This window comes from Drosophila willistoni, assembly GCF_018902025.1.
Source record: "Drosophila willistoni isolate 14030-0811.24 chromosome XR unlocalized genomic scaffold, UCI_dwil_1.1 Seg105, whole genome shotgun sequence".
Lineage (NCBI taxonomy): Eukaryota > Metazoa > Arthropoda > Insecta > Diptera > Drosophilidae > Drosophila > Drosophila willistoni.
The window spans coordinates 835,317-1,123,674 of NW_025814054.1; the positions used below are offsets into that span (position 1 = coordinate 835,317).

Sequence of the window (288,358 nt, forward strand, 5' to 3'; positions counted from 1 at the left end):
TAATAGAAAAGCTTAGGGGCAAGAATGACCTTAGGGAAGGTATTTAGTGCAAATCAATGCTTTCAGTAAATTTGTTTCCCACCTTAAAATGAGATAGCAATATTTGTATACAGGCAATGACATCACATATATTTCTTTACTTTATAATCAGATTAGAATAAGGGCTGATCTAGGTACATACAGCTGCAAATTAAAAATAGCACCACTTGCTGAGGTTATGTGTTCAACGGATGAATACGTTTTTCAAAGCAAACATCATAATTATAAATTACACACTAGCTAGTTTAAGGACAGCAATGGCAACGCTGGCCTTCTGCTCTGATAATGTGTGGGTTATTACAATATTTACGTATTTACAATGCTTATAGTCTATTATTTACAGGGCTTATATGGTGTGGTATAAATGTGTAGCCTTAAGCTAATTTAATATAGCAGAAAAATTAGAGGGTGTTGGGTTGTTGAGGAACTGTTTTGGGTTACTGTTGCAAAAGAAATTTAATCGGTGTGTGTTATGGGAGGGGCATAGGTTAAGTATGTGATCTAGTGTAATTTGGATGTTGCAGGAGGTGCAAATGTTGTCAATGTAGTGCATATGTGTGATATTTGTGTGTCCAAGTCTAACAATAAGTCGGGTTATCTTCGTTTGATCTGCTCTAGATAGGTATTTATTGCTGTTTTTAAATATGTTGTGTGAGTTAAATTTGTTGTTGTTTATTGTTTGGTACCAGTTAGATGTTTTTGTTGAGGTTGGATTGAATTTTTATTAAGTAAATGTTTTTTATATATTTCTTTATGTCCAGTGTATTTATCTTTCCGCGTACCGTTAATGGTTGCTTTGCAGTGTTTTTTGCTATAAAATCGACCAGTTCTTTTCCCATTATCCCTGCGTGACCAGGAACCCAAGGGAGTTTAAATGGTGTAGCTATGGTACTTAATTCTTTTTTCTTCAAATTTGATACGGTATATTACATGCCCTGTGTTTTTCTTGGAGGATTGTCGTAGAGAGGTATCCATCGTAGATAGCTTTATGAACCAAGGTGGAAGAGTTTCTGAAAGTGCATTTTTTGGACGAAATGATATGCTGTGTGCTTGGCAGAAATTAATGATCTGGTCAATTGCCGATTTGTATTGGCGTTTTCTAGGTGATCTATATGTTTTGATTATAAAGTAAAGAAATATATGTGATGTCATTGCCTGTATACAAATATTGCTATCTCATTATAAGGTAGGAAACAAATTTACTGAAAGCATTGCAGTAAATACATTCCTTAAGGTCATTCTTGCCCCTAAGCTTTCCTCTTATGTCGATGTGTACCCTATGTCATGGATTGTTTGATTTTGGGATTGCCTGCAACACTGCTTGAATTTGATTTAAATTCGTGGCAAACCAATAATATTCGATGGCCCCTGTTAAGCGGGTTCCATCCCATGTGTATTTATTATGTCAGTATTTTTAAATGTGTTTATTTTGGCAAACCAATAATATTCGGTGGCCCCTGTTAAGCGGGTTTAAATTTTTCCCTGTAGTCGGGTGCGAATGGTTTCGACAGACACAGCAATATTTAAGTCTTTTTCGAACTAGGCTTAATTGGGTCCTTTTTTCTCTGAAAAAACCCAATCCCGACACTACTTTTGCTTGCTGATAAACCCTTAACAGTTTTTCATTTGATGGAAATTCTTAGCAAACTAATAATATTCGGTAGCCCCTGTTAAGCGGGTTGAAAATATATTCCTGTAGTCGGGTGCGAATGGCTTTGACAGACCCAGCAATATTTAAGTCTTTTTCAAAGTAAGTTGCCGGCTTAATTGTGTCCTTTTTTTCTCTGAAAAAACCCATTGGGTTGGGATCCCGACACTACTTTTGCTGATATGGAAATTCTTAGCAAAGCAATAATATTCGGTGGCCCCTGTTAAGCAAGTCTTAATTTTTCCCTGTAGTCGGGTGCTAATGGTTTCGACAGACACAGCAATATTTAAGTCTTTTTCCAGCTGATTTGCTGGTTTAATTAGGTTCTTTTTGCTCTGACTTACTAATCGCTAGACTATTAAAGCCCAATTAATTACCCGATTCCGATACTACTTTTGGAACAAATTTCTTCGCATTACTTATCATTTTGTCAAATATTTTGCCTATAGCTAAATATTTGAAAAAGTCACTATTCAACTCCACTTTAAAGGTGACTTTACATGATTAAATTTGGCACATTAAAATCTGTAAGTTAGAGCCAATAATGCACCAAATATAAATTAGGTTGTGAGCATAAGCGTTTTATTTGGAAAGATGTTTTAGTCCAATTATTTGTAGTCTTTAATTAGAAAATCCATCTCCGGCACAACCACTTTTCTCCGGTCTTGCCGCTGATATGACATGTGCTACAACTTGCAAAGGTGTTGTGGCTAGTGATGACAGAGAAGGATAGTTATCGATTATTTAATCATTTCAATCAATTTATCGATGAATCGAATAAAAATGATAGTAATCGATTATTCGAACAATTGTTTTAAATTTGGTCCGTTTTTTTTTATATCTTTAAACTTATCTGTAAAGTAAAGTTTACTTAGTAAACGATATTTGAAAGCAACAGCAAAACTATCAATTTGTATTTACACACAACATTTATTCGGACATCCGCAGGTTTCCCCTTCTTATACCCTTGCAGAGGGTATTATAAAATTGGTCAGATGTTTGTAACGCACAGAAAGAGACGTTTCCGACCCCATAAAGTGTATATATTCTCCATCAGCATAAAAAGCTGAGTCGATGTAGCCAATTTCGTCTGTCCGTCCGTCCGTCGGTGCGTATGCGTTTTACTCAGCCATCTTAAGAGCTATTGGGATGAAATTTTTTTTGGGGCTTTTTATTACCCGGGTAAGATAAAGTATGCAAATTGTCAGGATCGGTGTATTGATAGTCGAATTTGTTGTACGTACAAACACCACCTTAAACAAGGAGACAATTAAATGATCCATCAATGAAAACCTGAATTTCTCCTGGAATAAATTTTACAATACACCTAGACCTCGCTTTGCGTTGGGGATACGTTCCAAAAAAACACGACGCAAACTGAAACGACGCAAAGCGAGGTCTAGGTGTACTTGGCGACATGAAAATACAACAAGTTAACTTTTCTTTTAATATCATCGTCCTATACATATAAGGGCTGCTGGTCAGATGTTTGAAAAACTGAGTCGCCCTCACCTAGTCCACCTGTCAGTCTGAGGGTGGATCTCTAACAAAATATTAAATTTTAAGGCGATCGATTAGATTAAGTACTTGATCCCATTCAAACAGAACAGAGGTAAGGACACAGTAAAAGAGACAGCTCTGTTTCCAGTAAAAGTATTCAAAAACACTTATCTACCTTTATACTTATACTTACTTATATGAAATCTATAAAAATTTGACCAATTTGTAACTAGTTTTAAATTTCCAAACAATCGCTTGGAAAATAAAATGCTTATTGATTTGAGCTACTTCAAAAAATCACTCCGTTTCGAAAAATCGTGTTGTTTTTATTGTTCAGATAAAAATAATCGAAAAAAGATTTATTTTTATGATGCTATAATTTACGTGTAAAAAAAAAGTAACTGAGCTAAAAAATTTATTTCTAATTGACGAAATTCTTTGCATTTTGCTCCAAGAGAAAATTAAATGAAATTGAATTGTATGCCAAGTAATTTTTTTTTAAAAATAGAGTAATGCTAAAAATAAACTATTACGTTCAATAATAAAGATAATAATAAAAGAAGGCTTTGTGCTTTTTCTGTCCTTTTCATTTTGAATACCCTAGATCCGATTCGGATTCATTTCAGTAACAAAGCACATTAACGTGTGAAAACATTAAACAGTCTAGGTAAAATAAAGAAAAAACATAAACAAAATAGATAAAAAAGTTGAAAAAAACAACCAAAAACAAAAAGAGAAATATCCTGCTAAGTTAGAAAAAAAGATGGTGGGAATAGAATGGATTTGACTTAGTAAGTATCATATAATACAAAGTTTTCCCTTCTAGGACAATGCTCAAACTTAATTCTTTTTTTTTTCAAAATATAAATTCCGTAACAAAAATATATAAACGTCTAATCGCAAAACTCAAAGGACTTTTATCAGACCGATGGCCTCATATGGCGCCATAGAACAAATGTTTGGGGCCACCCAATCTATTCCAAAATACTCGCTGCTTGATCTAGAGGACAGTCGGACGTCTGCAATTCAATGCTTTACCATGCTTTGGGCATGTTGCAACTGAGAAAGGACATTTGGCCATTTGAACGGAAGTAATTTACTGGAATTCTTTTTGGAACTATCTGGTCCAACACGATGTAGCAATCCGAAGGGATCCTGTGTGAATCTTACTTCTATTGCATTTAAAAAAATACAAGTACCTACAAAATTGAAATGAGAACACCCATGTAAGGAAAAATCAGACGATTTGCATTAGTTAGCAGGCATAATAAAAAGGTTACCTTTCTCCTGTATCTATGTATATTAGTCAAAGGATATTTAGAATGAAAAGGCAAAAGAAAAAGTCAACTATGCTGTGCCGTGCCGTGCAGAATTGTCTGCATGGTTTCCTTTCGCTTCTCCTTATATTGATAGATCCACCAATATGGTTTTATCAAATTTCCGCACAATCTTTACTCTGCTCAAAATCAAATCGTGAATAGAATTTTAATATAGAAAACTCGGGCATCGCATTCGCAATTCAATCTAGTTGTCAGGGGTGGTGAACAAAGTTGGTCAAGTTTCGCATAGTTTTTAATAGGTATATGAAACAGACAAATGTTAATTTTTATGACATATCGCGTGAAAAATAAAGCTGTTGATGAAAGTCGCTGTTTTTGTTAGTCATCCGATCTTGATTTAGCGCAGTAATTAATAGGAATTCTGGATTGGCAAACATTAATTTTTATGACAGGCACCCCATTAAGTAAATATATTCTTGATCAGGATCAACAGCCGAGTCGATCTAGCCATGTCCGTCCGTAGGCGAAATATAAAATTATAAATATTAATAATCTGCACGCTTACTAAACAAATCTATATACTAAATTTCGTGGTTCTAGCTTTGATAGTTTTCGAGTAAATCCTTTTAAACAAAAATAAGAAAAAATTTACAAAAATTAAATAAATTATATTAATGCGCAAATTTTGTATTTTGTCTTAATAAAAAATAACAAGGTCAAAATGTCCATGAGCATAGCTAAACAGACGTTCCACTGGAGCTGAAGATGGAACGAGAGTGATCAATTTGAAGAATGTGGCCTTATTCAGAGATTCCAAAGAGTCATCGAAGTCTATTCAATATCTGGCGAATTCTTCGGATCCGTATCCGAAACATCCCTGTGTTTCTTCCACCAACTTTTCTATTAAAAGAAAACAAATTTAAGGTTACTAAAGAAGACATGTATGTAAATATATTTAAAAATTTAAATACCTTGATACCTTAGAGGGATTCCTCCAATATTTAAAAAGTTAAACGACTATTGGGTTACAATCCACGAATCCTTAATACACGTATCCATCCATTCCAGAACCAAACAATTTTAGCTGGATGCTTGGGAAACAAATGGCTGCCATAAATGCATCATGGAGTTCGGGTGCAATTTCAAAGGCGTTCTTAATGAAGACGAGGGGAGATGCTTCTATGACATCTCGCAATGACTTGTTTCAAAACCAGAGTTGCCCTCCTGCCTGAATTTTTGCCATTTCACTTTGATTATGAACAGCGTGGGCACAAAAATCCGTACAACAATGTTACTTCCAAATAACGAAGGTTACAGAGCTTGTTAAGCTGATTTCTGTGCTTCAGCAATCAACTGAGAGCGTCTTACAGTATGTTACATCTTGTTGATAACGGTGTTTTGAGTGCGCGCCCAAGAGGAATATGTACGCTCTCGGCAGGTTTTGGCCCTTTGCATTTATTCCATAATGCAGAACATCTAAAAAATGAGATTAATATTAGACAAGTTATCGAATAGTTGAACTGTTGAGTTATTAATTATCTCTTTACATCACTTTGTTTGCCTCTTATTCAGCTCTTGGTCAGTCTTTACGATATTCACCTAATCTGCGGTGGTCTGCAAATTCACCGTCTGACTTCCACACCTAAAGTGCTTCGACAGTCGAATATTTGCCATATCACAATACAAAGTGAAGAGTTGTAATTTTGATGCGCAATTATAAACATACCTTCCAAGTTTTAACAAAGTTTCTACCATTATTTCAAATTGTACCAACATTTTTATTCTTATTTTCAATATACTTGTCACTTAAGCTGTGAATGTGTTGTCGATCCAGTAGCATTTGTAGCCAAAAAAGCATCTCCTGTCGTACAAATTAATTAAAAGAAATTAATGGCTGCCTCTGGTTTGTTTCGTGGGATAAGTAATTTAAAATTATTGCTTCTAACACGATTATCAGCAAACTATGTTAGTAACTTAATAACAGAGTAATCCATTATTCTTGCAACTTCGATCAACATGTATAACTATATTTTAAACCAGTAATACTAGAATATGTTATGCCATTTGCGCCGCACTGCTCCAACTTTGCTTTTTGGGTACAAAGCAATTTTTAGTCTGAGCCTAAGAGAATTCTTTTAAAAACATTGTGTTTGTAGCAATACATGATATTTTCCTTACGTGACGCTCTCTAAATTTTGAAATCTTCTTTTTTTTTGAAAGGCTTTAGATAAGATATACATGAGCATGAGTTTGTGAAGATGCAGAAATTCTTCTTCGTTTGGTCCTGCGGAAAGACTCAAATAAATCTATTTTGGGTTGCCCACGAGCAACAATTTTTGGTATTGTTGATATAATCATTTCCTTTTCACTCAAATAACCAGAAAGATATTGAACAACGGATGATTGTTCAAAAAGGGCTTATTAATTTTGGGTCAGAAATAAGCATAGAATGCGGCATCTCCGACCAGAGAAAGAGAATGAGACCATGTACATAGATGTATAGGTACAAATATATTTTTGACCAGTATGAAAAACTGAGTCCAAAGTATGAGAATTATTCGGATCGGTGCACTATATCTTTTAGTTATATACGAAAAACGGGTGAATGAGTACGATATAGCTTTTAGTGTAAAACACTATAATAAATTTTTATGAGATCGAATAAAATAGACTTATGTAAGTTGTATTTAATATATATAGATCTGCTCTGCTCAAACGCTGCCAGCAGTCTAGAAAGGGCTTGTAAATTGCCGTCATAACCAAATAGAAAGAGATGGAACGAGAGGTGTGTATGTACATACATATGTATGTAAGTGTGTGCATACGTTTATGCATTATGACCAGGTACATATGTATGTATATATCTTTGTAAATTTTGATATTATTTTGGTTAATTTAAAGATAATAGTTTAATTTACTTGGCTTCATAAAAAAGTACTTTACATTGCTTTGGATTTTTGTATTTTGTATGTATCTTGAACTAAAGTAAAACTATTTCAACATTTACAGTTACCTTCATGCCACAATCTGCATGTGTCAGAAACATTGACAAATCCACTAGGGGGAACCCCACGACAATGTATGTATGTAAATCATGAACAAACTTTTATATTTCATTTACACTTGCAATAATGTTTGCTTTTTATTTTTATTGTCGCATTACGAATCTAAACTTGAACTAGGTTTGTTTTCTTTTTTCTTTTTCTTGGGTGTGTTTGTGTTTGGTTTACCTAATCTAAATTTATAATGTATGTACGTATTATCCAACTATGTATCTGCTATAAACAAAAACTTGAATACCTTTAGTATAGGATGCTACTTTGTCTTACACACATATACATACTACAAAAAAAAAAAAAAATTTACAGTAGAGCTTTACCTTAACATTTACATACATATATCATTCTGTATTTAAGTTTCTTTTGTTTCTTTATTAGAGTTTTACTTTTCGGCCTGTTTTGTTTGTTTGCGTTCTAATTCTAATTATAATTCTAATTGTATAATGGTAATTCGTTAAGGTTTCAGGTTAAAAGCTAAAAATATTTATAATACATCCTTAGGGAATATCGAGTTTAGGTTTTAAATTTAATATGTAGTATAGTAGCAGCCTTATCTATTGTACACGTAGCATCTAACACTGACTGAACGGAATTGAATCGACCCAGAGGGAACGGAACGCAACGGAACGGTGCATAACAGTTCGGAACGAAACGGAACTGTGACAGGAAAAAAGTCATTGAGAAATGGGCGACAGACTTAAATATGTAGATGCTAAACTTTTGTTTTTTTTTCATCAATTATCAACTAATAAACATTTAAATAATTAACAAAACGCTCTTATGCAATATATTCATGATGATGGCCCATTCATGGTAATTATTATTATGCGAATTTATAATGCGAGCTGACTCTATCCTTTCACATGCATACACACACACACGCACACTCACACGCACACAGATATAATTACATCACATGCACACACACACACACACACACACAAGCATACGAAGAGACAGACATGCACACATTTAAGCTAGATAACTGTACAACATTTCAACTGACAACTGCAGTGACATTAATTAGCTGCAAACAAAAATATTTATGCATGTTAAAAGCAACTAATTATGTTATTTCTCTCTCTTATTCTCCTCGACTCCCCTCGCCACCCATTTCATTCCCCCTCTTGGCTACTAGATACGCTATGCTGTACATATATGTATATTTTTCGCTGCGTGCAATTTCTGTCTTCTCCCTCCTTTCGTCCTCATCCTGTCAGTTGTTGTGATGTCGCCGACTCTGCCAACTTCTGTTGCTGTGACTGCTGCTATTGCTGCTGTCTCCTCTGTTAAGTAAGATGGTCCTCCTGTCCTGCCCCTGCGCCTGCATCTGCTCCTGATGCAGCCAATACAATTGTTTCCTGAGTTTTGCCCGCAATTTGCGATATTTGTTGCTACCACCGTGTCCAACTCCAACTCTTTTTCCTTGTACGGCACCATTTTCGGCATCTTCGTCATCATCTATGGTGATGAGGTTGCCTCCTCTATCTTGTCCAGCTCCACTAGCCGACACACCTCTGATGCCAAATAGCTGCTATCACGTACCCGTCGACAAATCATCCTTGAGCCATTGGGGTATGGGGCGCGATCCGAGCTTTTTGAGCAGTTTCACCAGCGCCGTGTTGTGATTCAAAAAATACCTGCAAAAGAAGAGAACAAGATTCCGTATTAATATGAGTCACAGAAGAGAAAAGCTATTTCAATTTCAAATCTGTCGTTTCCCTGTGGGTCTTGGTGTAAGTGCTTAAGGAACAGCAACAACCAAAAGGGTCAACTACTACCGCTAATAAACAACTCCGGCAATTTAGTCGGCATTGAAAAAATCGAACAACGATATGAAACGAAGTATTTTGGCTTTTGTAAAAAACACTCAAAATATCTTCAAAAACTTTGTTTTAGCTGTGCTTTTGTGCTCTTTGTGGCTCCGCAACTCTCATCATCATTAAGACCTGAACCGAGCTCATTAGTCGCCACAGCATGCACTATGCAGACTTTCACGCCCATCTGAATCTCCTAGCCTGGGTCATTTATACCTACTACCATCATGATGATTATTTGCTTCTAATAAGGCTAAATCAACCCAGATCCACAATTGTTGGAGGTTCTTAATATAAGAACACAGATTATAAATATACATATTAGCAACAGCTAACTAACTACTATGGGAATAATAGAATAGATAGGAAAATATAATAACTAGTGAGTCTACAAATTACAGATAAATTTATTTAGTTCAATAGTCCATTTCAACAATCGATAGTTTGTGCTTAACAATAGCAGCAACCATGGAAGGAAGATTAATTTTATTTAGACCACGAAAAGCAGAAACAGCTGATTAGTTTGTAGTTTAGCATGACACAAATCACTAGATTGTAACAATTAGATAAAGTGGTTTATAGAAATAAATAAAATGATGGGTGTGCATACATTATTGCATCGCTGTTTTGTAAGAAAATGAAAGAGACAGGTCCGTTTCTGGAAGAGCTTTATAATATGCTGATTCGCTATTAATCAAATTTTATCACGGATGATTTGGTGAAAAACTTAAAGGTAACCACGTAGAAAACGAAGTAGTTATTGATCTGAAACGAGATTTTTTGGGCCTATATAACGTAGCTACCTAATATTTTATTTAAATATAGTTTATTGAATACCCAAAAAGGATGAAAAGGGCAAATATGAAAAAAATGGGCGAGTATATGATAAGTCCGATCGTCCCACAAAAAAGTGTTGTATGTTTTTATGTGTTTATTAGGTAACTACTAACAATAATAATGTAGGTACACAATAAACCGCTGTCAAATAAGATCAATAAGTGGTCATCGAATACTTATGGCTGTCGTGTAAGAATATGAGAAAATTGCAAACTATGTGACTCGCATTAGTCTGACTTGAGATTGTAGGCCATTCGCAGGTGTAAATTCCCGTGAGTAGGGAAGAGGCACGGCAAAAAGTAGGTCGGTTAAGAGAAATTTTATTTTATGCATATAAATCCTTATGCTCATGTTCTTTATTTGGGCAGAAGTTTTACAAAGTGATTGCATGTTTGCCAGTCTTGTGTCAAGAGTGAGGACAAGGGGGAGTGGAGAAAAATGTCCCCAGCAAATCGTTGCCCATGTCAGCTGACAGCTGGCAGCTAGCAACCCAAGAGCAAATCACAGCTACAGCAAAGTGCACTTTCAGCGGCCGCAAAGTGTCAAACACCCTTCCTGTCTTTCGTTTCGCTTACACAAAGAAAAAAAAACCACAAAACTGCTTATGGGAAAAAATAGGGTCCTACCAAACCCAACCCAACTCAACCCAAACGCACACACACACACACATACTCATGGACACTACTCTCACATATGTTCATTAATCCTTCACTGAAAGCGGCCCAAATCACTTACACCTAGACAAGATTCCACTTTTCCACCACACGTACATTCCTTTTTACACTTTTTTTTATCGCTTTGCTTCGTTTGTCCCTTTTTTTGTCCGATTTTGGGGTTTCAATTTGACTCACCGCTGCAACAATTTGGCACTACGTTCATCCATCGTTGGGTATTGTCGCCCCTTGGACTTGCCCAGGCATTTTGTTCGCTTCTCGCTGACAGCCTGACAGTAGAAGCCCTTCTTCACATCGTAGCGGAGATGATTTGAATAATCGAGCAGCGGTTGGATTTTTAGAAAACGCTGCAACTCGTTCATCACATCGATGGGATTCAGGCGCAACTGTTCGCCATCAATGATATGCATTTGCTGGGCGGGATAGTAGGCCAGCCAGTGCTCCAAGTGTTGGGCATATTTGCCTGGATTTAGGCAACGATTGCGTAAATCCTTGAGTGCTTTTGGTGCGGAATCACTTGCTGTGATTACCTGATGAGAAAGAGAATAGAAAAAAGGTGAGAATGAAATGAAATGCAGTTGCTCAAATTAAAGTAGTCTAAAAGGACAAAAAGTTAGACAGAAAACAGTAGTGGGTCTGGTCTATTGCATATCCACCGGAAGTCAAACACGAAGGCTAATCTCAGGTCTACTAGCAACATGTTCATAGGTGCAACTACACATGCTGCTGCTGCAGGCATTAAAAGAAAATGTGTCAAAGAAATGAAACGACCATGTCGACACCAGAGCTAGAGCTTAAAATTTAAAAGAGGATTTCTTTATTGCAAAATGAAATATAAAAGCCATTTTGTGGTGCCAAATTAAAATGGGAAATGGTTAAAGATTGACAAAATAAATAAATAATAAATAATATACACGTATTTGCTCCAAGAGATAGTTTACGGCATTGGAATTAAAATGCCTTAAAGTTACACATATTTCGTACTTAAGGTAAGGAATTTATAGTTGGTTGTTTTTCCTTTTGACACGTAAGAGTCTTATCTTTCGAATAGGAAAAGGAGTTGTCACAGGAATGTCACAGAAATCGATAACGAAGTAAAAATTATACCAAAATCAATTGTATGCTGTAACAGAAATCTCTTTTGACTATTCTGAATATGTAGCTCCAAAAATGAAACGTCGAATGACACTAAGATTTTATTTGAGAGATTTTGGCTTATAAAAAACCTTTATGAAAAATATACAATATCTTGATAAAGTAGGTAGTAGTAGTAAGAAGTTTTGAACTATAAATTCGGAGCCACTTTAGTTTCGGACATGTTTAAGGATCGAGTGAAGCTTACCTGATAGAAACTATAGTTGTTGGCTATCACATCGCCGTGAGCTTTTTGATGTTGATACCAGGAATAAGCTCGCTTCGCTGGCGATATCAGTATCGTGACAATTTTGGCATGTGGAAGAAGGGTATGTGCCCTCTTTGGCACCGCTTCGCCATCGAAATAGGTGGCACTCTTCTCAAACATGTAGCGGGACGATGATTGCGTAGCAGTTGGTGGCATGGAGCTACTGCTACTGCTTATCGATGTTAGATTTGGCAATGATTCCGATGGAAAGAAGTCCATGTACCAATCCAAGCCCCTATAGTAGTTGTTGCCGTTGAAGAACTGCACCTCTTCGAAGGTATCCGGACTGGGAATATTGCTGGCAATGCTGCCATGCATGGCAAGGAATGTGTAAAGAGCAGTGGTGCCTGTTTTTTGTGGTCCTATCACTAGAAACTTGGGCAGAGACTCACAGTTTTTGGTCTTTGACCAGATTTTCTTGTGTCTGGCATCATCACAGGGATTGCCCCAAACGGGATCTACTTCCTCGGGATGAAGCTGAAAATACATTTCTGCCAATTGTATGGGTGGAGCTGAAGCCAGTTTAAGGTTGGTCCAGCATTGTAGGAACTTGATCACCGATTGGAATGTGTACAGGGCCAACCGATCGGAACCATAATTCGACATGTGAGTCATAAATATATTGATCGGATTGTACACAATGGTTTGGAACAATTCGCCGCCCTGTATGGACTCATCTAGCTTATCTCTGCCCCCAGGATAACGGTCTATGTACATGGTGTGGGTAAAGAGGCCACACGTTTGTCTTGGCAGCACCATAATGTTCCGATGAATGAATCCGCGACGCAAGCGAGCAGGTCTTAGATGGGGATACTCCTCAGTGGAGGTAACCTTGACCTGCCACACTTTCTTCCATGCCATATAGAGCAGCTCGTGGGCTGGATAGACACCAGAGTGATGCGGGGATATCGAATAACCCGAATCGGTGGGAATATTGTGCTCCTTTGCGAACGCATGGTTCATTTGCATTTCGGCCATCAGCAGGGTGAGGTTATCATACAAATGTGGCTGCTGGTGCTTCCACATGTGGGAGAACCAATTAAATTCCTCAACATTTTGTAGGAGAAAATCGTCGCCAAGGTTTTCCTCCCTGGTTCCATGGTGATAATATTTACCAGAGAAGCCCAAATTAAAGCGAAACCCCGGCACCATGGCTCCAATATTCTTTTGTGTAGCGATCAGAGCACGCACATCATCAGGTCGTAGTCGTGTGCCCTTTTCTCCAACGAATATGTCATCAATGTCTACCAAGATCATTCGCTCCAGATTCAAACTTAAGTGACCATGCGAGAGATAGCTGAGGGCATCCAAGAAGAGTAGACGATGCAGCCAGAATCGTAGACTGCTGCCAAAGAGGACTCGTTGTATGCCATCGAAATGGCCGCGATCTTGAACCACTGTGCTTAACGGCAATTGAACTTGGCCGCCCACATCCATATCCGCAGGATATTCTTGAGTATTTCTTTGAGCCCATTCTACTGGCTCATAAGTGGTGTGATTATGCTGGAAGACTGCCCAATCATCGCCAGGCAAGACACCCCAAGCCGTTTCGCCGGCTCGTGTTAGTCTCAATACCGAAGATTCTGGATTTAGACTAGCATCACGTAATCTCAAATTTGTATTCACATATAGGGGAAAATCACGCAACTGGGCGCCAACTAGAGTCTCTTCACTGGGACTCACAAAGCCCACAATTCCCACAGAATATTCACGGCAATATTTATCCAATAGTTCCCGATTCCATTTATCCATATTCAGATATTTGTCCAGATTCTCAAATACAATAACACCATAACGACCCTTGTCCAGATTAGTGAGAACAGGAAGACTTTTGCCAGCCACTTCGATTTTGTATCTGAAAACAGAAAAGAAATAAGTTAGTAAGAATGTTTAAAGTTTCTATAACAAAACCAGAAATCATAGCTGTCAAATTCACACTACACCAAGTAGCGCAAAGATAAAAAAGGACTATAACTGAAAAAGAGCGGAAGTATGCATGTCAAACTTGACATTCATGGAATGAGAGAAGTAATAGATTGAGAATGAACGAGAGCAAGAAAAAGAAACAAAAAAGAGAGACCGAGAACAACGAGAAATGGAGATCTGAGTAAATGAGAATGTTGTATTTGACATCACGCTGTCAAAAACTGTTTGCTGTGACAACCACCCACAAAGTTGCATTTCCAATAGAAATTGCAATACAATGGTTGAAAAAAGTATTCGGACAAAGTTGTACCCAAATGTTTGATTGCTTGTGGCCAAAATCTGAAAGATGTCGCTATGTACAAAATTATTTGTTAATAAGAAAATTTTCTAATTGATTCCTCTATTCGTTGTTACTCTAACAAGGGTTATTCAAAACTTGATACGATGAATTTCCTAAACTACCCCAAAAATATAATTTTAAAGATAAAAAAATTCTTCGATTTCTTTTAATTTTAGCAGAAAATTAGTTCTATTTAAGAATACAAGCCTCATTTTTCTAAAATAACTTTCCAAGAGGCAGAACAAGGTGATCTTTTAACCACCAAGTTCTATCATCAGCAGGCTTTGCTAAAGAATCCATCGATGTATCTTCAACGCCAAAAGAAGTTGGGAATTCGAACTATATGAAGCGATTTGCAAGTACGGATTGCACCATTTTTATGTGCATACTCTTAGGCGCCATTAGAATCAGTGTAAAGGGCTTCGGCCTAAACAACTAACCGTCACGCCCAATTATTTTGGTTATAATATATTGTACTATACTCAATATTTTATTATCTGGCAGATCTAGATCATAATTTTGGTAGACAAGTCGTACGTTTAGTATCCTTTACATCGATATTGAAATTTGTTCAAATTGAAAGGTAAAAATCTCTGTGCCTCATTTCCATGAATATTTGGTTAGGCTAATAGAACAAGAAAAAACAATTTTAATATTTATCCACGACAACCTTTTGACCAATTTTGCTCTTTTTTTTTTGTTTCTGCTATAAAGGCTAAGCCAAAAAAAAAAACAAAGTGGAAACGCTGTGATTTACATCCCCGTACTGATTCTGATTTAGATTCTGGTTTGGGTTCGGGTTGGAATTGGGTTTTGGCTTTGCTGCTGTGCGCATAATTTTTTGCATAAATATTACAATATTTTCAGTGATATGGAATTTCCAAATGATTGGATTTTGTATGCGTGTGTGTCCTAGACTAGCAGGCTTTGCCTGTTTCCCTATTTCTGACTGTTCCATGTACGAGGGTCATTCGATGTGTGTTTATATTTAGGACAACATGGAATAATGGAATAAAGGCGTTTTACCATTGTATTAAAGGATTTAAATTCAAATTTCACAAGATTACTACCATTACCAGGGGCGTCTAGCTACTCATATCAGTTAGAGAAAACCCATTTATAACAATATCAACATTTTGATTTGGCTTATCACAATTTGGAGAAAATATGGTGCAGAAGGTTTTTTTGTCGCATGAAGAGTTGGATGTCACAAAAAAAAAAGGGTGTGTGTGTGGCATACAAATATTTTGAAATACAACTTAGAACCCGTGTGAGATTCTACTTCAAATGTGAAATTTAAGTAATATGTAAACGTAAATAATGGAAAGTTGCTTGAAGTTCGGCTGAACCTAGTTACTACAATTTCCAAATTAACTTGCTGAAGACATTTGTAGCCCATCTGAATAGTGTTAAGGTTTAAGGTTTTTAAAGTGTCTCTTAAATTGAAGTGAATTAAAGTAGTTAAAGTGAGTTGAAATCTAAGTACCAACAGTCTGAATGTGAGCTCAAGCTTTGTTGGCATTCGTTCGTTTCCTTGGTTGTCTTAACAATTTGCCATTAATAGTATTTTTCTTGTCAAATTTTGAAAGTAAAAGCAAGAACCTTTGGGAATAAAAAAAACTACAGAAAAGCATTTAGAGTCTAAAGTTTAGACATCATTGCTAATAACCGATAATCTCTGCGTAAATGAGAAATGTGAGAATGTGCAAAATGTGTGAGAAATGTGCTAGAATGTTAGACGTATAATCTTTAAAAATTTGGTCTGTCCTTTTGATGAAATGGATTTTTCTGGCACTTTTCTACCTCTGTTTTATGTACAGTTAACATATACAACTATAGTCTATAGTCATTACGTACACCTAGTCGGTGGCTCAGTGGAGACCTACAAAATCTATAATTCTGTTGTTCTCGAGTTCGAACCCCGACGTAGGTGGAGTTTTTCCCCCTGATGAAGCAATACTAAAAAGTAGTTCCGTCGGGGATAAAGGAAACGATTGTGGATAACGTATAATTTTTTTTTTTCTATAGTCATTACGTTGGCATTAAAGCTAACAATACAAGTCAAAATGAAAAAGGGGTAAAAGTCTAATTTAGGACGAAGTTTTTCGGTAAAAAAACTCTAAAGCAGGAAAGCAATGTAAGTAATATTTCTATTAGGCGTACACACTCAAGAACGCATAAACTTTGCTTTACTTTATTTATCCTTAAAAAAAATATATAATATTTAATTACTATAAATAATATATAATGAAAAACAGCAATATGTCGGGTTTTTTTTTTGGGACCCGTTTGAGGGAATGCCCATAGACTTATTGAATTACCCTCGCATAGATAATATATATGCATATGTATATAGATAAACCATATATGTATGCCAAATGTCGGTATTTTGGTTACGGCTGCATCAGATCATGCTGGTCATTTAGTGGGCCTTAAAGCTGAACAACTTCCCATCGCGTCGCATGCGCATTCCGAAAATGTTTACCAATTTAATCAATATGCCAAAACTAACAAAACCGAAAAACACCAACAACCAACAATATAGAACCTGTAAATCCGGAAACTGAAAACCGAGAAAAAACTTTACCCATTGTAAAAGCGTTTTTTTTTTATTTTGTGTACTGTTTGTCCTTTTTTCCTCTCTGAAGGGTGTTGGGCGGTGGAGCATTTGCTTTAGCATATTAAAAATATTTTGCAGTTGCCTCACCTCTTCCCGCTACGCGAATTCGATACTGCCTGCATATAAAAGTCATAAAGCAAAACAGTTTATATCGCATATACATATGTGTGTATGCATGTGTGTGTGGTGGTGGGTGTCGGTGCGAGAAGGTGTGGTGGGGAGAGGCCTGCCACATTATTGATAGTTTTGTTTGATGGGCCACATCTGACAAAAAACTCGCACCGAATGACTTTGCCTCGGTAAAAAAAGTCTGGCTGAGTTATGAGGGTTGACGTTTGTTTGAGTTGGCCAAGGGGGTGTTTGTGGGGCATTGGATGGTGTGAACGGGGGTCTGAGGAAAAATGGCCCCAACCCTGACGTACTGCATGCATTGCATATTTTATGGCGCGTCAAAACGGTACCATGTGTCACACGGTCGGGAGTCTGTCGAGTGAGTGGGCCAAGCCAAGGTGCTATGAGGTGCTGCCGGAGGCGACGAGCCAGAGGAAGGGAGTAAAAGTACCTATCGAAATGGCCAGGATATTGAAAAGCTGGACACAAGGTGAAAAACACCAGAGGGCCAGGCTAACTTCAGCAGGTCCGAATTTGGTATACCCTTTCCAGTTTTCTTGTTACTTTTTCAAAACTTTTAGGCTTCAATGAGTCAAAATTCTGCCAAAGAGTGGCCTATTAACTCATGATGCCTATATAATAGTTGGTTATCTAATTGCCAGAATTATAGATTTTTATGTAGCGCTGTAGCTTTAGCGGTCTTGAAGGAATTTCCGTTAATACAGGCTGACGGACATGGCTATATGAATTCGTTTCGTTATGACCAAAATTAACACACAATTTTACCACATATACTATAAACTCATAAAAAGTGATTTTCTTCCGCAATCTTCGAAATATTGGTAATCAATTTTATATATCACAGTATATATTATTAATAACTATTCAAAATACTCAAGTCATGCGTTTTACATGTGTACCAAAAGTGCGGAAGTGATATATGACCGTAGACAACCCATCATATATATTTGTTTGTATATCATGCCCGAGAAATCGAACAAAGTTAAGGGAACGCATTACAAAAGTGATAAAAGAATTATCATAGCATACTTTTGAGGTATTTTCGGGTGGTTGGTGGTTTGTCGACTTATTTACTGTTATAAAGAACGTTTTATCTGCGTGTGTTTGTGTGTTTAATTAACTTGACGTTGTTACCTTCTACTGGGTCCCTCGTTCTGTTTCGTTCTGTTGCTGTCTCCGATGCTGTGTTAATATTTAAAAATTTAATTGCGCGGTGAGGTGAGGCACAACCCGACACAGTCACTTCGTGGCCCGTAGCGGATTTGTTTTAAAAACCCATTACGGACTATTACTGACAAGTAAACGAATGTTAGTTTTTCACACATTATTATGCTACACTGTTACTAAGCTTATTGGAGAGCAGAAGTAACAGAAGGGCTGCAGCAGCAGGTGCGACGCTGGTGCTCATTTGTTTGCATTTGTATGGAGTGTTAAATTATCCTCCGGATAAAGGTGAAAATGGCAAAAATGCCGACGCAATGTTGTTGTTATTTTCCCTCCATGTCTCTGTTTTTCTTCATGCGTCTTGTCTATGTCGATTTCTGTCTGCCACGCATTAAACGAGCTTAGTTTTAGTTGACTTCCCACTGCCACTTTGGCTTACAAGTTCCCTTTCTCCGCCCCCCGTCACCTCTACTGTAATTTCATTAGAGCTGTGTGGAGAGAATGAGAGAAAAGCGCAGAGACTCTGTGTTGACATTTGCTTCAGGAAATGAAGCTGTAGGGCTTGTGTGTATGTTTAAAAGACACAGATAAAAGGTGGTTGAATGTCTGCACTGGCGCGGCACCTGGCTTAATTGATGTTCCTAAACTAAGGACGTGCATATATAGTAGTACATTCATACACACAAACAAACACATATCTGCTTGTTCGTAGATATCAGGTCTCTGGCCTAAACTTAAATTGGTCAAAGAATAAGTTGCCGTCGAGTTTTATCCTGATTAGCTGAAAGAAAATGTTGCAATCAGCCAAGACTAATTAACACTCTATTGCTTTCTCCGCCAGCCAAGCAGTTTCGTTGGTTAACCTGGCTAATAACGACGCAATCTGGTGGTGAAATAATCTACGATTACCCTGAATAACTGGACTAACTGCGGATCTGCCTGAATATTATATCTACGATACCTGCAATATACAGAAGACGACTTAAAGAACAATGTGAATTTGCTATAAACTTTAATTCATTGACAATATTAAGAAAATACTCGACAACTTATTTGAATAATGTTTCAACTTGCTTGCCAATTCTCGTACATTTCTTAAATATATAAACTAAGATTTAAAAGAGTCAAAGTTAATGAGATAATATCTCTCATATAAATCAATAGACATAAGCAATAGAAATTGCAAGCCAGAAGTTCGACTTAAAATATACCAAAATATTTAAATTTTGATAGCTTCTCCATAAAAATATTTTGAAGAATTACTTATGCCTGTGGTCAACCTTTCTTTGGAAATGTTCATATACATATTTATACCCACATATACGCTTATAATAAATTCCATTTGCTGTGGTAAGACTGAGAAATGACACTATATTTAATCGAAAAGGGAAACCTTTTTGGGTTCTTACATTTTAGACGCCTGTTAAGAAGTAAACGATTCATGTCGGTTCATGAAGTAAACGACTGCTTGAAATGTTACTCGTTATTTAATTCCTCATTTTGTTGCCTTAATTGGCTAGCCATTTCTTGTTATATCGACTGCTTCTTTTTCTTTCAGTTGTTTTTTCCGTTTCTTTATGGTATTTTCTTTTTGTTTTCTTCCTCTTCAGCTGGTCCAATTAGCCAATTGATTGATTGACAAGTCTGTGAGGCGCAGCTGGCCGCCCAACACACAAATGGCACATACAAATTTTCCTGGCACAAAGTATGCAAAGTTTGCAAAAAACTTTTTTACGACCAAATTGCCTACATTTGTGTGGGTTTTTTCACTCTCCCTCCCTCTCTCCTTGTGTGCTGGTGTGGATGACTATAGGCACCAGTCCAAAGATTAACAGCTAACTTTCTGTGGCATCTAATGCCCCGTGAAATTGTAATGAAATATCCAAGGTAATGAGAAGTCCTTACCCGGTCTCTTACCACACATTTGCTCACTCATCGTTTATTAAATTGCCATTTACAACGATGCTCACAATGGGCTGGGACTAGAGTCAGGGACACGCCTGCAAGACATTCTATCTATCTGTATCTAGATATCCAACTACCTCTCACACTCCTTTTGACATACCGGGTAATAGCTACTTAACCTTATTTTCAATTTTTGATTTGGCTTTTTGTATGCGCGCAACAGCAGTCGTTCTGCCAGTCAGTCAGTGAGTCAATCCGTCAGTAAGTCAGACAGAACAAGGCACAAGGCAAGTCAGGCGCACGGAAGTCATCAGCAGCCTGGTTGGTTATCATTTCTTCCCCCTAACTCTCCCCACACTTACTCTAACCACCGTGTGTGGCTGTGTGTGAATAATGTAGCATGCTTTGTGGCGCAGCCAAAAAACTGCTCTCTTTCTTTCGGTTTGGGCACGCTGATTGCGCCACTGGGATACGAAACGCGAAATAGTGGCAGGAGTTGTTGTAGCTGCCGTCGCTTCCTCAATTTACAGACACATGGCAAACGCCATAAACAGCCACCACAATTGGGGTGCACAATTGGAAGCTTGCCATGGCAGCGTCAGACTAGAACCAAGGACTTGGCTCTGCTTTGGTTAGGGATTCCTTGCACCATCATCACATCAGCAGCAGCACAAGGACGGCGAAGCGCCAGTTTCAGCCGTTTTGGCTCATAATAATCACACCCTTTTCACCAATGTTTACTTTAATAATGTCGCGGAAAATTCTTATTTTCAATTTTTCACAGGTCAGTGGAGAGTTAACGTGGCCACAGTGGATGTCATAATGAAACTGGTTTTGTGAACGCAATAAATGTGCGCATTAAAGGGAAACGGAATCCCCTATTCGATTTAAAGAGTTAAAATAAAATAAAATAGAAAATGGTTAGTTCATACTAGGAAATCGCCTTTCTTTTAAAAAGAACTTACAAATCGTATTCATGTTAAGATATATACATTTCGAACTTTGAATAGGGATACAAGTTTTTATACAATAATTATAGAATATAGGGAAGGCTTTTGATGAATTTCTTTAACAAAGTCAACATCCTACAACAAAACTGAATAATTTTTCCACTAATTTTAGTTTACTTCTTTTAAATTGATGTTGTAAAATTTCTTAAATAGGTATTGTACACACAATTTAAAATTTGGTTTCGAAGATAATAATACGACGATCAGAGAGTTTCCCAGATTAAAAACAGTTTTCAGATTGACAAATATTTGTTCAAATAAAATTGAGGGAAAGTACATACACTGATAGCGACTCGTTTTTATTACAATTAATGAAACTCTTGTTAACCTATTCATTGACTTTAGGAATCATCTTATCCACTGTGTTTAGTCAACATAATAATAGCCAACAATGACAAGAAAAAGGACGAAGGGGAGAGGCGGCCCAAGCAAATATGGCCATACAATATAGTCTTCTATGTAGTATGTATGTATATTGCACATACATATGGTCCATAGTTGTTTTTTTATATTTTGTTTTGTTACTCTTGGTCTTGCTCTCCTTTCTTTGCTGTCGTTTATAAATAAAAAATATTTTGCTCTAGCGCTTGGCACGTGACAAGGCGACTGCAGTCACTGGCTGTTCACACAGATTGCGTCCTCTTCCTGCTTACCTTCCCCATCACCACCACCAGTTTCCCTTCCCATCACTCCTGTGTGTGACAAGTTGCCTTTGCTTTTTACGCTCCTGCTGATGCTGTGCCCTGCTCGTGTTTCTGCTCCTTGTTGTTATTTTTCAACAAATTGGTTATTTTATTGAATTACTCAAGCAGCAGGCATTCACAATGTAACCCGCCCCGACGCCATTCCTACAGCCCACACTACCCACTCACCCTTCGACCCCTTTGCGTGATTATATTGGCCTAAACAGACGCTGCTGCTGGCTGAGTAGAAAAAGAAATTTAGCTCACAAGTCGCCAAGGACTTTGCCGTTGTTTGCCGTGTGTTTGCGTGTCTCCTTCATTCTTCTTTCTCCCTCTCTCACACTCTCTCTCTTGCCTCTTTCAGTTGCCTTTGCCCCGCTTTGGCAGTTGACTTAAGTAGTTTTGCCGCGTATAATAAATTTTCTAGTTTAAACTCATTTATTGCCCTCGTCGAGAGAATGAAAGAAGTAGGTTGGTCTTCTCCACCCATTCGATACGATACGATATAATAGCCATTTGTTGTATAATTTTCACATTGTTTAGTGTCCTCTACGGCACAGCGATGGAGGAGGTGGTGCATGCAGCAAAAGTAACTTCCGAGTGCTTTGGGGTTTTTATTTATGATATATAGATCAGTCTTAATAACCACAATTCGAGCTGGAGTGTGCGTCGGAGTCAGGACAGTCTGCGTGGTAGCAGCAGCCGCTAAAGTGCCTTCTCAATGGACGACGTAGGGCGTATACAATAATTCTTGAAAAACTGAACTTATTCACGGAAATTCGTTGAAAGAATTAGAGATTTAAAAATGGTCCGTACTACAAGGGTTTATTATAAAGATTTGAAAATTAAAGACTGAACCCAAGAAGTTGTATCAAGGATGCTTAAATTTGAGACAATTTGAAAATTCAGTTATATGACTTTAATAATGTGGCGGAATCTGGAGAGGTCCCTATTCAAGAGGACGATTCAAAGGATAAGGTAAGCAACTGACTTGAAGAAGCAAGTGAATTTTTCATGGTTAATTGAGTGACAACACGGGAGCTCTAGCAATTGCGAGCGAATGAGAGGCGATGCTCTCTACTATTTCTCACCCCATCTCAATCTTTTGACGTGCTCAAATGTTCATAAATAATTGATAATAGGAATGGAGTTGGAGAAGTGTATAGGTGCAAATGTGTGAGTTGGCCATGTGAAATAGTTAAGAGAGTAATGTGGATGCATATGCACCTGCATTAATCAAAGGAGGAGAGACGATGCCAACTTTTGATTGCCTGCCTGCAGTGTAATTTTGACTACACACTCATACGCACATGCACAGAAAAGTCATCAACAATAATGAGATGGTAATGCTTAATGAAATTTGTTCTTGCTTGGGTAAGGTTTCTGCCAAAAGTGTCCTAGGGGTAGTCAAGTGTGTATAAGGAGCAGAAGAGCGAGAACAGCAGCAGTAGAGCTGGCTAATGAAGTCATTGATAAGCATACACCCACACGCAAACACAACAAAGGAATCAAAAGCATATAGTCGTGTGTAAGTACACACAGGAACACTGACAGGCAGACAAACCCACACACTGACAGACAAACATACCATTATGGATATAGAAAGGGAGTGAGGGCGAGAAGTGGAGAAGTTGATTAGGTCATGGAGTCATGCGTTTGCATATTTGGTTAGTGCGCGATAGAGACAAAGAAAACTAAAGGAGAGGAGAGAGAGGCCCAGCAAAGACAATAGCTGAGATTACTCTCAGCTGGATGAAGAAGAAGACAAAGTACTTAAATTCCATTGCTGTTCCTATTTGTACTTGAAATCTCATTAAAGTTGAAGCACTTGTCTGCCAGCAGCAGCACCATCAGCATCAGAAGCTAGTTTTCGCATAACGACAACGAAATTTAATTATAAAACACAAAAGGCAAAACTAACCGTTCCCCTTCCTACCTCAGGGTCACAATCGCCCCACAATCACTTCACAATTGCTGCTACCAGGCGGGACACGAATATAACCTTAAGCAAATTAAAATTTTTTAGCCGTTTGACTCTCTTTGTTTTCATTGAAAATTTTCATGTTACCCAACATATACACAGACACACGTCAAACACTTTCCAATTTCGGCTGGCACTATTATTGCGGTTATTTTGCAGGAGAATGAATCCTGAATCCTGTGGTCATTCTGTGGTTAACCATTGAGTCAAGACAGTGGAAAAGGTGAACACTGCTGGTGGTGGATGTAGCAGGTGGTAGCCTGGTTAGACATTCAGTCAAGTCACAAAGCCAAAATCCAAACGAAAGAATTGCTTTTGTGTTCTAGTTGAATACAATTACTTTTGTAAATTTAAGGTAATGAGACCATTTTAATTTACTTTTACTAAAAATTTTGAATTGTTGAATCATTGTGGTTATACTTAAATCTAAATTAGTTGATAAATGGCAAATGTTTGTGAGTCAAAATTCTCAAGTAGTAATGTTAAAATATTATGGCAATCTTCTGTGCCAATTACCAGTCTTAATGTGGTAAGGCTGGAGCCGTTTTTAACAAGCTCCGATAGGAACAATCGGTGGATAACTGTATCATACAGTTCTCATGCTAAATAGCAAACAGAAGTAAAAAGTTTTTCTTTCGATCGTGGGATCCCATGGAATTTTATGATATAGTGTAATCCGAGATATACAATGCCAGCCGTATATATAAGTCCACACACAAAATTTCAGCTTAAGCAGCGATCTATGAGGATTTTCCGTTAAATATTTACACTATATTTGGTCGGAGAAGATGTTCAAAATCAATATTTCCTAACCTTTTTGCAACGGTATACAAATTTTTAAAAACCCATTTGAAAGGTATTGCAATTTACGAAAGTAAACTTTGAACAAAAAAAATGTTTAAAGCTGTTTATTTAGCTAAACTAACTCGACATGTCAAAAATACTCTTACCTATGGATATATCACAGAGCCTTGCCTAAAGGCCCAGAGAAAAAACTGCTGACATAGCCAGGGTTTGTATATGAAAAAGAAAACAGTATAGATAGAGAGCCAGAGAAGGAAAAGGAAAAGTGAATAGAAGGCAGGTGAGACATTGGCCAGAACTAAAAAGTCGACTCGACTAGACTCCAAGGCAAAAGGCATGGCCAGGATGCTGTGGTGCCTTTTACTAGACCACAAAAGCATAAGTTGCCAATTAAACTGGAATGCTTTGCTGGTTTTGCCTTCCAACCATAAAGAGAAAATGAGGGAACGAGATGAATGAAGAGGCAAAAGCAAGAGCTAAAGCAGAAATGCTGGCATTAATATCATAACCTTCCCCTTTTTATCGCCGACTGCCCAAATTGGGTCAACATTGACAATGGCCAGGCGCCTGGCACACGAATCAGGATGCGACTGAGACTGGGGCTGGGACTGAGACTGGGGCTGGGGCTGGGGCTCAGTACTCGCCATACTGGCTACTCCTTTTATTCTCTCATTTTTTTCACAGTACTGCCACTTGGCTGCATTTACCATTCATATTTCTGGTGTCGGTTACGCTGGCTTCCGTTTGCAGTAACTTTGAGTGTAATAATTGTTGCAATGTTGCCTCATCGTTGCAATTATGCAAATTTGTCTGAGACTAATTGTCTATGATTCCTCTTTTGACACAGTCTATAAATCTAATTCATATCTCTGTATATACATACTTAATGCGATTGTAGACTAAAAGCTCGGCTATATCCCGTCCCAATCCAGAATATGTGGTCTCCACAAATACCAAAACTTTGGGATCGATCCTTAAACGGGCTTCGGAGCGATGATCTGGAGCAGGTGAGGCTTCTCGTCTTATATGGTTGCCGGCAGAATTTATCAAGCGGCAATTAATTATGGGAGCTGGATGAGTATCACGTTGAATGAGTCTAAAAAGAGAAATAAGTTAATCCAGTGTTAAAGTAACATCAAAAGAGTAGGTTAGATTATTGGTTGGGATAAGGGAAATGGTCTATCACTTACAACAGTTACAGTTACACAATTCCTATGCATAAAATAACTCTATTAAAATTTAAAAAAAAAGCAAAATGCAACAACCAAGAGATAAGACAACAAACTGTCACGTAGAAAGAGTAACATCTGCAGATATAAACAGAATAAGAGGTAAAATGAGTCTGTCAAATAGTTTTAAGCGACACCACTGCGTATGCGTAATATGCAAACGTTGTACAACAATGTATGGTTAGTGGTTGTACACTTGCTGGCTGACTGTCGTTTAGCCTCTTATCTTTTAACTACTATTCGCATTGTTTTTTTCATTTTCTTTACGTTTGTGAACTTACAAAAGAAGCTATCTTTGGCTATGACTAAAACTATATACCCTTGCAGTCTTTGATATGAAAAAAATATTATTTAATGTTCCAAATTTTGTTTCTGCTAATGTCTAATGCGCATCATGTAAATAGAATTTTATATACACAAAAATTTTAGCAGTGTGTGTATATCGGCGAGAAGACTTACTTACAAATGTACTTCTTGTTCTTTTGTTTTTTCTTTTCTTTTCTAAAAAGGCAAATTTCAGTTTTTCATTTTTGTTTTCAGTTTACGGTCTTGTCTGTTGCTCCTTAAGTTAGCTAATTAACAAACCAACAAACGAGTTGCGGAACACTGAGCAACAGAGCAGCAAGTTTTCTCTATATAAAAACTTTTTCCAACAGTTTTCACCCATAGCCATGGCATGATATTCACCTTTGACCTGAGTAAAATGTTTTTTATTTAAATTTTTGTGCACACTTCCCTCTAACCTGCCTCTAAAAGCAGCAGCAGCAAACCATTTTTTTATAAGGCTTATGCAATTTCCTTTACAAATCCTTTGCCACTTCCTTTGCTTTCTCCACCCATACATTTTTTGGACAGGAATTCATGCAGTCCATTACAGGACAGGAGCCAGGGCAAAAGCTGCAAAAGAGCGGCAACATGTACATATGTGCAAAAACCTTTTTGAAGCGGCAAAGTGAAATCCCTAAAATTAACAAAAAAACGTATTAGGCCAAGCCCTGGTGAATCGTAGCCCCTGCATTTTAGTTCCTTCTTTTATCCCAGGACATGTATGGCTTGGAAAATGTAAATACTTTCAACATTGCTAAAGAGCAAACTGACCAAGGGGGAAGGGGCCATGAAATAGACAGTAAGTCTGTATTCTTCATAGAGGCAACTAAAACTTTTGCACTGCTAAACAGTTCCGGATTAAGCCAACGCAGGGCTTGTAGCAATTGAAAACCCAAAACAGTTTTTGGGGTTTTAATGCAAATTTTTAAGTTCATTTTCGAATGAAAAAGTTTGAATATATTACAAAACCGAAAGATATTTGAAAAAATTTTGTTTTGTTAATTTTGTAAATGTTTAATAAAATGGGCAAAAAAGTAAGAAATTAAAAAAATTATTTGTTATGAATCTTTCTTTTGAATTTATTTCTTTTTTCAATATAATAAGCGGGACTCACATTTCCTTTTAAAATTTGACTTTAAAGCATTAGAAAGTAAATATAAATTTTTGTCAATTTTGCCAATTTTACAGTTTAGCAGACTGTTTGCTTATCCTGCTATAAGGCTAATGCGGTCCTGCTGGAAGAACAATACATATATTCAGATAGCGGACATACTTATACACATTTGTATGTACATATCAATACAAATATAAGAGGGCAGTCCGAAAAATACCTAGCTTACCAAGAAAAGAAAAGTGTTGAAAAATTTCTTGGCGAACACAGGCTTCTGTTAGGTGAAATATCGGTATTTTCAAGATTTAGAAAGTCCTACAATGGCACTGATAACTCAAAATGGCAGTGAGTAAGTTTTTTGGGATTGAGCCCTAATGTTTCTACTACCATTTAATAGTAAATCTATTTTACTTTTGTCTCCAAAAGCTGTAAGTAATTTGGTAAGTCAGAAGAGAAGTATCGAGGCAAATTTGAAAAAAGTTAAATTTACATTCTTTGCGGATAGAACTATAATTTAATTTTTCGTCAAAGTATGAAAAATTGGGCCGCAATGTTCGACAAAATACTCTGTCCGAAACAGAATCTATGTATTTCTCTATATGGAGGAGTTTCTTTTTGCAGTGTATTCAATTACTGATTTTTCGCTTTCAAGACAGAACAAAAAAAAAAAATAATAATAATTGAATAAACTCTGAAAAGATATTTTGGTACTGTGCTGGAAATTCCTTAAATATAGTTTGTTTTTTTTTGCTTTACTGGATCATATATAACATGTGCCGGTTCCCAATCACAATATGTCTTGTTCATACTTATGACTACAAGAAATTTATGATGTTAAGAATAAAAAGTGGAAAATGTGATTGTAGTCTTGTAATTGCAATGCATATACATGTGCTTATAATGTTGATTTTGGGCATAGTATTTGTACCGTAATGTATTAGTAAAACACACGGCAGGGCCTGAAACTTGGAAGTATGTTGCTGCCAAAATATTTGTTCTATTTAGAAGAAGGTTTCTACCTTCAGTTGATTTGTTAGTGAAACAGATCTGCTTCATTATTTTGGCTTTAACCTTTATCAAAAGTTTTGCTTAATTTCCATTTCGACCAAGAGTGCTTGTTTTGCATTTGCGTGCAACATTCGTTTGGGCCCACTTTGATTTATTTGTGCACAGCACAGCACAAAATTTCCGTTTTCATAGGAATAAGTAAGATTTAAGTTTTTTTTCTTTTTCTTTGATTGTTGTCGTTTTAGTGTGCTGCATAACTTAGGCAACAAAAAGTGAGTTTATGCATTTGCCACGTGTTATACAAGCGGGCGTGCAACAATCTTGGCACAATGTATGTGGGTACTGTCAACAAGCAAAACGAAGAATGAAAGACGGGAAAAGAAACGAGCGGTTTCAGTTATTGAAACCCGGAGACTTGCAATTCAAGGGAATTTTATGAGTTGACTTTAAAGCGCTACCACCGCAAGTATAATAGAAAACCGCCCACATTTTACAAGCGAGGAGGGGAAGGCGTGGCATAGGCACGCTCAGACAATAAATCGTATGTACAAATTTGTAATAAATTTGCAAAGTCGCAAGTGCAGCAGCAGCAGCAGCTCTAGCAGTATCAGCTACAAAAATGTGCGGCGCTGCCAACGGGGCGCATATGTAATGCAACTGGGCAAAGCCCAAAAAAAGGGATAAATTTTGGGGTAAGGCAAAGGAGTCGAAGTAGAAGAAGGACGCGAAATAAAGGCAGCATAATAAAATGCGAATCTAGCACAAGGATACGTGTACATACATACATGATATATATATTGTACATACAAATACAGCCAGTTCCGAGCATTCATCCATACAGACATATCTACTTAAAAAACTGAACATATCTATGGGCAAAAAATGGAGAAACTTAGCAGACCAGCAAAAAATGAGAAATGACTAAAGCAAATACCGAAAAAACAAATAAGAGAAATTCGGCTATGCCAAAGTTTATATACCCTTGCAGTCTTTTACCGTTATATTTTATTAACAATTTCTTCTGCTTTTCCTTTGCATGCCTTTTACAACATTTAGAATCTTGAGCAGACCCTGTGTTCTGGCAAGGCTTATAAAAAATTGCAAAATTGGATTTTAACCAGAGGGTTGGGCTAACTTCGGCCGTGCCAAAGTTTGTACAACCTTGCAAGTTTTTCTATTAGTCTTACCTTACCTACAGGCGTCAAAGCGAAAAAAAAACATTTTATATAAAAACGAAATTTCTGCCAAAAAAAAATGGCCTAAAAAATCAAGCTGAAACAGTGCGGCGCATATGTCAGAAGGAGTTTGCGTTGATCTAGACAGACGAACGTCAATATACCCCTTTTGCAAGGGTATAAAAATATGTTTAACAAACGTAAACAATCGCGCATCAGGTGAAAATCGAAATTTTTCCCTTTTTTGGGACTAATATACCGCAATTTCTTTAATACTTTTGTTATTGCGAAATATAAAATTATGGTTATATTTACGACTCAAAACTTATTGAAATGAAGTCGCGTCGACTTTGAGTATATTAAAGAAGCGAATAGATACGTAAAAATTTAAGGCGAATGTAATCTTTGTTAAATGTACAGACTACACGAGAAATCTATGTAGGTATTTAAACAGACCGACAAACAGGGCGATCGACATGGCTAGATGCTGATCAAGAATATATACATACATATATGTATCATAAAGTCACAAAAAACTTCTTTATATTCCATTTTATCCTCTGGATGCATTGGAGATATTCCAATAAATGCCAGCGGTGCCCATATTATTAAAGTCCCTTTTTGAAAAATTCTGGACACCTTAACAGTCTAAAATGTAAACCGTCGAAAAGGCAGAGAAAAGTATTTGCCTAGCGCTACGACACAATCTTTATGCACAGGCACTTGAGACACATCTTTAGATAGTACATTCATATATGTATAAACCTTCAAATTCAACCCAATCGATATTCCCTCACAGCATACTGAAGGTAAGTAAGAATAGATCTGCAGGACTACAAATTTGATAAAGCAAAATCATCATCGACTTTCTCTCTATTTTACATTTTACCGACCAACATGTTGCATTTACATATATAGCAATTGTTCCTCATGCATATTCTTTGTTTTCGGTATTTAAGAAAGCGAACGTAGTTCTTCTTTCCAACCATTTCGATTGCCCGTTCAGAATGGCGATGAACAATTTCCATTTTCAAGGCAACTTAATAACAATGAGAATCCGTTGAAAACACTTGAAAATGTTAAAAGGATGAAATAAAACGGAAACCCCAGAAAAAACTATAATAACAAAGAATCGCCGATTTCAGAGATGGGGCCAAAGCAATGTGCAGCAGAGGAAAAAGTGTAAAAAGTAATTAAATAAATCAAGCCAAGCACAGTTCAATTAAATTGCCAGTGCAATGTGGGCAAGAGAGTGGGAAAATGTCAGAATGCAGAACTGCATTGAACTAAGAACTGGAAATTGCACAGGACATTCGGGCAAATGAACTGTGAACATGGCCAAAGGGGATGCGGCGATCTGCACTCATTCTAGGTTATGCAAAAGGCATTGGGCGGGCGGGCAGCGCTCTCAGTCTCTTACCTACATGTATCTCTGACTTTCTCTCCATTCGTTTGTTTGTTTGTAATTGCTGTTAAAGCAAATAAATGTAATTATTTATTGCATTTCGCAGCATTTGACATGCTCATGGAAGAGCAATGCCAACAGCATCGGTTGGTCAGTAATTGAAAACCGCTTTACGTATGAATGGCTTTCCAACCCTACCCCGTCTTATGCCATCGGCATAGCGGTACGAAAGAAATCCGATATTTTAGACATCTCGTTTTCGACATTTAAAACAAAAATGTCGATATTACACAATTTGAGGTGAATCGCCAAAAAAAGATTATTTTAAAGTCTATATTCATTAAAATCAAAAATACATACAATAATTCATAGTTAATTAAAATTCGAAAATATTGATATAATAATATTTGCAGCAGTACATCAGCATCATTTGCCACTTTGGGGCAGCGTTTTTCAGCCATTTATGTATTTATATAAATACATATACGCATATGTAATCACTTTTTCAACAAATTGCTAAAGCTAAAGGTCGGCTGGTTTTCATTTGATGTGACCACCCTTTGGGCATATTGTCATTTATAATCGCATTTTCAAATTAAATATTTAGTCTAGAGAGCAAAAAAAGAGAGAGAGAGAGAGTGAGACTCATTACCCGGGACTAACTTCATTCGAGTAACTAATTTATGTGTTGTTTATCGAGTTCAGAATTGTTTTCAAATTTGAATAGTTTCTGCTGTCTCATTAAGCGTACGTTAATCTACACCATCGCATACAAATATAAATATGTATATTCAATGTAAGCAAAAAGAATTCTATACATATATGTACATATGTAAACACAGGGGCCAAACAGGCGACAAATTTGTCGAAAGCAATAGCATTTTGTGAGTTACTCAATGAAATAGTATTTTAGGATAAACACACAAAATTCATTAAAATAAGCATCCTATAGAGTTTATTAAAATTAATAAAATTAATCAGCTAGTTTTTTATCCTTCCTTTGTTACCTTAATCAAAGCCTATTTTACAAACCCGCAAACAAAATACGCTATCTGTCCAGATATAACATTTTAGAAGTCACTCCTTTGGTCATAAGACACAGATATAATTGCTATAGCTACACAAATGTATGATCAAGGTTATTGTTTTATTATACATTGCTTATCTCGTTATTGCAGATTGTTTGATATAAAACACATTTAAGTCTAAAGAGGTTTCTTATACCCTTGCAAAAAGGGTATATCAATTTTGGTCAGAAAGCAAAAAAGCATCTTTAACCAAATAAAGCATAAATATTTTTGATCGACACCATGTCCGTTCTAGACTTTGTAGGGTATTATAAAATTGGTCAGATGTTTGAAACGCAGAGGAGGCGTTTCCGACCCCATAAAGTATATATTCTTAATCAGCATAAGAAGCTGAGTCTGAATCACCCGGATCGGGCCACTTTATCATTAAGTGGGACATGAAAAGCGGTTAAGGAGTATAAGTATCTTTACCAAATTTGCAAAGAGATAGTATTAACTTTGGCATAGCCGATGTTAGATCGACCGTAAATTAATGTCGAAGTTCTTAAACCTTTAAAATGACACAAAAATCTAAACACACATTGAGTTTATTACATAATAAAAACCGAACTTCATTTTGTCTTTACAAAACTCTTATTTTATACTAGTACATACTTATAAAATGAGTAATTAAGTGAAGCTTCAAAGCAAACAATAGTCATAAAAATATATGACATATATCATGTAACAACGTTTCTCAAACCTATTTAGCGGAGTGGCATACCATATAATTTTTGAAACCGGAATAATTTCTAATAGCTTTTACATTAATAGTCTAATCTGTCACAATCATCTGCAGATTACATTTTCGCAATATTATGGAACTTTTGTATTCAATACACTTTGAATGATTGACGAAAAATGTAGGGAAACTTTCGGCATGACACATTGTGCCGAAAAAGATAAATTGTGTGAAATTGCTCGCCTTGTTCATTATGTTTTGCATTGTTTTTTTTTTGAGCACGCTTATTGCTCGACGACCTTACAAGATTTTTTTTTTTTTTGTTGTTTGAATGCAGAATTTGTTTAAAAAGATATGGGCAGTACATGGAATTTTCATGTTCTCTCCAATTAGTGAGTGATTCGATTAGATTTTTGGCAACGGCCACACCTATTCTATTCGAGGGCATGTATAAAAGGGGATCTGATGGAGCGTCGGTGTCTTGTATTTTGACGTAACGTTAAGAGACAGCAAAGAATATTTAATAATTGAAAAGCAAAAGTTTAACCCTAACCCGAACGAAATGCAATGCTTTTGGGCATTTGTTGTGTTTTCTTTATGGTGTCTGCTGGGCCAGAGTATGGCCCAGCAACAACCGCAGAAGGTGTCCATAATCGGCGATTTAAGTCATGTAAGTGCGTATGCTGTGTACAGTGCAAAAGGGATAATTTATAGAGGTTTCTGTTGTAGGTCTGTGACAATCGTACGGAGGGCGAGTTGGTGGGTCATCCCTTGGATTGCAATGCATACTTTGTTTGCAATCAGATCCCAAATGTGCTCTATTGCAGTCAGGGTCTTTATTTTGATGCTAACCGCAGGGAATGTGATTTACCGGAGAAGGTCAACTGTGTGACACAGGGGGGGGACGACAACGATTGGCCCCAGTACAAGCCGAGACCTGTGTTCATGGCTGTCGATGTGGTCAGTGGAAAACCCGTAGATCCTCTTGACAAATACGATCCCTTGCATATTGAGTGCCGTCACTTTGGTGCATACTTTTTACCCCATCCTACAAAGTGTCAAGTGTATTTCATTTGTGCCTACGGACATTTGCATCGTCATCAGTGTGGTCGCGGCACCTTTTGGAATTATAAGCAGGCCGAGTGTCAACTAAGTGGTGATGCACTTTGTTATAATAATGTTCTCCAGAACCAGTCTCAATGGCAAGGTCAAGGGCAACAGGGACAACAGGCCCAAGAACATTCTGATGGCAGTCAACTAACCACTGTCTGTTATATTGTAAGCACCACCAGTTCCGTATATCCGAGTGAGATAGAAACCACACCCACCGTGGAGGAGACTGGAGCTACAGTTTCCTCGACAGATGCTGCTCTGCAAGGTCCCCCACGCACCGAAACTGGGAAAGCCCCTTTAACATGCCCTTTGGAGCGTCAGAGCTACTTATCGCATCCCGATGATTGTGCCAAGTATTACATTTGCATTGTCGGCATGCCAGTGCTGACATCTTGCCCAAAAGGACTCTATTGGGATCAAAAGTCAGGCTATTGTGATCTGGCTAAAAATGTTAAGTGTTTTCAAAATTGATTGATTAAACAATGTCATCAATATACTTTTATTTATCTTTTATTGATTTGATTTCACAACACGCTAGCCATCGTTAAGCGCTGCCACATCACTCTCCGTTTGTTTGTTGTTTCCGGAGTCTCCTTTTCCGTCTGATTGCTGTACCACGGTATGCTTTTTGTCTTAGCCAAAAGGCGCTCCCAAAAGCCCACAGTCTGTACCTTCAATTCTTCATCGTTTGTTATAGCTACAGTAATATGTAGCACCAATAACATAAAGAATATCCAACAAATTATTTTTGGAAACTTAAATCTCATCTCACTCATTCTTGCTACAAGTTTCTTTGTTCCCTATGTAAGGTGGACTACTAATTGAATGATTTTTGAAATCTAGACAGTTGTATTATCAGTTGTAAACTTATTTACATTTGATAAGCATAAGATAGTCGTTGTTAGATAATGCCTTTTATCAAATATTTGTCTCTTTTATCATTTACAGACGCTGAAACAAATTTTGTGTTGCATACTTTTACAAGGTATACTAAAAACTCGAAATTATTATCAAACCATTTTTTAATAGCTTTGATAACACTCTAACGAAGGGTATTATACACTGCATGCACGATTCAGACGGATCGGTCTACTATATTATATAACTCTCACAGAAACGAATAGCCTTTGACTAGAGACTTTTATCAACCACTTTATTTTGTAATAGGTGAAATTATGTTGGATTTCAATGTCTGATTAGTTCAAAATTAAGTTGACATTGTCTTATGAATTTTTATTTCCATAGTACAAAAAGTTCCCTAAATGTCTTTATTTCATACAATGAAGTCTATGCTTTTTCACCTTTAAATTCTTTTGGATATCGGGTTTTAGAATTCACCTAACGATTTGTTAGATTTCTCTTGGCGTATGTACATATATCCTTTGAAAATTTTGTTGGTTGTTTTTGTGATGTTGTTGGTGTTTCTCTCATGTTTTGCACCACAAATCAATTATTTCAGTCGTACATATGTATGAACACATCTAGGTACAATGTATATATGTACATGTATGATTCTATCTCTCTCTATCAAGCTTTGTGTATGCCAACCATTTGCATTTTGTCAAAATACGTTATGCACTTACCTACGCAATGTTGCCTGCTTGTATGTGTAGGTGTTTGTGTGAGTGTGTCTGTGCATACATATGTGTGAGTGCAAATAATGACAGACGCAACAGCGGCAGCACAGAAACAGAGACAGAACTAGCGTGAGTGAGTGAGAGAAATCACAGCCGCAGGGGCAGGCCACAACTCGCACTTGCCATGTCAAGTTGCTTCCGCTTTTTGCCCATAATGGACGAAAGGACACACACGCACAACATAGAGTCAGGTCATCTGAATTCATTAAAATTTACCATATTTAACACACGCATACGTGTTTGTATATGTGTGTACGTATGTATGTACATGCATCTATTTAAGTGTACATACATACATATGTATATGTACAATGTACATATGTAAATAATTTGACTTCAGCTCCTCAAATTGCATTGCGTTTTTGTAATTGTTATTCCTGGCAACGTCATGTCCTTGCCTGTTTTCACTGATTGATTTTTAGCCACTTAGGCAACTAATTAAGTTTTCCATCAGTATAACATCGTAAATTAAATTTTCAAGTGCACTTTGCAACAAATTAAAATATTTTTTAACCAACTTGGGCATTTAAATGTTAATAACTTTATTTTAACCCTACAGAAAGATAGAAAGAGCCCTCTAAGGATAATCAACGATACCTTTTCTTCTCCGTCTCCGTCGCACACTTCATTCACTTGTTCCTGCTGTTTTTTCTCCGCTTGCTTTGCTGCAATTTTGCCACTTCTGGCAAAAGTAATCAAAAAAAAAAAAACCTTTACCGTTGGTAGAGCACTCGGCAGAGCAATGATTCAGGTGGGGATGTGTGGGAAAATAGGGTGCTGGGATCAATGTATTTCGGTAGAGGTGTTTGTAAACCATAATTGCGCGCAAAAAGTAGCTAACAGCCTGGGTGGCCAGGGATATCCAAAAAAGCCAAATCCAGCAGGAGCAAACAAGGGAACAAAAAATGAAATATGTAAGTTGTCGCACTTGGTCGACTTTGGTGTACCATGTACCAAATGAAACAACTTTGTCTACCTAAGAACGCTCTGCAAAATGAAGCCAGAGTATCGTCGTTCATATGTATGTAGAATATTCAAGGCAGTTGTAAAATATTGCCATCCCATTATGATCAAATTAGTCCAAATTATTACTTGGTATGCTCAATTTTCAATGCAAATCTTTGGTATACTTAATTAGCTAATTAGCTCGTATATAATCCAGGCTTTTAAAGCTGATTAATAGTTGGACAAAATTTCCAAAATTGTTCCCATATAACCATATTCGAGCCGAAACCTTATGGATTTTAAACTTTATGATCGAAATTGTCAGGACATTCTTACATATTCATAAACCACTCCTTTAAAGATTCGTGTAAATATTTAGGCATATCTTAAAAATCACTGATACAATGTTCATAATTTTGTTCTGCTTTGAGGTTAGCTTAGCTAATTGAATTTTCTTTTTAACAAAGTTCTCTGATTTAAGGTATGTGCATCGATATCTTTTAGATATTGTGTCGTTATAACTGTGCCAGTTGATACAACATGACACTTGGAAAACAAGGAATGCAGTTGAACAAAAAATCTATAGTTCCAAGTTTGTATATCTGGAAAAAAATGTGTTTTGCATGACAATTTGGTCTATAAACTGCTTGTCTGTTGCATACTTTTTCGTGACTCTGGTATACTATTTCACTCCACGATTGCAACGTATACATATGAACACATCGTACACAGAGAAATAGTGCGCGAAATGGAAAGAGTCGGAGTTCTTGTTCCGTTCGTTTCGTTTGGCTTCACAATTTTCATTTTCACTTGCCTCCTTTTTCTTTTTCTTCTGTTGCAATTTCCTTTAGTTAGTTATGTACGCAATTATGAGCAATATATGTATGTATGCATGTATTTTTAGTAAGCCCTGCCCCTACCGATTCGCTCTCCTGCCTTGTGGCACTTTTGGCGCAAGAAGTTTTTTTGAGAATATGTAGTTTGCAAAAGAAAACCCAGGTGTTTGTTGGCTGTACGAAGGAAGCGAACCAAAAAGGTGTTAACTTTATTTATGGAAGCAAAGAGAAAAAAAAAAAAAAAAATAGGGGAAACAACTACCTTTTAACAGACTGATGACAATCATTTCATAAGTTTCTCAAGCCACAAAACAAAAAAAAATAAATAAATGCCTTATGAACGTCATATGAGTTTCCAGTTGTTAAAAAATCGATGGGATTTCATCCAGTCAATATGATGTGCTGGAGTTTTTGCCTTAATTATCTTACTTTCAGTCTTTTTGCGTAGCTTATGTTTTTCATCTTCTTTCATTTCCTTTTTCATGGCATGCAACCATTGAGTAAAATGGTATATTAAGGTCGCTAAAACGTATCTAACAAGCAAAGGAAACCTTTTCGAGAGTTTAAAATATATATATTTTTAATCAGCATCAACAGCTGAGTCAATCCGACTTTTCGTCCTTATCAACATCTAGATCTTGGACACTATAAGAGCTTCATCACCGGGTAATGGACATTGATTTTTGGGATTCACAAGATGTGATTACCATCGACTACTTGGAGATGGTTAAAATTGACTCATAACTCTTCTTCGCCGATTTATATATATTTTTAGCCTAAGAGACATTATGTCTTTCATATTTTGGCGACAATTTGCCGTTTCTCTTCTTTATTTTATATTCAATTCATGAACTCAAAAATATTGGATTCCATCTGCTATCGCATTGGAGTTTCAGTTGAGTCAAAGTATAAATAATTAAACAGGTTAAATTTCAATAAAATTTGTTCTTTATACTTGTGCTGAATGCTCATTTTACAGTCGAAAAAAGGCATTCCACACATATGTTTCACAATTTAAATGGTTTCTGCCTTGCCGCCACACAAAATCCACTTCACCTACAATAAAGCTGGCGTTCGCACTCGTCTACTATACTTTGCCCATTTAGTTGTTCATACACCTGTTTTTTAATTTAATTCGCAGCATATTGAAAACAATTCCCCGCCACTTTCCACCTCTTGTGCCCCTGCACGCTCCGACCGCTTAACCACTTCAAAAAAATCCAATCAAACACGCACACACACAACACCAGATTTTGATACTGAGTCGCGCTGCGCGGCACCTCCCGGATGCTGGGTTATCGGCGAGAATTGAAGTGAAGTGCAGCGTCGCCACTTGAGCACAATAAAAATCATTTCAAATAGTCGAAAAACGCGGGAGGAAATAAAAAAGAAAATGGGGGAAAAAATTAGAAGTAGACCATCCCGGGGAAGACGAATGAGTGGACAGGACGGTTTGTTACGTTCACGTTACTTACCCAACAAATACGCCCGTATCGACATAATGGGTGTAGTAGAAAATGCTAACCACGGTAATGGCAAACAGGGCCAGGACACAGCGACGCACATTGATGCCAAAACAGCGACGTGCAATTAAATTACAACAATGGCAGAACCAACCGCCTGGTAAACCACCTCCTCCTACGGCACCGCCAACTAGATGACTGCTGCTACCAGAGGCGATTGGGGATGACGACGAGGTGCTCGAGCAGGAGGCAAAGGACGCTGGCGATGATGGCGATGACGATGAGGTAGACAACGAAGAGCAGCTGCCATTGGCTTTAGCCTTGTACGTGACGATGTTGGTGCTGTTGCTAAGGCTGTCGCCGTTGCCGCCATGGAGCATGGCTGGCAATAGAATTGTGCGATCTGTGAAGGTGGTCGTCTGACCATGTTGTTGGAGATGATGATGTTGAATATGGTTCGAATGACAATTGTCATATGAATTCGTTGTTGCCGTTGCTGTTCCTGTTGTTGTTTCCGTTGTTGTTCGTGTTGTTGCTATTGCTGCTTCAGCTTCCATATTCGTTTGGGTTCCGGTTCCACTTGTCACGGTTGCCATATTTGGTTGCCTAATGAGTTTTTCATATCGATTTGCATTGTTAGCCGCTGCTGTTGCTGCCAATGATATTGTCATATTGCGTTGTTATTTGAAATTTGTCGGTGGTTTTATATCTATTTAAAAACTGCAGGATATGTCTTCTTCAAACAAAACAATGATAAACGAATGTCCAAAAAAAAAAAAAAAAAACTCAAAATCCAAATAAATTGTTCTAACAAATAACACACGCGTTTTAATCAATTCTCTCACTATGGCACTTGTTCTTTTGTTTTCTCTCCTTCTCTTGCTTTTAGAGTAATGTTTGTTTTGCTTTGTTTTCCTTGGTTCTCATTCACTTTTCAATTCGCCATTTGATATGTTTCCAAATATTGAAATATTCATTTTGTTTTGCCATTATTATGATAATTGAAATCTGTATACCCTTCTCTTCTATATATAACAGATTCTGTTGTTGCTTCATTTCTTCGGTGCTGGGATTTCAATTGAAAATTCTCTTTAAATAATTCCATTATTGATGTTTGCGTAATTGGAAATTGATTGCGGCAACCCTCGTTTCGTCGCACTATCAGGCATTGACTGTGGCTTCTCTTGCTTCTATGTACTGCTGACTGCTCCCGTTATTGACAACTCGACCGCTGTCGTCGTGGCCGGGTTCTTATCTGTAAAAATAATGAAATGGAAAACAGATTAAGTAAATAATTCATATTTTATAGTAAAAGTAAATACCAGTAGCCTATTTATACACTAACAATACAATAGACTAAACCTACAAAAACCATGGGTCATAAAAATTTCTTATACAGTGCGACAACGCTTTTTTCGTGAGCATTTAGTTCAATTGTGTAAGTAGAATTCCACTTACAATTGAACTGGTAAATTGTTTCTAATATTTACAGGGAACTCCCTATGAAATTGTCATCGAGTAAAGACAAATCATTGTTATATAATTTAATTTAGTTATATGATATATATGAATACTGAAAAAGCTAAGCTATATATGAATATATGTATAAAGCTAAATACAAAAGACAAATATTTATAAATATAATGTGATTATAAAATTATAAAAAAATTTAATAATTATCTTTATATATTTTTTATAATATTCTTCTAATGTTGTTGAGTAAAATATCTACTTAGTCCCTTAAAATAACCCCAATAATGCTGTCGAAGCTCTTCCGAACTTAATTTTATTATTCTTCATGGTTTAACACTATGTAGAACATCCCTTGGTCTTTAAAATTATGAGCCATCAGCATGGTATTGAGTCGACAATGTCTCAGCAAAGTTCAAGGGGATTTTTTTTAGCTGAACTAGTTGCAAGAGTCGGATTTCATTGATTACATTCAATGTTGCTGAATGTCTTCTTCTCGTTTTTTTAATCTATCCCGGCACCGCAGCTGAGCTTGCTGAATTTAATCAGATGCAAACCAAATTGTTACTCGCCAATCTTTACACGTGCTTTTTTGAGTCATAATGAAACTAAAATGTCTATAAATGGGGTGTTTGTAAACTTATAAATTGTTGGTACTTTACTTTACTCTAAATTGTTACTTTCGCAATTTTTCCAAAGCATGTGATTTAGGCATCTGAAATGACTGTTCATATTGTTACATTTAGTCGTAGATGTTTTACTACTTTCTATAGTAGTATACAAAACCAAAAAATTTACTATCGTCCTTTTACAATACTTGGTTGTTCACAGTCCAAATTCAAATTAATGAAAGTTCGGTATATTGATAGATATAACTATATAAAATCATGTGTGTTTGGTCAACGTACAGATTATATTACTCTACTTACCAACTCAAGTGACTCTAGCCTTTATAGTGTCTAAGATTTAGGTGTTTATATGGACGGACAGACAGGGCTAGATTGACTGGGCTAATCTAATATATGTATTTTGTTTACGATGTTGTATGTATTCCACACAGAGAAATATATTTTATTCTAGATTTTTCCACTTCATGTGTCACATCATTTAACTGCAACATAAATGCTTTTAAAACTACTTTTCCTTACATATTTACAAATAATTGACAACTATGTACGTGTGTGTGTGTGTGATAAAGGTTTTCAAATTACTTATAAAGCTTATGTGACGCTTGATAAACGAAGACGACGACGCCCCACAAAATGGATAGTTGTCAATTTATTTGTGTCTCAGAGCCAAGCCAAAACAAGAGTAAAAGCAAACAAACTAAACAAAATGTTTATAAACCTGCCAGATAGCAAATAAAACGACAAATTGTTGAAGCCACAAATGATTTCAAGGGTATATCTCCCGCTCATCCTCTGTGTGTGTGTGTGTGTGTGTGTGTGTGTGTTTTTGTGTATATTTAACCATTAACTGCATATGCCTCAGTTTACAAAGGTCTTAATGGCCGTACACTGTTTAATTGGTATGTGTAACGGCTATCCCAAAACACACGCATAAAGACAACATACTTTTGGGGGCTTTATGGCCCAACTAAATGAGTCAATAATGAGGTTTAGATGAGAAACGATGCTTATCATGATGGCCAAGTGAAAGAACATGTGTTAACTGAAACATACAAACATTCACATCCACATAAAAACTCCAAACAAGAGAGAGAGGGAGAGAGAAAAAGAGAGAGATAGAGCGATAACAAGAGAGAGAGAGAAAGAGATAGACGGTGAGAGAGAATTACAGAGAGAGAGAGAGAGAGAGAGAGAAAGATAGCCATAATAAATTAAATGAATAGATAAACCAAATCTTTATTCGAAAATACTTTTCGTTTTTATTTGTATCATCGCATTCCTTGGTCACACTTTCTTAAATCTAGCATCCCTCAAACTCACCCACGCCCAATAAAAGACAAATGTATCAATTTAATTGCCAGTGTAAATTGATTTATAGCCAAACATAAAGCTATTATCGTATATGTATGTATTTATATATATTTTTCTATGTAAACTGAACATCTCTCAAGTGTGAAAAGCCATTAAAGCACTTTGTCTACAGGCTGATAGAAGCAACCATTTCAAACGAATGGCATAAAATTAGAGACACAGACTTAGAAAATATCAATACATGTCAATCGATTAAAAGATATATTTGTCGTTTGAAATCAAAAATTGTAATGTTTGTTTTAAAAACAAAAAAAAAAGGCATTATTGGTTCGAAGTATTGTTTACAAGTGCATAAAAGCATAAAAAATTAGTGCTTGATTTTAGGGGGATATTTGTAAACACTTTGCAGCCTGCAAGTGAGAATTTTAAGCATTGTGAGTTTATTTACAGTCTGTCAAGAAACTCTTTACACTCTGAAAAAAAAACGAATTTTTTAACTTTAGATACGAAAAAAACAGCTTTTTATTTAAATTAACGATTTATTTTCAATTGTAATCAGTAGATTATTCAATTTTATGTTAAATTTAAGAAGAAAAAAAACAAAATCATTAACGCAAACAAAAGAAAAACAACAAAAAGGAACTTTACTCAATCTTGACACTGTCAAGAAACTCTTTACACATTTCGTTTTGTTCTAATGTAAACTAAATTATATGCTAAATTATTATTATTTATGTACATTTTAGTATTTGGTATGGCCCCCCTTGGCACTAGCAACATGTTGGAGGCGTTTTTTCATTGATCCTACCAACTTTTTTATATATTCAAGAGGGATGTTTTTCCACTCTTCTAAAACAAAATCTTTTAGCTGTTGGCGGTTCTTTGGGTTCCTCTTTCCCACTTTTTTTTTTAGATAGGACCACGCGTGCTCAATCGGGTTAAGATCGGGGCTCTGGGGTGGTGTATCAATGACGTTGCCACAGTTGTATAAAAGCCAAGAGCGGACATTATACTCTTTATGTTTGGGGTCGTTGTCCTGGTAAAATTTGAAATTCGGCTTATTGTCGCAAACGAATCCAAAATTTATCACACTTTGGGTTAAGTATGTTTTCAAAATTTCGAGGTACTGTTCGGCGTTCATGGTATTTTCGATAAATGACAGTTCACCGACTCCTCGACTGGAAATACAACCCCACACCATAACGGAAAGTTTCCCAAACTTCACAGTTGGAATAATATGCCGCTGTTCCAGGGCAGTGCATGCTTTTCGCCATACTCTGGGTGGTCCATCGTTATAGTACAGCATAACCTTAGTTTCATCGCAAAATATGACGTCGTCCCAATATTCTGCTGGGTGGTTCACCATACGAGAAGCGAAAGTAAAGCGCTTTTCAATATTAATTGAAGACAGTAGCGGTTTCTTGCGAGCCACTCTAGAAAAGTACTTATGCCGTAGGATGGCTTGGCGCACAGTCTCGTGTGATACGACTAAGTCACACTCTTCCTTAAGATCCTTAGCAAGGGTTCTCACCGAAATTTGCGGATTTTGGTCAATTTTTCGCATGATTAGGCGGTCGGCACGTTTATATATCTTTCTTTTACGGCCACCTCCATCCTTTACTTCAAGGCGACCCTCCTTTTCCGCGCGATTTATAACGTTATAAATTGTTTTTTTTGATACGGAAAACATTTCTACGAGTTCTGAAACAGATTTACCCAATTGACGATTATATAAAATCAATTGAACTACTTCAAAGGTCAATCTTTTGCCGGGCATTTTAAAAATCTGATTATTACGGTAATTAGATGCTTACTCAACGAATTTTCACAATCAAATCAAAGGGAATGCAAAAGAAGAACCGCGTGATAAAGTTCTAAAAGCATAGTTAACGGTAAATCACCGTTAATTCTACGAATAAGAGCAAAACAGATGAACAAAACGAAATGTGTAAAGAGTTTCTTGACAGTGTCAAGATTGAGTAAAGTTCCTTTTTGTTGTTTTTCTTTTGTTTGCGTTAATGATTTTGTTTTTTTTCTTCTTAAATTTAACATAAAATTGAATAATCTACTGATTACAATTGAAAATAAATCGTTAATTTAAATAAAAAGCTGTTTTTTTCGTATCTAAAGTTAAAAAATTCGTTTTTTTTTCAGAGTGTAAAGAGTTTCTTGACAGACTGTACCTAAAAGTATATCTCCGGTATAAGCGAGGAAGTCTTAACCAAAGTCAAAATTTTTAAAGTTGTCAAAGTAAAATTTATTTATTATTGAGTTAATGGGGTATATATTTAGCCTTCACGTTCCAAAAAGGACAAAGTATTCCGATGGTCTATTTTTGAATGGCGGAGCAAAACATCCACCTTCTTTTTCTAAAGCTCTACAAAATCAAATAAGTATACCATCTCGCCGACTTCGTTATACCCACGAATATAGCTCATACTTAAGGTAGTCTGGTCATCCAAGCAAATGCTTTCTTCGTTTTGGTACCTAACTGCATTTGACCAAAGCTATTGGGATGAAGCTTTTAATTTATGATTCTTATTACTAGTTTGGGATAAAGTATAAAATACGTACGCTTCGGAACACTATATCATTTAGTGCTATATGAAAAATCGGTGAAAGAGTTGGATTCTATTTATGAAATACAATGACACGTTATAGTTACATACATCAACTCTGCTTAAACGCCGCCGCTCACAGATATAGGTATGTGTGTATGTACACTTACAATGGATTTGGCAATGAAAAGAAGGAAGGCGAGGAAAAAGAAATTGTGAGTATAGCGAAATAAAACGAGATAGAGTGAGAATTGGAAGGCTATGTGTTGATGTTTATATGTGCATACATCTAGGTATTGAGGTCCAGAAAAAGAGTTTGAAACGTTTAAAAAGATGGCATGCAAGGTTAGACGTGAGCTTTGGAATGTTTTGTTTTTCACTCCTCTTTGTTTTCCCCTAATTAAAAACGATTATCAATATGTTGTGAACTGTGAGGCAGCGACCCCTAGAGATATGGGAAAAGGCGGTGGCGTCGTTAATGCACGAAAAACCAATAAAACCTAAGAAATAGTAGAAGACCAACGCCCAAAAAAAACAGAGTCCGAGGCTATTTTCGTCCTGTGCCGAAGTTTGTATACCGTTTCCTATTATAGTTAACCAAACGATCTGATCTTATAGCATATATTTTACATTTATGACTATCGCTTAGAAACTAACCTTATTATTAAATTAATAACGATTTATTGAGAAAAGTCACTCTTTTCGACCGATCGTTTCCATGGGAGCTAATGGTTAGGTGGTTCGATTCAGCTGAATCTAAGATATAGTATCCCATATATAAAAAAAAATTATTCGTTATCCACAATCGTTTCCGTTATCCCCGACGGAACTACTTTTTAGTATTGCTTCATCAGGGGGAAACTCGACCTACGTCGGGGTTCGAACTCGAGAACAACAGAATTGTAGATTTAGTAGGTCTCCACTGAGCCACCGACTAGGTTTAGTATCCCATATATAGTATCTAGGAGTTTGCGTTAGACGGACGGACGAACAGGCATAGCAACATCTGACCAACACTAATTTGTATACACCTTGTTGCCTTGCTTTAAGTTCTAGGCGTTCCTGGAACTTAAACCTGACTCAAAATGAGGTACGGGTATATAACCTTTTTATATGCCCTTGACAGTTTATGCAGTTCTGCTATCATCAGAATGTGCTTTAGATAAATGCATTGGAATCGACCAAACAAAAGCTGTTTGATAGTGAATTGTATATATCAATACGATTAATGGGATCGTTAATGTATCTTCTGTCTTTCAGGATGTAATAATAAAAGAGGGGCAACTAAACAAAAAGCATGAAGGGAGTCAGACAAACATAAACTATAACAACAAACATTTGTTGACTGATAAATGGCTAAACCATAACAAAACGCAACGGTGCAACGTGGGGATAGAAGTGTGCTAGGGTTGTATGGCCTCAATGGAATTTTGAAGGAAATAAACATGTATCTCGTGTAAATATAAACAAAAACAGAGTAACTCATCTCGTCGAATTTAGAACACCATGCACTAAATAAAAAATCTGGCTCTCTCTTACAATCACACAGAGTATTTGTGTATCACCAACTCCGCTATCAGTTGTTTCAAAGATTTTATAATATAAATTCAATATACAAAGTTTGATTGCAATATTTTAAATGTTGGAGTCAGCCAAAATTTTAAATAAACTTAATTTCTGTATACACCACATGAGTCTACAACAAATTTGGTTGCAATTAGCTCTTATAGTTATAGATATTTATTTTATGGGGATGAAAAAGCTTCCTTCCGCCTCTTATATACATTTTGACGACTTTAATGTACCATTTTACTTTCTGGCTGCATGGTATAAAAAGGGATGGTGGATGCAAAGTGAGTGGGGACTGGTGAAAAGTGTGAAAAAATTAATTTGTGTTTAGCTGGAAATAAAAACGACAAAATTATTTTCAAGTAAATTAAGAGAAAAATCTCTCTCACACACAGAAATATTTGTCCCTGTTACAAGCAAATCAACGAAACAAAATAAAAAAGTTTTCGACAGCAAAGAAATATCCAAGTGTTTGGGGCAAGGAGACTGAAGGGGACATGGAACCACTCTATGACGGTGGTTTCTTGCCGAGGTGGAGGCGACGAGAACAAACGTAGATACAACTTTGGTTTGCCTCGCTTGGTTGCTTGGGCAATTGAAGAGGAAATTAAACAAGTTTTGTGTTTAACGAAGAAAGGGCAAGAGAGAAAAAGAAGAAGAAAGAAAAGTTTCCTTGGGGCGCGAGTTAGCCTTAAAGTATGCAGCAGCAAACTAACAAGAAACTTTCACTCCATGCACTAGTAATAGCGGGTCAAAAGGGGCGTGGCATTGTCACTGCTACTGCTGCCGTTAACGTTGGTAAACTTTTTGAATCAATTTAAGTTTTGACATTTTAATGATAAATTTGTAGCATAGGCAAAAAAACGAGTCGAGAAGAAAGTAAAGCAAGACCAAAGCAACAAAAAACAAGGCCAAGAATCTTGAAAATGTGTGTGGAGAGTCAAGTTTATGTTGTTGTCCTTGTTGTGGTTGCAGTTAGACAAAATTTAGTTAATAAATAACTGAAAAGTATTCAGCAAAGTAAAATGAAAAAGAGTTTTTGTTTATCTTTTCCCTCACCATCGCCTTCTCCATCTTCATCATTTATGTTGCACACCATAATTGCTAACAAGGCAAACTGTTTTGATACAAATGAAGCCAGCAAAAGGTAGCGTAATTAAATTCTCGATATAATTTTAGATATGCTCTGGAAGCTGATAAAATTTTAAGCAAAGGAAACTGTTTGTTAATTGGAAAATGTCAAGGAACACCAAAACTAAACTGTGGATAACTAGCAAACGGTATGGTATCGGTATAGAATCAATTTAATTTAGATTGGCACCAACTGCTTCAAGTACAAATTTGATTTTGCTAGTCAGTATTTATGTCCCTAAATTGGACTGGAGAAATGTGCAGCTTAATGTGACATTTGACCGAAAATCTGACATACATATAAGAAGGGTTGTTTAATTTAATTGGTTTATGATTTCCATAAATAGCATAAAACGTTGAGAAGCGTCGCTTTGATTTAACGAAACTATTGCTCTCAATCAATTTAGTTGCTGGGTTTTTCCTTCGCCGACCTCCATCTCAAGTGTTAGACACTTTAAATCCTCTCAAACCTCTTCAGAAATCCTATTCAGGCACGTTTCCCTCTATTGGGATTCTTGCTGACTAAGCAAATTGAAATAAAAATCAAAGTGATGTAAAATGCATTCCAAACAATTCTGGGCTGGCATTTTTTATTAGTGCCTCTTTCGTATTTTTAGAGAAACAAATGAAACAGCAGAAGCAGACAGCATCAACTAGGTCAGTCATTCTGACATGGCCACCTGCCAATTCTCTTCCTTCACTTGTCCTCCGTTTACTCGCACCTTATTTTGCAGTTGCTGCAGCTCATTTCCTTCGGAGAAACATCTACAAATGACTGTACATTGAACATGGTAAAGTGTCCCCACTTCCACCCATCAGCACGCCCCCTTTAAAGAGCTTTTTCTACCCACAAATTGTACATGATTTGTGTTTTAAACTTTCACACAGTGGTCAGGTTTCAAAATGTTTCTGGTGTAAAACTAATTTTGAGTCTTTCCGTTTCACAGAAGTGTTTACATTTTTAAATTGCGAATTGATCTAGAATGACGGACATGGCTATATGAACTCGTCTCTTCGTGTTGATTAAGAACATATATACTTTATTTGGTGGGATATGTTTACTTCTATAATTATTTAGAAAGGGTACAAAAGGAGATTCGTTTCGATTTCGTTTCGATTTCGTTTGGTTTGGTTATAAAATTTCAATCAATATCTCGGTTTTTTCGAAAAAAGACAGCTTTTTGCCAGTAACTTGACAAATCCAACCACTGTGCTTCGTTCAAATTGCGGTTTTAATTTTTGAGAATAAATTTTTTGACAAATAGAGCAAAAAGTTTGTGATCAATTTTCGTACTTCCTAATTAGCCAGAAAGAGAACTGAATATGAGAAATGAAAGTTTGTGGCCAAATTGAAATTAATATAGACAAATGGAAAAGTTGAAGGCCAACAAGCAAATACAAGTAAACATTACGACAGAGAGAAGAGCAGGAAGATAATTGATAGAAGCAGTAGAACTAACTGCAACAGAAAAACTATTTTAAATGGCTTTTTGAGTAACATAGACAACTTGGAAGTAGCAGACACCTAACCCCTGAAGTGAGACAAGAAGAAAACTCAAATATTTTGGCCATTGAATTAAAGTTTCGTTTGTATAAATATTTTATGTTTCGTGACCTAACAAGTTTCATATGGCACTATTTCATCTATATTTTTTTATGTTTTAAGCATCTATACAGATTAGTTGAAGTTTCTTATCAAAGAGTTGAAAAACAGTTCACAGTCTTTCCGCATTTAAATTTAAGAGCCTCCATGCACAAAAGCAAACATTATATCAGATGTCATCCATATGCGGACTTAGCATTGAGAAAATTGTTTTTATCTTATATAGTTTGAAACGAATCGAACGCATTAGCAGAAACTGTTGATACAGCATTGCTGACGTAGCAGAGAACTATTTGTAGTCTTGTCTCTCATTAGAGATTGGATGTAAAATCATTATGAATATATTATACATACACACAATTGCTTATCGCATTCCAATTGATTGCACACCAATAATAAATTGTTTACAATAACGAAATAGACAATGATAGAAATGAATATTTATTCCATTGAGACCAGCTGAGTCTTACTCACAGTCAACAGGAACACATATTTGGCCAACTATTACAATATACCTCACTACTTTGCACTTCACTTCGGTTTGACTGGTCTGCCGGCAGCCGCCACTGTCAATGCCAGACGGTTAGTTGGATTCTGGTTCTCAGTTTTCCAGTTACATGCCGTTTCAACCTCAAGCAAAACCCATTGGTAAGCTGCAAGTGCAACCAAACAATTTGGCTAAGATTCCGTTGCGTGGGCCCAAGCGCACGCGCCCACGTCCTCGGCTCCGCAACACTGTTTCGACTTCGACCACAAGTGAGTGACAGTAAGGCCTCAAAATGCAGACAAGCCAAAAAGAAGGCGGAGGAGGACTGGCCATGGAAAAGAGCAAGTCATAAGCTGCTGCTGCTTTTGCTGCAGCTGCTCTTGAAGCCTGACGACGATGCGTTGGTGAAGCATCAATCTGTGTGTGTGTGTGTGTATGTGTGTTGTTGTTTGTTGTTTTGCGTTCTTTGTGTAATTGACTGGGCGTGTAACTGGTTTTTGACTTGTTGTTATTGCCAGCCAAGAGAAAGGCAAACATGCACCCACACCCACAGGGAAGAGAGAGAGAGAGAGAAGCGGGGGCGATGAAATGCCAGTGTGATGTATTCTGCTGAGCAGATCTTTTAACCAATGCCAAAGCACAATATGATACTCTCATATATACAAACATCATGTGACCCACAAAAGCTATTAGGATAGATTCATATCATATACATATGTGTGTATATATATACAGGAGCAGCAGCAGCAGATGGCTTTCCCTCCAGGCACATAGTAAAATGTTATGAGTAGTCAAGTCGGGTTCAGCTGAACTGTTTCAAAAGCAAACTAACAATAAAATAACTATGCTGCAGGAGTTTTTCGAAGTTGTGTTATGCTTTAAGAGTTATCCGACTCTAACACTTTCTAATTTCCCTATAAACTTCAACATATCAACTACAGAATACATGAGCTGAACCGTTGCCATAATAAATGTCCTAGTTCGTATTAATCAGTTTCTTTCGAATAGTTAAAGCTTCGCTTAGCAGAAGCGCTTTAGCGCAAACCTCTAATGCATTTATGGCCCTCTATGCGTTGACCATCACCCACACACACCTACTCGCACCTTTTATACATCAAGCGTATCAATTTATTATGCTATTTGTATATGCGTGCGTGTGTGTGTGGTTTGTGTTTGAGAGTGTGTGCTAAAATTAGTTAATGAACCCTGGCTCAATGGTATAATGAATAGGAACATGTAGCCTGCTGTGTTTGTTGATGTTCGTGTAGTTGATTTTCCTTGTTGTTGTTGGCGTTGTTGTTATCATTGCAACAGAGTTGGAGTGCTGTTGTCATAAAGATAATGTTGTCGTTGTTGTTGTTGTTGCTGGCACTGCTGCAGTGGTGAATATAAATTAAATTCCCAGGTTAACTGCCGTGTAACGTTTTATAATTAAGCCAGCTGCATAATTATGAAGGGAGCAAACGAGCTGATAGAGTCCATATACTTATAGATTATATATGTATATATAAATATATGTATACGTATATGGAGTGCGTATAGTTCCTTTTATATATATATTATATTTATATATATTTATGCCTTGTATTGACGATGTCACGAAAAATTAAACCAACAATGTGGGACAGGTTTTATTACCGATAGTCGAGAGCATCTTTTTTTCTCCATTCATCTGGCTGTGGTTCTCTCCAGGACACGCTTAAGTGGTCATACGCATAATCGACAACTGGTTAAAAACAAAACAAAAACAATAAGTAAAAGGTACGAACGAATTTTGTATTCCCTTAAAAGTAACCAACCAATTATTTTTACACTCGATCTTTCCTTGGACTAATAAATAATAACAGATTTTAAATTATCTGACTCAAAAAGGTAGAAAGCTATTGGTCAAAATACGCAAGAGTCTACAAAAAAGCTTTGATGTCTCTAGCCATGTCCTGGCATCGGTGTTAAATGGACCCGCCGTGCAATGTCCTGACATGGTGAAATATACATCTCTTCATTGTCCTGTCGTGCTTTCGTCTTTTTCTTGTCCTTTTATTGTAACAAGCACACAACACACTCACACGCACTCACAGCGAGAACGGTGGGTAAATGGGTAGTAGCCTATTGGCCTTGTCTCATGTACAAGCAATAAATAATGGGCCAGTTGATGTCTCGGAATGAAATGCGTGACTATCTCCCCGACGCGGCTATCATAAAAATATTTTATCCATTAGGCCATTGTCTCATTTTTAGTAGTTTGTTGTTTTTCCTTCTCTGACTCCTATTTTCCCTCCCTCTATATATATCTCTCTCTCCATCTCTCTTGTGTTTAATGACCATTAATAATTGTTAAATTTATGTTCTGATACAATTGAGATCACAGTTCAATTAACTATGTACAATGGTGCGTATACTTGATGGTTATTTTGATTAGGAAGTTGTGGCATAATAATGTTTTAGATGAAGATAAACGGGAATATATTAAAACACATATGTCAAATGCTGATGCAAACAATATTAAAATTGTAACCACAGCAATTAAACAAAACTCAACAAATTAAAGGTACTTAGTACAATATTTTAGTCAAATTACCACACAAATAATTATTGACCCACAAATAAAGGAATTAAATACTTTTTTTTGTCTAGTATTTAAGGGATATGAGTTGATCTTAGACTACTTTTGATTTGATCTCTATGAATCAAATAGAAATGGACTTTTGCATAAGGAGGAAATTATCAGCATTGTCATTATTGTATCAATTCATCAGTCCATCAATTCGAAGCAATCAGCTGCGTAAAATGTTATATTAAAGTCGCCAAAATAAAACAGAACGAAACTCTTACGACTACATATAGTATATGTATGTATTCTTGATCAGAATCAATCGCCCAGTCGATCCAGTATACCCATCTGTCTGTATCAAAATTTAGATATCGGTGAGTAAATAAGCTAGACTCATGTGGTATGCACACATATCGAGTTCATTTCAAACTTTCACTGCGTCCGTTTCTGACTCTTTAAAGCTTGGTGCCTGGTATTCATAAATCGGCACGATACCTAACATTATTTTGTATGTTTTCATTTTGGTTCGCTTTAACGAAAAAGAACTCAGAGCAAACGTATACATAGTTCAATGACATAATTTGTCGCTTTGCATCAATAGTAAGAGCGAACGAGTGGACAGAAATATTCACATCAATATCAGCCTTGCCCACTCGTCAACGGAGTCGTCGTCGTCATCATCCGCATCATAATCATCGCCATCATCGTCATTGTTTTCGCTTGAACTTTATTGTTTTGATTTATGCGCGTGCATAGCAACAAAGAGAGCCATGGAGAAAGAATGATAGAGAATAGGCGAAGAGGTAGAGAAGGAGCGAGATAGATAGATAACTCTGCAAACTAAGCTAAAACTTTGCGGGTTTTGTCTATCCTCCTCTTATTCCTACTTCCTCAACATCCCGGTTGATGCTACTGTTCTCCCGCCTTTCCTTGGTGTGGTCCATTCAATTTTGCTGCTCTGGACACGTCGCGTTGTTTATATCGCCAACGCCAACAATGGCGCTGCGCGTTGTTGACTTTTCCTCTCACCCCATGCCCCGGACGGGTGTGGGTTGGCAAATGAAAATGATGTTGTTGCTGTCGCCATGCTGCCTGCCACTGGCACAATCACGCCACCACCCACCTCACCCAAACAATCTCCAGGTCCACGGTATCCCGATTATGTTAATGTGCCCAGAGCTTTGCCATTATGATGTTGTTCACCACCGACAACCGACAACTGACGACCAACTGACGGCCAAACGACGGACCAGCGACCACTCTGCATATTTGACCATCACAAGACAGAAGCAAACAGGGCGTGCAGGAGGCAGGCAGCGATTACAACCATCCAAGTTGCTGCAACATTTGCTTGCGCGAAAAACTTTTTATGCTGATGACGAAAAGTGGCAGCAGCAACACTAAAACAATTCTCAAGTCCGCAGAGAAATTTTTTACCCACTGGACAATTGCCAAACAGTTAAAAAATAACAGCAAAAACAACAAATAATATAACAAAATCTACATATATATATATATTAGTTTACTTTTTATACAATTTAAGAAGAGATTTAATAATAAATTATGTAAACGATTCTTCTCGCCGAGGCGGCATACCATGCACCAAGTGAACCAACTTTACAAATTCATAGGATCAAATGAATATGTTTCAAATTAATTTTATACGCCGCATAGCATTTGCTATCGCTTTTAGTCTTGTACTCTGTACCAAATTTGGTGGCTAGAATTACGATCTATTATAATATATATATGGCCTAGTCTTGTATGATCTAGTCTTGTCGTGTTGATTTGAAAGTTATCCTGATTTTGTTTTGTTCTATGGACATGGAACATTAAATTTAAGTTAATTTGTGTTCATTCAAGTTGCAATTTTAGTGCAACCAAATTGATTGTATGTATTATATTGAACAACAAAAGCAAATTTATATTCTAACTGGTATTTATGCATGCATTTTTTGTTATTCCATATGACCATTCAACTAAAATGCATAACATAATAATGGAAATTTATCTAAACATAAAATAAACATTTATGCTTACTTAGTGCATTTCACAGCAGTTGATTTTAATACCCTGACAAAAAGGGTATGTAAAATTGTATTCACAAATGTGCAATTCATAAAAGGAAGCATTTGCAACCACACGATGAAAAAATTTGAAAGGGTATACAGTTGTTTGCAAGTATACAGATAGCTCAACCCTTTGGTTTTCGATTTTTATTTTGTTGTATAGTTATTTTGTTTTGTTAATTCAAATTCGCAAAAATGTACACTGAGTCGCATGTCATAAAAATTTATGGCCGCCGTTGGACTTTCCTCTTCCTTCCCACCAGCCGCTGCTGTTTGTCGAAACGTGGAACTCATTTTTAGTAAATTATTCAAAGAAAATGCAAAATGAGAAGAATTTGCAACAAAAGTTTATTGTAATGTGCAATTATTCATTCAGTTTATCTAATGCCTGCAAATATCAACCAATAATTAAACGAGTCCCCAAACAACAAAGAGGATAACAACAACAAATAAACCAACCAAAAAGTTTGACCTAACTTCTTCAATGACAAAGTTTATATACCCTTGCCAGTTTTAATTTATCTCTACCTCTGTCTACCTTTCAAAGGGAAAAATATTTATACTTTTTAGAAAGTTATACTTCTGCCAAATATTAATACCATCTGAAAAATGTCCTTGTTTTCAAACGATTATTCATTCCTCGGACAGCTATATTATACAGTGGTGTAATTCCTCCAAATCTGTGATATTTTTACATACATAGAGACATAATCATAGGTACTACGTGTTGCCCTCAGAAGCTTATCACAAGGTTTTTTAGATATTGGAGAATTTTAAAAGCTAAAACTGTGAGTTTGGACGGACTTGACCATTTGACATCGTCGCCTCGTGCTGACTAAGGATATATACAAACGTATATATTTCTTTAATGTATACCACAATTTTGGTTAAAATTATTATACCGTTTTGCAAGAGAATAGAAATTTGCCCGGCTGGGGGCAAAGATCCATTACATAATTCATAATAACATTCAGAAATTTTTCATATTAGAAACATTCCACAACAAAACGACCGTTGCTCGCTATTTTTTTATTCTTTCTCGACCTTAACAAAAGCGTGAAAAATTGTTTGCAAAAACTTTGACAGGAAACGGCAAAATAAATAAGCTATCTCGCTCGCTCTTACAAGAACACGTATATTTTAGCGTCGCCACCGGCCAACTCTGCATTTTTAATTTATCTGGTTTTATACCAAGCACTCAGACTATGATATAGTATATTCAAGTCGACAGCATGTATGTAACAAGCAGTCCACCAATGTTTGTATGTAGGTTTGCTTCAAATATTTTCCAAGTCTCCCTCATTTACTTCATTACACCGATAAATATTGATAACTGGCATTGATGGGCTGGAAAAATTTGAAGTTAACTTGATCTGGCTAGCTAAATACGCTCGTATGTTTACGCTGATCATGAATATATACAATTTATAATCTCGGAAAAGCGTTCTTATGCCTGTTTCATACATTTTAAAAACTTTAATATACCATTTCACCCTATGGGCATTAATAGATATAATCATGTCCGTCTACAGTTTGAGATTTGGCTCGTAGTGTCGGAGAATTTTTTGATGAATGATTCGTTTTGGTTGTTGTCTAATTATAATTAATGTAAATAATTATATTGCCATTTCTTAATAATTGAAACACTTAAAACATTATTTAGTGTTATTATTACTATTCTGAGCAATTAATTAAAGGTTGTACTTGTGAGCGAATTGGGAATGGCAAATACACTTTGTCCACCAATCAAAGATGACGCATTTCAATATGGTCAATATTAGGAGAAATAATGAAGTCGGATAATACCTAGTGTAAAATTTTTAAATTTGTCGCATATGTTTCGCGGTAGTTAAATCATCTGCTATCGAATGAGCTGGCAGCATAAAGCAAATTATAACCCAATACTGAAACTGTCCGATTTTCATTTTCATGTGAGTGTAGTCCACAAATACATTTGAACAAAAAGAAAAATTTTGCACATCCACAGACACAATCAGAAATGGGACTAAATCTAACCAGAAAGTAAAGTTTAACCTTTACAGCGTTTTTTTTCGGGATGTTTTTTATGCTCTCTCTCTCTGTCTTTTGGCCGACAAAAGTTAATCGAAGCCAAAAACTCTTTCAACAAATTGACCGGAAAATGTTTGCGAATTGCAAACGGAACTTTTTGGTTGAACTTAACTGAGATTTCAGTGTGCGAGGGCTATATCGATTCCCATTGGTCTAAAGTGAATTAAATGCTGAAAGAAAAGTTTTAGCCTTCTGACATAAACATATATACATACATACATACATATTTATATATGTATGTACACACCGTAAATATTCTTTACCATAATAAAATTTATGAAATTGCAGAATGTTTTTTTTTGTTGAAATGTTTACACCAATTTGGGTCAATCAAAGTTTGAAAAACCAAAAACCCAATTGGATTTGCCCACTTCATACACACGCCCAGACCTAAACGCACACCCACATGCACTCGGTCCGATGTCAGTTCAAGTTTTGGACCAAAAATGACAGTCAATAAAATTCTAGCTATAAAATAGAAACAAAAGGCGAAGCCGAGCAGCGGCAAATAGTGAATGCAGTTGACATTTTTGTCTGTGGCCTTTATTTTGCCAAAGAGATTTAAAAAAAAAATGTTAAAAAAAAGACACATATTGTTGGTGTCGATGCTTGTTTTGGCCCATTGTAGCGCGGACAGGACAAGCTTGAATAAGCTAACCGCAACAGACGGTTGCCAACTATTTTGGCATACCAAAAACTGACAACAACTAAACAACAAGGTTTCAGATATAGCCCGTATTCCCCGACTTCCCTCCTCATGGCGACCTCCACGAGCGCGGTTGTGAAAACAATGCCAAAGGCCAATGTGTAAATATGCTATGCAAAGGTTTTTTTTCTCGTTTATTTTTTATAGACGAAAGCAGGTGGTAAGCAAGTGAGGTATGTGGAGAAACCTTAAATGAATGTCCAAGTACATTGGGACCAAAGCAGTTGAGCAAATTGCATTGGAAACATCTCTGGGTTGATCCAGAAGAAGCCTTTGAAAAACATTGACATAGGAGTTTCTATAACTTTAAGTTGATCAAAGTGAAAATCAATGAAGCACATCAAAATGTGTTGACCTTACTTGGCCTCTATTTCTATCACCGTTGTCGTGTATTCTAATTTTAGCGTTTTCGTCGGAATGCCTGCTTAATTGAGAAATATCTCAGAAGAAATTTATCGTAATATATAATAATAATTTAATACCTAATTTATTGGTAAGTCATTCATTTAATAGACGTTTACCTTGCCATATGTTTGAAAAATAATTTGACTTGATAGACCCGAAGTATAACGATGGAGAATGTATGTGTAGCTAAATTCGTATAAAAAAAAACTAGATGAATTTTTTTGTTTTTTGGCCTTACTGTTTTAATATTAAAACATGCTGGCAACTCTAATGACAAGAAGGGGGAGAAGAGGGAGGTGTAGACTCATTGTTGTTGGTGCTGCCGTTGATGTTGCTGCTGCTGTTGCTGTCTATGCACATTTCGCTATGTTAGGCAGTCAACCAAAAACAGATTTTTTGTCACAACGAATGCCGCAGGCCACAACACAACAAGGAGTAGAAAAGAAAGATGTAAAATAGCAGGCTAGAGAAGAAAAAAGGACGATGTAAGGAGGAGGCGAAAGAGCAGAGGGCACAACGAATGCCAAAGAAATCAACTTGCAACATCCTACAAAAGCCGCGTCGTTGTCGTGTCAGTGACCGAGAACTGCTGCTGCTTGGCATAAAAACGAGTAGCTGGAGAAATGGAGAGCTAGAGCTGGAGCAGTAGTTTTTATTGCTAGTGGCTGGGGCAGGATAACAACAGCAAAAAAGCAACAACAGTAGCTGCAACAACCAACAGGAACAGCAACACACCCATCCTGCTGACTTCCTTTTTCAAGTCCCTTTCCTGCATTTCATTTTTGTTGCTGGCCCTGCTCCTGCTCCCGCTCTTGTTGTTGTTGTTCTCGTTTTTGTCAACACTTGATGGGGAATTTTCTATTTTGTTTCCACTATTTTTTATTCACTTCACTCGTCGTCGCCGTTGTTGGTGTCGTTATCATTGTTGTGCTCGCTCATTTTGTGATTTGTCTTTGGATTGAATTAAATTTCTGAACTCAGTTCGTGCTACCTCTACCTCTCCCATCCATCCGTGACATTCTCCTATTAATTAGCAGCAAAACAACAAATTAAGTCCTGATTAAGTTCTTGGCAAAGGAATTTTGCCATTTCGCAATTATTTTTCCACAATTTTTGTTGGTTTAAGCTTTTCGGTGAGAAATTTTTATCTAATTAAGATAAAATGTATGTGCAACAACTGCAGCAAGCTTCAATGTCAAACAACATGAACATACACCAGAGTCTTTGCTCTTCATGGAGATGAAATGAAAATTGAAATCGAAATGAAATGAAATATGACTGTAAGGCAAATATAGTAATAGAGAGAGACCGAGAAATAGAAGATAGTGCTATTATTATTTTGGCTTAACCAATTTTGTGTACCACATGTATTCCTAATTCCAATTTTGTAGCTTTAATTTATACAGAAAACGAAAAACGTTCAGATAAATACATTAATTAGAACCTTATCTCGAGTCGGGCTCTGAACTCCTTGTTACGATTAAAAAAAAACATTCACAGAAACTTATGTATATAAACACATACTAAAATATTACATAATAAGTAATTTTATCATTCATCATTTAGGAGTCATTATTATCTGTATGGTAAAGAGAGAGAGGGAGTGCATGCTCTTAGTAGTTTCTTTCTAATTTGTGAATTCGCTGTATAAAAGTTGTTAAAGTTAAAGTTAATACCCAAGTGCCAGTTAGAAGAGTATTGGTAAAGAGAATTTATTTTTATTTATAAACTGTGGTTTATGTTGTTGATTATATCGTCTAAGTGATAGAGAACTGAATCTTTTGCGACTGCGATGACCTTATGAAATTTCTGTTTAGATCAAGGATGTATAAACTAAAAAGTGTAGAAGAGTTTACGGTTCGTTATTGAAAACCTTTTGCAATGCTAAACTCTTTCTTACCAACACTAGGGCTAAGAAGTTTCAAGAAAACGTATACCGCATAAGTTGTACTACAAGACTTGGTATCCAGATTTGATTAAATCCTTTTTTGAAGATCTACAAAAAAAGCACAAAGCGACTCACGTTATGTCTGACACCTAAAAATTAAAGGCATTTAGTGTGTTGTGCCTATATTGTATTCTAAATTGAAGACAAAATTTTTATTAAAACACATTTTCATCATTCTTTTTAGTTTAATTTACAAGAACGACTTTGTTAAAGTCTTCTCTAATCTCATGACAGAAAGGTGAGTAAAAAGTTGATAGTTGCCAAGTAAATGGCCAACACTGACAGTCTTTTCTCCTTTTTCGACGGACTTTCGTTTCCATATCGATTAGTTTTGAAACATATAGAGCCAAAATCTAATCCGTCTGTCAAGTTGAAAGTTCATGAAAATCCATACGACCATTGCATTTTAATGTTTTTCTTATCAAGACTCCAAAATTCGTTTCATTTTGTATTTGCTATTAATGTTGTTTTCCTTTCAGATATTTGGTTTCTCAGTCTCCCTCTCCCCCTCTCTCTCTCTTAATACATACATCCATACACATATAAATAAGATGGCTGAGGCTAATTTAAGCCGTGCCGAAGTTTGTATACCCTTGTAAGTTTTTCTATTAATCTTTTTCCAAAAGTCGTATTTCCGGAAAAGAATTGCCTACAAACTGAAGTGCAAAGAGTGTAGTTTTTTTTTGACATGGCTATATAAACTTGTATCGTCGTCCTGATAAAGAGTATGTCTATTTTTCTATGGTCGGAGATGCTTCCTTCTAACAAGATTTATATACGTCTTTTGCAAGGGTATAAATATGAGGTGGCGATTTCTCATTTTCATACAAATACGTATGTTGTCTGTGCGTGCTTTGGTCTATGTATCTGTGTGCGCCTTTCATGCTCCAATAAATAAAATGAATTGAAAAGGCAACAACATCAACGGCACCAACACAAAAAAGGAACTCAAACTTGAATGCAAGGATAACAGATTAGTTGGGCAGGGCCTAGTCGGTCGAGCGCAGAGACTTTGCCTTGCTGCTACTTCTGCTGCTGTTTTCCAATGGAAATCAAAACATTTTGTTAAAAGGAAATACACATATCCACACATACCCACAAATACACACATATACATATAGATACATAGATAGTACACATACGGCACCCAGACAGTTGGGCATACCGACAGACATTGGGCCTATTCACACAGATATGAACGCGTTTATCTGCGAAATACGGAGATACGTTGTACGTGTTCAGGACATGTATGTGTGTCTGTGTGTGTATGTATGTGGGTGAACACGCATTTGTAGCCAGCTTATGTGTAATAAAATGTAATAAAATAAAACTCTCATATTAGAAATGTTTTGCCATTTTTTCTGGTCTCCTCCTCTTGGTTATCTTTCCCGTTGCTTCATTTTTTCTATTGTTTTTGTCACATAAAAAGCTTTAACAGATTGTGTCACTTCTGTGGTACATTTATACCCTGTATCCCACACATACATAAGTACTAGAAAAATTCATGAGTATCATTTTCGAGTACATAAAGGACTCAAGCTATCGCATAGAGAGTCTTTAATGGAAATGCAGAAAGTAAATGAGTGGATCACAGGTGATCAACTGTCCATAAGATATTCATATTCTTTTGATCCTTAGCTCTTTAAAATAAAGACAATTTTTATTCAGTAGTTAAGATTTATCATAGATTTGTCGATAAAATGTAGCCGTTTATATAATTGATAAATTCAAAGAAGCTTTTGTACAAATCTAGAAGGACTACTCTCATAGAAAAGTTCAAATATATTAAATTATTTTATAGAATGCCGTTTGAAAACTTGTCTGTGTTGTATATTTCTCTCGAAAATGAATATACCCTTTTATACAATACAAATACAAATAATTATTTGTTATTATTATAATAATAACCATTCAAATGATGCTGATTCCTGACTTGAGGGACTAACAGCAAAGAAAACTTTTGCCATTCAAACGTTCTGACAATTAGTGGAAGTTTTATTTGATGAAACATACAAAAAAGTTAGCTAAAAGATATGTATTTCAAACGAATATACATATTTATCGAATTACAATTAGTTACAACAACTTTATTGCATCAAACGAAAAGCAAATGGAAATTGAAAATTTGAAAATAAAATTACTTGTGCTTTTACAAAAATTTGTTCAAAAATGGAATCTTCTATAAAGTTGTTGCCGAAATTATTTGGATGTTGGGGTGAATTGAACAACATCATCACTCATTACTTCTTCGAGCAAAATGCTTTTTGGTGGGATATCGATTTTCTCAAAATAGGAAAATAATTGAATAATAAAAACCTGCCGACTTGTCTCTTTTTTTTTTTTTTTTGCTCTAAGTATTTGAGTGGTGTTCAGCCAACTTCGAATTCAATTGAGAGGTCATTGAGGGCTGTTCGTCCTCATAGCATCTCATGATGAGAATGTCTTTGTTCGTTTGTTGTCTTGGGGAAAAAGCCTCAGAGTATATTAATGTATATTAAAATCGCCAAAATGTGTGTAACAGGCAGTAGGAAAAACTTAGGTTCACCTTAAAAAAAACAGAGTGTCTAACTTCGACCGTGCCGAAGTTTTTATACCCTTGCAAGGGTTTTTTGTAAAACTTTCCTTACCAATTGTCAACGTCAAGGTGAAAAAAGGTTTTACATAAAAATTGGAATGTTCGCGAGAGAATAGGCTACAATCTTAGGATAAGTTGTATATGTACATAGTTATCCGATCTTTGGAATAGTCATTAACAGCTTCATTAAAATTAAAAATAGTTAAATCTCTTGTATCTGCAAAATAATGCAAAAAAATTGTCCTGAAGGGTGCAATTTACACAACAGAAATCGGTAAATTTTCAACAGAATTATTTATTACTCCCAGCTAGGATGGTTAAATCCGGCATTTTAAATTGGTGGAATGGGGGGTATTACCACCCCCAATGGGGGGTATATAAAAAACCAAGAGCAATAAAAACTTTTTTAAAGCATTTTTAGACTTCTACCATGCAGAGGAACTCACATCGCTGTCAAATTTGGTGACTTGCAAATTTGTGTTTTGATTTATGATAGGAAAGCAGTAATTTGGTAGCCTGCCTCAATAGACTTTTGATTGATTCGTCATTTCCAAGAAGAAATGAAAGCGGATAATAACATAGCTTCAGTTATACAAAACCACTTATAAAATAAGGAAACATTTTCTATATGGCTTCTGATAAGGTGCTTAACTGAAGTACGTTGCACATTAGGACGAAATACAGTCAGACGGCAACATAATTCAGCGCAGTTGCCAATTAAAAATATTTTGACTGTGTCTTGGTATAAGTAAAAACTAATCATTGCTTCTAAATATTTTACAAGACTTGAGAAATGAATCATTTCAAATTACACTTTACCATAAACTCTTAGCCAATGTGCAACCTTTTTAGTTATCAAGACGAAAGGGTAAGGGAGGTTGGACACAGTGTCGAACATTTCATCCCTTCCAGGTCAATTCATTGTCCATACCGCAACCTTTTCATATTAGCACATCCCCACTTTTTATACCCTCGCAATGGGTATTGTCAAATTGGTAATAAAAAGACGAGTCGATATACCCATTTAAACCTGAATGAATCATATTTGCGTTCTCAGTCTTTAACATATATTAAAATTAAACTTGATTGATCGCAATCAGACCGACAAGTATCCATTGAAATAATCGGTAAACGAAATGTTTGTTTGGGAGGTTTTCTAACAACATTTCTGGAAATCTTGTGCATATCGAGCTAATATAGTTAAGTATTAGGATCATTTTTGATTTCTTATTATATTTATTCATATTTGACATTTGATGTCGTCACTTTAATTATAAAATTCTTTCAATTAAAAAAGTTGTGGAAAATAAGTGATGCAAACTGAAAACAAAAGAAAGGAAACTGGCAATTCCTTCAATTCCCTGCCCACTGGGCAACTGTCAAGCAGGACATAAGTTGGCTCACACGTGACAGTAAACAGAACATAACGACAATTCAAATGACATTTTTAGTTCATTTTTCTTTCCCTTTCCCGTTGGTTGCGTTGGTTGACTTTAGCTTAGACTGAGCTGACATGCGATATTTGATCAATAACTTTTTCCAAGGGAGAAAAAGACTAAGCAGGAAGAAAGTTATATATGTACACGTTGGTAACAAATGGAGTAGCTAGATACTGTAAGTTTTCCAAGTCCGTTCTGGCTGTTTTTATTTTTTTGCTGCTTCTATGGCCGAGGATGTGATGTGTGTATCCTGTTTGGCAAATCCTGCCTTTGGTTTTTTTTATTCCCTTGCTTTGACTCAAGCCGCATTCATTATGAATAGCAAAGAAGGTAGACGCCACTAGACGCCATCAATCCTGACGAGTTATAGAAGGAGGGAGAAAGAGAGAGCGAGAGAGATGTAAAGTGTGAGTGGGCTAAAACGGTTTCGCACGTTTTCCTTTGAGTTTTTGCCCAGGATCAAAGGACTCGTCCTCATCATCCTCGTCTTCAACGTCTCAGTCCCACTCGAGATTTTGCTCGGCAAAAACAAAAGCCCTCGGGGCTGTCTCAAGCGTTATTTATTGTTAACGAAATAGCCGCCGCCATCGCATCGCTCTGCCTCCTTTCACGGCCAGGTCAAAGAGCTTGCCGCTTTGGCATTTGGCAGGGTTGCCAGACCTTAGGGCTACAAGGCCTTACCATACCATAATCAGTATAATGTCTGGCAATTAATCAAAAAGAAAAGCACCCAACAACAAATACATTTTGTGGCTTAACAAAAATGTGAAATGCTTTTACTCTTGTTTGTTTTTGTGTAGGCATAACAAATTATTTACAGTAAGGACTAGTTGTAAAGGACAAAAAAAAAACTTTAGCTTACCAACCAAACAAAACAATCGATACAAATGTTAAAAAATGTTTACCTGGAATGAGAAGAGAAGGTACAATAATTAATAATTAAGATTAAAAGCCAAAGATTAGGTAATCAAGTATTGTAAAAATGTCATTTTTTATTATCTGATTCCATTAATTTTACTCATTTATTCAATTTAACTCAAATGTATTCATTTTAATAAGGGTTGTAATATGTATGTATCAAAAACTTTTTTCTACGCATTTATTGAAAAAACCTGTTGAAAGAACCTGGGTGAGATCAAGTATAAACATCTGACCAATTTTATAATACCCTCTGGAAGGGTATAAAAATCATCTTGATCGGACCACTATATACAAATAAAGTAAAAATCGGGAGTATCGTGCCAAATTTGCTAATGAGATAGTTTTGCCTGTAAAACATCATATTCCAAAATTTTAGAAAGATCGAATAAATAGAACACATATAAATCGTCTCTGCCAACAGCGCTGCCAACAGACACACACACAGACACAACGCTACATAAACTGCATGTGTATGCGTGTACACATACAATGGCCTTGCCAACGAGATAGGAAGGGCGGGTATAGAGAAATTGAAAGGGGTACAGGGAAAGCTTAAAGTTTAAACACACATAGAGTTTAAAGCATTTAAAAATATTATTTCCGATGTTAGCTTCTTTGATATTTATAGATTAGTTATTACTGTAACTAAGTTTTATACCTTGCACCCAAAAGTAAAATGTTATATTAAAGTCACCGGAGACTAAAAGAGTTAGAGCCATCAAATAAAAGTGTGACATAATTTAGTCCGTTTACAAAGTCACTTTCATGGCCAAAATATTCAAACCTTTTGCACTTCTCACTCTCTCTCTCTCTCTCTCTCTGTATTGGATATGGTTCACTTTAATTGTAATTCACTGCATTTTCGCCCCAATCTTTGGCATTTATCTCATTGGGTTTACTCCTCCCTTGTCACGTTATTGTTTCAATTGTTTTGTCAGCCTGTCCGTTGACAACAAAACTAAATTAGCACGCACATACACACACTGACAAAGAAAGAGGGACCAAACCAGATTGGGGAAGTGAGGGGAACAAATGCAATCTCCCTTTGGAAAACACAAAGCCAATTGACAGGATGATAGTACAGAAACTGGGAGGGAGCCAATTGAAAGGCACCAGCACCAACACACACAAGGATTACATTCATTCTGTACTCCAACTTTAGCTTTTGCTTCTGCTCCTACTCCTGCTCCTGCTACTGGTGGAGATGGTTTTTCTTCTACTGCTGCCAATTCAAAATAGCGTCCGAAACTTCGGGCTTGTCAAGCATTCACAGTTCGAATGAACCATCATGATGATGTCCTGGTCTCTCTCTCTCTCTCTCCCTCTCTCTTTCTGGCTCTCACTAGATAGCTGAAATGCGGCTCAGCTCCTGTCGCATTGCAGTTTTGTTGGGTTCAAGAGCTTTGTGTGTGTTAAATCGCTTTTTATTGTTGTAAATTTTTCGGGTGCAAGGTTGAATGTGTTCTTACTGCTTTTGTTGTTGGCTTTTTCAATGATTGCCATAGATTTTTACTTTTTCCATTTGCATTTTGTGTGTGCTATAATAGTGTGTGTGTGTGTGTCTATCTGTCCATGTGCCTGTGCCTGGCATGCAACTCTATTACACTTAAAACGAGTCAATGCGTTTTAAAAAGCTGGACCCGAATGGACACACACCCACACAAAAAAGAATCAGGAAAAAAGTAAATGAAGAAAATCAGTCGTCTCGCCGTCTTCGGTATACCATGCACCAAGTGAATGAATGTATAGCAAATTTCACTCTAGACATTGCAATATAATATCAATTTTTTAGGATTTACTGTGATAGTTGTATATTTGGTGAGAAAATCATTTCTTACGAATTCTGGGGCGGAAGGGGAGATCGTCACGGCTGTTTATGCTGATCTAAAATATACATATACTTTATGGGGATGGAAAAGCTTCCTTCCGCCTGTTACATACATTTTGGCGACTTTAATGTACCACACCGTATGGGTGCAAGGTACAATGAAGGAGAAAAATTGAACATGGAGTCACAGTTGGAGGCCGGATAAAGAAGAGGTCAACTAGGAAAACATGTGTATGTACTGGTCACTCGGACGGACGGACGGTCAGTGGGTCGGTCCGTCTATGTATGTATGTGGGTGGGTTCATTGTGGGTGCACCTTAGGGAATCCGTAATTGAGGCACGTGTATGAATGGGCTAAATGATTGTGATCTTTGGGGGCATTTCAAATATGCAATTAACGAACAGTAATGAGAGAATACAAAAGAGAATCTCTCGCTGTATTTCTCTGTATTTTTTTCATTTAAGGGAAAAAAAAGAAAAGCATAGCAAATACAGGTTAGTTTATAGATACATTAGGAACATACATACATTTAATGTATTTCACAGTAGAACTAAATCTTTTACGTCACAAAACAAAGATAAGATTTTAAATTACTGTATTATTTAAATTCTGTATTATAAAGGCGCCAAAATGCATGTAACAGGCAAAAGGAAGCATTTCCGATCCTATAAAGTATATATCAACTGAATCAAATGCAACTGCAAAATTTTTGGTAGGTCTTTAAAACGAAATAGGAAATTGCAGCACAAATAGAGGACATGTAAACTCTTAATCCCCTGTGCAACATATAGAAAGAAGTATATCAACAGCACATATTCTCAATCAGCATGTCGGTCCGGATATACAGTGGATTTTACTGACCACTATATCCGATACCTTTTATAGGAATGAACGGGCGTAGCTTACGAACAAAAAATTTATGTTTTTCAAGCCATTCTTAAAAAATACCTTATTTGTTATAAAGCTCTGTGAAAGTTTTGATCAAGATCGACCGACGATATTGTGTACATACATAGCTCCCTTAGGAACGTTCTGTCAGTAATTCAGAACTTAGAACAAAATGTATTAGATTAATTCAGTTCTTATTGTTGGTTTATTAAAAGTTTGTCAACGGTTCTTTGACAGACATTTTAGTTTTTAGATAGTTTTCGCTATGACATCTAAAACACTAAAATTTCCAAGTGTATGCAAGCCAAGTTAGCTCGGTCACGGGATTTTTCAATTCTGTAGATAACCTAATATCTCTTTTTATGTATACGTTCGACGAACACACTTTTTCCAGTCCATTGAATGACCAGAAACGTTTTTTTTTTTTGTTCTAAATTGACTTTATGTCGTTCAAAACTAAACCAACCACTCACTCTGTATCTCCCGCCCTTCTCATCCGCCCTCGCACCTAAATGAACAGCATTGGGAATGTGGACACGTCACGCACACTTTATCCTGTGTAAGAGAACGTTTCACCTGAAAAACAAAAACGTTGAATCCGGGACAGAAGGATGTCGACAACTAAATGCGCGATACCACTCCCCTTCCCTTCTTTTCCTTTTTGTTACCTTTGCATATTTTCCTTTAAACTGCTAGATTTTAAACATTTCTAGCCTACCGTTTTGACCGCACTGTAAACATTAGTTCATGTTTTTTAATGTTGTTCAGTTTTGGCTACCCTGACCCCCATTGTCTTATAAATTGTACATGTTCTACTAATTTGATAAGTAATAAAAAGCATTAAAAAACATAAACTAATGAAAATTGCATGCTGTTTCGCATAAAAAACAACACAAAGTGTGTACCACGGCTACAGAGGGGAATTTCGAGAGAGAGATGGGAGCGCTTAAGCGCCGGAACAAAGCAATCAGCAGAAACGATGTGTGGAAGGGAGAACACAACGCATAAACATAAAGCTAAAAGAAAAAAATATGCAAAAAAACAAAAATCACAAAAAAACCAGAGGCCTGGAGCTAACTTCTGCCGTGCCGAAGTTTCTATACCCTACAAGCATGGCATAACAACTCAACTTCGGGAGCATATAGTAGATTACTTAATTGTATGTCCATAGGAATGGCTGTAGAAATTCGTTGAATATATTAAAAAAGAAACTCAAACAATGGTATTTAAAAGTGCTTAAGTATTCACTTTTTTGACTTTGTTTTGTAATTGTATAATATTTTGACCAAAGTTTCTTGGCTTTAATCATACTAACAAGTTTTCAGGATTGTGCCTCGGGTGCAGTTTGAGACCTGTTCGAAACTTGCACAATTATCCACTAAGCTTGTAAATTGGAAAAATCCTCGTCGATCATTAGAAGGTCCACTTTACAAGTTCGGCGGATAATTGTGCACTTCCCGAACAGGAGCTCGTCTTGTCAACAATATATTCCTTCTGCTTCCTTCATACTCTTGCAAAATGTACGTATTCTCTCCACCAGGTGTTAGTTACTAATCTCTAGGATGTTAATTAAAACATATATGCTTTTAACATAAGGGTATACAAATGTTGAGGCAAAAAAGGCAATGTTACCCTGCCACTAGCCCTCCATCATTGCCAACACCCCCAACGCACCGACCAAGCTTCCACTATCTCTCTCTCTCTCTTTTCTCGTCATAAACAAAAGGACAGAGCCAAGGCGGCTTAGCTCTGGGTAAACGTATACAAAAATTTACTTTTTCTTTTATTTTTTAGCGCAGTGAACAAATTTTGCTTCTTTCGTGTTTTAACAAAGGCAGCAGCATCATGCACATCATACTTTGGGGAGAGACAAAAGCGGAAAAAGGGCCGAGGTTTTGCTGCTGTGGCTGAGAGGGAGGGAAGGGCGGAAGAAAAAGCGCAATGCGCGTGTTAAAAAACAAAAAATGAAAGAGAAATACAAATAAAAATAGGAAAAATATTTGTGCCGCATCGTATGGCCAGCTCAAACAGCGGCAGGCAGCAGTATCAGCAACACCAACAACAACAAACAAAAACATAGAAAAATTGCGAAATGGGAACAGCTGGCAAAACCATCAAAAATGTTGCAAAAACATTCCAAGCGTTTAAAAATTTTGTAAAAAGAAAATAAGAACAAATAGAGAGCAAAGAATGAGCTTTACCTAATACCATACAATAACTTAAAAGAGTTTATACCAGACTCTCCATTCCAAGCTTAACATTACTATTTAAGACATACATACATATAAAGTCATAACTCTTGTGCTTTTAAACGAGAATACAAACAACTGGATAAAAGCCTTTACAAAGGAAAGACAAACCACAAACAATTTCAGCTAATATCTGAACGTATACTCTGTTTGGTTAAGGCATAGTAAAGCGAAATCGTAACGGTGTTAAAACTGTCTTATTAAATCTTATTATCAGACCTCGAAAATAATAATTGAGCACTTTACCCCTAACGCTCGAGACCTTACTTTTTTAATCTAACTCGAGATTTCAATTCAAACACTAGTCCAAGATAGAAGAAAGTTCACATGCATAATTTTTAGCAGTGTAGTTTTTAACGGTTTAGGAGGAGTTTGCCTTGTTTTAGACGGGCGGATGAATGTGTAAACTTGTCCATTTTTACCAAGGATATTAATGTAAAACCAATCAAGATAAAAAAAATTGCTAACATTTAATGACAAAAAAAGCTCTGTAAAGCCCTTTTTGTATTCTTCTCTCTCACCCCACAGCTAAACGAAAACTCTTTTAAAACAACAATACAAATGCTCAAAACCAAAATATTAATATTGTTATTGTTAATATATATGTATATATATTGTCTATAAAGACCATAAAATTGACTAATAAATTTTGTCAGAGAGGTGTGCAAAAGTTTCCACAAACATCTATTAATAGACAAATAGAATCTAAGGAATCTCCGAGTCATTCAGCTCGCATTGTTTTTAACAGGCATTTAAAGGAGTTGGCGAATATGTGTGGCCAATTAACTCATAAGCCAACCAATTCGTGTGGTTAGACACAACTGCGAGCAAAAAAGAAGTGTATAGCACTTGCCCACACTTTTCGCCAAAAATAATTTATATAATGCTAGTATTAAGCTCAAATTTGTTTTTGTTTTTATGATTGATGACTAAATAGTCTTTCTAGAAACGATTTTACTTCCGCAAAGAAAATGTTTTTTTGTGTGAATATATTATTGTGAATAAAACTAAAGAAAATCAAAAAAAAAAAAAATGGCAAAATATATAATAGCATTCCGGCAGTAAATAGAACAAAATTTATGAAAAATTAAGAGCCGTATATGGCTAGAGAGTACCTTAACCTGAAATTTGTATTCTTCTTATTGTATAAGCTAAAAATGGACAAAACCATACAACTTTATAGTGAATTTTTTTTTCTGGATTCCGATGTTGGCGATTATGAACAGTAAACACTCACATTGCCGAACATCCTTAGGACAGAGGTGAACATTTTTTTAAAATTCTGTCAACGGGAATATAATGTTTGTTCATTGAAGCATATATTTCAATTTTTGGTATTTGTTTTTAATTGGTCTTTAAATATTCTTTCGCTTGCTTTTCTTTCAAATTTAAGTTCAATAATATCGGACAAAACACTACAAGCTTTTTTACAACTTCATGTATGTATTTTCTTTTTTTTTTTTAAACGTGAATCTGTTTCCATCTTATCTTCCGATTTAGTACTTAAACCTTATTTACATCTTCCGGAACTTGATGACTTTTAAAATCAATATTTATGTCATCTGATTCTTTCTAAACTATTTCGTCAATATTAAAAATAAATCATCTTTTCTATTTTACCTTACTTTTTTTCTTACCTCTACTGACAAAGTTTTCATTACCGCAAAACATTCTTTCCATAAAAGTATTTTGTAGAATTTGTTGACCAAAAAAAAGGCTATTGAGGGTTCTCTGATAAGAGGTTATTTGCTTTGAGAAATTAAAAATATAAAACGGTTGGGCCGACAAAATTTGTTTGTCTATGGGAGGTGTTCGTTTACTGGAGGCTAGGAGCCAAACAGAATCCAGCGAAATCTTCGCACAGGTGGATACCACTTTTTTCCCCACACATTTTTTGTATAGAGCTATTAGAAATACAAAAGCTAGTCGAAAGGAGTTTATGAATGGAATAGAAGGTTTTCAGCTAAAATTTATTTCATAGTCTGGTCCTTATGTTATTTCTCAAGTTTTGAGCAAACGAAATGCACTTTTTCTAGCACAAATTTAACCAGTCATCAGCTGTCAATCAACGAATGTCAAACACAAACTAAGTTACGCAGTTTGCTCCATCTTTGACAAGAGTCCTCTGTCAGTTGCTTCTTGATAGAAGCAGGCAAAGCTTTTCCAGTTGGGAATGATTCAGAATATAATTTTTAACATTTTTGGCCTATATAATGGGCCTATTTTATGCGACTCAAATCGTAAGCTGATCTAAGCTTTATTTGATCTTCTTTTCGCCGTACTTACGGCATTTTACTTTGCCTGCTTTCCTCCTGAACGACCGCCGTCAGTCAGTTCGTTCGTTCATTATGTCTTTATACCATGCGTCTGTAGGGTGAAATGGTATATTAAAGTCGGAAAATGTACGTAACGGCCAGAAGAAATATTTTCCGACCCCATAAATTGTATATATTCTGGATCGGCATCAACAGCCGAGTCGATCTAGCATGTTCGTCCGTCTGTCTGCATGAATACATGGTATTATGAAGTCGGCGAGTCGACTTACTGACTTCATTTTTTTAACTGACAAATCTTGTTTGATGCAGCTTATGATGATGGTGAATGATGTTGATGTTGATGCAGAAAGTGAAGTGTGTCCCAGATACCAGAATAAAGAGAAGAGAATATGCACTCAGGCTTAGTCATTACATTGTTGTGTGTGGGGCGTGTGGGTGGTGGGATGGGGGAGAGGAAGACCCAGCCAAAAAGCATGTAAGATGATGATGAAGATGGAAAAGGTATCCCAGCTCCGTTACGTTCAGTTCTCTTTTACTCAGTTCCTCTTAATAAATGATTTGCTTCTGCCTGCAAGTCAAATGAGTGAAATGGAGGATGAGGATGATGGGGGAGGTAAAGGTAATGTTGTTTGTCTACCCTCTATGATTATGATTTATTGCTGGGGGAAAAGACAGAAGCAAAATACCAAATAAGCCGACTGAAGAATAGTAGAAAAGATACCCAAAGAGAATAGAGTTCTGTTGCCCGCCCTCTTCAAGCGATTAAATGAATTTGCATTCTACAAAATGGCGCACTACGTATAGGTGTGTGTCTGTGTGTGTGTACTCACAAAAGCCTTTATTTCGATTTTTCATTGAAATCAGCGAGGGAGAAGGAGTGCGACCTGTGGACAAAAGCCCGCCCGGATAAAGTCGTCGATATACAAAAATCACAGCCTAATTAGCGAACGCACCGCACAACACCGCACATTTTAGTTTGGAGAGATTTTGTCCGGGCTCAGGTCGGGTTCTGGTTCTGGTTTGGGGTCTGCAACTGACAATGGTTATGGCTCTAGTGGTTCTCGGTTCCCCTACATGGGGCCGTGTCTACATGTCTGTGTTAATGACTCTGTTAATAATTGCTTTTGTTGTGGTTATGGCTTACCATGCATCCATGAACTGTAATGGTATATTAAAGTCGACAAAAAGTATGTAACAGCCGGAAGGCATTATTTTTGTCCCCATAAGGCAAATATACATGTATTCTTGACTAACCGAATCGTTCTATCCCTATCCGTCTATCTACTAGGAGACTAAAAGGGCTTGAGCCACCATTCTCCTTTGGTGTATGGTATAACCAAGTTGACGGGACAACTTTATTTTTAGCTGCAGCAGCAGCTCTTGACGCAGAAACTGAGGGACATTAGCGATACTTAGCCCTTTTTTGGTCAAAGTTTTTATAAATGTTATATAAAATTTACCCATCTTAATTACCATTATTTTAGTAGTGGTGATGACAATTTTTTGTAAATAAAAATCAATACGTTGACAGGTAGAGAGAACGTTTATTCTTTCTTTTCTCTCTCTCTCTCTCTCTCTTAAATTTCTTGTTTATGGCTAATCTTAAGTAATTAACATAGTACCAATCTAACACGCAGCAAGAAACAATTCTTTCTCAAAAGCTGATACGCTAGTTTCTTAATAACGGCAACTAATCAGAAAGAGTCTAATAAAAGTCATGGGGTTCCGTTGAAAATATCGACATATAATACACTCGTAGGCAAAAATATTTTGACATACATTACATTTGACTTTTATTTTGCTTTTGTATTGAATGGAATTAAACTGATGGTTAAAGTGAAGTACAAATTAATAATTGAAAGTTCACTAAATATTTTGACTATTATGTTTTACGAAAATTTAGCATTTTTATTTGATTAAAAAGTGGGTAAAACATCGGTTTTAAGTTCAGTAATACGAACAGAAATTGTCACAAAGTCATTTGGGTGTTTCCATCTTAAGTATCACAAAGAAATATAAATTTTCAGGTCAATCTATTTATTATCAATCAAAAAATATAACAAATTTAATAAAGTTAACAATGTACGCCGGCCAGGACGAATTCGAAAGATAACAGTTGATACAGACCGCCGCCTGATCGTGCGTCAATTTAAAGAAGACCCTCTTAAAACCCCAAAGCTGTGAATTTGGAGTGGAATAAGACAGCAGACAATCCCCCAACCAGTGAGGGAATCCCATATCACTAAAAATAAACTTTAGCGCTTAGACTTTGCGAAGCAGTACATAAAAAAACCGGTTTCATATTGGCGCAATGTCTTGTGGACGGACGAAAGTAGTTTTGAGATATGTTTATCAAAGAAGAAAGTTTATGTTCCGTTAAACAAGGAATACCGTAAAAATAAGCCACGGAGGTAGGAGCGAGATGTTTTGGGGATCCCTTTCTTATAATGGTGTGGGAGACTTGGTTCCCATTGATAGTTGTATGAACCAGAATCAATGTTTAAGCACCCTAATAATCCCATCCGGCTATAGATTAATTGGAGAGACATTTATTCAACAACAGGACAACGCACCTTGCCACACGGTAAAAATGATTACTACATTTTTGAGGGAAGTTGGGGTGGAGACACTAGATTGGCCACCTTAAAGTCCCGACCACAACATTATTGAAAATGTTTGGGCGGTAAGAAAGCGAAATAGAAGCGCAAGGACTAAAGACGAAACAATTACTGAGGTCAAAAAGAAATGGGAAAGGATTTCATTAAAAACCCTTCAAAAATTGGTGGATTCCGTTCTGAACCGACTTCAAATGGTCATGGTTAAAAACGGGGGGGTATATTTTTTATTAACTCAAGGACCAACTATGACAATTTTTTTAATTGTAAATAAAAAAACAATTGGAAAAGAAACTCCGGCATCTCCATGTTAACATAATTCTGCTCATCTACATATGTAGGTATGTTTATATATGTATGTGTCGTTATGCAAAAACTATTTGACAACTTAGATTCTAAAATTGGGTAAAAAGGGTAAATACTTTGAGACTTAGGATTGCAAGTTGGACTGGAATTGATACAATGTCACCAGGACAATATGTTGCCAGCTGGTACAATGGGCCACTTCAACGACAACAATAAAACATTATTAGAATGCCAAAGCCATGCGGTCGAAAGGCTGAAGGGGAAAGCAGCAAAAGCAGGACTCAGCCGCCTGGCCACTTCATAAATCTACCAAGAACATATATGAAATATGAGTAACCTGTGTGTATGTACTTGTGCATGTGTGTGTGTGTCTGGGGGGTAGTGGTGTTTCAGTTGCTTGTGCACTGGCAAAAACGAGAGAGAAACCAAACCAAAAATACTTTATTCCTGTTTCATACATATATGAAATTGAAAATAATAATAATAGAAAGTTTGCATTAGATTTACGAAGCAATTCGTCGCCATATCTTCTGAATCTTCTGGTTTTTTTTTCTTTTATAAATATTGCCAACATTGTTCCAACTTCTAGTACTCCTTGTTCCTGTTCGTTCTGTGCACATTTTTGCCTTTTGATTTATTAACAAGCCATAGTTTATCATGTGGCCAGAAAGAGTAAGAAGAACAGCAACCCCCGGGCTTAAATTATGCACTGAAAGAAGTTGCATGGGAAAACAAAGTTAATTTTTATTGCCATCCATAGATCGGAAAGAAAATGTAAATGGGAATGGATGGAAATTATGTAGGCATCTCAACAGAAAGCCCACACCATGCATATCATAAACAAATGCCACAGAACATAAACACACAAAGAAACACGGAAGACGAAAAGTCACGAAAGTGTGCGATAGACAAACATGGACCGTAGGTATCCCCTTGAATACACTACCCCACAGCCTCCAGAGGTGAAGCAAGTTGAGAAATTTATTCGATATTATTTGAAAATTAATAATAATAACCTCTGAAAAAAGGAACCCAAAACAAAACTGACTGACTGAAAACCAAATAGGTTAACAAATACGACAAATAACGGAGAAGACAACACATTCAGAGTTTCCTATTATTTATGCCCGGCGAAAGAGAAGAGAGAAAAGAATTTGAGCGTGTTCAAGCGTTAAATTTCCATGTGGGCGTTATGTGAAGAGCAGGGGGAGCACACACATTTGAAATGCATAAGTAGATGATTGGCGGGGATGGAAGGGGAGCTCAGTCGCCGCGTGGGTGCCGCCGTGGCCAAGATAAGATGTTGACCAATACCAAAAACGACAGAAACAGAGGAAATAGATCCAAGGAATTGTTATTCGTTCTTGTCGATGTGAATCAAACCAAATAGCTAACAATCAGAGTTATAGAATACCGATTCAGGTAAAATGATCGAAAAGTGAGAGCAGAAAAGGGTTGAATTCTTTTTTGGTTCAAGTTACATAAAATTTTAGAATAATATTGCTAACATCACTATTTTGCATAAAAACAAGAAAAATTATAAATTTGAATGTTTGTTGACTTTAAAGCTCCAAGTTAATATCGGATAAATTTCCAAAATAAGAAAAGTTTACTTCAAATCGCGAAATTGCTCAACTTTTCTCATGGTGGAGTTGAAAACGCTGTTGCTCATTATGAATAATTGGAAAATATGTCTCGCCGGAAACCAAGAAAAACAAGCGCAGAGGATGATAGACGAATCGTTAGCCCGTGTAAAGCAGATCCGATTTTAAACGCATTTCAAATCAAACCTCAAATGGAGTCCCACTAAAGTTAGTGAGTCTTCTCAGACTATAAGACGATGCCTAAATGAAAATGAATTGTTTGGACGCATCGCAAAACGTAAGCCGCTGGTTTCAGAGCGAAGCATAAAGAAGGAGCATATTAAAAGCTCCTAACTTTTGGAACATGATCATGTGGAGCGACGAATCAAAGTTGGACGAACCCCCAAACATGCAATTGGATTCCAGGTACACAAAGAAGACGTTAAACCACGTGGCTTTCGGCTTGTTTCACTTTATCTGGTCAAAATTGAGGGTACTATTACTGGAGAAATGTAGAGGAATATAGTCAGAGATCCTTTGGTGAATGAATGCGCCGAAAAATGATCGCTTTTATGGGGTTTTCAGCATGATGAAAGCATGGCGTAATAACGAGTTTATCAAAGCTTGTGCCAACATGAAACCAACATTTTTATATTTTAAGCAGAAAGAATCGCCGCTTAGAGCCCTATTTCGTTCAAAATTGATGGAACTTTGACTCAGCTTATAAGGAAAAAACTAACATAAATTTGTATTAACAATGTCCCGTCCGACGCCGCCGGGAACAAAGACAGCGAAACCAAAGAAGCAGGGGCGGGGGGATGAGATGAACAATTAGGAATCAAAAAAGTTTCGGAGCATCACATCGCAGACATACATATACATATGTACATATGTATGTGTATGTGACCAATCTAAAGCGTGTTTGAAAATGCTCCACAAACGTCATTATGTGAAACACCGTTCCCGTCTCCCCACCTACATATGTATGTATCGGTCGTTAGTTCGGCTCGTTTGTCTTATCTTGAAAGAAATAAAGCCAAGTAAATTGTGTGTGTATGTGTGGAAAATTACCTGCAAAAGCGCTGCCGGTACTAATATTAATTAATAGCCCTGTAAGTATGGTAAACTAAATAATTACACATACATACGCACGGTACATATAAGGAAAATGTAAAGAGGCTTTGCATTTCTTTGGCAACTCTTCTGCTTACCTGTCGCATCAATGAAGCACACCGACTCTCTCTTCGCTCTCTGTCACTCTCGCTTTGGTGTCTCTTTTTCTATTTCACTCGCCCTTACGCACAAACACAAACGTGTTGCGCTCAGACACACACAAACAAACACACGCTTATACGCACAGCACTCTCCAGTAGACACTCCAATACTAATACAGATGCAGTTTGGCTCAGCTGTGTGGCCGAATGTGCAACAACAACAATAATAATAGCATTTACACCACCAACAAACGAACGAACGAACGCGCAAAACAGAGAGGGTAAAATAACTGAGAGAAAAAATATTATGTCAATTTGTTATTGTGTTCTTGGTGATAACGGCACGAGAATCGGCAATCGACATGCTTAATACTTGTTGTTTTCGTTGTAGCTGCTGCATTTTCAACATTTTTTTGCCTATTTTATTTGGATTGCTATTCGTTTGCTCTCTTTTGGCCGTTTTGCCTTTGCATTTGTTTACGTCACTGACGCTAAACATACACAAGCACATACTCTCATACACACACACACGCACATTTGTGAATGGAAAGAGCGCGTAGGAGGCACAAAATAAACAACATTCAACAATAAAAAAAAAAAAATGATATAAACCAAAAAAAATAAAATGCCAGAAAATATAGCAATTTAGAATTGACACACTAGAGATTTATGTTATTATTAATTTTATCCACATATTCGCGCACGGCAGCGGACAAAAATCGAAATTTCCACGGTCGCCAATTTGCTCCTCTTCCACTGCCCCGTCTCTCACCATCACACGACACAGACCGTACGTTCCATCACTCTCACTCAATGTGTGCCACCAACACCGCTGGCCTTCAATTCGGTTTCTAATTATAATTTTTAATTTCAATTAATTTGTTTGGCTTTCACGTTGAGCGGCATTAAAATTTATTTTCTTGCGCGTCCGCGTCCGCACTTAGAGCTGACAATTCTTGAAATAAAACGGTTAAGCACGAACCATCTCAAACCACACGAAACCATCTCAAACCAAAATAGTGGGAGCATGAAAATAAGGGGTCCAAAATAGTGGGAGCCTGAAAATATCGATAATATGCTATCGACAGTATGTATCGATAACAAAGTTGTGGATTACGTCGATTAACCGATAGGCTTGCTCCGATAATGTCGAATAACCGATAGGCTTGCTCCGATAATGTCGATTATCAAATGACGTTAACATGCCGTGGCGCCATCTATTGGAACTTATGTATGTAAGTGCACTACTGGGCAGAGCAATCGGCAGTGAGTTTTGTTTATATTAATTTAATATTGTTAAAAGACTATTTTGCCTGAGCTTATGAACTGAGTGTTATTGGATTGTGTCAGATATTATACACTAATTGGATTTGTGCTGGCCAATTGTCATCGCACTAAGCACAAGTGAGAAGGAAACATTTAAATATTTTAATAGATTGAAGAGGAAACGCAATTGAATGGCAGGGCACGGTTTTTGATATTAAATTTAAAATAATCGTATAATCTGTCAATTGCAGAGATCATCATGGCACCACCATTACCAGGAATTGATCAACTACAGCAGCCTCCTCCTCCGCCACTGCCAACAGGGCAGCCACCCTCGGGGGGCATTTCCTGGTACACAAGTGTTTTGCATCATCTGTTGTGTATCATCATCTCATTTTCATTTCTGTTCCGTTTCTAGGATCTCTACACATTGCCAGAATGCTTAAGTTTTCAAGGCGCTGGAGATTTAATTTTGTGACACCTAATATGTACTATACTACAATTATTATGTTCATAATTCAGTGACGTTTTTCTGCTTTCTCCAGGACTAGGACTATCGGTCTGCATTCAAGAACTTTCAATATCGGTCCAAAAATATTGCTCGAATTTTCGAAAATGGCCAAAAAGTGGCCAGTGATTAGAGTCCTTTGTCCAGATGCGTCGATTGACATCGCCATGTCCTGGAATGTCCTTCTTAAAGCAGAGAAAGTGGACCTTTTTAGAAAGTTACATGTCCTGCATCCTTAGATGACCCCAACTTTTTATAATGCCATTCGATTAGTAGATTCTAAAGGTAAAAACCAAAACAGGGATAATTTTCTCCATGTCATATCGCTGCAGGATCCTCCAGGATTAGAACTATCGATCTGCATTCAAGGGTTTTTTTTGCTTTAAAAAAAAAATGGCAATAATTCGCGCGTTCTTTGAAGGATTAGGACAAAGGGACATATCATAAAACTACAATCATCACAGCTAGTCCTGTGGTGCAAAGGACATTTCGATAGTTCTACGGAGAGCTGAGATATCAAAGATTTTATGGTTTTTGGCTTTTTTGCGAAGTTTTTTCCCATTTTGGAGCAATATTCAAAAAAAAAAAAATGGAAACACAGATCGAAAGTCCTAACAGTTATAATGAAAACTAAAACTAAGTGTTGCATACGTTTTTGGGTAAAAAGATATAGCTAATATTATAAAATAGATCTTTAGAAGGAATATGGCGAATATGGTATCAAACCAATCATCTTTTTCAAGGACTATTATTTGTCAAAGGTTCATCTCAATAGTCTTGCCAGGAGCTGAGATATTAAGGACTTTATAGCTTGTAGAATGTTTTTCGTATATTTGGAACCCTTAAGAATATGTGATGCATGCTTTGCGGCGGCCGGGAGTCCCTGCCTATGCGAGTCGACTGGTATTTTAGCTATGCTCTTGATGACATGTAGCGTTTGGCATAGAAAAAGTTTTGGCATCTCGAAAACATCCTTAATCTGAGCTTTTTCATGGACTTCCATTTGGCTAAAGAACATCCCTAAATCGACCAAGCTAATCATTTTTTGCACACTTTCAGAGATAAAAAAGGATTTATAAATATCTTGCGAGTCCTAAAAAGGATAAGCACGAATATTGTGTTAAACATATCCTTTCATCAAGGAGTTTAATCTGAGATATTAAGAGCTTTTTGGTTTTCTGGCATACTTTTAAACGTTTAAGCTTATTTCAAAAAGCCCACTATGCATTTACGTTTAGCAGGATAGTAGTTGATATTTATAAATTCTTATTTTTTTCTAGTTTTGACACCACAGCCAAGTTAAGGTCCTGTGGCCCTGGGGCAAACTGAAATTTGCTCAACTAGGTTCATGTCTCTATTTGTGGTATTCAGTCTGTATACTTACCAATTTAAAGCTTTTGCTGAAAGTAATTTTACTCGATAAACTTTGGCATTAAGCTTTTATAGCTCTTTTAAATTCTGATCGATTTCAAATAGAAATATAGGCTTGGCATAGCAAACAATAAGTAAATTAAATGAAAAGATAATTTTGTTAGGTAAATAGCTTTTTTTGTCCATAGCTTAAATAGATTTGCCAGTTTCTTGGCTAAAATTTGCCAACTTTTATGAATTCCTTTTTGAATTTTCATCATCGCAAAAGCTTGTTTTGTAGCTTTATGAAATTTTTGTTAACCACCTACATTTTGCCAGGATAGAGAGAGAGAACGATAGTGCCACTCTTCTAATTCAAAAAACAAGTGATTTCTTACGATATTATTTATTAACTACCTACAGCGATTAGGATTAGATCGAGCGATTAAGCTTTAATTCAAAGCCTTAAATAAAAGAGACAGGTTTCCAAATAAATATTGTATGTTTATTGAAACTCAATTTGATATATAATATACATATTATTTTTGTGTATTGGTTGTTTGTCTTTCGTTTTCGGTTTGCTACATTCAAATATATAATAATATATAATATGTATGTAGGTATGCATGAATGCTCCATACTGTTTACTCCAGTACAGGAATATATATCTTTATTTCTTTTTGTTTTTGTTTTTGTTTTTTTTTTCTAACAAATTTAGTTATTTATTTGTAAGCCTTGCTACACATTTACATTCTGCACTTTTAAAGCGCAATGCAAACCCCGAGAACGAAAACTTTTTTCTTGTTACGTTCCTTCTAGAATCCGTCCGGCCCAAGTGGACTCAATGCGATATGGTGTTAATTTTACAGTGTTCAAAGTACTCGTTGTAATTAGAAATTGATCAATTACACCGTACGTTTCCAACAACAGTAATTTAATGATAGTTTAAGTAAGACTAATTAATGAATAGTTAGTTAGTAAGTTAGTTAGTTAGTTAGCTAGTTAGTGGAAAGACCAAAACATACCTAAATTAGTAGTAGTAGTAAATGGTTTTCAACAGTTTAGTTTGAATATTACGAGCATCTATGTTCCTTTTTTTTCAACCCACCCCAATCCCCGACACAAAAAAAGTATTTTTAACAATACATATTTGTATATACATACATATACATATACATATATATAGGGTTTCCTCATAGCACAACCATTATTAGTTTTTCGTTTCCCAAAACTACATAGAATATAGATTAGTTTTTTTTTGGTTTTTTTTGTTTTTTTTTTTGTTTAAAGATAACTTGGATAAGTCAACAGCCAGAATGTGAAGAGTATAATTACTGAATTGAAACTGAAGTACTATGTGAAATGTGTTTGTGTGTGTTGTTTGTGTGTGACACAAGTTTTAGTTATACTTTTACCCTGACTACCTTGACAAACTATTTACCAAGTTACATGTAGTTCCACTTACATACAAGTTACAACAAACATTACTAAGAGACATTACAAAAGACAGAGAAAGAAAAAGATGCAGAGTCTGAGAATGAAAGAGACAGAGAGACAGGCAGATAGAGAGGATGAGAGGATTGAGTTAGAGCAGACAACAAATAAGAATTATCTGACACTAAGCTAATTTAATTTTTATATTTTCTCTTTTTTTAACAACAACCACATCGTTAGCTGACCTTGTAAGCTTTATAGTTAAAGTACTTAAAGAGATTTGTTATTATTTTAATTTTCGTTTCATGTTTTTTTGTTTTTGTTTTTTTTTTTAGTTTAGAGTGTGTGCGTCACTTGAACTAACTAAACTAACTGGTAGAAAAAACGGACGCCCGACCGAGGGAAGAGTTCTGGCAGTCATGGCAAATAATTCATGGAGTAAAAAGATATATGAGTACATATGTATGTGTGTATGTAGGTAGGTACATACACAACTATATGTAAATAATTTAGTTTTAGTTAAGCTTAGGTTAAAGTTTTAGTTTTAGTTTCAGTTTAAATAAGCTGTATAGTTTTAAATAAATATAGTTCGTATATATATATATATATAGTGTATAAATTTGTTTTTTAGTTTTTCATTTTTCGATTTTGTTTAGTTTGAAACTCCAAGTCAATTTTGTTTTGTTTTTTAGTTGAATGCTGATTCGATTTTTCATTTTAAGTAATATATAGTAATTAGTTTTTCTTTACTATTACAAGAGATTGTCCTATTTCCTTAATTTTTTTTTCCTTTGGTGGTATCAAAGGCCGTTCAAGAGATGTGAAATGAAGCAAATTTTACCCCATAAAGTATGCAATACGCAGTTGAATAAATAATTTTTGTAAAACAAACAGCTGCAAACAATATTTGCAGCAAAGATCGTTTTTTAAGCTAAAGAATATTCAAAAAGTTCTTTATCGTTGTAAAGAGGGAAAATAGTCAACTGTCTATTGCATACTTTACGGGGATAATTTGTCACGTATCATCACATCTTCAGATCTGCTACTGAGTTAATTGAAGGTTCTGTTTAAGGGTGTGATAAGAGAGGGATAGCAAGAGATAGTGAGGCATTTAGAGAGAGAGAGAGAGAAAGAAAGGGGAAAATTTGGGAATTTAGCTGGTAGACTGCAGATTGCAATCGCTGCAAATGCATCGGCGATTGTTGGCTAACCTTTCTACAGTAAATTCGTCTTAATCACACTTTAGTCACACTGAAATACTTAAACAGTTACACAGTAATACGATTATGGCGCACACACACGCACACAAATACAAGCACACACACCCATAAAGATTGTCATATATATTAATTAAAGTTTTTCATATTTTGTTTTTGCCATTTCGACAACATGATTATGTTAAAGATTTTTCTCTTCATTTTGATTAACAAGGAAGTTTTTTGTTTTCTTGGTTTTTTTTTTTGTGTTTTTTTGTTTTTTTTTTTGTTTTGTTTTAAGTTTAGTTTGCTATTATTTTGTGAAGCAGTTGAAACCTGCTTGCGATCCTAAAAGATTTTAAGGTTTCTTTGTCTTTTTTTTTTTGATTGCTAATTTGAAATTTGCTGAAAATTGTTACTAAGCATTTTTGGTATATACTTGTGTATTTGTTGTTTTTGTATTATTTATTGTTTTTGCTTTTTTTTTGTTTCTCTATGTTTGTTTTTGTTTGTTCTTGGCTAACCATTTCTTAACGTTTCGTTGCCTTACATTTTCAACATTATTGTTTCAATTCATTTCGTATCTTCACAACATTCAACATTACTTTCCATTTTAAACTTTCACAAACACAACAACAACCAAAATATATATATATTCATTATTATATATATATAATATGTAGATAATATAAATAGGTGTATATATATTTTTGTTTTCTGTTTCTTTTTTTAGTACTCAATTATTGTGCTGTCCGTTAGTTAACGTGCTGCCTAACTGTACTTGTGTTTTAGTTACTTACTTACAAAGCTCTCTCACCAATACAAACTAAACGAATATTCTCAATCCACTTCTCCTAGTCCTAGCCAAGGCTAAGCTCATTTTACAATGACAAAAAAATGTATATACGTATTAATAGATCACGATATACATATAGTAATGCGCATATGTCTAGTAGTTTTCCCAATCAAATTGTTTTACTGTATATATTTTAGAATCCATGGAATCAAGGACTAAATCCTCATCTTTTTAAAACTCTAATTTAGTCAATTCGAGTGACTAGAATAGGTACAACATTTTCGAAAGCCGCAAACTTGGGCATTTCGCACGAATTTTTAAGTCGACAAGAGAGTGTCGTCCACAAAAAAACGATGATAATCGTGAGGACATACAAAAGTCTAAAAATATCTCTATAGAATCAGTGGCCTATATAGAAAAATCAAAGTAGTTCTTGAAAGAGCTGACAGAAACAAGAAGAAACATCTTTTTAATGGCCATGGCCATTGTTTCTAGAAAATTTGTTTACTACACGACTTATCAAAGGATCCACAATTTTTGAATACACTAATCCTCGACATTCTTATACATACATAAGAGGGCAAAGAAAACCTTCAAGGGCTATCTCTAAATACTTTTTAAATATCTGAAAATTGTCCTTATGGATGTGAATACGTATTCCAAAGGAAGAAACTGATTGAAAAGTTGATCATAATTTTTGCATAGAGTTCCTAATAACTGATTAATTTGGGAAACTGTTGGACATACATATGGCACATATCTATATATCGGTTTCTATACTTACATATATATGTGTGCTTTTTTGTGTGTGTGTTCAAATTTATATATGTATATATATATATTGTTTGTATATATTGGAATTATATAGTTGCATTAACTGCACATTATCTGATTAGATTTAACAACGAATTTGAATTTTTGTGTGTTTGGTTTGTCTTTTGTTGCTTTTTGTTGGTTTTTGTTTACTTTTTGGGTTTGGAGGGAACGCTTAGTTACTAACAAATTGAGCTTTAACTTTTAGTATATTGTTTAGCATATGTTTTAAATTTGGTGTTATGCATTTCAATTGAATTGTTATTGTTTTTGTTGTCTGTATGCGACTCACTGCTGTCTGCTGGCCAAAATAATTCGGTCAAGGAGAATTATCAGAATCGGAGCCGCCATAGCTGTGCATGGGAAACAATGGATACCAGCCACTAATATGCTGCCCTATATTCACCTTGTCCAGATTCACTTCGGTGCCGCCCAGTCCCTGGTTATGCTCGAAGCCGACACAACGTTGCCAAACCATTATGACAATATTGCGCCCAAAGACGTCGGCACTCTGTAATTTATTTGCATGCAAATTTTAACCTTGATATAATTACACATGGTTTCAAAAAAAAAAAAATAAATAAATCACACATCCCCGCTATTAAGCCATTTCGCCATTCATCCACTCAGCCACTCCGCCAGCGTGACTCTCTGCAGAGTCGAGCCCCTGCCATAAAGTCACCATTGACAACGACATTATTTCGTGGGCCAGCTGCCATTAATTGGATTACCATGCAACCAAATAGGGCAATAACATTACATTTTGTGCTGGCCTGCCTTTCCTTTCCAGTCCAGTTCAGTCCTTCCATCATCGTCGTCCCATCATTGGCGCTCATAACGATGACCCATTTACTCACCTGATACTTGATGGTCTGCTTGTAGAAGGGCTCCGCCGAATGCCGTACAACCCGTGTCTTTTTCTTATGCCTCAATCGTTCGCCATCCTTGATGTAGCATTTCACATACGTATCCGGAGGCGTCTCGCAGTCCTCGTTCACAATATTTCGGGCGCAAATCAACTGCAAATGCAATTATGTGACACGAACTATGAATGAAACCGGTGCCCTACACTTACCTCCACTTCCACGTTGCCTTTGATTTTAACGAATCCCATTTTCAATTCACCATATCGCGCCATGGTCAAGCGATAGCCCTTGGGATGGATTTGCGATGGACCCAATTTCAGGCCATAGCTGGACTCACTTCCCGTGATGGCCGATACATTGACATAGCTGCCGCTTAGTGTTTTCACCACGCTCTGTTTGCGTTGCGGACTGTCGCCGCATTGATCCGTGCTGATACGCTGATAGACACTGCCTTTGCGAGTGGGTGTGCCCATTGCGGTGGGCGAATCGCTGCCTACATACATGCTACCCTTACGCTGCAGTGATTGCGTTTGCGATTGCGACTGCGACTGCAACTGAGATTCACCCAATTGGAACATGCTGCCCTTACGCTGTTGAAGTTGGCCAGCCGTAAGCATTTCTTGGCCGGCTCGCAGATTGATCATGCTGCTCTTACGCAATGTGGACGATTGTGGGTTAGTTTCACTACCCAAATTGGATCCCAGCAGCTGACTTTGTCGCTCCTGGGTGACGTTCGATACAGACGCTGCCTGTTTGAGACGCGACAAGGCCTGTTTGGGACTCTGAGGAGGTAACTGGGTGCCAGAGCCCTTCCAGCGGGGGCGAAAGCGTTTATCCTCATCATCGGACGGTGGACTGGTCTCTGTGTTGCCAATGCCCATGGGCAGATGTTGTTGTTGTTGCTGCAGCTGCAAGTGCTGATGCTGTTGCAAGTGTTGTTGCTGTTGCAATTGTTGCAGTTGCTGCAATTGCTGTTGTTGCTGCTGCGAGAGATCCAGTATGGAACTCTTGCGGCTGTTCGGTCCACTGGGCAGGCCAACACGACTGGCACCTAATTTGGATAATGGGTGAAGTAGATTGTAAATGGGATCTATGTATATGTTATACAAGCTTTTCTTGTAGTAGACTCAACTGTTTTAAAACTCAACTCAAATGACTAAAAGAATTCCTACTGGTCGAAAAAGTGTTACAATTACTTGCGATTTACTTGGTAAGTGGAAAGAATTGCTAATGAAAAGCTACGAACAAAAACTAAAACAAACATGCAAAACAACAGCCAACGAAACACTGAATGTAACCTCAGTGTGGTGTGTGTGTGTGTGTGTGTGTGTGTGTGTGGTGGGTGTGAAAAAGTGAACAGATTAAATGATCATTGTTTCTTTGCAAGATCTGTCACAGTTTGCAAACGAATCGATTAAAGTATTTATACATATATAGGGGAAGAGATCATGAGTGCCACAAATGTTGATGAAGTTTTGGAAATTATTGGTAACTATCGTAATCGCTGTCGTTGATCCGTGGATCGTTAACTGCTATCGCCCGATATAGGTTTCGGTTGCACGCAATTCATAATGCTGTGCACCTGCGGCTGCATCTCTGTCTTTATAATGAACGAAATAATGGGCATTACCGTAATGGCTGTGGCAATTGCATGCGAATTCGCATTGAGCGACATTGAACGCTCGTTTCTAACCAATGCCGGTTTCCTGGGCATGATTGTCTTTGGCCATTATACGGGCTATACAACCGATTTGATTGGTCGTCGTCGCATGATTTTATATTCCGTTGGGTCGAGTCTGATCACATCGATTATATCGGTGGCCATGCCAAAATTTTACATGTATCTTTTACTTCGATTCATGGTGGGATCATTGTAAGTTTTATTTGTTGGCCATAAACAACAACTTCGTTTGTTATTTGGTTTTCTTGTTTCCCAGCATCACTGGAGCTAGTACCTCGAATTTTGCCTATATAATCGAGTATACAGCAGTGCGAATACGTCCACATATTGTCACATTCACGGGTTACTTTCTAGCCCTTGGTTATATCTATGCGCCATGTAAGACGAACAAGAAGACATCCTATACACTCAGTATTCATTCACGGCTTCTCGTTTGCAGGTCTTGCCCATTTCATTGGCTCGATGAAGTGCGTTTTATTCAGTGTTGGCAGTTTTGACATACGTTTGTGGCGTCTCAGTGTCCTTTTGAATACGGCTCCTGGTGTACTTGCCTTCATAGCGATGTTTATACTCCCCGAATCGGCCAAGTATTTGCTTTCGGTGGGTAAAAGCGAAAAGGCCTTTAATATTCTCAATGGCTTGTGCAAAAAGAACCGTGGCCAGGATCTGCAGAGCTTCGGAGTGACGAGTATAACACAACCGAATTTGCGCAGCGATTTTGAAGGACAGGAGAGGAAATGTTTTCTCCTGCAAGTTTGGTTGGAAACAATTCCACTTTTCAAGCCACCATTTCGTCGTCCCATTTTGCTGCTCATGATGGTTATGTCCGGCAATTTCTTTGTGTAGGTGTAATCACTCCCTGGTATCCATTATTCTTTTTAATGGTTTGTCGCTTCCCTTTGTCTGTAGGGGCACTGGCTTGGGAAGCTGGTTCATGCAATTGCGTCAACGTATGCCCGACGTGAGTGAGACTGTTTGCCAAATGCTGGATAACCATTGGCTGGACATGAAGAGCGGCAACTTCACGGCCGCCTCCTGCTGGGACACTCCAGTCGACTACATCGACGGTGTACTGTTTGGCTGCATTGTGCTGGGTGTTTACATTTTGATTTCCATTGCTCTTATCTGGCTGAACCGTAAAATCATTATGCTGAGCCTCCTTTTGGTGGCCACTTTTTGTGGCTTCGTTTTGAATTTCATCAATCAGAAGTTGTTTATATTATGTGCATTCATTTGCTTCATAACTCTGTGCACTTGCTGCATTCCGTTGGTAGCGAATATCGTTTGTGATGTGGTCCCCACTCATATTAGGTAAGTGGGGAAGGGAGATCAGTAAGAAGGTTCTTGGGCTCATCAGCAATTGATTTATTTCACTTTCTAGAGGCACTGCAATTAGCATTATAATCACCATTGCACGTTGCCATACTGTGGTGGCCAGTCAAGTGGTTGGAGCTTTTCTTCTAGCTCATTGTTATCTAATTTTTAATATTTTTGTTGCTGTTGCCTTGGGTGAGTCTTAATTTATTTAGTTAATTTCGTAATTTAAATGTCTCTTTTCTTTGTTGTTGACAGCGTGTTTCGTTACGATTTTCTTTTTGCCAAAGTAATTCTATATATAGAGAATAAATTCGAATAAAATATATGTGGCATTACTAGTACACATACATTATGGGAATATCACACACTGCGTATACGTGATATGCGTAATTATTTGACAGACATGCTTCATTAAAACTTTTTTTGTGTGTCCCACAACCCCCACACTACCCTGCCCCGCAGACCCCGCTCCATTCAGTTGGCATCCTTATTTTATTTGCAGCTTCTTCTTTTTGGCTCCCTTTGGGGCACAAGTGGCTAGGGGCCAAAAGGGGCTTTATTATCAGCCTTGGCAATCAGTCAATCAATCATTCAATCAATTGAGCGCACATAGCACGAAGCGAAAATTTTATGTGCCTCACACACACACACACAGAGAGAGAGAGAGAGAGAGAGAGACAGAGAGAAGAAAAAAAGGATTATGGCAAAAGTTCAAATACATCTATATACACATTATATATATATATATATATATACATATACATATATATAAGTATAAGTGTGTATATATATTTGTGCTTTGCAGCCAAAAATAAAATAAACGTCAAATAAACTTGGCGACAGCTGTGAGAGGAGTTCCTTTTTTTTGGGCGAGGGGTATGAGGACTGGCAGTGGGAGTGTCAATGGGAGGCAAGTGTATACCGGATATGAACGTGCGTAAAAAGGTTGCCGAGAACCCGAGAGTAAGGCAAAATGCTAAGCGGCTTAATAATAACTGCCAAAGCAAAAGGAAAATTCGTTGAAGGAAACACGAGGAAAAACATATTGAAAGCCCCGAACGAATGAGAATGAGAAAAACAGCAAGACAAAAAAAAAAAACAAATGTGAAGAGAACGCTGTAGAAGGAGGAGGAAAAAAGGGCGGGGGACGAGCAAAAAACTTGCTGAACAAGCATAATAATGGCAACCGAGAAATTCTACGCTTTTTGCCAATGAAGCAGTCGATTTAGGATATCTATCAGCTAAGACTCTCACGGAGAAGAGAGAAGAAACGACTCCATCCATCCATTGATGGTGAGTGGGTAGGTTGCCAGCACAATATGAAGGAGCCCAGACAGTGGCTGTGATTCTGATTCGGATTCAGATTCAAAATCAGATTCAAATTGAGACTGGAAGCTGCGCCCGGTGACTGGTGCCTGCTAGCTGGCAGATGGCAGCCAGCAGCTGGTGTGGTGGGGGTCTCTTTCAGTCAGTCAGTCTCTGCCTTATTTTCATATTTAACGGCTTGTTTGTGGCTCAGGCGAATGCGTTTTGTTGGCTTTGTTTTGCCTCTCGCCTGGTTTTATTCATACAAATATATACCCTGCAAAGAATGTGGAGCATATTCTTAGTGTAAACGGTATTCGCAAATAAACTAAAGTGGTGACCCCGACGTTATAATTGTAAGGTTATATGAATGATTGAGCAAATAGGTCTTTGAAAATTGTAAGATCACCACTTAATTGTAATCATAGCAATAGAAGTTACAAGAAAAGAACCTTTTATATTTTTTTCCAAATGGTGACCCCGACGCGTTAACAGTTAAAATTAGACAAAGAATCTCTATTTTCCCTTCTTAAGTGGATGAAAGTGTAGCTTCTTTTCCTCTTTCCATCAGGCATAGCAAAGCACTTCAATCTATCTACCCTTGGGTAGGGTATTTATAAGCCGTTATGCTTTGGTTTTTCTTTCATTTCGGCTTTTAAAAGTTAATTTCAAGGCTGAGCTATTTTTTGCGTCTCCTGGCGTTGAAGGGTTTATGATGACGGGCTAAACGAATTGCTGCTGCTGCCGTTGCCGTTGCTGCTTTTGTTGTTATCAGCCAACAGGTAATAAGGCGTGGCTCTGCCTCCTGCTGCTTGTGTTGTTGTTGTTATTATGGCTATGTGGCTGGCTTTGCATTCTTTTCTTTTTTTTCTTTTTTTTTAAACAAATTTTCCTTCATCTTTTTCTTTTGTCGAGTTTTCTGTGCAAATAGCATCAATAAGCCGAAATAAGCTTCCAGCCAAATGATGGGGCATCAAAAGTTTGTGTTTTTCCTTTTTTTTCCATGTGTCCCTCCCTGGGATTTAAGAGGCGACGATTTTATTCTTGGGGGTCCCCTGGCTAAGCCACTACGAGAGTGCCAATGTGTGTCGTCTGAGTGTTGGTGTGTGCGTGTCTCTGTGTCTTTGTGTATGTTGGTGTGTCTGTGGGTGTGAGTATCAAACATGCATAAATTAAGTGAGCTTTTAATTAAGTGACATGCAACAAGCTTTAAAGTGAAATAACTCAATTTTCCAAAGAAAAAACTCAAACGAAAATTCTTCTTTTGCATTTTGCATTCTTACCAGTGGTGGTGAGTGGTGGTGGTGGTTGTTGTAGGTGGTTGTGATGGTTGTTATATTGTTCTTGTTGTGGTGTTGTTTTGTGGTTAATATTGTATATTATGTCAGATTTGTTTGCCATTACACAACGAAAAACAAAAAGAAAATGAATGAACGTAAGGAAACAAAACACATTTCGCAGTTGCATTTGCTGTTTTTCTTTTTTCATTTTTGTTTTTCTTTGTTGCTAAGCTCAATTTGCAGTGGTTTTGTATAATTTACAAAAGGTTTTCTCTTTCTTTTGGTTGTTTTGCGGTTTTTTTCTGTTTCGGTTGCACGTATTGAGTAAGTGAGAATATACATATAATAAAATACTTTTCTGTTGTAGTTTTAATGCGTTTTGCGTTTTTTTTTTTTTTTTTTTTGTTGATTTAAGGATTTGCTTTAGTTAGTTAGTTAGTGCGTTAAATATTTAAGGAGCTTTTATCTTGAGCATTTGATTGTTGTTATTAATTGCAAAAAAAATTAAATTGTGATTTGAATTAATTAAATTTTGTGTTTGTCCAGTTTGTGTGGGGTGTGTCAAAGCTTTGATAATGCGACACCGATATTGTGGCTAATAGTGAGAAAGATATTGAGGGGAAAAGATATTAGAAAGAGATGCAATAGATATAGTTTAGTTTCATAAGAGTTTTAGAAGGAGAGAAAGAGAGAGAGATAGAGAATTACAGCGATAGTGATATAGAGAGAGACACAGACTTGGTCAGACACAACTAGCACAGCAAGGTACAGTTGGGACAGAGATAGAGAGTGAAAGAGCTAGATAGCTAGAGACAGAGAGAGAGAAAGAGAGAGAGAGAGTGAGGGTGAAAGGTCATTAGCTCATATATATTGTCTCATGTGTTGAAAAATCATAAAATTTCACAAGCATCCCGTGATTCATTTAGCTCCCATTTCATAAAAACTTTCTCTCTCAATAGACAGAGGGAGGGAGAGAAAGAGTGAAACAGAGTGGGAGGAGAAGCCATCGCCATCTTTTGAACCCCGCGGGTTCTTAATTGCATTACTCACGTCGTGATCCCATGCGTTTATGCTGTTGCTCTTGGCCCAAACTCATGGTCCTGCCCAGTTCGCCACGTACAGCTTTTAAGGATTTCAAGATCTCATCCGGATCGCGTCGTGCCACCGATGAGCGACGCCGGCCCACAAGATATGATGTGGGTGGCGTGGCCATGGCATCCTCCTCGAGCCGTTTCTGTTCGGCATCCTGAAAACTGGAGCGACGCGAGCCCGGCAATGAGCGCGAGAAGTCCTTACCCAGCTGATAGACCTCTACCTCCATGGTCTCCGATTGCGATGAACCGCGTCGCGATCCCGCTATCCAGGCATGATCCGGATGCAGTAATGTCGCCCCATCGCCAATCGAGTCCACATCATCTGAGATGGAACGCTGCATATTATAATCGCGTCGCAGCAATCGGGTGACATCGCCACACGGGGCACCGGCACCGGTGGCAATCGATCCACGTGGCGATACACTGGGCGACTTGCTAATACTTATGCCACGCAATCCCTTGGGATCCTCCAGGCGACACCATATGGCCTGGTCGTCGAGAAAGGCCTGCTGCAGCTCAATGTTGCACTCGCCGAGGAAAATGGATTCGGTGTGCGGCACCAAATCCCACAGCTGAATGTCTATATAGCGATCCATCAGGCTGTCCGCTTTCACGTGGGCAAATGTCAGTGTGGCATTCCAAATGGGATTCTGTGTGGGTCGGCTGACTTCCGTTTGCTGAACGCTGCCATCCCCGCTGCAAAAACACAAAAAGCCAATATGAATGAATTGAATATGAGGCAACAGGAAAACGCCTTCCTTAACTTGGCTTAAGACTCAATCAATTGCAACTTCAATTTTATATATGTACATACATATGTATGTGTGTTTTTCGCAATGCGGCAAGGAGAGCTGAGACAGTTAGATGATGATTGGCATGTACATTAGAGCGAATATTTTGTATTAATATTAAACTAAGCCTCTGAGAAGTTTTACATTTGCAATTGACGTTGGCCCGAAAAAGGCCAAAACATAAGCCGCTTTGTGCTTCAGTGCAAGTCCGCGTGTTGCCTCTGCCCTTCAAGTGGGTTCAAGTTAAACAACAAACCTGAACAACCTTGGCCTTCAGACGTCAATCAATTGTCTTAATTGGAATTGAATGCATTAGCTACTTCAACTAGCAATAAGCAAATGCAATATTTTACTAGAAACTCACTTAAGTTTATGAAATGGCCATGAAAGGTTTCATTTATTTATTTTGTACTTCTCCTGCCATCTGTTTTGCCAAATTGAAAAGGCAATTAAGTAGCAGATTTTATCAGAAATTTGAATTATCTTAAGTTGTTCAGTTGCTACTTTATATGAAGAAACTATTATTCTCTATCTTGCAAAGTAAAGATTAACTTGTTCAGATAAGCCAAAAATATAGCAAATTATTATTAACTAACTTCAACTTGGCGAACTTTTAACTCTGGCATTTTAAAAGTAATGTCCTTTTTTAAAGCTTCAATTTCAGTAGAATAAACCAATTGTCAAATTGGTTTTAAAGGAATACATTTTTATGTATTTTTATTCCCAAAAACAAAATATATGCCCAATCAGCTTTAACTTACAAAATTTAATGAACATTTTGCTTTCTTTCTTTTAATTTCTATTCGTCTCTAGAAGACGAACTTTTAATCTAGTTTTCGGAAAAAAAATAGTAGTGAATTGTTTAAAAAACATTCCAAGATTTTCATTACAATGAATTGTAGCTAGTGAAGTTAAAGACAATAGCGACTTGTATGATTTTTGTATATATTTACTTACCATTTGGGTAGAATTCGAACTTTGGCATAGGCCTCCGGTAAATTGCCATGACCGTAGGCCTCATCGCGTAATGCCAGATCATCGGCGGCCATTAGAGAGACGACCAATTCATTTCGTTCGGCATGATACCAAACCTGGATTTGGACACGTCCGCTGACCAGTTTCTCGCGGGCAATTTGCTCCTGTGATGATTTGAAATGTTTATGGTATTAGTGTAATGTTCAGAATATGTAGAAAATTATACACATTCATACACCCACACACACACACACACACTCAATCATTCGTTCAAATACACACTGTATACTAATCTTACAATTAGTCTGGCTATTTTTCTTTTGGCTGCAATTTACAACTTTTTTCTGTTGATTATAGTTTATATAGCCTAGATATATACGATAAATGACATTGTTTCGCTTCACCTATGTATATAGTAAAAAGTGTATTGTTATTGTTGCTATTGTGAAGCTATTTACAAGTCGCTTGCTTTTGCTAATGGCGGCATTTGTTGTTGTTGTGGTTGTGGGTGTGTCTGTGTGTGTGTGTGTGTGTGTGTGTGTAGATAATATATAAACTGAATAACAAAATTAAATCAATCAAAATATAAATAAAACTAATTAAACGAGTGAAAATATACAAATTGAGATAGACAGAGAGATAGGTAGAGAGAGAGAGAGAGAGAGAAAGAGAGTAAAAGTGAGGCGAGGAGGGTGAACATGCATTTTCGAATTGCAAATACTTGATGAATAGATTTATAAATGCATATACAAATATATATTACAAATAACAACAACTACGGATATAGAGACATTTACCTATGTGTATATAGAATGTGTATGTGTATGTGGTTGGTAGTTATTATTTATATTTACATTGCCCACACACACACACACACATGCATACGCATCTTGTAAAACAAAGAGAACCACAAATGCAATTTGCTTTTTGGGCATGGTCCCCGGGTCCCTCTTTCTTCCTCTGCTCCTTCTGTGTTGTGTCTAGTGCCGCCTTAAAAACGGAAGTCATTGCTGCGCAGTTGCGCATGAAGGACCCGCAGGTTTTTTTGTTTGTTGTTGTTGGGTTATTGCTATTGTTGTTGTTGTTGTTGTTGCTAGTGCTGTGTTTATTGTACGTGCAAGTTGAAAATAGCGCAGATTCATAACATATTCATAGCGTGTACATGCGCACAATACCAACAACAACAACAACAACAACAACAGCAAGAGCAAGAAGGACCATCCACCCATCCACAATTCTCTGCTCATTCATGTTTCAGCTCTGCAACGGAAGCCGCCATATTGCAATAACGTGTTCTAAACGGAAATGGAACACACACACACACACACATACTAACAGACAGACAGAGAGAAAGTGAAGGAGGGAGAGTGAGGTAGACAACCATTGGGAACTGTTGCTCGGTAACTTTTTTTATGACCAAAAAAAAAAAGGAAACGAAAATTTTTATATTATACACCACACACTCACGCACACACACTCCACACACACACACACACACACACACTCACACATTCCTCATCTGTGGAAATCGAATTCGTGTTGGGACTCTTTATAAGCCAAGTCCAGGTGGGAGGCAGGGAGACCGAATGTAGGCGGAAAGGGAGTGGAAGGCAGCGCACTTACTTTTATCTACAGGTAAGCAGCAGCCAGTCAGGCCTTGGCTTCCCAATGTACTTTGACTGGGATTATTGAAGTTTATCAGGCAGCCAGGAGACACAGTGAACGAGAGCCAGCGATAAGAGCCTAAGCACTTGAAAAAAACTTTTCAAACTCAAACTCAAACTCGTCCGAGAAGTAGATGAAGAAGCTGATGGATGAGTAAGAGGAGACGAGAATATGTAGATAAACATGGGCAAACAAAAAGAAAGAAAAAAAAAACAGAGCTTGTCAATAATAATCATAAACCTAATCATGATGACACTCCTGATGATCATGATTGGGCATGATGATGATGATGAGAAGAGTTTCGAACAAGTGATGAGCAGGGATGAGCCCAAAAAATTGTTGTTAAAAGTTTTCTAATTTTCGACATTTCAAGCATTTTATGCCTCCCAGCTGTCAATTAAAGGGCCACCAGAAGCACCTGTTGCTGACAGTGAGACAGTCGGCAGGCATGCCGAGGACAAGGACAGGGCGGAGTGGGCGTGCCAGAAAGACAAAAGTCAAAACCCACAACGAAGCCCTGAATTGAGCAAACTTGTGTAGAAGGTGTAAGACATGGGTGGGGCCTATGAGGAGCAGCCAAGGAGTAGAAGTAGAAGAATCCTTAACATTGCCTCGCACGCTAACTTGACACCTGCCTTGACTTCAATGTCCGGGCCGAGGTTGGGGGTGGCGGTCTATTGGGGTAATGATAAAGAAAACTTTTTTCCTTTTGGCATAAGTGATGGGGGGCGGGGGTGGGGCGTGTGGGCAAGGGTGACATAAAGAGAGAAAGAGCGACAGTTAACCGCAGTTTTGTAAGGAATGTTTCTTGTGGTTTCTCTGTATTTGTTAGGCCAACAAAAAAGTTGCTTATAAATAATAAATGTAAAGACATGCAACACGCACACACACACACACACACAAATAGACACACATACACACGCACATTAAAATTGGTTAAAAGTGATATATCTATTTATATTAAAACACACATATATTTAGTAGGGTGCACAATAATTCAATTGATTTAGCTTGCAAAAGTCATATGCATCAAATTATCAAACCAATCAATCAATCAATCAATCAATCAACAAAAACATTGAGACAAATATGTTTACTTGGTAGGAGGGCAAGGGTCTGGATTAAGGAGGTGGGCGGTAATAATGCGGGATTAGAGGTGGGTTTTAAGGATTCTTGGCATACAGTCAATCAATCTGCAAAATCAATTTGATGACAGTCATCATAATATATACATATATGTACTTAAGTATACACATATACATATATATATATATTTGCTTGTAATTTTTACATACAGGTTTGAGTTTTGGTTTCGGTTATCGGTTATAGGTATTTGGTTTCGGTTCAAGCTTGCGCTCTTCTTGCTTTAAACTATTTTTCTGATTCAATTTTTTGCAAAAAAACTTTTTTTTTATCTATATAATCTTTTTTGTGGGTTTCTTTTTTCTATTTGTGTTTAGTTTTATCAGTTTGTTTTCTTGTTTTTTTTTTTTTTTTTTTGTTATTCAGGTCATAGCCATAACTCGTGCCAGCTGGGGTTACATTCTTGTAGTTCTTGTTGTTGTTGTTGTTTGTAGTTTGTAGTTGTACAGGAAATTAGTTTATATGGTATACACACACACACACACACACACACACCCACGCACACTCTCACATACACCACATACAGCATGTGTGTGTGTATGTATGTGTAAGTATGTATATATGTATATATATAAATGTGTTTAGTAGGTATTATATGCATGAAGAAATGCTAAATTTGGTTCAAATTTTCAAAGAAGATTCCACTAAATGCTATACAAAACAAATTTCATAGGGCTTAGGCGTAAGTTAATGCTTTTTTTTGGTTTTTTTTTTTATATAAATATTGTATATACACATATGTATATATATATAAATTAATGTTATTAATTTTTAGAAGATTTCTGGTATATATATATATACATAAATATATATATATATATATATATATGCAAATTAGGCAAAATGCAAAGTAATTCAAGAAAATCTAAGCAAAACGAAATGAAAAATTTGAAAAAAAAGGAATCAACTAAAAAAACAAAAACTTAATTATGAAAAACTTAAAAATATAACAATTGTATTTAATTATATATATATTTCGTGTAGTTTTTCGCTTTAGAGAGTGTTCGAGGAAGAAGAGAGACAGAGAGAGAGAGAGAGAGAGAGTGAGTGGGAAAGAGAGTTGCTGCTATCCTAAAATTGATATGAGTTTTTGCCCTATAGGTAAACCTTTTTTGATTCTCATTTGTTTAATATTTTATACAATTTATTATATACAAAGTTGGTGTGTGTGTGTTTAAGAGAAGAGTGTCTGGGTAGGAATGTATTTTTTTTTGTTTTTTAAAACAAATGCAACACTAAATATATATATTTAGTTAGGTATAGGAATAGCAACGGCGGCGGCCTCGTTCAAAAGTCTCAGGAATTATGCAAAACAAAGGAATCAATCAACAAAAAACCAAAAACATAAAAAAAAAACCGAAAAGAAAAGTAAAAAATTATAAAGTAAGAGAGTAGGAGAAAGAAGAAAGTTAAACATTTTTTGCTAAAGCGTAAGCCAAACACAAAAGCTCATAAATTGACAGAGAAATGGAAATTTTCGTTTACAAGGACACAGTAAAAGCCGAAAAACAGAGAGAGAGAGAGAGAGAGAGAGAGAGAGAAGGGCAAAACCAAAAAAAGGAAAACAAACAGAAAATGAATGAATGGAAAGGAACTGAAGAAAGGAAACATTACATAAGGTATATGTATATATATATATATATAAAAAAGAGAAAGCGCACTTTACAATACAATTTTTTTTTTATATTTTGTTTTTGTTTTTTTCAATTTAATAGGAGCATGGATAGAAGGATTAGAGGGTGGGTGGTATTTGTGGGAAGGAGGTGGGTCGGGGTGGAGATTGAGTCCATTACAATTATAAACTTTTAGAACCTGACTATAATACACTTTTAGGATAACTAGGTCTTGGGTTTAAAGGTTTTGGGTTTCAACTCGTATTTGTTTGTTGGATGGTTTTGGTTTCTTTTTACTGTACAAGAAGGTATAACTAATACTTTATATAGGTTATAGGCATAATCGGGTATTATATGGCATACATAAACACATATATCTTGAATAATTTACAATCGGATTCCTTATCATACACAGTTCTTGTTTTTGATTATTTTGCTTCATTTACCATTTTGAATTGCCTGACAGATGAGCCCAGGGCTGTTGGGTGGTGATGGTTGGTTTGGTGGTGGTTCTTGGTCGTATGGCTCTTGTAGGTAATTATAATTTGTGGGAATATCTTTCTGTTTCTTCAGGGCTAAAGCTGCGAAAGGATTGATATACACATAGAGCAATTCCAGGCAATATATCTTTTCTTTGATTGAGTTTTTCGATTTGGTTTTCTTTTTGTTTTTTTTTTTTGCAGTTAAATAGAGAGACTTTATTTCACTTTTTCTTTTCGGTTTGTTAGCTGGCTGGTATACGCATTAAAGACTAATAACTTGGGTGTATATTTATATAAGGTATATAATGCAGATATATCGTATATATCTCTTTTTAGCATAGACTTGTTGTAAATGTATATACATACATATACATGTATTTTTTGTTTGTTTAAAGATATAGATCAAGATTTGTGGTTTACTTTTCGATTTTTAATGCTTAGTGCTGCCTTTGTCTTTTTTTTTAGTTTTTTAGATTGGCTCTAGAAATCGTTTACAGTCATCAGTTTAATTTTTTTTTTAAAGAGGGAGATTTTGGATACTCTTCTTCTATATAAACATCACCATTATCATCATCAAGATTTTCATCATACATCATCATCATACACTATCTTTCATTCATCCATTCATTTAGCATGATTGTATAAAGGTTTATAAATTTAGTTTACAGTTTAAAGTTCTTTCTTTTCGTTTTCTTTTTTTTTTAGTTTTTTTTTTTCTCGGTTTAACTAGAAGTATATATCAGTTGTGTCTGTGTGCGTGTGTGTGTATGTGTGTGTGTGTATTGTGTGTTGCAGAGTGATTAGGAAACTAAATGTTTTTAAATGTTATCACCCATCTGACAGGAGTTACACAGCTAGAAAGCATTTATCAAATTTCTCAAGATCGAGTTAATTTTCAATGATTCTCATTCCGTTTAGCACTTCGTATATATATACATATCGGGTATATATATGTATAGTTAGTATATAGGTATCTCTTTTTCTTATATTTGTAGGTGGGTTCCACAACTTCAACATTCTTTCCTGTCATTCAATCTCATTCATTCTAAATATCCTTATGTTCAAATTTTTTCACAAAAAATAACGACAAAAAAATTATAAAAAAAAAAACAATAATAATACATTTACAAACACAGCACTAACAATGACAAAATACACACACAGATATAAATATGCGTATATAGGGTATATGTATGTGTCTATATATATATATATGTATATATATATATATATATATATATATATATATTTATATATATAGAATAGTCCCACAACGTTCGTATATATATCATTACTAAGTATTTTTTTGGGGGGGTGGGAGGCGGGATTTCTTTTGTTCGACTTTTGTTTTTTCTCATTTGGCTTAAAAACACATTTAGTAAACATTTTAACAACAAACTACTATAATTTGGTTTTTGTTTTTTTTTTTTTTGCGCTTATTGGCTTAGCAAATATTCATAAATTTAATAACATTTAAAACACACATATACATTTATATATACCTATATATATTTATATATATATATATATATATATATATATATATGTATAAATCATATATATATATATATCTATATATAAGTATATATAATATAATATTAAACACTGTTTTTTTCTTTTTGTATTGCTAAAAATTTTTTGCTCTAATCAACATTTATATTTTTCAGAGATTTCGGTTTTTTCTTTTTTTTTTTTTTTTGGTTTTGGCTTTCGATTTGGTTTTCTATGTACTAGTTAATAATCATGTTTTTTGGCTGAGTTATCATGTATTTGGTCAAACTCAGTTAATATACAATTTGCTATAAGGTTTTTCCATTGATTTTTGGTTTAGTTTGTTTATTGTTTCAATTCGTAGAGCCTAAGATTTCTTTGGTTGGGGGTTTCCATTTGGTTCTACACAAGCGGCAAATATGTTTTGGTTTGTTGGTTTCTTAGAAGAAGAAAATTGAAGAAAGGTTAGGTTTTATACCCTTGCAGAGGGTAGTATCAAGGTTAAGTCTGGGCTAACATAGAAGCATCTTTAGGGAGTATAAAGAATTGTCCATTTGAAATAAACAAAGTCATCAAGTCTTGCATTTTTATTGTGGACTGACTACATAGACTACAAGTAAGCATATTGGACTCTTACTTGACGTTTTACGACAACGAGCATTCATTTGCTTATACATAATTTCATGAAATTCATTTCTGGACAATGTGATGCAACAAAGTGAAATGAAAGATGAAGAGGCCAGACATTATTCAAAAATTTCAATTACCTAAAAACATCGAATCTATATATGTATATCTACTTGCTTGGAAAGAAATGAACAAAGTAAAAGCTTTATCTTGTATTGAAAACTTCTTCAAAGTAATTCTACTTATAAAGAATATTATAGAAATATCTAAGCAATTTGCCATGAGATTTTTTTGAAGAATGTGCGACGAGTTTAGGATCGGACTGTCTTTATAGACGAGATCATGAAGACAGCAAGGGGAGGGAGAGAGTGAGAGAGATGTGGCTTGCAAGGATATACAATCTTCGTAAGTGTTCCGAAGTTCGCAGTTCGATTGATTGGTATACGATATTTATTATTTTGTTATTAAGTTGTTGTTGTTTTTCGTAGACACTTTATATATCGATCGATTATCAAGTTAAATAGTATTTATTTATCCGCTTAAAATTCTATTGTTTGGTGCTTTGTTCTTACTGTGTTTTCTTTCCACTCTCTCTCTCTCTCGCTCTCTTTCTCTTTCCCTCTCCCTTTCTCTCTCTCTCTATTTCTTTTGAAATGAATCAATTCAATTGTTTCAAAATCAATGAAAGAGAAATGAGAGAGAGAGCGAGAGAGAGAGAGAGAGAGTGTAAGTGTGCGAGAGTGAGAGTGAAAAAAAGAAAAATGCAACTCAAAAATCTCAACTAATTCGTAATCAGACATGAAAATGACATTGTTAGTTCTATATATACATATATACATGTTTATGTAGTATGTATATATGTTTGTTGTAAAGTAGGATACCTTAAACATGTATTTAAATCGTATTTGTTCTATAACTATTCATATATCTGGGGTTTTTCGTTTTTCTTCGGTTCTCGCTTGAGCATAGATGAATTCTATGAAAATTTCTCATTACTTTTATCTTTGCTTGGTTTTCTTATTTCTTTTGTTTTTTTTCTTATTTGTTTTTTGTTTTGGTTTTTGTTGAAATGGTTTCTCGTACTAACATAGCAAGGCTTAAGTTGAATTATTCATTATATTATTCGTATTTTATATGGAATTTGTATTCTCGAATCTAGTAAATACTACCAACATCGATAAATTAATATACATTTTGTAATATATTGGAAACAAAAACAAGAAACGTAACGCAAAAACAAATGTTAATTTAAAATTATAAAATAGCAAAAACACGTTTAGCCATATTTTTTGTTTTTTTTTCTGTATTTTTTTTTTTTTTCATTTATGTATGTTTAAATTTGTTTTTTGTGTTTTTTTTTTATGATTGTTAATACGAAAAATCAAAAAAGGGGAACAAATCAATTTATTTGTCAAAGTAAAAAACACATAGAAATCAATTAAAGATATTTATAATAATATAAATATTGTATATATATAATTTTTTTAGCTACTACAAATATATTGTATATATGTTATGTGTTTTGGATCAAAAGAAAGAGTATAATAAGGAAAATCAATTAAGGAAATCGAATTGGAAAATTGGTTGACAATAAAAACGGGTGAGAGCTATATACATACATACATATACATACATACATATATGTATATGTATAGATACATATATATGTATAAAGATTGTATATATATATATATAGCATATGGAAGCTGCACTTTGTGAAAGCTGAAAAATTGTGTGGAAAAACTGCAAAATGCTTAAGCTGCATTTAAAAGCTACGATTTTTTGTTGTTTCTTTTTGATTTTTGGTTTTTTTTTTTATAAATAGATTGTATATAATTTTTGTTTGGTTTTCTTTTTTTCTCTTTTAGTATTTGGTTGGTTGTTGGTTTTTCTTTTTTTTCCAAATTTTTTTTGAACTTTCTTACTCTCAAAATTTTGTATATATACGAAATAGTTTTATACCGGAGTTTTTGGTAATTTCCGTCTAGTTGGCGATGCTGGTGATTTGTCTGTTGTGGTTTCGGGTTCTGATTTATTTTCGATATATATATATAGGTATATAAATTTGTTGTTGTTTTTGTTGTAATGGAAGTAACAAGAAACGAGAGAGCAACAAAATAAGAAAAAAAATTATGTAAATGTCAGAGAGTTTTGTTTAAAACACATACATTTCAGTGGTATATAGAGAATATAAGTATATATATAGAGTAATAAATTGAAGGGTTTATAAAGTATATGTACAAGAAGGAGAGAGAGAGTGAGAGAGGAAGATAGAGCGAAAGGTATGAATCGAACGTGAGAGTAAAGCTTACCCGCTATTAGTCCTAGGCCCACTGGACCATCACCCGAACGTCGTGGACCACTCTGACCGCCACTATTGCCTGGCGGTAGATTCTCATCAAACAGATCGCACATACGAAAATCGGTGGCATGCTCAACCAGCAGCTCGACAATATCTCCAGTTCGATCCATTATGGAGCAGACCTCTTCGAAACTGCGATCAATTAGGGACATGCCATTCCATTCGAGTATCTGGAGAGCCCCAAGCGTTCGTTTCATTCACGGGTCATTAATCATTCGTGGGAAATCTGTGTGTAAATGCTGTTGCTTACCTTGTCACCCTGCTGCAGACCATTTTTCTCAGCTGCCCCGCCGGGCACTGTCCAAACGATGTAGGCAAACAGACGGCCATCGGCGCCGGTTTTGCCGCCCACCACTCGCATGCCAAAGCCACGTGCTGCAAGAAACAAACAAAGCGGTGCCAATACACAATGTCAGATTTAATAAGTGAAACAAATCCAAATCGAAAATAATCAATATGACTGCTGCGAAAAATCTGAGTTCTATCTTCGCTGTATCTATCGGTTCGACACGGTGTGGCACGTAGCGAGCTCTTGTTGCTGCTGCTGTTGCTGGTATTTTGAGGCATGTGGCAACAATTTGTGTTGATTTCATTTGCACTTTTCCTCTCTTTGTTTGGCTGTCTGTTTGCGTTTGCTTTTGCTTTTGCCGTAAGAGACACAAGAGTCTGTCTGACAAGTTTCTTAATATTTTTTGCTTAGTCAACGTATTCCACTTGTCCTTTAGATGAAACAAATTGCGACTGCTCGGTTTCCCTTAAACGAGTGAGGGAAGAAATTGTTGTTGTTGTGAAATTTTTTTTCACCGATGGCAAAAGGCTTCACTTCTTGCTTAAAATGGCCAGCAAGAGACTCTATTTTCGTGAAAGCCTTCAAAACTTTCGCCTCGTTATATAATCAGACGTGGGGTTTATTTTTTTTTCTATCCTTTTTGATGGTGATAAATCTGAAGGTGAAAAAGTTTTCAAGTTTTTTTTTGGCAGATTACTTGCTAGTTTTGTCGCCCCTTTTCGTCATTCAAGAAGAATCCCAACAATTTAATTAATTAAATTGCAATTCGGATTCAGAATTTTTTTTTCCCACCCTACCTAACCATGCCTTAGCTACTGTTTTTTTTTTTTTTCGTTAGGAGAATTTCTGCAGTTCTCAGTTTCAAGTAGTTATCATTTGGCGCAGAAAACTAATTTCAACAATTTGTGCACCGAAAAACTTGCCAAAGCGGATTTCCGTTTGTCTCTATCTCTCTCTGTCGCTCTTTCTCTTGCCTTTTCTCTCACTTTCTTTGGCCTGAAGGCCAGACAGTTGAACGTTTGCTGCAGACAATGGCCAAGTAAGAAAGTTAACCGGCAAAAGAGCAGGAACATAGACGCGACCAAGAAGGAGAGCGTAGGATAGAAGGCAGGACAAATGGTTGCCAGCATTGACAATGAAATTTTCGAGGTCTCCAAGGTGAAAGTGGGCGCAAAAAGTTATCGCACAGCCAGCCCCAAAAAGTATGCAATAAAATGTTGCGCATCCGCCATTGCCATTGCCAGAGCCAGAGCAGAGCGTTCTGTTGATTCAGGCGCATTGATACCCAATTAGGATAAGGCGACATTTTCTTCATTTTTGTCGTGTTTTTTCTTTCTTTCTTTTTTGCCACTGTTTGTTGAGTGTGTTTTAATCAAAAGTTTCTTGGCCACCCGAAATTTCGTCTTACTTCTTCTACGTGGTTGTTGTTGTTTTTGGTTTTTTGTTTTGCGTGGGCTTTGGCAATAAAAATGACATAAATAAAACCCAAAATCCTTTGCTGTCAGCGTTAGGCGCAGGAAGTGGGCATACAAACAAAACAAAAAAAAAGAAAGAAAAAACAAAACCAAAAAAAGGAGGCCAAGAAGATGGAGAAAGAAACAACGACGAACAAACCAAGAAAAGAAAAACGGATGCCCAGATTATTCATTCATACGCTGACCGAGTGAGAGGTAGAGCAAAGATGACGCAACAGTTTTTTGTTTTTCGCGAAAGTTTCCTTTTTCCTTTTTTTTTTTTGGAGCTGAATGAAATTTTCGATTCGTTTTGGTCATAAAAATCATGAGGGTCCCGTAAACCCCATACTAACCGGTTGAGGTAAGTCCAGGCTTGGCTATTTTAGTAGCCTTTTGTCTCATTGTGTTTGTGCTTTTCTCTCTTTACGTTTTTTCTGTGCGTATTTGCCATTGTTAAGTTCGTAGGGATTGCTGATGGTTAGGGCGGGGGCTTTAGGGTTTTTATGATACAATTTGTTTGTTGGATCTCTCAAATTTTTTCTTTTCTTTTTTTTTGCTCTCTGTGTTTTGTTTTCTTTTTATGATGGCCATCATTAGGATTTTAATAAGCCGAACTCAGCTCACGACATTTCCACATAAAGGTGTATTGTTTATGGGGTCTATACGGGGCGCGGTTGGTGGATAGAGAAGGGTAAATGGGGTACATGGGGTTATTCCTATTTTGAAGTAGGTACACAACAAAAGTTTCCCTTTTTATGGGCACCTTGTAGAGAGGGTAAATAAATAAAGAGCTCATCTATTTGCAGGAAAACAATTTTATCCCATCAAATTTGTTTGCGGAAAAAAGGATCCACATATATACATACATACATATGTACATATATGTAAGAAGATGGGTGTAACATTTTTGTAATTGATGCATTTGGGACATGAATTTGTGTTCTTTTTTTCCTTTCGTTTTTTGCCTTTTGCTTTTTAATTTGTGTCACGGCAATTGCATGTCCTGCTAGCCAAGGACTTGCCCCGCCGTTCCACATCTAAGTAATGCCATTAACTAAGCAAACTTTTAGCTTCCATACACACCAACAGAGACAGAGACATTGAAAGGGACTTAATCGATGCACACACATGGTTATCCTTCCTGCCAATCTTCCTGTGCTCTGTCTCCCTCTCTTTCCAGCATATGTGTATGTGGGTGTGTGTATGTGTGTGTGTGTGTGTGTGGCAAGATGAGTAAGCGTTTTAGTGGCTTCTATCATCTGCTATAAAAATTGATTCTTAATTAAACTAGCAGAGCGAAAAAGGTAGATTCAGATATATATATAAAGAACAAGCCGAACTTTGTCCTGGTTATCAGCTTAAACTAATAAACAAGACGGAGAAAAAGATATAGAAAGACAGAGATAGAGAGCGAGAGAGAAAGAGAGAGGGAGAGAGACTAATCTTAGCCAGATGTCCTGTATAGAAATTGCTCGTTTATGTCGCCTAGTGAAAGGCAAATGGCCAGACAGCAGACGGGCAGAAAAAAATAAGCTAAATAAAAAAGAACTAAAACTATGAGCACATAAACTAACCAAATGACCTAAAAGAGGGTTGGTGGGGTGGATACTGGGAATGTATGTGGTTTGCGACTACACCTGTTGCCCCAGCAAAAACTCACACAAGCATGGATCGTCAGAGGCTGGGTGAGGGTCTGGTCTGGCCTGGTCATGGCTTTCGTGATTTGCAGTAATAAATGTGTAACTCATGAGGCTGCATAAAATTTCATTAGGCGTGTTAAGGCGCCATTTGGGGCCACACTTGCCACGTCCAACGTACACACATACACACACACAGATGCACTGATACACTGACAAACTCACACACTCGCCGCTCACACGCATGTGTATAAGCAGAATTGCCTTCAGGCGATTAACAGTTTCCTATTGGACGTAAAACACTTAAACTGTTGCATAATTCAGGGCGCAGTTGAATACAATTCAATTACATTAAACCCCCATCGACAATTCTCAAGTCGCCTCAAGTTGCCCCAAGTTGTTCTGAGTTGCTTTCGAGCTACCTAGTTGCCGAGTTGCAGTTCATGTTGATTGAAGCTTTAATTAAACGCAGTTGGCTAATTACCACGCTGGCAACACGAAATGTTAATTTAAGAACTATAGCGAAATTACAAGCCATCATCATCATCAGTCTCTGACTCGTTACTTAGCTTCCCATACCTCTCTCCCCATCATTGTCTATCTTTCGTCTCCCTCATGCAAGTCAATATTTCAAGGCAAATTGCAGCACAGCTGCCACAAGCCGCCGCATCTCCTTCGTCATGTGAGCGTTCTCTTTTGCGTTTAAGCCACACGATAAGATGGAGCAAAAAGCTGAAGCTGGTTGTATACCATACCTGGCTATGCAGAGCAGCAGCGGCAACCAAACCTTCTGCCTGGGAAAATGGTTTAGCACATTAAAATTCCACTTGCTTCGTTGCATATCAAATATGTCGGCTAAAGGCAGACATTGCCATAGCCATATTTATATACTATATATATGTATGTACGTATATAGGTACATGGAAGAGATCTTGTTCTTGGTTGTGGTCGTGGTCGTGGTCCTGATGGTGGTTCTGGTGAGCCTGCTTAACTCTTGATATGCCCACGCACACATTGCAGCTGCCGTATATGTTGGATATTGACATTTTCTTGCTCCATCTTTCTATCCTTTTCTTTTTGTTTTTTATGATATGCAAATTGAAATTTTATATAAGCAACAACCTCGAAGAGCCTGACGCACGTTCATCAGGTGACTGGCAGGTAAATGGTGGAAAAAAATTCACTTTCCTAACTCCTTTACCCCGCGCCCACTCACCGTTCGATGCTCTGCTGTCTTGACAGCCCGCTGGCTAGTTATTTTGATTGAAATTATGAGCGGTGGTTAGGCATTCCAATAGCTACCCGCTACCTGCTACCTGCCAATAGCTACTAGACGAAGGCGAAGTCTTGACACTTTAAGCAAATTAAGCGCGTAGCATACTTTTCAGTAGTGAAGCAAAGCGATGAAATCCATATCGAAATAGTTAAGAGAAAAACCAAAATATATTTCTCATGCTCGTTAGATTAGATTTCTGAGAAAGATTGACGGGCGGTTCTGGCTCTGGTTTCATCATGGCTTTTGTTAATCTAAAACTGACAGCATTTTTACATTTATTGTTTAATGGCGAGCTCTTGCAACGACTGCAGAGATTTTCCAGACTCTCATAAAGGACATCACGTACTTCTTAGCAAATATTCTTTATTTCAGTGATATCTTGTTGTAATTCAAAGAAAATCTATACACAATCAACACAATATCAAACTAAGATAATAATAATAATTAGACGAAATATAAGAAAAATCTATTTCTGTTGCAATGAAAATTTATATTTTGTAATTGTTTCTAAGCAAATTATTATCACTGAATCACACATCAACTAAGAAATTTACTAAAATTTGTTAAAGTTTTTTAATTCAATTTGAAGACTTAGGAAATCAAAATGAATTTATCAACAAAAAAAAAAAAGGAACTAACTGGCAAAATAATTTTTAGTTTACGCAGTTCGATTTGCACAAACTTTTCACTTTTCTCTCGAAGCTCAATTCTCAACTTGTGTCTTCTTGCTTGCCACACTCTCTTTCGGCCTGCCTACTCGACACATTGTGGCACTCCACTTTGAACAAGTTTTCACATTTACAAACAGCTCGCCCGATTGCAGTTTTGCAAGTCTTTTCGAACAAAAATTTTGCTTTTTTTTTTGTTGTTTTGCCCTTTGCCATTGCCATTTTATGTTGTCCACAAAAAAAGAGAAGGGAAGAAGAAAAATTGAATCAAAGATGACTTGGGAACAAGCAGAAGCTGCTATACCCTAAACTTGTGTATGAACAGGATGTCTGATCCATGATATGGAAATACCGATTTCAGTTAGGGTATAGGAAGGTGTATGGCTGGGTGAGTTTAATGGGTGGATTGGGTATGCGTCTAAGTGTTGGGAGCCTATTTCCTATTTCCAATTCCCAACTAACCAAGTTTGCACAGTGCAAATGGAAACCAGCCTCGTCCTTGGAGTACCAGCAGTCAGTTAGCATGTTGGTCATTTTTTATTGCATTTGCTTGTGTGAGGGATCGGGTGATGGAAGGGACGCTGGCAGCTCATGCATGCATATGGCACACACACACACCCACACACACACATGCAAGCATTATTATTTATGTCCAGCAAGGCATAAACTTTCCATTGGCTGAATTTCAAGAATTTTCCCTCTCGCTTTGCAATTCGTTTCACTTTTTTTGCATCATTTCTCATTTTTGTTTTGTTTTTTGCGTAGCTTATTCTTCTTTTTCAAATATCTAATGCCACCGTGTATTGATTTTTTATGCTTAGTCCATTTGCTGATAATTAAAAATTCATTTGCTTGCTCGAGCCCCTTGAGGTATGCAACAAAAAATGCATATAATTAAAATACAAGCACACAAAGAGGAAACAAAAAAGGATGAGGTACAGGAGGAGTGGCAATGGCATTGGGCCAACATGGCACACAACAATGCCGAGCAGCTAAATGTCCTTTTTTAAATATATGTGTATGTGTGTGTGTGTGTATGTGTATACACACCCACACGGGTGGTGGTGGAGAGCGAGCGAGATAGACTGAATTGGGATTGGGTTGCATTGCAGCCGTAGAGCTTTACTTTCGCCTTTATGTCGATAAAATCCGCTCAGTTGCTTAATCTGCTACCAGTTTTGCTTCCGCTTTGGGTTTCATTATGGCCCCCAAAGGAGGAAGGGAGAGGAGTTAAGCGTGGGGCAGGGGGGTAGATCCCAAAACCACATTATCCTTTACGTGGCCATCTCGTCGTGCACTTTGTTTGGGGAATTAAGGAGCGCTCACAGAACTGGGTAGTGGGCCGCAGACAGGAAATGTTAGTGGTGTAGTTTGTCTGTCTGTCTGTCAGTCGGTTGGTTGGTCGCTTGGTCGGTCGGTATGTGGGTTGTTCTGTCGAATTAGCATAACCAAACGTTGTAATGAGTCTTATTTACTTGGCCATTTCCGGTGTGGCGAGTAGGAGAAATGCCAAAAGGAAAGCAGCAGGAGCAGAACAAGGCCAGGATTCATTAAATGGCACACACACACAAACACGCAGACAGAGATGGAAAGAGAATCGTTAAGGTAAAGCTATGTAATCTCACTTACTGCGATGCGCCTTGTCTGTAGGATCCCGACGAAGGATAATACGACGCTTTGATGCACAAATCGGCCCGGAATCGACATCATGTATTACAATTCGTATGGCTTCACCATCCATTGAGGTCTGCCTGCGCGGTGCCTCCAAATCCTCTAGATTGGGTCCCGTAAACGAGGCCATGGGCGGTGGAATCGATGCGGGCGGTGCTGTTGGCAAAGCTCCACGATTCTGTAACATAGCAATGTCGGGTCTAGCAGAGGAAAGAGGAAGAAGAAGCACAACAAAAAAAGGTAAATTTCAATTCATTTCATTTCATTGTCCATTTGATGTCCACTTACAATTGCGAGCCTCGACGCCGCATACGTCGATCATCATCTACTGTGAGCACAGGACTTCCTTTGTCCGGTGAACCGGGTGAATCATCATTCTGCAGGTCCTCCGAGGCATGCGGCACCCGAAACGATGGTCGCCGTGAGCCAGGCAATTGCATTGGTGGCATTATGCCCCCGCCTCCGCCCTCGCCCGGTGAGCGCTGTAACTGAGAAGCTGGCGTTGCTCCAGCCCCAGCACCAGGAACGACACCCTGCATCAAGCCAGGCGCAAAGACATCGTAAGCAGATTTACGACGCGGCATAGCTGGTATTCCCAAGCCTGGACCATCTGCGGCCGGGCCACCGCCTGGCATGCTGCCACCCACTGGGCCTGTTTTCATATCATCATCGTAGCTGTGCTGACGGGCCACCCGCGAGCCGCGTCGCGATTGCATGCGTGATAGAGGCGCGCCGAATGCGGGCTCCAATTCACCACCGCGTGGTGGACTATTGGAACGACTGGGCGCCATGCTGCGGCCACCTCCGCGCCAATCGCCATCACCGCCTGGAGTCTTGTTGCCTTTTAGCTGCTGCAAATTGATAATAAGCCCCATTCAAGTCAGTCAATAATCATAAGCAGAAGATTTCAAATACTTTATTTCTCTGTTTCTATCTATCTCTCTCTCTCTCTCTTTTTCTTTCTCACCCGTTCGAGCTCCTTGAGCGATGCTGGCGATACATCAGAATGTCGTCTCAATTCTGGACTTCGAGGCGGAGCCAAGGCGGCTCCATTGCTGGGTGCCAAGGTCTGAGTGCTGCTACCCAATTTAGCATCCGAGTGACGACGTTGTAGGGCCTCCAATACGGGTACATCTAGCATGCTGTCGGTAGAGTCCTGTGGTATGCACACCCGTGAGGCCATTTTGCGCCGGCAGACGCTGCACCGCCACATGGTCTAGAGAAGAAGACAGAGCAAGAAAGAGCAAATGGAAGTCAATGCCAGGATGTTAAGTATACGCCACGTTGATTAAAAATTCTATGGCTAAGCACAAAAATCTATTTGCGGCCAACTAATATTTATTAGTGCGGGGAAACTCATTTAGCCGCCCTGGGAACCAAGTGAATATAAATATTAATTACTTTTCCAGAAACAAAAACTTTTAGCAGCAAAACAAAAATGAAGAAAATTAAACCGCATCCATCTATTCCTGTTGGTCATCCACACCACCACCAGCTGAGAGGGAGCGGAATATAGAGATAGAGAGTGAGAGTGAGAGGGTGCGAGTGGGTGGTTCAAAATGTAGGTACAGTGCCTGCAGCCCTTTTTTCTGCTGGTTGAATGCATTTCCCACTTCCGCAGCACGCCTGCACAATGCTCGTTACATTTTCACCTGGCTGCTGATTCATTTCGCCCAGCGGCTTCAATCGTCATCAACTGTGTGTATATACATGTGTATGTGTGTACATACATGTGTGTCACAGTTGCTGGCATAGCGGAAGCAGCCGCCATTTTTAATTAACTTGCAACGTGTGAGTGTCTCTATGCTCACGGCCCGTGCTGTGCCATGTGCAACAGTACCCAGTCACAGTTTCTTTCCCTTTTCTCTTACCCTCAGTCTATTGCTGCAGCATCTGGATGGATGCCGCATTGAGTAACCAACATCCACAGCTGGAGCCTGGCTTTGGTTTATTGCTTTTGTTTTCCCCAGTTGCGTGCGTTGTAATTACATAGTGCGGCAAGAGGAATGGCACGGTACGACCCGGCCCAGTCCGGCCCGGCACGGCACGGCGGGATGTAAGCATGGCGACTGCTGTCAGAGCATGATCCCATTGAGAAATCGACCGCAAAGTTATTTTAAAGCCAGCTAGCCAGTTTTAAATTCATACACAAACACACACACACACAATGCAGAGCCCATTGAAGTAAACCAAATTGGATAGCTATTTCTATGCTGATTTCATCAGCAAACGGCGTCAGCAAGTGGCAAATCGATTTGACGGAAGTGCTACGATGAAAAGGTGCTCTGACGGATCAACAGGCATCAATGTAGGAAACGGAAATGCATAAGGCATATCTTCACCAATGTCTTCAAGTAGCGTTATCAAATGAAAAAATTTCCCTTTTTTTTCATTCAATCACACTTTAAAAGTCACAGGAAGCGATGAACTGTATATTTATATAAAGAACTTTGTTGTGGGCATTGGCAACTATTCAAAAGTAAATCAATATTATCTATTTGACTTGGTTTTAAAGAATAAGTTGTCGAAAACTAGATTTAGGAAAGGGCAAATACTCCACACTGACGGTATGAGAAATGGAATTCACAAAACTATTTCAGTTTGCCATTTCAAAATGTTATAGTTTTTCTAATTGTCTGAATGTGTTGAGCGTAGATCTAATCAAATGTGCATTGCAATGTCTGAAGTATAAATAACTGAAAGGAAGAGAAATAATTTGGCTTTCCCTTTGCAAAATATACCAAATTCTGGCAAATACCATTTACCATTCGCCTGTTTCGTTTTTTTTTTCCAGGTGGTGAGAGTAGGTAATAAAATGGCATTTTCATTTACATTAATCTTCTACAAGTTGGCCCATTATTGTCAATAATTTAGAACATGTTGTAAATGCAATGTTTTATGGCCTTAATGATTATTATAACCCCAAAATGTCCAATGATGAGGCTGACCGGGTAAAAACCACATTTGCAGTGAAATTCCCATAATTACGCTAGAGGGATTGTGTGGGTGTGAGTGTGTGTGTGTGTGTGTGTGTGTGGGCGCTTGGGTAGCTGACGCCCACGAACATCAATTTCAATTAACCAAAGTGGCCAGGTTGACAGACAAAACGTTAAATTTTATGTACAGGGCGTTGGCCAGCCAGAAGGAGAGAAGCGAGCTAGGGATAGGTGAAACTTCTTGACAAATTACCACAAACTTCACATTCGAGACACGAAAGACAATGTTGCAACAATGTTGCCCCCAATCTCTCACCATCAATGATCATTAGGCCTGCCTGAAGGCATTGATGTATATGCAACAATGACGAAGAAACGCAACATACTATCTCAGCTTCTGCAAGTCCTGAGTGTCCTAGTGTTCCGCTGTCCTGGTGTCCCGCTGCTGCTCTTGGGGTTGTGATTTAATCTCGTTAATCTGGCTTTTATCTTGTTAATGCCCCATGGAGTGGCAGGATAGTAACAGAGGTCGCTGAACATTGTTTGTCTATGTGGGTTTGTGTGGCTCTTGTGTTGTGGCTCGCCCCTTTCTGTGGATAATCTAATTTGTGTGCAGGTCGGTGGTTAATGTTTTACCCCGCACCCCCACGACTCCCACTATTCATAACCATAGTCATGCAATTATTGCTTTAACTTGTAAACATTTCTCTTATTAATTAAATGCCGCTGCATTTTGTGTTTATTTTTTGCCACACCCCCGCATACATACACACACATATATACATATATGTACATATATCTACCTACCTACACCTATTGGACACATCAAGATTAAAGAGAGAGAATGCCTAGTGGCCTGGAAAGTTTTTGGTCTTACCGCATCCTCGTGCTCATCCAGTTTACTGTAGCTGGCGCAATCCTCGCATACTCGCTGCTGGCACTCGAAGCACGTCTTGTGGTAGTCATCGGGCTTGAAGGACTTTAGGCACACCCTACAAGCCCCAGCCCGACGACCTGGCTCTTGTTGTTTGGCCCCAGCCCCGCCAGCTCCTGTTGCCCCTGTATTGTTGTTATTGTTGTTCACATTGCCGCCGGACTCCTGCTGCTGCTGTTGCTGCTGCTGCTGATAGCTGGGCGAGCCATAGCTGCCGCTGGTATCTGCATCCGTGGGCACCAATGAAGGGCGTGGCGACATTTTATTGACTACGTAAAAGGCGGACATGAAAGACAAAAAAAAAAAAAAAAACCAAGGAAAAATGGGTTAATAGAGTTAGAGTTGATTTCCATAATAAAACTTGTTGATTTTCCACTGATTATATTAACTGACCCCAAATGCATTCCACAAATATAAACAATTAACCACTACGACTTAAGAGAGCGGAAAGGAATTAAAGTATTTTAATTAGAAACCATAAAAACTTGTAATTTTCTTGGTTTATAGTATAATCGCAAATAGTTTTTGCTCTATATTGGACTATTTTTTTTCGAATTTCCGCATTGATTTCAATTCTCAACTATGTCTCCTTATGCTCATCTCTCTTTGTTGTCCCAAAACGACCTACTCGTTCGATAACTTTTCAATTTAGTTCATAATTCTCAAACAGACTTAAGTACAATATGTAGAGTGTTACGCATTAGGATAGAATGTCTGATATATGAAATATACACATAACTGCTATAGTCCCTGCTTTTAATCTAAATACAAATGAATTTTAATATAAAATTCTTTATAAATATTAAAAGAATACATATGCTTACTACCTCTCTCTCTCTCTCTGTGTCATTCATTTTATTTGGTTTTTTTGTTTCATTTTCGTTTTCAATTTCACTTTTCACAATTACAAAAGCTGTCAAAGCCAAGCCTCTTCTGCTATTTCCTTCTATTTTCTCTCCCTCTCCTGTCTCTGTGTTTCTTCACCTATCTCTCGGTCGCTGTCTTTGCCTTTTTAAGAGAATATATTTCACTCTTGAAAAAATACGGTGAAAAGTTTTTATGCGGCCCGAACAAGAAGAAAAAAAAAAGTCGCGGTGCATTAGTCACAGTCGTGAGGCAAGGACAAAAGGCCATGCTTTTGTTGTATGCGAATTGCTCATACGCACAGTTGCACCTCTGTGCTTTAACCGTTCCTCTTTCTGTTTCTGCTTGCTATTTTTGGGCCCAAAGCAGAGCAGCAATGAAAAAGCTGTAAAGAGGAAAAACTTACGCTTGACATTTTGTCAGCCAGCAAAGAAAAAGGTGAAACAATAAGAAAGCAAGCGAAAATAGAAAGTGCTACATTATTTAGCACAAAGTGCTACACAATACAAGGCTATTAAATAACAACATTCTGACTCTGACACTGTCAAACATTTCACTTTTGCCTCTTTTACTATGTATAGATTTTTTTCCATTATCACCTTCAATATAAAGTTGCTCGCTTTCCCTCTAAGAGCTCAGAAGTGCTTGTCCCACTACTACTTCAGAACACTCGAATTTCATTTTGTTTTAAACTTGTTTAAAGGTTTGAAAGACGTAAATTTTGCTAAATGAATTCTGGCACTTTTTTTTATATTCCAAAGTTTTACAAATTGATGGATTTTTATATATGTATGTAGGTATCTTAGCCAAAATTTCGGAACAATTTGCTGTCAGAGTTTTCAACCTTTTTTTGTGGGCCATTGTTGTGCTATTTCCGTAGATTGTTTTGAAATAAATTTTCATAGCTAATAAAATTTCACAACAATTCACAGGAACAAAGAGCCTGAATACATTTGCTCTTTTAGAGAGTGATTTACGGAGGTGATTTCTCTTTTTTTTTTCTTCCCATAAACAGTTTGTAATAAAATTTAAACTAAAATTCTTGCGAACAATTTAAAACTATTCGCATGTTTGGTGTCGCTAGCAGATGCAAGTTTTTGCTCTGTGTGCGCCTCGTCGCAAAAATATTTCACATGCCTGCGGTCGGGGAGTGTGCGAGGTGCTAAAAATTCCAGACAAACACACTGTGGGGCAGCCTTGCTGCTGCAGTTGGTCGAGAGAGCACGCGATTATCCTCAATTATGGTGGCCCAAAAGCCGAGGGCCCACGGAAAAAAACAAGTGGCAAAATATTTGTACAAATTATGCGCACAAATAAACGAGAGAAACAAAATAGAGTAAAAATGTGAATTTGTCTCTCATTTTACGACCGAAACACACACAACTAAATAAACATCATAAAATAACATTTCATTTCTTTCTAATAAATCTGATATGGCCGCAATAAAATCAAACCGAAGGAGAGAGACAGAGAAAGAGTAGCTGTGCTCTCGCCTCGTGGTTGGTGGCCAACTAAAATGTCATAAAAATAACACAAAAGTCAACACAATATTTTCCGTTTTTTTTTTTTTTTTTTGTCGTGGTCCTCATGCTGTGATTTGCAGTAGCTGTAGCAGCAGAAGAGTCGTCATTCAACCGATTTTTATTGACTCGGGGATTTGGTGAACTGCTTTGCCTGATGATGAAAACGGATCTCTCGTGCTTTCACTTTCGCTGTGTGTTTGGCTTTATGGCACAGATATAACCATGACAATGATCCTATGGTCGATGACTTGGTAATGTGTTGTAATGCATTTCCAGACGTTGACCTACTCGTTGTTGTTGTAGTTGTTGCTGTTGGGGGTCATCCATCCATTCATTGCCTCTCATGCATATTTCAGGAAAATAAAGCGTATACGCCCCGTTTGACACAGCTCATTGTTATGAATGGCTGTATGCACTTTCAAGCATTTACTTGGCTCTCACTTTTACTTTCACTTATCCATAGACATCCATACACATACACATCCATCCATCCACACACATACACATACATACATAAATACACACAGAAATATCTGTATTTTTGAAGCGTCAGCTGGCTTTGGCATTGCAAACACACAAAAAAGGAATGAAAAAAAAAAGTTTGCACAAAGTTTTTAGCAAGCAGCTTTATGAGGTACTTGTATGAAAATTCATGCCATAAATTCTCGCTTGCACTTACACAAGCACACAGAGAGAAAGAGACCGACCTGCAAGGATAACACTGAAAAAAGCATAAGCTTACTCCTTCACCTACCTTTGTCTGTAACGGTTAACAGTGATGAGGACAACGTTGCCTTCATTTTGTTCAAGGCACCCGTGTTCGAGGCCCCGCCGCCGGAGTCCGTTGCATGCTGTTGCCTCTCGCTCGTCTGCTCATCGGTGGCCACCATCTGTAGCAGCAACAACACAGATATCCACACACACAGGATGCGTAAAAGAGAATGAGAGATTGATAAAGGATATGTGAATAAATATTAACAGTATATTGAATATTTGATTTTCGCAGAAAAATGTTTATAGCTACTTACCAATAAGTAGTTCAGAGAAATGAAAACCCAAACCAAGTAGGTTACAGCAACGATTTTTAAACTAACTATGTTAACGAAAGCATTTCTTTTACCAAAACTTTTGATACATCTAACAAAAATCATTAGGCGAATTAAAGGCTTTAACAATTTTTTAAAGTAATTTGTATATGCTTTTGAGTCGAATGACATACATATGTGCATTTGTTAAAGGGGTTGGGGAGAAAGCATTCTCGGTTAAAGCTCTATTGAAGGTAAATAAGTTGCAGGCAACATTCTTATGTACATTTCATTGCCTTTGATAGCATTTGTTGGCAACTAAAATTCCAATCACTGATTCTTACTCTAACGTCTTACGTGTTTGTTGACTATACTCAAATGAAACAAGAATGTATTATACAGACCAAACTTTAACTTCAACAATTGTTTAACCATCACTCAAATTAACAATGAAGACTTTAGGAGAAAAATTGCAAGTCTGCAGCTGGCATTGGTTTAATCAACATTTTTGTTTCTCACATTTTTACGTATCATTGGCACATTATTTGAGGAAGAGAGAGCTGGGAAATCGATTGTGCGTCTGTGTCTTTTGCATTTTCTCGAATTTAATATGATTTCGGGTCACATTTTTGTTTTCCCTTGCCTGCGCATATTGTTATTAGCTTTTCTGCTTATCATTCAACATTTTGGCTGTTTTTTTTTTCTTGCCTAGTCATGTCTAAGACGCAGGTGAAAAAAGGAAAAAAGTAAAGCATTGCGTTTTATTTGATTTGCTGCCAGAAGCAACAAATTGCCAAGAAATCGTAAAATGCGGCAAGTAATTTTTGCTTAAACTACGCCAAGAGAACTGCTGTCTTCTTTAGGGCCTGAAGGATGCTGAAAGACAAGGAGACGGAGCGCGAAAGAGAATGAAGAAGAGGTGCTTTCAAAAATTGCCGTCATTCTTTTTAATGCACAGACAGATTGTGCGAGTAAGACAGCGTTAGTCGACGAATAACAATAGCAGAAACCACCCAAAAAAAAAAAAAAAACAACAAGAAAAGAAAAATACATAAGAGCTGTGCGCTGTCAGCATTTTATGAAGTGGAAATTTTCTATTTGCCAAAGCGGCAGCGAAACCGGAACAAACAGCCGCACAGTTGCCTATGAAGGACAAACGCATACATACACACACACACACACACACACACACAGCGAGAGATAGTTAGAAGCAGGCACATGGATATAGGACTCTCTGTCTCCATCTCTGTCTCTCTCGTCTCTATTTCTATCTCGTTCGCCCAGCGCAAATTACGCTAAGTGCTTTTAGCTGCAGCCGTTTTGCCGTTGCCTACCTTTAGGGGCGGAATTGGAATGGCAACCCAACTAACCCACCAACTAAGCGTCATCTAGTGTCAGATTATGGTTGCTCTGTGCTATATCCTAGCTCCAGTTGCCAGCTTCCAGTTTGGTCTACATTTTTGATGATGTCATTTGATGTTGGCCTACTCCACTCTGGTTAACTATGCCTGGATAATATTCATGTTGCGGATTTATGTATATACTGTATGTGGGAGCCCATTCTCCACTCGTTCTTCCTTTTTCTCTTTCTCTCTCTTTGTCTCTTTAGCTCTCTCCTATGGTCGCACCTGTCGAAATCTTAGTGTTATGTATAGTTGCTTCTTTACAGGTGGCCATATTTCAGTACAGGTAGTCAACCCCATACATCATTGTCTAACGACGAGCTGAAAATTTATGTGCTCAGGTGCCATCCTCCTCCATTCTCCATCCAATCCGACCGTCCGCCCCCTCTTCAGGCAAGTGGCAAACGACAAACTATGTATAAACATTCTTTGCTCTAGTCGCACGCAATTATTGCCGTGTTAATTTTGTCATTTATTATGATTTTCCTGCTTTTACTTGCTCCCTTTTTTTTTTTTGTTTTTGCTTGGTTTTCTTTTGTTGGTAACAGGAAGAAGCCTAAGGCTAAAGTTCTCTCGCTTGTTTGGGCTTTATAGCTCAAAGCCACAAATAGTTTCAGGTTTAGTGTCGAAAATTATGTGTTGGTATTTAAGTGCTGACGACGACGATGACAGACAGACAGACAGACTATGGCAATAATATGCTGAACAATGTGAGTGGTGGCAACGAGGCCCTTTAGGGTCGCAAAGTGTGAGAAAGAGCGACATAAACTGCATATGAAAATCAATAGAAACACCTACAGAGTGCCAAAAGTCTGTCAATTTTAGTGTGCTTGAACCGTAAAGACCTCTCTAAAAATTATCGATATAGTGTGCAGTTAAGCGTTTACTTCTTTTTGATGGATGATTAAGAGACTGAAAATTTTCATATGTAGATGTTTGATAACCAATTTCCGTAGGAGTTAAGAATCGGTAATTTCAATTGTGGGAAGTAACAGTCATTAAAACTCTCGAAGTCGTGTTTGCATTAAAAAGTGCATACCGTGCATGCAATTTGTTTGCATTTCGGTTTAAACTTGACCACAAAATTGGAATTAAATTCGTTACGAAAGACTTTTCTTTCTCCTACCATTGCAGCAGCCACTGCCCCCTCCTCATACAAGGTTGGTTTTTTTCCTCATGTGTTGTTGTTGTTAAGTTAAGTTCTTTGAGTTTTTCAGGGCAGTCACGCGTTTGGTTTATTTGCCTGTTGCGGCTTTTGCAGTTTGTTTACTGCTTTCATGTGTAATAAAGTGACAGAGGGAGAGCAGAGAAAACAGAAAACAGGATGCAGGCAACAAACACGGGCACGGACATGGACATGGGCATGGGCATGGACATGCTGCATGCAACTGCTGTTGGCTAAGGTGTTTCTATCTGCCTGCGTAGCCGCTAGGCTGTCTGTCTGTCCGTCTGTCAGTGGTATGTGTTTATGCGGCTGTGTTTGCTTGTGGTCAGAGTCTGGCCACAGACAAGACGCAAAGGGAAACGAAGAAGGAAAATTTTAACACCAGGAAAACTATTAAGAAAATGGCTGGGAAATATAAACGGGAAGCTTGCTTTGATGTCCCAGGCATTTAAATGACAAACGAAATAGAAAAACTTTCTCTGCGTAAAATCCTTTTTTCAGCGCCCAAACCATTTCACGTCAAACAGTCGGTCGGCCAGTCAGAGTGTCATCAGCACATCATCATCATTGTCTCTTGAGTTGGGTTGTTGTTTTTTGGTCTTGTTTTTTCTTGGTTGGTGCTTTGATTTTGTGCTTCATTTGGTCTAATCAAACTTTTGCAAAACTCTTCACAAGTATCCTTAGCATTTAGTTGTCCTGGCATTTTGCCTGTCAGTTTGCCTTTCCCTTTTGCTCTTTCTGCCTCTCTCTCTTATTCTTTCTGTTTTAATTTTCAACTTGGTTTTTATTAACTTTGGAAAGAATTTTATACTAAATAAGAATTTCCATGGAATTTACACTTTACTTTCGCGTCGATTCTACCCAAGGGTCTGCATATTTCCGATCAGTTTAAGTGGGCAGAAAGAGCTTTTTATTTATTTGAAATTTGTTTCTCATCTTTAGAGGGAGACTTTTCTGATGAAATTTCTTTAAAGGGTATTCAATATTCGTTCAATCCAAACTAGCTTTCGTTATTCTTTCACTTCGTGTTTTGTATAATGTGTGTTATTTTTTTATTAACATATTTTCTAGTGAACGTGTGTGTGTGTGTTATTTTTAGCTTCATACGGCACAGAGAGAAAAAGGGGTCATATAAGTGTTCACTTTTTTATTTCCACCTTTTTGTTACTTGTTCAAAAGAATAGATTTGATTTGATTTGATTGCTCTATGGTTACAGGTGGATTTCGATTGTATTTTCGATAAACATTTTTGTTGCTTTTTTATGGCACTGAAGGACAAAACATTTAAAGAACTTTTTAATTAAAAAGTTTTATTTGCCTTTAGTGCTATCTCTTGTATTTCCTTTCATTTATTATTTGTTTGTTTGTTTCTGTCACTGATTCTTTGCCTATACACATACCCATTCTCTGTCTCTCTCTGACTATCCCTTGGTAGCTTTCTCTCATTTATATGTATGAGTGGAATCCCTTTTTAATATATGCAACCGAATTGAATTTAATTTCCATCACTCTCTCTCTCTCTCTTTCTCACTCTTAATTTTTATCCGTTTTCCCGCTTTTCATTGCATTTCATTTTCACTACGCTTTGCTCATTAAATTTTCAGTACGGCATAAGCATAATTAAAAAATCACAAACGCCAACAAGAAATTGGTAGCAATGAAAATGAAAACAATATTTTAGCCGTGTCGGCATTGTCTATACCCTTTCCAGATATATATTTAGCCAACAGACAGACTGTTTATCAAACTTCACAATTGAAATAGTTCTCTTTTAAAATTCTAAAACAACGTACTGACAAAATTAGTGATTGGCCAAATAATTAAATAATATCGGACTCAAATCTGTCATTGAGGAAAGCTTTAAATTGACCCAAGAGATTGTATCTACCGAACTTTCGTTATGTAACTATCAACAAAAAAGTCATATACCCGTCTGAGGCGAAGAGTATAATGAAATTAAGCATAAATTACGAGCATCTGTCAATGGCAATTTCTCTCCAATTTCGACTCATGGCTGTAACTGTCTCTGGCTCTTTCTGTTTCTGTTTTTGACTGTGATTTATATATGCATATACCTACATACATACATACTTATATGTATATATACATATATATTAATTAAAAATCGAAGTTGTTGGTGCTGCTGTACACTTACCTTTTTCATGAATGTCATCACATTTGTTGGCAACATTTTGACAGCTTTTTCTCTCTCTCTCTGTGTCCGACTGTTTTCTATATATTTTTATTTGTATTTAAAGTGCAATTAATCACGCATACGCCAAGTTGTCCTTTCGGGGCTGATTTGCCTCACTCGCTTTATAGTTTTGGGCTAGTTGTTTGGTTTGGTTGGTTGTTTGTTTTTGGCTTTTGCTTGATGCGTTTTCAGTTATGTTTTTATAAGCCGCTTTAAGTCATTTTCATGTTGTTGCAGGAGTTGTTGTCCTTGTTGTCAGCCATTTTGAGTTGTTACTGCTTTTGTTGTTGTGGTTCGCCCTTCAATATGGCCATTTTTCATTCGGCCATGTAAATATAGGCATTGACATTGCAATTTTTTGAATCTCTCATTCTACATGTTGCCCTTGTTGTTGCTGTTATTAACAATTGATTTATGCCTTGTATTTTCAGTTTCAGCTTCTTCTTCGTCTTCGTCTTGTTGAGCTCGTAATGCCAAATTTATATTTTTGTGTATTTTAATTAACTTTGCCCATAATTCACAACTGTTATTACCATTCTGCAGCTGCGCTTACCAAAGAAAAAACAACACCAACATGAAAAAAAGAGAAGAAAAGTGGAAAATTATAATTAGTCATTTTGTTCTCCTCTCTCGCTCTCTCTTTCTATATATATATATATATAAATATGTACATATGTACTAGGTTTCTAGGCTTGCTGGAACACTGGAAATTGCACGCAGCATTTAAAGTGCTCCAACTCGTGGGTATATAATGGGCCAGCATGGCTTACACCGTACTTAAGTTGGCTCCATAAATTTCCCTACGATAAGCATCAACCGTTAGAGTTTTGGGTTACCCTCGCACACATACACACCCACCGATACACACACACACACCAATACCGCTTGACATGGCGCTGAAAAGGCAACACGAAGTCCGCTCTAGTCCGTAAAATTTATAAGGCGGAAATAATGTGTCGCATTGCATGCAAAGCATCGTTTCCTCCATTGTGTGTTAAGTCGAAGGGGCAGGCCTCTAAAGTATAGGGGCGTGGCTCTCACACACATTTACACAGACGACAAGCTGACCTCTATAATAGGCAAGTTTTATTAACTAGGTAAATAAGAACTCTTTTTAAATTGATAAATCCAGACATACTATCAAAACAATAAGGGAAAAGAATAAATAGCTTGGAAGGAAGTGTTTAGGTTTCTTGATATGCAAATCGGTAAATTTTATATACGTATGTACACCAAAAAGTACATTGCGTGGTAATGAAGAAATTGAAAAAAAAAAATGTTCTGGGTTTACAAAATTTTAAGTAACTTGTAGCAGAAACCTTTTATCGATTTCGCTTAAGTTTCGCTCACTTCAGTGTGTTTTGATTTCATCTATTCAAAAATTTATTATTTATGATTCTTCTAATCATTTAAATCCAAAATCAATCTCTATTTACTGCAATAAATGAATTATATAATTATTCATTTGGTTTTAGATCATGTACTTTGTGTTTAGGATTTATCTATGCAAAAATTTCATTCGGAGCGCGCAACAAAATGTGCGAGACATCCAGCTTTAAAGTATAGTTCGCTATAAATTTTTCTAATATTAAAATCGCTAATGAAATTTTTATTTGCATTTACTTGAAGATTTTATGATGCAGCTATTCCGCGAAATATTCAAGAAAAATATCTTTAAGCCAAGGGATACTTCCCTTGTTAAGAATTTTGCCAGAGTAAAGTGTAAGTTCGTCTCTGGCATCTGAAATGATGTGAGTGCAGTTGCTTATGCCAGTTATCAGTCGTGCAGTTGCTTTTGTTAAGCCCTTCGCTTACTCTTTGCTCTTAAGCCCTGCCATAAACGCAGTCCAGCCCCACCCATCCCCGTCTCTCACCCCCATTTCAATCACAATGCTTTGTACAGCTTATCGGCCATTCACTGCAATTCGCCAGAATGGATGGTTGGCGAAGGAGGAATGGGAACGGGAGCAGTCATTGTTGCTGCTATTGTAAGAGAGGGGTGTACACCCATACATGTGTATGTATATTGGGCATTGGGAATTATTAAATCAAATGACCCACATAGCAATTCAATTGTTGAGCTCTCTCTCACTCAATGGGTATCGGGTAACGAGTATGAGAAAAAAGTCAGTAAGTAAGCATATAACATTTGCTATTTACCCATTTCCTTTCACCGCTCTTTCTGCATTTCGTCTCTGTCTATCTCTGGCATTATTTTTCATTCATTCATGTTGTTGGGAAAAAAAATTAAAGACCATCAAACCGAAAACTATCTCAATTCAAACTAAGCAAAAGTTCGAAGTTCGAAACTTTGGTCAAGTCATTGGCACACACTCTCTTATACACATATGTATGAAGCTGACAGAATGCAATCCTGTTTAGGGTCGTTTGCCATTATGTGTGTGTGTGTGTGTGTGTGTGTGTGTATGTGTTCGTGTGTGTGGGAAAACATTAGCAAAGTTCATAAAAAGTCATTGAAGCATAACAGTTGAAAGTTCTAAAGGAATGACATGGTGAAATGTTTACGCTAAATGAAATTCTTGACTTGCTAAATGAGTTAAAGAAGAAGAAGAGGAGAAGTTCATAAATTGCATTTTTTTCTTTTTGAAAATTAGTTGTTCCACTTGCAAAAGCTGTCAACATGCCAGCAACAGGAGGACAAATCGGAAGACTGCACTGACAATGCGCCACCCAAAAGTACTACGGATGATGGGGATGAGATGGACGGATGGATGGTTGGACGGTTGGACGGTTGGTTGGATGGATAGTTGGATGGATGATGATTTTCCAAGGAGGCGCGCCCGCGTTCGCCCCGAAAATGTAAAGCAAAGTGTTACAAGTGTTTGTCTGCCACGCCCCTAGACATGAAGAGACCAACAACCAAGCCAGACCAAACCAGACCAAGCCAAACCCGACGAGACTAGTAGTGGGCGTGCTTACACAAGCTTAGCGAGCCAAGGATGTGCTCATAAATTGTTACTTTTCATCCTTGTTGTTGGCATTTTGGCAACAAGCATGAAATCACATGAACACACAGACACACAGAGAAAGAGAAGGGGGGCATTTTGCTTGGCAAAGTTCCAAACAAACTTGGCCCGAATGTTGCCTGTAGTTGGCACATAGTTAATTAGCGCGAAATTGGGAAATGAGAGAGAGGGCAGGGGCGGCGGGCCACATGGCCTTAAGCGTTACGCTCTATCGTTCTTTGCATACCAATGAAACTGATCAGATTGCCATTAGTGTTAAAGTGTGTGCATGTGTGTGTGTGTGTGGTGGCTGAAATAAAAACCAGCATTAAATAAAGTCCAATAAGATTTATCACACACACACATGAAATTGTCACGCACAAGCAAACACAATGGAAATTGAAATTGAAATGTTTGAGCAAAAGAAACTGCGGGGGACCCTATTGCTTTTTTCCTTTTTGTTGTCCGAGCAATTTATGGCGAACAGAGTGTCAAAGTGAATTGTTATTCCGGAATCGTGCGCGGTACGGTGTCGGGAATGAAACGGACACAAATTAAGTGCAGGCCAGTCCATAATAAATGGGCAGCAAAGGACACAAAAAACGAAAAGCAGTCTCAACAGCAGCAACAAATGAAGCGCAACAGCATCACATCGAGGCAACTGCAGAAAAACGGACAACGTAAGACTCAAATTGCAGTTGAGAAATCGCAGCAAAGTTCATAAATAAAGTGGACAGCAACAGCAGCAGCAGCACCAAAAGCAACAACGATGAAGGCAGCAGCAGGCAACAGGAGGGCCGAGTGCAACATCATGAATGGCATGAATGAAGCGTTGTCAACAAAGCCATACAATGAGGGGATTGTCAACTCACTGCTGGGGCACACGCGGGTAAAAAGGACAACATTGTGACCTTACCCCACCCCGAAATCCAGTTATTGTCCTCGTTGTCTTGTTGTCTTGTTATGTGGCTTGTTAGCACTGCGTGGGCAGGGCGATTTTAACTCGAGAACAAGAGAGACGATGAATGCTGCATTAGTTTTGAGCATTTGATGTGTCCATCACAGAGAACCATGAGATTTACAAAGATGTGCAAACTCTATTCAACCGAATTCCCAATGAATTAATGAGTACAACAAGTTAAAGCTAAGAGTACCTGAAATACATTTAACTATTTGTCTCATTCGTCTAACTTTCTGACTCACTTGCGTTAAATCTTTACTTAGCCCCATAATTTGGCTAACTTGTGAAAAAAAATGATGTATGAACACTCAACGCAAACTCCTTCTTGACTCCTCTCAAGCTACTCTGGGCAATGTTTGTATATTTAGGTCATTAAAAACGGACTAAAGTTTTGATGACATTCTCTCTAGAACTCGATTTTGTTCGATGAAAAAATAGATAAAACACGATTTATTTTGTTTTCGGTAGAAAATTGAAATTTATGTCCGCTAACTGGATTTCAATAGAAATATTTCAATATTATAGAGTCTCATTAGTGATAATATCATTTACTACCTACATAATTGCCTTGCCAGGCTGGCAGTTAACAATTTTCAAACAATGCCTGACTGGTTGAGGGGCTGGGCTTCAACATGAGAATACACCCATACAACACACACACATTTGCCTCGTTCATTGTTGGCCACACAATCTCACACACACTCCCACACGCACACACACACACACAGACACATGATGAGAGAGGGACACACTATGGACGGCAGACTGGACTGGTACTGCCATTGTTGCCAACCTAACAGGATTTTTAATGAACATGCGAGTCGACGGCTCGTTTTGCTTTTAGCCAGCGAAGTGTAAAGCGGGGCCGCTTGTCAACGCTGTTTGGCTAATTGACAGCGACCAGCTTACACATGTTGATGGCGGCTTCAGCTTTAAATAGAACGAGAAACTCCAGCAGAAAATTAAACGTTTAATTACTAAGAATAAATACAAAGCAAAGTGACATATTGTGGGGCTGACCTGCCGGAACAGATTGATCTGCAGATGTTGCGGGGAGACAGAGCACTTCACTTCTGTCACTTTCCCTCTTTCAATCTCTATTTCTCTCTGTCTTCACACCGGGACACTTGTGTCCTATTCCAATCGCAATCGCAATTTCCAATTTCCATTTAATTCCCATGCCAGGCACGTACGTTACCGAAATGAAATGAAACTACGCCCACCGCAACTTTTGGGCTTTTGTCAACGCAACGCATTGCTGAGTACAAAGTACAAACAAAGGTTGGCGAAAGGCGAAACATTTAAGCTGCCTGACAAACTCAATTATTCAAATGGAATGGAGAGTGGTTAGAAAAGGGGCGTGGAGGATCTGGGCATAGGCATTGAAGATTGCCACATATGTGGCAACACAGTCAAGTGGCACTCGCTTTTGCGGTCGCTTACGCTGATACTTGCAATTTTGACATTTAATCAAAGGCCACACAACCAAGAGCTAGTCACTTCTGGCTTTACATACAGTACACGACAGAGTTGGAGAGACGTAGAGAGACAAAGATGAGAGTTAGAGAGGGGAGGGGAGAAAATGTCTTTCTGTTGTCTTGATCCTTGATGGAGCCCCTACTACATTTCCGAGTGTCGTTCTTGTGGTTGCCTCTTGTCTGTTTTGCCGGTTGCCTGATTCTTTTTATTCTTTTCATCTTAATTGAAATCAAATCAAAGTGTTTTCACTCACAAAATGAAATTGTCTGCTGCACACGCATTGTTGAACGCAACTGTTGCCATACTACCTCCCTTCCCCTTCGCGCTTCTATTCGTTCTCCCCAACTACTAATGACAGAGCATTGTTTGCTTGTTCGCTCCTCCTCGCCCTCTTTCTCTCTCTCTATTTATCTCTCTTTCTATCTTTTTTTTTTGCTTTTAACAGACAATTTGTTGTTTTGTTATGGTTTATTGTTTCATAAATTATTTATTAGAAAATTTTATTTACTCAAACACACTGGGGAATTGTGTGTGTCTGTGTGTGTGTCCAAAGGGTCCCAACCAAAAAAACAAAAATGGGTTGTACAACTTTATTTGATTATGACTGGCAGGAAGCAGACTTCGCAGTTTGATATTTGTTAGCAAATATTGCGTGAAATAATTGGAAGATATACAAGATATACACTAATAATTTGGGTCAACTGATTGAAAAACTGAGTTAATTCGAGAAAGCCAAAAACAAAACAAATGCGACATTTTCGGCTATGCCCATGGAAAGTCAAAAAACTATAACGATTTTTGCGAAATGGCTTTTCAGTTCAAGTGGAAAATCTGTGTTAATAAATGAAATGAAATCTCTTCTCTTATTATTATTATTATTTTATTTTATTTTTTTTCGTTTGTATTCTGCTTGGCTTTTTAAGGATTCTGTAATCGTTTTTATGTATGTATCATAAAAGCTGCCTCATATTAAGTGTACGCAGTGGTTGCCATGTGTGCGTTCGACTGCTTAGTTAGCTTAGTGTATATTACGCATACGCACTGTTTTTAGTAAGGTAAGCATTACGTATCCGCATCACCACCATACGGCAAGCCAAGCCCAGCAATAAAACGAAATCAACTTGATATGTACGAAGGATGTATGTACGTATGTGGACTGACATAAAACCAGAAGCTAGCTCATTAACGCTTTGTAAAATGTGCAATATGGTCATGGCCATTTCTCTCCTTGCATTACAACTCCTACTGAGGACGAGTGACTGGAGAGTGAGTAGCCTTTTATGGGATATGCCCTCATCTCTCACTCTCTGACTCAAACTCATTAGAAATGCGTGAAATTCAACGCGTCGTCTGCCAGCAGTGAAGAGCGTAATTGCTGGCAATTTGGTTAGGCAGCGCCTCAACTTTGTCATAAAATCGTTGAGGCGAGCAACACAAAAAAAACAAAAACAAAATAACAAAAGCCCGATATGATAATCATGGCTATATGACCAAATGCTACTTAATTTGCTTATAAATGCTTCATTTTTATGCATCCGTTGATTTATTTGATTTAATTAAGTCAGATTGATAGGCGCAAAAAAAAAAAAAGAAAAAGAAAACTTTATATTAATTACGCACGGCTGGCCTAGAAAATTAAATCAAATTGCAAAAACATAAAACAAAAACAAAGATAAAAAACCAAGAGCAGAAAGAGAAAAAAAAAGAGTAAACCAAAAGGTTTAATGGCATTTAAGCGATGGCACGACCATTCGAGAAAAACAACCAAAAAACACAAAGTGACCGCAATTAATTAAGACCACAAGGCGCTGCGGGCAATCAAAAAACAAGAAAGAAAAAAGAACAAATGATAATTATGCTTGAAAGCGGAGAGTGTAGTTGAGTCGACAGTAGACTCGAAAGTAAAGGCCATAATAATGCCAACAGTTATAACAGGGCAATACAGAATATTATAAAAATTTGATGCATTTATTTGTTAATGAAATGGCCAAATAAACCAAACACCTAAAAAAAGAGACAGCGAAAGAGGCAAAAAAAAAAAAAGGGAAAACCCGAAATATGAACTTTGATCAGGGCTTAAAGGTTAAGCTACGGCTCATTGAATGTCTAGCTGTCTGTCCGACTGTCTATCCAAACTGTCATTGTCAGTGGCCTTTCAAGTTAGTTAGTTCTTGGGGTAAAGCCAATTATTAATTATTCATATTGAGTGAGGGGTTAGCAAAACATATATATATATATGTATATATATATTTGCATGATGCATGATTCATGTACCAATGTCAATGTCACTGTCAATGCTAATTCTAATGCCATGCCCAGAGTAACTCCCACAACAAGCAACCAATGCCAAAGTCAGCCATTATGCGATTGGCCTCACCATGAACTTTGAAGCGCATCTAATGCGTATTCAATGTCAAAGCTGCTGCTTCTGATGGATCAAGGACCAAGGACAAGACCTTGTCTTCATCATCCCAAGTCAATTAACAGATATTACATACATTTAACACAGAGGATGCTAATTAATTGAAATGCCATTGCCGATAATTAGACATTTCCCTTTCGAGTTAAAACACACACATTCCGCTTCAGTTTGTAACTTCAATTGAAAGTTTTCTGCACTGCCAGGTAAAGTAATCTTTTTGCATTGTGCATATGATCAGCAGAAAATTTAACTTAAGCTATCGAGCTGAATATACTTTATTTAAAGACTAGAGACTATGAGAGGAAAGCAGGAAATACGCTACTAAGAGGTAGTAATAAATAAAATCACAAATAATACTTTGTTTTAATGAAATATTATACTTTATAAGTTAACCAAACTTTTAAGGTTTAAAATTTTACTGAAACTTTTTGTTATGTATGTATGTACATCTGATGTATAATATAGAAATGGCATTGACTGCTTGATTTGGCGCTGTCAATGTGCATATATATATACATTTATCTGTCTACAGACAGATGCATGCCCTAACATTTAATTGAACTTGTGATGCACTCCTGTTTGGCATATACTTATGATGTATGTGTATCTATTCTACCATCCATCCATCTATTTATTTATGTTTGTTATCTGTGTCAGTATGCAATATGCATGTCTATGACATTCTTTCATAGTGCCTTGTAGTGTGACTCCCTAGCGAGACTGGCGACATCCTTGACAGTCTTTGGCTTTTTCTCTCTGTTGTGGTTGTTGTCATTATTGTTATTATTATTGCAATTGTTGTTGCCATTTTTACTTATCATACGCACACACACACACATTCTAGTACATCACATCACACATGTGTCTAGAGTTGTCTAAGTTGTCTGTCTAACTGTCGCCTTGTAAGTCGTCTTTCCCGTTTACTTCTTGAGGTTTCGGTTGTGGCGTGTGAAATGCATTTGTCTGAGTGTTTTTTTGTGTGTGTCGCTATTTTTTATTTTGTATAAATTGCTGTTATTCATGCAATATTTAACATGAAGGTTAAATGTCATCTATGCATATGGCGCAATTTCGTGTGCTTTGTGTGTGAGTTTATTTATTTTTTTTTTCATTTTTATACCCTTGCAAAAAGGGTATATTAATTTTGGTCAAAAGTGTGCAACGCATAGATGGAAGCATCTCCGACCATATAAAGTATATATATTCTTGATCAGCACGACGAGACGAGTTCAAATAGCCATGTCCGTCCGTCCGTCCGTCCGTCCGTCCGTCTGTCCGTCCGTCTGGATCAACGCAAACTCCTCCTAGACCGTTGGAGCTACAGAGCTGAAATTTTGCATGTAGGCTTGTATATACTGCAGGCGTTGTATATCTCGGATCGGATCACTATATCATATAGCTCCCATACAAATGGCAAAGTCACGAACAGTGACTTTTCTTAATAACTTCGTTATTTTCTGTCATGAAATTTAGTATTAGTGAGTAAATTACACATATAAACGACTGTGCCAAATTTGATCAAGATCGGGTGTCTATATCATATAGCTCCCATAGGAACGATCTTTCGAAAACAGTGACTTTTGTCAGTAACTTTGTTACTTTTGACGCGATTGCTTTCAAATTAAACATTTGTTAGTTTAATATATCTGTTAATGACTGTGCCAAATTTGATAAAGATCGGGTTACTATATCATATAGCTCCCATAGGAACGATCGGTGGAAAACAGTGACTTTGATCAATATCTTCGTTATTTCCTATGCTAAGATTGTAGGCCGTTCTTTCGGACACATTAGCCCTTTTAGCTTAAACGTTTTTCCACTTTGATGGCTATAGGTAAGGAAAAACTTACCAAAAAAGTTGCAAGGGTATACAAACTTTGACGCGGTCGAAGTTAGCCCCAGCCCTCTGGTTTTTTTTTGTTTTTGTAATTGCACATGTTTAATTCACACGAAATCCCCTCTTATAAACGGAAAATTCAACATTTTAATTTGATTGCCATATGCATTTATAGGGTGAAGTCTGTTTAATTTATGTAATGAAAATGAATCAAATTGAATGCTTCAATGACAACTAATGCATTAATTATATGTTTTATTTATATGTAGATATGTATGTATGTACATACATACATATGTATGTACATATTGCGATTTCATTTGTTTCGTTTCTCTCATGCTCCTGCTTATCTCTTATTCAGGAATTGGCCATTGGAAAATTCGTTTCAATTAAATTGTTTTGGGGCTATTAGCAAAAAGTGTTGCCTACTTACTGGGGCCATTTGCTAATTTGCCATCAGCATAAAAATCAACATCAATCAAAATAATTTATGATAGGACGACAGATAGGCTGAAAGACAGATGGATAGACGCCCAGAACGGCAATGGCAAATACAATTTTCATTTTCCTTCTTCTCTGGTTTTTGCTTGTTTGTAGCTTTTGATGTTTGCTCTTGCTGTTTACATGAAACATGTTGCGCATACGAGGCGTGGACCAAGGCAAATCATTTTTCATGATAACGTATTTAACATGCATATTAATCAAAGACCCACATGTACGCACGCACACACACAAGTACATAGAGAGAGAGAGAGAGAGAGAGAGAGAGGGAACCCCATTCTATGTGTTTGTATGTGTGTAGAGAAAGTCAGTTTGTTATTGAATCCGGCAATTTAAATTGATCCGTAGGCAATGGCAAAGCAATAATTGCTGTGGTTTTGCCTTGTCTCAACCATAACTCAACCGCATACCGTGCCGTGCCATGCCATGCTATGCCAAGCCACACTCTTGCCTGTTGGCTGCTGTCTTTGGTTGCTGCCTCGTTTGGGGTCTCTGTGGCATGCCGCAAGCGTCGCAATATACATGCTTAGATATTGTATTTCTGCCATTTCTGCAACTCAAACCTAATCATCTGAGCACAATAATCCCATCATTTGTAATGCACACACAGACGCACACACACACAATGAGAGTAGAAGAAATGAAGGCCCACTCTGAGTTCGCCATTGTGGCAACAAATTACCTGTGCGATTTGATTTCATTTCCGTTTTGTTGCCATCGCCTTCATCATCATCATCATTGGCATCATCGAAATCATCATCATTTCCATCATTATCATCATTCACATCAGAGGCAGAGGCAGAGTCAGCGGCTGAGACAGAGGCAACAGCAATCTCGTCCTGGCTGCTCAATTTGTTGGTAGTTTCGTTTCGTTTGTATGTGCATTCGGTTTTTTGGCTTTTAGATTTGGAATTATATTTCGTGGTTTCTGTCAAATCGAAAAAGAGAGAGGGAAAAATAGATTGAATGTGTGGGCATATGCTTGGCATGGCATTAGACAGCTGTCGAATTTGAAATGTGACGCATAAATCAAATGTTATACTCGATCAAGCGTAAATTCAACCCGAAACACCAAATCAACCAACTCCTTCACTTTAATCACACAAATGTTATTACTCCTCGCCCCATGGTACATATAGATATAACAAATTCCACTGCATTATCATCAAAATTGATTTTGTTTTGATGAAATATTCATTAAGCTAATGTTATGGTATCTAACAAAAAGGTTTTTTAATCGTCGTTCAATGCTTTTAACTATGTTTCATTTATGTAAGCAATTGGAATATTAACTCTTACTTGTTCTGTACGTTTCAAATGATAGAAGAACTTTTTAGCCTTGGATTTTGTTGTTCTGATTTGCTTAGCTTGTTTATTAACTAGACAATTAAATTGATATTTTCTTTATGTTTACGTTCTTATTGGCATTTCAACCGATTTGTGACCATAAAAATTGACTTAACGAATAGAATTAATCTGGCAAATACTTATCAAACATTTATCACCTCAATTCCCATTGGTTGGTTGTCCTACCCATATTACATACTAAGTACGTACTAAGCCCCACAACAAAGTGCAACTCAAGTCAAATTCCACATCCACTCAACGGAAAAATATATATTTCGATAATAAATTCAGCTGACTTTGCCAACTTTTTGGTTGCCGCTGCTGCTGCTCGCTCTCGTAATTATCAAAGTTGGTCAACTGGGCTGTGGCTGTGGTTTGGCAGCAGTCCCCCTTGGGGCCATATAACTTGACAATGGAACGAACGCTCTCTAGCGACGCCTTCAAAAGTCTACAATAACAGGGGACGGGGGGACTGACTGACTGACTGACTGACTGACTAGCTGACTGGCTGGCTTATTTTGTATTGTGCTCAAGCCAACTAATGATAGTGTTGGCATAATTTTTGGCACAGGACATACTCATTATATTCTAAGTGGTCCGCACAAAAGTTTCTGGGTTGGGGTTTTTGTTGTTGAAAGTTTATTTAAATTAGTAAATTAGAAAATGCCCAACAGCTGGGGCTAGGCTTGATAGTTGTTGGCGGAAGTTGTCAATGCCAGTGCTTACAAAGGGCCCTGCCCGTCCTCGTTGTCGTCGTCCTTGTCTTCATCGTTGTCCTTGACTGTACCGAAAACAAGAGCATAAATTACACAAAGAACAGGCGAAGAACGCGAAGCGAAGTTTTTGCGCCTGAGTCTGAAGTTTCATCATATTCAAGTCCAAGTCCATTTTCGACAGCATCAAAGTCACTCAAGCACACGAGTAGAGAACTTTCTAAAGAGTATGCAAAATTATTATGAAGCACAGCACAGCTCAGGCAAATTCATTCAAATTTGGCTGACAGACAGACAAAGGGACAGACAGAGAGACATCGAGCGACAGACGGGAGGCAGGCATCCAGACTTCCTGTACGTGTACGTGCTTTGGGAGCCCACCATCAGTAGGAGAACTTGGACCACACCAGGCCAGGGCAGGACACGTAGCCCAAGTGGCTCCTCTGCCACCTCTGGGTCTGCATAAGTTGTTTTTGTTCAATCAACAATAAAGCTATACCTCCATAGCTATTGCTATTCATTATTGTTGTTGTTGTTGTCTTCTTTTTCTTCGTCGTTGTCGTTGTCGTCGTTGCTCGGTTGTTGTTTGTCTAAGCTCAGTGAAGTGTGCCAAAGATATTTGCGCCCGATATGCGTCCAAGCATTTCGGGTTGAGGCTTAAGACCTGAGAACCTGCTCAGACTAAAATGACTATATCACTCATATATACACATACCATATACGTACAAACATGCATAAATATATACTATACTATATAGTCACCAAGCTAGATAGAGTAAGGCAACGAGTGAGGGTAGAATATGACTAAAAGAGTACTTTCCTGTTAATAGAGCAATAACCAGCGAGAACCATTTGATTTTGGCTCCTTTATGCTTCTGCTGCTCCTGACTTCTTCTTTGTCTAATGAGCTTGAATTTTGTTTCCTGCTAACGGAAGAGCTCCGGACACACGTGTCCCCTTTGAAAACTCATTACAAAACAGCTATACACATATGTATGTAGACATACATGTTAGATATAGATAGATACTTATTTATGCCTGTTTATTTAGTCATAAGCAAAGATTTCCTCATTCAAAATGAATTGTTTTGACAAAGAATATACAAAAGTCGACAAGAAGTCTTTAGGCAACTTTATTTTTTTGTTGCCTTTTCCATCATTATATTATTGATTAAAATTAAACGCAATATTTTTGATGATTTAAACAACCATATGTCACTGACCATATGTCATGGGTAAGTTAAAATTTAGTGCAAAGCTCATTGACTTTGCCTTATTTATAATAAATAAAGAGTGCTTTTAGAAATTAAATTGGAAAGATATACAGTAAAAAATATAAAATTATCAAATTAATCATAATAAGTTAAGTTAAATAGTAGTCTTCTTAGTTTATATTTTGTCTATTCTTGCCTAGCGAATTCAAAGAACGCATCCATAATGAATCCATCTGAAACTCAGCTAATCCTCTTGAAGCAATTTAAACTAATCACTAACTAAAAAATAATCAACAATAATTTTATAGGCTTATCTCTCCATGCATGCTTTTAATGAAAATTGTATTGGAAAAAATTTGAACGTCTGCTTTTACCCGAATTCCAAATGGCCGTGAGAAATCCGGAATCTAACGCTAGCTGGATAACTTAGATTGAGACTTGAGTTACCTTACTTGAGTAAACGAACAAATTGAAATAGAAATAAAACTATAAAGAAAATAATAAATTTAAAAAAGAAAAGACGGAACGGGTTATCCCACTCTATCTTTATATCTGGGACTATCTTGTCGGTTTACATCTATGTTAAAACGTTACTGCCTTCTTTATTAAAAGGATTAATAAAATAAAAATTTGTTTTGGGAGTTCAAGTTTCTGGAAAAATGTTGTCGCTGGGCGTCAATTGCTTCAGTAAAACAACTCGATTATTCTTCTAGCAACATGAAAGCAACTTTTATTATATTTTGCTAATCATTTTCAATTGAAATCCAAAAAAATATTCCATATGTATTTCTGAATCTTGTATCGTTGGATACCAAACTACTCTGAAGTAATATATTACTTTCCTCCTCTCTATGTAATTGGCTAAGCTAACTAACCAACGTCAAATTAAATGCTCTTGTGGGGCATCAAATTGATTAAAAAACCAAAAATGGTGGAAGCTGATATGAAAAGCTTAACCTACGGTGGTGGCAAAGTTTTTAATCTAATCATAAGTTATTAGCACATGCTCTCTCTTTTTCTCAGTGGCAGCTGCAAGGACACCTTTTAAGCACCTAGTGCACCCAGAAAGACTCGTCACTTTCGCACGCTTCAAGTGAGATTGTTCTGCTGCTAGCTCAAAACAAAAAAAAACAACCGAACAAAAAAAGACAGAAAAATGAAAAGTGAGAGAGAAAAAACCTTGATTCATGAACCTTTTTTTATGGCACGGTCAGTGCTCAGTGTTTTTTATCCCACATTCAACGAGGCGTAGATTCCTTTTTGGTATCCCTTTTTTTGTGCTCCTCCTGTTGTTGCTTTGTTGGTGTGGTGTGTGCGTGTGAGTTAGTGTGTATGTGTGTTGAAAGGCAAGTTTCACAAATGATTTCACATTTTTGCATAAATAAATGTCAAGTGTGCGTCGGAGGCAAGCCGAGAGTTGCTGACAGTTTTCTAATAAACCTCATAGAAGTGTGAGAAGAGCGAGGGAGAGACAGAGAGAGAGAGAGAGAGACAGAAAGAGAAACGGATAATCAGCGCGAACTACACTGGCGCAACAAGTTGAATATATGTGACTATGACTCTCTCTTTCACTCTCTCTAAATCTTTGTGTCTCTGTCTCTCTGTGTCTGTGTCCACTTAAGCTCAGTAATAATAATAGTAACCTTGGGTGCCTGATATTTTTTCATTGTATGTGTGTGTGTATGAATGCTGGTGTGTGCGTGGGGTCGCTTTTTCTCATATATGAAAATGACAATTTCCCATTGCCACAAGACTTTGGGTCCTTCTTGGTTATTTTAGGATTGCTATTGCTCTGGCAACGGGCGTTGGCAATTTTAATAATGTTTACTTAAGGCGTAACAGCAGATTCTCCTTTGTGACACTCCCCCTTGCTTTCTCTCCCTGAGTGTCGCTCTCTCTCTCTCTCTCTCTTCATCGTTGTTTTCTTTCCCTCTGTGCTTTTTCCTACCTCTTCGTCATTCCATTTTGTATGTGGGCGTATGTGTGTGTTTGCAAATAAATAAATATTACGAGGGCTGTAGATTCAAAACACAATATATAGCATACTTATGCGGGTCACCACCAACAGAATGCATCTCGTGTGTGTAAATTTGTAAACAACAAATAAGATATTGCAGCAAAACTTTACATTTACAGACAAAACTCAAAGATAGCTACTCCTAATTCCTGGTCATTAAAACACACAATTTATAGTCTAAAGGCAGCTCGCGTTATCCCTTTTTCATAGCAGCAACAGCACAAATGACAAAACATTTATATAAATATCACTTAAAGCTGTCACTTGCTGCAGCTGTTGCCTAATGAGCGGATTAAACTCAACTAAAAGCAAAAAATACTGGTTGAAGCATTTGATACCCATTCCAAGAAGCCTTTTTAATGCCTAAAAGGGATCCTTTTTTGTTTTTGCAGAGTGAAATTCTGTTAAAATACTCATAGAAACATTTAGCCAGAAAACGTGACTTTTTACATATTTCATTCAAGTTTACCTTTTGACTATGACTAGAAAAACATTTTTATTGCATTTGCAAAAGTAAAGAAGATTTCATTTCATTTTATTTTATTTCATACGCGACGTATACGTAATATGTACATTTTCCCCCAGCAAAAAGTACAGCAATGTTTAAGCTAAATAAATGTAAATGTGAAAACGGTAAGAACGAAAGAAATTTGCTTTCGATTCGCGTTTGTGTCTTTTGTTTGGCAAAGGATTTGCCCTACACAAGGATCCTGACACACATACACACAAAGAAAAAGCGAGCAAGGGAAAAAAGAAAGGAAAATATGGCTGTTCATGCGTTTATATTGGAAAATATTGATTTACCTGCTATCAAAGACAGCTGCTGCTATGCCTTAGAGAAAGCATCCCGCTTCCATTCCTACTCCTTAGTAGCATATGAGTGTGAGCTTTTGATTTCGTCTTTTATGCTGCTGCTGCCAACTCAAACACATAAACGCAATAATCAATAGAGATTTGCTGCGGCTTAGGCTAGCAAGGCGTTCAAAGTGCACACGCATACATATAAACTGAAAGAGAAAGAGAGATACACAGAGGACGCGTCTAAATGCGGGTCTCACTTAAAGATGTGCTCAACAAGTGCAGTTAAGGCCACATCATTAACATTTGGTGGCATACTCAATGTCAAGGCAACGTGCTTGTGACTGCCACTGCTTGTCTCCCTTCATACATACCCATTTATGTGAGTACATACATACATATGTTTATATATATACTGATATTCTTGAGTCTATCTTTGGCACAATTTGAAAGAGAAAAAATCACGCATCCTGTGTGCGATTTTTTCATTGCATCCAATGATAGTAGAATTCATTTTAAATGTGTGTATCAAAAATCGACAGATATAAAATCTACAAATTTATTATACTAGAAATCTTTTTAAAGCAAAACAATATGTTCGACTAAGAATTCAAATTTTCCATTTATTGAATTTCTACGTGTTGGATATTGTTGAAAAACGTTTTGACATTGCTTTATCTCTTGTTGGATCGATTATTGCAATGGAAACCGCTTAAAACACAACAACGATATTGATCCAAATCTAGATTCTAGCCCTAACGAATCGTAATAGGGTTTTCTATGGAATAAATAACGCATACATATAAAGAAGGCGCTTAATTTACTGTGAGCCCGCTTGGAGCAAAGCACATTTAGGTTGATAAGGTAATTCAAAATCTAAATATGGGAGTTTGAGTGTAGTCGCATAACTAGTTAAGTGCCATCATAATGGCTATGGTAACAGTTAAACATAGCGTTTCTAGCGTTTGATAAATATTCCTTCACATTCCGTTTGAATCTCTGCGTGGCGTGCCTGGCTTTAGGTTTTTCTTTAAGTATGAGAAAGTATTTTTAGCGGTGCTAATAATTCACGCAACAAATGCGACGACCGACGAGTCAGTCTACAGTATTTCTACATACCGACTTAATAAGTTGACAGCAGCAGTCAGTCAGCGTTAACATAGCTCCCAACCACACACCCACACACACCTACGCCTATACCCAACTCAAGAGGGTTTCGTTTTTGTTTTTTGATATTTTCCTGGAAACTTTTCTGTTACTTTGACAGCCAATTTAAAAAATTGCCATAATTACGCATACGCCACGTATGGCAGCACGTATTCACACACTTGCTTCTACATACATGCATGCACATACATTTATGTACGTATGTATATAACACATATCTTTAATTAGCATTTAAACCTATGCCCTTGGCTGTCAACTAAAACGAGGGCTCCATCAAAATGGCACACTGAAGCCGGAGTTGGGGTCTTAAAACAGATTTCATTGTTTCGCACATGTTAAATGCAAATGCTTTGTAATAACACAGCTCATAAAATCTACCAAACTAATGCGGAGCCCAACTTTCAGCCATGACAGAACACATTTCCACTCAGCTACTACCAAAATCACCTCCATCTAACATGCACACAGACACACACACACATACACACATACTCTGCTGCCTGTTGCTGGTTTTTTGGAAGGGGAAGATGATAAAGGGAGCAAAAGGGAGACTCGTCAGAAGAGGACGGTGGTTCGGCTCTTCTGGTCTGTTTGTGCAAAATGTTACTTTGCGTAAAATTATGCAAATTTGATGTGCGTTTTGTGTGAGCAAGAGAAATGCGTTTGGTCCTCATGCTGTGTCCTGCTGTGGCTAACATTTATATAGATGAAGATGTGTGTATGTTTATGTGTGTGTGAGTATGCGGTGTGTGTGGTGGCTGCACCGTATACCAAGCCAAGCCCTAAGCAAACAGCACAATTGCTTCTCATTCTGGGCAAGCGAGCAAGAGTCCCTCTTCATTTTGTTTTATTTCGTTTTCTTCGTTTTTGTGTTCGGACAGCAGACAAAGTGCATGGTAAACAGACCAGCTAAAAATAGTTAGAACAAACATCAAGAGAAAGAAAACTAACATAGCAGAAGTTTTAGCTCTAAATGTGTAGAGAAACAAACATTTTTCTACCCCTTCGCACCATGTTGCACCATCTTTTTTCTCCTGATTTTGTTAGCACAAACAAAAGAACTTTTATAGGATCAACATAAGGAACAGGTTCTACTCTTTAAGCCCAGAGAAGAAAAACATTTTTACAACCCAATTGCAATTATTTACATATCAACAATTACAATTTCAAAGGGAACTAAATTAAGCAATCAGCAAACTTGATTCACTGCAGATCAAACCACTATATCAAATAGATGAATAGATGCCCTAAGCTTGGCATATCTCAAATAGGACAGCTCTTTTATGTTAGAGCTCTTTCAAATCTTCGATTTCTTTGATTAAACTGGATGTATAGAGTGGTAGGATATAGTCAATCTCCTTATGTATGTAAGTCGATAAAAACTTTTAATATCGATACTCTGATATCGAGTCAAAACTTAATACGTAGTAAAGAGTATTATAAAGTTTGTATTCCAAATAGATTTTTTTCCTTAATATTATAACTTAACTTGGGAAAAACAGAATTCTTATTCAGCCTAATCTGATCAAAGTGCGGCAGCTAAGAAAACACGGTGTATGTAAGAATTTTTGCGCCAAAATGAAAGAACAACAAAGAACGAAGGAAGGAAGGACGGATGGCGAAATGAGCAAAAAGTTTTTCCAAGTAAATTTTTGGTCTTGTTTCGTTTGTTGTGGGTAGCCCACAAAAGGGAGAAGGACACACATAAGACACCAATACACCCACATGCCAAGAGACTTGTAAAAGGAAACCGCGCACACACACATACACACACTCACACACACGCACTCACTTAGCAAAAAGGGAAATCAACTGCTCATTATTATGCAAAGTTTTCATTCTGCCTTATCTGCGGAAGTTGTAAGTTAGCCAAGACTTAAAGAGCAACAGTCTAAGTCCTTCATCGTCCTCATCGTAGTCGGTATTGGCCATATGTGCATAATTGGCAGTTTTAGGATATATATGGGCAACTGGCCACGCTTCATATTTCACTTTCATACTCTATAGTATAGTCTACTTTCCAGCGTCTTCTTCTAGCTAAGCACACGCTTGGGATTTTCGGGGCTACGAAGCAAACAAAGATGACTTCACATAAAATTTACTTTACACATATATACACACACAGATATACATACATATATAAATATATATAATGTACGCACACACTGACGCAAAATAAAATTCAATTTGACAGCAGAAAGGGGGAAAAAGAAATGGTAAAAAAAATTTGCCAAAAATGGCGCTTAATGCGCCAGAAAATTTGCCGCTCCATGAAAAATGAGTTGCCCATGAGTTGTTGGAATACAAACAAACAAAGAAAGCAACAGAAACAACAAGAAGCATGTGCAAAAATATATGATTTATGGGCTCGAAGCCAAGCCAAGGCAAGAGCCTCTGCTGCGTTGGAAAACTTGGCCGCGTTTTTCTTGTTTTGTTTTGGCTTGTCAATTTTTAAGACAGCGATAAGACAACCGAAGGCTTGGCAATCAGCATATGCACGACCAAACACAGACACACACACACACACACACACACACAGAGAAAAAGACAAAGCTATTTATGCAAATGAAATGCTACAGGCGGCTACAAAAGCGCCGTTAAACAAGCCAGCTAAATATGCCTCGCCTTGTACCCTGGCCCGCCCTGCCCCAGCAGTCAGTAACCAAACGAACCGACAGCAAAATCTACCAGCAACCAACGGCAACAGCAACAATAACCAAAAATGTAATTGCCTCGTTTCATTTTTAATAACTGTCAATCCTTTTTTTTGGCTCGGTTCCTATGCCTTTCACTGGGTGCGGCAATTGTTTGGCAACTTTCTGTGTGTGTTTGTGTCTCTGTCTCTCTCTGTCTGTCTGTCTGTCTGTCTGTTTGTGTGCCAAAAACCGCCGCTTGTAATTTGCGTTCTACACATGAGCAATAACAACACATAACCGCAACAGCAGTAACATTCAACAGCAATAAAAAACAATGAGAGAGAGAACCAAAAACTTTAGATAAATGTTATAAAGTTGAGTTTTGGGTTTGGATAGTTAATACGGAAACATATATCCTAAGCAAGTTGATTTGGACCAAATGAAGATCCAAAATTGCACCAAATTTAACGCATGGCTAACTCACTGGCTATACCAGTATAAATTTACAACAATTAAAGTTAATGCACATTGAAAAATCTGCTTTAGATTATGGGCAAAGAATCATAATATATTTATGGAAACAAAACTTCGCTTTTTTATCAATCATATCTTACTGAAATTATAGCATATTGTTGATTTGCCTATTAAAAAGAGAATTTAATTGTCAACAAACTGCAAATAGTTTTCCTTATTTTCTTTTTGTTTTTTTTTTTCGGTAAAACTTGTTGGTTTTTATTTCGTTTTTTTTTTGTTGTTGGGTTTTTTTCTGCCCCTGTCTGTGGCCTGTTTGATAAATGTTAGTCTTAAAACTTTTTCGCCAAACTGTTGCTTAGTTGTTCCTCTATGAATCTAGGATAGCATCAGGGGTCGGGATATCAGTTGAACGTCAGCACTGTGGTCGAATGGGGGTATACAAAAAAAAAAAATGTGAAAATTTGCTTGAACTTTAAGCAAACAAGCACCGTCCCCTTCGCCCCATTAACCCTTCTTTTCTGGTGCCTAAGCTGCCTTTGATGGCCAAACGAAAAGGGGAAGGGGCAGCCAGAAGTTGGCCTTGTTTCTAACTGGCATGGAAGGCTTGTGTTTAACTTTTACATTTAGTGAAATTACTTTCACTTTTTGGTTTTTTTTCTCCCTCTTTGGCCTTACTGGTCGTCCCTCTGTGTGTTCACCACATGCATTAATCATTTCAAGTGCACACAAACACACACATAGGGAGAGGGATCCCCCGCCCGCTTTGCGCCAATTACATTAATCAAAGGCATAAAGCAAAAGCTGCAGTCGTAACAAAACTCTTAGCTGGAGCTCAAATATTTCATTAAAAGAAACAAACCCAAAACTCTGAGCCAGTGCTAGGGTCAGAGGCAGAGCCCAGTCCAAAACAAATCCACTCGAACTATGAAAGGGCATAAAATGTCAATTTTAAACGGACCAAAAACCCAAAAAACAGCAAGAGACTCCAACATAGTCCGCTCAGTGAGTCCAACCGGGCAAACAATGCGGCAAATTTTGTTTACCCAACGTGACAGAGGTGGATGAGGACGAGGAGTATGAGTTGCTAGCCAACAGAGCAACCCGGACCAGAAGCTAGCATAAACCATTATCAGCTGCTTTGACAGATTATACAATAACGGGAGGGCTGGTGGCATCAAGGTGTGCGGCAGGTGGCTGGTTGGTTAGGCAGGATGTTGCGGGTCAGGGTCGCGTTTAACAAAATGTAAACAGGGCTAGGCGAAGCGATGCCTTAGTTAGTTATCTACCTTTTGTCTGTCCCCGTCCCCCCCCACCAAACTCTGTTTTCTTCCCCTCTCCATCCCCTGTGTGTATTTGCCGGATATTAAGGTTAGTCCGCGTAACGGTAATGGCAATGCCAACTGCCGACGGCTATACCGAAAATCCAGAAAATGGCATAAGGAAATTGTAAAATTTGTAACATTTTATGCGACGCGGATTTCTTCTTGTGTTCTCTCCCATTATCCAGAAGTATATGGAAATTAAGTTATTATGGTCACCAAAATGAATAACATGAAAATTTTTTAAGCCAACAGTGAAATTGACCACGAATGTGTTTTTTGTGTATGTACCCATCACAATCCAACTAAAAATATATCTGTTTGGATAAGTAATAACCTATTCAGATTTTATTTAGCTTTGTCATTGTATTGTTTCTTTTTCAAGCAACGCAATTAATCCGATAATTGAAAATATATTAGAATAAGTTACTGATTTTGAGGAAATATCGCTAGCCGTTACTCATTATTGGCATTTGCCTTTACCAAAAGAAAACTACGTTGTAACAATACTTGGCTAAAATCGAATTACTTTATGAAAAATGACAACAAGCATCTGTTCTTTTTGTAAGAGTTCTTCTCAAGTCTGTAAGAAGCGAACGGAATTCGTTAAAAACATCGATTCTGTTCATGTATATAGTACCATTAAGATTCATCAGCAAAGAAAGAAATCTCTTCTCAGTTAGAATTGTGTTAAAATCTTATTCAAATTAAAGATAAATCGTTGTAAAATTTCTCAAAGGATAAGTTAGAGTTAGTTAGTGCCCCTGAGTAAAAAGTTTGAAGTATTTGATAAATTAAAGAAAGTAAATATTCTGTAAACACAGTCGCACACGTACCCTACTACTCTCAACTATTTCTTGCATATGCAAATGACATCAACATGAAAGAGATGGTGAGGTGAGGAGCGGGGGGAAAGGCGAAGAGTGGCGGCAGTGAGTAAACATTTTAATTGAAAATTCGTTGAGCCGCAGAAAGTAAATAGAGAAGCTGGAGTTGGTAACTGCTAGCGACAAGTTGGGCACTACAGAGCATCACATGTGTGTGTGTATCTGCGGATGGGTTTTTGTGTGTTTGTGTGTGTGTGTGTGTGTGTGCGTGTGCACCAGCTTCTTTCATTTAGAGCCATTTGATTTTTGCATAAGCCTGCACTTTTTTGAAGCATTTGCAAATTTTTGCATGAATAATAAACAGAAAAAGGGCCAGCGCCAAGGCCCAAACGCAGCCCAGCCCATCTAACGCCCCCTTCATTCGTTGTGAATGGGGCATGCCAAAGAAATTAAATTAATTAAATTCCACTTGCCCTCTTGTTGAATGCGTTCGACATGCCAGCCAAGCCAACAATTTGTGTAAGCCAAAAAATAAATATAACAAAAATGCGCGACTTTATTTAAAAATGTAAAATAAATATTTGGCGTCTGCGGCCAACAGGCGCTTTATGGCGGTTATTTGTTTCAACATACATTCATACATATATGCAGAATACTATATTCCGATTTATACATATGAATTGTTTTTTTTTCTGCCTTTTCTCATTTTTTCTTCACCAAGTCCAGTGAAACGTTGTTTTTTCACTGTTCATTTTTTTTGCCGTTGCTGGTTTATTAAAAATTTGTGCAAATGAAGCAGCAATTTAGCATTTTTTTCGAAATGTGTGTGTTATTATTTATTACAAACACACCCATACACGCACACACTCACACACACAGACACATATGGCAACAATAACAATAAAGCTAAGCAAAAACAAGTGCCGCCAGTGAGAGCGGCGAGTCCTCTGAAAAGTAAAGTTAATTAATTTTTGCTTTTGATTAAAACGCCACCAGAAAAATAAAATAACAACAAATACACAGAAAGCCACCAAGCAAACAAACCGATTTCCTGGCTTTATATCCTTAAGACGGAGTTTCTATACTCTGTAAAATTATTCAAAGAGATATTTGAATATTGGATTGTCAAGGAAAATTTTACACAACTTTGTGTAATTTTAATCTATTCACAAATCGCAGCAGTAGAATACGATATACAAGATCCTGGAAAACTTAACTCAAAACGGCAAGGGTGTAATCGATAGACTTATGTGCTATTAATTACAGGATATAGTGGAATGTTCTTGTCTGTCAAGACAAAAAGGACCAAAACGAGTTACAGTTGGTCAAGATCATGTTTGGCGTTAATATACCTCAGTTTGTCCAAAGAGTATTCAAATACCACATAAACAGACAAATGTCCCTGTTAGGCAAAAAAGAAGGAAGAAGAAAAGTAAAACAAGAGACAACAAAAGGCTTAAGTTCTATATAGCCTGAAAGCGTGCATGTATGTTGTGTCAGTGTGTGTGTGTGTGTGTGTGGTGTATTTGGTGTGTGTGTCCGTGGAGTGTGTGTGTTTGTGATGAGGCAAAGCTATGCCCAAAGCGTGTATAACATTTTAAACACTTTGACTTTGGAGACATTAATGAATATATTTTGACATGCCAGGCAGGACACACACACACACGCAGAGAGTATGTTGGGTGTGCACACACACATTGATGGAAAGAAAACACAACTGTACAGTTATTTAAAATGCCATTAAATTCCCATAGAAATGTGTGGAACTGTCAGTCAGTCAGTGAGTCAGTAGGACTATCTCTCTCTCACTCTTTCTCATTTTCTCTGTCTCTGTGTCTGATGATGTCCATGTCCTTGTGGCTCCCATCTCTCTGTTCGGTCGGTCGGCTTGTCGGTCGGTTGTGGGTCGTGGGTCGTGCCATAGCTGTCAGCATGCATAACTGTTGCTGTCAGGATTATGGCTTGTCATATTATGTATTATAGTGTATTTTATTTGCTTTCAATTAAAATGCGTGTGTCATTCGACTGCGCATATAAATTGCTAACAAAATAAGGCGCCAAATTATGCAAACGAGGCGAATGAGTTTTCTTTCTACGTTTTTTTTTTCTCCTGCTGTTGGGTTTTTCTTTGCCTATTCTTCTCATTTTGTTGTTATTGTTGTTGATTTTGTAGTTGTTGTTATTCTTGTTGTTGTGTGGAATTTGAAATGAGTTTATGTCCTGCTTGATTTGCATATCATCTCCGCCTCACAAAAAAACAAGAAACAGGAAAACTAAACAACTTTGTTTACTCCTTTTAAAACGTCAAAAGCAAAATACACATAAAAAATAGACAGCAAAATAACACACACACACACACATATATGGATTTATATGTGTATGTATATACATTTATATGCAAATAACATTTATTCATCTTGTAATAACAATCATTGACAATATCATTAAAGTCTTTTGCGGGTTTTGTGAACATTAACTGTGAACATTTAAAGGAATTATGTGGTAAGAACTCAAACAATTGATCAAATCATTTTTTATTAGATGGTAGATATCGCTTGACTTCAAAATATAATCCGCTAACTCTCCTACTAACTCTCCTAAATAATAAACCGTTAATTATAGTGCAAAAGACTTCTAATAATTGAATTTGATAAATTAAAAAACAGGATCGAGGTCAATTTTTAAACTCGTCCGATTGGATTAATTTATCATTTAGTTTATCAAAAATTTGTATACATAATTAAATTTATATTATTATTATTTCATATTGGCAGCATAAATTAGATTTGAGTGTTAACCAATTTTTAGGCTTAAGTCAAGTTAAGTGTGCTCAAGCCCTAAACACAAGAGAGTTTTCAATATTTTGAAAGAATTTTGCAAAGAAAAAGGATATTGAGTACCAAACTAAAGGCACTTGGAATGTCGACACCAACTAGTTATCTAAATCAAACAAAATGGTGATTTTATTATAATTTCCATTTACAATTTTTTAATGTCGAGGATAGTAAAACTCAGTGCAAAGTAAATATCGATAAAAGTGATATCCATTGGAAATAATAATAAAGCTAATGCCCTTGACCTTAATGGCTAATGTTTGTTTTGTCTCATTGTTGAGTGCACAAAACGCTTATTACTGATTGATACGGATCTAAATTAAAATGGCATAATAAAAACACTTTCGACTCGGCCAGACATGGCCACAGACACAGGTGTGAGAGGAGGGAACAGTTAAGACTAATGACAAAGAGAGCGAGAGTTGACCTGACCTTCTGGACCTGAACCAATATCTGGAATCTGGATCTCGATGGGTTCTTAAATAAAACCTCATACCCAGGAATTGCGTTGTTGGTTGGTTGGGACTGATTGCCATTGATATAGGAAGCCAGTCACGTTTGAGACGCTTAATCGAAGTGTGTGCACAGGTGCAGAAGATGAAGTTGAATTTAAGAACTTTAAGTTTAAGTTCAAGGCGAAATGTAATTGAAATTTTTAGATATTGGGTAGATGCTATGGCGGTGGCCAGCGGGCAAATGATTAACTTAATTATAAATTAATTAGCTAACAAAGCATGAGAATGGCAGCAGCCGGAGAACCAGCAACTGAACATCAAAGCATCAATAATTAATCGCCTTGATAATGTTTTCAATTTCTTGCTTCATTAAGTTGTTTTATTTTGTAGTCACAAGAACAGACTGTGGACCAAAGGCGTTGGGCCTTTTGTTTTTGTGTGCCTCTAATCCCCCCCAAGGACAAAGTCCTCACTCTGTGAGTCCCTAGCCTAAGCCCAGTTAATACATTTTGTATTAGTTTTTGCCAACCCAATGATAAAAACTTTAGCCAAGAAGGAACAACTTGATGATGGAAGTCGAGAGGAAGGAAGTTCACATACACACATACACGCACAAAATCAATATAGTCAATGATTTGGTTTAACTTTCCTCTAATTTCGTTTTTATTTTCTTATTTCTATTTCGTTTTTGATGATGAATTGAATGGCAATATATTAAATACATTTGACATACAATATTCTCGGTCACAGAGACACGACGAGTCGAGACGGAAATAAAACTGAAACCGGATGTGCGCCTCTGATGGCCAGGACCGGAAATTAAACTATTTGTTAGCAAGTATTCGGCTAACAATTTTTTGACAGGCCTCAAAAAAATAAAAAAGAAACACAAAAACCTTTCACTCACCTGTCTTCAATATTTCTAGTTGCTGTTTTGTTGGCTTTTAAAGCTATAGGAATAAATATGAATTTGTTTCAAGTACTCTTTGTTTGTGTGCGTGTTCCTTTTCTTTTGTTTATTTTCAAAAGAATTTTTCGTTCAATTCTGTTGTTTTCTACAATATTTTATTTTTGCAGGTAGCGAGCGCGCTTAATTTACAAAATTTTATGAATTTATTTTGCTTGTTTCGTTTATTATTTTTTGGTGTATGATTTCCATCCTCTAAAAAGCAAGTACGATGCTGTTGCTTTTGGCTTTTGTTTGGCTCCAGCAGTTCTTTTCTTACAACGCACACAAAAAGACACACACACACACACACATACACACACACACAAGCAAACACAACACAACACACCTTTCTTCTGGCCGGGAGTTTTAGACAAAAAAAAATTGCCAACAACAACAAAAACGAAAAAAAAAAACTGAAGGCAAGCAACAGAAATGCAGAACGGAGAGGCGCCTTATCGCTTAAGCTAGCTACTAATGTGTCTCTCTGGCTGCGGACAGCTTCCGCGCTTTGTGTCCTGCTCACGAGAAGGCTCAACTCGAACTGTGACGAGGCAAATTGTATGTTTGGCGAAACCACCATCGTAAAGCAACTCATATGGAGAGCCCACGACTGGAAGGACGACGACTACAACGACGACAACAACGACGACGCCAACGACAACAACAGCGACGGCGACGTTAACGATGAAGGCAGCAACGGTGTCGACCGTCGACTCCACTCTAAGGACGAACGTTTGTGGAGAAAACCAGCTGGCGCAGCATTAAAAAGTAATATCAATTTCCACCTTGCAAACATCGAATGCGAATGCGAGTGCGAGGTACGGAGCGACCGTACGAGAAAGCAACAGCTAAAACGATTTCCCTGGATGCGAAATGCAGGCGCGTTGCGTGTTATGTCCAATGTAACAAAGTTCCCATCCACCGTTTCTTTCCGCACGCCCACGCATTTAGTTTTTTAGGTGAGCGTCGCTCTTGAAACGGTTTTGGTTTTTCTTCCTTTTTTTTTGTTTTTTTTTTTTTGTGTTTTGTGTGTGTTTCACTCTACACACAACAACGACAAAGTGGAGACTTTTCATAATTGTTGCATGCCCCATGCCAATGCTTATGATGACAATGATGCTTATGATATTGCGTATGAGACCAGTTGGACCAGCAGATCCAATGGAATGTTTGCACTTTTTATAATCCAATTAAATGTTGTTTACAAAAAATTACAGTAGATTTTTTTTCAAATATTTATAGATTGCAATTTAAATTAATTGGCTGGGTAACTCATTCATCTAGTTTTAGTTTTCAAATAGTCGAATGAACAATCAAATGGCCATTCTAATTAATTGATAGTTTAACAATAAATAAGCAATTAAAGGAGCATTTAAAGGCTAATGTTATATCTATATCTAGTCACTCACAACAGTTAAATACAATCTTTTCTTTGTAATTTAAAGGGTATACCAGCAACATACATAAATGCATCAAATTTCAAGTATTGTAAAATATTTGCATGAAACGGAAAGTCCTTGCAAATTGTTTGCTAAATGTTCCAATGAATTTGTAAATGAACAAATTTTGCATAGACATCAAAGTTGAAGCAATAATATCGTTTACGGTATGCCATAAAGCAATTTTCCTTAAAGCCTTTAATATTCCTAATGCATACATATATTTTAAAGTATTTCATAATTAATGTTAAACAAGACAAAGCAACAAATTGACAAATTTCTATAAATTCCAAAATTGCAAGTTCCGTTTATTAAATTGGTCAACATTTTGTAAGCCATTTGATTTATGTGGTAATAAATTTTAATAAATTTTCTTTTGTTCAAATTTCCGTTTTAGTTGAAACTCTTTGTGCTCTGCCATAAAATCGAAATGCAATTTGGCTAAGAAAGGAATTTGGCTAGGAATAGGCATTTGTCTACTGAACTTACCTGATACATTTCTTTGTGGCAAAGGCATTTGTTGTCTAACTTAACCATTGTTGGCATTTATCAAATTGCACATAAAGGAAATTTGAACTTTATTGCTCCGAATTCCATTCCAATTTTAAATTATATTTAGCAATTTCATAAGCTAATAAAATAGAAATTAAATGAATAAATTTTGTTGTCTCTTGTGTACAAATAAGTTTTGACGTCATTTTAATTTTTTTTGCAAATTTTTGAATTTAAATCATTTGTGTATTTATTTTAAAAATAACATCAACTTGACTCTATCTGAATATAAACTAAGCCATACTCAAGGCACACACACACATACACACGGACACTGGCAAAAGCCATTCACACACACATACACACTCTCATACCCACACATTGGTACACTCACATATTGATGGGAAAAAGCGCAACAGGACCAAAATAATTGCGCGTTAAACATGTGCCAAGCTGACACGAGGAGCAACAGCCGAAAACCGAGAGACAGTGATAGAGATAGAGAGAACAAGCCAAATGAATGAGTGATAGAGAAAGAGAGAGAGAGAAAGAGAGACGAAGCATGAGAGTAAGAGTGAGACTCTCAGGAGACGACATTGAAAGCCGATTTGTTAGCCGAAGCTCAGAGAGGTTCCGACTGGAAATATTCAACTGGTTGCGTTTGATACAAGCAACAGGATATAGTGGAAGGCTGCTAAAAACATCGACAGGAGCGAAAAACATCGACTGACTGTCTGAATGGCTGGCTGGTTGGCATGATGGGACCGCAGGCAAGACGGCCTACAAGAAGGCAGGCAGGCTGGCTATCAGGCACTCGCGTGCTTTAAGCTTGAATACCAAAACAATTTGAGCGCACAATAAAATTCAATGGGCGCAAAAGAAAAGATGGAATGAACGAAACGAAAGCAAGAGGAAACGAGAAAAAGAGAAGAAAACCCCAAGAAAAAAACACGGTGGTGGCATGAACGAAAAAAAATTGCGTGTGAAAGGAGCAGCGCCTGTTGAAGAACGAATGGCATTAGAAAGCTGCAAGAAAAGAAAAAAGAATAAGAACCAAAACCGAAAACCAAGCAAAGGGAAGGCACAAAGGTAGTAGTGGGCTGCCTGGCTGACTGGCAATGTTTACGTTGGTCCTGAACGAGTCGTCGGCATCGTGATGTTGGCGATTTCGAAGAATTTGGTGCAAAGAAAAAAGGTATGCCAGCGTGTGTCGATTAAGATGCCTGGGCATTGTTGTTGTTGTTGTTACTTAGCTGAGGGTTGCTGGAGGTCCTTTCGTGACAGACAGCAAGGCCAGGGCCAGGTTCAGGGCCGGGGCCAGAGCCAGAGCCTGATCCAGATCCAGAGACACAGCCAGACCAGTCAGGCTTATCAATTTGTATGCCTGCAGATATTTATTTATGAATATCCTTTACTGCTGATGCTGTAAGGACCCACTCACGCCTGCCAAACGAAATGCCGCGTAATCCTGACATACACCTTTTCTCTGTTTTTACTGTCACTTTCATTCGTTTTGCCCGAAGGGTCTGTACCTGTGCCTGTGTCCATCTCCCACATTTTCACGATCCTTTGCTTAATTTTATTTTTATTGCAGATTGATTTTTTCAGATTAAGTTTTCCATTTTACAGGCGATGGCAGAGTTTTTTCTTTTTTTTTTTGCATTTATATGGCCAGCCATTAAGTCGAAAAGAAGGAAAAAGAAACAGAGAGAGAAAGAGAGGGAAAAACTGTTGCCCACATTTTTGGGCAGAGCTCAGCAAGAGAACGAGAAATACTGTTGCCTACTTCTTTGGGCCCCCGTCAGTATACGAGCTGATGGCTGCTTGGGCGGGCAAAAAAAGGTAGAAGAGCGGGGCAACCTCATGAAATATGAGACGCAACTTTTTCCAGCCACTCAGCTCTGCTTCAATTAGCAGTGCAAGCGCAAGCAAACAGAAAATTTTCCAGCAAACAAACTCAAAGTAGAAGTAAAACATTTTCATGCAAATGGTTTTGTTTAACCACGAAATATTTTTAACATTTGCACTTACACACACACACATGTAAACACACAAACATACACACACACATATCCTGCGGCAAAAAAGTTTTCACTAGTTAACAAAATAACCAGGAAAAAAGAAAAAACAGAAGCAACAAGGAAAATAATAATAAAACAAACAAAATCAAACCGTGCGGAGTAAAGTATATCAAATATTTATCTTTGGTCAATGCTTCAGGGAAGTCCACAAAAGAAAACAAACTATTGCATACTTTCCTTTACGTGCGCAATTTAATGGCAAATGATAAGTTATAAATCTTGCTGTCATCTGCATCAATTGCGTTTACTCATTTCGAAAGCGATTACCTACTAATTGCCTGGCATTAATTCGGATTAAAAACCTATTTAACTACCAATGGAGGAGTGGAAATGGTGTGGAAAATGCTTTGAAAGTGCAACAGTCATATCGAGTAGCTACTTAGTACTCGGCATTTGCCATTTTTACTGCCTGAAGGTTATGTCAACTAAATGCTTAAGCTGATTTTCTACGATTCGCCATGACACTCAATTAATGTACATAGAGAGTAGCATGCGGCAGCAGACGCAAGTGAGCCACCCATTTCAATCCGCCACCCGCATAATCCTTTTGGCTACAACTTAATTATGTTGAATCATAAAAAGAAAACTCGGCTTGGCTCGGTGTCGCCGGGAATGGAAGTGAAGATGGTTTCAGTGGCATTGGAGCAACGGGCAAGTGCCTTTAAGTCCCACTTGAATCCGAATTGCGTCTCCTGAAAGAGGCCAAACAGTGGCAACTGCAGACACACACACACACACACACACACACACACACACACACACACACACACACATACACATACACATACAGACAAACAAAATCGAAAGCAAAAAAAAATCGCAACTAATCGTTACTTAAGGTTAGAAGATAGCGACGATTTGATACACTAAGTCATTGAATATGTCTTTAAAAACAAAAATGTTGTTTGTGTGTGGGATTTTGTTTTGTAATAAGTAATGAATTTTCTTTTCTGAAGATTTACTATCGGTTTGAGTAAAACAAATAAAGGAATCTCTTCCTATTTACGACATACTCTCTTATTTTCTCTGTCAAATCTATGGTCTTTTTGTCTATACCCTTTACACTACATTCTCAAAATGTATGTCTAAAGGGCTAACGCAAAAAAAGGGCAACAACAAAGTCAAGTGCTTCATTACGATTTTAATTTGGCATTTTACCTGGACCGTGGACGTCTGCTGGACAGCTTTGCTGTGTCTGCGCTTAATTAGAACAATTTGCCGGGACGACAAGTGGTCTTAGCATAAACTTGAGTAAATGTTCCCTTAAGATGGCGACAAGCCACCGCCTGCTGCCATTCGCCCACCATTTTCTTAAATGTTCAATGCAAATAGTTTTGCCAAAAAAAAAAAAAAAAAAAACAACGAACAACGAACAGAAAAACGACCAGGAGCAAGCAAGTCAGCACTTCTCTCTTTTTCACTCTCTCTCTCTCTTGCTGTCTAACCATCCCCCCTCTCTTTGTTTAGAGCCAAGTTAATTGAATTTTCACACCAAAGCCGCCAAAAAAACGACAACGAGAATGCCTTTGCTTCCGCCCTAGCTAGAGGCCTTAAGCTAAGTATACAAATATATATAAATATATATATATATATAAAGAGGGAGGCTTTAAATGTTTTATTTGACAAAGTAATTAAGTCTGAATAATGCGCATGGAAATTGCTGTCTAGTGGGTCATAATTTGTTAGGCACACACCATCAAATCCCTACCTCTCACCCCTCTCAGTAGCTCTCGTCATAGACGAAAGAAAGAAAACGAGAAAGTGGATATTGATCAACATCAATCTCTGTGGCTATGACCGAGTCTGGCAAACAAATGAAAACTTTTTCACTTCATCGAAATGAAATGTTGACAAGCCAAAGCAACAGTTTGACTGATGGCAAGAAGGTTGAGAGCAGCGAATGTCTCATGGTAGAGAAAGCGTAGGCGTGAGTAAGGACCAACTTGTTGCTTAAGGCAAAAGCCAAGACATTTGAAGCTCATTAGAGGATTCAGTCTGGCTGCTGCAAGTGGGCGCTATATCAAATGCGATTAGAAAGTCAACATTTTTCTTTTTTTCTTTATTGAAATCGAAGAAAAAGTTTTCCTTCTCTAGAAGTTGCCTTCTGTAAAATCGTAAAAATTACATAAAATCACTTTATTTGTGTTTGTGTGTGTGTGTGTGTGTCGAAGCGCCTTATTTGTAGCGCATCAAGTCTCAACTCAAACACAATTAGAGAAGCGTTAACACCTAACACCCCCAACAACACACACCAACACACTGGAAAAGAGACCCACCCACCCACAGGACTTCAATGACAAGGGCGCCAACGAGGTTAGGCGGGTGGTGGTGTCTGTCAGTCACGATGGGGCGAAACTTTTCGCTTTGGTAAGCAACTGACGCCATTTTAATAACGCAAATTACAGTCAGCTGTATAAATTTAGTTCTCAATACGTGGGTGGGGCTAAAAAAAAAAAAAAAAACAACAGCCACAAGGTGACTAGGGGTTACCGGGCAAGGCAGGGTCACAGGGTGAGAGTGAGTCGAGGGTGTAGGGTGGAAAATTGCTGGGCAACTGTTGCTGGCACCTAGAGCAGCTGTTTTTTTTGGTTTGGTTTGGTGTCAATTCGATTCTTGTTGCGTGGTGTGTGACAGGTAACCACATTAGCACAATATGAAAAGTTAAATACTATACACTATCAAATAAAAACACTCAATTTCGTACCTCTCTAAATATTTAATGTAGATTGCCTGTCAATTCAAGCTGAGATGGGATTATTTTCAATAATATTACAAATTGCAATTTACAACAGCATGGAAAAATTCATTTAAATTCATTTGACGAAATTCTCAAGAACCAAATATGAACAAAACTCATCAATAGGTACAAGTGATCTATACAATGACTCCAATTCAGGATCATTTAAGTAAAAGGACACGATAAAATTAATGAATTCTGTGGGCAATTACCTACGTTATATACATATATCTGCCTAATTGTAAACATCAAATAAATTTCACATATTTGGTAAAAAAAAAAAAAAAAAAAACAGATAACTGAAATCAATGGCAATAATTCTATATTTCCATAAGTGAGAAGTCAGAAATTTATATTGAATCCATTGTTAAACTAAATTATTAAATGCTGAGTTGCTCATTAAGGGCAAGTCTGAAATTAATTTGGATGTACACACAAATATTCCATCCGAGTCCATTAACGTATCAAATATCTTTTCTCTCTCTCTCTGCGTCGGCATAAACAAAATTGATTTGTTAAGTTATTTTGGGAAAGTAAAGGGCAGATTGTATGAAATTCGTTTGAAATAAAACATGAAATTCAACTCCTGTGAATGCCAATTATAAATCAATTCCAGTATCCATATCAAACTACATGTTAATCGTGTCCGTAATGAATGTCCAAATTTATTGATGCCATTCAGGTGACAGTTTTGTTCAGGTCGTTTATGTCGACAATCTGAGGAGAATTTCTCTCTGCCACTCTCTCTGTTTGCTAAATCAAGAACAATATCAATAAAATTACCGAACAAGATGTCATAACTAAAAACCCATACAAGGCACACACAAACAGAAGACACACATTTAGAAATTAAATTGCAATAATTTGAAAACAAAGCCCTACACACACCCACAGAGATATTTAATGAGTGCGTTGGCTTGAAAGGAGTAAGCTGCCAAGTAAATGGATGTTTATTATGAAAGGACACAGCAGCAGCAGCAGTACATACTGTAATAGCAATACAAATGTCCTGCTGCTGTTGCTACTGACGATGATGATGGCCATAATAATGCTCCTAATCAGGAGCGTCTACAGCAAACGGGGGTTTTGACTTGTAGTGCTTAAGCCATGGAACAGATCGAACGAGAAGACGTTGCTATTGAGAGTTCAAAAATGTTGTAAACTTTAAAACATCAAACAATAACTAAGTATGTTCCAATCATAACATAAATGTATTTTCTATCATATAAATAAGCATAAACGACTTACCAGTCTATCGCTCTACTCCATTTCTTGTCTATAATCCTTGCAGTTGTTGCTAAGAGTTAACGAATAAAGTGGATATTAGAATTTGCCGTCATCTTTTTGCTTTTAAAAATAGTAAATAACATTTATAATCAGACTGTAATATACAAAGTTAGACACAAAAGATGATTACACTTAGAAGACGTTGAGAGTATTACAGTATTCATCAAAGATTTTAAGCCTTATTTATGCAATCTTTACCTTTTTATTGTCTTACAAATCGTATAGGAACGTGGTCCAAAGAAAACATTATTTTAGCGCCTCCTTTTTGTTTGAGCCACCGTAATTCTGTTTAGAAGTCCACCTCCGCCTATGATAATGCATATAGCTCCCAGCAGGCTTGTCTAAGTGTGTATGTATGTATGTGTTTGTCTTTTGTGGCAACTATGGCCTGTGGCATAACCATAATGCTTGGCAGCAGTCCAACTGTGAAGCATCCTTCAGGCTGATGATGTTGCCGATGCTGTTGTTACTTCCATTGCTTTTCCTCTAACCGTTGTTGCTACTACTACCGTTACTGTTGTTGTCATATTATATTGTTGCCACAGTTACTGCTGCTCCAATTGCAATTTTGCGTCATATTGTTTGCTGATTTTGTTTCGGGTCTAAAAATAAACAGACCCAACAACTGTAATGCTCCTGTTGTTGTCAGAGAAAAGGACACAAAAATTCTGCAAAGGACCTGCTCTCCCACACGCACACACAAAACCAGCCAACCAATCAGGCAATGGCCGCTTTTGCTAATGATAAGCCTTGTTATACCCTTCGCACACACAAAGAGAGTACATATACTTATACTTGATCAGCTTGATAGAGATGTGTACGAATATGAAAGAGAATTTACATCTCCGCTTGTAATTGAAAGCAATTCAAGGTTATTAAAACAAAATCGGATTTTCTATAACCGATTTTCGAAATCACTTAAGCCACAGAGATCGCTTAATTTTTCTATATATCTGGGGCTAGAATTTTCAAACCTTAACTAAGCTAAACTACCGAATTCAAAATTTGTTTGAACAGAAAATATCTAACCGAAATTTTTAGAGTATAAAATTTGTCGCCATTGCCTTAGGTCGAATATCTCGCTTTCGGTCTCTGTTTGTTGTTGCTGACGGCATCCTGTGGTTGCCATAAAATCATTATGATTGCGTATTATACTGTCATTGATTTTAATTTTAATTTTAATGTTGAATTTATCAGCTGGGCCATTGTTGTTGCTTTCCACCATTGGTCTGTCTAATGCGCTTAAATGAGCATTTATTATGCTTGGGCGAGTTTTCAACTTGGCCACAAAGTAAACACAGTCGTTTTAATGAGTTAATTAAGATTTGTGCATGATTTGTTGTTGGAAAAATTATACTATATATATTCGTATTTTCAGTGGAGACCTACTAATACTTCTTGTGTATAAAGGTTTTTTTAATTGCCGATTCATTTCATTGCACTTAATGTTATAACTCACTTTTTAATCCAAAAAGGGCAACCAAAAAGAAAAGAACATCAACGCAAAAATGATGTGATAGAGTTTTTATTGTGTATATATTTTATATATATTATAGTTAAAATTAAGTGTTGAACATTTTTTTTTTCAATTATTTCCATTTTTGTTTTGTTTTGTTTAACGCAACGCACAAAGAAAATTGTTCAAGCCAACATTAAATTATGGATGTATATATTAATTCCGTACCGATAATTGTAAAAAAAAAAAATATCTGTATATTTTAATTATATATATATATATATATATATATATATATATATATATATATATATATATATATGTATATATATTGTATATAAATTGATTTAGGTTTTAAAATTAGGAAAACAATTATTTATTTTATGAGTTAATCTCTGCACTAAACAATTAAAAAGGTTTTTAGCAAACTGTAGTTTTAAAATTAAAAATAATAATGAAATTGTTTTTTAATGGAAAAGTGTTTCTATTTTTTTTTTTTTTTTTTAATTTTTTATTTGTTGTTCTTTCTTTAATAGCTACTTTATTTGATTTTTAAAGCTTAAAGCGCCTCAATGATTAGTATTTAGTTTTAAGATTAAGCATTTCACTTGAATTATTATTAGCTACAACTAGGACAAAAAAAAAGAGATATGAAACAGTTCATAGACTGCTCAAAAATGGATTGTTCATTTTAATTATTTTAAATTATTTTATTTGTTTTTTTTTTTTCGTTTTTTACTTGCAGAAGTGAACAAGTGTTAAGTATTTAATTTTATTATACGATCCAATTAGATCTAGAATTAAATTAGTTATGTATATATCCCATACAGTTATATAAAAATATATAAATTTTATATAATGAGTTGATTTGGTTTTTTTTTTGTTTGTTTTGTTTTTTTTTTTTGCAATTTTTAATTGTGTTTTTGTTTTGTTTCTCGCGATTTGAAATGTTTCAATTGCTTAATTAATTAAATTGTGTGTTTTTTAAGATTAATTTTTAATGAGCAGAAACTCAAAAATATGTCAGAATGCTTTGCATGCTTTTCCATTTACAAAATCAACCTTATTGCCGAATAAGTTTCAATATATATATATCGAATTTTTATGTATATTTATATATGCATATGTAAGTGTGTGCGTTAAGTACACGCCGCTTTCATTCATTTGCAGAAATTTGATTAAAAAAATTAATTTAAGTAGCGGAATTTATTTATAATTTTCGCCTTAACAAAAAAAAACAAAAAAAAAATAATTGTATATTTAATTAATTTAAATCTACTGTACTTGTTCTCAATTCCAATACCGTGATATCTGACAAATTTCCACTTGGATACCCTTCACATATTATATACACTTTATCAGCCCTGATGTGAAAGGCTTTTCTCTTTTACTTAGTGATATAATCAATCGATCAAATTCGATCGATTGATACACCGCAAGACAGACTCAAGACAGAAGAACATAGATAATCCTTAAACTTGATATATGTAAAACTTTTATTAGAATGATTGGCCCAACAACTTGCAATGATACGATGACTATATAGTACAGATCCCATGGGAATGATTGCTTAAACGATTTGATAAGCACACTTAAATTCTCATATAAGGTGTTATTTGTTCTCACTTTCTTTTATTTCAGATGATTCTGTGTAGAACTCAGTAAATTTGTCGCAATACTACAATATTGGAGACCTCGAACAAGGCACATTTATACTTTTCTTTCATCTAATTGGCTTAAAAAGGCTTGAAATGAAATTGATCTGCAGTTTAAAATTAATTTAATTAACTTTACTTTAATTTAATTTAATTTAGTTGTGTGATTTTCCATCTACTTCTTTTTTTCTTCTTTTTATTTTAAAGGCGTTTTCTTTCCTTGCAGGAAATACTTTTTCAAATTGTTTTCTTTTGTTAATTTTATTCTTTTTTTTGTGTGTGTGTGTGTGTGTGTTGTTGTTGTTGTTTTTTAATTTTGCTTATACTTTTAAAATGTTTAAATTATATTTCATTTTAAATAGAACTTAAAACAAAATTCTTGAATGTGTTTTACTTGATTTTCGTCATTACTTAACTTTATGTTTTCCAAATCCGTTTCAACTCTTGCTCTCTCTATCTTTCTCTTGTGCTCTCTCTTGCTTTCGTTAGATACATATATTCTTCCTTTTTTATTTTCCTTTTTTTTTGTTTTGTTTTTTTTTTTTAGTTAGATTTCACTCGCATTATTTTCAAATTGGAATGACCTTAATTAGAAACATGTACTTTTTTCTTTTTCTTTCATTTATGTTTTTTGTTTTCATTTTATCGAGCTTTACAACGTTTTGGCTTTTGTTTATTAGTTTTTGTTTTGTTTAATGATTTATTCCTTTGTGTTATGCATTTAAAAAAAAAATTATGTTTTTTCTTGTTTTGGTGTTTTTTTTTTCTTTGTCGTTCTACGAGGGTCGCTCAATTAGCAGCGAGCTTAGCAAAGTTCAACCAATGCTAAGGGCTGACTATCATTAGATGAGCATCACTTAAACCTGGACTAGTCAATATTTTTCCATTATAGTTTTAGTTCGGAAAACACTTTGAACGATAAAGATTATGCTATCAGACGAGGAAACAGTAAAACTAGCGGACTTGATCACGTACATCATAATTTAAGCTCGGACAAAGGACAACTATGACTTACTTGCATCGCGCAATCTTTGAGCTATCGGACGAGTGTCTACCACATACATAAAGGATTGACTGATGTTTGAACTATATAGATATTTGTCGAAGTACTTACTGAATGATCCTCGCTTATGGGGATATGGAAGCAGATGTAGTAGTAGTAGTAGAAGCAGCAGGTATGTTGTTGTAAGTGAGTATGTGGGAGTGTTTTATATGAGTGTGTTTGTTGTGTGTATTTGGAGTGTTCTCCCGGCAATTTGGCTTGCGTTTTTTTTTTTTTTTTTTTGGAAATAGTAAAGTTTTGCAATTTTTGTTTTGTTGTTTTTTTAACTAACATTCAAATGTTTTAAATGCATTTAGAAAATAATAAATAGGATTTTGTATGAACGAATTCTTTTTTTTTTTATACAGGAATTGTTGTTGTTTGGTGTTGGAGTTGTTGTTGTTGTTTGTTTGTTGAGAAAAGTGAGCACCACCCGGGCGAATGTGGTGTTGATGGTGTTTGTGGTTTTTAATGATTATGGTTATTCAGTTCAGACAGTAAAATCTGTTGCCCAGTTCATTTTATAGTCATCCATATTGAATAGATCAAAGATATCCCCGCTGGCATTGAAGGCATCCACTGGTCCCTGGACTGTGCTGCTATTGCTACTGCTACTGCCACCGGCAACATTGCCAACAATGCTATTGGCCATACTGGATACATACTCATTAGTATGTGGCCCAGCCTGAGGTTGACTCACCGCCTGCATGAACGAATTAAGAGTACTCTCGAAATCGTCACAGTCCATGGGTGTGCCATTAAAATGACCGTTGACAACTGGGCCCGTGTCCACAGAGCCATTGCAGGTGGAACCATTACCGTTGTTAGAGTTGCTGTTGCCGTTGCCGCCAACGACGACGCCGACACCGACTCCGACGCCATTGCCACCAGTGACATGTTGACTCAATTGGGCCACAAAGCTATCCGCATCGAAGTCAACATCGTTTCCAGCATTATTATTGAGGAGCACACTATCCGGACTATTGGCATCGAGCAGTTCATTGATTGAGGGCTGCAGACTGGGATTGAGATCGCGTCGCATATTATTATTGCCCTTGGACGAAGATGACATGGAGGTGTTGGCCGTTGTATTGCTAGTGCAATAATTATTTGAATCATCACCAATATCCATTTCAAGCTGCTGTGACATGAGCTCCAATAGTTCATATTCATCGAAATGATTGATTTTGGCATCCGATAGACTCGATTGTTGCTGCTGTTGTTGTTGTGGTTGTTGGTGGTGGTGATGTTGTTGCTGTTGTTGTTGGCCGCTTTGCTGCTGAGATGGCTTATCGTTGATACATTTGGGCGGCGTACTACTGGGCGGGGGCGTGGCATGATGCTGTTCAAGAAAAATGTCCAGAGTTTTAGCAACACTTTCAGCATCCTGCAACGGCGATGAAACCATATCTATGCTGTCAATGAAACCATGAGCAGTCGTTGTTGTTGTTGTGGTTGCTGGTGCTGCTGATGTCGCTGCTGATGACGCCGGCTGACCAAATCCCTGACTCTCATTAGTGTCCATGGCTATATCTAGGCCCGTCATTATTGCCGATGACGACTGAGGCGTGGCTGGTGCCTCTAACTTTGGTACAAGAGGAACAATGCTGGCCCCACCGGCAGCTATTGTCGGAGTTCTGCCGTTGAACATGGTTAGCTCGGGCAGCAACGGTGTCAGCGGCGTGATCGGCTCAAGGGCTGCACTTTCGGGCAATTCGCCCTGCTGGATGAGTATGTCCAAAACATCGCTTACCTGTTCGGATTTGATGCCGGCACTTGATTTGCGTTTAACATGTTGCTGATGATGATTTGATGCTGTTGCCGTTAATGGTGGCGGTGCGGGTGAGGAAGCCAAGGCAGGTGGGGCCGGGGACTGAGCTGGCTCTTCCTTGATCTTCACCAGCGGATGCATACCCAAGGCAGCTGCCTTATTAGCCGCTAATTGTTTGGTGGCCTCTTCATATTGCGGTGGTGGTTGACTTGAGGCTGGCTTTATGTCCAATTGGATCAAGTGTTGCTGCTGTGGTTGCTGCTGGAAGTGCTTGGTCTCAATGGGAAAAACAATGCTTGGTAGTGAATTTGTGCGCTGATGACCATTTAAAAGCTTCTTGGCAACTGTTGCTGACGGCATTGTAGTTACTGCTGTTGCTGGTAATTGTGAAGTTGTTGTTGTTGCTGTCAAGCTAATATTGCCCAGCGTATGAGCTGTCATATGCTGATCATTGAGTCCAAGAAGAAATATGGTTTGATTTCCTTCATTCCATACTAGGCCCACATTGTTGTGATGTTGTTGCTGTTGCTGTTGGTTAGAGGGTGTGACTACTGTTGTTGTTGTTGGTGTTGTTGCTACTGCTGCTGATGGTTTTGTTGCTGTCTGCAAAATTGTAGTGGAAGTTCCTGCTGCTGTTGTCGTTGTGTTAGCAACGTTCGATTTCTTGGCTGTCGTCTTAACAGAAGGAGCAGCACTGTGATTGTTGTTGTTATTATTATTGTTATTATTGTTGTTGTTGTTGAATGGAATGAGTACAGTTTGTGTCTTTTGGGTAAGCAGGCGCACCTGTTGCTGCTGTAGCTGTTGTTGTTGCTGCTGTAGTGCTGCCTGTTGTTGCTGTAGTGCTGCAGCTGCTGCTGCTGCCTTTTGCTTTTGTATTTTTGCTTCCAGCTGCTGCTTAACAACCATTTTTTGATTAATTGGCGGCGGATGGCTAGTATTCGTTGAGACAATTTGACTAGCGCTTGGCTGCTTCTTGATCAATCCTTGACCAATATTTTGCTGACCGCCATTGACTTTTGTGGCAGTAGCTTTTACTGCCACCTTGGCGGGAATCGATTTCTCCAATTGCTGCGGCAACACGGTCAATGTCTGCTGTGGTCCATTAGGTGTAGTTGTTATCAACGTGATCTGCTGCGAAGGTAGGGCATTTACCACCTGAGCTGTTACCGTTTGATGTTGCTGCTGGTGATGTTGCTGTTGCTGCTGGTGTTGCCTCTGGCGTATTTGCTGCAATTCTAGTTGAGATCGCTGCAATTGTCGCTGCAATTCATCAATTTTCCTTTGCTGTTCCCGCAACAATTCCTCGTTTGACAGTATTATGGTGGCAGTCTGTGGCTGTGGCGGTAATATAGTTTGCAACGTCATGGAATGGGTGGAATCCACATGTTGTTGCTGTTGCTGCTGCTGTTGCGGCTGATGTTGCACCACATCCATTTGCTCGTGCTCTAGCCCTCCATCCGAAGAGGTGACCAACATGGCCATTGGCTGCGATTGATCCATTACACCGCAATTGCTGGTGTCCATGGCATCACTGATGGTTATCACTTCGGTGGTGGAGACTGGTACTACCGCATTATTGGAGCATTCAATGGCCTCCAATGGCAAATATGGTTTAAGGCGTTCAATTAACTGCGGCTTCGGTCCAGACACGGGCAAATTGCGGCGCTTGAGATGCTGTTTGAGGTCTGACACTTTCATTTTCTCTAGCCTGGTCATATCGGTGATCGAACTGGCGGTGGATTCGGCATAGCTAGTGGCCGGACTGGGTGGTATCGATGAGCTAATGGAGAGTGCCGGCGAGTGTAAAGGCGGTGGATGTTGGACAACAATCGGCGCAGTAACTGGAGCTGATATTACCACCGAACCTGTTGCTGTCGCTGTCGTCATCGTATTGGCACCCAATACTGGCACTGTTACTGGCCCTGGCACTGGCACTGTCCCGGACGCTGAACCCTGCTGCTGTGGTGTCGCTATCAACGATAAAGTTGGCGGCGAAGGTGTTGCCATGGGTGTGGGTGTTATCATGGTAGCATCACCGAAATTGAGTGGAGTTCCGCTCACGCTACTTGTTATCGATATGGTATTAGGTAGGGTGATGGGAGCAGGAGCTGGAGCCGCTTGGGATTGGGCCAGAGCGGGCACCGTTTTGGTTGTCACCGTAATGCTATTGCTGGCAGCACCACCACCAGAAGAAGCTGCTGAAACCGTTGCCGTTGCTGCTGCTGTTGATGCTGGCAATATTGATTGATGTTTGTTTAGATTCTCGAGAAACTTGAGGAGACAATTCTGTTGCTCCAACATCAATTGATAGGATGTCTCCTCCGGCTGGGTTTGATCTTGTTTTTGGCCAGCAGCACTTGGTGGACCCTTGTATTCATGGAATTTGATGGTGCGCGCTTTTGAGACAGGCTTAGATTTTGATTTCTTGCGGTTCTTATCCTTACCGGGTGCATCTGACTTAACGGAGACCGGTTGTAGCTGCAGACGCGTTGTGGCAGCTGTCGGCGGTGGGGGCGAGGCAATGGAAGACAATGGACTTAGTGTGGAAGTGCTGGACGCCAGCGAACAGGGTGAGGCAAGCATGGGCAGGAAATGATTACCCAAGGGACTGGCCGTCGGACCGGCCACACTTTGGCAGAGTTCCTCAAACAGATTGGCCGTCTCCTGTTTAACCTTGATGGAGGCGGCATTTGTCTGCATGACATTGCCTATGGGCAGGGGTGGTGGTGGTGGAGGTGGTGGCACTGGTACTGGAGCCGGAAAACCCACTGTTGCAGCTGTTGTTGTTGTTGTTGTGGTCGGTTGGTGATTGGTGATCTGCTGGAGCTGCTGCGCCGTGCTAACCATCAACTGGCTACCACTACTAGCCGTGGGTATGGTCAAAGCCACCGTGACAATGCCAGCCGAAGCAGCTGCTGCCTGCAATACATCTGTTGGAGCCGACACTGGAACCGCCCCCGTCGCCATCTCATCACAACGAGGCGGCGTCTGTCGCGTATCGCTCTCCGAACTCTGTGAATCCTCATCGAAGGTGACATAGCTATGCGGATGTTGCGGACGTGTCAACAATCCCTCACTGGTGGCCTTGAACGAGACAAGTCCCTCCTTGACAATCTTCTCGATTGGTTTCTCCGTATGCAGAATGTTCTTTTTAATTAACTCCAAGGGACCAGGCCGATGTTGAATTTGAGAATTCAGTTGATCTGCCAGGCGAGCCTTCTTAAGCATACGCTGTTTCTCTGCCAAACTTGGATCGATGTGGCATTCATCTTCTTCGAGTATGTGCAGACGTTCGAGATCTTCGCGATTGGGTCTCTGTTGAATTTTGGCCTTCAGCAAATCGCTGGTCTTGGCCCTTTCCAGTTGTTTGCATTGTTCATGGATGGCGGGCGATGTTTTCAGAGCTACAAACAAACGAGAATATATATTCAAGGATTATAAACAAAATAAAAAAAAGAGGAAGAGAGAAATATTCATCTTTTTTTTTACTATTTTTGGCATCATTATTGTTAATTTTTTTTTGTATTTTGGCTTTAAGTTTACTCTGCTACTTTTAGCATTATTTTCTTTTTTCTTTATTTTTCGTTCTTTTGGATAGTCGCCCAGAAGCATTCTACATTTTTTTTTTGCCAGGCAGCCAACAACTTTTCCACCCACTGGCAACTGGCAACTGGCGGCTGGCGGCTTTTGTTGAAAATTTATCATTTAAATTCAAATTCGCTTTTGGCTGCGTTGAGCAGAGCATTGAATTAGTTTGTGAATTTGCGTATTTTGTTGATTTTTTCGGCGGTTGCTTTTGCTTCTGCTAACGGTACGCATTTCCTTTACGCTTTGCACTCTTCGCTTGTGCATAAATTTCGCTCTCTTGCTCTTTCTCTCTCTCTGTCTCAAACTCTCAATGTGTATTGGGGGAAAAGCCATTGAAAATGTTTGACAATATTTGCATATCTTTTTGCCAGGCTTTTTACTTTTTGAATTTTTCGGTTAAAAAGAAAATAAAAGCAGATGCTATCTGTGAGGTTAATGTAATTCTTAGTTGAGAGGGAAATCTATACGCACGTTTTCCCCTTCCCAAACGAAAAATGAAAACTTGTAGACTCCTCTCTCTTTTTTTTCTTCCGTACATTTATCTAATTTTAACGGCTAACTAAATGGACAACTGTGACAATATGTCACATCCTCTGTCAGATTTCTTTTTCTTTTACTTACATGGTATGATGCCCTGCTCGACAAGTTGTGAGTGCGGCCTCCGCACCATCAGCTTCACTTTGAGCGCTGCAAAGATAGAAAATGTGTGGAAAATGTCATTAGGTTTACATTAAAGCGAAAGTAGACACAAATCCTAGTGCTCTTTGTGAAATCCTTCAATTCCTTTTCTACCCGCCATTACGATTCAAATGCTTGTGAAACACTTTTGTTTCGATGTCAGACTGAGAAGAAAGACTCATTCATTGTTCACTCTTCTTCACTCTTCTTTAAGGCTGCCTTTTGAGTCTAATATTCCCAAGTTTTGGTATACGCCTTGTATTCGAGAGAATCCAAAGCCAACAAGTTGTAGACACAAATCAAAAACCTCAAATTAGACGACCACAAAATAACATAAATTATCCAGCAATACGAAACGCGGGATAGTGGAGTCAACTCAGAAAAAGAGGGGAAAGATCAAAACATATAAAGCTCATAAAAAATTCTCCCTAACAGCTGGGGGAAAAAACAAGAGAGAAAGAAAATCAAGTGAAAAACTTTTTCTGCTGGTTTTTGCCTTTGCTCTAGTATTTTTTTCTTTTTTTTTTTTTGACAAGTCAAAGCAATAAATGTCGCGCCCAACACAAAAGGCAGCTGCAAATGGTAAAAAAAAAAATATAACGCTCACAGAAAACCGAAAAGAAAACGCACAAATATATTAGCACAATTTTGAAAAAGTTTTAATATCTTTATGTGTATGTGTATGTGTTTCTGTGTGTGTGTGTGTGTGTGGGTGTGCGAGTGTGGAAGTACGTACGGGATGTTTCGAGTGTAAAGTTAGCACCCAGAGGAAAATTCAATATTTAAGCCCAAAGCCAGAGACAGAAACCGAAACCAAAACCGAATGAAATAGAGGGAGGTGAGAACAAGAGAGAGAACTGTAACTGTAACTGAAGGGACGCCCCATGGGGCGTATGCGCAATAATCTGATTATGTTTGCAACTGTTGCGGCTAAATGACAGATTGATGTCAATTAGCCTGACATGTAGTCAATGTGAAAATACTGTTAAATAATGTTAAAAACCAAATCAACAGTCAACCATAAAATGGACATAAGATATATGTACATAAAAAATACTTAAATTCAAACGGATTAATCTTAGCCTTTTGACAGATAATACTTTGTTCAAATTCAATTAGACCGAAAGCTCTGCTTAATCCGAAATCAACTTTTACAAAAACAATTAACTGATGCCTAAATTAAAAATGCAATGAACAATTATTATTTTAGATTATTAACATTGTCTTAGTTCAGAAAAACCTTAAATTGGTCAAAATATTTATATGAAATTCGCTTTAATGCAGATGGTCAGATGGCTTTTAGTCTATGTTTGCCATATTGAGCATGCGACCTGTTGTCTTAATCTCATTAACTTCAATTAGTATACGAGGTATTAGCTAAATGATTTACAAAATGTATTCGTCTGTCTGTGCTTGTGTGTTCAGTTTGGTCATCTAATTAAAACGAAATAATGCGCATCATCAGCAAAACAGAGGCAATAATATTTCCAAGCCAAAGCCTCAGATGAAATAAAAACACACACACACACACGGAACGAGAAAGACAGGGAGACTCTTATGTGCCGCTGGCGAATAATAAAGATAAAGGGGAATGGAAGGAACGTCGGTGCACTGCTTGCTAACCAAAACTGTGGCTGCTTGTGGTTGTCCATGCACAGTCAGAAGACAAAGAGAAGGAAGGCCGAGCATTAAATGCCACAAGCAGAGCCAAAAAACCGAAAATGCATTACAGACTTTTGGCATTTGGCAAGTTGGTTTCCGTTGCGGTCTCTACCACATGGATGTAAGCTCGAGCACAATACATTTGTAAGTATGTGAGTAAGCGAGTAAGTGCACAACGCAAATGGCTCTAGAATCTGCATAATGCTGAAATAAAGTCCAAAACCATTTGGCTTTAAAGGAGTCAGAAACGAAACTTTACCATTGGAATGGGAAAAACAAATGGTAGAACTCTTAAATTGAAAAATGTTTGGACGGCTACAAACTTATTATTTTTACACTGTGATTGCTTAAAATTTATCGTTTTGACTATGTTTATCAGTTTGTTGTTCTTTTTTGAGATACAAATACTAACTAAAACTACAACAAATTGGGGCAAGACTCTTCACAAACACCCGAGAGATGAAAAAAGGAACACACACATACACACACACACCGAACACTTGACGCCACAACAAACAAAGTCGACATCAAAGTGTGACGATGAGATGGTATTAAAGCAATTTAGGCTCTTTGTCGAAAAATCATCATAAAAAACGTCAAGAGAGCTGCCAAGGCGCGTAATTGTCTCGACGGCGTCGTCTTCGTTGTTGTCGACAGCTGCCGCCGCAGTTGACCAGTGATGGCGACCATCAGGAGAAGAGCTAACAAAAAAAGGCTAAGCTTATTTAGCATAAGAAGCATTTAATCAATTCTAGATCCTGTAGGTATATTTTACTAAATGTAAATGTCTTTATCTAAGCATAATTTGCAGTTTTAAGCATAATTTACATAAGGAGAAATAACATATGAGCGTCATCTAATCATGCTTAAAAAAGTATCGAAGTTTGCTGTAAAAGCATGAAAAGCCAATAGATAGAACATGTATAACTCGAACTAAAAATGGGTAAGGACATGGACTTGAAAACTAATATTTTTATAGAAGGCTTCAAGTATAAGCTCATTAGGAAAGAACTATTTTTTAAAATAAGGAGATATGCCAGATAATGCCAGCACTGTGGCAGATCAAATGGACACGCATTTTAACGATTGAAGTGTGCCACCATGATAAAATGTATAAAAAATTCATTTTGGCCAGCGTCTTGATTTTGTTTATGCGCCAAGCCAAAAGCCAGCAAATATTTTGACCATGTAACACACACACATACACGCACAGAGTGAGAGAGATGAAGGAAACCTCTTCTTAAGAAAATTGTTAGCTGGTGACGCCTGTTTGCCAAATTAATGTAGATATATACATATATATAAATGTATTATTTTTTTTTTTTGGTTTGGTTTTGCTCACAACAAAAAGAAAAAAAAAAAAGAATCGAAATCGGTGTTGCTGTTTACGTTGTGTTTTTACACCTACCTACACACAGCAAAATATACGCATACACGCACACACACACCTACACATACAGAGGCAAAGCGATTGATAAAAACAATAACAAAATTCCAAATTAAACACATAAAAGTTTTTATGCGAAAGCAATAAAAGTGTAGACGTAGCCGCTAACAACAAATTTTCAATCTGTATGTTTCTGTTGTTGTTGTTGTTGGTGCTGTTGTGGGTGGATGCCCTTCTACGTGAAATTTGTGGCCCTCCTCCCAATCGCTGGCTACCCCCAAAAAGCCCAGCATCCGAGGCGAAGGTCAGGTAAACAATGAAATATGAAGGCTAGAGAGGGGTCCCCCAAGAAAGAGTGAGAAAGGGCGTGACAGGGAAAAAAAGAGGGTGAGGTAAAAGTTGGCTGACCACAAAATACAATACACAACATGGCACAAATATTTTCTTTTTGTATTATAAAATCGATTACGTGATCTTGGTGCGCCTTTACTCTGGCGCTCTCTCTCTCTCTCTTTGGTCCCTCTTTATCTCAATCACTCTATCTTGCTCTTGTTAAACTAAGACGCCATCATCGCGTAAAGAGGCAGGCAAATGAATGAAATGACCGACCGCAATTTAATACAGTGGGTCAAAAAAACCTACGGATACAAAAAAAAAAAAAAAAAACCAAACTAAGTCTAAAAGCTTTCACATCCTGGTGACCCCAACCCGAATCTGAAATAACTACATTTTGGTGACCCCGGCGCATCCAATAGCCGCAATCAAGAAGGGAGAATGTCAAACAACTTTTTAGATCTTACAGTAAGCGTTTTTAAACGTCTTTTCTTTTTGTAGAGTTCGCTATAGTGGATAAAGTTTGGCAGACAAAATCATTTAGCCCAAAATGTGAATGAAAATCTTTGAGGATTTGGTTCATGCAGTAAATAAAAAAAAAAGAAAAAAAAAAACAACCACCGTGTTTTCGTGCCAAAATTCGCGAAAAATTGCATTGACATTTATATTCAATAGGGGTGAAGATAGTTGAAGGCGGAGGAAAAGTATTCCCTGGCATCCCCTTTTTCCCGGCCTCCTTTTAGTCAATGCGCGCCTTTTGGCGCCCATGGGCATCTTCTTCGACGCACCAAACCAAAGAAATCATCCAACCGACCAATTCAAGTCGCGTGCAGCGTGTTTATTTGTCAAAACATTTTGCAGTGCCTTTGCAGCGCCGACGCCTTCGCTTTTTCAGCTTTTCTGGTTATTTTTTTCGATTTTGATTTTCTTTGCTTGGTTTTTGCCATGTGTTTATAATAAATTTTGGTTGCAAATTGCAAAATGTTTATACTGACCGCGACGGCAGCCATTTCTATAGCTAGTGGTTGCTGTTAGCCATTGCTAATATGCAGTTTATTGTTGTTAGATAACTTTTTCGGCTGCCTGCCGGAAATTTTTTGCACAAAAATTAACCCAAACGAGAAAAAAAACACTAACCGAAATGAAACTTTATAAATATTTACAGCCTTTTAGCCCCAGTCACAGACCAGGGTCAGGGCACATCACCCTATCTCTATATATTTGTGTGAGTCTGAGCATTTCCGGTTTTGGGCCAAATGCAGGCGACAAGAACTGTCAAAACTATTAGCGAATGTGCAGCGCCTCCCATACACACACACACGCACACACAAACATACATCCATATGCGATATATACATATACATAAATATCTTGCGACCATTCAAAATTAATAAGTATATTTCTCTTCACTCAAACATGCCAAGCCAAAAAAAATATATAGGCCAAGCCAAAAATGACAAAAGAAAACGAATGTAAGGAAAATTGTTGACAAAAAATATATATATGTTTTATTTTTTTTCTGTAGACTCTTTCAGCTATGAATGAGTTCTCTGTGTGCTAGGGCTGTCGTAGGGGGGCGTGGCACATCAAGTGAACGCCTTAAGTGCCTGTAGCGCAATGACAGCTTCATTAAAACCGTGTGCTCTTGTAAATACCCCCCACAACCCGTACCTTCGTTTGTCAACCTCTCTCCCTCTCTCTCTCTCTTTGAAATATTCAATTATGAGTAAAGAAACAAAAAAGATTCTCTTCTGACTGGTCATAATGATGATGTGGATGTTGCTTCTGCTGCTGCTGGTCATCATTTATGACTAAGCAATGGCAACCAATAACAACAACAAATGAAAGAATAAAATAGAAAACAAAACAAGTTGACAAATGCCAAACAGCCGCCAAGAAAAAGATGGCCAAATGGTTTTTAGGCGTGGGCGTGGGCGTGGACGTAGTAGTTGCTGAGACTAAATCTGTAAACAACTAAAAACTAATGACATGGAAAAAGGGCTTAAAGTTTTTGCATTGTGTCGCAACACATCTCGATATCTCTAGAGAACGTCTATGTCTAGTCTTTACGTCTATGCTTAATAAATAGAGTGAACTAGTTTCACCCTCCTTTACCTGCGTAACTTGAGAAAAAATACTCAATGAAACCTTTACCAAAATCATAATATAACTTACCCCAAATATTGGTGGATTTCTACATAGTTTCTAACAATAAAAAGTGGGCGTTATGATCTATTTCTTGATGAGATTACAAATACTTAGTTTAGCAACATTTTGATATATCCTATTTTGACCGCAATAACTTATACCATTGTCCTGTATATATTATTAGAAATATATTTTATAATTCCATGTAAAATCGATTACCATAGATAAAAGCTTTAAAACTGCAATAAGTTTTCGATTATTGTGACTCAACATTCAAACTAATCATCATTAAAATACCACATAAATAAAGTGGAAGGCTATCGAATAGTCAAAGAATTTTCAATAAAAATGAATCCTTACTAAAACATGAGTAACAATGCGCTGACAAGTTCACAAAGGTAATCACAGTTCTTATATATATGTATTACATTGTTTTTTGTACTCACATTCTTTGTTTTTATCCATGGCCGGCTGCAGCGGACTGGAATCAACAATAGCTTTTGGTGGTGATTGCCTAGCATCATAGCAATCCGAATTGTTGCCATCATCGCTGCTTCCCAGAAATGTAGCATGCAAACGTTGTTCACCTGGTAAAGAAAAAAAAAGAAAAAGAAACAACAAAAGTCGATTATAGATTCGAAAATTATTGAAAAATAGTTGATAAAATTTAACATACCCTCTGACATATCGTCGAAGGCCTCGTGCAGTAATATGATGTCCTGAAATGTATGCTCTAGGGCCTTGCCGCTGAGCCTGGTGGCCAGCAGGCCGTTGCAGGCGGCACTCGAAATTAGCTCAACGGTTAGCGGTGATTTCGATATGGTGGCCAGCAGCGGGGAGCCGCCGCCGCCACTGCCGCTGCAACCACTGCCGCTACTGCCGCTGCTTAAACTGTGCAACGATGAGGATTTCACCAATTGGCCAACTTGCTTCTGGCTATTGTGGCTATTGTGGGTCTTTTGTTGTGTGGCCTTTAGAGTCCTGGCCAGACTCTTGTTAGGCGATGTGGATGTGGATTTATTAAGGAAACGCGTCGCCGTTGCTGCACTAACCGATTTCAAACTGGAATTTGAACAAGAACTAGAACTCGATGAGCTGCTACTGCTGCTGCTGCAACTGCTCAGGCTGCTGCTAGTGGATTTTTTGGAAGAAATTGAGCTTATGGAAGAGGCGGGCGAGGCTGATGATGAGCAGCTACCTAAAATAATTGTCTGTGGCTGTTGCAATTGATGTTGTTGCTGTTGCTGGAGTGTATTATGGTTGCTGTTACTAGTCGATTTGGTATCAATGCTTATTGGTATAACACTGGTGGCCACTATTTGATGTTTTGGTTGTGATATCAAATGTTGTTTACTTCCTACCGCTATACCAGACGTACCAACTACCGCTGCTGTTGCTGATGCTGCTGCAGTGGGTGAAGTGCTGCTACTTTTAAACCAACTGGGAAAATTACCCTTTAGCGTGTCTAATAGATCCTGATCGAGCGGTACACGCCACGATGCTGGGCCGCCATCCACGCTGTGCGTAGACTCTGAAAAAATAGAAACAAACAATAAGATCGAAATTGTGATTAATGAACACTTGAAGTGTATGGATTAAATCTTTAACCTATAAACTGAAAAAAATCATTCTAGTGAGTTAACCACAACCAATAACGATCAATAGCAAAGAAATTCAACCCGAAACGCTGTTCTTCAGCTCAATTTGTCTTCAATGAGAAAAGTTAAACGAAGTTTTTGGCCCCCCTCTTTAATGAATTTTCATTGCGAAAATCAAGTCAGTTTTGGTAGAGTAGTTTTTAAATTGATTTTATAACTACTTAAATACAATTGAATTGACCCAATGCATCTCAAAAACTCTTGGAAAGCGAGCTTCTCCTTCTCATTGCTGTATTTGGTACTCTATCTAAGCCGAAGCGAAATGTTTACCACTTTATTTTCAACCATTTCATTTTAATTGCACTTTTCTTTAGCTTTTCATTTCTGTTACTGCTGTCGTTTCGTTTCTGTGGGTCCGTGCAACAAGTTCACTCTCAGCATGGAGCAGCACTTGGCTGAAAATTCATTAAGTTTTTCCCTCCATTGCATTGGTCATAATGAACTTTTGCAAGTAGATTTTCCTTTGGCCTGCCACAGAGAAGTCACTTCATTTGCATTTGCTTTATATATGTATGTATAATATATATATATATACGAGCGTGCGTATAAATATATTTTCATTTTCTGTTTTGTTTTACTCATTTTTTTTTTTTTTCATTTTACCTCAGCACATTTATTTATTTTAATGTTCACCCTTTTCGTGGCGAAGCCAATGACGCCAATGTAGTGCTCAGTGCTCATTGCTCTGCCGTGCTGTGCTAGTTATTTATGCTAAACACTGCCAAGTAACCTAGTTTGTCGGCATCACACACACACAGCCCCATTTCAAGTCCCTCACCTCTCTCTGTCCCTTGATTCTCATCCATCCACCCACACTCACAACATATGCTGCTGCCACACCTCACTCTTTTCTGTCCCTACTCACCCCTTGCAGCATACCATAGAAATCATACTTAGCAGAGCGCATAGTTTGTATACCCTGTAGCATGATAAAGTAAAATGAGCTATATGCTTATCTTGAAAATGTGTTTAAACTATTTGTTTATTCATAATTCTTTTCAATGTAGTCAGAAAACGTATAAATTGTGCGACTTACTGATACCCTACTATAAACCACGCACTGTATAGAAAACTACTAGAGCGAGCAACCAACTTCTCAATTCTAAGTAATCACTAATAATTTATGATGAAAAACTTTAGTTTTACGCAGAATAAAGTTTTTGATATGGGAAAACCCAAACAAATGAACAACAGAAGGGACAAAAGTAAAAATAATAAAACAGGAAAGGAACTATTGAATAGATTTTTCAGTAATTAAAACAATTTCACATCAGTGAAGAATAAATAATAACAATATATTGCGTTAATATAACGTTGATTGCTATTCTTCAAATAAACATTAAACATTAGTTAGGGAAAGTTTAAATCGTCAAGCAATATCTATAAACTTGTTCAATGACCCTAGCACTATATATTTAATGTACATATTGTACATTGTTCTATTTTAAAACAGTTTTAAGAGTATCAAGTAAAAGGACTCTTTCAGTATAAGCTTTAAAAAGCTAGTACAAATTAAATTAAAGACAAAATGATTCAAAGGTGAGAATTAATTGATAGCCCCTCATTTTGTTGTTGTATGTTGTTTCTCATTCAACAATTTTGAATTTTATAATTCTAATTTGCCGAATCACTGAGTTTTCATCTCAATAGTCGCGACAGTAATGTAAAATCCGATGAAAAATCTTGGCACTTGATGGCCAAAAATTGCATCATGCTTAAGCACCGACATTCCCAGACGCGCCTCAAGTTATGCAATGTTATTGCCGCACATTTTTAGCTCTAAACCAAAAATATAAATAAACCTTTTTATATATATATATATATATATATAAATATATATGTGTATATCCTTTGCCAACATAGAAAAGACAAGACTGTGACATGCACTTGTCAAATGTACAGTTTGTGTTTATTTTTGGCAAATGGTTTTGTTCTTTTTTTGAAAATAGCTTAAAAAGGTTCTCACTTTGCCTCAGCCTTCTCAACTTTGTAGTGCTTAATTTTAGAAATTTGAACCAAATCTTCTTTAGGTATGAATGCAACACATTCATATGGTAGCAGTAAGTAACTGGGCCGGACTGGTGAAATGGTCATGTGGCCATATTATGGCTGATTAAAACCACTTGCAAATAGAAACAGAACAAAATACACATCACGCGACATCATCGCACTGCCTTCCACCGTACACCCACCCACCACACAGATTTTGGCATGGCAGGCAGCACTTTCTGTTTATTCTTCCACCATCAGCCAACCATCACCATCATCTCCTGCATTGCTGCAGCATAGCTTTGATGCTATCGTCTCTCCTGGCGCGACATATTGTCCACACGCAGGCCAAAACATTCAAGCCATTGCCAATTCTAATTATAAGTCACAAATTGTTTCTTTTGTTTTCCCTTCGCGTTTTCTTTTCTTCTTTTGTTTTTTGTTCTTTTGAGCTTCAAATTGAAGGAGAAACGCCCTGACCATTACAACGTGTCAACTAGGCGTATGCGCAATGTTCACGCTCTACCGAAAACAACAAACACAATTGAATTCAACAAATGGCAAAGGTGTTTCTAATGTGTATTGTTGTTGCTATTGTTACTGCTCCTGCTGCCGTTTCTGCTTCTGCTGGCTAAAAGTGTCAAGCGGAAACAGAGAAAAAAGGAAATTATCCTAAAAGCAGATTTAATGATGCGTAAAAGGAAAATTTCATTAAAACAAAAATAAAAAAGGCAGCTATGTAAGTCCCCTCGGGTGCGAGTGTTGGGTAAAAAGAAATTTAGCAAATAATTATTTGAAACACTCACTCAATCCACAGCTACAAAGTTGACAATACTATGTATAAAGAAGCCCAGGTATACATATAATTTTTATTCCCTTACTTAGTTTAGTTTTAACAATTTGATTTGCGACTTGCGACTTTTACATTGATACATGTTTAAGGCCTTTCTCTTTATAACCTGGCTATGGGAAGAAAGCTTCCAATGACACTTTTCATCTCTAGTTGCATTTACTTTGTTATAAAGCAAATGCCAAAAACAGCCACTGTGATGTTGTTTCTTTGCCTTCTTGCGACTTGTTCTAGCGCTAATTAACTATTTGAAGAACAAGTAAATTAAACTTTTTTTTGCTTCGCTCTAAATGGCTCTTTTATATACATTTTGTATGTAGATATGTACCTATCAATTGTTTTAATTAGATAAACTTAAGCAATGATTAAGAGCAGCCAATAAAACAATTTGAAAGTGCTTTGAAAAGATTCAAAGAGAAATCTATCAAGTGGTGAGATGACTTTGAAATTCGATTCGTTAATTCATCAAATGGAAATCAATCAATTAACGAAATGAAATAATCCTTTTTTGTCAGCTTAATTGAAATTACAAGAATTAACATTTTTATTGTGCGCCTTTAGCCTTTGGCAATGTAAATAGAAAATTTAGCTGTGTTTGAATTTTGGTAATTTTTAGTTATTTACTTAATTAATTTCTGTTGTGTGGCTTCATTTATATGTTTGAAATTAATTTGAAACTTGTTGCTTTTATGCAAATTTCAATCAAACAGAAATACAAATAAAACGCTTACACAGACGCAGCCGCAACTAACCCACATTCAGATCTACATCCACACCCACGTCCACGCCTGTTCCTATGGCCATGCCCATGCCCCAAGCCTCTGGTTGTTAGCATTAAGAGTTGAATCAATAAATAAAACAAATACACACGCACTTTCAATAGGTTTTTCGGGGAGCCATTGATGGGCGAAGAGGCGTTGACAAAACTATAGTCCCTCCAAATTGTATAATAGAATAAAACCAACGAATCAGCCAACCACAACCAAAAAACAAAAAAAAAAAACGAGAAAAACCAAAAAACAAAAAAAAAAAAACGACAACGCCGACGACGAAAAGGACTTAAGCCGAAGCACTTAAGTTGATTTTATGGCCGAAAGCAACAGACCAACAGTGAGTGAAAGAAAAGCAGGCAGTTGGTAGGCAGCCTGCCATGACCAAAACTAATCATTCAAAGCATAGCGGAAGTTGTGGCGGAAGTTGCCAGTCGAAGGATGCTCCCATCCAATAGATGAGTGTGTGTGTGTGTGTGTGTGTGTGTGGTTGCTTAGTTCTGGCTAAACATCAATTATGTATGCTGCTGTATGCCAGCAGCAATACACGAAACAACGCGCCGCAAAGTATGCTATGGCAAAATTGCCTTTCGGCAAGCTCTACAGGAAACAGGATGCTGTAAACGTTACAATTCAACATAATCGATGCTTGTCGTACGAGCCTCGCATTTAACCTGGCAATTTGTCTGTCGACTGCATAAACATTTAGTTTTATTTCCAGTTTATCTTCTTCAACCAGTCCAATCCCCTCTACAGCATCTCTTTCTTCCTTGCTTACCTTGCCTAACATTACAATAAATCAAATGAGCAAAAATTTAAAGGCCAAAGTTACTTCTTCTGCTCTTCTAGTCACGTGGCATATAAAAAACAAAAAAAAAAAAAAAACAAATAAAAAAGGAAAACGTATTTAACCTACTGAACTTCTCTCGTAGAACGTGAGGCCACGATTTTTTATTTGCTTTTATTGCTGCTGCTTTTTTTCTGTTTGTTTCTAGCTTTACATATTCATTTGAATGCCAATAACAGCTGCAACAGCAGCAGCAGCAGCAGCAACAACGAGACAGCAGCAACATCATCGCTGACAGCTTCGACAAGCGAGGATTATGCAAGCGCCAGAAGACACAGAAAACATCATCGCCAGGGAACAAATAAAAACGCAAACACCCGCCATGTGTCGTTACTGTTCGATATGAGTGTGTTCGATCTATGTATGTGTGTGTTTTTCGGTGGATGTTTAAATTGATATAAATTGAAACGTATATTTGTAAACAATACGCAGAGACGTCATAGACAAAAACTCATTTAAATGTGTTTGGTGGAGGAAACAGTAGGAAAAACCAGCCAACATCTAGAAAAATCAACAGTCGCATCGATACTAATAAGAATTCGAACTAAAGGGAAAGAAAAAACCAAAACGAATTCTATCGAACACTCTATATTTTTATAAACGAAACGTATAAAGCTGTTCAGTCGACGGAGCGATCGATAAAAGAAAATTTTAAAAGTTTGCCAAACATTTGCCAAAAGTCTTTGTAATCGCCTGGATAACGAAAAACATCGCGTATCAGGAAACCGCAACTCTAATATTATCTGTCATTGAGGAAATAGTATAAATTTATTCAAGATATCTCAAAAAATAAGTAGAAACATTCTCTTTGGAGCTAAACCCAAGAGATAATATTTCATCTCTTCAAACAGCCAGGTAAAGTGAATAATCCCTTTTCATTTGCAAGTGTATAGTCGAAAACTACAGCAAGAAGCTGCGGTTGTTCAGCAACTTGTTCACACACTTTTGGTCATAATGTTGAAAACTTGTTTCAATCACACTACACCAAAAACCAAAACAACAAAATATAAGTATAATAAATAATTTATAGTGAACGCTCTTTTTTAATATGCATAAAGTGGTATTGCCTTTTTTAGTGGATTAGCTGGCAGAAATTTCGCATGTTATCGCAACTCTTGACAAGTGTCAGAGAGACCAATTGCCAGTAGCGCGAACGAGAAGCTCAAACAACGTACAATAAATATAAATAGCAAAAACAAAATTAAAACAAAATAAAAGAACGTGTTAGTTGGGTCGCCAGCAACAATAACAACAACTAGGCAATGTTTTAATTTTGGCATTGAACATTGAAATAATATTTTGGCCTGCGATATGTTTTGGACTGTTTGCCTGTTGGCCTTATCAGAAAGAAAATAATAGTAAGAGAAGTAGAGTACCAAGAGAGAAAGAGAGAGAGAGATAGATGACGCTGAGTCATATATTGTAAAAGTCGATTGGTTTCAACCGGTTGGGAATTACAAGCTGATTAGCGTGAAAAATATAAATATTTCACAGCTAACTTTACAAATTTCTATGAAAATTTCTAAGACAAGACTGAAGGTTAAAGTATATTTTGCATTATATGAAATAGATTATAATTGCGTTATTTGGTTATCTATTAGTAAATGATTACCTTCAATGGTTTATCCCTTTATTGGCTTCTTTCTTTGCTCTTGTTAAATGTGTTGTCACAGCAAAATATAATCCATTTCAGCCTTAACTAGTTGTGAGGCATAACATATTTTACGAATTTCCAATTCAAAATTAGAACTTGATTTAACCTTATTTTCGCAATGAAATATACTACTAAACTGAACTAAATATGGCTTCACTTTGGTATAGTGTCAAGTGTTTGCTTATCATCCAACTCTCACACTTGGCATTTACTTGGTTTAATTTATTTTTCCAAATAAATGAAACTTAACTTAAGCAAGCATATCAATTGTGAACACAAAACAAAACAAAATGATATCACAACACAAAAAAATAATAATAATAATAAAGAGAGAGAGAGAGAGAGAAAAGAAACGAAAATTCGTTATCAGCTAAAGCGTTTGCCGAGTCATTAGACAATCGGTTAATGCCGCTTTTGCGCGCTTTATCAGTCCGAACAGTCAGACGGTTTTCAGGTAAGCAGTTAAATGTATACGAAGAGCGTTTAATTGAAGCGTCCAGCGTGGGGAGCGCACACCGGCAAACTGAACTGGTCGCCTAGTCGAGAGGTTTGGGTGAGAGTGAGTGAGTGAGACAGAGACAGAGAGAGGGAGAGCGTGCTCAATCAATGATGACGTTCGATTTTGACCAACTGACTGAGTGACTGACTAACTACCTGACTACCTGACTGATTGAGGTGGGCGCGTCATCGCCTTAACTGGCATTATGTGAGATTTTTAGCCAATTCTATGCTGTTGACATATTTGCGCTTCATTGCGCTGATTGTTTGTTGCTTCTTCTGTCTCCTTCTTGTTATTATGAGAGCTAAAGTCTAACACAATAGCTACTAATAAGCTTCAAGCGGATGAAGCACGGTGGTAGATACGAAGCTAGGTAGCCAGGTGGGAGAGAGGAGCTGCTGCTGCTGCTGCAGCAGTTGAAATTGAATTAAAGCTGTTTTTGTTCGACTGTTGCATGCAAATGAGTTGTGGCCAACGTCAGCATCATCAACGCCTGTGGTTACTTTTGCTATCGGTGCTGCTCTGCTTTGTTCTGGCTGCTGTGTATTGGTACCTAACCAAACAATTGCTTGCTTTATGGCTAAAGTCAATTGGACAGGCACACAAGTAGACACACACAGGCATACACACATAGGGCATACACAGTCTTCCAGTCATGGCCTCGTCTCATGTGTCTGGACTTGGGCTGCCAGATATGCTTTGCATACAAAGCACTACCTGTAATGACGTCTCCCCATTTTCTACCTCCTACCTGTGCAACAGGATGCATTGCCACATTGTAACACTTTGGGAACAATGCATTAAGAGTCGATAGGAAGTCAGGTTGTGCATTAACCCATTGGTTTAAAGAAACTCAAGTTTAATAATGATTCGCAACCTTTTTGCAATTGTTAAGCAACACTGTAGTGAAACCTTTACCAAAGGTACTTATGCATTTACCCAATTGTCGATACTTACCCTGGACACTTAAGGTGTCATGACATATATCACTTCATCTAATATGTTTAGGTATGATATATTTTTGATGGCCCATTTGGCTATTTTGTCTTTCTTTCAATGGCCGTTCAAATTTCGACAATCTTTTCTTCCTCTTGGGCAATACCAATTCTATATAAATAGATGGAAACCAAAGGCCAGGCCGAATGTGTGTCCTCAATTAAAATTAATTATGCCCAAACGATACGCTCAATAAAAATTTAATTTGCAAAAATATGAACCAAGAAAATGAGAATCCACATAGCAAAATGTGACATTTAAGTGCCACAGCAGCAACAGCAACAGGCCAGACCACAAACAACCCAGAAACACACACACACGCTCTGATACGTGTGTGTACGCTCTCTAATAATTGAAATTGAATTTTCAATGATACACAAAAGAGGAGACCAAGAGAAGACACCAAACCCACCCAAACCAACTATCCAAACTACCCGACGGAGACGACGACAACGACATCCACCCGCATCGAAACATTTTGCCAAACTATTTATAATCAAGAACATTTGCTGATTATTTTGGCAAGTGCAACGACAAGCCACAGCCACAGCGGAGGCAACGGCGACGCCCACATCTTGGCGCTGAGAGGCGTGGCATTAATTTTAACTATTAGACCTATCCACCCCGATCCCACATTCCCACACAGTTAAAAGATTCTCCAGCTACTCAAGTGTCAAGTGGCATAGGATTGTGTCTTATGGGTTGGGTTATTGCATTTGAAATTGAAATTTGGTATCTGACTGCTTTATAAACACTTGACCGGGAATCTCTTATACATCTCCTCCCACAATATCCTCTTATTGCCCTACCAAATCTCGTTCACGATGTGTGCGTTGCTCGTGTGTATAGTTTTTATCAAATTGGCGAAAAATCGTATTAAAAATAAATAAAATTAAAAGTGTAAAGATACTAGAGTCGATTGGACTCGAGGACTTCTTGGCCATGTTGCTGCGTGCCAAGTGGAAAATATTTCGCAAGTTTTTGTACCCTATAGCCAATTAAGCGAAAGGGTATATCGAAGATACAAAATTAGGACGAGAGCTTAACAAAAATATTTTTTCTAAAACTAAAATAGAACTACAAGAGAGAAGAGGAAGAGGAAGTAGGATTTGTAAAATTCTGGGATATTACATTTTGTTTTAAAGGGTATCTGCAATGTCGAATTTTAAACTTGAATGTTGAAGCTGTTATTCCACTCTAGTTGTTGTTGTTTTTGTTGCTGCTATTTCTACACATTTATTGTGTGAAAAATACTATAGACCAAAAGACGGCGAGCCTGGCAGGGCAACGTGTTATGTTTAGTTTAATACATTTAATTTGCTATTGTTGTTATTGTTGTTGTTGCTTGAATGTCTGCTCTTCCCATTGTTGCCGGCAAAACAATAAAAACAAAGCATAATAAGAAACAACAAGAACAACAACAACAGGAATAATATCAACAACAACAACAACACCGGCAATGTGCAGAAGAAAGAAATGAAGCAGTTTTTTTTTTTTTTTGTTTCTTTTTTTTTTGGCAAACAATTCAGGGCTAAATAATTTGTTTATGTGTTTTTATCACACATCCCCATACGCACATATGTATATACATACATTCACTCCCTCACACATACACGGACAGTCAACATAAGTTTGAAACAAACCGACAACATGAAGAAATTTCAAGATAAAATAAGTAAAAATTAAGGAAAAAATAATAGAAAAAAAATTCACCAATATATGCACATATGTATACATTTATATATATATATATATACATATCAGTTTAGTTTATAGTTCTCACCACAATTTATATAGACAAAAAATCACCTGATTGAATATATTATGCTTAAACGCGTTGGAAAACAAATAAAACAGACAAAATGTGCAAACATTTTTTCCTTACTCCTTGCTGTATGCTTTATATAAAAAGGTTAACGTAATATTGTAAATGAAAAAAATATCCAATTCATTATTCTTTCAACTAGTTTCTATCTAATTTTGTAGTCTATCTTAATTGAATAGAAAACTAATGGTAGAGGATATTGCGAGTTCTGAGTATATATAACGCAAAATGTGAAAACAAATTAATTTGGCATTCAAATAAATAGCGACAACATACATTTTTCTATAAATCACAAAAAGTTTCTGACAATTTGGCAATATTATGATGATGTCCTCTTAATGTTTATGCTTTTCTATACCTTTTAAGAATTATTGATTACTTTCACTGGCCCGAAAGTTTCTATTTTAGCTAGAGCTATTCCCATTGCTAGCAATTCCATTTATTAACCTTTAACCTCTGCGGCTCTCTTTGGCAACTTCCCTGAAAGATTGGCCAGAAGGCCAACCGACGTACCCACTGCCATTGCTACTGTCAGTGCCACAGCCGCAGCCGCAGCCACAGCCACTCCTCAGATGTTTATAAGTTACGAGTATGTGAAAGGAAAAGTTTTTGGGTTCCCTAACGGCGTTTTGTGGAAATCTTATAACCCACACACACACACACACACACACACATACGCACATAAGACAAAATCTATATGTAAACCAAAGTAAAGTTTGTGGCTGGCTTCAGAGACAGAGGTAAAGAGAAAGAGATTGATTTTTAAGAAGCTAAAGGTGTATGTTGCTATGTGCGTGTGTTTTTTTCGCGTGTGTGTGTGTGTGTGTGTGTGTATTCGCATACATTTAATTGCAAAAATGCTTAATTATGCATGAAACATTGAAATAAGCAAGATGGGCACACATACACACACAGACAGGGAGATGAATTATTCATGCAGAGCCCCAACCAGAAGCTAGAGGCCAGAGGCAAAAGGCGAATTTGTTGATCGGCTTCAGCTTCCCTTTTGCCTTCTCCCCACCTGATGTTGCACATGTGTATGTACAATGTATGTATTTATGTGATTGTGTAGCGCACGTTGGCTAAAACAAACAAACAACATCAAAACACAGAGCACACACACACAGACTTACAGATTGTGGCATTTAGCATATACAGCAATATTTTGTTACCTCCTAATGACGTCGGCGTCGTTTTCCAGACGCCAAAACTTTTGTGCCTGGCCAACAATCATTTGCAATTTGCACGTCAACAATTTTTCCTTTCTATTTTCGTTCTTCGTCTTTTCTTTCTATTTTTCTGTATGTTTTCTATTTTTCTTGCTAGCCAGCGTCGGTCAAGTTTGTTATGATATTGAAAATAAGACGCTTTTTGATACCCTTGCGTACGGTCTCTCTCCTCTAGAAGTTTGTTTCAAAAAAAAAAATAGTGAATATTAATTCTATAAGCAACTTCTCATTGTATATACTTTATTTTGTAGTATAAATGTTTCCTTTTTTTTTTATTATTTTTTAAACAAGAGTAAATCTATTTACTATCAAGCAACTATTTTTGATACATACTTCCAATAAAGCAATTAGAAATTAATGTTCAAATGTTATCTGTTCTGGTATTTCAATAAAGATTTGTGTGTTAAATGCCCAACGTCTTGGGAAGAACGATATCTGGCCTGCCCTATACATAATGGTTTTCGAAAAAGAAACTCCATTGTTAGTAATACAAAATATGTAGCCAAGATGAGTCCACATTTTTAAAGCATGATCCTTGCTGATCAATTCATTATATAAAGGTAAATAACTAGTTTTACTTGAGTAACTTATTTAAACTTAAGATAAATCAGATAAATTAATCAATAGTTTACTCTCAAGACCTAAGAGTATTGAAATATTCGATCATCTCTTTTATAATTAACATACCAATCCAGTGATTTTCTATTATGAATGCCTCTTTCACATGGTATTCAGTTTGTACGGTGTTTTGTTTTCTTTTTCTATTCCCAAAGGAATGCGTTTTGTATCTTTATTTTTTGTGATTAATCAATTCAAAATGATGACTTTGTTTAACTTACCTGCAAAGAGAATAGAAAAAAGAAATCAACACAAAATTATTAGACTTGAGAAATAGCAACAAACAAGAAAAAAACACAAAAACGATATTAATAATAGACAGATAGATAGAAAGAGAGAAAGAAGAAGAGGAAAAACAATAACAACAACAAAAGCAAAACACAATATGTCAACTAATTAAGGCGGCGCCCACATTGCGTATACGCCGCACTGGTCAACGCACTGCTCAAGGCTATTGCATATGCACGTACATACGTACGTATATATATATATTTTTTTCTTATGTTTATACATATATGTACATATGTGTACGTATGTATGTATGGGCACATAACTCAAAGCAGCTGCAAACATGTCGCTAATCATAATTTTTATCTACAAATTAATTAACATGTGCGCCGCCTCAGAGTGTGATTGCAATTTATTGGACACCAATTGAAACGAGACGAGATACTGTACATTTTCATTCATGAAACTACAAAATGCAAAAATCATGATGAGCGGAAAACCCAAAAGAAAGGATGGAAAGAAGAACGAACGGACAGCCGGACGGACGGACGAACGGAAGGAAGGAAGGAAGAGTGGTGGGGTCTGATGTGGGGTAGGGTTTGGCTGCAATTGCAATTTTTATTAATTGCTAGCAAATGTTGCGCGTGTGTTGCAAATTTTGTAATGATGTCGTCATGTTGTTGGATGGACAACATTCGTTCATCGACTCGACCAAGCAAAAATCAACCAAATGAAAGTTCAAAGTTGTTTCAAAACACAGAGGGAGAAAAAAAAGAAAGACCAAAACTAAAATCATTCAGAACATAAAAGTTTTTCGCACGTTTTGCGCATCGTAAGGTAGAATGGGGAAAACGCGGCGGGGCGCAAAGAGGACCTGGGGTGGAGGACTCTCAGTGCTGTGCTGTGAAAGAATATTATTCATAGCACATATTTCGACGGTTTGGCAATAACCCGGCGAGTCGAATCGTTGTCGTCGTCGTCGCCGCCGCCGTCGACGTTCACGTCGCTTGTACAAGTGGAAATAAATAATTGCAAATATTATTGGCCACTCAGCGTATGCCAGCAATAGCAACAACAACTACAAATATACGATGCGCATAGTTTCGCAATAATTTTGCGATGACTCAAAATGCAAATTGAAAATTATAACCATAAAAAAAAAAATAGGCAAATAAATGAAAATCATAGAAAATACACAATTCAAAATTCAAACACACATACAATAGCTATAAGAGAGAGGAGAGCCTCCTTCTCGACATTGCCAAAGTGTAACGAAGTGAAAAACACAAGATGGATTACTATTTGACAGCTTACAAGAGTAAATGGGTGGGTGGTGGCTGCTTAGTAAAGGAATTTGGTTAGATGCCATAATGCACAATTGGCAACCTCAAGTCAATTAGCAAGAAATTCATATTGACTAGGCGAAGGTTAAATCGGCTTTAGCATTTCGAATGGCAAAATTCAAATGAAATATTTACAATAATTGAACTAAAGTTTCTCTATAGAGTTAGGAATTTATACAGACCACCCACTGGGCCAATGACGCATCCGTAGTAAATACCAGTAGATATAACACTACGTGATCAATTTATTACTACATTTACCTTGCTCGACTCTTACTTAAACAAAGGCAACGCAATCAATTCGTTAAAATTTAAACGTGCTTTAACAACAAAAACTGTAGGTAATAGAGAATAATATCAAATATACACTTAATAAAAGTCATAAGAAAGAATTTTTAAATGAAAAAGATTATCTTAGTAGGGCTTCTGCATCAACAAGTTAAGACAATGACACTTCAAATGTTAGATTAAAGGTTATATAAATTATATCGATTGAAGTATCTTAATATTAGATATGACAAAAATTACTTGTTCTAATTGGAAACAAACTATATCTGAGACAAAGTTTCAGTTTCACTAATTAAAGCCAATTTAAATGGGTTGGCAGATTAAAGTATGAGCTATATACTTTTTTTGTTATCGCTTTAATTTTCATTTAGAATTGTTTTGTTCATTTAGTATTCAACCTTTGCGCCCGTAATGAGTTTTCTCTTTTATTTGGTTATCATTCAATAGTCATTACCATTGAATTCATTCAATGGCCTAGTGCTGCCATTCATTCATTCATTCATTCATTTCGTTTTGTTTTCTATTCTTCTCTTTTCTATCCCTGATGCAGCAATACACAAAGATTCCCATCTATTGTTGTCCTCATCTCAATTCCACACCAAAAGCCGCAATTTATTGGTGCAAGCCACATTCGAAGTATTGCTCAACCTTCCCAATCGATCCTGGCAGGTCGAAGAAGCAACAGCATCAGCAACAGCCAGCAAATTGTTGACCATTTGTTTAGCTTGTTGCTATGCCAGTCGTCTCTGCTATGCCTGACCGCCAGCTGCCCACTAGCCGCCAGAGTCAGCGCCAATGCAACACAACCACAACCACACGGCACCCGCATACACACTTCCACACACCCACAGACACACACCTTTTCCCACAACCCACCCACAGCTGCAGTCATGACCATTGCAAAAAAAAAGAAAAGAGAAATGAAAATAAAATATATATATACATATATATATAAGAAAAACTAATTCCCAACAGTTGTGAAATCAGAGTATCGATCTCTAGATACCCTTTACTACCCTGATAACTTTTTTTCGAACTGGTGGCCCCAATTTCTTATAGATCATTCAGTACATACTAAGTAACGTTTTCAGTTCTGGCATCATAACAGTTACCTATGCATTCCCCAAACTAAACTCTTATAGCAGCCCTCTGTTACAATGCATTTACATGACAACTATGTATACCCTTTTTGTGAGTACAGGGTATTTTGGGCGGGGGGAGGAGAAAAAAACTACAGTCGGCGTTACGTTTCGTTTCTTGGCATCGGGCACATCGTGCTGCACAGTTGTGGGTCATTTCAGTTGAATAATGTGCCGCACACTCCGAAGTGGATTTTTACACCAATTTATACGAGCAGAGAAGAGCAACAGCCAAAATGGAATTACACTAAATTCAATTTTTTTGTTGAATTATTTATATTATTACGAGAGTACATTGCATTTTACAAGCATTTCGCATTTCGCAATTTCGATAGTATTTCGATAAGGACCCATCACCCATCCGCATCCGCCAAGTTTTGTGGCTTTTTGGCCCTGAACTCATTGCCATTTAATAGGGAGGAGTAGGCGCAAAAGTGGGCGTAGCACTGGGGGCATTTAATTAAAAACTAGCCATTAAAAATGTTTTTGTGATTTATAGACAGCTTTAATAAAGCATTTCGCCAATGCATTGGAATGGTGTGGCCCCAAAAAAAAAAAAAAAAAGAAATAAACAAAAATTATTTGGTATTATTATTATTTTGCATGCTAAATTTCGCGTGCGAAAAGCAAAAAGGGGAAAAAGGAACCAAAAACATACGAAAAATGAAGACAGAGAAATTTTCATAATTTTCACACTTGAAAGCGCGACACAACGCGGCGACGAGACTTGCCTCATACCTCGACGACTGTTTGTGCATTATTTCTTAATTAAATTTATTAATTGCACACAACACGAGCAGCGGCAGCGACAGCAGCAGCAGCCACCGCCCCCACGCCAGAAGCAATACAAAACGAGCAAGATGATGATGATGAAGAAGACGCCGTCGACTACCGCAACGACGACGACGACGTCGACGATAAGATGAATAAAAACCATTTGAATGATTCATTTACGTGCCGAAAACTTAATTGTGCTAGCAGGTAAAAACGATGCCAATGCAGAGAACAGACGGACAATTAGCATAAACGATGCAAAGAGGACACCATTCAGCGTTGACAGTGCTCTAATCCCAGCTCAGGAAGAACCGTTTCGAAACCGTAATGCACTACTTAACTTTGGTTATGCTTACACAACATTTTGTTTTAATTGTATTTTATAAAATTCTAAAGATTGTTATACAATTGATACGTTTGAAAACGGTTATCCCTGTAGTAGAGCTTAGCTAAATAATATGGCATTTCGGTTATGCCACTCTTCCTTATAACTTCAGAGCTACTTTACTGCAATCATTTACGGAAAGGCTATAAAACTTTATGTGCAATATTTTATGACCGAAACAGGTGATGGAGTAAATGGTAAAGAGTTTTACGATAACAACTTGTTATTAGCAGAAGAAGAAGACAAAAGATGAAGCCTGGCTAAGACCTTAATTGAAAATCTGTTAACTCTTATACTGCATTTCTTTGGATTATTATTTTAAAACGTTTCGCTTTCTTTTTATCTTGACTTTACTTTTGGTCTTTTTTTCGCACGTCACAAATTTTCGTATGCGTCGTTTTTGCAGCTGTCAAAGTATCCAAGAAAAGTATATTATCATCATCATTCGCATCTGTCACATCTTTTGCGGAGACAGATTTGTCAAGCAGCACCTTTTGGGTTGGACTGGGGTTGGATTGGGTCAGACCATACCATCCGACAATTAGTCTTAAGTAGAGCACAAAGCAGCAGCGTCTTAGATATTTTAATAAATGTGTCATATAGTCAAGCCAAAATAAATAATACAATATAGAGAAATATTTTTGTTATTTTCTCGCTTGTATTTTTGGTTGATTTTGTTGAAAAACAACTAAACAGCAGGGATCCTTTGTCCATCTATCTCCTTCCTACTCTTTCGCTTTCTCTTGCTCTGTCTCTATCTATCCGAGCAGAAAATGCCAAAGTAATTAAGTGGCCAACGAATGCAGTCAAAAAGTTTTTGTCAAAATTAGCAACACAGAGAGCGCAAACCAGTGCGGCAATTGCGGTGGGTGGAGCGGTAAGGGGTAATGGAATGGGCCGTGGTGGGGATTTGGGAATATGGACAGCCTTGGCCGCCTGACTGCCAGCCTGCTGATGCTTTCCATGACAGTTTTTCGACTTAATTCAATTAATTAGTTGAGATTTGAATGCAACAATCTGAACGAGTCAAAAATTTTATAATTAAATATGCAAAATGTGTAAATTGTGTGCGGCCGTGGAGAAGCAATGATGACACTTCGAATACTCTTCAGTTTGCATTAAATTATATCATTTAATTTTGCCACATTTTCAGTTCAACAAGTTTCATATCAGGTCATGAATTTCGCAATTTCCGTCAAGATCTAGCATTGGTTGACAGAGATTCAGTTTTTGTAACTTTTTATAGCCTACTTTTTTGCGCAACTTGCATTTACTCTTCCTGGTTACAATTGGAGTTATTTAAACTCAATAAGTATTGGGAAGAATACAAATTATATACAACATTTTCAAGTTCAATTGAAAATGCAAGATAAACTCTTGTATTTCGGATCAGTTTTATTCATCCGATAACAAAAATTTGAATTTAATTCAATTAAATCCATTAAGCAGCTCATATTGTTCACTTTTCATTAGTTTTGCATTGTTCTAGGCCAACTGAGAATTAACATAAAATTATTAACAATTTTTTAAAATTGTTTCAAATGCCATCAACTGTTTTTTAAGTATATTAACTAAATTGTTGATACATACTTTCTCAAAAAAAAAAAAAGTATACATATACATACATAGTACATGCTTTATCAATTAAATATAGATATCTATATGTATATATGTACGTATATATGTGGTCGATGCCGGCCGGTATTTTCCTAATGCTTTAAAGTGGGCGACAAGAGCAAATTTTTATTAAATAAATGAATATTTGTGGATGCGCTTTCAAGGTTGACAAAAGAATGGTTAGACAACTAAAATTGAAAGTGATATATAGGTAGGTGTATATCGTATATGTATGTATATAGATCTATTGTATTGTTTTGGCCTTTTCACTTTTTCTAGTCGAGCCCGTAAGCTTTAGTCAAATAAATTACCCACAAAAAAAGAATGTAGCTACTGTATGGTCGGGGATGAAGGGACGAGGAAATTTATAATATAACAACAATGGGACTTTACGCTGTATATATTTTAATGACCCTCATTTTTGTCAGAAATATCCAAAAAGCCAAAAGTTGCCAAGAAAAATAACATAAAAATTGCTACAAAATATTTCTAAATATTTGTATTTAGCGCAAGTTAAATAATCAGACAGATTATGCATACGTTATAAAAATAACAAAAGCCAACAAAATCGGCAACAAAAACCGAAAAAAAAAACAAAATACAGAAAAAAAAAAAAAGCGTAGACCCCAAGCGCATAGCCAGAAAATAAAGACAAACGAAACAACGACGACAAGAGTAACAACAGCAGCAACAGAGACAACAACAAAATGGCCAAAAATAAAAGCTGAAAACTGTTGGCAAATATTTTAACGCCGCCGCCAACAACGCCAACGACGACGACGACGACTACGACGCTGCGAACGATGATGCCGCTGCGACAACATCAGAAAGTGGCAGAAACTTTTTCTCTATATATGTAAATCAGAATGTTTGTCTTGACAAGCACCTGTGGAAATGCTTTCTCACACCTACAGCTCAGCATATCTTGAAACCCTCGACCCTCTTCCTTCCTTTCCTTTGCCTTTTTTTCTGCCCAGTCAGATAGATACATTGTAAGCAAATGCCGCTAAGCTTTCAAATTTTCATGAAACATTGTTGCATTTAGTGCGATGACTAAGGGGAAATGTGAATGGGTGGGTGTGGGAGAGGTTCTGCTGAGTGCTGCATCTATTTAGCCATTGAAGCATAGAGGGTTCGCTTTGATCGCCTGATGTGTTGCAGCTCATCTATTTCATAGCAGACATTTCAACATGGATAACAGGAGTGAAATTGGTGATTGGGCGGGCTTTGGGATGTGAGTGAGGGGTGTGGCTTTTGGGGGTGGACCAACGTGCATATGCATATGAGGTGTGGTTGGTTGTGTGGGGTATAAATAGGTTACAACATAATGGTTGATTGGTTGACAGTGAGCTTAAATTATGTAAATGCATGTAACTGGAAGAAGCAGGACACAAACTGACAGCATATCTATATAAGCTAATGTAACCGGTTTAACATAACGGTAATACTAGCTAATGGTGTGTCTTTAACAGATAAGCGACTATAGAAATTGCAATTAAACTGACTGAGACAGAGTTTAAAGCATAGTTTGGTAACATGCCAAATATCAAGGTGGAAAGTTTTTATATAGGAAACATAAAAGCTATTATCAATATTATACACAGAGGTGAGGTAGGCTCAGTCGGTTAACCGTTGTCGGATCTTGAGTACGCGAAATTCGTTTCAAACAATTCCCCACAATATATATATATATTTTATACATTTCATTACTGGAGACGACAGTCTTGACCAATTTATGAGGTACAAATATTGCCTTGCCATTAAATCAGCTAATTTACCATTACGCTAAAACAAAATCCAATTTACCAGCCATCAAAATTCATAAATTATAAACAACACATAAAAAACTCAATTAAGACGACGACGATGCCGATGACGAAGATGCGAAACATGCCTACAAAATGCAATAAATAAATAAGAAAAGCAACACAAAACCAAATAGAAGAAACAGAAGAAAAGTACTTGTAGAGTGGAAGAGAGATGAAAGGAAGAAAAGTGTGAAAGAAAATGTGGCCAGGAGGAAAAATTTGACAGAGCCCAAACTGCAGCGCACATTTAACACATGAACCAAATTAAGAGCATAAATAAATTATATACATACATATTTATATTCACATATATAAACATACATACATATGTACATATGTATAAATAAAAGACAAAACGCCCACGCGTGGAACGAATTGCATGCATGTGGCCAAAAATTTTGAGGGAAAGCTCAAAGAATACAAATACAGAGAAAGAATAAGAGCGACCAATCCAATGGAATGACTGTCACTCAGTCAGTCAGTCAGTTTGATAAATTTGCATGGAAATGAATTTAATTAAAAACCTGTAAATCTCACAAAAACATTTCAGAATACATAATGCAGAAACATTGAATGGTCTTGTATGTTGAGTATGTTGAACATTTATATACCCTTTCTTATATACTGTTAAAATTCTTAAAAAAAAGAGAGAAAAAAAACTAATGTAATGTAATGTAGTTTAGTGTAGCATTTTACTGATTATACTAACAAGGATAGACAAAGAGCTCAAGAAAATGTATATACCCTCTTGCAGAAAGTGCACAAATAAAGTTGTCAAGACCCAATATCTTAAATTCTGACTAAGTGACTGAGTAGCGAATATACCCATAATTATGATGGATGGGCGTTGCGTGTGACATTTGCCAATTGTTTTGGGTTTTCAATTTCCTTTTCAATTTCTGTTTGTTTGTTCCTTTGTTTCTAAGAATGCATAAATCACTCTTCCTTTTTTTGTTGTTTCTTTTTTTTTTTTTTTGCATATGCCATACGAAGACGAACGTACTTACGTACGTTGATGTCTGACAAAAATATTGTCTATTTCATTTGCAATTTATTAGCATTTAATTTATTTATTATATTTTGGCGACAATTTTTTGCAATTTTTGTTTCATTTCTTTGGCATACCATAATAATTAATTAATCTGTGTTCTTTTTTCTTGGTCTTTACTTTATGTTGATTTGGTTTTGGTTTATTTGGTGATGAAAAATGTTTTGTTGACTTTACTTCTTCCACCCAGTCTAAGAAATTGGGCATTTAATTGCGCAAGATAAAACATATTTTGAATACACATACATATACTTCAAATATAATATAAAAACAATTAATTAAGAAATGAAAATCTTTACAATCAAAACAGCGCGCAAATAAAAACAATTAAAAACTATTTCTCGCTTAAATGTGTTCTTCAAAAGTTCATTGAAATAAATTTTTGTGTTTTATAGTGCATATTAAACGCTTTAACTACATTTTCAAAAAGAATCTTCAATCGAACGGCTGCCTTTGGGCCATAAAATTTAAATGGCACAAAAAAGTGTGGCTGCATATTTTTGCATGCAGAACACACAAATAAAAAAAAAAAGTTTTTACTTTGCATAAGAAGTATGAGTTTTTCGATAGAAAATTAATGTATTCTTTTTTAAGGGACTGAGATAATTTCTGACTCTTGAAGACTATTAAAAATTAACATGTTCTTCATTTATAAGTAGAAGTTCATACTTTCTAGTTAACTGCAAAGTAAAATCACGTTTACATAAGTTACGAATTTTAGCTTATATTTTTCTACAATACAGTACCGACCACTTTTGATGATTGAAAGATAGAACAACAATTAGAGAGAATACATCAATTGTATGTCATGCATAGCAGAATCCTTTGTTTCTCCAAACAAACTTGTGCAAAGAATTCCATAGAATCTTTTTGAAAATAAATAACCATACATGCCAGTGTATAACAACATGCAACAAAAGCTTCTATCTCAAATTGGGCCGCATCATACACACAGACGCACACCCACTTAAAGATGCCTTTCAATGCCTGAATAGTCAACCAGTCCCACATATTCTAATACATATAGATATATATATCCTATATATAGATACTTATAGTGCCCACCTTAAGGCAACGTCAAAGGTAAAAACTTTTGCTATAAGCATATAAAATATATATACAAATATAAGTATGGGGGAACAGAAAAACCATCAAATGGGAACGCAACAAATCTTGTCCAAAAATAGATGCAACAGCAGCAAAATAGTCACAGCCACTGAGCATTCATTCAAGTTGACTTTTCTTCGAACAAAAGTGAAAAGTTGGTAACACAAAATGAAAGAAAGAGGAAAGAAACCAGAAAGTTGTTGAGACATTCCAATCCTAAGCTGATTTGTTCCTTTACAACTTTTCTTTTTTTTCCGACTTTGCTTTTGTAAAGAGTCATTGCACAAGGGCAAACGGGAAACAGGCAACAGTTGTCAGACCACCACCATCACCACCACCGCCACCACCATCACCATCATTATCATCATCATCATCATCATCATCATCATCATCATCGTCGTCGTCTTCGTCGTTGTCGGAGTCATCATCACGACGACCTCCTGCCCTTCTGCTCTAGATATTTACATGGAATTTTGTGGAAAAGTAAACTCTCTCTGAATGTGTGTGTGTGTGCGTGAAAATTTTCCATGCCGGACGGCGTAAATCAAAAGATGGCGCGCTGGCTGGCGCTTTTCAGCTGCATTTCACTTTGAAGGCTAAAAACTGTCAAAGGCATTTGACAAAGATTTCAACTTCAAGACTTTCAGTTATTTACGGGGCGGAGCCTAAATATATGAAAGAAAACTCACAGCTTTTTTTTCTAAATGCTCAAGAACATGTAAAGCTTGCTTCAAAGCCTTGGAAATCTTTTTAGCCTTAAAGCTTGGTCGATCAAAGAACTAATGTGTGCCATAAGTGTTCTGATCATTGAAAGGGTGTTGGAAATTCGTTACATTACATCGAAAGCAGCCACGCGCCTTGCCGAGGCTTTTTTTCTCAGCTTGGTTCGTTCTTTTCAAAGTTAAATTTTGCAAATCTTTTTTCGCATTATGGTACACTACGTTTTTAGCACCACATACCTACACCCTTAGGCTTTGTGGTGGTTGTCGCCACTTTTCTTCTGTTTTTTTTTTTTGGCCTTGATTTTTGTCTCACATTGTTTTTGTTTGAAGTTATTTACTTGTGCACGCACCCATCCCACACGCAGCACTGTATCTCTTTTGCCTTAATCTCCCGTTCCAACATACATACATCCTAAAAGCACTGCACGGCACGGCACAAGAGAACACTACAGTGCGACATGTAGGCAGGCGCGCACATTCAAAAGAAATAAAAATGCCAGCGGTTATTTGGCACAGTCAGTTAGTCAGCATTTTTATCAAACGTTCAAATTTGTTGACAACATGTTGCGACTGATTGTTAAACTCTCTTTATCTCTCTCCTTCTCACTCTCTCTCTATCTCTCTTATTGTCCATGTCTATCTGTATTTGTCTCGTCTTTTACACTCACTCCCGGTTGTCTGTAATACAGTTGAACAAATCGATTGATTGATTTCTCAGGTGTATCTAGCTGTGTGTTCGATTGCGCTGACAAATACGACAAATGCCACAAAAGATTCCGAGAATTAGTGATGCCAATTTAGCCAAATTATAGCTAACAGCAATCAACCTAAAATATGATCAGATTAAATTTATTTGTTCACACAATCCTTGCTATTAACATAGTGGATGGGAGATTTCTATTTAGTGTAGCTGCATAATTTTAAGCCAATCAAACTACATTTATGTAGACATTATCTAATAATAAGAAGATAAGTTTGTCTTATATACCCATGATAGGAGTTTTCATAATAACTCAGGAAATCCCATTAACCTGGTTTTTAACTCAAAAATTAAGCCTTAACCAGATAACAAACAAGTTTCTTAGGGTAAGTAGCCTCGTTGCCAATTAAAATCAGATTAACAGCATATCCTGGATCTCTTAAAAAACTAAATTCATTTGGAAATCTTACTTAGATTATTGATTCTTAAAAACTAACATCGAATATCGAATTTAACACATCTAACTAAGCTGCTTCACTACTTTAGGCATCACTAGTTGAATTTTGGGGGAGATACACCATAAGTTTAAGCGTTTAGTTTTGTGTAACGCCATTTTGTTTTTATGAGCTTTGCGTGTGTTTTCACTACATATATGTTTTATATATGTATGTGTAGGTGAGTGTTTGTATGTGGTCATGTTATGGGAGCTGAGAAGTTGCAAGTGGAAGCGGGAGACGTATGCGAAGGGTCGTTCATAGTTGACTTTGCGTGTTTGCGTTTAGGTTTGTTTTATTTCTGGTTTATGATGCTTGATTGAAACGCCGATTGCTGGAGCATGACAAATATTTGCACACATCGTGGTAAATATGAAATGGTTTCCGTTCTGTTTCATTCCCGGGTTGAAACACATAAAAATGCATAGATCAAACTGAATGACTAACTAACTGACTGACTAACTGACTGAATGACTAAATAAATGCATTCGCTTGTCAGGGCATTGGCAAAACGTCAAAGTGATGTGCTTTGAATGTGTCCTAAAACCTAAATACGCACAAAAAACAAAAATGAAAAAGAAAAGAATAAAGCAAAACTAAAAGAAAAATCACAAACAACAAAACAGCGTAAACTGAAAAAGTAAATTCCCTTGTCAGTTGATTTTACTGATAGCCAAATACAGTAAGAAGAATGCACAATCTAATAGAATGAGATAGACTGTGAAAAAGTAAGAATGGAAAACAGAGAGAGATAGAGAGAGAAAACGAGTGTCTAGAAAGGGAAAGGGATTCCTCAAGTCTTTGGTCTGTAAATTAATTACAAAAACCACACACATTCAAATGAAATAATAAAAATCACACAAATATGCAAAATGCAACAACGACTCTTTAGATACCCCGTAATATCTACGAGACCCAGAAGTCAGCTGACGATACTTTGTATAAAGTAAAGAACTTAGTCTTGTCTAATATACCCATTTAATGGCCGAATAAAATACTCGTCCGACGATTTTGCATTTTTTTATGCAGTCCAAAACGGAATACGTAGAAAATTATCCAACAGACACAACACACACACGCACAAAAGTCCTAAATAAACAAGTCCAAAAATTGCCAAGACAAGCGGCGGACAAGTTAAGTTTCGGAAATTATATGGATAGAGTATGGGCAAGACAGTGGATACGTGGCGGAGAGGGCTGAGGCCAAAGCAAAAGAAAATGCATTAGAATCTTTTTTCATGCATGGCCACGACACAAAACGTCGACGACGTCGACGACGACGACTACGACAACGATCCTAAGAAGATGCGTGCCAAGTTATTTGCATTGCTGTAGCTAGCTGCTACAGCGTATCTTTGAGATACAAGTGCGTGTGTGTATTTTTGCGCTTATTTGGTCTAAAAAACCTCGTATGTTGCGTTTTGTGTGCATTCTGCATTCTGTGCATGGGGCTTTTGGGGGCTCAACATGGCTGACAATGCTTAGAGCCGCCAGCGGATTTGCATGTTTGACTTGCTTCTTTCCCCTTGGGGTATATTGGATGGGTATGGGTTGGGTTGGGGGCTTTGGGTATGAGGCTGACAGTTGGCTCGTGTCGATAAAAATTTGTTGCTCTTCTTATTGTTGTTGTTGTTGTTGTTGTTGTTGTTGTTGTTATTATTGTTGTTGTTGTTGTTGTTGTTTCGACGGTGTGGCTTAAGTGGCGAACGTTTGGCAATCTATTTTTATGCTGGCCATCAGGCGACGTTGCCGCCGGGCAGCAACTTTTTAATCTTACTCAATGTTTGTCTATATATGTGTGTGTATTTGTGCGTGTTTGTGTATATGCAGCATAAATAACTTAACACTAAACTGAAAAATACTCGTAAGTACCATCTAGATAATCTACGATTAAGCTATATATACACATATATGTACATATTGAATATGTTAAATCTAAAAACAAAAACCCCAATTAATTTATAAGTACAAACAAACTTGCACGTTATGTCTTTAACTATATGATACTCTACCTTCTTCATTCGTAGCCAAATTTGGAAATGTGCTCCCTAATCTTGTTGTAACAACAATGCCAAAGAGAATATCACCAACATTGTTACAGTCAAAAAAATTTGATTTCCACAAGAAGTTTCGAGCTTCTATGCCTACGTATTCGAAATATGTTAGAAATTGTACGAAAATTGTACAATTCTAATTTTTAGAAGAATCAGATTAGCCTACAACTTATCGACTATTATTTAAGCTAAATAAACATTGTTTACACGAAATTCAAATCGATCAAGATTAAAGTCTGATATTGACCTTTAAGACAATTTGCTTAATGCAATAACCAAACATTTATCTAAAGCATTTTGCATATTTTCTAAACATTTGGAAATATTTTAGCAAGTTTTAAACAGATCTGTCGAAATATTTTGCTTCAATGTCATTTGCCTTTAATAAATTTGGCTTACTTAATATTTGTCATAATTTTAACGACAATTTTTAAGTTTTTTCTTTTAGATAAAATGTTAATGTTTTCAAAGTATTTAAATTGAACATGTGTAAGATCTAAACCATTTTATGTGATGTTTTTTTTTTTGCATTATTTTGCTTTGAATTAATCTTTTTTATTAGTAGCCATTAAAAATATGTTGAAAGTAAATGACAATTTTGTTTGCTTTTCTTTTTGGGAACAATTAACAAGTTTGCTCTTATCTAGTGTGATCTGGAATATATGTATAATATTTGAGGAGGGTGCTCGAGGAGGTGGAGTGTTGATGAAAACTTCTCAAACACACAATCGTTTTGAAATATATACATATATATATAGGATATATACCCTATAGTATTAAAGAAACAGGCAATAACAGGCAGTTTAAAATCAAATTACGAACAAAATTTATATTCAAAACCTCAAAAGCAAGAACAAAGTTGAAATAAAACGAGACCCCAAAAGACATACACACAACCGAGAAAAGGGAATGGAGAGGGGATAGGGAGGGGTGAATGTTTTTTGGGGTAATCGAGAGTTTTCTAGATGCAAAAACTTTCACAGTCCGCCCTCAACATTATGCTTGCTTTTCTTTTCCAACATTTGTTTGTTTGTTGTTGGCGTCTTTGTCGCTGTCGTCGTCACCGTCACCGTCGTTGTCGTCGTCGTCGTCGTCGTCGACGTCGCCGTTTTCTGGCCCCGTCGTCCAATGTTTGTCCTTCATTTGAAAGTCAAATGCGTGTGAAGCAAAGAAATCTGTTGCGCCATGCCCCTAGCATCGACTGCGGCAGAGGCAGCACAGGGAGACACTTTCTCTTTCTCTCTCTGAGTTAGCTAGTCATTGATTTAATACAGATAGTCAGTCGTTGAGACAGTCAGTTCAGTCAGTTAGACACTTAGTCAGTTAGTGGGTTGTCTATGGCCTACCAAAGACAGCAAAAAAAAAAAAAATATTTTATAGCAGACAAAAACCGAAGAATGTATGAAAAGATAGAAAAAAAAATAACAACACACACACAAACACACCAAAAAAACATAACATAAATTCTCAAAAAGGCTGACAAGCCAGCAACAAGAAGAAGAAAAAGAATGAAACTGAAAATTCGTTGATATAAAAACTATGGGCCAACGGAAATTGGGTTAAAAATAAATGCAGGCCCATAAAAATTTATGATTATGATGTTTCTCTTCCCTCCCCACCGTCACTCTTCCCACCACTCTAGCTCTTATTTTTACTCCACGGCAATTAACACAACGCCAATAGAAAGGGAAAGAGACAGCAACAGGGAAGGGTGAGTGAGATCAGGAACCAAAAATTTTGCATCTAGTTAGTAGTTAGTCCGCCTGACTAATCACTAATCTCGCCCACTTTATCCAGGTGCAATTCGTACAAATATTTAAATTAACAATCACAGCATAAACATAAACACAATTTCAAATGGGAAATGCGCAACTGAAACCAATAAAAAAGTCAGAGCAAATTGTTAAACAAAAAAGCCACAAAAAAAAGCAATGCTATAGCCACAATTTTTATACTCTATCCTAATATTATAGCCTAGACTTTACCGTATATACATCTATATATTATATATTATAAAGTCTATCAATATTCATTAAAGCACTTTACATTTCCATATCTATAGACGAATTTAACGGCTTCAGCTTCTTCAATTGTATTCCTTTGAGTTAAATAGTTGGCAATTATTTCTCTTTCATAACTAATGACGACAACTAATGTACTTTTTATTGGCAAGGGTATTGACAATCGACAAACACATCACAAAAACCGTGAAACAAGAAACGAAAAGCGAAAACAATCCGTTCGAACACAAAATTTATGCAAATCAACACAAATATTTTCCAAAATTTTTACTAATTGTAAAACTATTCAATTTTATAGAAGGTTATTGCCCAAGCCCATCAATTAGAGAGATGTATATATATAAAATAAAAAGATCTTTATTGGACTTGTTGTTCGTTTCATTGAAAGATAAGGGGGGATATGAAGGAAAAGTGTTAATTGCCATTTGATTGTTTTTCGCCCCTACCACCAAAATTTTTGGGCCAAAAGTCTTTTCATTTTTCATATTCATTTTGAAATGAGGACACAATGAGCAACGAGACAGCAAAGCGAAAAGCTAAAGAAAATTTTGCCGTAATGTCAATGAACTGAACTGAAGTCTGCATGTGTTTCTTCCAAAAAACAAAAAAAAAAAAAAAAAAAACTATAAACCATCATTTAATGGGAGCACAAAGTTCAATTCCCTTTTCTATGTATCAGAATATGGTACTCAAGTTTTCTTCTTTTCGGTTTTTGACCTATGCCAGATTGTTGCAAAACATGTTTTTTTTTTCAATTAACTAAGCATATTGATTTGAGATATTAAAGGATTTTAGCAAATACTTCAACCATTTAAATTTCATTAACATGATATTTGTTTGATGTCACATAGAACTTTGTATACCCTTTAACAATTAACCGTAGTAACTCAAGTTTTTATTTTGAAAAACTACATTTCTCTTGAAAAGGGTATTCTTTTCTATGGGGTATGGGAACCATGTCCAAAAAAGGGTTAATCATGTATTAAAGAGGTGGAAAAGAGACGGTCACTTTGTTAGCAGCAACCTTTTGTCCTTTTATTTGTCCAAATTCAGGTGCGTGGGGATGTCTCTTTCCCCAGGGAAAAGGGTTTATCTTGTATTCGATTATTTTTTTATATAACTTAAAGTCCGAGTTGAATTGGCTTTTCTTTAATGTATATTGTGGTTCGACTTTAGGTGCTAAGAGGCTCCCTTTGAATAGGGATCCAACTAATTTTCCATCGTTGTCTTGCTTTAAATTTGGCTAAACGTTGCACACCTCAAATCAAACTTCATTCGGTGAAAAGCTAAAGCCACAAAAAGGAAACTGAAATGCATGAAATGAGAAATCCCTTCAGTCAGGGGGCGAGTTAACACTAAGTTAAGCTCCGCCAAAAGACTGAAAAAAAGGCAGAAACGGGCTTAACTTTGCAGCTTTGCTGATAGGTGGCGACACCAGCACACAAAGAGCCAGACCCCAGACTGGGACCCAGAGGTAACCATTTAGATTACGTATACGACCAGTTAGCACAGCTTTTGGCCCATGGCCAGAAATTACTTTTTATGCGTTTTTAAGTTGAACTCTTTGAGTGCCTTTTTTAGTAAGAGACAGAGTAAAGAGAGGACAAAAAAACTTTTCCATTACGCCAACAACTCGACCTTAGCAAAGGGGGATCAGGACAGGAAAGAAAAGAACCTAAAATAGGATAGTTGGTTTTCCCCTCTTTCCCCTTTTGCAGTTTTTTTTTTTTGCTTTTGGGTCAAGTCGACATTAAAATAGTTTAGGGATTTGTATTTATGTTGATTGCATTGTCCTGCCACAAAACGTGGCATGTGTATGGCTTGAGCGAGTGTTTGAGTGTGAGTATGTATAGCTTGGGATTTGTGTGAGAAATTGAAAAGTTTAGCAGCAACAACTGCATGTTGCCAGAGATTTCCTCTTTGGTCAGTCAGTGTTGGGATGTAGGTTTGTTTGGGCTGAGCTGGGATGCATTTCGGTGTGCTCGTGGGTTGGGTTTGCTTGGCCATGTCAGTGAGTGTAAAATGCAATTTTGTGAGCTGACACATGCAAAGACTGCGCAAAAGGGAGGTGGGGGCGACTAAGGGCTGCAAAAGGTTGAAAACTGTAAAACTGCACACAAACTGTAATCGGCAAGTGGCAAAAAGTTCACATTAAAATGACCCTGGCCACGTCACACATACAGCAAACGGCACACGACATACGGCACAAGGCACACGGCACATGTTGCAACACATTTGTTTTACGTTGTTGTTTCAACAACTTTCCAAATGCACCTGTTTCAACTTCAGTTGAAGTACAGCCAGCTATTTTTACATGAACAGAGTCCCTCTTTCTTGTGTGTTTCGTTTTAGCCATCATTTGACCCACATTGCCTGCTACTCGTCCTCCTCTCTCTTCTCCTTCTCCCCGATACTTGACAATTTCTAAATATTTATTAATACTTTTTGCACCAGCTGTTGTTGCTTGCTCAGTCGGAAATGAAGTTATCAGACAAGAATTTTACTATAATTGTCCTAGCTAAAAAAAGGAAAAACAACTAATTTGAATGCCATGGCTAAAATTTAGATGCAGCCAAATAGCTTTAACATCATCTGAAAATTTTACGAACAAATTCCCGAGAGAGTCTTGTATTAGCTAATGCTTTTGCTCTTATAGATAGTTTATATTTATGTAACAAGAATTTTTTTGCAATAGAATGAGGACACATATTGAAACTTTCAAGAACAAGACAAGAAACAAGAACAAGAAACAACGTTTATTTTCGCTACTAAACATTGGTTTAAATCTTCAAATCGAATGCTTTAAAGTTAAAGTACATTTCTTTGGTGTTAATCTCTACAGGTTTTCATTGATATCGGCACTTTTAATAACAAAGAATTAAAATTAAGGGATTTTTGCTGATAAAGTATAAAATATATTAGGCAAACTTTACCTTAAAATATCGAAAAACGAGTGTAATTAGTTTTGATGCTCTACTACTTTTTATTCCATCCCTTGTGACCCAAAATATGGCTTGACTTTTCGTTTTCCAGTTTATAAATATTAATTGAGCTCTGTAATTACTTGTTTTTTGCACTTTTGCACAGAAATGTCTATAGCGAAATCATTATACCATTTCCTTACTCCTCCTGCCTCACCTTGCCCCCCAAATATCCATATACCCATCCGATGTGTCCATCACCCACACTGTTTTTTTTTTTCCTTTTTGTTTTTGCTCGAGACGAAAGTTGCCGTTGCTGGCGCACGCCTCATTAGAACACCTTTCAGTTTGCTGTATAATTTTCGCAACATTTTCTAATGGCGTGCGGGGACATTTTGGCACTCGAGTGACCGTGTGCGTATACCATTCTTCGCTCTCTCTCTCTCTGTCTCTCTCTCTCTCTCGCTCTATCTATCCCATATCTTTTTGTGTGTTGCACACGCAAAACTATTTAGAGAAGTGTCAAGAAATGTCTGCATTTGCATTTGGCCATTGCAACAATTTCACCATCCTCTTCAGTCGCCTCCTTCTCCTCCCCCTACACCCTCTGCTGCTGCTCGTTGTCGTCGTTGTTGTCGCTATGGCAGCTGTAGTTGCAAGTAGTCACACGCCTGCCACTAGCCTTACACACACACACACTCTTTTGGTGGGTCGGTCTATGCATATGCGGGCGGGCGTTGATAAATTACAAAACATTGCAATGGCTATTTTAAATGTGGCATAAAATTTGCATTTTATATTTAATGCTTTAGTGTTATTGTTTTTTGTAAGTTTTCGCTTTTTGATTATTTTTTTCTGATATTTTTAACGGCAACTTTCGCTTGATGCTGTCAACGGAATCGAGGTTGAATCGTCCAAAATAAGAGACCAAAATATATCCTAATCTTCCTGGCTAGCTGGTGGTGGGCGTAGGCGTTAAAACTGTGTCAGATTCCTCATTAGATCTCGAGTGCATGAAACACTTTTGGGGTTTCTTTTCTCTTTTTTTTTTATCCATCCCTTCTTCTTTTTCCTTCTGTCTATAAAAACAAACAATTTTACGTTGTTTTTTTTTTGGTGTGCGTGTGTTTCGGTTTTTTTTTGTATTTATTTTTTGTTGCTGTTTTGTTTGGCGTTTTGTGATTTATTTTTCGCTTTGACAAATGCACAAAAATTTGACCATGGCATGTCAAGAAGTGTGGTCATTGTATTTTTAATGCCGCTTCGATATAGATAAATTGCCAACAGGCGCAAAAAAAGGCAGCATCAGCAGCAGCAAATGAGCAAATAATCAAAATGAATGCAAGAATCATCAACAAGCCAAACAGAAGAAGAGAAAACAATTATTCATTCTAAGCAATTACTCATTTTGGATACATATTTGTACAGTTGGAAAAGAATCAGGTAATTAACACACTGGAAACGCTTTACAGTAAAGGTAACTTCGATATATGAATTAAAGTCCAAATTAGCATTACTACAACGATCAGTCGAGGAATTGAGTTAAATATTAACAACTGCAACGGCTTTCCTTTTTAAAACATTCAATCGCAAAATGTCATGTTTGTGACCAATCTTTCTTTACTTTGGAAAAAGGACAACTGCTGATTAATAGTCGTTTTGCCATAATTTTGAGCTTAAACATTCTTTTCTTGCCGCATAAAAGAACATTTTGTTGTTTACCTATGTCTAGCCATTGGCCCTGCAATTTAATATGGAAATGAGTTCAAAATCAAGGTCATCATCCCCATCATCATTGCAAGGTTTATCCCTTTATTTTTTCTTCTATTTCTTTTTTGTAATGGGTCATGCTATATCTATCTATCAGCCATGTCTCGATCTAACCCAAAACGAAACGAAACGAAACGATGCCATGAATACAAAGTGTTGCATTTAACAATAAAAAATGAAATTAATGGCATTCCATTTCAATAAGCATAACAGGGTAAGTGTCTAAAGATGCAGTTTAAAAGAGATACAGACACGGAGAGAAAGAGATAGAGAGAGACAGCACTTTGGCTTTGGATTATTAAATCTAACGGGGCAACATGTAAAATAACATATAGAGAATGACCTTCATAGTATGTATCTACCTAGATGTAGAGGAAGATGGAAGCAAACTCACAACATCACAGACACAAACACACCAATGTTGTTGCCCGGAAAACTTCAACTCAAATTACCAAGAAAAATATTTCCATAGCAGCGAAAACAAAATGGAAAAGAATTTCTACATTTATAAAGGTAAAGCGAAACGAGAAACAAATTTGTTTATCGCAGCAGAAGAAACACCTGCAGCAGATTGCCTTTTGCCCGCCGTTAGCTAGTGAGACAAATCGTTCGCTCCTTGTTGGGGAATCGTATGGTAAGCTATCTTATAGCATTATGGTTATCGTTTGGTATGGTATGTGGCATCCACTAGCACTGCCACTGCTACTGCCACTGCCGCTGGGGTGTAGATAGTTACCTGGCTCGGCAACAACAAATCTTTGCACTGATTGGACAATAACGTAATACAAAAATGAAAACACGCGGACAATGCAACGAGAAGACATTCGAGTAACAATGGGATGGGAACGGAAATGAAAATTCCTTCTGAAAACATGTGTATGGTAAGCATTTTGCAACACTGACAATAAACTATCAACACTAACCATAGAACACATAGATGGGACAAACTCATGATTTTTTGATTGCAAACGCTAGCCTAGTCATGGAACCCCATAGAACTTCGGGAAAACCCGAACGCTCTCACTCTCAATGAGAGCGTAAAATGGGGAGAGGGCAAAGCAGCTACGAAAAAATTTCAGTCTAGCACAGACTACAGAACGACGAAGGCAGGCCTACGTCGCTTGTGATTTCGTTCTGTCTATGTATGTGTACACTCGTCGGTACATGCTTAGGCTTCGTAGTGTGTGTGTGACGTGAAGTTGTACAACATCGCATTTCAATAGCTCGCTCGACCAAAATTTTTAATTTTCGACAAAACAGCGACTATGCGAATAAGAAATGCCCCTGTGGAAAGAATATCAAGAAATATTGCCATCTTCTTCGTATGTATCCCGGTGTCTGTAACGATAGAGTGCTCGCTTCGTGATGTGACTTGGGGAATGTCCCTGGTTTGATTCCCCACTCGAAATCATTGGCTTATATAAGGTTTTTTTCTATTTTATAATTTTGTTTTTTATTGTGGATTTTTTGTTTCTTTATTTTTTGTTTATTTTTCTTTTTTATTCATTTATTATTTATTTATTTTTTATTTATTTATTTATTAAAAAATAGAAAAAAAAACCATATTGGTCGGTTCCGAAGTGGGAATCGAACCAGCGACATTCAGATCGCCAAGCGAACACTCTATCGTTACAGCCACCGGGATACATACGAAGAAGATGGCAATATTTCTTGATATTCTTTCCACAGGGGCATTTCTTATTCGCATAGTCGCTGTTTTGTCGAAAATTAAAAATTTTGGTCGAGCGAGCTATTGAAATGCGATGTTGTACAACTTCACGTCACACACACACTACGAAGCCTGAGCATGTACCGACGAGTGTACACATACATAGACAGAACGAAATCACAAGCGACGTAGGCCTGCCTTCGTCGTTCTGTAGTCTGTGGTAGACTGAAATTTTTTCGTAGCTGCTTGCCCTCTCCCCATTTTACGCTCTCATTGAGAGTGAGAGCGTTCGGGTTTTCCCGAAGTTCTCTGGGGTTCCATGACTAGGCTAGCGTTTGCAATCAAAAAATCATGAGTTTGTCCCATCTATGTGTTCTATGGTTAGTGCTATCAATTTGTAGCTCTTATACTAGCTTTACTTTCTAACACAGTTTTTGGATTTCTATTCAAGACATTTATTTATTGCAGTTTTTGGTTTTCTTGCCATTAATAAGCAGTTAAGACAAAAAGCACTGCGAGGTCAACAAATTTGAGTATTTTCCGATGGAGTTAAGCTTAAACCTTGTTCAATACCCTAATGAAAAGATGTGATGAATGCTTTTGAGAGAGCTAAGCTTGCCATATGCATACATGTAATATGAATGTCTTATTTCTTTATAAAATCATTTGCAATTGGAATGTAATCTTTGGCAATCGAAATTCTTCAGTTCGATTCAATTGTAGGGTAAAAGGAATTACAAGTACACATGTTAGTACCTGAAATATTCAACCAATGCATGAGGTTGATAAGCTTATGATGCAAATTGAATCACATTCAGATTGTTCGAGCTTTGGTCTTGTTTAGGTCATTTGATAAATTTGTCATGTTTGAACCAAGAATATTTAACACATTGATGTTAGATTGATGAACTAAATCCAAAAAGTTGATAACTTTTAAGATAACCAAAAAGTTTGTTTCGTTTTACTCACTTTGGTTGATATTCGAATGCATTTTCGTGTAGCTGATATACTCTTGGTGGCTAGGTAAGGGTATATATTGCCTCGATGCCACACACAATTCATGCTCAATGCCCACTGGCCATTATTGTTAGCATTGTTTTGTTCTCTATCTCTATGCCTTTCCAATTCCCTCCTCTAATTCCTATACCTCTATTTTCCGTCCCTCCTCGCACCCTCCTGGCTCATCGCACAAACATTTGTTTATTTGCACAAATGCGTGCGTTTTCATTTAAAAAACAACAAAAATGAGAGAGGAAAAAAACTATTCAGTTGAATTTCTTGGCCAGGCCAGGGCAATTGCAAAACGAGGTAAAACTGGACAATGTGGAAACTATATACATACATACAAACAGAGACCAGATACACACATACGTGTGTGGGTATCTATAGGTACATATGTATGTATAATATAACCAAATGCCATACGGTATGTGTGTGTGTGGAAAACTGCCTGTTGCTGTTAGACTTCATGCCTATTCTCTTTTTTTTGCGTTGTTGTTGTTATTGCCGAACATATGTCTGCAATATGCAAAAGTAATGCACAACAACAACTAGACAAAAAAAAACCAAATACAAATATACCCCCGAATCTGGGCACCGCCTCCCATCATAACGCCCAGACACCCTGCCGCAGATTTTACATGAATTTTGACTTTGGTTGCTGCGGATTCTATGTAGCTGTGTGTGCGTGTGTGTGTGTGTATGTGTGTAAACATTGCGCAAGTTGAACAACAACACAAATCGACCCGTAGTAGAAGGGGAGAGAAATTGGTATATATTCATACGCCACGTTGTACGCCAAGCAAAGACGTCAGAGCAAGCGAGAGAGAGAGAGAGAGAGAGAGAGAGAGAGAGTGAGAGGCTGGCTGATTCAGACGAAATTTGACTACAAAAATGGGCAAAATACAAAACAGAGTCGACTGAATATTCCACCCATTACCCCTACCTCTCCAACACCCAAACTTATGTGTATGTTTGTGTGTGTTCGAGGGGTTTTTTCGGCAATTTTGCGGCATGTTTTTCACACATTGGCATAGAGAGGCGAGAAACGAGAAGCGATCAGCGACCAGAAGCAAAAACAATTGGACACGACGCCCTGGCTGCCATGGATATTCCTTCCATTGTTGCCACTGACTGCTTGTGTTTCTTGATGATGCAAGTGCAAATTTATTTGCCACTTTGTTGCTTCGCTTTTTCTTCTTCGCCGCTCTCTGTAAGTGAAATTTCAAATTTATTACTGCCGCCTGCCGCTGGGCACAGCAAAAGCACAACACACCAGGCAGGCAGGCTGGCAAAAGCCTTTTGATTGATTCTCAATTTTTGCTCACACAAGTGATGAAGTGAACTGAATCAAAGGCCACAACTCCTACAAAAAAAAAAAATGAAAAAAAGTAACGAAAAGAACCAAAATTCAATAGGTATAAGCAGGCATTTTGAACTGATAGTTACAAAATGGTTAACCCATGGAAAGGTAAATGTATTCAATTTCATTCAGACGTTCCTAGAAGCTAATTTAATTGACAATTCCTCTCCAAATAAATTGATTTTCTATTTGGTACAAGTCAACCAAGTGGGGAGATCAATGCTCGGAGGGGTAAGGTGGATGGCCATACCTTGGCACACGCTCAATGTCAATGAGAGAAAAACTATCAGATGGTCGATCGGTCAGTTGGTCGCTCCCGAATGTCTGCTAACAAGCTAATGTTAAAAATAAAAACAATGTAAAAATATTGTCAACAAATACAAAACTAAATTTAACAAAATATGTATGCACATATATCAAATATTTTGCATTTAACCACAAGAAAATAGCAATAATAAAATACGAATTTATATATGATACAATAAGGCTTTGCTTCCGGTTGTTAATTCTTTCATAAAAGATTTCAATATTGTATTCCTTGGTTTGAATTCGAAACTGATTTCATTAGATAACTTAATTTAAAAAGGTGTTGCTTTAGGTAGACAGTTAAATTGAAGGACATCTGAGATCATCTAGCAAGTGAACGAAATCAAAACTAACCTTACCCTGGAATTGTACATAGATATAAGAGAAGAATTTCCCGGAATTTCTAGAAATCCATAAACTATTTCTTGTATATACATGTCTCAGATGTTATTAGGCATTTCATTATTCGTTATGGCAAACAATTAAAATCGAATTTCAATAGACTCGAGGCAAATAAACTGTATGCAAGAACTTTTGTGTAAAAGTCTCCTAATCATTTAAAAATGAATAAATTATTGTTCTAATACCAAGAATTAATCAGACTAAACGAGTCAAGCGGCAGTATGAGGCACACACACACACAGAGAGAGAGACACACACACACACATAGCTACCATAAAAATGTCTTGTTTACAACAATGCATAATGTTTACAAACTAATCGAACTCATTTTCATTTTATTTTTTTTTTTCTGTGTTTTTGTTATGTTTTGTGGCTAAAAATTTTCCAAGCCTTGACACACTCTTTTATTATATAGACATATATATATATAATATATATTTGGATATTTGATGCATATACCCAGACAATCTGTATAGTATATATTTTTTATTTCTTTTGATATAGATAGTAAATTTTAATTGCCGTGATTAGGTGGGCATAAAAACTGCAGTTAGCTCTCAATGTAAAATGAAAAAATTCAAATTTCGCCTGCCGACATTTTTTTATGTCTTTTTTATTTACATGCAGACCCCAGACAAAAGGGACGAGGACAGAGGGTGTGGGTATTGTGGGGCTTTGGGGTGTAGGAGTCGACTCTTAATTTAGCCCGGCCCGTGCGACACACTCGAAAAGAATAACAACAACAAGAACAACATCACCAATAATAAAATCAAATTTAATGAAAAACCAAGCGAGAGGAAAACACACAACAAAAAAAAGAATCTGTGAAAATTACTTGCACCGACTGGCCAATACCCTATATACCTAGTAGTCTTTAGCAAGAATCTGTCAATTCTGCTTTAGTAATACATTTTTCTGACTTTAATATACCCTTTCATTGGCAGTTACAGCGTACCAAAAGGGCGCGCAATGTTGTCTCCCTAATTTTCCTTCTTCTGTTTTTTTTCTTTTTTTTGTGTGTGTTTATGGCCATTTTCAATGTAATTTTTAGTGTTGAGTGGGGCACAAGGTGTTGTCATTTGTGTGTACTCAACTATGTGTGTATGTGTGTGTGTTTTTTTTTTTTTGGCTCTTAAACACTTTAAGTAAGTGTCTCTGGGTCTATTTTTGAGCATCCCATCTAAACCCCATTCAACCCTCACTGCGTGGCCAGGGGCATTCCTGTCCAGCATCACGTTGGCAAGTCTCCACCAAAAAACCGAAGAAAAAAACAATTTGTTGATTAAGTGTGAATCTAAAGAGCGGGGGTCGAAGGCTGAGCATCGCATTGTATATGAAATTGTGTGGAATTTCAAAAAAGGGGCAAATATTTGAGGAATAGTTTAGCATGAAATGCTTTTGATTCTTCTCATCATGCAATCAATCTTTATGTCATCTCTTCTTAACGAACAGATGAAATTTAAACTATTTTCATTCAAATTTTGGTATAAGTATACCAAGATGGATATAGAAAATTGGATCCCTGAGCCAAAAACTATCAACAATTAAGAAAAGGAAAATTGAATGCCAACGACGAAACTTTGACAGTCTAAAAGGAATTAACTCTAATCTCTATTGAAGCTCGGCTTACCTTTTTCAATTATAAGAAGAGAAAAAACGAAATGATTGATACAACAAGTAGTAAACTAAATAGTAAGCGACTTAATTTAGTTATTTGGCATATTTTGGTCTGGCACAAAATGAAAAAACTCATTAAAAACTTGTACTTTACTTTTGAATGAAATTCTGTCAAATTTTCCAATGAGTATTTAAATTTTACACATTTGTTTTTACTGTTATTTATTTTCTTAAAATTCCCAATTATGTACACTTAATAATTTCATCAATCATAAGATAATTTTATGATTTTTCGCATACTTAAGCAATGTTTTGACATTTCCGGTCAACAAAGAGACAGACGGACAGATAGATAGAAATAAGTTTAAGCTATTTTTCAAATAACAAAAAAGTTCTTGTCATTTTTATTGTATATAAAAACAAAAATTTGCTAGCTAATTTTAAGGCCTATTTTCGACCAAAGCTGGCGGCCTGTCATGATTTCAAAAATCAGAAAGAAAAAAAAAACAAATTTTTTTAAGTAGACGCGTCAGCGGCTTTTTAGTGGCAAACACACGGAAAATGTGAGAGAGACAGCAAAATAGAGAGAGAGATGGATGAAATAAAAATGAAAGAAACGCAGGAAAAACAAAGTGCCTCAGCAATTGCGCCCAAAAGCATCAGCAGCAACACCAGAGACAACGGCAGCGGCAGAGGCAAGTACCAAAAATTTAAAACAAACAAATGCGAGCAGCGTCGGCGGCGGTATACTAAGGGCAAGGTAGGTGGGGTTGGGTAGCGTCAGGGGTAGGGGTAGGGATAGGAGGAGGGCAAAGTTAATGCCAGTCAAGTCAGTCAAGTGCCGCCAGGCAAAAAAAAAAGAGAGAAAATTACGCATAAATCTTTCAATTGAAAAGGAGAGGTGCCAGGGATCAGAGACGGACGTGGTTAGGCCAGAGGGGGGGATGGATAGTGTTTGGATTTGGGCCGAAGTTAATAGCCGATGGATCCGTTGGGGATTTGAAATTTCATTGAAATGCCCAGTACCAAAACAAAAAAAAATAAGGGTTACACTAACAGGTAAGAGCTAATATAGCTAATCCCGTTTGACAATTTATAAGCTGATCAAGAATTTATAAGTTAAACAGAATGATGCTAGTATATGCCTATATGTTTCAGTTAAACGATCTAATTAATCACCTTTAAAACTCTGAAAATATTGCATTTAAAAAAAAAACCAACTAAATCAGAAGGGAGAGATGCTAAAAGTGCACCGTTATCTACCAATATTGAACCGGAATGGATACTCGTCAACAGAGAGGCTCTTTGTGGCAGGTTTAATAGGTATTCTAAAGTCTATCCTTCGACATCAACAAACAGTATTTTGTTGTTTTTTGTTTTGTTCGTTTTAGGTTAGTGAACTCTCAAACTAAAATTGAAGTTTTTGAAATTTGCTTTTGTTTTGTATGTGTTTGTTGGGTTTTTTGTTTTTTTTTTTTGTTTTTGGGGGGGTTTTTGTAAATTCTAGGCATACCCTCACAATGTTTGCAACATTTTGCTGGTGGCTCATCGTTGTTGGTGGCATCGACAATGACCGGCATGATCCCCAAGAGGTCAGCCCCTGACCAGCTTGCTCTCAGTCCTCGCAGCAGTCCGCGCTTGCTCACACGATATATATATTTATATATATATATATATGCACGGATATATATATATATATGTTTGTACACTTTATTGATTATTATATCGACAATGTTGTCTGTGTGGGTACATCATTTATTATCTCACTCACAGCACTCTATGAATTAGCACTACTTTCTATTTTCTTTCGATTTTGGTTGGTAGGAAACGCGCCCGTCACGTCGTTGGTTATAGGTTAGATGGTTGGGTGGGAACCACCTGCAGCCGCTTTCTATATTTCGCAACAACAAAAAAAAATTTGAAAAAAATTGGAAAAAAAAAATACAGAACAGAAAAAGGGGAAGAAAAAAAAGAAAACAACAATGATCTCTCTCTCTCTCTCTGTTTCCTTTCGGATTCTTTTAGCACATTGTTTGTTGCTCTTCTGGAATGTTTTTGTAATTTTCAACAATTTCGAAACTTATCAGCATTTTATTATTATATTTTGTTCGTTGTTCGTTTTGGTTTTTCTTTTTTGTTTTGTAGGTTTTTTTTTTTCTTTTGTTTGTTGTTTTTGCGACACTTTTTCCGTTCCGATCTATACTGATCCTCTCTCGATCTGGTACTACTATTGAGACTACGGCTAAGTTGGCGCTGCTCCTCGGCTGCTTTTACGGCTGATGATGTTGTTCTGTGCTGTTGTCTTGTCTACTTGTCTTGTGTTGTGTTGTGTTGTTGTCTGTCGTCTGTGTGGGACGTCACGCCAGGCTATTTCTAGTCATTTGGCTTTCACATTGCGCTTTTCCGTGGAAATGTTCGAGACGTTCAAACGTGAAACCTCCGCAGAGACCACTGAGCAGGCAGCAGGCAGGCAGTCAGCAGTCAGCCAGGCGCACGCCAAAGCATTTCGTCGTTCAGTTTCGAACGCATGATTTTCGAAAATGTTGAACAAAAAAGAAAAAGAACAACAAAACAAACCGAAAATCTCAACAAAACACACAAAAATCCGAAAAGAAAATGCTCACAGCATCTTCGAACTGAAGCTGTTAGATAATTTTGTACGTCGAAAAAGTTTTTCACAAATTTTCCTCAATGAAACAATGAACTTTCACATTTCGTACAAGAACAACAACATGGATCGCCTCGGAGTGTTCTCTGTATCTCACTCTCGTTTTTGGTTCGGCACGGACCTGTCTCTCATTTTCTCTCTCTCTCACGGCGTATTTTCGAACAATTTGAAAGCTTCCCGTGCGCTCTTTTGCGGATCGGCGCACGGCTCTTGAATTTCGAAAAAGTTTTCTACACTTTAGCCTGCAACCAACCGCAGAGTCAACGTCGACGCATAGTAGTGAGTAGGAGGCAAATAATCATCTTTGGACGCAGGGCGTTCAGGATGGATTTGGCATTTGTTTTTGGATGGCGGTTTAAGTGGGTTTCTGGGTCAAGGCATGCACTTAACTTGGCCAAATTCGCTAAGGAAAAGGAAGAATATTTGATTTTTTGCTCAGGTGAAAATACAGGAAAGACTCGCCGACAAAGACGAAGGTCTTCAATATGACATGAGAGATTCGAACATTTTCACTAACCTTGAGCGAACTAAATGGCAAATAATCGCTTTTAAATGAACAATCACAAAAAATTCATTTATTTTGACAATGCTGACAGGAAATAGCATTATATCTTAAAACCCAATTTGTTAATCTACTCGGTACTCGTTAGTTAATGACGATCACTAATTAATCAATGCAACCGTTGATTTGGTAGTTTAGTGATTACTTGAAGTAATTATCTACTTAAGTTTTAAGTATCCTTCAAATTAACTTTGGTATGCAGAACTATTCTATCCTAAGATCTGTAAGTTGAAAAGATTAACTGTAACTGGGTATAAAAACAATTTGTTTTAACAGATATTATGCAGATATTAAAAACCAACTAACCAAACAAATTATCTAATGCAACTTTAAAAATTCTCTTGATTATTTAAAACCAGAGGGCCGGGTTAACTTCGACCGCGTCAAAGTTTGTATACCCTTGCAACTTTTTTTGTAACTCTTTGTGTAGCCATCAAAGTGGAAAAACGTTTTAGCTAAAAAGGCTAAGTTTGCGAAAGAACGGCCTATAATCTTAGCATAGGAAAAAACTAAGATATTGATCAAAGTCACTGTTTTCCACCGATGGGAGCTATATGATATAGTTACCCGATCTTTATCAAATTCGGCACAGTTATTAACAGATATATTAAGCTTATAAATGTTTAATTTGAAAGCAATCGCGTTAAAAGTAACGAAGTTATTGACAAAAGTCACTGTTTTCGACCGATCGTTCCTATGGGAGCTATATGATATAGTCACCCGATCTTGATCAAATTTTCCATAGTCGTTTATTTGTCTAATTAACTCACCAATATTAAATTTCATGACAATAGCTCAGAAAATAACGAAGTTATTAAGAAAAGTCACTGTTCGTGACTTTGCCATTTGTATGGGAGCTATATGATATAGTGGTCCGATCCGGCTCCAACGGTCTAGGAGGAGTTTGCGTTGATCCAGACGGACGGACAGACGGTCAGACGGACAGACGGACGGACGGACGGACATGGCTATATGAACTCGTCTCATCGTGCTGATCAAGAATATATATACTTTATATGGTCGGAAATGCTTCGTTCTATGCGTTGCACACTTCTGACCAAAATTAATATACCCTTTTTGCAAGGGTATAAAGATTAGAATATATAATCACATTAATATATGCCCTCGCAATCAAAGAATCATCTATACGATTATCTAAGCAGAACAGATTGGAATTTGGCTAGAAAATCACTAAACAAACACTTAATTCTACTATATATATATATATATACACTTCATTTATATATGTATGTGGATTTGCAATATCAAAAGGAAAAACAGTTATAACAAACGCCGCTCCACTTCATCTCTTTCCCACCCACTCTCTAACTAAAACTAAATACGAATCAGCTTCAAGATTTATAATGGTATTTATAATTTGGCAAGAGACCAAAAAAAAAAAAAAAACAACAACAAATGTTAACTGCAAAAATCCTTTGGCTCGACCTTGAAAATAGAAAAAGAGAAAAAAGTTTGTGCTTCTTTTTTTTGTTTTGTTTTTTAGCAAAAGTTTTAGCCAAAAACCGAACAAACTGAACTGAAAATGAAAATAAATAAATAGATCTCAACATAATTTTTTGCCAATAAACAAATTCACAAATTGGCCAATTTCAGATATAAAATATAATTTATGATTTATTCAAACAACAACAACAATAACAAAACAAAAAAAGAATATTTCTAAACATAAACCAAATAGAATTCAAATTGTACTTTAGATATGATCATAGCACGGAACCACGAACCACCTGCCTAATGACTAATCGCAAAGAGAATTTATCGCCCCCGCCTATCCTCGACTCTCCTCCTTAGTTTTCTCTCTCTTTCTCTCTCTCTCTCTACCACATTTCTCCTTCTCCTGTCGATCTGTCATTGCGGGATGGGGAAAAATTAATAATAAATTGCACAAAATATTTATATTTAGATCAGCAAAAAAAAAAAAAAAAACTAATTAGTTTAAATTTAGCTTAAACCGAAATTATATAGATTTTGTCTTTTAAATAAATATACACATAATTGATAGAAAATCAAGCGTACTAAAAATACCAAAATTGACTCAGACGACGACAAATGTTTTCAAAAATTTTTAGAAATTATTCGCTCTCTGTGTGTTCTTTTCAAATTTATGGCCAAATTGGGCGCAAGTGTTGGACGACAAATGTCTAGATAGATACATATCTACACATTGTACATATATTCGGTATCAGGTGGGCGGTGGGTGGTGGGTTGCGGGTTCGGTTGGTAAATGTGGGCGTGAGTTTGGTTTTATGACGCAAATCCAAATAATGCATTTTCTCTTTGCATATACCCTTGGTAACAACAATTGAAAAGGTATACTAAGGCATGTAACAGAATGATATACAAGTCTCTTATGTACATCTACATATGTATGTACATCACAATGATGGGATTGTCATGATAGATCTGTGGTCGGGAGTCATTTAGACAACGTTATCTCTTAATAGAAATATCCTCAACCTCTTCAAATTCCTATGGCATCTACGCATAAAGGATAAGCAAAGTTTGTAAACCTAATCTTTATATACATACAGTTAACTCTTATTAATACTGAAACAGGGTCTTCGCATAGATTTAGATTTTCTAAACACTTCCGAAAGTGTTTCAATACATAGCTTATCGCTTACAGCAGTGACCACACTATTAAGACCAATTAAATTTGTGAAAGAACGAAAATTAATTTGAGTGGAACTATTGGGAAGAATTTGTTACATGGTAATTGCTAGGTCGATAAGCCAACTTTATGCAAGGAAATGATTGCTTTCGCTTTTTGTTTTTGGTTTGGTTTGGTTTGTGCATTTAGAAAATTGTCATAAACAAAACCCACATATTTCATAGGAATACAAAAAAAAAAACAAATAAAGATGGCTAAAAATTTACATTTTCCATGCTCGGGCAACAAGTGCAATGTCAGGGACAACCGAAATGAACGAACGAAACGTAACGAAACGAAACATTGAAAAAAAAGGGAATTTATGGCATGAAAATTTATAGTGCACATGGTGAAAACATAAAAAAATATGTGTGCATTTTCACAATTTTTAATTGTTTTTCGGTTCTTTTTTTTTTTTTGTTTTGTTGTGCGAAATTTGTGTGTGCCAATGTGTGTTTGATGCTGTCAAGCACCTCGCTCAGGGTCATTGGTTAGAATAGTTTTTAGCCTTATGACTTATGATTGTCTTTTTGTGTGTGTGTGTGTGTGTGTATGGAATGACTTTTATGGCCCACTGTATAGACGCATGTTTGTGTGTGTGTGTACACTCACTTTTTGGCAATGTCTTAATGCATAGAGAAATTTAACATTTGCTTATTTATTATTTTTATTCCCATTTTTTCTTTCTTTCTTTTCCCGTCGTCGTTTTGGTCGTTTTTCTGCATATCTCGTATATAAATTATAAAGCGGGTAGCATAAAAAACAAGACAAGGGAAGTTGTCGGGTGTGGGGGAAGGACACGGGGGGTGGTGGCATCAGCGGTAGCAGCGGCAGCCATAACGTCAGATTTTTAGACTGCGTGGGCGGTGGAAAAACTTTGCTAAAGGAACGGGGGAGCCATCCCCTTGGTGGGAAAAGGGAAAATTGAAAAACATTTTTCACCGTGCGAAAGTTTGACGTCGTTTACAGTGACGAAATGGCCGACGGTTCGACGAGCGTTTTAGTTTAGTTTAGTTGTTGTTCGTCGAAAACGGCCATAAACAAAATAGGAGGAGCCTACTAAAAGCCAGCAGGGGGATATTTAGTTTAAGATATTTGCAGATCAGCCAAATAGAAGAGAAATTGCTCTGCTTGTGGGGGCGTGTTGGCCAGCAACCGAAGGAAATTCAAAAACGATTTAGAATTGCGCGTTAGTCAATTTGATTTAAAACCATTGAATCAAAATACAAAAGAACTACCAACTAGCACACCCAAGACCATATAAAGTATTTATATGTATATGTATAAGTTATCACCGATTTTCAATCATACTATAGATTCGAACTTTTACGATCCAAATACATGTAAATGAGCCGAGAACGGTTGTAGCAAAAATTGGTTGTACCAAAAATTGATTTGAAAATTTCCAACTTTCAGGCATTTAAAAATATTATTAATATGAGATACAATTTTGGTAATCGTCACAAAATTGGCTATCATTGATTGAGAGCTATAAAAACTGCAACTTTATGCATAGAACCTCAATAATTAAATCGTTTGCGTGTACAAGGACCTTCTAAGGGTGCCATTTGAATTTATAAAAATGTGTTTAGTTGTCCTATTTATAACACAGCAAAAGGGGAGAATATTCAATTGTCTAAAAATTTCATGAAGTTTAATTGAAATTTATAAATATTTCCATAACATTTGCATGAAAATCTATTTTAACTTATAATTATAATTAATGTTGTTTTTTTTTTTTTTTGTTGTTTTTCCAAGCATAAAGATAATTTTCCCTTGGGATGAGTTTTCGTTTCGTTGTATATGTTTCCGAAAAAAAAAAAAAAATATTTCTGCTGATTTCATAATCTGCCACATAATTTATTTGATTACTTAAATGACCAATGTTCTTTCTAGTATAAAAGTGGCTGCTTTCTCGAGATCGAGAGAAATAAGCCAGAAACTATGCCAAGAACATCTAATTGGTCTAACACACACACACACACATACACGGAGAAGAGGAATATTAAAATGCTCCAACACAGATGCATAGTGACTGCCATAAGTATGTGGTCGAAACTGTGGGTGGAAGCAGAGCACCAGCAACCACATTAGACTCTTGGCAACTGTTGACAAAACCATAAACTTTTCATCTAAACTGTCCCTGGGCTGTGGATGTGGCTGTGGCGTTTGCAGCAACAGCAGCACGACAACGTTCCAACGGAACGTACAACCCACAACAATCGGCAAACAAACAAACAACTAAAAAATAAAGAATATTAAATAAATGATGCCACACACAAACTGCCTGACAGCCAGCCAGTTGGAATGGCCAACATCGTACAGCCGTTGCAATAAATATTCAGAAATCAGCTTTAAAAAAAAAAAACCTATTGCAAAACAACAACTAATAAGACGAATCTGTTTGATCTGACTAATAGAAAATATATAGTATATTGGTGATACATTTCTTTATAAACAATTATTTAGTAATACGATTTCGTTGAAAGTTTTGGCATAACATTGCTTATCTTAAACCAAGTTGCAGACTTTTAAACAATTCTACGTTCTATAGTTTCAATATGAACATATATGTATTATAATCTGTTAAAAACCGTGGCTTTTTTTTAGTTTAAAAGATTAACTTACTATTTGTAAGCGTAACCAGTAAAAATAACAAATCAATTTTCTTTTTAAAAAAAGGCAACCGTTTTAATTACTTAGAGAGGTTTGGGTTTTTGTGGTTTTGAGACATAAAACCGGGTAAAGCTTTTTTTGTGATAAAAATATTAACAAAAAAATACATTAAGCAAAATGCATTTAAACAACCAAAATACAGAGTTCGCTAAACCAACAACAAAATGACGCAACAAGTAAAAAACTTTATAGATTTTTACATAAATAATTGTTAAATATTGTTATTTTAATTTATGTGAGGACTTGTAAATACCCTAAAAAAAATGCTAACCACAAAGTTTGCATTGCTTATAATCCTTCTTAATATGAAGTCCTGCTTGCTGCATTCACTGAATGCATTTTCTGTTGCACCTGTTGCGCATAACCTATATACCCCATTGATGAGTGCAGGGTATAGAAACTATCGAATCAAATGTCCATAGGGCAACTGTTGGAGGATTGGATCGCCCTCTACTAAAAATTCATGGTGAGGGGATGGGAGTGCAGTGTGTCAGGTTTGGGGTGAGCAAGAAACGATCTAGAGAGGGTAGAGAGAGAGGGAAACAGAGAAGTGAGGCAAGCAAGTGGCACAAAATAAAAGGGGCATCGTCATCTAGTGAAATGTTGAATTAATTAATTGTATTTAATTTACGGCCTCAGTAATTTCACCTATGTATCTCCCCATCCTCTTACTTTAACCCGCTCCCAATCCCTCCCACTCTCTCTCTCTCTCTCTCTCTCTCTCTCGCTCTTTCTCTCTCTGTGAGAGCTGCAAGAAAAGGGCGTTGCAACAACAAATGCCGGCAAAACAAAGACCAGCAAGAGGAAGAAGTTGTTTAGGCCAGTTTTGAGATATATATTTTTGGCGAACTATATGTTAAAAATATAAGGCATGCAGCTGCCTCATTCAACTAGACGCCAATGCGAGGCGTCTCCAAGTTGCACCCAACAACAAAACAATAAATTTAGAAATAAAGCTCACATACACACTGGCGCACACATATGCACATATAGCAAGCACACGCACAAACACATCTGACTACAGCACTTATATAGTATATACATAAATAAATATGTACATATATGTAAAGTCACTTACCAGGGCTTTTTGTTGTTGTAGTTGTTGGTTTTTTTATTACAACTTATATATTGTTTTTCTTAAATGTTGTTTTTGTTACTGGCGAAGGCGTTGTTGTTGTTGATGATGTTGGTGTTGCTGTTGTTATTGTGGCTGCAGCTGCTCCAATTGTAGAAGTTTACTTGGCACGTGGTTACGCATTGGCGGCGCAGATGGTTTATTGCACATTTGAGCACTTAATTAACTTGGTTTCACTACAAATTAGTTAATAAATGTTATTAAACTTTTTAATGCGAATTAACAAAATACCCAAAAACAAAACAACAACACGGACAGGCGATATCGATAATTATGTGCTACAATATCGATAATTTCATAATACTCGATTGCGAATTGCGATAGGCATACTTGCGATAAAATGTACTCAAAACTCATTAAGTCGATACGTAAAGAAAACTTACTAGTTCGATGTTGGCATTATTCGCTGCATTTGCAAGCGCTGTTAAAACAAACAAAAGTCCTTGCACGGTGGGCAAAATGTGTGGAAAACATTAAATGATTTTATGTGTTGTTTCTTTTATTTCAAAAACACACACATTTGCAATATATATGTACAAGTACTAAAAAAAAATCAAATCTAAGAACAAAATAAAGTAAATTAACTATTACTATTAAAGTTGATCAATGTTTGAAATTATTATTTTAGCCAATTAAAAAAAAAAACTTATAAAGGGGCGTTAGAAAGTTCTCAGATTATTAGGTATTTTTTAACTTTTGCATCATTCGCTATCGTTTGTAGGAAATATTTAAAAATCAAAAATTACATTAAGTATTGCGCCACCAGTAACAATACGTTCGAAGTTCGCTGTTACATCAATAGATTTGAATGTGTTGTAGCGATGTAAAATCGATATATCGCACTGTACCAATGCCATCGATATTATCGATGTTGCCATCGATGGACCTCCCAGCTCTATGGCAGACGCCAAGGTATAAAGAAAAAAAAAAACGCCGAAAACTCAAGTATTGAGCAAATCTAGACAAAATTATTCCTAACCACCAGGGTAAGTTGGCTTGGTCCCCAGCAGAGAATCGCCCAAATTTTAACCAATCCAATCGTGTGTCCATTGTGGTTTTCAATATCGCTTTGCAGTGCTGAACCAGAAACGTGTCTGAGCCCGAGTTGTGTTCCATCATTTTAACGAGAAGAAAAGAAGAAAAAAAAAAACTCAAGAAATCCTACAAAAATGTCTGACATTTCGAGCGAAGAATTACGCCGTGAGATTCAAGCCGTCTTAAAGAATGCCGATTTAGCTACCATTTCGGCCAAGCGGGTGCGGGAGCAGGTGGAGGGCAAGCTGAACTGCTCGCTGTTGAGCCGCAAGAAGGAATTCGACAAGATTGTAATGGAGGTTATCAATGAACAACAGGACGAGGAGGATGATGAGGATGACGATAAGGATCCTGATGCTGATCCCGATGATGAGAGCGAGCCCAGCGAGGAGGAAGATCCCAGTAGCAGCGAAGAGGACACCAAGAAGAAGAAGCCGGCACAAAAGAAAAGACCGCAACCGACCAAGCACAAGGCGCCGGCCAAGAAGAAGCGCAAGACTCTTAGCGCCGACGATTCGGGAACTGAAAGTGATGCCGGTTCCGATTCCGATTATGAGGTGGCCAAAAAGCCACCAGCTAAAAAGAAGGCTGCCAAATCTGGTGGAGGAGGCGGCTCCGGAAGCGGCCGCAAAAGCACTGGTTTCACACGCGCCTACAATCTATCGCCGGAACTATCGGCTCTAATGGGTGCTGACTCCTTGCCACGCCATGAAGTGGTCAAGAAAGTGTGGGCCATCATTAAGGAGCGTGATTTGTATGATCCTAAGAATAAGCAATTTGCCATATGTGACGATGAACTAATGAAGATCATGAACATACGACGCTTCCGTACCTTTGGCATGTTGAAGCACTTGAAGCCTCATTTCCTTGACTAAATGCCCAAAACGAGAGAGACAAGCCAGACAGACATACACATACACACAACACAGACACACACACACTCACACACTATATTACCAGAGGTGTGCATGGGATAAATCCACTCGGAATCTCTTTCTGACTAACTAAAATATAAATTTTCCGTGTCCGCTCAAATGATTAAAATACATGCACACCTCCATTACCACCAATATATAGACACACTCTCTCCAGCATCGCTTAAACCATAGCTTAGTTTCCCTTTTATTCCCCCGATTCCTTTAATTTTGCACTTTTTGGCTTCATTTTAATATTTAATGCACTTGCACAACCTATTTTGGTTGACTATTATCCATGAACCATTCCATCCATGGTCAAAGCCAACTCCGTTATCCGTTCACATAAAACTCTAGATTCAAATAATACCAAATTTGGATTCAAAGACTGCCAGCGTCCGCTTCTGTGAGTTGGGAAAGTACTGCAAGAACTCCTGCAATATTCAAAAAATCGTGTTCTTACTTGCTTACCCACTCAATTGTATTCCAATTCAGTTAAAAGGAACTGCAAGAGCATTCAAAACTTCGGCTTAGACCGAATTTAACCTCCAGGATATTTAAGGATTTAGTTATGCGATGTGTAGACAACGACAACTTCGACTATCAAACAATGTGGACATGGACGAGGACATTTGACGGGACGTGCGGGGTTGGTACTAGGTCCACGCCCAGTATCTGCCCCCTCCCGCCTCCTATATTGTGTTTAGAAATAAACTCCAAATAGGATGGTATGATTTACATAAAACCATTTTATATACATAGATTACGGCATTTTAAGTAACGTACATACTTATATACAAAATACCACAAAAAAAACAAAAAAAAAAAATTTCAAAAGAAAATTTTTAAGAATTTTTCAACATATTGAACATTGTGTAATTTACCTTTTTATATAGAATGTCAACGAGAAAAACGAAAAAAAAAAACACCATACAGATTTAAGGCATAATATCAAATAAACATTAAACATTTAATAGACAGACAAACAGATAGAGAGAGAGAGACGGAGGTTAACAAATTGTGTGTATTTCTGATTCAAATTATTTTACGAAAATCAAACAAACAAAAAAAACAAAACACGGGGAAAATTGGGTAAATAAGTCGATTATTGTCTCCCATGATCATTAATTTTAGGGTAAGCAAATCCCTAGATTAATAATAAATCGAAAAATTGATTCTGATAACTATATACATATATGAAATGGCTTTTGTTCTGAAACAAAATGATTTTTCCATGCCCAGGATATATTCCTTATTAAGGATAACTGCAAATCTGTTTGAAGATTTGAGAATGAACCTTTTTGAATGTTTTCCATTTGCAGTAATTATTCAAAAGGTTTAATCTAGAATAAATGACGATTATAAGGATACTCAAGGACGCAGGAACAACCAATGTCCATGTCTAAAGTGCGTCTAACATAAATAAGGATAAGCATTAAAAAAAGAAGGATAGGAGCCAATGAAGCGATTATTTGCCAAAGTTTCATTTATTTTGATCGAAATTACATTTTTTTTTTTACCAAAACCCTCGATGACAATCTGGAGGATCTGTAATATAATTAGACAAATTACTCAATAATTGCTCAAAAAATTTCCTTTTAATTTTATTGTTTTTTTGTTGTTTCTTTTCAATTGTCACAAATTGTTGCTTTTTTACAATTCGTTTTTTATGACAAACAGTTCAAATTCATGTAAATTTCGTTTGTTGTTTCTTTTCTTCTCATATGTGTGTATTTTTTTTTTCTTTTCTTTTTATACATAAAGTTTTCTAATATATGTATGTATATGCGGTGTATATATATATACTATATATAATTTATCTGATTTTCGCCTGCTTTTTGTTTGTTGTTGTATATAAGTATCTCAATATAATTGAATTAATGGAATTTGTTTGCACTGCATTTCAAAAAGTTTTTTTTCTCTGGTTTTGTTTTTTTTTGCTTTTACCACTTTTTTTAAATTTTTTTTTGTTTTTTTTGATACAAAAACAAATTGAAAGAGGAACTAAACAAACAAAAAAAAGTACGTGCCATAAAATAATTAACAAAAATATATATATATATGTAAGTACATAAGAAATACACAAAAAAAAAGATGAAGAAGATGAAAAAATAAATTCAATTTAACGGCAATAAAACGTTTCAAATGATTTAAATTCAGATTTCCAATAAACTACACAAAGACAGAGACAGACAAATCGAGAGAGAGAGAGAGAGACAATATGGGGGTGTGTATGTGTGTTTGGGTGTCAGAAAGAGCGAGGGGAAACCGTAAGTTGATATTGCGAAAGAAATTAATCATTAAATACTGTGGCCAAACTAAAGCAAATGCTAAATTACAAAGTATTAATCACTATAATAAGAAACTCGTTAAGCCTGGGATTGTTGATACCAATCAAATTTGTGTATAATGAATGTATATATGTCCATATACATATGTATTGATATATCAAACTCTGATTACAATTACTACATGGCTGAACAGAATATTTAAAATGTACAATTACTTTGTTCTGCTGTTTGTAAATCGACTAGACTTAAAACGCTTTCGTTTTTGCCAAATGTTTACCAACAATTGGCCGTAACCGTTTCGTCAATTTAAACAATTGAGACAGAGATAGAGAGAGAGAGAACGTGTCGAATGAAGAATTACTTTAAAACTTGTAAAATTATTGGTTTAGTTAGGTTTTCTAGTTTGAAATTCTATTAGCTTTTTACGTTTACGGAGGACAGTATAAGTTCGATATATCAATATATTCTGTGTACGTACGTACAACATCTTATAATAGGTATTTTTGGTATCAACAATCCTTTTGTTGTTGTTCTTGTAAATAAATGCTAGCAACTAAAAGGCGCACGTTAGTAAGCGAATGTAATTGATTTTGGTTTGAGTGTGTGTGTGTGTGTATGTTTGTTTGTGGTTGTTAAGTGTGTGGTTTTTGTGAGCAGTTTTTTAAATCTACTCGCTAACTAAGCAATACAATTTATATAGTAACTTTTGTGTGTGTTTCTTGTTGCTGCTGATGGTTTTTTCCTTCATCATCATAGTCTACCGCAAGTTTTTTGTTTTTTTTTTTTTCTTTTGTCAACAATTTGTGTAGAGCCTTCGTGCTCTCAATTTAAATAGTGTATGTGTTTGTGTTTGTTTTTTTTTTTTTCCTTTTTGCAAAGACAATACTTTCGTTGGCGTTGTTTTCTTTGAATAATTGTTGTTGTTGTTGCTGTTTGTTTTTGTTATTGTCCTCCTAACACCACAAAAATGGATTCACCTTAATAGCGATAATAGTTGGGCTTGAAAGGACCGGCTTTGTTGAGGCCCATATATTTGGCCTGCTCGTCACTCAGTTCGGTGAGATGAGCATCAAATGTGGGCAGATGGAGGCTGGCCACATATTCATCCATTTTCTTGGGCAACAAGTACACATCGGACTTGTATCTACCGGGCGGGGCATTGAAGAGCTCAATCAATGCCAGGGCCTGGGTGGCCGATGTTATTGACACGGCAAACGATGGAATGCTCGAGCAGCTCAAATTGACCAATCGCCCTTCGGCCAATAGGATGATGTATTTACCCTCCGGCCAAATGATATGATCCACTTGCGAGCGAACCTTCTCCCAGGTTAGATCCGGTGTACGCAGGCCATTCACATCGATCTCTGTGTTCGAATGGCCCATATTGCAGATGATGCAGCCGCTCTTCATTTTATCCATATGCTCGCGCACCACAACGTTCTTATTGCCGGTGGCAGTGACCACAATGTCCACATTGCGTATCACCTCATTCAGTTTGACCACACGGAAGCCATCCATGCTGGCCTGCAATGCGCAAATCGGATCGATTTCGGTGATATAAACAATGCAGCCCTGCAAATACAAATGCAAATGCAAATACAAATCAGTCATGACCAGAATAGAAGCATTTACAGTGGAGAACATTTCATTAGGTTAAATTAGTCGTGCACGGCTTTTGGACCCAGTGACCCAGTCGTATAACCATGCAACGAGCGATAAAGAGAGTTCCTTGCTCACTAGACACTAGCTGTAAGGCTGTTGCTAAATATCTATCCAGCGGTGTGGCACACCGCACAAAATGAAGTGCTTAAAATTAACATTTTCGGTTCAGAAAGAAAGGTTTCTCACTGCAGTACTACTTAATTTATTGGTGCAGGAAACGTGCTAAAGGTCACTGCGAGGAAGTGGGTGAAGTTTTTCTCTTACCTGTCCCTTGAGAGCCTGAGCGCAACCCTTGCCAACATCACCATAGCCACAGACAACAACCTGTTTGCCGCCGAACATGACGTCCGTTGAACGCTTCAAGCTATCCAATATGGACTCTTTGCAGCTATAGAGGTTATCGAATTTCGTCTTGGTGACCGAATCGTTGACATTCATCGCCGGCACTGTCAATTTGCCGGCCTTGGATAGCTGATACAGACGATGCACCCCGGTGACACTCTCCTCCACAATGCCCTTGACGAGCTTGAACATGGTTGGATATTTCTTCAGCATCAAATGGGTGGCATCGCCGCCATCATCCAAGATCATGTTGGGTTGCCAGTTCTCGGCATTGACACAACGATCGATGCACCACCAGAAATCCTCCTCGGTCTCAGCGCGCCAGGCGAAGATTGGTATCCCAGATTCAGCCAAAGCGGCGGCCACCTCATTCTACAAAGAAATAAAGAGTTTAATGCAATTGCAATTTAGTTTAATTTCAAGCGATTTGTGTTGGGAATTAAATGTTATCAGAGAGCTCTAATGGACTGAACGATACTTGGCCACTCGGACTGATAAGCTTGAATTCAAGTCATGCCTTTTTGGGCGTGGTGAATCAACGTGTGTCAATATCGTGTCGTGTTGTAGGCAATAAAATTCGTCGAGAAAATATATATGACATTGTAAAAAATAAAAATATATATATATAATTATAATTATACCAACCGCAAAGACCGCGTGTGTGTGCGTGTGTGAGGTGCAACTAATTAGACGACATAAAATTTGCCTAGCACATTCGGAGTTAGACTCACATGCTAATTGCATTCGATGTGGGTAGAGAGTGAGAAGAGTTGTCCGGAGACAACTCCGAGTCAAAGTTGTCTAATCGAATATTCATTTGCATGTATCTGCGCGGCAGAAGGCCCGACTTCGTGCTGTGAATAATTATTGTACAACTATACAAATATTCAATCTATTTTTATGTAAAAAAATGTAAACTTTTTTCTCTATTCGTGACAGAAGTCAGTGAAGGTCTGCCCTTTACTCGATCCTTGACTTTGCAAGAAACGTCGGGGTCACCATTTCCCTATTAAGCGTGATTCTTCTTCCTTTGGTCTTCATGGCCCACCAAATCGAGACGTAATCATTATCAAAACCATTATACCATTACGTACATACATATATGATAAGGTAAAATGATTAATTTCGGTTATCTACCATTTTGTGTTTATTTACGTAGTTGCATGTCAACACATTCTTACCCCCCAGTCCCCCCTTCACAGCCACGGCGTTAGTAATCTCAATTAAAATTCTTAAAACGTAAAACTAAAAGCGTTCATTTCCTAAGACAATCTATATCTTTGGATCTAACATTTGCAAATGCAAATAGTTGGGCTAAGTGATTGCTTTTGCCACTACCAACTTACACACACACACACACACACACATATATTGCTACATGATGTATGTACATATGTATATAGAAATGTCTAAATATGTTTAAGATATCTTAAACAAATAGCAATATCTATAAATTTTAATCAAGAATGTTTTGTTTCTGATAGGTAAAGCTATACAATGTGCCATATATAGACTGAGACTGGGTGTTGTGGAAGGGGGGAGGGGACAGAAGTTTGGTCTCTTTTTGATGAACGTATGGAAATTTAAGACTCTTTTTTTTCGGGTACATGAAAATGGAATCAGCAAGTGATTAGTGTTGTTGTTGTTGTTGTTTCTAGGCAATATATCATGTGAGTAACAATATTTACACACTTTAATTTAAAATTTTAAATTACTTGTGGCAGTTGGCAAACGACAGTTGTTACATATTAATTAGAATAAGGTCTCGAAGCCAGTTGAGTAATATAACAAAAAGCCTTTGACTAAATTGTATGAGAACACATAACAGATCGATCAGCACTAAAACTTAAAACAGTGACTAGCGTCTGGAAAACTTAGTGAGACCCACTTATGAGAAATTCATTGTAGAGAGACAGGAGAGTCTCTTGCTTGGTGGTCTAAATGAAAATATTTACATTTCTTTGAAATTTGATTTACTGATCATTGGATAACAATTGGAAGCAAACTGGGTGGTGGAGAAGGGCGGTGGGGCTACTCTCTTTCTTTTCTTTTCTTTCAATTTGCGACCCAATTCAGGGCATATCAATTATCAGACGTCGCGTCATCGATTGCCAAACACTTGAGCCGCACATAGAAACACTTAATTGATTAACATGGCTTGATTGATGATTTGTTTGTGCGGCTGACGGGGAGTTTGTGTCACTTGCGTGACAACAATTGAGCTACTGGAGATCAAGTGACTTCCAGCTCATTTTGCTTGTCGCTGGTGGCTACTCACTTGGGTTGAGTAAATGTTGCAGGCGGCCCAGCGTACACTGGCTCCGAGCTCTCTCAGGGTTTCAATGAGCACCGCTGTCTGGGCATTGATGTGTGTACATCCAACGATCTTGGCATCCTTCAGTGGCTTGTCCTCTGCAGCACGTTTACGTAGAGCCATAATGCCGGGCATTTCCTGTTCGGCGATCTCGATCTCGCGTCGTCCGAAAGCATGCTGCGCCGTTATGTTGCGCACACAGAAATCGGAGCTGCCCTTGGTGTTCTTTTGGACCTTTTCGCGGGGCGGAACATCGTCGCCGTCGTCGCTGCTGCCCGTGTAGGAGGCCGAACTGAAAGAGTCCGTAGAAGATGCACTCAATGAACGGCTGCGATAGCGACTGGTCTTCTTCAAGGCCGACGATTGCTTGGTGGCTGGCGGTGGGACAACAGCGCTCGAATCCTGCGGCTGGGTGGCTGCCTGTTGTTGCTTATCGCCGCCACCGAAGCCGGGATCCACCACAACCGTATCAGCCAGATTGTTCATTCTTGCTGACGCTAATGCTGTTTGTGTTATATAAACCAAACCGGACCAGATATTCGCAGGACGATGAGCGCTGTTGCCGGAGGATGATATGGCGAATGCAGAATTGTGGATCACTCGCGGGGCGGGAAAATGGAAGGAATCGATCGGGGCTGGTGTCTTTTGTCTCTTTCTATGCACCTGGCACCTTGCAGCGTTCCCAGCTGTTCAGTTGGTCCTGTTCAATTGTCCTGCTGAGCCGGCAGTGTCGCGTAATCTTTTTGACCGGATGCTCTGGGTATTTTTTTCTATTTCGTTCTTTTTTTGTCTCCTTTGTTTCACCTCGAAGCGACAACAAGCTACGGCAAGAACAACACCAACAACAACAAAAACGGAAAAACAACAAATTTTGTATGCACTGAAAAAAATAATAAATTTGTTTTAAAAATGTTAGCTAACATTTGACTCACGGCGAGTCTGTAAACTTAGAGGTTTGCAGTGAGTTAACAGGCTCTAAGTGAGTTCGCAAGCTCGCAATGAGTTTACATTAAATATCTCTGTTAGCCATCTGTTGGATAAATCTACCCCCTATTAATCTAAGATGCCATTATTTATGGAGAACGGCGCCAACTAAAGTTTTAAAAATACAATAATGATTTAAATAAAAACAGACTAGCGTTACTTAAACCAAACTCCCCACAAGCAAATCCTAAAATTGAGATAATGTCTTTATAATGTAGCTTGCAAAAACAATTCAGTTTTAGTTCAAAGATGATTTAAACGCAATTTACTTATTTACAAAGGAATGGTAACTTAAGTCATTCTTAGCAATTATATTCGAATCGGAATATATATAGTTAGATATACGTATGTATATAGTTAACATTTTGTGATCCAATTAAAGGCACATACAGTAGTAAGTTTAAGATATTCGAATTGTTTTCAAGATACTAAAAAGAGATTTACATAGACTGGTCCAAATAACCGCACAATTCGCTATCATCTGCATTTGTAATTAGGCGCGCCTCCGTTACCAATGATTCCTTATAGGAATCTCGTACTTCCACAACTCGCGACAAATTGTCAATGGCCAGAGGTCCCAATTTGGCATACTTCTGTATGAACTGCGATACCACTTTTTTGTCTACCACAGACATGGTGAGGGAATGTCTCCATGATAGCACAGCCAATGGACGTTCCTCGCTCAAGTGGATTGAGGGCGTAATGAGATGCCGGAACAGGCAATTGCGCACGATTTTTTGGAGCTCCTCGACCTGACCGCGAAACGCACAGGGATGGTAAAGCATAACTATGGCGCCCTCCGCTAAATTGCGCATATAACGCTGAGGTGGCAGATATGAGTAAGTCCCATAGACAGCTGGACGGGGACGAAATGCGCCACTACAAGGATGAGCTTATATTAATTTCAATTTGGTGGATTATAATTTGCTTATTTACGTGGTTGCCGGTTGATGGGAATATTCTATGGACTCGTTTAGGCACTTGGCAGGTGGCATATAGGCCGAGGGCAGAAAGTGCTCCGTTAAGATGGCTTCTCTCGACATATTCGGATAGAAGGAACGGCGATTGCTGCTTATGCAAAGATAATTATAGTTTTCACGCACCTCATTGGGATCATAGTCAACTGAAAGATTATTCTACGAATAAAAATGATTCATTATATTATAGGTTTTTCCCCCTAAAACAGATAAGCCTACCTTGCCATCATCGCAAACAAAGTTAGAAGACTTTTCGCCATGGGTAAACCATTTCCCTGCACTATTCTCGATCTTCTGTTCATTTTTTGGCAGCTGGTTGGACATCGGCACAATGTGCGGTTCATTGGGGCCAAAGGGAAACCATTTGCCTGTCCAGTCATCCTTAACTTTAAGATTGGGTTTTATTGTCGTCTTTGTCGCCGAAGCAATTAGCACTTGAGGAATGTGTGGTTCACCGGGAGCATAGGGAAACCATTTACCGGGCCAGCTATCTTTGATTTTAGGCTTGGGTGTCGTCGGCGGAGTCGTCGCTGTCGTGCTAATTAGCACTTTGGAAATGTGTGGTTCACCGGGTGCTTGGGGAAACCATTTACCCTGCCAATTATCCAGCTGATGACCAGGTTCTAGAAGATTCGCCTCAGCCTTCTTTATAGTTTTTGCCTCATACGTGGCAAAACAGAGCCATACAAAAATGAAAATATGCAGAAAAAACATAATCAAACAAAACAAAGAGAAAAATAATAGTAAACTAGCAACAGCTGTTTCCGTTTACTCATCATAATCGTTATCGACTCGTCTTCAGTTACTTTCAGCCGTTACCAGCACTAGTTGCTTTGGCCTCAAAGTGTTTTCCAACACTGAAATATCGTTACTGCCTTGCGGGGGCGTTAAAGATAAAAAAAAAAATACAATGCAACTGCAGTTAAATGTTAATTAGTCAAAGTCAAACAAATTAGCACATAGTCCGAATGCGGGGTCAGACAAGCACAGCAAGAGGATCATGCCACAGTGTCGCCTTAGTTGTAGACAACCATCAAGAGACACAGAGACAACCAACCGCAGTCAGAACGCCAGCGAGAAGATTGAGAGGAGCACAGTATCAGAATCGTAAATTATCGATATCAAGTGATTAGTAATGGCCATGCGGGGGTGTTAGGAGGTGCAGCAGGAGCAACTGGAGCAATGGACACCCACTCGACACAGTCGCCATCGATGTCTGTGCGTTGGCTGCGCCGCTATCGCGCCTTTTTTCTGATCCTTCTCTGCATCATTGGGATTCAACTATTCCTGGCCTACAAATCATTGGATATTGTTGGCAGTAACAATGGCTCTGGCCTCGAAGCCGAAGCGGAAAGTAGTGATGCAGCAACAGCTAGTCCAGCCCGTCCACGTCCGGTTGCTGGGACGCCGCAGCCACGGCTGACGGCCAAGCAACTGGGCTTTGAGCCCCAATGTGATATACAAGCCAAGGAAGCAATATCGGCGCTTCAACGCGCCAAAACGAAAGACTGTCGTCAACATATCGCCCAAATAGCGTGCTCCATACAAGCGGGACGCTTCTATGCCACACAATTAACCAGCAGTTGCCCGGCGGGAAATCACACGGCCAACGTATCTCTCGGCTGCTATCGTGATGAGAAGGATCATCGGCTCTTGGGTGGCTATTTTAGCAGCTTTAAATCTTCCAATTCACCCAGCCGATGTGTCGAACTCTGTCTTCAGTCGGGCTATCCCTATGCAGGAGTTCAGTATGGCCGGGAATGCTTTTGCGGCTTTGATACGCCGCCAAGTGCCAGTAAGCTGCCCGATTCCAGTTGCAATATCAAGTGTTTGGGCAATGCCAAAGAGATTTGTGGTGGCTTTTATGCCATGAATGTCTATGAAACAGGCATAGCCAGTGAGTAGCCAAAACGATTCTCTCCGAGATTAGTTCACAGTATTGCCATTTTTTCACAGAATTCACTGCACAATTGGCCGCCACCAGTTCACCCACGGGCGAATCACGTGTTCGAATTGCATTTCTGCTGACGCTGAATGGGCGAGCATTGCGACAAGTTCATCGACTTCTCAAAGCGTTATACGCTCCCGAGCATGTCTACTATATACATGTGGACGAGGTGAGTGATGGTAGAATGAGAGGAATAGCGGAGGAGGTGTAAAAGAAGAAGCCGGATTTCAGTAATTAATTGCTAATTGACGCAATGTGATCCAACTAAATTCTTACAGTAGTGGTCACAAATAATGTGACTATATATGTATATATACATGTAGCGACTTCTGTCTCTTTCTCTGGCTACATCCTTTTCTAAATGCATCGGTGTAATCTCTTTCAGCGTCAGGATTATCTCTATCGCAAGCTATTGGAACTGGAAACGAAATTTTCGAATATACGTTTGGCTCGGAAACGCTTCTCCACCATCTGGGGTGGCGCCTCGTTACTGACCATGTTGCTGCAATGCATGCAGGATCTGCTGAAATCCAACTGGCAATGGGATTTCGTTATTAATTTGAGTGAAAGTGATTTCCCGGTAAAGACCCTCGATAAGCTGGTTGATTTCCTCAGTGCCAATCGAGGCAGGAATTTTGTTAAAGGCCATGGCCGGGAGACACAGAAGTTCATACAGAAGCAGGGATTGGATAAGACGTTTGTTGAATGCGACACACACATGTGGAGGATTGGAGATCGTAAATTGCCCGCTGGCATACAAGTGGACGGCGGTAGTGATTGGGTGGCCTTGTCCAAGTCATTCGTTGACTATGTAACCCATCCTCGGAAGGATGACGAGCTATTGCAGGCCTTGTTAAAGCTATTCCGGCATACCCTACTGCCGGCCGAATCCTTTTTCCACACCGTTCTGAGGAATACCGAGCACTGTCACACCTATGTGGACAACAATTTGCATGTGACCAATTGGAAACGGAAACAGGGATGCAAATGCCAGTATAAACATGTTGTAGATTGGTGTGGCTGCAGTCCCAATGATTTCAAGCCCGAGGATTGGGCCAGGTTGCAGGCCACGGAACAGAAATCTCTATTCTTTGCTCGCAAGTTCGAGCCCATCATTAACCAGGCGGTGCTGTTGCAGCTGGAGGAATGGCTTTACGGTCCATATACTCAGGAATATGTAAATTTGCATGGCTACTGGCAGTCGCTTTACGATCATGAAGATCAACACGGTGGTCACGACGATCTGGCTAGAAGCGTAGGTGACAGTCTTATGCGCCTTGCAGCCAAACAATTGAAAGTGGCGCCTTTAGAGCTTCTGGAACTTACGCACTACCTACATAGAGATCAGTACAAGGGATTCCTAGTGCGCTTCAGAGCCCGACGAGACGATCCGAACGCGAAAGATTTGTATTTGGAAACACGCATACGCCCGGTCCAACAGGGCAAATTGGCTCGCAATGCTCGTTTTAGCAAGAGATTACGCAACTTTGAGGTCTCCACGGACTTCGATCAAAAGGAGCAAATCGCACGAAACTTTGCCAAACTGATGGGTCCCAATTCGGATCTGGTGCTTAGCTATACGTATCAAGGATCTAGTGATAGCAATTCTGCCTCACACTCGTACAATCTCACATTGCTTTGGCTGGACCCATTGGGTCGATTGCAGGATTTCAATGAACTGCATGTAGAGGACTCGACAACCGATGTCATTAATCACTCAAAAACCTTGCTCAAACAGCCCCTCACTCCGGGCATCTGGACGGCCAAACTGATAGGACGTAACTCTATCTATGCTCAACTGAAATTTCTCATAGCTCCTCTTGCCTATGGCAATGGTCAGCCATTGCAGAGTGTCGACAATGCTCAAAAGCGAAATGGCGGACTAGGTTTATCCCTGCCCGAGGATTTTGAATTGCCAGTTGAATGGCAGCAGCATTTGCACAACGAGAACGAGCAGTTCTCGCTGCGCCAGGAGGCCGAGTCCCATGGCAAGCTTCTTGGTGTCGATCTGCACAATTGGATTGACGGATTGGTGGGTAAATTCTTTCAACTCAGAGAAAGTTGCCTTGAGGAAGCCCAAACGGACCTCCCGCTGCCCCTGTGCAGTGAAACGCTTTGGAGTTCCCGTGCTCCTGATCCGAAAAGCGATGTGGAAGCATTACTTAAATGAGGCAGTTAATAGCACAAAGTCATTTAGAAATGAAAACCCGATTCTTGTAGGATAAGTTTTGCATTCAATTTACATAATTGACTCTACTTTTGCCCCCCTCCCTCAATGCCTAGTTAAATTCTCTTGTTCGCCCCGGTGTTTATATAGACGAACGATTAACACTCGATGACAATGCTTTAATATCCATGTCTTAATATGGACAGCACGTAATTAAAAACGTATTTTTGAGATTCACTTGTACCCCATGGGTATCAATTAGACAGAGATGGAGAGATATTCAATTGTATTGTATTTAATAATAGATAAGCTTTTAATAGATTTAATATCCTATAGGAATCGGTTCCATATTGGTACAAGAGTAGTAGGTAAACATTTTGTTAATCCGCTTTGTTATAAATTTTGTGTTCACACATATGTATGTTTTTTTTTTTTGATTCTGTAAATACGATAGTTGTCGTTGTCGTCCAACTTTTTCAAGATTTTGTTTCGGTTTATAGTAATTATTGGATCGTGTCGTTTATCATTTTGCAATAGTTGTAATATTTGTGATATTTGTAAACGTAAACTAGACGCCATTTTGACTTGGACTTGGTTCCATCTTTACATAGATACATATATAAATACTCATATGTATGTATCTTATTTGTAATTGTTTGATTTTTCGTTAGAGTTTATATATATTTGTTTTTTTTTTTAATATACACATTGTTAGAGTTTAATTTGGACGATTAATCGATTTTGCCACCGCATTGTAAATATTTGCCACTCAAAAATGAATTTTCTTTCTCCATTTAAATGAAAATTTAAACATTGTAAACCAAATGAAGATATATATATACAAATGCATATACACTATATCTCGGGATTTATGTATATGTGCATAAGAGGGTTATGCCAGCAATCGATTTAATTGTAGTTAGACGATTAAAATGAATTAATATGTAAAAATAGTGTAGTTTAAAAGTTAAACCAAATTTATAGTTATTAAATCAATGAAAAGCAAAACTATTCTATTAAAAATGCAACAAAATCCAATCTTTGCCCCGGATATAGATATAATCCGAACTCAAAATCCACATATATATATATATAAGTGGTTCTTGTAAATTCGATTTGAAATTAACATATTTCTAGCATTTATTTAAATTAAAAATTACACAAAAAAAAAATCAAAAGTAAGGTATCATATCAGCTGATTTAATTAAGTAATCATCATTGTTTAGCCATATAATTATAATAATTTAGGCAGTGTGCATCATATCAATTCAACCGATATTCCCCATTCTCGATAAATTTCTCTTAAATATGTTTCTTGTACTCTCTTTTTCTCCCCCAATGAATGGAATAATAAAAATCAATGAATTCAAAAGTCTATGCTATTCTTCATTTATGGTGATTTACACTCTCTATAAAAATCGTGTAAGCCGTTCTTCATTCAAAAAATCTTATATATGTATGTACAATTTCTAAACGGTTATAAATTGATTAAAATTTGAAATATGAAACGCATTAATACAAAAATCAAACTGCTGATGGAATATTCTCCGGAGGGAACAAAGTACGGGGACCCGGTTAAAAACTTATTTCATTTGTTTTGTTTATAGGAGGGCTTAGACTTAAACAGACTTAAAGCCAAAGCCATTTGTACTGCCGTTGTTGGGTTTTGCTTGTGCAGCAGCATCCTGCAACCTGCCTCTTTATCTCTATTGATCGCTAGGTTTACAAGTTCAGATCCTCATCGGGATCCTCCTCATCAAAATCATCATTGGCATCAGGTGTATAGATGATATTACCCTCAGTAGGTTCGCTGGTGCTAAGACAGTTGATCTAGTGTAAGATCATGGGTGGTAGTCGTTAATTTCATTTCACTTACCGTTCATATGGCAATGTGAGGGCATTTCGTGCCATCACTTCATCTTCATCCAGTTCAATTTTAAAGGTACCACCAGCTGGCTCCAAAGGTGGACTCTCGACTGTGGTCTTGGGCGTGGTATGACTTTCGGTTGTCTCCAATGCCGTGACCTGGAACTGTGTTTTGCTCACTTGACAGGAATAGCGTTTATTGCTCACTCCCCCACCCGGCTTACGGGAGATGAGGGACAGCAGCGTCTCTGTTTCCAGACGTAGCACCAATTCAGCCATGTACTCGCAGCCATTTAGAATGAACTCCGCATGCGGATGCTGCAGATTTTGTGGTGACGCCCACAGGAAGACACGACGAACATGCTCAGAGCGACGCACCTTGTTTAGGAACTCAAAGACATACGCAGGCGACTGGTAGCACAAAAGATCAGCTAATGTGGGCAAAATGACATTATAGCCATTTGTTTTTGTGTTGGTGGCATCCACAGTTTTTGAGGCATCCGTCGTTTCGCTGTTTGCCTCATTTTGGCTACTGTTGTTGTTGTCGTTGTTATTATTGTTGCTGCACTCGTTGAGAAGCGTTTCGTAGGTGGCCACGTGCTTCAGTTGGCTGCCAGTTGGCATAATCTTAATAGTGTCCGCCTCCTGCCCCTGCTCGTGCAGTAAACTGCCAATGAACTTAAGTGCAATGCGCTCTCGATTGAGTTCATCTAAAAAAATGGATGCAACAAATGAGCCAGGGCAACAATGACAGGAGAAATTTGATTATTTGATATGGAACCCTAGCGATATATTTATCTGACTTACCGATAATCAGCACGACCTTTTGATTGGTCACTATCAGATTGGAAAGCATTATATGTTCATTCAATATTTTTGGAAATACAATTTAAGTTTAATGTCTGAGGTATTTTAATGCTTATTTAGCGTGACCAGATTAGCGGTGTCAGAAAAATACCAGTAAAAATACTAGATTGCTAAGCAAAAAATACTAGCCAAAAGTAACTGCCATTCAATTCAAAGAAGAAATCCGACACTCTGGCATATAAGTAAATCGATTTGTAACTTGAAACCCTTTGGTGGGTGGGGGTGCCATTTACTATGCATTGATGCTTGCAGCCAAATCACGACCTTGAACTTGTTGCGTCGTCTTGTTTGCTACACGGCATTTTCACTTTTATTGCCTTGGCATGGTGTGGGAGCCCAAATAAACTGATAACTGGTCAATGACATGACAATTGTTCGTATGGCATCGCTGCCAGCGAGCAACTAAAGACAAAAGAACAGAATCCACGGTTCACTTTTGCTCAGTGGCTTGCCGAATTTCTCTCTGTATAGGTTGTTGTTTTTTTTTCTTTTCGTTTTGTTATTATTTTTGTTGTGTGGTGTTGTGTTGTGTGTCATACTGTTGCTGCAAAAAACAAAAATCAACGAGCATTGAAATTAATCTCACACTTGGCATAGACCGACACTTGTAAGTATCAATTAACTTTGTAGTTAAGCCACGTTCAAAATAGGAGAATTTGTTGATTTGTTTTGGTAACATATACATATACATACATGTGTACATATCCAACAAGTGGTTTGCAGCTGTGTCTGTCTGTGTGTGTGTGAGAGAGCCCGTTAGAAAATGTGTGTGTGTTTGTGTGTCGTTGTGGTAAACGCTTTTTGGAGCTTATCAAAAAAAGCTTTTACTATGTGCTGACGAGAGGCGGCTGCATCGGTGGGGTGTTAACGGTTTTGCAGAAATTTTCATGGCTTTTCTCTGTTTCCTGACATTTGATTCCATATGGAGCAGTGTCACAGCCTCCTGCAAAAGAACATTCCAATTTTCATTTTGTTTGCTCAACAAGTTAAAGCTAACAAAATAAAGCAAAAAAATATTTCAAATTGTTAAGAAAAATTCACATAAAATTGTTGAAACTCATTTATCTCATTTGTTTTCGCGGAGTTTAAACTCGTTTGTTAGTTCTCAACTTTTGTATTGGCAATTAATCACGTATACGTCATGTTGTTCTCTTTTGGTAAGTATATATGTATGTATGTATGTATGTATTCTCTGGCGATGAACAACACAGATGCAATTACAATCACTTCGTTATTCTGGGGAATTTTCGTTTTTTTTTTTTATCAAATTTGTTGACTCAGAATTGAAGTATACATACATAAATAGTAAAGAAGTACATAAGGTGGCAATTGAGTCTGAAACAAAAATGACGATATAGGTAAATGTCCTAGCATGGGATTGGCATACGCCCACAACTTACTACGCACCAATGTTTATTCATATAAAGGTGTATGTATGCATATAAATTCTTAAATAAATATATTAGTCATGGGTTTCACGACTTGTGGTTAAGGCATACTCAATATTGTTATAAACCTGTATACTTTATAAAAAAAATTATTTAAAATGCGTTTTTCCCTTAACCTTCTGTTCCATCTGTTCTGCCTTGAACTGGGTACCCGGCTAACTTTGAGTTTTTTTTTTTGGAAGTTCACACTTTTTGCTTAAAATTTGAATATTTCACACATAAATTTTACAAGCCGGGGTCAAAAATCTTACCAGAATTGAATGCAAATTTTAAATATGATTTTGTTTTTGAAAAGAATATAAAGCCATGACATTTGAAAATCATTAAAAATTGAGTCAGAAGGACTCACAGGGACTCAGAAGGACTCACAGGTTCGCGTAATGTCCCTTAATCCTTTTATCGAAATTATTTATATCCCTGAATTTATAAGATTAACAAGCTTATGACATTTCTATTGTCAATTGCTTTGTCCATTAAAATTTTAAGGATTTTTCCATGTTTTGTATGCAATTGCCATATATAGAATATTTTATAAGATGGAAGATTTTCGAATTGGAATGCAAATCATATGACTTAATGGAATGCAAAAAGTTGCCTTCCCCCGTTCAATCAAAGCTTTCAATACGCCATTCAAATAGTTTAGTGTGTCTAGCATACTTAATTCACTATGCTTAACTTAGACTCAACTGAGTCGCCTATTCCCAGATACCCCTTAGCAAAGTTAATAATCTTTAGCCAAATTCTATATAATTCTATTCTATTCCATTCATTGCAATTGCAAATTCTATTCTGTAATACTTAGTTCCAGTAAAATTGTTAAAAATAAACCGACTTCAAAGACAACTGTCAAAAGGAGCTCCAAAATCAAGTTACTCAATAGATCGTTTGCCTTTGCTATTATACCCTTTTGACCCATAAGTGTGATAGGGTATGACCAGATTTGTAAGCAGTCAACCTCTTTAATCGCCATTTAAAATAAAACTTGAAAAAAAAGGAACAAAACAAAACAAAAAAAATAAACTAAACAATTAGTTGGATTATTAACGATAAGCTTTACGACCAGTCAGCCAGTGCCAGTCCCCCAGCCACCATTACCATTGATTACCAACTAAAAACTACTTCGTCTGAAAAACTTATCGCATGCGATATTTGTTTTCGTCGGAAGAAAAAAGCTTTGGCCGGCGGGCGTCGGCTAAAGTCACTGAAAATGTTAAATTCAGTTGCGCAGTGCATATGGAAGTGAACGGTTGTTGGATTACATACGACGATACGATATTGCCCGTACATTTGATACTTTTTAAAGCTAACGCTATTATTGTTGCTATTGTTGTTGCTGTTGTTTAGTTGTGTTTACAAGTATCACCGCGTATACACACATTGCATGCCAGACGAAAATCACAGCGGTTTTACATTTTTTTTTTTGGTGGTTGTCGACTAATTAAGAAGTGAAACAGCAGCAACTACAACAACAACGACAATTACCACAAACCAAAAACTAGCAAAACTAGAAAGAAAATTACAAAAACCAAAAAGCACAACAATGTCCAAGGACTTGGATGTAGAGCAGGCCGCTGGGCCGACAAATGATATTAAAGTGGAGACAATTGCCATTCAGCCGGTAGCAGCAGCAGCAGCCGCTCCAGTAGCAACAGTTGCTGAGGCAACGGTGATCGCTGTGACAAATGGTGAGAAGGCTGATGATAAGCTAAAACTCCAACAGCAGCAGCAGCAATCATCAAATGTTACCGTTACTACAACACCAGAACAAGCAACAACAACAACAACAACAGCAGCAGCATCACCAACAACATTTACAACAACAGCAACAATCACACCATCCAACATTGAGGCAGTCAATAAAGGTAGCTAACTACACACAGAACAATTAAATGCATTCCCCTTTTTAAATAAGTACCAATTACTTCATGGGATTAATTTCCAATACATACCTAACTTCCAAAGGGAAAGAGCCACTTGTGAAGGAACACAGAGTTCATTCATATGTCCTTTGGAAAAACTCTCACTCACAGTAGGGCTAGAAATTGTATTTCTTTCTGGCATTAGGATATCGATATGTCCTATAAAGTTCAATGGAATGAAATTTAAAATTCTAAAAACTTTTTGTATATACAAACAAAAAAAAAAAAAAGGGCGATCAATGGCCTTTAAGAGGAAATCGGTAAGAAATTACACTTGTTTTTCTTTTCATTTCTTGCTAAAAAACAAAAGGCCTTTAAAATACTTGGAAACCAATCTTGTGTATATTATGGGTCACCCAATACGTCTATATCTTATAACATTATACTATGAAGAATATCTCGAATCGAAGCCTTTCATTTCTAGAGAACTAAAAAGTTGTAAACTATGAAGATTTACACGGAAATTTATGCTTACGCTGAATGAGTGGAGTTGTTTTTCTTCAAGTGTATGGTGAATGGCTTTGAGTGCAAAAGTAAAATCAACAGCCAAGCCACATAAGCCGCACAAACGTTTTAGTTTAGTAAAAGTTATAACAAAACGCACCAAGCAGACAAACTGCATTGCCATTGCCATTGCCACTGCCACTTGGCCACAGCGCCACTCCTCGTCGTCCCTCTCTCCATATCTCTCTCTCTCTCATTCGATCTGTCTTTCGGTAGGTTTGTCTGTCTACCTGTCTGTATCTGCGCCCCCATTCCACCACCCCTTTATTACCATCACAAAATGTATTTCTCTTTGGTCTACACCTGCCTGCCTCATCATCAACAAGTTGAATTTCACTTTAGTTTTTCAATTTTATTTATTTTATACTTTTGCTGTCTTCAACTTTTTACGCTTTTCCAAAGTCATCGTCTACACACATACAACAACAACAACAACAACAACTAAAAAAAAAAACATAACAACAACCAAACCAATCCAAAAAAAAGAAGAAAAAACAAAAGTTAAACATACAAGAAAAAAGTTTTACTTTTTTTTTTTCATCTTTCTTTCAAATTTTGCGCACGATCTGTTGCTATGCTTTGTTGATCTCAGTCATATGCCACGCCCACTTAAGCATATTAATTAATAATGTCCATAATCATAATTAATATGCCAATTAATTTCACTGCCAAAAAGAAAAGAAAAACCATCGAAAAATAAAAACACATACTTAAGTATGGATATAGAGCAATTGAATAACTCAACATTGACGCGTGGCCAGCCCTCCCTCTCTATAGTTGTGATACTGTTACCCATATACATATATACATAAGTATATATCTATTTGAACTACATCCAGATAGTAGCTGCATGTGAGTGTACACTTTACAACTTACAGCATTATCATTCATTATGTTTTCAAACAACTCGCATCGACTCCATTTATCAGTTCATTTTCTCAATTCTGACAAGAATTGCAAACATCGTTCATTCATTTGCATACGGCAGCAATTTCAATTGAAAGTTTTGAGTATAACTACACCGTTATCTTAGGGGGCAATGTATCAGATATTTCAGATTGTATTTGAATTGCTGTCTCAAGGTTAAAATCCTTGTAAGCACGAGAACTCGCAGACATGATGAATATACAGTATTGAGAAGAAATCTCAATACTCAATTCTATTTTGCCCAGACCAGATCCTTAATGCTTAATGTCCTAGAGCAAGGTCTTTCATATTGCGCCACCTTAAGTCAAGTATTTGTGCCAACTGAAGAGTTGATAATTACGAAATGTGTAAGTACACGATAACTACTACTACTACTTGATAAGTAGGTTGAATAGTTGAACTGACAAATATAATTTGTGTAATCTTTTGAAAATATAAACTGAAAGTAAGATTACCTACTACTTCAAAATGCTATATAATTTACTATCAGAACCCAATTAGATTATAAATTTCGGAATTCAAAATTAAAACTTTACACTTGAAAAAATCGCAATTCTAAAAATTTAAATACAAAATGCTCTAATTTGATTTGTAAAGCTTTTCATACACAAATTGTTGAGTCACAAACTGGTCTATCTCCTTGCAAAGTGTTTTGTATTTGGTTGTTTTGTTTCTGTGTCTGTGTGTGTGTGTTAAAAAAGTAAAAGTCTCTTTTATACCCATTTTGTTGAATGAATGCCGCGCACTTGATTTACTTTTAACTGACACCTGCTGCCAATAACAGGTTCAACATAATTTCAATTGCGCTAGAATTTGGACAATAATTTCACTTTTTCATGTGGAATCTCAAGAATTTCTTACCCACAATTAACAAGTAGCTTCAATTAATTATAATTGCTAACAAATTCTTGCTTTGGTCTTTTTGATCTCTTCTTTTTAATTACTCACCCACTTAAAGGCTTTAAACCCCCATGACCCCATGCTCATTTACACATATGTACATACATATGTATTTATAGATATAGTTATTGTACACATTTTTCAAACACGCGCCCCAACATTTTGCTATTTTAATCAAAATATTTTTTAATTCATTTGCAATTTTCGGGTTTTTTTTTTTTTTTTTTTAGTTAATTGTCATTTCTTTCCGCATCTCTGACAATATCAAAATGATCATGAGATACATGTAGAAACAATGCCATTTCCAGAATGGAAAGTATACATTTGATAAGGCACTACAGGCGCCCTACCCCTCACCCCTCATCATTATTAGCTCCTCCATCCTCCATTGAAATAGTTAAACAAATAAACAAATTTCAAGATAGACGTACATTTTTTGTCTTGGCTCCAGAGATATGTAGCTATACACATAGAGGAGGTAAACATTCTCATCGTATCTCGGCGTGGATTTCTCATAAATCTAAGCAATTCTGATATCAGATCCCGGGAGGAGGTTTGCGGGGAGGGTTGTTGTTAATTCGTTGTTAAAAGTATTTTATTTCATAATATCGGCTGGCCGGCGACAATGGGTAGACATTGTTTATTGTTGGAGAAAAAATTGTGAATGATGCCGAGATCAGATGGCAGTTGTAATTAAGATACTCAGCATTTGCTTGCAATTAATTGATTATAATCTCTGTCAATCTGTATTCGAAAGTGATTCATAGGAATGTCTGGAATGTTGTTGTTGGGGCGTATACTCGTTTTTTATGTTTTGCTTGCGTCTGACTAATCCATTGGTGGCTATTCATTTGTTTCATTTCATTTCACAGGCAACAATAAGTCCAATATGGATCCAGCATTGATCAACTTTAAGGTGCTCTATGTGCTGACTCAACTTTGCGGTCTGACAATGATCGTGCTGGTGGGCACATGGATTGGGCAGCATTTCGGCGGTTTGGGTGGCACGGCGAATCCCTCACTTGAATTCAATTGGCATCCCCTCTTTATGACCATTGGATTTATCTACTTGTATGGCAATTGTGAGTACAAAACGGAAGAGGTGCAACACATGGGTGTTGCAAAATGTTGTCTATGTGCATATATAGAGAGTTGTGTGATACACTCCCAAAATAAAACAACTAAACTTTAAATATGATATTCACTTTTAGCCATATTGATCTATCGCGGTTTTCGCACCACGCGCAAGAAGACTTTGAAACTAACCCACGCCAGCATTCATATGGGTGCCTTCATTTTGACGGTGATTGCCCTGAAGACCGTATTCGATTCGCATAATTTGGCCAAACCGCAACCCATACCCAATATGTATTCGCTGCACTCTTGGCTTGGCTTGTCGGCGGTGATCATCTTCTCGTTGCAATATGTGGCTGGTTTTGTGGCCTATCTGGCGCCTGGTATACGAGAGAACTATAAGATTGCCATGATGCCGTTTCACATCTATTTCGGTCTATTTGGCTTTGTTTTGGCCATAGCCAGTGCCCTCATGGGTATTACCGAGAAGGCCATATTTGCCATGTAAGTATAAATGTGCTCCCAGTTTTTATCCCCCCCATGTACTTAAATTTTCTTTTACAGTCCGACCTATTCTGCTTTGCCCGCTGCTGGAGTATTGGCCAATATAATTGGTGTACTCTATGTGATCTTTGGTGCTTTGGTTGTCTATTTGGCCACCGAACCGGCTTATAAACGCAAGGCTTTGCCTGAAGATACGGCCTTGTTGTCAACCAATTCGGCCACTGAGTAATATGTTAATTTGGCGAATCTCTCCCAATACATCAAATGCTATATTAACTTAAGGAAAACTGTGCACAAAACATCATCAACAAACAAACGCAACAACTTCAACCACAACAACAACAACAACAGTAGCAAATATCAAAGGAAATTCTCTATATGACCCGCTCCAAATGACCCAAAGAAAAATGAAAGGAAATGTTTAACCGTGTTTTTGGTGCTTTGTCTTTGCTTTGTTAATTTCATATATATATATTAATTTTTTTTTCGTTTTATCTGTATTACATAATTATAATAATTATGCAACCATTTTTTAAAAATATCAATTTATATATATATACATATACGTATATGTATGTATATGTATATATACCTCTATAGGTGTGCTACAAAATATAATCGGAGAGTGCTCAAATTGTATGTACTTAACCTCAGAGTAAATTAAACAAGAAACCAGAAATGTTTATATATATGTGTGTTATATATTCATATAAATAAATCTATATTAATAACAATATTATAAAAACCAAACCAAAGTGTGAATTTATAGTTTTACGTTTTATTTATTTTATTCTCACATATGATTACTCGATTTCTTAAGCAAAATTTCTTCAGCTTTTCCACTATCTGTGTCGTCATTTGTTGTACTATCAAGTTGAAAATTCAATGATTTGTCAAGAGCCACCAGATAGGTGGGAATTTCTCCGATGCCCTTGACAAATGTCTCACCTCGATAAGTGCAACGAATGCCACATTTACGTAATATTGAGGCTGTAGCTTCGGTCACCTGTATGAAACCCATAATCGATGTGGATGTCATGCGTGAGGCCATGTTAACTGGATGACCCCAAATGTCATAGTGTGGCTTGGAAAGGCCCACCACACCAGCCATCACTGGGCCATGGGAAATTCCTGTGTAGGAAACATTTATTGGGCAAGATCAAAGTATATGCTGAGGAAAAGAACTTTAACCAATTTTTAGGGTTCCCTTCAAACCGAAGCCAAAGTCGGGAAACACATCTTGTGTTTTGATGGTCTGCATTACACGCAGAAGATCGACTGCAAATTGGGTCATAACAACGACAACCTCATCGTTAAGCTCCAGTAATGGATTCTGATTAAGGAGCGATGGGATGTCCCTTGGGGATTTTGGAGTTTCAGCAGCCATGAAATCAAATCGTACACTACCTGGACATAACTATGGATTTTAAGAAGAACTATATGATGAGGATCTCGTTTGATCTGATTACTCACTCGATTTGGCACGCAGATATTGAACGTTTTCATTACTGCGTTTCTGGGTTGGCATTTGCAGTGAGAAATCCGCATAATGCTCCACTTGTAGGCCACAGGCAGCCATATATGTCCAGCCCATTACTTTGATCTTTTCCACCTTGTATTTGTTGGTATATTTTTGCAATACATCATCGAAATGGCATATGAACTCATTCAGCACACGTATGCCCATGCGATCGGCTTCATAATTCTCAATGGTGGCAAACATAACTGCTACTTTATCGAAATTCTCATAATAAAGTTCACCAAGTCGTCGACGTTCTAGAAAATCATTTGCCACATGCGACGGCAAAAGGTTTGCCATTATAATCCTAATCGAACGTGTGGTATTCTGTGTCTGAGCATGCTTCTCCCCATAACGTAATTTCACACTGAATGCAAGAACATTCCGGGTGAATGTTGACTAAAACTGAAAACTACAATCTACTTACTAGTAATCCACCTTATTCATATAGGTAATATGTCGCTCTTTGATGGCAATCATTATGAAGAAGGCAAACAAATACAAGGTGTGAGCATCCTCAGCCTTAAGACCCACATTCGTGGTAGACGATCGCTCGAAGGCGAAGCCATATTTGGCATGAACGGTGACAATGTGGGTGGCCACGATAATCAGGGCCAAGCACAATTTGAAAATCATCGGAAGTCCAAAGAACAATAGCAACACACTAAGGGCCACAATAATGCCGTGGGTAATGGTCTACGAATGGAGATCTCTGTTAGCTTTACTAGTTGATTTACTAGAGAGACACACGTACCCAAGGTGTGAAACATATCAGATTAGGTGGTTGATCAGATAAATCCGATTCAATCAACTCTAGCTCAAATTCAGCCAAATTGCAAAAGATCTATATAAATGGAAATGGATCATGTGAATAGACAATGAGCAGATATTTTCCTGACCATTTTCAACGATGATATCGAGTATATTATAAATATTGCCACCACACACATTAACATCCGTGCAAAAAGCTGATCTTCCAGTAACTCTGATAAGCTCATTAGCCCTCGACTCAATATAAACTTGGGCCGCGACCATGGCGATAATGGGCGATATTGTAGCCAAAGTTTTTTATAGTTTGTCACCAGGCAAATGATTACCAATGCCAAATGTAATGAGAGTGTTCCAAGGAATTGCGAAAAAATGCTGTTAACAAAGTGTTTTTTGGTTAATGTTTCTCGAACGAATACGATTCAATGCTTAGTAGTGTTTGATGGTTCGTAAGTGCGTACATTTCAATCAAAACTATTCATTTCTGACTCACTGACTTAATCACTTGTTCAGTTATACATAGGCTTTTAGATTTCAGAGGTCAAAAATGCTTTCTTTTGTAATATCCTGTGGATATTTGTGGTAGCTCAGCAAACAGTGAGTCAGTAAATAAATAAATTTAACACAACATTACTGCTTACATACAATGGCAAACTAAAGCACATAAGGACCAGAGCAGTGCCAGCACCCAATAAAGTCAGCATGCTGTACTTCATAAGGAAATCTGGAAGATTTATATAGTTCCACTCAGTGGTGCCATTACGAAAGAGGACCAATAAATCGGAGATATCCGCATTCAGTAGATAATCCTCGCTCTGATGTTTATTCTTACTGTAGCAGTTAACAATTCGCATTATACTATGATGAGGGCATAAGGAGATTAGTTACTTGATCCTGTGTGATAACTTTCACCTCACACTCACTGCGTAATGCCAACGGGCATTTTTTCCACCTCCTGCTTCATACCGAGCTGGGTTTCCTGCTGAACTTCCTTATACACATCGCTGAGCTGCATCTCATCCACAATACTGGCGTGGAATGAGTTGTCTGAAACGCCATCGTCATCTTTAAGGACAACTGTATCAGCAGTAGGTAAGTCTCGCACTGGACCCGTAACCAAATACGTTACAATCTGATTCTTCTTTAATATGGGATCATCCAAAGCCTTTTTGGATCCCTCTTCGTAAAGGTATTGATTTTCTAATAGATTGAGTGTACGTTCAGATATGTGAACTTTGCCGGGCATCCCCGAGCTCTCCAATCGATTAGTGATATCCACATCTTTGGACCATATATCAAACTCCCATTTGGTGCGACCAATGATGCCCGAAAAGACCTCGCCAGAGTGTACACCGATACGCATATCAATATTCAATTTTCGACGCTCACGGGAATCTCGCGTGGCCTTGATCATTTCCAATCCCTGATTCATGCAACAGGTGGCATGTTCAGGATTGTAAAGAGGAATGCCCGAGACGCAATTATAGGCATCGCCTAGGAATTTAATGCGCAACACATTGAAATGCTCGGCAGAGCGATCGTAGGCAACGAATAGTTCGTGGAGAATATCCACCAGATCAGCAACATCCAGAGTTGTGGTTAGATGTGTATAGTTAACCATATCAGCCACTAGAATCGATACTTCCGGATGCGGTTCCACAAAGAGTTTACTAAAACACAATCAGAGGAGAGGGCTAACAATGCGTTTTTATGGGACTCACCGGGGTAGAGCCAATGCAACACTAGAAGCTTGACCGCATTCATCTTCAATACGTGCACGGACATCATCCTGCATGGAACGCGCTATCTTTCGGGGCAATATGGTCTCTAATATCATCTTCTCATTCTTCACAACTAACTAAAAGACTAACTTAACTTTATAAATGCTTTTTATAACCGCAAACAATTCTACCTTTAATAAATTGCTCTCACGCAGCAATTGGTAACGTGAGAGGATCTTCTTTCTTAGATTAAACTCCGTCAATGCGCGAAAGAATGAAAATACGACATTCAGATATAATAGGTATATGCCATATGAAATGATTTTCTGTTGTCTCATCGGATCATTGATATTATTATTTAGCGTGCCCAGCACATAAATGAGATAAATTGTCGAGACAAGAAGCCCCAACAAATAGGGTTTACCATTCTCATAGAAACTAATGGGAAGAAATAAATAAATTGAGCTAACCACAATATGATCATATGACGGGACCAAAGGGTAGTTGACATCGTGGAATAACTGCACAAAAGTATCTGCATAATTGTGAATTAAATGTCAACTTGAATATGGAAAATCCAACTTATTTACATACTTACCCATAAGTGTCAGCATCAAAGCGATGACACAGCTGGCAATAACGTTTAGAGCATAAAAATGTTGAAATTCTGTAGGTTCCTTCAAGGAGATACACATTATAGCCGGCGTCAATATCATGGCCATGATATAGGGCAATAACCCATAGAATGTGAGGCTCTAAAAATAAGAATAATTTTATGAATATTTCAATTCAAAAGTGTGTGTATTACTCACCGATGCTAGAAAAAACAATACACATATGTGTATGCCCAGCAGGAGTTCGATGGTATAGATAAATAACATGACATTGGTCGAGGCCACACGATCGACATAACGCCAAAATAGTTGCTCCAAGCCAACCGAACGGCATTTTTTCTTTTCAACGTGTGGAAAACGATTTTAAGATTTATCCTCCATGTTGTTGGAAAATCTATCTTACCCGAAAGTAAATCCATTCCCAGCCCTTAAGTTGGGCTATCAGTTGTGGGTCTAAGGCGTCTTCATTAAAGCTCTTTGTCGGTGTGTCCATTTTTTGTTACTTTTTAACTTGATTTCTAAAATATTTATCAGACATATAGTTCTAGGACATTTGTTTTACATTATCTTTTCGAATTAGGGCAGCCCTGCTTATCCATGTAATAGTTGAACAACTTCCCGAGGAGTCTTCTTTATATTTATGTATATTTTAACAAAATATTTATCTATTTACATTTTGGCATTAAGTTCTAGATGTGTAACTAGCTGGCTTGGCTTTGATGTGGCAGAAAATCTTTGTATTCCGAATCCGTGGCTAGAATATATGTAGGTATATTTCCGCGTCCTTTGACAAAAGTCATGCCTCGATAATTGCATTGTATATTGAATTCTCGCAATTTGAGGGCCGTCTTCTCGGTCACTTGTATTTTGCCAGGGACACCCGTTGAGTCCATGCGTGAGGCCATGTTGACTGGATTGCCCCAGATATCATAGTGGGGCTTCGATATACCAACAACTCCAGCCATGGCACGACCGTGTGAGATGCCAATCCGGAGCATGCCGTAATCCGTACTCCCTTCATACTCGGATTGCATATTCTCGGCATTGAATCGTCGCATGGTGCGCATCAGTTCCAGTGCAAATTTTGCCATCACATGGACCACCTCACCGTTGCTATTGTTATTACTATTACCCAGACTGCTCCGATGAGCACGTGGCACTACATTGCCTTCATACTGACCACGTTCCAGATCCAGATCCAAGGCAATGTTACTCCCATTGCCAACCGGAACACGCTGTACGCCCTCCGAGTTTCTAGCTCTCCCCGTATAATTGCTCCGTCTTCCATTCGGCATAAGCGAGACATTGCGGAATTTTATTTGGGGAGCATGCTCAGATCGGGAAACATCCAAACCACAGGCAGCCATATAAGTCCAATTGGCCACCTTGATCTTCTCCACACGCATGCTGCAGGCATATTTGTTCAACTGCCATAGCAATTAAAAAAAGATTGATAAGTTCGAGACTTTCATTATGGATGCGTAATTACCTACCACATCATCGAAATCACAGATTATCTCGTTCAATACCCTCAAACCAATTTTATCCGTATCGAATCCCTTGATGGAGGCAAACATCACAGCCACATTATCATACTCCTCATAGTAGAGTTCATTTTGCAATTGAGTGGACAAATAGTAATCAGCTGTTGATGGTCGAATTGGATTTAGTTAGATGTCAACTGTCAAACACGAATTCGCTTAACTTACCCACATGAGAGGGCAATATGTTTGTGAGCAGAACTTTAATCGTATCATTCGTGATAAGGGCATCCTCTTGTTTGGTCAGCAATTGTCTCTTCCAGCTGGAGTGAGGAGAATACTAGTTTTTGAAAAGAAATTCGCAACTTTTCATTGGCTCTCTTACTTGTAATCTACTTTGGCAATAAACTCTGTCTGACGTTCCATCAAATGAAATATTCCCAGGGTTATAAAGATCAGCAAAATGTGCGAATACTCAGCATTGAAATTAACATTTGTCGATGGGCTGCTGGCGAATATATAATTGAATTCGAATACAACCAACACGGCATATGACACGGTGATGATTGTAGAAAAGATTGCCTTGACGACAAAGGGTATACGGGTGAAAATCAGCGACATGCCAATGACCAGAGTCATGCAATTGGTGAGAATCCATGGGTGGAAACAATAAACACGATCCTCATAGGTCGAACTAAGCTCATATACAGTCTCATCGCCGCCACAGTCTATCTGAAAGAAGGGAATAGTTTGAGAGGGTTCTCTAGAGATATTTCAAGTTGAACAACTTACTACTTGCATGGCCGCTACGGCACAATAGGAGAGTATAATCAGGAAATATATGGCTATCCGTAGAACGATATTACGCTGCATTACATCCGACATGTTGTAAATGAAATGACTGATCCGACTATGGGGCAGAGCTTGTTCCGCATCAGAGACATACATAATCCAGAGTTTCTTATACCATGAGACAATCAGCAGCATGGTGAGTAGAACGATTGTGGTGCCATCTATATACCAATAATGATATTTTGGACTGAAAGCCAAGTGTTAAGCCTTCAATCGGTGACACACTAATTGATGTAGGGTTATACTTACTCCTTGCTGAGCAATTGAATGGACAGAAGGCCGATGTAGATAACCCAGGATAGAGCTATGCTATACTTAAGCATTATATCCGGCTCTAGTACATACTGTTGTTCCCATTTTCGATTTCGAAAGAGTAGACAACACGAACTAATATTACGACGAAAGCTCTCCTCTTCCATTTCATCTTGGGTTAATTTCGTGCTGCGTCGCCACAATTTCGTTAGCCTGGACGGGGAAGGGAGATTGAGATGAGAATATCAATTGGTTTTATTGTCAGTTCCATTGGTTTCTTATGTTTTCATTGCATTACTGTATACGCCCGATGGGCATTTTGTCCAATTCCCGGCACATTTCCAGCTTGGCCTGGTTACGTACTTGATTGTATTGATGCAGCGTCGAGTTGTGCATGAAATTCGCTTTGCAGGCCTCGCTCAGTTTCTTGGCCTGTCGTTCGCGTTGCACGCGACGCGGATCATGCATGGGGGCCTACAACTTTCGGTTTTTGGTGTAAATTGTGCAACTCATCAGTAAGTATGATTGGTTATACTCACGCGCAGTGATTTGATCAGAAAGGTGCGTATGTCATGCTTTTGCAGTACTGGATCTTCGCGTGCCTTTTCGGTGCCATCCTCAAAGAAGTATTCACCGTCCAGGAGTCGCAAAGTTTGCTGGCTAACATGGACACGACCTGTGGCTCCGGTGGCCTCCAAACGATTGGCAATATCCACATCCTTGGACCAGATATCAAATTGCCATTTCGCAGCACCAATTACACCAGACAGAACATCACCTGAATGTACACCAATGCGCATATCGATATTGAGATGACGTTTCTCCCTAAAAATAGCAGCAAGAAATGAAAGAATATCAATGGCCTTATGACTTATTGTTAGTTAACCAGGCTTACCTCACATCTCGTATATCCTTGATCATTCGTAGACCCAAATCCACACAGCATTTGGCATGATCGTCATTCTTACTTACCAATCCAGCTACACAATAATAACAATCGCCCAAAAATTTGATCCTCAGCACATTGTACTCCTCGCTGGCAATGTCGAAGCGTACGAATAGATCATGTAGCGCCTCCACTAGCTTTTTCACATCCAATGTGGTGGTCAAGTGGGTATAGTTGACCACATCGGCATATAGCACAGTGACATCCTTATGAGGCTCGATGAAGAGGGTACTGCGAAAGCGAAAAAAATTAGTTGTGAATTGAAGAACTTGGGCAACTCACTCATGATCGGGTTGCCGCCATCGCTTCAAGGTCTGACTATTATCACTACTCCGTAAATCTATGTGGGATCGCTGCTGATGCTGTCGCTTGGATCGTTCGACACGATTCTTAACATCTTCTTGCAGGCGATCGGCTATCTGATTGGGTAAAATACTTAATAGGAGACTACGCTCCTGATCACGAGCATATCGCAGGAGTAGATTCTCTTCGACATATTGACGACGATCCAGAAATGTTGTCCTTAACGCTATGTCGCGCATCAGGCGAAAGAATATGCCCAACAGATTGACACAGCTCAGATAGATGGCTTCGTTGAGAATGCTATGCATTTGATTATCCTCCTTGGAGGTGATCACAAAGCTATAGTTGATTATGTAGCACAGTGTGACAGCTGTTCCCAGGACAAATGGTTGCAATAAATATGGAACAGGCATAAACATATAGATGGCATACAGGGTATAGGCATCATAGATGGGATTTAATATATTGTTGCTGCTCGTCGCATGATACACATTGAGTCCAATATCCATGAGGACCATAACACTAACAGCTAGCCACGATGAGGCATAGACTATCCAATTGTATTTGCAGACCAATTCGTTGCGAAAATTAACCGACAATATAAACCAAATGAGAACGCCGGACACTAAATAGACAGCCATATCCATGTAGACTAAAGATCGCTCTGAGGATGTCAGCAAGAGTAGGGCGTGTAATATCGAAACAAAGAGTTGAATAAAAATGAATAGTGAGAGATAACCGACGCGTAGACGTCGCATATATAGGTCATAGGACTCTTCCAATTCCAGATTGCGGCATTTTCGCTAAAGAGATCAAGAGAGAGATGAAGATTAGGTTGGTTCGGTTCGGTTCCGGGAAGGGGGGATCAAACTATACCAACTCACCACTAAATATGTCCATTCCCAGTTCTTTTCATGAAGTGAAGTCTGTGACTGTTCGATATTTGTTGGGGAGACACTAAACGGATTCTTACTCGTATATTCGATGGCCGAATCGAAATAGGAGTTCATGTTTGCTTCTTTCAATTCGTTATGTATTGTTTTTGGGTTTCGATTTTCCAGACTTGAGCATTTTAGTTTGCCAGTTTATTGTATTTTTGGCTTCTGAGCTGTGTATTTTTCTATTATCAGATTAAACAATTAACCACTAAAGAAAAAACAAAAAAGAAACAACAAAATCATATTAACACTACAACCGTTTGAGTCAGGCAATTTGACGGTTTATGGGCTTATCGGAGTCCCACAGAGAAAGAGAAAGAAAGAGAACTCAGTGAGAGGGGGAGACACTTATGTACATACATACATACATTTATACTTAGAGTAAGTGCGAGAGACAGAGAGCAGGTGAGTGGGATCTGGTTGTCGGGTTGGGGAGCAGGAAGACTAACCATTGGGGACTTTTAGTGATTTTTATTTAACATTTGCCTATACATATCTCTCGTCTATATATACTGCAGATACGGCAGCCAATTTAGCAATTTGTCTAATATGTTATTGATAGTGCTAATGGTTTGTAAATCGCACACATCACAATTATGGCCAGCTTGGGTGTTTGATTACTTTATCTCTGCCATTGCAGACCACCGATGCACAATTGTTTATTGCCTTTCATGCCAGTTAGGTTAATGTCGAAACACTTGAAATGCAATTCGCACTTCACTTTCGTTCTGGTTAAATAAATACGATAATAATTAATAAAAAATTAACACCACTTAAGCTCGTTGCGACTGCTACAAGTCAATACAATATAACGGACAGGTATCACAAATTACTCTTTGGCGGGGGCTGATAAGGCGGCGCAATGTTTACGGTCCTATACATATATACTCAGGTATATATATAGATATATATATATATTCCAACGACACGATCCAAAGCGTCTGAATTCCTACGACCAACTGAGGAAATGAGTTTAGCCAACAATTTGCTAGCGGTAAGAAGAGTGAGTGTCAGTTGGCTTGTTATCAGGTGTAAAGTTTACGTGTGTGTGTGTCTGTGTGTGCTTGAATGTGAGTTGAATTTTTGCTGATTGATTGATGTTACTGATTGATCATTTATTGGAAAATATATGGCATAGGCATTACACATGCATTTTCAATAGTATCGTTGTTTTTTTTTCCAACTACAAAAGTGAACAGTTTCATTAAATCGTCTATTAAATCCAAAACTAGAAATTTTACTAGCCGCTGCTTAAGTAAAATATTATTTTGCGTCAAATACAAAACAACTGAACTCTATTCCGTTAAATAATTCAAATATGCGCGGCAATTTAAAAATAGAGTTGCCAGATCGCAAAAATTTTAAGTAATTTAGTATTTTTTTGCCAACTAATTCTTTAGTATTTTTCATTTGTCACTTTAATAGCAAGCGTTGCCGGCGCCATTGATAAATTAGAGTGCGTCCTGAAAAATTAAAAATAAAGGTGATTTATAATAAAAATTTTAACCGCACAGCTAAGTTCGAAAACTTTTTCAGTCTGTGTTAAACAAGACAAGGCGCTTTTAAAAAAGATTGTCAATATTATATTAATATTGTTTGGCGATTTTCATTCGGCTATTTGTGTTTAAATATATTTTTTGCTGCCGTTGCCACTCAGCTGAGATGGACGATACGGTGCAAATTATCGCGAATTGATACGGCCAACAGGTGGCGCTGCTACCACAGTGAAATAGTGTGGGTGTTTTTATTATATTGAGATTTCGTGGATCCCGGATATGTCCGCTTTCACGGAGACTGCTTTGCTGAAAAGGCTTGGGGAGTTAAACAGCAGCCAACAGAGCATCCAGACATTGTCTCTGTGGCTGATTCACCATAGAAAACATAGTGCATCCATTGTCCAGACCTGGCAACGCGAGCTCCAGAATGGTTTGTTCTTAATTCCAAGGAATTCATCAATTACATCGATTGTGACCATATGCTATAATTTTGGTTTTATAGTTCCAGAACCCAAGAAGCTGACATTCATGTACCTAGCCAACGATGTGATCCAGAACAGTAAAAAGAAGGGCCCAGAATATGGCAAGGAGTACAGTCATGTGCTGCCCAAGGCATTTGCCCATATTGGTGAGGCATGCAACTCGGACAAACTGCTTGGCAGTCTAGGACGTATCCTCAACATATGGTTAGAGCGTGGAGTCTATGATTCCAAGACCATTGCCGACTACAGAGCGCGCCTGCATCGTGAAGGCAGCAGCAGTAGTAATGGTGCTGGTAAATCTCATAACCAAAGTGAGGTCGCCGCCGCCGTAGTAGAGAATAACAACAGTAGCAAAGGGGACAAGTCCGAGAAACGGGAGAAGCGTAAGCATGAGGAGCGCCATTCAAAATCAAAGCGGCCACGGCAACATCATCATCATCATCATCAACATCATACTCATCACAACAATAGCGCTCCCGCTGTTGTCGAGGAGCAGCCAAAGACGGAGATGGAAAATGGCCATACTCCACCATACGTGCCATTGGGCGAACCTCCCGAACCAGAGGAACTGATCAAAGCTCTAGTGAACATCGAGAACTCCTCCTCCAGCGATGCTGTGGTTAGGGAGCGTATTGCCAAATTGCCTCAGGAGATATCCGAAATCAGTTGTATTAGCAAACTGGAGGATAAGGATAAAGCCAAGGCCTTGGCCAAGCAGGTCTTGACAGAGCAAATCTCCTCAATTGGAATAATTTCATTAATGAATTTGTAAATTTCAGGTGAATGAGGCAGTTGAATTGCTCAATAACTACAATGCCCGTCTAGCTGCTGAAATGGAGGAGCGTACCAAACTGGCCGCCATGTTACGTGACTTTCAGGCTGAACAAAAGGAGCTGCTTACCCAGGCCGAGCAGAGATTAGATGTATGTTATCCTTATCCATACTATACATATGTCTATCTGATTAGTTAGCTTAATATAAGATTTCTTTTTTATTTTCTGTAACCTTGCAGAGTGGAATTAGTTATCAAAGTGTTATTATATGTGTATATATTGTAAATTCCTCCGTTCTGAATGTCTTTGCCCGAATCCATAGAAGTTGTTTTAATTATGATATCTTACTATATTTTCCGAAATCAATATTCTACAATCCGCTTTTCTTATTTGTTGTGTAGCAAAGATTTAGGATCTAGTAGATTGTAATTCAATTACTGCAAGGTTACTTTAACTTCGATCATTCGAGGTTAGCTACCGCGATCTTTTGCAATAAATTCGGAGCACCTTTTTGAGTTCAACATTTTGTTCGAATATGTAAATGTCTGAATTCGTAATGAGTAATTTGAACTTAATTCTCGTATACTGAATTAATTGTGTCACATTTAAAGTACAGGTTATTCAAGTCTCTTCATTAATTGTGTTTCACTAAATGTTAATTTACCAACTCATTCATAAATTTCATTCATTTACGTTCTGTTGTTTGTTTGTAAATACATTAAATGTTTAAATAGTTAATTATATTGCAAAATAATTGACATGTCTTTTCGATTGCTTTACAGGAACATAAAAAAAAATTGGCCAAGATGCTGGGTCTACAGAAGGAGATACACGATCATTTATCCAATTTACCCGATCTTACTCAATTGCCAGATGTAACTGGAGGCCTGGCCCCTTTGCCCTCAGCAGGTGATCTCTTCAATGCCCTTCACTGATTAGATGGTTCTCCCCCTCCCCCAGCAAGATCGAACAGAAAGCAGAGAGTTTATCAGGAACAATTTAAGTCAAATCCTAAAATAAACAAGACAACATCTAACTACAACAACAGGATCAAGAAAATAATTATACAACAAAGAAAGCAAAGAAAAAAACACTAAAAAAAAAGAAAGAAAGAATTGCAACAGCTAATTATATATATATATATATTATGTATTGTCCTATACGTGACCCACTTAGCACCCTAGACGAAACAAGAAGAAAACCCAAAACAACAATTATTGTAATCCACATTTATTATTGACGGTTCAATTATAGCATATACACAACAAAGATAAAAAACGTTTTCAACTCTTCCTCCGTTTTATTTCAGTGCATTACATAATTGGCAGATCCTTGCCATTTCTCGGTGAAGTGTATGATATCGGCTATGCCACTGGCTGGCGACATCTTCATGGCCACCGAGAATTTGCTCCATACATCCCGATTTACCTGCTGATTACTACTTGATGACTGAAAGGTAACCGGTTGACGTCCGCGAACTGGATAACCACTTAGCAGGCAGGCCTGATCATTTGGACCCAAACTGGATTCATATAAGCCGCGATCATCGGTGGGTAACTGCTGATCCACCTGCTGATCCATGCTAACAGCAAGTACCCATTCGCGGACCTCTTCATGCAGATTGGGCTCGTTCTTCAGATGTATATCCTCGGGCAGAGGTACAGAGCTGGGGAAATCTGTGCTAGCCAAATCGGTGTGATCAACCAGATTGCCCGAACCCTCCTCGATGGCCTCGCACACATCCAGATAGTGATTAAGCATAACAAATGCTTCAGCCTCACGTCCCGCCTGCCGCAGATCCATCCCAGCCTCAAAGAAACCCTTGTCAACAGGCAGTATGTCTGTATGGCGTAGCAAAGCCAACGAGAGACGCAATGCCACTGGCTGCAGAGATGGCACCTCTCGGCAGGCCGATCTGACAGCATAATAGTGGGCAATCAGTAGAAACTGTTGCACGCTGACGCTGAATGCACTTGGACCCGTTTCACTGGAGGAACTGGAGAGCGCTTGCATCAGACGATGGAGAAAATCTCGCAGTTGCCTCCAGAGTAAGCCATTCTCCGTTTGCTCTTCCCTTAGGGCCAGACAGTCCAGAGCGATCCTCGTGTAGATATTGAAGTGGGCCTCAATGGGCGGAGCTCCGTACGTGAGATAGAGTCCCAGGGCAGGGGCACAATTACCCTCACGAATGAGTTGAGCCGCATAGACGGCTACATACTTCTGCAAAACGGATGGATTCAGTTGTTTTGCCTTCTCCAGGCAGCGTTGCCATTGACCCTGCTCGGCCAGTAGATCCAAAGCGGAGATTATGTCAATATCAGCAAGCTGCTCGACATTTCCTTCATGCTTGAGGCAGGATTTCTGCTGTTGCTCCACATAGGCCAGCAGCTGGAGATCTGCATCGATTTCCTTGGCCAGACGACGAGCCTTGCTCCACTGTTCCGTCTTAATGAACACATCCACCGCCTGCTTGGGCATATCAGCGGCCAAATAGAGCTGAGCAGCTGGTCCTATCTGTTTAATGGCCATGAGACGTGGTCCCAAAGCCTGGGCCAGTTCCTGTGCATCTTGACCTTCCAGAAACTGATTACAAATTTCAGCGGCTCGCAACAGAGCACGCTCCAAAGTGGCCGCATCTTCGGCATTAGATGAATCGATTTGCATAAGGCATTCGGCTGCCTTGCGGAACTGTTCCCGCTTGGCGAATTCAGCTGCTCGCTGCAGATAGCCACGGGAATCGGTGGCAGAATCTTCGCTCTGATTCTGACCACGCTGTTGCTGGGCCTGCAGACGCCTCAAATCATTTAGAGCCGAGGGATAGTGCTCTTCGGCCACGCGCAAGGCATCATCGTACAGGGATTCCTGCTTATAATGATCAATGATGAGATCGGGACGCTGGGCTCGCAGTAGTAAGGCCTCGTAATCCTTATAGTTGCGTGTCTCCAGAGCTGATGAGGCCTGGCCAATGAGAACTTCGTTGACAGCTTCGGGCAGATGCAGTTCCGCTACATTGAGAGCTGCATTCCAGTCTCCAGCATGCTGATACATTAGAATGGCCTCTTTGGGCTTGTGTGCCTTGAGAAATTCAGCCTCTGCTTCCTCGAACTTGCCCTCATCCTCCAGTGACATGGCTATTTTCAAATGTACTTCATCGGTGGGCTTGCCGGCAAAACGGCACAGTTCCATGGCAAATTCGAATTGCCCCGAGTCGCAGGCGAAATCCACGGCAGTGTCTAGCAGTCCCAGTTTACTTAACAGACGCACAGCACTCTCCAGGGGCATGGACTTGGCCCACATATAGGCCACTTGCTGACTGGCACCTTCAGTACCCTTTTGCTTGGCTACACGATAGCCATCCTCCCAGCGTGCCGAGGAGCAGTACATATGCACAGCGGATTTCCAGTCGCCCGATGCAATGAAATGTAATTCCGCATTCTTGAGCTTGCCCCGTGATTCTAGTTGCCGAGCCAAATGGAGATGCGTGCTATCCAGAAGATCTTTATGATAGCGTTCTACCAAACGGATCATCGAATCGTAGAGCTCCCTCCTTTTGTACATAGCTATAGCCAAATCCGGCTCATTTACTGCTATTAGTACTTTTTCGGCATCCCGATACTTGCCCTGTTCCTCGAGATTACTGGCCAATTGAATAAATAGCTCACGAAGCTGCTCTGTCTTTAGATACTTCTCACCGATGACATACGCTCGCTCCCATTTGCCATGACGATTTAGCAGTTCAATGGCATCCTTATAGAGATTTGCTCGCACTAACAAATCCTCTGCCCCGTCTAGATCACCTGCAAATGCCAAGTGCTTAGACAAATCCAGGGCATAGCGTTGAATTAGCTCCGGTTCATCCAGGACTTTGGCTATTTGGACTGCTTTGCGCCATTGTTTGGCGCCCACAGCTGCTTCGAGGGCCTTTTGGGTGGCTCCCGCCTCGATATAGTGATTAATGGAGGCATCTAATTGCTTGCGTCCCACCAACCAATCGCCCCATTGCTCTTCCAAGGCTGTCACCTCTTGGGGAGCCACCACACGTGCCAATTCCAGGGCCCTGGCATAGGCTCCACCTTTGCGATAAAGGGCCAAGGCTGCTTCTGGCCGGGACAAACGATGGGCTATATCACCGGCCAATTCGTAGAGTTCACTGTGGACCAATCCTTCGGTTACCTGCAACATTAGCTGCTCATCCTGCAACAATTGCGGCGTCTTGAGAGCCAGGCGAGCCGCTCTCGCCGGCTTATTTGCTTTTAAGTACAAGGCCATTGCCTGTTGCAGTTCACCCTGATCCTCCAAGACCTGACCGGCCTTCTCCTGTTGTTCGCTGTTTAAAAGAAAATCCATATGCTGTTCCTTCAGTTCCGTCAATCGTGCATATCCCCGCCGTTCGGCTAGGGCAACTGCCTCATCCCACATGCGCAGCTGTTGGTACATTTTGAGGGCTGCCTCAATGTCCCCCTGCTCCAAATATATTCTCTCTGCCGTTCGCAAATCAGAGTTGAGCAGCGCTAACTTGGCACGCACCTCGGGACAATGGATGCCTGGTGTGCCCGTCGACTCTTCAAATTCATCTGCCTGCTGGATCATTTCAGCCAGATAATATGCTTTGGATACATTACCTAGGGCGGCATAGCAACGTTGCGCCACCCGCAGATTGCCATCTTCTAGAGAAATAATGGCCAAATTATGCCACATGGCCTTGGCTGCTGGTTTATCACCCAAAGTCTCCAAGAAGTGTACGGCACGTCCGAAATCGCTATCATTAACAGCCGTCCCGAATTCCACAAGACCTTCGTCCAGTTGATAGCTATGCTCACTGGGACCATCTTGAGTGCGGACCACAGTGCGACCCTGCAAAGCGAAACGCATGTTGGAAGTGGAATGAACATTAAATCATACCTAATATTAGTAAGTTGGCTTTGTGAGTTCCTTCAACTCCCCTTTTCTTTCCTAAATAAAGATGGTTTGAAAATATTTTGGACTTACATTTTCTCTGAGCACTTCGATAGCCTCTCCTCGCATATTTTGCATGGTTACATGCTCCGGCAGATCAATGTTATACCATATGGCCAAATTGCTATTACTTTGGGCCACCACCACATCGCTCTGTGGAACCCATTGGACAAATGAGATATTACTTAGAAGGGTTTGCTTTTTGCCCGTGTAGTTGTCGACCAAAATTAAGCGAAGTTTCTTATCTCGAAAGAGCAATTTGTGGGCCGTCTCGCTGAGTTCGAGCCAATCGATCTTTGTCTCGTGATTGATTTGTCCACTGGTCAAACGAGTGACTAAATCGACCACACAAATTGTCTTGGCATCTAGCAGAAAGGCCAATTTCTTGTTACCCCGTCCATTGCCGCGCTCATTGAGCCGAACTGAGATGACATGTGGGTTAACGAACTCTGTGCGCACAGAGCCCAAAATGGAATTATCCCCATACTCCACGAGGCTCAATTCGCCCACATTGAAGACCAGACACACGTTGGGATTCTCGAAATAGAAACGCTCGTGATGTCCGGATGCTGTCCAAGGGACTTCGCTTGATAGATTACGCGTTAGATCGCACAGAATGAGGGACTCTTCAGTGCGTGCCACCAAGTAGTTGTCCTTGCCCATTATCCGTACGTCATCTATTTCTAGTCCCAATTGCGATTCAATGGTTAGCTGTTGTTGTGGTTCGGCCAATGATCGTACTAGCAGCTGACTGGGCGCCACAAAGATCAGCTCGAATTTATCCTGCCAAATGGTACGCTTTAGGACTGACTCATACAAAAGAACAGCACCACTGACCGAGCCAAGAGCGAGACGAGCCCCGTCGCGTCGCCATATCAAAGCACTTAGCGTATAGAGACAAGGGATCTCTTTGCTGGCACTCTCACTCCAGGCTCCCTGACGTGGACTCCAGGCATAGATGCGTATACGATCATAGCTACCAAAAGCCACGGCCTGTCCATTGGGACTACATGCAGCCACAGTGAACTCACGTTCGCCTTCCGAACGGGAGTAATCGAAACACCGTAATTGTCGTCCCTATGAAAAAAGAGTGATATTTCATTATACTAAACACCTTAGTGTTTCCAGTAATCCATCTAATTACCATGGTGTCATAGAAGACAATGCGTTGATCACATCCTCCTGCACAGAAGCCACCTTGTGGCCAGGCCAAAGCAAATGGTGGCACCGGATGCTGGACAATCCGACCCAAAGGTTCACTAGCCTCATCCGTCATGAAGTAGCGTATTATTGTGCCATCATTGTGACCACTTAGGAAACCATTACCCTTCGTATTCGATGCCAATGATATGCAGATACTATCGCCTCCGTACAAGCTCTGCGATTTGTTGCTCTTGCTATGCAATGCACGAATTTTTCCATCCTCGAGACCTTTACGGGAAAACAATAGGAAAACAATGGTGTAGGTCTAAACGAAACCATATTTCGGTGCATTTTCATTTGTATTATTGTCTCAACTCATATTACGTATAAAGTAAGTTTTAGTAACAGAACAACCGAAACAATATCGTGAACAACCGATATACATAAACTAGAAGGCTTACCTGCTATAATTGCACCCGAAGACAGCCAAATTAGGGCTGTCACTGCTGTGGCCTGAGGAAACTTATTGCAGATGACCTTCTTGTCATTCCATGACTCACCCAGCTTATAGACATAGACAATACTGTCGCTTTGCCCCACAGCCAATTTGGTTGAGTCCGGACTAAAGGCCAGGCCACGTATCACATATGAGTGTTTGCCATTAGCCGGATTCGCTGGCTTGGTGCTGAATTTGTCGCGTCGTTCGCCTGCATCATCGTAGAGCAATATATGTCGATCTGCTGTGGCAATTGCCAATTTCTGCTGATTCGGTGACCAGGCTAAGCCAGCTATGCGTTGTATTTGCTCCTGTTATAAGAACGATGAGCTAAATACCCAATCCATTCGATGACTTTCGCTCCTCTTACCTGACCCTCTAGCAGAGTACGTAAATATTTCAATTGCATTTTTCCTGGGAAATTTTAAATACAATTTAACTTGGATCCAATTCTGTTCTTTTTTCAGTTGTTTGATACGAACGCTCTAGCCACAAGCCTTTCCGTTTGTTGTGTTCAAATGTCAGTTGTCGTGGCAACTGGCAGTACAAACGCCCAACCCCCTGGCAACCCCCCCTCGAAAGCCACAACACCCACCCTCCCGTTGATTGTTGTCTATTTTCTTGCTACTTCCGTTTTGCGCTCGCCATTCTAAATAAATGCCTTTTGTTTTGAAATGCAGCAGGTGCCGGGTATGCCACAGGATGTAGCAGCCTCTATAGGCGTTTTAGATACATACATATATATACATATATAAGGATATACATGGGGAAGATTCTGGAGGCGCTGGGGATGCGGCTGCTTTAGGATACGATGTCGATGTCGACATTGACAACGACGACCACGAAGGCAACGACGACGAGGACAAAGCTGTTGCTTGGTCTGCTAGGTCGCCAGGCTGGCTCTGCGTTGGCCTAGTCCTGCTTGGCCATTAAACGCATGTGCCTGAGTGTGCTTCAAGAATTAAGAGAAAGTTACTGGAAGAGCGAGTTAAACTAAGAGTACATCAGGACATAGAAAATAGGCATAAATTTGAGCTCTAGCGTCGATTTTTGATGGTTTACGTCAAGGACTGCCTCTAACACATCCTGTCACCTACGTTTGTTATATGTATAAGTTGATATAAGTCCATAGCCTCCCTCTGCCGACAATTTCGTATAAAAAGCAACTTAATATTTTGTAAGAAATTCCACCCTTAGCGGATAAAAAATGTCCTTTACCTTTCAATTTGTTACCAACCCTCATATAACAGTTAGCCTAACTTACGGATAAATTTCACCTCTATCAAATAGTCCCACTGATATAATGCGTTTGTGTCAGTTCATATAGGATGCCCTAAGAAGTACGGACAAGAATAACACTTTGCTCTGCTGAAAAAAAGGTTTGAGGCAAGACTAACTGAATATGTATCACAAGGATAATAGTAAACGCCTCTTTGATACAACATTTTTAGACAGGTTTTCAACCACGGCAGAAAAAAAAAAAACTAAGGTTTACATTTAGAGTATAATTCAAATTTCAAGATGTTGGTAATTATCAATTGATAAGCCAAAGGTTTCACGATGCAATCAGTTTGCCAAAGAAATATCGATTCGTTATCCTTGGGAATCAGGATTATCCATCCGTATGCAATGATTTTGTGTTTAAAATTTAAGCATATATAATAATGACATATGTTGAATATATAAGGGGCAGTGTCTTTTCTGATATCCTTGATGATTATCGTAGACAATGATGAAAAAAAATTGATCATCTAAGAGGTCCTGTTTCTAAGTTTTTCCAGTGATATTCCAGCACTTAGTGATGTCAATTGATTTGCATAGACATGTATTTCCACCTGACCAAAGGTCATCCAGATTCTAATTGAGTTTGTTCCTTTGTTTTTTATGTGTAAGGGATTACAAGTGACAATGAAGCGTGTAGAAATCATATTACATCTCCGCTTCCCGCAAGGACACTCGGAAAGGTCCTTTGCACAGATGACAGTCTTTAATTATAAGGGTCGTTTGACACAACTTTGGTACTGATCGTTTGACACAACTTTGGCCTTGATCTTTCACAGTATCTTTTTTAGACTGAAAAATTCTTTTATCTCAAAGAGTCCGTCAGTCAAAAAAAAAAAAAAAAACAAGCAAGGACTACAATTTGACCAAAGGATGTTCTGATAGTCAGACTTTGCATGATCTAGTAGAGAAATTTTTATTACTTCAAAAATTCGAACAATATTTTTGGAAGAAGATTGATATGCGGATCGATACTCCTGATCTTGTACTTTGCCCTGCAAAGATATGGCCTCAAGAAATTTTGTTATTTTTTTTGTCTTTAGATCTGAAAGCTAACAACAAGCTAACAAGGATAAGCATCGTAAGATACCCCCCATTTTATGAGGTCTTTTTTTTCCGTTTTCTGAAAACCTTAATAACCTCGTAATTCCTCGTCTTTTAAAATTTTCTTTTCACAAATTTTTGTCCTTGATAAACGAAGTTGTTTGACTCCTGATCTTGAAAGCATTAAAAATTAAATTGAAGAGCAGATTTCTGAAAACCTGAAACTGAAAGTATTGTTAAGTCAAATGGTAGCAAGTTCGTTCCGCTTAGTTCTCTTAGTTCGATTACTTAGATATCGAAGATTGTGTTCACTAATATCAGGATATCGTTTTATTAAAAAAAAATTGGTTTAATTAAGAAATTGTAAATCTATTGAAATGGAACTATTTAATTGACAATTTAAACTACGTCAGAATACTTTCTAAATGCTATGCACTGCTTGAGAGAAGCAGTGTTTACCCCTTACAATACTGCTATGAAGCTTTTCGGACTAATTTTTTGAGCTTTACCACAATTTACCCCAGCTCGCTCTCATCAAAGCTCCCAATGCTCTCTCGTAATCTCTCGTTCGCTCTCGTGCATTGCACTTCGGCAATTCGTTAATTTCAGTGGCCTTCGTGGACGATACGCGACTCGAACATCGTGCTAGTGTGTCCCCAACATAGTTCGCCTTGGCCAAGTCAGTGGCATTATCCTGCCAAAAGTCTTGCTCGATGATAATGATTCTGCTGTAGCTGCTGTAACTGTGACTAGGACACTGAGGCTGGCTAATGGATGTGGCAACGCATTGTGGCAGGTCAAAGCGCGCATTTCTGTCTAGGCTTGGATTTTAGTCTGGGGCCGGGTCCTTTGTCCTGGCATCCCTTTAATGAGTTTCATTAATTAAAGCTACTTTGTTGGCATTTCTTCATGTCATGTGTTGTGCTGTGTGTGTGTTGTCGGTGACTGTGTGTGTTTTGGTATATATGTATGTATGGCTGTGTATGATTGTGCATGTGTAAACACATGCAACATGAATTTTGTCCTTGACTTTTAATGGGTTTATGACAAAAACAACAATAACAACCAAAAAAAAGGAAAGAAAAAAAACAACAAAACCTATACCCCAAACCAGCACTCACCCGATCCTTTGGCTAATGTGCAGGGCGTCTTCATGCGTGGGTAAAAAGAGTTGTTAAAGCGGACGTCTCCCGGAAGCTCTTGTGGGTGCCATTTTGGTTCATGTACCATGCGACGCATGCCATTTTTATCTCAGTTCCTTTTTTTTTCTTGCCACTGTGTGTGTGCGTGTGTGTGGTGCCTTTAACTTGGGGCTGGCGTTGGACAAGTCTCTTTATTTGATTCCCATCCCGCACCCTTCCCGCTATCTGTACGAGAGCCTCCTTTGCCTTTGCTCCAGCGAATTTTGTAGGTATAAGTTGTTATATACATATATTTTTGTGCCCGCCTTGCTGCACTTCCCCATTTCCGTTTTGGCATTTCAGTTTATATATTGTTTTACTTTTCGGCAACAGCCAACTCAATTTGTCATCTTATTATTTATGGCATTTGTTTAGCCTCTTCCTCTCGCTCTTTATTTCGTTTGCTCAAGATGCTTTCAATTAGTCTCTCACAGTCAAATGAAGGAGCAATTGCTTGAAGGGTGTTGAGAAAGTGCCACTCAATAAAGATTAATTTGATTATGTCTGTTTCTAACTTTAATTTCGACTAATAGCCCCAAATAATCAAAAACACAAGATGGAATTAATATAAGCAATGATAAAAGAAATAAAACAAAGTGTACAACTTATTGATCTGGTCAAAGGAAAACCAAAGTTTTTATATTCCACCACGTCAACTTAGAAAGATGATCCATTTTTGGCCAATTTGAAAAAGTTATGTCTAACAACTGTTAATAATTGTTTAGAAAACAATCGAGAAATTATTCTAGTCTAAAAAGCTGAGTTTCGATATATTCAAACTTAACGACAACTTATTAATATTTATTTTTCGATTTCTCTTTATACTGTTTAAAGGAATAAAAAATGCCACTAAGAATCTATGTAAATGTATTTTTTCTTAAATGACTGCAAGACGACATCATGCAAACTGTTTTGTTTAAATTTTTATAACAATATAGAGAATTCGCAGCATTAAAAGCTTTGTGTTTTCCGGTGTTTTAAAAACAAAAACTCAACTGTCAACACTTCACAAAGAACAAAAAATGCTGAGAAAAAACCGAAGCAAAACAAAACAAAACAATGATATGATAATTTATTCATCCTGAGTGGTGTGTCGGCAGCTGAGTGCAGAATGAAGGCTTTGCCATCTTTTTATCTAGTGAAAAGCAATTCATTTTCGCTTCAACCGTAAACTACTTAAGCAAACTGCCAACCGCAGAGTCAGAGCCATGGCCAGATCTCACAGTTTTCTCTTCCTTTCCGCTTGTTGTCGGCCAGTCAGTCGACCAAAAATGCGCTAATTCAGCTTTAAAGGCAACAATCTGGTTAAAAACTCTTCTAGCCGCAACTCAAATCTGGGTATTAGTGTATACCGCATCCCCACTCCCATTCCCCACATCCAACCAACATTTATTCGCCTCTGCCTGCAGTGCAAGGCGAAAACCAAAACTTTTCCTTTAACTTTCCTTCTCTCAAACTCCTACCCCACAGCCACCCACCCACAACAAATCCATGACACACACACACATACTGAGAGCGTGAGTAGAAAACTGCAACAAAACTCTATGAGTGGGACAAAAAATGAAGTAAAAAGTCATGGAAGAAATCAGGTCCGGAATACCATAGCAATAAAGTCGACATCAGTCACATTTTAAGCTCTTTTAAATTAAAAATAGGCTTATGTTGGCATTTTTTTGCAGTTTGTTAAGAGTCGACATAGTCAAGAGTCGACATAATCTCATAGAGAAAAGAAGTTAAAACGCAGTGGTCAGTTATTATTAAGAATTGACTTGATCATTAGCGAATTCATCTTACCAGTTGTCATCAGTATGTAAATCTTTAGTACCTTTACTCATTTTCAGTCCTTTGATAGACATTATTGAAAGCATTCTAACAAAGCTTCTAATTGCAGAAATTGCTCATTTCAAAGTGGGTAAAAGGATACTTAATAGGCAAATGAGATTCCTTCACTTTGGACACACACACACCTCATAAATTGTTGCATACGGGCCTGCAGCAAAAGTAAAAGCAAAGAACAAAAAACGAAAAGAAATGAAAAGAAAAAAAACAGCTGCTGCTGCTCCTGGTGAAGGGAAATGAGAGGGTGGCAGACGAGGCGGAAAGTGCCAGTATATGAGTGCTATGCATAATGAAAAACATTTTCAAATTAGTTTCCGGTCAGTAGAGATTTGAATGCAAACTTGTCAAGCGCATAAGAGCAACAACCAACAAAATATAAGTATATACATACATATGTATACATGTATGTATATACTTATATGCAAACGTAATAGACGACGTCCAAGACCAAGTTCAGACCCAGTTAGGTGAAACCAAGAAGTCTCCAACATAAACAACAACATAAAGTTGGCCAATTTTGGTGGCCACTCCATTACTCCATTTGATTTTAACATTAAGTTTAGCAATGATTGCCTAATTTCATTTGTATTTATTTTTATGCTTCTTGTTTCTTTGATTGAAAATAAAGTTAAAGAGTTCCGTCACCCATGGCCCCACCACCCACCACGCCCCTTTAAGCATTCCACTAATTGGCAAAGTTTTTGCCTTACCTCGCCAACACAAAACGAAATGAAAACTTTTCACTTTTGGAATATTTGCCACAACAATTTTCAGCTTGTCTCTGGTATTGTTTCTCTAAATATAACCAGACACATTTCCAAACAGATAAAAACTTATCGTCATCAATCTGATGAAGTTGAAATATCTAACTTATTTATTATGACTGCCAGCAATAGCTTAAAGCTAAGGATTTTGGTTAAAAAGCAAAAAAAAAAAAAAAAACAACCACACCGACACACACACACACTAAAAAAGAATGAGTTCATTCGACCGCCCTGCAACCCCACCCCCACCGCCACCCCCCCATTCGTCATTCTAAGCACACATTTCATTTGGCTAAAAGTGTATGCCGCTGGACCCCGAAGGAGTGCAGCTAGCAAACTAGCTTTCAAAACGATTGCTTCGTTTCGAGCGCACTATGATGATGGTTCATTCATTCATTCATTCTTGCCGCAGTATCCGTATAGCCGTAACCGTAACCGTTACCGTATATATCCATCTATCCATCTGTTTTTCCGTATTCGCTATCCCGCCATGACCAAAAAAATGAAAAAAAAAATATATATATATATACTCTGTGCAGTTAATGCTTTTAAGTGACTAACCAAAAGGGAATATTCGCCAGTTTGCTGCAACCGCCTGCTGTGCTCCATCTACTCCACATAGATCTCCAGCTCCGTTCACTTCTACTTCTAGCCATTTCTCATGGTCGAATCACTAAGCCGGAACCTAGGTAAACTAGCAAGCAAGCAGCAGGCAAAAGCAACAATTCTCCAAGGTGATTATTTTGCAATTGTTGGGTCAATTTTTAACGCAAATTGTTGCCCATATACATTAAATATATGTATGTATATAGCAAACCAAAAACGAAACAAAGAACAGAGCGATGCGGAGTGAGACGTATAAGAAACAGAACGTTTTGACCGTGAGGCATATTTTGATTTCATTATGCCAGAAGGCACAGTCACAGGTCCATTTCCTGGCCCAGTCACGGCGACAAATATTCACAGTTCATGCCCCTCCCCCCTCTCCCAAAAAAAAACAACAAAAAAAACCAAAGCAGAAAACTTTTTATACATATATAATAATGGGCAAAATTTCCTTATATATAGTATTTTCCACATTTTTGCGTTATGCTTACTTTCACTAATGCCCCGACGGCTTGGTTGGGTGAGGTCGGCTTGTTAAACGATTGCCATCCGTTTCCCTAGTTGTTACTCTTGTTGCTATTGCTATTGCTTTTATTATTGCGGCGGCAATCACTTTGATTGCGCATTTAGACGATTTTGACCATTTTAATTTTATTTTATATACATACTACCTCCTAACCCCTCTCCCCATTCAACCATTCGCTCTTTTGTTTGTTGTTTGCATATTGCTCACGTTTTATGTCGTTTTCAGCGAGTACTTGACTTTCAGTTCTCTTCTGTTTGCCGTAAGCTCCAAGGGCAATAATTTGGTGACTTTTGTTTTTTTCTAGTTATATAATATCTAAATTTTTTGACTTAACTTTACACAAGAATTTTCAACATAAATATTGCTGATTTTTATCTGAGTTTCCTCGTAATTGACGTCAGAAATGGAAATATAAATAAAATATTCTAATTAGAAATATAGATCAGGGGTGTAAAACCTTAGCATACTTTTGGGAACTATAAAAATGACTTTGTGTGAAATGAAATTTCGTATTGAAATTAAAATTTTTAACTTAAGGCCAAGTAGCTATAGCTAATCCGAGGGTTGAATGCAATTTGTAATTGCGATTCGATCGTAGTATAAATAAATAAATAAAAATTAAAATTTGTATAAGTATTCACATGAACATCCCATAAATTCCCATCGGCAGCAAGCATTTTAATTGAGCGATCAGTTCAATGTATACCATAACCTTAAACAGACCCTAGAGAACTTAATATTCAACTAATATAAATATCGACTATAACATTTCACTCTTTATATCCTCGACACGCTTAACTCAGTCCACTCTAGACTCTGTGTTCCCCTCTGTTTTGTTGTGTTTTCTCATTGGCATTCCGAACGGCATTTCTGCCAATAGATTCGACACAAATACCTTCTGCAAATCTCCATGGACCACAAACAAACGAAATCGAAATAAACAAATTCTACGAAAGAGAATGAAAAAAATAAAAAAAAAAACACAAACAGCAGAAAACTGAAAAAAAAAATAAAGCTGAAAACTGCCATTTGAACATTTAAATTTCTATTGCAGTTTGGAGCTGCTGCTACCGCCGCCGCTTGGCGTCTAAATAAATTGACAGTGCAAAATGGCAAACAAAAATGCTTCAAGCGAAGACGAGCGAGTGCCTCGAATGGAAGATATCCTGTAACAAAGTTAGAGTCCTCTTTCAGTTAAATATCTCTGATATACGAGTTCTTAAAGCATTCTGATGCTGCCACTGTAGACCCACAGACACGGCATTTGCCACGCATTTCGTGCAAAGTCTTCAATTTCAAATGTCGCACCGCCTCTGCACCTTGTTACTGTACACAAATTCTCTTGTTGTCGTCGCCATTGTTGGATCTGGAGTAATTTGGGTAAACTGTTGTGAAATTTCACAGCACGAAAACATTCGATTAACGGACGTAGAAATCGTTAATTTAGTGCGATATCTCAAATGGTTAATCGGTAATTCAAGTTAATAGTTCCTAAAAGTATGCTAGAAAAAAGAAACTAACACATTGCTTGATTGTTCACGGCATTTTATAGCTACTGAGAGGCATGAACGTGACGCAATGAATGATTAAAGAATTCAAACACTTTTACGTGAGAAATCTCAAACAAATGGCAGAAATTAGATTTTCAAGTTCCCAAAAGTATACTATGAATAAGAAAAAAAACCTATCATACGCTTTAAGCCAAAAGTGATTGTTAATGATGATTTTAGTATGCCCAATATTTAAATATCTGCCAATTGCAGGATATCAAATTCAACAGAGAGAAAGAGCACAAAATGCAATGTTTGGGCAACTGTTCTATAGGTAAAGGGGCAGTCGGCGAATATTGAAGTTGCACTGGGCGGTTGCGGGCGGGAAGGGCAAGTTGTCAATGTAGTAGGGAACATTTGGTGTCTGAATGAATGATGGATGCTGATTTCGTAGCAAGTAAACAAAAATGGCAAAAATGGCGCAAAACTAAAGTCGAGTTCTGTGAGCAATTTTCATGCAAATTTATGGTGACATAAGGAATTTAAATTGTGTATATGTGTTGTGTGTGTGTGTGTGTTTCTATACATATATACTTGTGTATGCTCCACATTTTTTGGCTGTGCACTTGAGCTCTTTTTAATGAAGTAGTGTCGACGAGACCCTTGGAAGATAAATCGCCGGGTCAGGCTGAGTGTCGGCTGCTTGAGCATGAATCAAACGGGTTGGGCATCGATTGTGGATGGGTAGTTTTTGGGTTGGGTCTTATCTTTCAGATGGGTCAGCAATTAAAAACGTATAATTCATGCTCCAAAAGAATTTTCATACCAAACAAAAACCGAAAAAAAACCGAGAGAGAGAGTAGTATTGGGAAAAAAAACAACCAAGAAGAGGACACGCGTTTTTCGCATATAATTAAATTTTGCTAAACCCAAAAGTAATTGGTGGTCCCAGATCACGATGATGATGATAATGATGATGTGGATGTGGATATGGCCACCATAGCTGACATCTTCCTTTAATTATCTTCATATATACACACACACACACACACACAAAGAGTGGGAGTCAGATTAGGGAAGGAACACGATATGCTTGTTGGACGCAAGTGGAATGGCGTATAGTGAACGCAAAGCCAAGGTGAACGGCGACAATGACACATGATTATCAGCACATGTAGTGGAGAGAGATGTTGTGGAAGATGGGAAGCATCGCTGGCACCTTTGACCTGGAACAGGCTTTTAGTAGTAGCAGCAGTAGTAGTCGTTGCCGTTGTCGTCCTCGTCGTCGATGTTGTAGCCGCACACAGCGGTGTGTCAGAAACATATTGTAACATATAGTCAAGCATTAGATTAGTCTTGACTAGCTTGTTGTATTCAACCTTTAGGCCATGGTCTTGCGTCTGACCTGCTTGCCTAGTTGTTGCTCCTCCAACTACTGCTACTGCTGTTGCCTCTTGTACGACACGAACCATTATGCATAAGGTATGATTAATGAGATTCATGTTATTGTTGATGTGCACAACATACTGCAGAGGAGATAGGGGATACTAAAGGAAAGGAAAACAAGAGCTAACCAGTTTTTCTCTCTGTGTGTGTGAGTGGGTTTCCTTTTTCTCCCTCTCCATCTTCCTGTCCCTCTCGTTCTTCCTCTCTTCCACTGTTGTGAAATGGCAATGAGCTTGGTCACAACATTGTTAGCTTTCTTAATCAAAATTCATAGAAGAAGGCTATTTTGGCTTTAATCACATAGCCACAAAGCCTAATTGAGCCAATCTTTAGGGAATATATGGACGTCGATAGATGATTTGATTGAAGTCATCAAATGGCATACGATAAACTAAGCTATCATCCATTATATAGCATAAAATTAGAGTTATATATAGCTAAATTCGAGTACTAAATAATTTATGAAATTCGTAAAATTTATTGATTTATTAAGGCATACGACTCAATTCTAGAATATAGTAACAATATGTATACTAAAATACATCTGCACGAAAAAATTTTGTACCTAAAATGATATTCAACTTAAGGTAGGGATTAATTCATATTTCAGCAAGCATAACTATCGATCAATTTAGAGTTTTTATACCCTTGCAAAAAGGGTATATTAATTTTGGTCAGAAGTGTGCAACGCATAGAAGGAAGCATCTCCGACCATATAAAGTATATATATTCTTGATCAGCATGACGAGACGAGTTCATATAGCCATGTCCGTCTGGATCAACGCAAACTCCTCCTAGACCGTTAGAGCTACAGAGCAATTTTGGATGTAGGCTTGTGTGTACTGCAGGCGTTGTATATCTCGGATTCAGCCAGATCGGATTATATATCACATAGCTCCCATACAAATGGCAAAGTCACGAACAGTGACTTTTCTCAATAACTTTGTTATTTTCTGAGCTATGATCATGAAATTTAATATTCTTAAGTTAATTACACATATAAACGACTATGCCAAATTTGATCAAGATCGAGTGACTATATCATATAGCTCCCATAGGAACGATCGGTCGAAAACAGTGACTTTTGTCAATAACTTCGTTATTTTTAACGTGATTGCTTTCAAATAAAATATTTGTTAGTTTAATATATCTATTAATGACTGTGCCGAATTTGATAAAGATCGGGTAACTATACCATAGGAACGATCGGTGGAAAACAGTGACTTTGATCAATATCTTCGTTATTTGCTATGCTAAGATTTTTTAGATAAAACGTTTTTCCACTTTGGTAACTATAGGTAAGGAAAGAGTTACCAAAAAAAGTTGCAAGGGTATACAAACTTTGACGCGGTCGAAGTTAGCCCCGGCCCTCTGGTTTTTTTCAAATTTTGTTACAACGTTACTGCAGAGCAACAAAACATTATGTTAAATCGTTTTTAAGAAGTCAAAAAATAATAATAATTTATATTCCTTGGTTAACATTAAACTTTTTGTTTGCTGGGGGTTATCATATTAGTTAGTCACACTAATCAAGTGGTTAGTGGGTTGTTTTTGGCAATTGTCGATTCATATAGCATGGAATGGTTACGACAAATGCTTCAATCAAATTCAGTTTCTGAATAGGCTCTCGCATTTTCCACACCATTGTTGTTGTTGTTGTTCTTGTAGTTGTTAAACCGCAAATGCATTGTGTCTTTATTGTTGTTATTGACAGCTTTTGGACCCTGGTACATTCCAATACATAGTTCTATGACCAACGCCCACACATTGTCACCATGCAAAGCCGCGAACTTCAAATGTACCAAATCCACTTCAATTTGTTGGCCTGGCAACCGCATCACGAATTCATGACCCTTTGCCCGAACAAACAGAGAGGGAGAGAAAAAAAAAAAAACTGGAATGAATGAAGCGATGTGAAGTGAAGGGGGAAACACGACCATGGATAAAAACCAACCAAAAATTGTATGCATAGCAGCCGTTTTGGGGCGTGGCAAGCAACCGACTGACTGCCTGACTGTCCAACCGGACCATCAATCAAAATGCTGGACGAATGAAAAATGTTTGACAAGCGTGCACCAAAAAAAAAAAAAAAATAAAACAAACAGCCCACCGCAAAAATTGTTTTGTTCGTTTCACTTGTCCACGTGGCGTATACGTGATAATTATCAGCTTGTGGAATATTTTAATAATTTCAATTATTTATTAATTAACTAAGGCATACTGTCACACAACAGTGTCAATTGGCATTTAACAATAATTGAAGCTTTTGAAGTTGCCTAAGCTGACAGCCGCCCCGATAGGGGGAGGGGTTCGAGGTAAATAGGTGGGTCTCTGGGTAGTAAAAATATGGGGGGCGGTGGGGTACGTCAGACTGACAACTGCACACAAAATAGTCGGACATTTAATTTATTGCTGTCCGCTGACAAGCGATTTAGATTGATTGCTCTTTTGCTCTAAAAATGAAGAGAGTCGGCGAAGGGAGAATGGAACAAGGAGCAGGGATAGAGGAAAGAGAGGGATGGGAATTAATTAATAACAAACACGCACAAAATGCAAAGAAGAGGAGCAACTAATTTTAGTCATTCCCAGTTTGCAGCCTGTAAACTTGTCTTCACAGTTTGACTTTCATTAATTGTTGTCAAGGTGTGTATGTGTATTTGTGTGTGTGTGTGTTGCGTCTGTATCTGTATTTGTGTGTGTTTTTTCTCTTATTGTTTGCTGTTTTCAGGGCCATCTAATAAATGTCAAAAAGCGACAGGAAACAGACGACAATAAAACAAGAACAAAAGAGATGGGGAGCGGGGTGGTGGGGCCAAGTAGGGAGGCAATAGCAAAGACAAATCTAGAAATTAATTTCATTTCATTTCATTTTGTTTCATTTGTTTGTTGTTATTTACTAAGCCTCGAACGCTTAAATGAAAATGCCGCCAAATATTGTAAAATTTTGCTCACGAAAATTAATTAACATTTCTTTGACTCTATTTTGGCAAACGGTGCGTATGATTAATATCATTAGAATATGTATATCTGCTGCTGCTGCTGCTGCTGTTACTGCTGTTGACCTATGTAGCACGTGTTTGGCATTTTTTGTATTTGCTTCTTGCTCATGATAAGTTTTAAATTCAACAATGTTGCCACGCCCACCCAGCTGCCACATTGAGTTTTTCTCTCTCTCTCTCCCTCTCTCATCTAAGTGTGTGTGTATTTTTTGTTGTTGTTTTTTTTTTTTTGCACATAAATCTCTCAAGTGTCACATAAAATTTCCGCACATGTACAGAATCAAAATGAAAAGAAATCAGTGAGAGAGAATGAGAATCAGTAAGACAGACAGAACGACATTGAGAAGTAGGCGGCTGGAGAATTGTGGCGGGGCTTACCGGGGTCGGGGGTAGTGCAATACGTTATCAAAGTTAATAATTCTTAATGTTAGTGCATAAATAAGACAGATATTGTACTGACACACCAAAAAAAGAACCAAGAGAGCAAGCGCGGAAGGCAAAACACATATCAGGAACTTGTCACAAGACAAGCGCGTCCCCAAAATGTATGCTATACAAAACGAAGCGCGAAACGAAGAAAAAAAATTTAAAATTTATGCAGAACCAAGAAGAAGCAACAGCAAGTAAGAAAAACTGACTGAAGGCTAATTTGCATAAAGAAATCGGCAAACGAAAACTGAAATGTGCAGGCCCGATCCCAATACCCTCGCCCCCACCACACAGCATCCTCTCTAACTCAAATTCTCTCTGTCTCTCTCACACTGTGAGTGTTGTGTGTGTAGCTGCTCAGTGGCCCGGCAAATATGAAACGTAAAGTGTTCATGCTGACATCGCGACATAAAATATATATACATATGTGTGTTTGTCTGTGTGTGTGTATGTGTGTTGGGAAGTTACAACTGTTTTGCCTTTATTCTTTGCTTATTTGGCAGGCCTTTTGGCTAATAGCAAGCCCACTCAATCGCCCTGTCTCATTCTCTCACTCCCTCTCTCTCTCTCTCTCATTTTCTCGTCTCCCACGTGTTTGTCCAAAGCAGCAAAGCATAAATGCCAGGGCCAACAGCAACAATAACGCTCACAAAAATGCTAGTCCATGCAAGCAAAATTTTTTTCCCCTCACCCCTTGAAACCCTGCCACGGTTTGCCATTTGAAAAACTTGCAAAAAAACAAAAAGGAAAAGAAGGTTTGCTTTCCGATTGTGACCAGACTTTGGTTTTGGGTTTACATATATTGGCACTGCTTTGGGGTTTCCTTTCCCTTTTTGTTTCTGTCTATGTTTTTTGTGTTCGGTTTGGTTCGGTCGAACATCATAAATTTTAATGCCTCAACCTTAACTATGCCACATGAATAACTTATGTGGTGCAAATTGTAGGTTTATTTACTAGCCCAATAAGTATTGTTATCAATAAATAAACTTTTAGTGTTTGGTAATTACATTATTTATTCAACTAATTGGAAATAATTCGTATGTAAGGCACGTAAATGCTTCTAAGTCCCTTTGCTGCCAACCACGAAAGCCACATCTTTGCAATTTTTTTCATCAGTTTTGATCATATTATTTGACTTAATTAATTGCCAACAATTTACCTAAATAAGTATGACAATTGCTAGAGTTTTTTTTTGTAGTTATATAACGAAATTGCTTAGCAAAAAAAAATTGTTGCGCTTACCTGTGGAAAACTGAATCTTAATCAAATCATTTGTTAGATGTGGTGTTCCCGAAGTAACGAATATTTTGTGATTTCTGAAATAAATGACCCATTTCTATTTGAATTTCATTTAGATAAAGGTTTTAAGCATTAAAAGGCTTTGGAATCTCAAAGTAAGCGACAATAAAAAAATCACATATAAAAAAACATATTTCAATTAATTTGTTCTTACTTGTTTGAAAGAATAACTTATTATTATTTAAGAAGTTGTTAATTAGTCCTAAACTGTTAAAATAATTAGATATGCTAATTTTTTCACAATATTTTGACTTCAAAGTATTTTTTAAGTTAACAGACACATTTTGAATAATAAAGAAATTCGCTGTTGTTATATTTTATCTCGAATATCCAAAAGAGAAGTAATAAACTGCACACTTGTTTAGTTTGAGTTTAATTTTTGGCTGACTAACTACTTCCTTCCTTTAAGGAATTTCTTAAGCAATTTTTAAGTTTATTAAATACTTTAATTGACTATTTCGTTGCGACATATTTTTCATGTGTGTGTAACTTAATCAATTTTACCCTGTGGACGTTTCAAAGTTCATAACTCTTACAAAATTCCATAAAACAATTCCATATTACTCATACGCTATGTGTGCCACATAAAGAGAACAACAGAGAGAGAGAGAGAGAGAGAGAAAAAAAACTATTAAAAGCTAAGACTAACAGCTTATGCAATAACTAATAAAGCCAAAAATGTACCCTCTTTCGTAACCCCTCAGTCACAAATACACACACACACACACACCCGCACACTCAGTTACTTACACAGAGACACATAAATAACTAAACTGCCATGTGAGTTGGTTTTTAGGTTCAGTGCAAAAATTGCCATATTCTTTCAACTTCCATCTGAACTCCATGGGATTTTAATAACTGCTGTTGGGGTAAGTAGGTGTTTAGTAGCTATTATCATCTGGCATGTGTGTGTGTGTGCGTGTGTGTTTGTATATCTTTCTCTCTCTGTTTTTCTTTTTTTTTTTTTTTTTTTTTGGCTTTGTTGTTGTGTTAAACTCTTTTTAGCATCAATATTTTATGTATTATGCCCCAACAGATTATGATTTATGAAAAGATACTCATTGTCTGTGTATGTTGTGTGTGTATGTGTATGTCCCAGTCGTTTGGTCGTTGGGGGATGGAGCGGCGGGAAGTTGGAAAAAAATTACGTTAAAAGTGTTTAAGTGGCGTTGGCGCTAAGTAACAAGTTGAAAAATTGCGCAGCTCGCTCGTAAATTTGCTCAGCAAAGTGAAAAGTAATAATATACAGGCATTATAAATGGTTGAACGTCCTTGCCAGGGAAGGTCAGGTCAGGTAAGTGGGTTAGGAAGGGAAGGGACAAGAAGCAGCAAGTGGGCCGTGTTTTGGAAAGTCAATGGACCCCGCCGAATGCCTATGAAAAGGAGGGAAAACTTCAAAGACACAGGGCATGAAATGGGCATAGGCATCACCACACCAAATAGAAGAGCAGAACGGAAAAGCGAGGGTAAAAACAGAAAAAAAGGAAGAGTACGTACGCCCAGCTGAGAAGCAGTCAAGCAGACACTACAGAACACAAATACATATGCATATGCCACTCTATATGTATGTATATGTATGTGGGTGTGTTGGTATGCGCGCGTGTGTGAGTGTATATGGATGTGTGCAAAAAGCATTTCAAAAGTAATTCAAGCAAGAAAAAAGTTGGGTAATTGAAAGTTTGCCCATAAAAATTTGTCGCTCTGCGTTTTTGCCTGTTTGACTGAAGGGCAACTCTAGCTACTCCAACCTCTGTTTCTCCTCTCTCCCACTATCACTCCCTCTCTCTCTCTCTGTCTCTCTCTGTCTCTCTCTCTCTCTCTATCTAACTCTGTCTCTGACCCCCATTTTGCTTCGTCTTCTTTTTCTGTCTGCCACTGTCTCATTCAGTTTTTCATGCTGATAACTTTTCATTATGCATCCCCCTTACCATCGCTTCCTTGTCTTTCCATTTTAGCCACAGTCTCATGCTATTATCTGGAGCACTATCGAGGCGCCCAAAACTAGTTGAAGTGCTTGAATTGTTTACGTTGATAACTTTCTTTGGGTTTCTTGTGTCTTGTTCCCGTCTTATATATATATATTTTTTTTTTTGTTCTTTTCGTTTTTATTATTGTCTATACTGTAGAATTAGGAATTTGGGTAGATGAGCACTTCCAGCAGGAAGGAACTTAGGCTATCATTTAGTTTTCTGCTTTGTCCCTAGGAATGTATATATATTTTGTAATTAAAAAACTTTGACTTAAAGTCTTTGAGTTTACAAAAATTTGCATTGAACGTAAATATTTACATAAATTCAAATACGTAAAGTATTTACTTTAATTTTGTCGGAATAATTTAATTAACCATTTAACTCCTTAAGACGAAAAATATCTATCACTATCACTTATATCTATATATAATAGGATTATCCTATAACTGTAACCTAAACTAATACATAATAAGCTAAAGCTTAAATAAGTCCTTTTTGACAAGTTTATTAAAAATTAATTTAAGTTGACTAAAAGAGAGATTTAAGATTTGTCTCTTTGTATTAATGACCAATTGACAATATTATTTATTTATTAAATACAATAGAAATTAACTGGTTCGCTAGTACACAATTTTTAGTTATTTTAAGCCCACTTGAATGTGATTTTAGCTTTGCAAATAAAATGTAGTACTTCAGTATGGCTTGTAATAGTATAAAAAGTATATTAGAGTATGTGTCAGGTCGATTGGAAAATTCGAAAAAAAATAATTGATAGTTGGGGCAAAAGTCTTAAGTTTTGTTTCAGCCGCTTCTCTCTTTCACTTGGCTGGCATCGAATTTTTTATGGGCGCGCATAATGAAAACGCAAACGCGATTGCAGTTTTACTGCACTTTTTTCCAATGGCAATGCTCGGGGAAAACAAGAAGAAAAGGCTATCACTTGAAACTCGACAAATTGCCAGAGCCCAGCTCAGCTCAGCCCAAGGAACATCAACAGCAACCACAACAATGACAAATGGTAAAACGTGAGTGCGTGAGTGTGTATCTGAATGTGTGTGTGTGTGTGTGTGTGTGTGTGGCCACAGAATAAGCGTAAATGACATGAAGACATAACAAGGAGCAAATTGGCGAACAGAAAAAGGCAAGCATGTTGAGGATTGAGAGGGGTTCTGAAAGAATTTTTAATATTTCTGGGATTCAAAGCCTTGATTTGATGACTTCATTTTGTGGTGAACTTTTTATTTAGCCCTCGTTTTTATATACACCATACACACATATACATATGAAGGTCTTATGGTAGTCACACAATCTCTTAGCCTCAAGTTTTTGTAGATTTGTCGCTGCCTGTTAGGCTTTAAACTGGCCACACAATGTAATAAATTAGATTTAAGTAAACTTACTGTCGCGCCAAATATTTAACACCAATCAACATGAGATGACACGCCCACAAGTATTCAAAAAGTTTTCTTCTTTTTTTTTTGTGGAAGATGAACCAAGAGAGTTGGACAAGAGGGGGCGAGAGAAAAGCCAACAAGACAGAAGGCAAAAGAAAGCAAAACAGAAAGAAAGAAAAACTTTGCCCTTTTGCGCATTTTTGTCTCGAGTTTCTTCAAGTTTTGGTTCCAGTCTTTGCAATGGCAAGACGAAAGGTGTCAACAATGACAAACACTTTTAACTAACCAACTTTTGTTGATGATTGTGTGGTCCTGATAACAGCAGCAGGCACAAGCACACGATGAGGACAACGACAACGACAACGGCAACAACAAGGACTTCTTAAAGACATTTGACACACAGGCACACAGATGATAAGCAATGAAAATCCTGACTGGCTGCTGCCCTCTTAGGCTAATCATCTTCAATGACTTCAATCTCGCGATGTCCCACCCAAATGGGACACATCAATTTTACAGTTGCTCACTGTGAGAAAAAGAGAGACAGAGAGTGAGAGTGAGAGACAAAAAGAAATAAGCAAGCAAGCAAGCAACGTAACAGGCAAGGTGGAAACAGGTAAATCAATCACACGCATTATGCGATGGCTTTCTTTTTATGTCAAAGTCCAAAGTCCTGGCAGCTGGAGATTCCTTCTGAGCTTGGTTTGGGATGCCATAGAATGGGATGTGTTGGAATGGGCAGGGTTTGAAGATTGTTCCCTGGATGCGGTATGAGTTTATTTGGGTTTTGGCTTATACTAAAATACATTTTATGGCTCACATATGCCATTGGCATTGTCATCGTCCCCGCAGATTTTTATGCCGCTCCTGGGCTTGTTATTACTTGTAAGTGGGCAAAACCCGGAATGTGCCTCTCATATGTATGCATACATCAACATAATGTGGGAAAGGGGCGTACCGAACGGAACGGAAGTACACGAAGACAACAGGATGGCCAGGAAAAGAGATGGTTGGCGGCGTCGACGTCGTCGTTGTCGTCTTCTCCTATACCATTTTATGGCCTTCTCTCTCTTTTTCTTTCTTTATGTATATTTCACATCATTTGCCTTAGGCTTTGTCATTTCGCAGATGCCAACTTGCCAGTGCTAGTGCTTAGTTGTCTGTGAGTGTGCGGTTGTGGGTGTGTGTATATTTATTAGACCCTTTTTTCTTCGGTTTCGAAATTGGAGAGCTGCTTCTTTCTTGTTAGCCTCTGATGAGATTTTTTGTAATTGATAGTTCTTTCATCTTTGGCTTGGAGGACCCTCATGTTTTTGTAAATAACAAAATGATTATGTTTGGAAATTGGCAAGCAACAGAAGGTAAATGGCCATATTTTTCAGAGTTTTATACCTGTTGAAAATGAACGAAATGGCTAAAACATTTTAAAATTTTAGAACCTTTTGGGTTATTTGTTTAACTAGCCCAATTCAAAGTATTTCTTTTGGACTTCAGGCTTGCCTTTCATTGATCGATTCTATGATTTCTTCTACAACATATAAGTACCTACCATAAGGAAACAATTATTTTAGTTCTTCTTTCATGGCAGGCCGTTGTCTGAGCTTAATTTCGAAATCTGTTTCGGATATGGATGTCTAATTTCTTTTTGTGGATATAATTTTCATTACCTCTTTTTTAAAACATTTTTTTTGGAACTGAATTATTATTCAACTTCTTGGAAATCGTCACAATTTTCATTTAATTTATCTCGAGATTATCGAACTTTTCTGAAATCTATCTCAAAATAAAGTGTTTTATGATATTAACCATATAATTATTCAAGTAATTTCCGAAAGCATTTATATACCATTGACTATTAATGTGGATTAAAATATGTTTCATCCTATGATTCCTCCATGAAAATACTTTTTTGGATCATTTATTTTCCTCTATCTATTTAAATGTAATATTTGCAGCAAGAATTAAGCGTTTAAAAGAGACTTCATTTATCAAAGGAAAAACTATGGAAAAAACAAAATGAATAGTAAATTGCGTTCACCTTGCATTTTGCTTTTCGTTATGTATGTTATAGTAGGAGCATTTAAATTACATTGTTATTGTGACAAATTGAGGAAGCAAACAAAAGGGAAAAATTAAAAGAAGTTAACATAGGCAAAAGTCCGTTCCCGGACCACATTTGAAACTCGACTCAATCTATACCCTAGTTCGGATTAGATATACACCAAGCTGCATCGTTAAATTTTCTAAGAGAATTGCTTGTTAAAGGTAGAAAGAAGTACATTTTTTTTATTTTTTTCTTTTCACTTCATTGAGGAAAAGTCTTAGTGAGGTATTAGTTCCATGCTAGGAAAAACTCTCGACTTGTGTCATATTCCCTTTCCCTTCCCGGGTTTTTGCCATTGTGTGCACATGGCAAGTCGTCGTAGTCATGGCTCGTGGATTTGAATAATTGTGCAACAGTGTGTAACGTTACATAAGAGAGAGAGAGAGAGAGAGAGAGAGAGCGTGTGTGTTGCATTGCTGTTCCTCGTTCGCACACTGTTTCAGCTCTCAAGTGGCAACACTCTGCCATCTCTCTGCTATCCCTCAGCACTTTGCTACTCTGGAACGGAAATCGAAATAATTCGATTTTATTTCCATGGATCGATCATTGCATACATTTTATTTAGTAGTAAAAAGGAGTGCACTATTAGAGAAGAATTAATCGATTTCCGAATTTTTAAAAAGTATTTTTTTAACACTTTATATGGTGCATTAGTGTGAATAACCATTAACGTCCTTGGATCAAAAATCGCTTGACTTTTTATTGAAATTTACATTATCCGTTTGAAAGAGCTTTCTAAATTTACTCCAAACAGTATTGAATAGTTATGGACCTTCTAGAATTTAGGATGAGTCGACTCAATGGTTTATTCTGAGCAGACTTTACTAAAGAATTTAACCATTTCAGTGAGAGTTCATCGAGTTGAGAATTGAAATTAAACGAGTAACTATATTTAATTGGGCTAGCTAAAACGTAGACAATAATATGGCTAGCTCTCGCAAGACTTATTTTATTCTAGTAAGCTCTGCGACAGCTGAATTTTTCCCTGATTAAGTTGATTCATGGCTGTCATTTCTTGTTGTTGCGTTTAGTTTATGCTGCTATGATTAATGCGAGGGCATGATTTTTTTCTTTTTTGTCAATTTGACCCACTGTACTCTACGCTCTGTTGTGTGTGGTGTGTTCTTTATGTATTTGTTAACTTATGCTCATATGTAGTGTGTATATGTGTATGCAGGATTTTGTGTATTGTTATGCATATGTATTGCATGTATTTAGCATTGTTTGTGTGCGAAACAATTTTTTGTTGCTATCGTTTTTACCATTTTTTTTGTTTGGTTTTTTAGTAGTTTGTATTTATTTCAGTTATATATTTTTGTATTTTGTGTGGCATTGTTATTGTAGTTCAAATTAAAAATGATTTAGATGCCAGCAAATTGAGTTCACTTTGGATTTCGTTTTTGTCTTCGTTTTGTTATTGTTTTTAGCTTTGCTGGATGGCGTGTAATTTAATTGTTTGATATTTGCAAACACACACACACAGGCACACCTATAGGGAAAAAGTGAAGGTTATATACACACATATATATATCCTTTCGCATTTGTCTGCATATCGTTTTATTTTAATCAAGTCCTGGCCATTGTTGTTAGTGCTGAAAAGAACATACAATTTCATGCTCTATGCGTTTTTATTCTATCCCAAATTGCAAGTGTTTTGTCCCCTGGGTGGGTGGATGGAGCGAATGACTAAGGGTGAGGGTGAAAACCTATTTGTTATTTGCAACTAAAAGTGTTATCTAAATGTTAATTGTTGTTGGCATTGCCATTAAACAAATCTCCATGTGCATACAAACAAACATATGTTTAAATACAATTTTAAGCATTTTCCAAAGATATTCTCCAACGAGACAATAAGTATCTTGAGACTTTCGGCACAGGCGTAAAACGAAATTTACAGAATTTTTCACACAAACACGCACACACATTGCGTAATTTTTGACATGCCAGCACTGTGGAATAGTAACTGAATATGGTAATAGAACAAAATTTAAGTATTTTTAGTTAACAAATAGTTTTTTTTTTAACTCTTTATCTGTTCATTTTCTGAGTTTTTAAACACTTAGAAGTGATATTGTCTATGCTAGAGACTTTTTAATTGTTGTTGGAGTAAAATATTTAAATTGCGTTGGGAAGAATCAACTTTATTTCAATTCTCCAAAGCATTTAATGCAATTATAAAAACTTTATTTGTAT

General features: G+C 37.6%; 15 protein-coding genes and 1 long non-coding RNA gene across 28 annotated transcripts; 7 read left to right on the forward strand and 9 right to left on the reverse strand.

Annotated features, from left to right (window-relative positions):
- Positions 1 to 7,879: 7,879 nt before the first annotated feature.
- On the reverse strand, positions 7,880 to 78,196 carry LOC6645053 (bifunctional heparan sulfate N-deacetylase/N-sulfotransferase). The gene is made up of 6 exons (XM_023177154.2): positions 77,219 to 78,196; positions 38,832 to 40,074; positions 25,705 to 25,917; positions 12,197 to 14,111; positions 11,032 to 11,384; positions 7,880 to 9,166 (listed from the first exon to the last, which is right to left on the reverse strand). Exons 2-6 carry the CDS (start codon positions 39,488 to 39,490, stop codon positions 9,064 to 9,066), a joined length of 3,243 nt encoding a protein of 1,080 aa, XP_023032922.2. The 5' UTR covers positions 39,491 to 40,074; positions 77,219 to 78,196; the 3' UTR covers positions 7,880 to 9,063.
- On the forward strand, positions 33,325 to 34,432 carry LOC124460594. The gene is made up of 2 exons (XM_047011762.1): positions 33,325 to 33,495; positions 33,555 to 34,432. Exons 1-2 carry the CDS (start codon positions 33,388 to 33,390, stop codon positions 34,407 to 34,409), a joined length of 963 nt encoding a protein of 320 aa, XP_046867718.1. The 5' UTR covers positions 33,325 to 33,387; the 3' UTR covers positions 34,410 to 34,432.
- Positions 78,197 to 78,452: 256 nt separating the features above from the next.
- On the forward strand, positions 78,453 to 80,897 carry LOC111518942. Of its 2 annotated transcripts, none has more exons than XR_006954494.1 (3): positions 78,453 to 78,487; positions 78,739 to 78,838; positions 78,906 to 80,897. It is a non-coding gene; the product is annotated as an uncharacterized LOC111518942 (long non-coding RNA). The 2 variants fall into 2 exon arrangements; XR_002724162.2 differs by having other exon boundaries at positions 78,477 to 78,625.
- A 3,730-nt stretch (positions 80,898 to 84,627) lies between these two features.
- LOC6644985 (regulating synaptic membrane exocytosis protein 1) lies at positions 84,628 to 149,342 on the reverse strand. 4 transcript variants are annotated; one of them, XM_047011712.1, is made up of 15 exons: positions 149,189 to 149,342; positions 122,277 to 122,858; positions 117,283 to 117,418; positions 114,085 to 114,410; positions 111,239 to 111,487; positions 110,560 to 111,122; positions 110,230 to 110,471; positions 103,527 to 103,651; positions 103,227 to 103,446; positions 102,877 to 102,941; positions 93,876 to 94,057; positions 92,084 to 92,823; positions 85,660 to 86,501; positions 85,442 to 85,603; positions 84,628 to 85,095 (listed from the first exon to the last, which is right to left on the reverse strand). In XM_047011712.1, the coding sequence occupies exons 2-15, from the start codon at positions 122,310 to 122,312 to the stop codon at positions 84,904 to 84,906; spliced, it is 4,080 nt and encodes a 1,359-aa protein (XP_046867668.1). In that variant the 5' UTR covers positions 122,313 to 122,858; positions 149,189 to 149,342; the 3' UTR covers positions 84,628 to 84,903. The 4 variants fall into 4 exon arrangements, with proteins under 4 accessions (XP_046867668.1, XP_046867669.1, XP_046867666.1 ...); XM_047011710.1 differs by lacking the exon at positions 84,628 to 85,095 and having other exon boundaries at positions 85,123 to 85,603; XM_002067713.4 differs by lacking the exons at positions 84,628 to 85,095; positions 149,189 to 149,342 and adding an exon at positions 133,164 to 133,194 and having other exon boundaries at positions 85,123 to 85,603.
- Positions 86,804 to 89,170, forward strand: LOC6644983 (putative transporter svop-1). Its single transcript, XM_047011714.1, has 7 exons — positions 86,804 to 86,938; positions 86,999 to 87,323; positions 87,388 to 87,509; positions 87,571 to 87,973; positions 88,041 to 88,442; positions 88,513 to 88,640; positions 88,704 to 89,170. Exons 1-7 carry the CDS (start codon positions 86,899 to 86,901, stop codon positions 88,736 to 88,738), a joined length of 1,455 nt encoding a protein of 484 aa, XP_046867670.1. The 5' UTR covers positions 86,804 to 86,898; the 3' UTR covers positions 88,739 to 89,170.
- A 12,440-nt stretch (positions 149,343 to 161,782) lies between the features above and the next one.
- LOC6644986 (mucin-5AC) lies at positions 161,783 to 214,293 on the reverse strand. The gene is made up of 5 exons (XM_023177157.2): positions 214,212 to 214,293; positions 173,666 to 174,520; positions 173,436 to 173,576; positions 167,403 to 167,468; positions 161,783 to 166,597 (listed from the first exon to the last, which is right to left on the reverse strand). The coding sequence occupies exons 1-5, from the start codon at positions 214,276 to 214,278 to the stop codon at positions 161,910 to 161,912; spliced, it is 5,817 nt and encodes a 1,938-aa protein (XP_023032925.1). The 5' UTR covers positions 214,279 to 214,293; the 3' UTR covers positions 161,783 to 161,909.
- Positions 214,294 to 223,286: 8,993 nt separating this feature from the next.
- On the forward strand, positions 223,287 to 225,554 carry LOC6644987 (upstream activation factor subunit spp27). Its single transcript, XM_002067715.4, has 2 exons — positions 223,287 to 223,396; positions 223,486 to 225,554. The coding sequence occupies exon 2, from the start codon at positions 223,580 to 223,582 to the stop codon at positions 224,318 to 224,320; it is 741 nt and encodes a 246-aa protein (XP_002067751.1). The 5' UTR covers positions 223,287 to 223,396; positions 223,486 to 223,579; the 3' UTR covers positions 224,321 to 225,554.
- Positions 225,555 to 227,405: 1,851 nt separating this feature from the next.
- Positions 227,406 to 231,825, reverse strand: LOC6645000 (adenosylhomocysteinase-like 1). The gene is made up of 3 exons (XM_002067716.4): positions 230,933 to 231,825; positions 228,577 to 229,026; positions 227,406 to 228,222 (listed from the first exon to the last, which is right to left on the reverse strand). Exons 1-3 carry the CDS (start codon positions 231,452 to 231,454, stop codon positions 227,629 to 227,631), a joined length of 1,566 nt encoding a protein of 521 aa, XP_002067752.1. The 5' UTR covers positions 231,455 to 231,825; the 3' UTR covers positions 227,406 to 227,628.
- Positions 231,826 to 232,165: 340 nt separating this feature from the next.
- LOC6645001 lies at positions 232,166 to 233,690 on the reverse strand. The gene is made up of 3 exons (XM_002067717.4): positions 233,149 to 233,690; positions 232,889 to 233,088; positions 232,166 to 232,831 (listed from the first exon to the last, which is right to left on the reverse strand). The coding sequence occupies exons 1-3, from the start codon at positions 233,641 to 233,643 to the stop codon at positions 232,393 to 232,395; spliced, it is 1,134 nt and encodes a 377-aa protein (XP_002067753.1). The 5' UTR covers positions 233,644 to 233,690; the 3' UTR covers positions 232,166 to 232,392.
- An 82-nt stretch (positions 233,691 to 233,772) lies between these two features.
- Positions 233,773 to 238,416, forward strand: LOC6645002 (xylosyltransferase oxt). The gene is made up of 3 exons (XM_002067718.4): positions 233,773 to 234,826; positions 234,886 to 235,046; positions 235,263 to 238,416. Exons 1-3 carry the CDS (start codon positions 234,112 to 234,114, stop codon positions 237,045 to 237,047), a joined length of 2,661 nt encoding a protein of 886 aa, XP_002067754.1. The 5' UTR covers positions 233,773 to 234,111; the 3' UTR covers positions 237,048 to 238,416.
- LOC6645003 (elongator complex protein 5) lies at positions 238,410 to 239,840 on the reverse strand. The gene is made up of 3 exons (XM_002067719.4): positions 239,718 to 239,840; positions 238,921 to 239,620; positions 238,410 to 238,860 (listed from the first exon to the last, which is right to left on the reverse strand). Exons 1-3 carry the CDS (start codon positions 239,764 to 239,766, stop codon positions 238,767 to 238,769), a joined length of 843 nt encoding a protein of 280 aa, XP_002067755.1. The 5' UTR covers positions 239,767 to 239,840; the 3' UTR covers positions 238,410 to 238,766.
- Positions 239,841 to 240,322: 482 nt separating this feature from the next.
- On the forward strand, positions 240,323 to 247,738 carry LOC6645004 (plasma membrane ascorbate-dependent reductase CYBRD1). Of its 3 annotated transcripts, none has more exons than XM_015177868.3 (4): positions 240,323 to 240,384; positions 246,348 to 246,557; positions 246,687 to 247,053; positions 247,114 to 247,738. In XM_015177868.3, the coding sequence occupies exons 2-4, from the start codon at positions 246,365 to 246,367 to the stop codon at positions 247,280 to 247,282; spliced, it is 729 nt and encodes a 242-aa protein (XP_015033354.1). In that variant the 5' UTR covers positions 240,323 to 240,384; positions 246,348 to 246,364; the 3' UTR covers positions 247,283 to 247,738. The 3 variants fall into 3 exon arrangements, with proteins under 3 accessions (XP_015033354.1, XP_015033355.1, XP_002067756.1); XM_015177869.3 differs by lacking the exon at positions 240,323 to 240,384 and adding an exon at positions 240,904 to 240,934; XM_002067720.4 differs by lacking the exon at positions 240,323 to 240,384 and adding an exon at positions 242,443 to 243,087.
- A 101-nt stretch (positions 247,739 to 247,839) lies between these two features.
- On the reverse strand, positions 247,840 to 252,243 carry LOC111518947 (adenylyl cyclase X E). The gene is given in 13 exon segments (XM_023177241.2): positions 247,840 to 248,184; positions 248,245 to 248,460; positions 248,527 to 248,939; positions 249,000 to 249,268; positions 249,327 to 249,416; positions 249,472 to 249,715; positions 249,986 to 250,198; positions 250,264 to 251,010; positions 251,062 to 251,226; positions 251,278 to 251,596; positions 251,660 to 251,816; positions 251,874 to 252,014; positions 252,079 to 252,243. Coding segments are annotated over 13 exon segments (3,402 nt in total). The 5' UTR covers positions 252,169 to 252,243; the 3' UTR covers positions 247,840 to 247,846.
- Positions 252,244 to 252,320: 77 nt separating this feature from the next.
- LOC6645006 (adenylyl cyclase X E) lies at positions 252,321 to 257,346 on the reverse strand. 7 transcript variants are annotated; one of them, XM_023177166.2, is made up of 12 exons: positions 257,281 to 257,344; positions 256,394 to 256,655; positions 255,489 to 256,312; positions 255,156 to 255,437; positions 254,800 to 255,085; positions 254,559 to 254,734; positions 254,258 to 254,473; positions 253,949 to 254,195; positions 253,542 to 253,888; positions 253,385 to 253,479; positions 253,169 to 253,320; positions 252,321 to 253,102 (listed from the first exon to the last, which is right to left on the reverse strand). In XM_023177166.2, the coding sequence occupies exons 2-12, from the start codon at positions 256,517 to 256,519 to the stop codon at positions 252,377 to 252,379; spliced, it is 3,477 nt and encodes a 1,158-aa protein (XP_023032934.1). In that variant the 5' UTR covers positions 256,520 to 256,655; positions 257,281 to 257,344; the 3' UTR covers positions 252,321 to 252,376. The 7 variants fall into 7 exon arrangements, with proteins under 7 accessions (XP_023032934.1, XP_023032936.1, XP_023032938.1 ...); XM_023177168.2 differs by lacking the exon at positions 257,281 to 257,344 and adding an exon at positions 256,816 to 256,942; XM_023177169.2 differs by lacking the exon at positions 252,321 to 253,102 and having other exon boundaries at positions 253,191 to 253,320; positions 253,389 to 253,479; positions 257,281 to 257,345.
- Positions 257,347 to 257,884: 538 nt separating this feature from the next.
- Positions 257,885 to 260,476, forward strand: LOC6644993 (regulation of nuclear pre-mRNA domain-containing protein 1B). The gene is made up of 4 exons (XM_002067723.4): positions 257,885 to 258,373; positions 258,446 to 259,143; positions 259,205 to 259,348; positions 259,981 to 260,476. The coding sequence occupies exons 1-4, from the start codon at positions 258,223 to 258,225 to the stop codon at positions 260,131 to 260,133; spliced, it is 1,146 nt and encodes a 381-aa protein (XP_002067759.1). The 5' UTR covers positions 257,885 to 258,222; the 3' UTR covers positions 260,134 to 260,476.
- On the reverse strand, positions 260,470 to 266,282 carry LOC6644994 (intraflagellar transport protein 172 homolog). The gene is made up of 5 exons (XM_002067724.4): positions 266,164 to 266,282; positions 265,759 to 266,104; positions 265,299 to 265,585; positions 264,188 to 265,231; positions 260,470 to 264,052 (listed from the first exon to the last, which is right to left on the reverse strand). The coding sequence occupies exons 1-5, from the start codon at positions 266,200 to 266,202 to the stop codon at positions 260,504 to 260,506; spliced, it is 5,265 nt and encodes a 1,754-aa protein (XP_002067760.1). The 5' UTR covers positions 266,203 to 266,282; the 3' UTR covers positions 260,470 to 260,503.
- Between the last annotated feature and the right edge of the window lie 22,076 nt (positions 266,283 to 288,358).

Coding starts and splice junctions, on each gene's coding strand:
- LOC124460594 (XM_047011762.1), top strand. CDS start 33,388: ATGCAATGCTTTTGGGCATTTGTTGTGTTTTCTTTATGGTGTCTGCTG. Junction 33,496..33,554: donor TAATCGGCGATTTAAGTCAT/GTAAGTGCGTAT, acceptor TTTCTGTTGTAG/GTCTGTGACAATCGTACGGA.
- LOC6645053 (XM_023177154.2), bottom strand. CDS start 39,490: ATGACAATATCATTGGCAGCAACAGCAGCGGCTAACAATGCAAATCGA. Junction 25,918..38,831: donor GATACGGGCGTATTTGTTGG/GTAAGTAACGTG, acceptor TTCTCTTTTTAG/ACTCATTCAACGTGATACTC. Junction 14,112..25,704: donor TTAGTCTACAATCGCATTAA/GTATGTATATAC, acceptor TTCTGTTTTCAG/ATACAAAATCGAAGTGGCTG.
- LOC6644983 (XM_047011714.1), top strand. CDS start 86,899: ATGAGTGCCACAAATGTTGATGAAGTTTTGGAAATTATTG. Junction 86,939..86,998: donor TGAAGTTTTGGAAATTATTG/GTAACTATCGTA, acceptor CGCCCGATATAG/GTTTCGGTTGCACGCAATTC. Junction 88,443..88,512: donor GTGGTCCCCACTCATATTAG/GTAAGTGGGGAA, acceptor TTCACTTTCTAG/AGGCACTGCAATTAGCATTA.
- LOC6644985 (XM_047011710.1), bottom strand. CDS start 122,312: ATGTTGCCAACAAATGTGATGACATTCATGAAAAAG. Junction 103,652..110,229: donor TACAGACAAGGCGCATCGCA/GTAAGTGAGATT, acceptor TGTTTCTTGCAG/CACGTGGCTTTGGCATGCGA. Junction 85,604..85,659: donor AAGGCAACGTGGAAGTGGAG/GTAAGTGTAGGG, acceptor TTGCATTTGCAG/TTGATTTGCGCCCGAAATAT.
- LOC6644986 (XM_023177157.2), bottom strand. CDS start 214,278: ATGCCGGTCATTGTCGATGCCACCAACAACGATGAGCCACCAGCAAAA. Junction 167,469..173,435: donor CATGGATAAAAACAAAGAAT/GTGAGTACAAAA, acceptor CTATCTTTGCAG/CGCTCAAAGTGAAGCTGATG. Junction 166,598..167,402: donor CGAGCAGGGCATCATACCAT/GTAAGTAAAAGA, acceptor GTTTGTTTGTAG/CTCTGAAAACATCGCCCGCC.
- LOC6644987 (XM_002067715.4), top strand. CDS start 223,580: ATGTCTGACATTTCGAGCGAAGAATTACGCCGTGAGATTCAAGCCGTC.
- LOC6645000 (XM_002067716.4), bottom strand. CDS start 231,454: ATGAACAATCTGGCTGATACGGTTGTGGTGGATCCCGGCTTCGGTGGC. Junction 229,027..230,932: donor GCAACATTTACTCAACCCAA/GTGAGTAGCCAC, acceptor ATTTCTTTGTAG/AATGAGGTGGCCGCCGCTTT. Junction 228,223..228,576: donor CTCAGGCTCTCAAGGGACAG/GTAAGAGAAAAA, acceptor TTGTATTTGCAG/GGCTGCATTGTTTATATCAC.
- LOC6645001 (XM_002067717.4), bottom strand. CDS start 233,643: ATGTTTTTTCTGCATATTTTCATTTTTGTATGGCTCTGTTTTGCCACG. Junction 233,089..233,148: donor TTGTTTGCGATGATGGCAAG/GTAGGCTTATCT, acceptor TTTTATTCGTAG/AATAATCTTTCAGTTGACTA. Junction 232,832..232,888: donor TCCCATCAACCGGCAACCAC/GTAAATAAGCAA, acceptor TCATCCTTGTAG/TGGCGCATTTCGTCCCCGTC.
- LOC6645002 (XM_002067718.4), top strand. CDS start 234,112: ATGGACACCCACTCGACACAGTCGCCATCGATGTCTGTGCGTTGGCTG. Junction 234,827..234,885: donor CTATGAAACAGGCATAGCCA/GTGAGTAGCCAA, acceptor ATTTTTTCACAG/AATTCACTGCACAATTGGCC. Junction 235,047..235,262: donor ACTATATACATGTGGACGAG/GTGAGTGATGGT, acceptor AATCTCTTTCAG/CGTCAGGATTATCTCTATCG.
- LOC6645003 (XM_002067719.4), bottom strand. CDS start 239,766: ATGCTTTCCAATCTGATAGTGACCAATCAAAAGGTCGTGCTGATTATC. Junction 239,621..239,717: donor AAAGGTCGTGCTGATTATCG/GTAAGTCAGATA, acceptor CCATTTTTTTAG/ATGAACTCAATCGAGAGCGC. Junction 238,861..238,920: donor CTCACATTGCCATATGAACG/GTAAGTGAAATG, acceptor CAACTGTCTTAG/CACCAGCGAACCTACTGAGG.
- LOC6645004 (XM_002067720.4), top strand. CDS start 242,766: ATGTCCAAGGACTTGGATGTAGAGCAGGCCGCTGGGCCGACAAATGAT. Junction 243,088..246,347: donor CATTGAGGCAGTCAATAAAG/GTAGCTAACTAC, acceptor TTCATTTCACAG/GCAACAATAAGTCCAATATG. Junction 247,054..247,113: donor GAGAAGGCCATATTTGCCAT/GTAAGTATAAAT, acceptor TTTCTTTTACAG/TCCGACCTATTCTGCTTTGC.
- LOC6645006 (XM_023177166.2), bottom strand. CDS start 256,519: ATGAACTCCTATTTCGATTCGGCCATCGAATATACGAGTAAGAATCCG. Junction 254,196..254,257: donor ATTCAATTGCTCAGCAAGGA/GTAAGTATAACC, acceptor CTTGGCTTTCAG/TCCAAAATATCATTATTGGT. Junction 253,889..253,948: donor CCGTAGCGGCCATGCAAGTA/GTAAGTTGTTCA, acceptor CCCTTCTTTCAG/ATAGACTGTGGCGGCGATGA.
- LOC6644993 (XM_002067723.4), top strand. CDS start 258,223: ATGTCCGCTTTCACGGAGACTGCTTTGCTGAAAAGGCTTGGGGAGTTA. Junction 258,374..258,445: donor GCAACGCGAGCTCCAGAATG/GTTTGTTCTTAA, acceptor TTGGTTTTATAG/TTCCAGAACCCAAGAAGCTG. Junction 259,349..259,980: donor AGGCCGAGCAGAGATTAGAT/GTATGTTATCCT, acceptor ATTGCTTTACAG/GAACATAAAAAAAAATTGGC.
- LOC6644994 (XM_002067724.4), bottom strand. CDS start 266,202: ATGCAATTGAAATATTTACGTACTCTGCTAGAGGGTCAG. Junction 266,105..266,163: donor GTACTCTGCTAGAGGGTCAG/GTAAGAGGAGCG, acceptor TTCTTATAACAG/GAGCAAATACAACGCATAGC. Junction 265,586..265,758: donor TTCGGGTGCAATTATAGCAG/GTAAGCCTTCTA, acceptor TTTCCCGTAAAG/GTCTCGAGGATGGAAAAATT.